The 279,891-nt window shown below is 53.3% G+C and overlaps 3 protein-coding genes across 14 annotated transcripts; 1 reads left to right on the forward strand and 2 right to left on the reverse strand.

Annotated features, from left to right (window-relative positions):
• The first annotated feature begins 29,078 nt into the window (after positions 1–29,078).
• Positions 29,079–212,717, forward strand: ZNF618 (zinc finger protein 618). 11 transcript variants are annotated; one of them, XM_051842734.3, is made up of 15 exons: positions 29,079–29,454; positions 126,269–126,312; positions 143,936–144,195; positions 152,895–152,990; positions 155,267–155,344; positions 155,733–155,771; positions 160,668–160,757; positions 161,620–161,655; positions 161,755–161,832; positions 170,203–170,292; positions 183,049–183,288; positions 186,682–186,765; positions 189,443–189,520; positions 204,053–204,154; positions 205,090–212,717. In XM_051842734.3, exons 1-15 carry the CDS (start codon positions 29,422–29,424, stop codon positions 206,604–206,606), a joined length of 2,865 nt encoding a protein of 954 aa, XP_051698694.2. In that variant the 5' UTR covers positions 29,079–29,421; the 3' UTR covers positions 206,607–212,717. The 11 variants fall into 11 exon arrangements, with proteins under 11 accessions (XP_051698694.2, XP_089175696.1, XP_051698701.2 ...); XM_051842741.3 differs by having other exon boundaries at positions 29,087–29,454; positions 186,685–186,765; XM_089319587.1 differs by lacking the exon at positions 29,079–29,454 and adding an exon at positions 58,959–59,901.
• A 2,887-nt stretch (positions 212,718–215,604) lies between these two features.
• On the reverse strand, positions 215,605–223,616 carry AMBP (alpha-1-microglobulin/bikunin precursor). The gene is made up of 10 exons (XM_002720486.6): positions 223,404–223,616; positions 222,163–222,305; positions 220,809–220,885; positions 220,013–220,129; positions 219,517–219,618; positions 219,008–219,054; positions 218,039–218,120; positions 216,849–217,016; positions 216,428–216,601; positions 215,605–215,739 (listed from the first exon to the last, which is right to left on the reverse strand). The coding sequence occupies exons 1-10, from the start codon at positions 223,521–223,523 to the stop codon at positions 215,711–215,713; spliced, it is 1,059 nt and encodes a 352-aa protein (XP_002720532.3). The 5' UTR covers positions 223,524–223,616; the 3' UTR covers positions 215,605–215,710.
• A 9,181-nt stretch (positions 223,617–232,797) lies between these two features.
• On the reverse strand, positions 232,798–239,464 carry KIF12 (kinesin family member 12). Of its 2 annotated transcripts, XM_002720485.6 has the most exons (19): positions 239,307–239,460; positions 239,173–239,238; positions 239,004–239,082; positions 238,643–238,770; positions 238,467–238,542; positions 238,002–238,136; positions 237,744–237,879; positions 237,242–237,333; positions 236,924–237,080; positions 236,210–236,328; positions 236,017–236,121; positions 235,331–235,433; positions 235,154–235,244; positions 234,927–235,013; positions 234,590–234,680; positions 234,413–234,517; positions 233,741–233,841; positions 233,528–233,649; positions 232,798–233,201 (listed from the first exon to the last, which is right to left on the reverse strand). In XM_002720485.6, the coding sequence occupies exons 1-19, from the start codon at positions 239,330–239,332 to the stop codon at positions 233,062–233,064; spliced, it is 1,959 nt and encodes a 652-aa protein (XP_002720531.2). In that variant the 5' UTR covers positions 239,333–239,460; the 3' UTR covers positions 232,798–233,061. The 2 variants fall into 2 exon arrangements, 1 of the variants encoding a protein (XP_002720531.2); XR_016224967.1 differs by lacking the exon at positions 236,924–237,080 and having other exon boundaries at positions 239,307–239,464.
• Between the last annotated feature and the right edge of the window lie 40,427 nt (positions 239,465–279,891).

A 279,891-nucleotide genomic window follows, 5' to 3' on the forward strand; every position in this document is an offset into this window, starting at 1 on the left:
TTCATTTCCCAAATGCTCATGATAGTTGGGGCTGGGCCAGGGCTGAAGCCGGGAGCTTGGGACCGAATCACTTAAGCCAGGACCACTGCCTCATGAGGTCTGCCTTGGCAGGAATCTGGAGCCAGGAGCTGGGACCAAGAATCAAATCTGCTATGGGACAGGATCATCTCAACCTCTAAGCTAAAGGCTGCTCCTGCGGCCTTCCTATATGTGTTCATAGTTCTAGTTCTTTCGTGGATTCCTTAGGGGATTTTGTACACTCACATCATCTTTGACTAAGGATAATTTTACTTCTTGCTTTAATGTGTGTGCCTTTCTTTTGTTTGGCTTGTTTTTTGACTGACTGCACTGGTGGAATTTTCCTGAACAATGATGACTTAAAGTACTGAAAGGAGACATCCTACGCTTTTCCTGATCTTAATGGTATAGCATTCGGATTTCCATATTAATTATGATGGTAGCTGCAGCTATTTTGTAGATATTTCTCTCTTCCCCCGTTTCTCTGGGTTTTATCCACAGCTCTATTTTTAGGTTTTGTCCAGTGCCTTTTCTGGCGTGGGGTTTTCCCTTTTATTGTGCTAACATGGTGTGTGCCATAATTTGAAATTTGCATGCTGAACCAATCTTGTACTCCTGGAATAAAATTCTTTTGGTCATGGCATAAAATCTTTTTAATATGCGGGATCCACTTTGCTAGCACCTTGTTAATTGTTGTATCTTCATTCATAGGGAGAGCAGGCTGAATAGCCTTTCTCTGTGATGTCTTTGTGTTTGCTTTCAGGGTAGTTAAGAAGTGTTCTCTTCTCTATTTGAATGAGTTTAGGGAGGATTGGTATTTTTTTTATTATACACTATGAGTTTTCCTTTATGGGAAGAATTTTAATTTCTAATCAGATTTCTTTACTTTTGCCTATTCTGATTTTCTATTTCTTCTAGAGTCAGTTTTGACAATCTGGGTCTTTCTAGAAATTTTACCCATTTCACCTAACAATAAATGTATTATTTCAAATGTTCATAACATTCCTTTATAAAATCTTTCTCATTTTTGTAAAGTCTTCCTCTTTCATTCTTGATTTCAATAAATTGTGCCTTCTCTTGTTTGTTCTTGGGCATTGTAATTAAAGATTGTCAATTGCATCAATCTTTTTAAAGAATCAACTTTCAGCTTCATTTCTGTATTTTTCTGTATGTTTTATGATTTTTCCTCCATGGATTTTTGTCTTCTGATTTTGTTAGTCTCTGTTTTGTTTACTCTTACTTCTCTGGTTGCTCAGGGTCAACGTTTAGGTTATTGATGTAGTCACAAGACAAAGCCTCATGAGTACACTCTGGCCCCTTCAAATCCTGTATCTGACAGAAGGCATTTAAAGCTGTAAACTTCCCTCTAAGCGCTTCTTCGGCTGCTTCCCATAAATCTTGGGGTGTTCTGCTTTCATTTTCAATAAAGTAAAGAAATTTTCTAACCTCTCTTGTCATTTATTCTTTAACCAATCTGTTGTTTAAGAGTGTTGTTTGATTCCCTAATGTTGGTTAAATTCTGCAAGTTTCTTCCATGTTGGACTCTAATTTAATTCCATTGTGATTGGAGGATATATTTTGTGTTATTTCAATGCTTCTAGTTTATTGAGATTCACCATATATCCTAACAAATGGTCTACTTTGGAAAATGCTCCATGTTTGCTCAGAAAGAGTATGACTTATGCTGTTGGTAGAACATTCTACGAATGTTAGTTATAAAATCTTTTTTTCTTAAGATTTATTTTATTTATTTGAAAGACAGAATTACAGAGAGAGGTAGAGCCAGTGAGAGAGAGAGTGAGAGAGGTCTTCCATCCAGCGTTCACTCCCCAGATGACCGCTATGGCTGGAGCTGAGCCGATCCAAAGTCAGGAGCCAGGAGTTTCTTACAGGTCTCTCATGTGGTATAAGGGCCCAAGGACTTAGGCCGTCTTCCACTGCCCTCCCAGGCTACAACAGAGAGCTGGATCAGAAGTGGAGCAGTCAGGACTCGAACTGGCGCCCACATGGAATGCTGGTGCTGCAGGCTGGGGCCTTAACCTGCTGCACCACAGCACTGGCCCCCATGGCATGTCTTTTTCCATCTTTTATCTTTTAATTTATCTGTCTCTTGGAATCTAAAATTTGTCTTTATAGAGATCATGCAATTGGCTATGCTCTTTTATTGAGTCTCGAAAACCGTGTTAGACCCTCGGAGTGAGGATGCTAACACGTCGAGAGGCACACCCCAGAGACTCAGACTCCAGACCAGCTGATGCAAAAGCAAGAGGATTTATTCGGCATCTGTGCAGATGGGCCTCCTGAACTCGGGAGTCTGGAGAGCGCCCCCAGTACAAGCCACACAGTTTTTATACCCACAGCGACCAATCAAAAGCACTATAGAGTCCATGCACACAGCAGTCCAATCCACGAGTTGTTCATGTGAAGGGCATGCGTCTTCTATCCAATCAGCTATGGGATCACACGGGAGGCATGCACCTCGTCACCATTTTGTTGTTTACTTCTTTAGTGGTTCCTTTCTCTGCCAGCGCCATCTTGTTCACCCTGAGGGGGGACGACGTCTCGCTCCCTTTGTTCCCCTGGAGGGAGAGCAGCGTCCTGCTTCCCACACCGTTATTTGAGTATTAGGAGGTATACAAACTGGGTTAGGTCAGCACAGCCAGGCACAAGTGTCGCAGCTAGCTAAGCATAGGGCCCCTTATTTTATAGTTGCACCTAATTTTAGCTTTGGGGGAAAAAGTTTAGGGCTGTAATTTTAAACTTTGATTTTTATTTGGGGCAAAGGTGACTTCTTGTTTTAATGGTATTGGCTTAGGTCACTCCATCTTGGTTTGATTTTTAAGGTTCTTCAGCCGTTCTTTTTGATCGAAGTGATTAAATCATTCAGTTTTGATGCAATTATTGGTAGGTTGGATTTGCATTTGCCAACTTTTCCTATATATCTCATTCTATCTCTTCTTCTTCATTTTGTATTAAAATTATTTGTTTTTTAGTTCTCTTCTTATTGGTTGCTCTAGGAGTATAGTAGGCATGCTAACTTACCACTGTATACTTCAAATTAATACACACTTAATTCTGGTAAAATACAGAAACTTTGCTCCCCCTCTTTCCTTTCTGTTACTCTATAAGCCTGAAGATACAATATTAGCATTATCACAGAATCCTTTATCTGTTTAAAAAGTTAAGAGAATTAAACAGAAAATAGAGAGAGCATGACTCTCTTACAATAATATATTTATTTGCTGTTGCTGGTGGTTTCCATTCTAGTAGATTCAGACTATCATCTGGTATCAATTCTTTTTGGTCCAAAGGACTTTTGTAGTGTTTTTTTTTTTTTTTTTTTTTTTTTTGACAGGCAGAGTGGACAGTGAGAGAGACAGAGAGAAAGGTCTTCCTTTGCCGTTGGTTCACCCTCCAATGGCCGCCTCGGCCAGCGCGCTGCAGCCGGCGCACGGTGCCGATCCGATGGCAGGAGCCAGGTGCTTCTCCTGGTCTCCCATGGGGTGCAGGGCCCAAGTACTTGGGCCATCCTCCACTGCACTCCCTGGCCACAGCAGAGAGCTGGCCTGGAAGAGGGGCAACTGGGACTAGAACCCGGTGTGCCGGCACCGCAAGGCGGAGCATTAGCCTAGTGAGCCGCGGCGCCGGCCTGTAATGTCTTCTAAGACAAGCCATCTAGTCGTGAATTCTGTAAGCCCTTGTATTTATTTATTTATTTATATTTTTGATCTGGGGATGTCTCTATTTAGCGTCCATTTGAGGGATAGCTTCTGCTTCACATAGAATTTTTTGTGGACAAGTTTCCCTTCTCCAGTACTTGTAATATGCCCTTCTGATCCCAATTATTTTATATGAAAAATCAGGAAATAAAGATATTGTTATTTCTTATATGTTCTGACTCATTTTTCTCTTGCTATTTTTAAAATTTTTCTCTTCCTCTGGATTTCAATAGTTAGGTGTGGATCTTTTGGTATTTATTCTTCTTTGGGCTGGTCAACTCTCTGGGATATCTAAGTTTTTTTTGCCCAAATTTGGGTTTTTCTAACATTGTTTCTTCAGAAAATTTTCTTCTCTCATTCTTAGGTTACCATTGAATGTGTGTTGGCATGCCTGGTGTTTTCCCACAGGTCTCTGAGGCTCTGTTCCCTATTCTCCACCTTTTTTTCTGTGACCTTCAAAAAGGATGATTTCTATTGATCTGTCTTTAAGTTTGTTTATTCTCTCTGCTGACATCCTGATTCTTCTGCTAATATCCTGTAGGTAAATTTCTATTTCAGTTATTATACTTTCTATTCCAGAATTTCTAGTTGATTCTTTTCAATAATTCCAATCTTGTTATTGGTATCTTTATTCATTGATTCATTGCTGTCATACTTTCCTTGAATTTCTGAACATGATTTGTTTTTAGGTCTTTGAACATATTTAAATAGCTGACTTGAAATCTCTGTCTGCCAAGCAGGGATAGGAGGCACTCAGAGGACGTTGCTATTGTTCCGGCTTCTTCCTGAGTGTAGATCACACACTTCTTTCCCTCTGCAGGTGGAAATTTTGTTGCTACTTTTGATGAGGTAGTCAATATGACTTGGCTACAGTTTGCTTGTGCTCCCCAGAGGCCTTGCATTGAAAGCTTGATCCTCAGTGTGGCAGTGGTAAGAAGTGGTGGGGCTTTTGAGAGGTGGGGTCCAGGGGGAAGTGCTTGGTGTCGCTGGGGGCGCTGCCATCAGAAGCAGTTGACCTGGCTCTCGTGGGACCCTGGTGAGTCCTCAAGACAGCTATAAGAAAGCGAGGCTGGCCCCTTCTCTTTGCTTTCCTGCCTCACCATGCCATCTCTTCCTTTCCCATGTGTTCGCGCCATGACGTCACTCACCAGACGGCCACCATGCGCTAGGTCCTCCCCAGAGCACAGCTCATACCAGCACCACGCCTTTGGACCTCCAGAATTTTAAGCTAGAGAAGTCTCTTTTCTTTATAAAGCTCAGCCTTGGGTATTTTGTTATGGTAACAGAAAATGGAATAATACAGTATTGAAGCAATTCTGATTTCTGTATTTTCCCCCAAAGGTGTTTGTTGTTTTTTATTTATATATTTGTTTTTGTTTGTTTAGGTACTCACCGGACCCAAATTTGTCCCCTCAGTGGGATACAGCTGCTGCTAGCTCTGCCCAGAGTTTTCAAAACTCTGGCTTTTCTTTTTAAAACTGACATCCTAAGAGTCACCAACGGGGCTGGCGCTGTGGCACAGTGGGTTAACGCCCTGGCCTGAGGCACCGGCATTCCATGTGGGCACCAGTTCAAGACCCGGCTGCTCCACTTCCAATCCTGCTCTCTGTTGTGGCCTGGGAAAGCAGTGGAAGATGGCCCAAGTCCTTGGGCCCCTGCACCCACGTGGGAGACCCGGAGCAGGATCCTGGCTCCTGGCTTCAGATCTGTATAGCTCCAGCTGTTGCGGCCAATTAGGGAGTGAACCATCAAATGGAAGACCTCTCTCTCTGTCTCTCTGTCTCTTTCTCTCTGCCTCTCCTCTTTCTGTGTAACTCTGACTTTCAAATAAATAAATAAATCTTAAAAAAAAGTCACCAACGATTAGAGTTGTGCAGAAGCACCTCAAGCGAGCCCAGCTTCCAGCCTCTGCAGAAATCGGTGTGTCTATAAGGGAGCATCTTCAAAGTGCAGACCATTTTAAGTCTCTTCTGGCATTTCACTTTCCAAGAGGCCTTTCAGACTCCTACGCCCATGTATGCAGCCTCTGGTCAGCGGCGGTCATGTGACAACTTATGCCCTCTCTGGTCGCCACTACTCATCCAGGCAGCCTTGGCCGGGAATGCGTTTGCCCCAAACCAAAACAGTTGTCTAAGACAGCCTTTGGTCCTGCCTGTGCGCCTCCTGCCAAGACAATCACTTTCACCAGTGCTGCTGGACATGAGAACCTATTGCTCTCAATCGAGTAGGTGCCCTTTGCTTTCAGCAGCCCAGCTGCCTGTCCTTATGCCTCCCGCCACGTCCTGGCAGAATCTCTGCACCCCCTAAGCAGAAGGGGAGGTGAGGATTAGAAGCAGCCTCCAGACAAGGACACCCCCCTGCCATTGTTCTAATCTAAGATCCAGTAGTTTCCCAAACACAAATGCTTCTCAGATTGTTATACGCCTTTCGTTGATTTCCAGCGGATTTAAGTGCTATTTTGTCCATTCTGGCCATCTGTAGAGTTGCTCTTCAAGGAGAATAATTGCTGGTCTCCTTATTTGACCAGAACCAGAAGTTTGAAATCTCACCCTGCAGTTTTAAACTCGGGATAGCAGAGCCTGAGCATGTGATCTTTTTTTTTTTAATTAAAAAAAATTTTTTATTTGACAGGTAGATTTACAGACAGTGAGAGAGAGAGAGACAGAGAGAAAGGTCTTCCTTCTGTTGGTTCACTCCCCAGATGGCAGCTGCAGCCAGCACTGTGCCGATCCGAAGCCAGGAGCCAGGTGCTTCTTCCTGGTCTCCCACGTGGGTACAGAGGCCCAAGCACTTGGGCCATCCTCCACTGTCCTCCCGGGCCACAGCAGAGAGCTGGACTGGAAGAGAAGCAACTGGGACAGAACCTGGTGCCCATATGGGATGCTGGTGCCGCAGGTGTAAGATTAACCAAGTGAGCCACGGCGCCGGCCCCATGCGATCTTTTATGTGTTCTCCCCTAAGTTGCCTTAGCATCTGACAATATACAAAGTTTGTTTTTGTCCACAAATATTACTTTGTTTAGTGCTCAGGACAATCCTATAGAAATTTTGTAGGGGCCAGCACTGTGGCACAGTAGGCTAAGCCTCCACCTGCAGTGCTGGCTCCCATATGGGCACTGGTTTGTGTCCCAGCTGCTCCTCTTCCAATCCAGCTCCCTGCTAATGGGCTGGAAAAGCAGTGGAAGATGGCCCAAGTGCTGGGGCCCCTGCACCTGTGTAGGGGACCCAGAACAAGCTCCTGGTTCTTGGCTTCGGATCGTCCCAGCTCCAGCTGTGTGGCCATTTGGAGAATGAACTAGCGAATGGAAGACCCTTCTCTCTGTCTTCCCTTCTCTCTGTCTGTAACTCTGCCTCCCAAATAAACAAATTAAACCTTTAAAAAATAAATGTTGCATTTTTATCATTCTACTTTTTTAGGTGGGACCATTGAAATAAAAAAGGTACTAGAGTTGAATTTTAACAAATGAGAAAGCTGGAGTTCAAGGAGAACTGAGCCATTGACTGCCAGAACTGGAACCTGGTTTTTCCATTTCCCAGCAGAGAGTCCACGTGTGCCACCCACCTGCTTTCTCTATGGGGAGGACTGTGGACAAGAGTGCCCCTCCACCCTACCACCATCTGTGTCTCACAGGTAGGGGCTGGCATTGTGGTGCAGTGGGTTACAGTACCGGTTAGTGCCCCCAGCTGCTCCACTTGTAATCTGACTGCCTGATGAGGTGCCTGAGAAGGAGTGCACGATGTCTTAAGTACCTGGGCCTCTGCCATTCACGTGGGAGACCCAGATAGAGTTGTGGGCTTCTGGCTTCAGCCTGGCCCAGTCCCGGCTGTTGTGGGCATTGGTGAAGAGAAATGATGGGTGGAAGCCCTCTTTCTCTCTGTGTGTCTCTGTCTCTCTGTCTCGCCCACTTTCTGTCCTTCTAACTTTCAAATAAATAAGTATATCTTAAGGGAAAAAAGCAAACAAGTGCAGAAGGGCAATAGATCATTGGTGTTCCCCATTCCCAGAGGGCGCTGTTCTTCCCACACTGTGAACACAGTTTGCCTGGAGAAGGTGATCAGGCTGATAACGCATTTTAGATTATGGTAATTGCAAACATTCTTTCAATCTAATTATAGCAGGATTGATCTGTTTTTAATAGATGGCTATTAATAATTTATACTATTATCTTAATATAATTCTGTTTAAAATGCCCATTTGCATTGCTTCTTCTCAGGGACAGCCCCTAAATTTGGGGTTTTAGTTGGAGCTTGTCGCAACCTGCTAAAACATCCATGAGTGAGGATTTAATCAGGAGACTTTTAGCGAAATAAAGATCAGTTTGCAAAGGAAGGAGATGCAAAACCACTGCGGTGTTAAAATAAGTGGGTATCTGTGCATCGCATCACAAATGAAACCTAGGGCTCTCTCTGCACTGCCCTGACAGCCTCTGGCCTCATGAAGGCAGGTTTCTACTCTGTTTTGCTGTGGCTCACATTGGCTGTGAAGCCTAATCCTTGTGTTTCAACACAAATGTCAAGTTCAATACGGAAAGTGTAGTTGGCACTTCCTGGCTGCCCCTCTAGATTCTTCACCCTTCTCTACCTTGCTCTGTGCCCAAAGAGGTTGAGCTTTAAGGAGTGCACCCATGAGCTCCCTCATCCTCTGGCTTCTGGTTGATCTGCCCAGTTTGAGCTAGCAGTAGGTAAACCGTGCAAAAGGGACCAGTGCTGTAGCACAGATAGCTAAGCCACTCATGTCAGACTGCTGGGTCAAGTCTTGGCTGCCCTGCTCTCAATCCAGCTTCCTGCTAACGTGCCTGGGAAGATGATAGAAGATGGTGCAAGAGCCTGGCCCAGCCCTAGCTGTGGTGGCTATTTGGGAAGTGAACCAGCTGATGGAAGTTCATTCTCTCTCTCTCTCTCTCTCTCTCTCTCTCCCCCCCTTCCCTTCCCCTTCCCCTCCCCTTCTCCCTCTCCCTCTCTCCCCCTGCCTTTCAAACAAACAACTCTTTCAAAAAGGAAGAAAACCGTGCAAGAGAAGAGAGAGGCCAGCGCATTTGCTTACCCAGCTCTCTCTTTGCTTGGGGAGGCTTGGCAATGGCTGTGTTCCCCTACTTCAGACACAGCTCCCCATTGGTGGGTTTCTCTTATAGCCCCCAGTCCCAAAGGGAGCTTTCCCTGCACTCCTTCAGGTCTGGGGCTGGAATGGCTCTGCCCTGATGCCAGTCCCTGGGTTTCCCCAGCCTGCCCTCGTTCCTGTAAAGACACACTGGGCGGGCTTTCCTCTCCTTGAGGGCTGGCACCTGCTAGGACTCTGACGAATGGAGAAAGCCAACATTGGTAAAGAAAAGGCAGCCAGTTAGGAGGGCCTGAGTCTAGTCTTGGTCCCAGCTCAGGTTCTATTTTGGCATTAAATCAGATTAAACGAATCCATTTTCTATTGCCATAATGAAGTATGTGAGGCTGAGGACTTTGTATGGGAAGGAGGTTTATTCTGCTCTCAGCTCTGGAGGTTCAAGGGTTCGGGGTCAGCTTCTGCTGGGCTCTGGTGAATGCCTCCTCGTGGATGGTGTCACAGCGGTGACAGCGAATGGGATGGGGAGGGTCCGCACGGCTACTCAGCGTGAGACAGGGAGTCAGTGCAACGCTCAGGGTGTCAGCCTTGCTTTTTCATAACAATCCCCTTACAAGAACTAACGGACTCCCAAGAGAACTGCAGAGGGCAGCGCTCCCATGACCTCACCAGCTCACCTTGGGCTCTTCTTCTTACAGGTTCAACACCGCCCCGGGCACCAACCCTTCAAGACACCAACACTTGGAGGAGGACAAACCGCAAGCAGACCGTAGCACTAGATGAGCTTGAGTAAATCCTTTCCAGTGTCTGAATTTCAAAAAAACAGTGGCTGGACGAAATCAGCGGCTTTGGTGTGGATTTGCTTACGTACCTGTGAAAGAATCCTGAAAAACTACACGATCGCATATTTAAAAATTTTCATCATGGTTTTAAATAGCTATAAAGATTGTAATATCCTGTCTATTATAAATATTAATATTTTAAAATATAACTGTTACATCACTCCTTTACATGTGCCCAGTGAAATTCAAATATCATGGTGATTTAATACCCACTATCACCCACTTAAAAAATAGATGAACAAACTTTTCTTTAACAGTCAGAACTTTTACAATGTTCTCCTTTCTCCTTTCAATCATTTTTTTCCATTTCACTTCCCCCCACAGAATTTTATAGGAATGTAATATATTTTACTGCTGTTACGTCTCACGCGGACCATCTTGCCATAGTATCTAAATCAAAAATATGTTTATGGATGGAAATGTAAAATTTTTGTATCCCTGGGATTCTAAGGCTCTAACAGTTACGCGATTTGCAGAATTGAGTCATCACCGTCATTAATTTTTTGGGTATAGTTGATCCAAATGTTGATACATTTTAAACAGAAAAATGGAATCTATAGAAATGCCTCTCGTAATGAGATTGAACGGTGTGGTGTTTCTGCTCCCCAAGTGTGAATCCACCCCCTGGTGGCCTCGCCCCTGCCCCTAACTCTCGGGTTTTGCTCCCGCAGTAGGATGGGGGATAGGTGAGGGCTACACCTGTATTGTGTCACTTGGAGAAGGGCAGTTAAGAAGGGAACGCAGGCTCACATCTACGTGTGGGAGTTCTCAGTAAGGTCAGTTTCAGGAAATCGTACACGTGGAAGCTGAGGGGCTAGAAACCGATTCCCTTAAAACGCTCGGTGTTGACTGCTCCTTGGAAGTTCTCTCCGCGTTTGAAGCCTCCTGGGTCTGGTGGTGCCCCGAGGGAGATTCCACCGAGTCCTCTCTAAGAGCACCGGTTCTGGAGACAGGCTAATGTGCTGTGTGAGCTGAGTGACTTCCTCCCCTGAGCTTCAGGCCTCAGCTTCCTCAACTGTAAAGTGGGGTGTTTCCAGCTCTACTTCCCCGGGGGTTCTTTAAGAAGGAATTCGGGAAATGTGTCTGATACGCTCAGCATATGGCAAATGCTCAAACAGAATTCAGAAGATTCTCCCAGCCGCTCCCAGCTGCACCACTCTGAGCAGGGCCCCCAGGCAGGACCTTCCCCACCCAGGAACCTGCTGGTCGTTAGCTGTTCCCCCACTGTAAGGCAATGAGCTGCTGGTGTGCATAGCCGATGTCCCTGAGACGGAAGCCAGAGTGTCTCTGGCTCTTTCGCTCATTTTCTTGCGTTTTCTTTGAGTTTTTGGTTTTCATAAATTGTATTGTCTTCTGAGGCTTTTCCAGTTTTTCAAGCAAAAAGCATGCATCAATATTTATCTGCTGACCTTGGCCTTGAACACCTAGGTGTGGGCATTGCCAGCGGCTGTCATGGTGGAAGACTTGGACCATGGATCTGTAGTTAGGGCAACCAGTTGGCTGCCTCCGGGGCCTCCCCCTCCCTCTTTCTCTAGGAAGGAATTACAGTCAGGCATGTGCAGGGGATGCGAGCCCAGACAATGACAGTGCCTGCTTTCTAGGAAAGGGAATGGAGTGTATATTCACTTATACCCTCCTGGAAACACTGGGGTTGCCTAGGGGCCAATTTTGAATCAGGCAATCCAATATCTGAGCCTTCTGCTGGAGAAACAAAATGAGACATTGATATGCTAAGAAGTTGCTAACTGAGTCAGTTTTGCTGTCTGCCTGCCTGATGTGACTTTTGTGCTAACATTTATTGCCCGCACAACGCCTATCCCGCTGGCTGCTGCTTCGCTCCCACATCCCGGGCCTCCCTGGCACGTCAGCAGGCTAAGTTCTGAGTTGTCAGTTTATTTCCTACAGACATGGAGGAGAGCTGTTCTTTTCCTCTTAGAAAGAAACCACTTGGGCTCAAACTCACTTGCTTGGCTTCCTTCTCTTCCATCTCTCAGAACAGTTTTAACTTACGGACATTTGGGAAGCTTTGTCTAAATTAATTTTTGATTTTGAAATTGAACTCTGCCTGCCAATTTTTTTTAAGATTTATTTATTTATTTGAAAGTCAGAGTTACACAGAGAGAAGGAGAGGCGGGGGTGGGAGAGGTTTTCCATCCGCTGGTTCACTCTCCAACTGGCCACAACAGCGAGAGCTGAGTCGATCCCAAGTCAGGAGCCAGGAGCTTCTTCTGGGTCTCCCATGTGGATGCAGGGGCCCAAGGACTTGGGGCATCTTCCACTACTTTCCCAGGCCATAGCAGAGAGCTGGATAGGAAGTAGAGCAGCCAGGACTCGAACTGGCTCCCATATGGGCTGCTGGCACTGCAGGTAGCAGCTTTACCTGTTATGCCACTGTGCCAGCCCCTCAGCCTGCCATTTTTTGGGAAAATGAAAATTGATGACAAGTGCTGCATCTTCCCGTTACCTGTAGAGTCTCCACCCAGTCTGACTCGGATCCAATTACGTGACTTGTGGTGGCCACTGGGTGCAAGCAGATGAGATTCAAAGGGAGGTTTAAAAATGCTTCCAGCTGAGCTAACCTGGTGCTTTCTCACCACTGCCAGGTAGATGTGCCCAGGCGAGTCTGCTAGAGGGTGAGACGCATGGACCAGAACCTAGTGGCTCTAATTGTCCCAGGCCACATAAATCAGCTAAAAGCCAGCCAACTCCAGATATATGAGCAAGTCCAGCCAAGACCGGAAGCACCTTGAACCTGACCTGTAGACTCAGTTGAATTCATGGTTATTCTTTGAAGTCTCTGAAGTTTGGGGTTGTTTGTTCTGTAGCATTGTCATGGTAATAGACAGTGGGTAGAGTAGGTGAGGGGGCAAACCCCCCTTCCAGGAATAGGACCCAAGGGAACACTGAGCCCCATGCAACACCTCCCAAAGACCCTGGCCAGACTGATAATTAGAGGAAGGAAAGAACCTTGCTAGGGCGATGCCAGTGCTTCCACCATGTTGGCAGGGGATCGTCATCAGTGAGATTCAGCAAAGTGAATACAAACACAGGCTCTAAAGTTGGACTCCTCGGTCCAAAACATAGACCTATTCTTGAGCCCTGTGTCCTTGGGCAAGCTGTCTTACTTCTCTGTGCCTCGGTTTCCTGACTGGTAGAACAAGGAGGGTAAGACGCGGCACCTACCTCATGAAGCTGTTGTGCGGGGTGATAGCTTTTAAAGTCCGTAACCTTTTGATACATTGACAAATAAAAGGTGCATATGTTGATGGCATACAACATGCTGTTTTGTAATACGTAGGCACCGTGGAATGAACAGATCAAGTTAATTAACGTAGAACACCTCACATACTTTTTTTGTGTGTTGAGAACACTTAAAATTATTCCCTTGGCACTTTCAAGTACAGAACATACCATCACTAACAAGACCAGCATTTTGTATTCTTTCACCAACATCTCTCCAGTTCCACCCCCGACAACCACCACCCCACTTTCCTCTACCGTGTGTTCTGTATTTTTTTCAGACTTCCCATGACTGAGATCCTGCAGTCTGTCACCTGTGCCTGTCTTATTTAACACCATCATGTCACCCATGTTTTTTTTGTTTTTTTTTGGTTTTTTTTTTTTTTTTTGACAGGCAGAGTGGACAGTGAGAGAGAGACAGAGAGAAAGGTCTTCCTTTTTGTCGTTGGTTCACCCTTCCAATGGCCGCTGGCACACCACACTGATCCAAAGGCAAGAGCCAGGTGCTTCTCCAGGTCTCCCATGCAGGTGCAGGCCCAAGCACTTGGGCCATCCTCCACTGCACTCCTGGGCCACAGCAGAGAGCTGGCCTGGAAGAGGGGCAACCAGGACAGAATCCAGCGCCCCGACCGGGACTAGAACCTGGTGTGTCGGCGCCGCAAGGCGGAGGATTAACCTAGTGAGCCACGGTGCCGGCCACCACCCATGTTGTCACAAAGGACAGGAGTGCCCCTTTGTAAGACTGAATAGCGTTTCATTGCATATCTACAGAACATTTTCTTTATCCACTCATCTATTGATGGACACTTCGGTTGATTCCACACTATGGCTATTGTGAGTAATACTAGAATGAACATGAGAGTACAGAGATGTCTTTGGCATATTGATTTCACTTCCTTTCCTTTGTTTCTATGAGTAAACCTGGTAGTGGGGTTACTGGGTAATTCTATTTCTAATCTTTGGAGGAACCTCCTTACCGTTCTCCATAGTGGCCACAGTAACGTACATCCCCGTTTAACAGGTACCTGAGTTCTCTCTCCTCTACCTTCTTGCCAATGCTTGTTATAGCTCATCTTTCTGACAAAAGCCAACTTAACAGGAATGAGCTCAGTGATGTGCGCTTTGTCAGATTCCTGTTGGCCATTTGTGTGTCTTGTATGTCTTCTTTTTTTAAAGATTTACTTATTTATTTGTGAGGCAGTTACACACACAGAGAGAAAGATTGTAAGGCAGTTACGGAAAGAGAGAATGAGAGAGAGAGAGAGAAGGAGAAAGAGAGAGAGAGAGAGATCATCCATTTGGCGGTTCAAGTGGTCACAGCAACTGAGACAGGGCCAGGCTGCAGCCAGGACTGGGAACTCTATCTAGGTATCCCACATGACTGAAAGAGAGCTAAGTGCTTGGGCCATCTTCCTCTGCCTTCCTAGGTGCATTTGCAGGGAGCTGGATTGGAAGCTGAGCCTGAACCAGCACTGTGATATGGTATGCTGGCACTGCAGGTGGCAGCTTAACCCACTGTTGGACAATGCCAGCCCCTATATGTCTTCCTTTACGATATGTCTGCTCAGGTCCTTTGCCCATTTTAAAATTAAGCTATTTGTTTTCTTGCTATTGAATTGCTTGAGCTACTGACTTTGGCGCTAACTTTTTATCAGAGGGACGGTTTATAAATATTGTAGGTTGTCTCTTCCCTCCGTGGATTGTTTGCTGTGCAGAAGCGTTTCAGTTTGGTGCAATCTCATTTGTCTATTTTTGCTTTTGCTGCCTGTGTTTCAGTGTTACATGCCCCAAAAGCACAGCCCAGGCCAGTGCCATGGAGCTTCCCCCACCCTGTGTTTTCTTCTAGTAGTTTTACAGTGTCAAGCCTACATTTAAGTGCTTAGTCCATTTTGGATTGATGTTTGTACATGGTGTAGGATAAGCATCCAATTTTACTTTTCCCAGCATCACCGAGTGAAGCCCTTTTTCATTCCCCACAATATGTCCTTGACATCTTTGTCAAAATTAATTGGCCTTGGTGCACTTGGCATATCTCATTGCAAGCCCCAGGTAAATATTTGTTAAATAAATAAATAAAGTGTGATCTCATTTCTACCCACAGGCTGGTGAGGTCTGGAGATATCTGGATTACATTTGTCTTTTGGTAGGAAGGGCAGATTTGCATCATGGAAGGACTGTTTCTCATTTCATAAAAGTCAAACATTGACTTCTGAAGAACTGAGTGCCTCCTCCACAGCTCTCGGAAACCTAGGGGGAAAAGATGTTTCCCCTTTGAAAAGTCACTCTATTGTGTGGATGTTCTGGGCTCAGTTAACTCATCTAAATAGGTTTGGGGTTATCTATTGTTTAAGAGTCGGGGCGGGTACATAGCATTTTAAAAACATTTCCATCCCAAATTTCTGAAATAAAAGTTTCAGTGCTTAGAGAAGGAATCCTCAACGACTTGAAAAACTTAGCTGAGGATGTTTCTTTCTCAGAATGGCTCTTCAAAACCTTGGCTTCTCTGTGTTAGTCTTGTAGTCATAGATGCGGGGCAAAATCGCGTGGTCCCGCTACAGTTGGGATGGCACAAGCAGGGCGTGTGTGTGTGAGTGCGGGTGTGCATGTGTGCATGCGGGTGCGTCGTGGGTGTGTGCATGTGTATGGGCACACACGTGTGCACACGTGTGTGCATGCAAGTGCACGAGCATGCTTGTGCAGAACGGTCTATTGCCCTGAATAAGAATCTCTCCTCTCCCAGGGAGAAAAATGAGAGTGTCGGGTTTGGGCAAGAGCTTTGCTTCATTCCCTCGATGAGCGCTCCAGTCACCCCCTCTCTTCCCTCCTGTCCTCACTCCTTCTCCTCTGCACACATAATCCTTAGCCGGAGCCCTTCAAGAACACAGAGAAGTCAGACGTGGACTGTGTCAAACAAAAGAAAGAACAAAAGCACCCCATCCACCAGCGATGGGCAGGGGGTGCCCCAACCCAACCAGGTCCTTAGAAGCGATCACAGCAAGGCTTTGCTTGGAGCTCTGTCCCGCAGTGGACTTGCCCGTGGGTGAAGAACTAGGGCAAGGCCACCCCCTTGGCTCAGGGGTTGAGAAGAGGTCAGTGGAAACTGTCCCCGGTGGGTGGCCTTCAGGCAGCGATGTTAGCAACAGGAGGCTGACGTCCACCATAGGTCACAGAAAATCATACGCACTGGCCTTAACCATCGGGATCCTCTGCGCCGCTCTTTATGACTAGGATAGGTTTTAACGGCCTAAGATGTAGTGGCTTTAAACAGCAATCATTTTATTATGCATCTGGGTTCTGTGGTCAAGGAATTTGGACGGGGCGAGGAAGAGATGCTTGTCTCTGCCCTACCGCAGCAGGGACCAGCCAGGCAGCACGAAAGGCTGGGAGCTGAGGCAGAAGCTGGGGGCTAGAAAGGTCTGGATGCTCTTCACTTGCTCGGCTGATTCCTGAGCAGCGACACTCACAGACTAGGAGTGTGCATTGGTCACCCACTCACCCACTGCCGAGCCGCGCACTGGCTGGTTGGAGACAACGCGTGCGTCTGGTCTCACAATTTCTGTGGGTTGGTAGCTGGTCCTGATGTTGAGTGCAAAGGGCTGGTGTTTCACCTGAGGCTCAGTTGGGGAGGGACTTGCTCTGGAAGCTCATTTACCTGACCCGATGGGGGTTGATTCCTTTTGTGGGTTCCCTGCTGGCTGTTGGCCAGAGGCTGAGCTCAGGCCCTCGCCAAGTGGAATTCCCCTACATGGCCATGTGCTTCATGGGAGGTGGCGAGGCAGATTCCGCTAGACAGACAGGGGTTCCAATCTCACGTGACACCATCACAGGAGGCCCGTCCATCACCTTTGCAGGAATCCACATGAGAACCGAGTCGTGGTCTCGCCCTCACTTCAGAGCACAGACACTGGGAGCAGGGGATGAGTTGGGCTCATGTTCTAGTCCATCTGGCACACGCTGCTTCCCAGAGTGGCGATGCGTGCCCCGTTCAGCTTCCTTACAACCCGGTGGCCTCAGGGAAGCTGGGCTTTTTGCAGGGTGCAAACCTCACTCGCCAAGAATGAACACTCTAATGAATAAAGGAGAAGCTTTGCTATCTTTTAGGTCTCTGTCTAGGAAGTCAGCCCACGTCACGTCCACCATGGTCCATCGGTTTCTGCGATCACAGCCCACCCAAATTGGAGGGGAGAAGAACTCCAGCACCCAGCTTTCGAGGAAGAGAGCCAAGGTCACATCGCAGCAGAACCTGTGCGATGGGAGCTGCTCTTGCTGCCATCTTTGGACTCCACCACACCTGCTATGTGGTCAGATGCTCCAATCACCCAACCCTTCAGTAGAGTCGGAAGCTACTCTTCAGTTTGATGGTGGAGGGAGTTGTAAATAAAGGCGTGCTGAATAAAAGGAAGTGTGGTCTTCTAAGAGTGAGCATGCTCTTTATTATCCAAGCACTGACACTGTTGGCAGTGACAGGGAGTGCTGTTAGTAAGGACGCTGGCTCCTCCAGACTCAACCTATATCTCTTAGCAATCTCAGCGGAAAGGAAAACTTCACAGTGAATGTCGTTGGATCTGCATGTCGTTGGTTTGGCCTGTCACATGACCCTCCCTGAACCAATGTGTGGCCATAGGAATGCGATGCACTGATGGGCTAGGCCTGGGATCGTCTGCTGACGGGACTCAGGGAGACGTCAACTACATCCGGAGCACACAGACTGAGAACCAGGGGGGCTGCTCTCTAAGAAGCTGAGATGCTATCGCCAGAACAGGGGCAGTGAACAGATGCCCTCTATCGCCTTCTTTCCCAATCAACTAAAGGAGGGCACAGAGAAACTGGCCTTCAGGTTACAACTGTCAGATGCTAGACCCGGCCAGTGCTGCCCTTTCCCTCCCGTGACAGCTCTCTGAAGTCGGTGACACTGGTTGTCTCTCCAGCAGCTGTAGCAGCCTGGCAGAGAAGGAGGTAGACCATCTGTCATCTGTTGCTCCAATATTGCTGTGTAACGAGTGACCCCCAAACACAGCCAGGTGAAACAACACGCATTGATTTAGCTCATGAGTCTGTGGGTTGGGCATTGAATCTGAATGGATCTTCCAGGCATTTCGGTCCCCCGCTCCTTCCGAGGGTGACTGGCTGTAGGTCATTGGCTCACACACCTGGTGGCCTGCTGGTGGGACTGAGCTCTGTTTCACCTTTCTCTCCACCCAGCAGACTACCTTGTGGGCATCGTCATGATCAAGCCCAAGTGTAAGAGCAAGTGCAAGTTGGGTTGCACACAAGACCTTTCGAAGCCTCTGCTTACGTGAACTTGCTAACACTCCATTCGGCAAAGCAAATCACATGGCTAAACTCAGACTCGAGTAAGAGAATGGACTCCATCTAGTTAGAAAAAGAACTACAAAGTCACATGATAAAGAAGAAGAGATTCAAGGAAGTATATAGAATGAGATCAGCTTCCCACGGAACAAAAAGGGAAGTGTGACTTCCCATAATCCTTTGAGGTTGCTAAAAAGAGATGTATAGATTTTGTTTCTCAGTACATGTAGGATAAATGTCACAAAGGATCAATCATCTTTCTACCTTCGTTATAGCAACTTTCAAAAAATAAATTCTTGGGGTGTGTGTTTAGCTTAGCTGATAAGATACCTGTGTTCCATATTGGCCAGCTTCTTGCCTAAGTGCACCCTGGGAGGCAGCAGGTTCCTGCCACTCATGTGGGAGACCTCAATGGAATTCCTGACTCCTGGCTTTGACCTGGCCCAGCTATGGCTACTGCAGGCATTTGGGGAGTGAACCAGTGGACAGGAGCTCTCTCTATATATATCTGCCTCTCAGATAACTCAACATTTTTTTAAGGTTTCTAATTCAACTGCTGTAGAAACATATGGTGATTCCCCAAAAAATTAAAAATAAGGTTCCCAAATGATCCAATCATTTCACTTTTGGGTGTATACCCCAAAGAATTGAAAGCAAGCAGATAAACAGCTAACAGTATATGGCTATTTATAGCAGCTTATTCACAATAGCTAAAAGGTGGAAACAACCCAAATGTCCATCATTGGATGAGTTGGTAAACAACATGTGGTATAACCACATAACAGAATGTTATTCAGCCTTCCAAGGACTGACATTCTGACAAATGCTACAACATGGATGAATCTTGAGGACCTGATGCTAAATGAAATGAGTCAGATATAAAAGGACAACTGTGGTGTGATTCCACGATAGGAAGCACCCAGCATCGTCAAATCCATACAGACAGGAAGTAGAACAGCCGTTACTAGGGGCTGGCAGGCGGCACTGGGGAGCTAGTGTTTAATAGGTACTGAGTTTCAACTCGGTTGATGAAAACTTCTGAAGGTGAATAGTGTAATGGCTGCACAGCATTTTGAAGGCTCTTCATGTCATCGAACTATACATTTAAAGTGTATTTTAATTATATTTTACCATACATTTTTGTTGTTAAAGGTCTTCTTCTTGACACTGATATTCAAAGTTTTAGTTGAGCCAACAGTCAGTCAACCAGTATTTTCCCACCGTCTCACTTACCATATATAATGGGTTGTACTGGCTAATACTTTTAATTAGCTTGGTCCCTCTCCTCCAAGACTTGATGGTTAAGTTAGGGAAATATTATGCTAAAATGGCAAAGACCGGAAATCTTGGAGCATTTAAGATAACTGATAACAACACCAGTGAGGGGCCAGTGGCTGACCAACACTTGAAAGGCCCAGTGTTTGCTAAAAATGCAGACACCCAGGCCCCCCGGACAGATTCCTGGGAACGGGTAGAAGCTGGGAAACTCACACTTCTTAAAAGCTCTCAGCCATTTGGGTGCCCAGTCAGAAAAATCCCCTTAATTTACACACAACAAGATTTATTTTAGGGGCTGGTGCTGTGGCACAGCGGGTTAACACCCTGGCCTGAATGCCGGCATCCCATATGGGCATTGGTTCGAGACCCGGCTGCTCCTCTTCCCATCCAGCTCTCTGCTGTGGCCTGGGAAAGCAGTAGAAGATGGCCCAAGTCCTTGGACCCCTGCACCCGCATGGGAAACCTGGAAGAAACTCCTGGCTCCTGGCTTCGGATCAGTGCAGCTCCGGCAGTTGAGGTCAATTGGGGAGTGAACCAGCAGATGGAAGACCTCTCTCTCTCTCTCCTCTCCCTGTGTAACTCTAACTTTCAAATAAATAAATATTTTTTTAAAAAATTTTATTTCAGAGGGAGAAAATCTGCTTAAAGAATGACATTTTACTGGTAACATAGAAAATTAGAAAAAGTGAAAAAAATTTACTTGGTTGATATAAGTGACAGAAAATAAAACTGACAAAGACTAACACTACACACAGTCAATGTTGCTGATTTAAAACTGATGGAAGACCCAAAATCTTCATGGCAAAATTAAGATCACAAAAATTGCCTCAAAAAATTGGACTTGGTACAAAGAATAGCCACAAAGGATAATTCATGTTGTGAGAAAAAAATAATCAGCCGATAAATCCGTGATCAGTGAATCTGATTTTTTTCATTCTGATGAACACAATTTCAAGATAGGCTTCTAGATTTTTTTATGTTTCTGATAGTTATATTTCTTAACTTTACACTTAAAAAATAATTTCAAAATTATAAAAAAGTTACAAGAATATTATAAAGAAGTCACACATACTCAGTTAATATGCATTGGTGTGTGTTTTTTTTAAAGATTTATTTATTTGAAAGGCAGAGTTACAGAGAGGCAGAGGCAGAGAGAGAGAGAGAGAGAGAGAGAGGTCTTCCATCTGCTGGTTCACTTCCCAAATGACCTCAATGGCCGGAGCTGCACTGATCCGAAGCCAGGAGCCAGGTGCTTCTTCCAGGTCTCCCACATAGGTGCAGGGGCCCAAGCTCTTGGGCCATTTTCCATTGCTTTCCTGGGCTGTAGCAGAGAGCTGGATCAAGAAGAGGAGCAGCCGAATCTTGCACTGGTGCCCATATGGGATGCCGGCACTGCAGGCTACAGCTTTACTTGCTACACCACAGTGCCGGCCCCCATGTATTGTTTTACCTTATTTATAAGATATGTGGGCCGGCGCCATGGCTCAATAGGCTAATCCTCCGCCTAGCGGCGCCGGCACACCGGGTTCTAGTCCCGGTCGGGGCGCCGGATTCTGTCCCGGTTGCCCCTCTTCCAAGCCAGCTCTCTGCTGTGGCCCAGGAGTGCAGTGGAGGATGGCCCAGGTGCTTGGGCCCTGCACCCCATGGGAGACCAGGATAAGCACCTGGCTCCTGGCTCCTGCCATCGGATCAGCGCGGTGCGCTGGCCGCAGCGTGCCGCGGCCATTGGAGGGTGAACCAACGGCAAAAGGAAGACCTTTCTCTCTGTCTCTCTCTCTCACTGTCCACTCTGCCTGTCAAAAAAAAAAAAAAAAAAAAGATATGTGTAAATGGTGATACTTAAGTTTCTTTTCTTGCAAAATATTTTGAAACCAATGCATATGAGGGCATGTTCAAAAAGTTCATGAAAAACACATATTTATGAATACATCTGCTAATGGATTTCCATTTTTTGTTCCAAAAATAAATATATATTTTACTTTCATTACCATGAACTTTTCGAAGTATCTCTGTATATATAGGGGTGTATATATATATAAAATATTTTTTCTAAAAGATTTATTTATTTATTTGAAAGTCAGAGTTACAGAGAGGCAGAGGCAGAGGCAGAGAGAGGGGTCTTCCATCCGCTGGTTCACTCCCCAGATGGCCGCAATGACTGGAGCTAGGCCAATCTGAAGCCAGGAGCCAGGAGCTTCTTCCAGGTCCCTCGCCCGGGTGCAGGGGCCCAAGGACTTGGGCCATCTTCTACTGTTTTCCCAGGCCATAGCAGAGAGCTGGATCAGACGTGGTGCGGCTGCGACTCAAACTGGCACCCATATGGGACGCCAGCACTGCAGGCGGAGGCTTTACCAGCTACACCACAGTGTTGGCCATATATATATATATATATATATATATATATATATATGTAATCTTTACAACCACAAAACCAAGATCAATTCAGAAACCTAACAAAAATGAATAAAATTACCTAATGTGCTATCATATTCAAATTTTAACAATTGTCCCCAAAATGTCCTTTGTAGCCATTTATTTCTATTCTGATTCAGGATCCCCAAAAAGTGACCAGAATCACTTCCTGTGTTTAGTGGTCATTTACTTCTTTCATCTTTAACTTGAAACAGCGCTTCAGCCTCTCTTTGTCTCTCCTGACATGGACCTCTCTGAAGAATACAGAGCAGTTTTGTGTGTGTGTGTGTGTGTGTGTGGTTTTTTGTTTTTTGTTTTTTTTTTTTTGGCCAGGCAGAGTTAGACAGTGAGAGAGAGAGACAGAGAGAAAGGTCTTCCTTCCGTTGGTTCACCCCCCAAATGACTACCACGGCCGGCGCGCTGCGCCGATCCAAAGCCAGGAGCCAGGTGCTTCCTCCTGGTCTCCCATGGGGTGCAGGGCCCAAGCACTTGGGCCATCCTCCACTGCACTCCTGGGCCACAGCAGAGAGCTGGACTGGAAGAGGAGCAACTGGGACAGAATCCGGAGCCCCAACTGGGACTAGAACCCAGGGTGCCAGCGCCGCACGTGGAGGATTAGCCTAGTGAGCTGCGGTGCTGGCCAGAGCAGTTGTTTTGAGGTGGTCTCTCCATCTGGGGTTGTCTGATATTTCCTCGTAATTAGGTTTGGGTTATGCAGCTTTGGCAGGAATTCGGGCTAAGTGCCCATCGGGAGGCACCTATTGCCAGGTTGTCCAGTTCCTGGAAAAGGAAACTTTCCGAAACCTGGCCTTGGAGTGCCTTACTCTCCTCATCTGGTTCTGGAGATACTAGATGCGGGGGTCATGACAGAACAGCTTCCCTCCTGGGGCTGTCCCTGGGGACATTTTCACCCCCTGGGCAGTTTTGCGGAGAGAAGTCGTTGAGATCCTGGTCTCGATTAGAATCATCACCTCTAGTTCCTAAGTGCTCACATTCATTGTTTATCCCAACCTTCATATAAAACATGCAGCTTAGTATAAGTCATGATCCCCGTTTAGCAGTTAGGGAAACTGAGGCTCAGAGACAGCGACATAAAGCACTCAGGCTCGCACAAGCTGGAACAGGACGAGCTGGGACGGGAGCCCAGTCGGGTCTATGCCACGCCTCACTCTCAACTCATCCAACTCATGAGGCTACTTCATGCAGAAAGATGGACGGAAGCAAGGCCTCCCCAGAGCTGATGGGCCAGCGTCTGCCCTGCCTGGGCCCATCTCCATTCTGAAGCCCAGCAGAACTAAAAGCAGGTGTACTGCCCCAGAGGGCACAGCCGGCTGCACTTGGGGTGAAGACGTGCCCTTGACGCTGGTTTTGCCCCCTTTGCAAACGAGGTGACTTCGCTGTGGCCCCACCCCAGGACCACCTGAGCTTCCTCCTTTCCTATCTGTGAAAGTGGAAATGGCCTGGGGTTAGTGATCATAACTACCAGGTGCTGAGTGCAAACATGAGTCAAGCCTTTAAATAATCCCAGGATGGGCACCTTATTTTGTCCATTTTACCGATGAGGAATCCGAGGGTTGTACAGTGGCTAATGCCACAATCTAAGGCGCACGGGATGGGGGACTGTGACACAGGTCTAACTGCAGAGACTGGATGAACGCTTGACCATGATCTCCACTTTCTCCAGGCCCAGTGGGGTGGCAGCTTAACAGACTAGGCGGAGGAGATGTGCTGGACACAGCAGGCGCAGCAGAGGCACCTGCTGTTGAACCCGGGGACAGGCTGCTGAGCTTTGGCCTCCATTCTGATTCCCTACCTGGGCCACCAGCTTGACCTCTCTGCTTCTGTTTGTCGGTCCCGGGGCTGGGTTCTCTTTGGTTGAGGGATGGTTAAGGCCTCGGCTACTTGCGTCTCTGGTGGCTTCCCCACAAGATGCAAGGACTCGCTTGGTGCTGGTTGATCCCACCGCCTTCCTGGTTTCTCCCTGGTGGGGGCTGGGGAAGGAGATGATGGAAAGAAGAAAATTTCCGACCAAAAGTGTGATGACTTCAACAATCTGTGGGTTTTGATTCTAATCACCGGCAGTAGGGCATTGTGGGAAGAGCTGCACGTGAGAGCCGGCCTTGGCTGCCACTTGCTGGCTTGCTTGAGGAACTTGAACCTCAAATGCCTGACCCTTGAAGTGGGGTGCCTGGACCTCCTTTGCCCCTCTCAGGAGTTGATCACATGGGGACATGCTGTCTGCCTGCGGTGCACGATGCTAAGGAATGTCATAGATGGGATTGTGTGGTTCTTTCCACTGGGTAGTAACTCAGGCTGCTCACGTCTCCCTGGCTGGCTTGCTACGAAAGAGCTCTTCATTTTTTTTTTAAAGATTTATTTATTTATTTGAAAGGCAGAGGAGCTGGGCTGGTCCAGAACTAGGAGCTTCATCCGGGTCTCCCATGTGGGTGCAGGGGCCCAAGGACTTGGGCCATCTTTTGCTGCTTTCCCAGGCCATAGTAGAGAGCTGGATTTGAAGTGGAGCAGCAGGACTTGAACCGTCGCCCACATGGGATGCTGGCACTGCAGGCACTGGCTTTACCTGCTATGCCACAGCGTTGGCCATGAAGAACTCTTCATTTTTTAGGTTGAAGAGAAAGAAATCCAACTTGAGGAAAAGGCTTCATTCAGCCAAGTTCCTGCCTTCTTCCTGTGCAGGTGACAGACTAGTGTTTACCTTAAAGGGATCTTCTCCACCAAGCGCACCTGCCAGATTTTAGCCATGCCCCTAGTTTCTAGGTGGGCTTTTCTGGGGCATCCACAGTCTCCCAACCTCACCTGCCTGTGACACGAGCTTGACTCATGTACCCATTACTTCAGCATCCTTAACTCCTGGTTTCCCCAAATGTCACCAGACCATAGCAAGGGAAAACGGAGCTTTTATTGTTGTTTTAAATTTTTATTTTTAACTTCAAAGGTAAGCAGACAGAGAGCCTCCATACATTGGTTCACTCCCCAGATGCCCAGAACAGCTGGGATCAGGGCCAGCATCCAGAAATTCAATCCAGGTCACTCGCTTGGGTGGCAGGGACCCAAGGACTTGAGCCATCACTGCTGCCTCCCAGGGTGTGCATTGGCAGGAAGCTGGAGTCAGGATCTGGGTTAGGATTCCAAGTGAGGCACTCCCAGATGGGACACAGGTATGGTAAGCAGGGTCTTTACCACTAGGCCAAACGCCAGACTCAAGTGGATCTTTGGAGTGTGTTTCTCTACCAGGCCCTGGCTGAGGCACCATCACAGCCCTGGTCTCAGTAAACTGACACAGCCCACTGGGAGGAGCAACATTTGAGGGATGTGCCCAGGCTCCGCCCAGCAGCCCCTTTGGTTACAGATGATTGGCTCTGGGTGGCAGCTGAGCCAAGTTTGGCCAATCACATTCTCTGTCTTGAGACTTTGGATCAGAGCACAGAGACACCTGTGGACACTGGGAGAACTGCAGGGCCACCAACTTGACCATGCGTCCAGAGGAATGGAGACTCCAGGCTGGAGAGAAAGGGGTAGTGGGGGGGAGGAGGACCAATGAGGTGGAGACCTCAAGAGACCTGGGGTCCAGAGTGATGGGGGAACTTTTCTGGTCCCTGGCTCCAAATCCCTTGAGATTTCACTGCATTTCCTGCCCTTGGGAGCTGTGATCCACGCCCTAATTTAATATGTATTTTTTTAAATTTAGTGTGATGTCAATTCTGTTTATTACAATAAAAAGGGTATGGATAAGACTGGTAGGTCTTCCAGAGACAGAGCTAAGGCTCAGAGATTATGCCATGAGGTGGGGAATCACACGGCTAGCAAGGCCGGGGGCAGGCGTCCTGGCTCTCTGTGGCTCCTCGCGCTGACGTGCATGGAGGGCTCTCTCTGTAGCAGGCACTCCCTAAAGACTCGACGTGTGTTTCCTCATTTACTCCTAGGAGCACCCTGGGCGGCAGGTGGTATCACCAGGGCCAGTTTACAGATGAGGACATGGAGGCAAGGAGAAATGGGTCACCTGTCGGAGAGCTCAGGGAGCGAGGGACAGCCAAAGCCAGGGCCCAACCTGGGACTGGACTTCATGGTCTGAGATCTTGATAAGGATGCTCCTTAGCTTTCCTGGGGGGCAGTGGGCCGGGCACAGGAAGGCCACACGTTCTCAGAATTTTATAAAGCTGAGTAGGTCAAGTTGAACCGGAGACCCTACTGAATGCCATGACCACAAGGAGAGCTGCTGTTCACCTGCAGCTCTGACCCTGGCCCTTCGGCCAATGCTGTACTATGGAGTTGGTTGCATCACGGAGCAGGCCTGAGCTTGCCCCCTGGGCTCTCAGAGAATCCCAAGCCTCCTCTGCCTCTCCTCTTCATCTTGCATCCCCTCAACCACGCTGGTCTCAGCATCCTTCACTCTGCAAATGAGAGGCTTGGATAAGTACACAGTGCACCCGATGGGACCAGATCCCCCTCACTCCTGGGCAGGTTCTCAGGACACCCTAAAATTTGGCAAGTCCCCTGCGTCCTGAGTCTATACTCAGTGAACCCCCCTGGAACAGGGATGAACCAGCTCACACAGTGAGCTCCCACTAGGGTCTGAGAAATGTGTGAGTTCTTTTCCAAAGTAGATTTTGCCAGCAGCACATCAGCTCAGCCAATGTCCCCTTAGCATAGCCTCTGCCTCAGCTGGGACAGAGTGAAGACAGGCCACCCGCCAGGTCTGGGAACCCTGGGCAGCAGACGTTGCCCTTGGTGGTGTTGCGTTTTCTCGGGGCTCCTGTTTGGAGGTGCTGAGGGTGCTGACAAGACCAATCCCCGCTGGCCTGCAGGCAGTGAGGAAACAGAAGGGCTGCCAGCGACTCCAGAAAGACAAGACTAAGAAGGATGGGGAGATGTGTACGGGCCGGACAAGCCTACAGGCATTCCAGGCTGGGGTCACCGGCTTTTTTGGAACAATTGGTGAAAGCCAGAGATTTCTCTCCTCTTAAATGCACACACAGACATAATTTGCTTAAGGGAACTTATATAAGGACCACATCTTGGAATTTCTGCTCTAGTGAGACCCCGTTCTTTGATCAAGATCCAATGGGTCTTCAAGCCGGATCTTCCTAGGATCTTTCTCCTGCACCTGAGGCTCACTTTGCTGCTGGCATCATTTTGCAATGGTTTTTTAAAAAGGTGGATCTTTAGACCAGCAATGGAGTTTCTTGGAAATGCAAATTTTTCACTCTTCACAAAGACTAAATGAATTAGAAACTCCAGGGTGGGACCCAGTATTGGCACAAGCCCTCCCAGTGGCCATGGGATCACTTGAGTTTGAGAAGGGCTGTTGTAAGCCACTGTCCTTGTGCTGTGTCTGCCCTCATAGACACCATGCGGATGGCACACGGTAAGGGCTCACTGTCACTAGCGATGGCAGCAAGTTTCCCTGATTCCCCGGGTCAGTGTTTGCGAGACTCGGTTACTGAGACTCCATGGTACAAGTATCTTGAGGCTGGTTTCTACCTACACCAGGGCCTGAGATGAGGCTTAGCTCTGCTAGGCAGAGGAGAGGGCCTGGTCTTGAGACAAGTGTCCAGAAACCTTCAAACAGAGAGGGAGCCGGAGAAACATCAAACCTGGGGCACCTGTCCAGGCAACAAGGCCCTGGCCACATGGTGCATGAGAGACAGGTGGTAGGGAGTAGCGTGGCCAGCATGGATGCCCAGGGCTCGCAGAAGCCCACTTCCACCAGGCTCTGCAGGCTGCCCGCTCCTCTCTTTGCCTGATCCTCACCAGCCCTGGCAGAGTCTGTGGAAGCCTACCAGAGACTTCCTTGCTGGGCTGTTAGGGGAGAGGAACGGCCACTTTTAATTTTTAATGATTCTCCAACTTTTGGGAGGTTGGAAGAAGTTAGTTAGATTACTTCTTGTGTGTTGGGTGTTTGTGGCGGCGGCGGCGGCGGCGGTGGTGGTGGTGGGGAGATTTAATTCCATGCCACTCACCGAAGCCAAATTCCCACAGATTCACTCCTGAGGCACAGGAAGCATTAAAAAAAAAATAGTAATTATTTGGAAGGTTGCAGGGGGAGATTTTTCTGTAATTCCTCCTGTCTCATATTGATCAGTTTCTTAAACATTTAAACAAATTTGATTTTTTAAGGTGGGACAGAAAAGAGACACCTGTTTAATGCTTTTTTTTTTTTTTTTTTTAAGTACCTGCTTTGTTTTCTGTTGGAGAGTGATGATGATCGCCATGCACCTTGCATCTGCTACAGGAGCAAGTTTTCAGGTTTTTCTTCCAAACCTCAGCCAGCCTGGGGGAATACAGAAACACCCAGTATCTCTCTTGTCATCATCCAGGGCAGGTCCTTCACACTTTTAATTTAAACTTTTTTGGGGGGGAATGTGAGAAAAAAGAAAAAACAAAAAACCCTTCCAAACTTTCTCAAGTCACAAGGAGGCAGCTTTCCAAATTTAAAAAAAAAATCTGATTTTTCAGGATATTGGAAAGAAGTATTCTCATTCACCTCTTGTTTCCACATAGAGGCAACTTTCTCAAGCAACTCTTTCAAAGTCAACTTGACTGGGGGATATAGGGGAACCACGTTAACCTTTGACCTGCTCTGGTTCTACAACAGGGCCAGTTTCTCAAACTTTTATTTTAAAAAACATACCTGATTTTTTTTTTTTTAATTGGGCAGGGGTAGTGCGAAAGAGTATGCATTTCTCCTAAAAGCAGATCCTCAAATCCGTGTTTTTAAAAATCGGTCTGGATGGGGGGCAAGGAAGGGTCCCCTTCACCCCTGCCGTCTGATACGGGGGCGGGTTCCCCAAACTTTGATCCCCTTGGGTGAGAGGTGGCAGGGCCAACAGCCACACTCCCGGTCCGCCTGCCAGGCTTCCACGAGGCCAGCTCTGCAGAACTTTTATGTAAAAATCCATCTCATTTTTGGGGGGGGTGTGGGAGGGGGTGCAGAGTTCCTATTAACCCCTTGCGCTCCGCCAGGAGCCGGCTCCCCAAACTTTTCTCCCACCGTGCACATGACATTTGCGAAGGGCTGGAGGCCGCGGGGCGCCGCGGGGCGGGCGTGGGGGGCGCGCACAGGGCAGGGCGCGGCGCGGGAAAGTTTGGGGGGCGGGCGTGCGGCGGCCCGGGGGGCTGGCGGACGGGCGCGCCCCGGGGCCGGCCGGCTTTGTGTGCGGCGCGGAGGCCGGCGGCGCCGAGGCCGAGGCCGAGGCCCGGAGCTCGCGGGCCGCGCGGCGAGGCCGGCCCGGGGGCGGGCAGGGCGGCGGGGGGCGGCGGCGGCCCCGCGAGGGGCGGCTCGGCGGCGGCGGCAGCGGCGGCGGCGCGGCCGGAGCGGGCCGGGGGTGGGGGCGAGGGCCGGCGCCCCCCCCGCGCGCCCCCCGCGCCCCCGCCCCCCCGGCCTGAGCGGGGCGGGCGGAGGAGGGAGCGGCGGCGGCGGCGGCGGCGGCGGCAGCGGCGGCGGCGGCGGCGGCGGCATTGTGCGCGCACCAGCAGCCCGGCCCGGGAGGAGCAGGACGCGCCGGGGCCGCCTCCTCCCGCACGGACCCATGAACCAGCCGGGCGGCGCGGCGGCTCCGCAGGTACGACGGGGGGCCGGGGGGCATGCACCGCGCGGGGGCCTCGGGGGGCCGGGGCCCGGGGCGCTGCGCCACTTCATTGCAAGATTTGCAGAATGCAAAGTGCCTGGGCGCGTTTGCGGGCTTTTTGTGGGCGCCAGCGCGGGGCTCGGGGTCCGGGGAGCACCCCCCCGGGGCGCTGCGGGCTGCGACGGGGGGCGGGGGTGGCGAGGGGGGCCGCGGCGGGCCCCCAGCCGGCGCCCCCGCCAGCCCCGGGCTCGGACCGGAGCCCAGAAAACAAAGCGACGAGAGGACAGAGCAGCCATTTCAGTTTGGACAATTCACATTTTGCAAAAATGCAGCCCCTTCCAGCTCTCCCCCCTCCCCCTCAAATTGGCAATTTCCCCCGACCCTGTCCGCGCTCGGGGTCCCCGACGACCCCCCAGGAGGGTTTTCCTTCGGGCCTCCCCCCGTCTTTGCTACAATCTTATTTTTTTTAAGGCCATATTTCCCTTTCTCAATTTTTTTTTCTAATTTTTCTTCAAACGGTAGTTTTTTCCCATTAAAACGACGCCACCTAGAGGATACTATTTTGTAAATAAAAAAAGAAATTAAAATTGAAAAGAAATATTTTTTATTTCTTATTTTTTCGAAAGTTTGCCCTGCAAAGCAGTGGAGGGCGAAGGGATTCTTTTTTTTTTCCTTTTTGGGGGGTGAAAATTTCCCCTTTGATCTTTCCAGGAACGCGGGGACAATTTTTATTTCTGAAGCCAAATCCAGATAATATGTAAATGAAAATTAAGCTGGAATTTGAATGAATTCAGTTCTTGAAGGGGAAAAAGGGAAAAACCTCCTAAAAGCAAAGTCAGCTGGACTGCCCAAGTCATTTTAGTTTGAGAAAAAAACTAATTGGAATGAGGAAAGGAGGGAGATCATTGAGTTTAGGGAAAACTGGGGGAATTGGCTTTATGAAGCAATTAGAAATTGTACTTCATTGTAATTTGGAACTTGGGTAGCTCAGCGGGCAAAAAAGACTAATTTCACCATTTGACAATATTTAAAGTTTTTCTATTCCCAAGAAGGAGGGATTTCAAAGAGAAAATAGACCCTAAAATGTTGCCATTGGACACACCCAAAAATTGTAGTTTTTTTTTTTAAATTTTGCATTTACATTTTGCTGCCTATAAATCTCAAGATTCTAAAGAAAAACAGAAACTGGAAAAGTTCGAGTGAAATTCTGCCTTTCTTTTTTCTGCATTTACTGGGTTTTGTGTGTGTGTGTATGTGTGTGTGTGTCTGTGTGTTTTGTTTTGATGGAATAATTAAGATTGTTTTCTGATTTTGTTTCCTGAAAGGTGTAGGCATTTCTTTCTTGTTGTTTTATCCAGAAAATGCCAGGAGCCCTTTTTTGAACAATATTCAGTGGAAAAAATGTAAATTCATCCAGTATACCAATTGAGTAGCCCACAGATTTGTAGGAGAGACCGCCATTAAAATAAGATATGCATAATTAACATTATTATGAAAAAACTAACAGTGGATTCACAGAAGCTCATTTTTTATGACGTGAACCGAATCAGTTGATGAAGACAAGGGTTGAGGAGTCCTTGGTGGGGAGGAAATTCTTCCTTCTCTGTCTTGTTCACTCTTCCAATTTGAAAAATTTGTTATTTTTTTTTTTTAAATCCAGATTGGTTCCAGGCCTCTTTGATTGTGATGTGGAGGAGTTGGTAGTTCATTAACACTGAGTATTTGTAACAAATTTGATGACTTTGAAAGGGGGCAAAAATCCATTGGCCTACATCATTTTTTTTTTTTTGGGGGGGGAGGATTTTGTGATCACACACACATACAAAAAAACCAACAAATTTTACTGACTTAACAAGAAAGAAAGATAGAAGGGGGCAAGGCACAGAGAGAGATTCTCAATCGGAGCCCTCTTTCCTGGTGAAACATTTTGCTGAAGGAATGGGGTAAAACTCCCACTCAGCTGATTTTAGCAGCAAAATTTATTTTTTTAAGGGGAAAAAAAAACTACAAACAAAAGCCAAAGGCAAGGGTACCTGTGTTTAGAATATGAAAGCATCTGTGACAGCAGGATTTGATGTGGAATTCTTGACTGTAAAATGAATCAAATGAAGGTAAAACAACAACAAGAAAAAAAATTTTTTTTTCAGAAGGCCAATATTGACTGGGTTGAAATTTGACAGGTGAGAAAAAGGTGCTCACTGGAAGGTGAAGGGTTATTTGGGATAAATTAGTATCTGGTTGAACTTGCTGGAGATTTTGGGCCAAAAAAAAAAAGTTGCAATTTTTCCGGCTCAGAAGGAGTCTATGTGTAATACATGCAGGGTGGGCTCCTATGGGTGGGAGGGTTCCCTTAGGCAAGGATACAAAACCCTGTGCTGTCTCAGAAGAATCAGTGGCCCCAGGTCATAGGTTCCTAACCCTGTTTTGCGGAAATTGGGAATTCTAAGGGGACAGGAACGCGATGACTCACATTCGACGGTGGCCAAGGTTCGACATTTCTCATCATCGCCATTGCATTTGGGGGGTTTTATTTTATTTTATTTTATTTTTAAGTAATGAAATCTTGCGGGGCTGACTGGCCACATTCTGACATATTTGGAATGAGCTTGCTTTTTTTTTAAATAGCATAATTAAAAAAATTTTTTTTCTATTGAATTATTTAGGCCGATTCCTAGGACGGTCAAGGAATTTCTAATTTCCAAGGGGCTCTGGAGACCTCCTGAGGTGGGAGGCCTGGCCAGGGCCGGGTGGCTCGAGGTAGGGGCCACTGAGCACAACTCAGGGTTGCAGATAACAGGTTATTTCTGGTGCCAGGAATAAAAATAATTGCAGCATATCCCTTTGTGTGGCCTGGATCTCCTGACACACAACTCAAGAGTATTTCTCATCCATTTTGCAGAAATTTTGTTTTCTCGTCTGTGGTTTCTAGGGAACCCATGGGTAGAAATTGAAAAATCATTTCTGTTTTTCTAGATGTGCTTTTTTGTTTTTTAAATTGGTTATTCTGGTCATGTTTGTTGTAAAGGAAGCAGAGGTGCATGCTGGTCCGGCGGGGGCGGGGCCAGTCTCCTTTTGTTTCTATGGGTGTCCCCCTCTGGATGGAGGTCTGCCTGGGCCCCCTGTCTCGCACCTCCTGTTTGAGATGCCGGTGTGACCAGAACTGGGGACAGGAGCTAATTTTGATTTGTGTGTGTGCTCGCCACCCTCTCACAATATTGGGGGGAAGATGTGGCAAATTGGACTCGAGGGGTGGTAATTTGATGATGGGCTGAGTTAGTTTGGTGAAGGGTCATTTATATTTAGTTTCACAGTGGAGACTCTTATTACTTAATGTTTTGCTTTTCTGCCTAAGGAGTTTTTTTTTTTTTTTTTTTTTCCCCCTTCTAATAAGGTTTGAAATTTCAAGGGCCTGCTTTATAGCTTGACGTGGGCCCAAGCTAGGATAAAGGGTTTGCTTCTATGTTCAGCCCTGCATGGAGGTGAACTTGAACAAGGGTTCTTGCTGGTGTAGAAGGGAAGCCACGGAAGATGGCTGGTCAGTGTGAGGCTGACCTCAGTCTGGTCCTCGAAAGTAAACAGCCAATGGCAGCTCTGACGCTGCTCCGGAGTCACATACAGTTCTCACTTTGACTCAGCCCTTGGCACGCCGCCGTCTCTCAGCCCAGACTCCTTCCCTCTGGTTGGTGGGTTTGGGGAAGAACTTCCTGGCCGTGTTCCGCTGTGGTGTGCAAGCTGACTTGGCGTGGCCGTGAGCTCGGATGTTTCACGTCACTCGTGTCTCCTCCCTGGTGATGATGGGCAGAAGTGGCTGCGCGTGGGTCCTCCGGAGCCCCAGCTCACCCAGGGTCTTGCTGGGTGACCTTGGGCCAATCACTTTTTCCCTCGAAGCCTCCAGGGGTGCTGCTTTTAGGAAACGAACGCTTTGTAACCAGTGGGTTTCATTTGTGGTTCATTTGTAGCTGCCCCCATCCCTGTGTTGAGAAGGATTCCGAGGCCACATCTGGACTCCCATAGGCTGGAGAGAGGGGTGCCATGGTCAGATAGCAGAGTGAATGTGATTGGGGCGTGTACCTCTTAATTACCACCCCCCAGCTAGACCTCAAATTACAGCCCATTAGTGGGTTGTGAAATCAACTTAGTGAGCCACAGTCAGCATTTTTTTTTTAAGAATAGAAGATAGAAGAACAAAAATAGCAGAGTTAGAGCACAGGGCGCAGGTAGGGATTGTCTCAGGGAACTTGTTTGTTTATATCTGCAGATGTGGGATGCAAGGACTCCTGCCAGGTGCGCCGCCCTGGTGGACCGCTGGGGGACTGCATTGTGTGTCGCAGAGACTTTATTTTCTCCTTCATTTCGCTGGTGAGGCAGGGGTCTTGTGCCATGTGTTTGGTCCTCTGGTTGAGCTTGGCTCAGGGGCTGCCCTGGAAGAAGACTCCGTTGCATGGGTGCTCGGGCCCCACCCCCAGCCTGTGGGGCTCGGCTTAGGCTGGAAGGGCAGGTGCTGGTTGGAAGGCAGTGTTTTTGCTGCGTCTGTGTTACCTGGAGATTGGGAAGGTGCTGCGGCATCCCTGTCCCCATGACTTCTAGTCCCCACCTTGAGTTGAAATTGCTGGGGAGACTTTTCTGGACTTAGAGAGCTCCTTTCTGGGCCGAGTTTTCATCAGGTTCTCTGTGTGTGTCTGCAGTTTTGTGTGCATACCTTTCCTTCAGAATTCCAAAATTGCCCTTTTTTTTTAAAAAAGAAAAATTATTTATTTGAAAGGCAGAGTTATAGAGAGGTGGGGACAGAAAGACATCTTCCACTGGTTCACTCCCCAGATGGCGGCAACAGCGCATTAGCAGGGGAGCCGGATTGGAAATAGAATAGTCGGGACTTGAACCAGCACCCACATGGGATGCCTGCACCACAGACAGTGGCCACACTGCACCGCAACGCCGGCCCCCAAATTGCTCTTAGTTCCCTCATGGTTTAAATGTATCAGGCCAGCACTATCCCACAGAAACAGAATTTAAGTGGCATAACACAAGCCATGTATGTAATTTTAAATTTCCTAGTAGTATATTAAAAAAATGAAACAGGTGACATTGATTTTAATAATAGAGTTTATTTAATGCAGTGTGTCCACAATACTGACATTTCCACGTGCCATCCGTATGAAAAATTATTAATGTGGCATTTTGCATTCTTTTTGAGGGAGGGGTGTAGTCTAGTGATCTGATGTGTGTTTTCCTCCTCCAGCATATCTGAGTTCTGAGTGGCCACGGCTCCTGTGCTCAGGAGCCACGCGTGGCCGGTGGCTGCCGTCTCAGATGGTATCATGCCAGACCGATGTTCCGTCTGGTCCTGGTTACTGGTTAGCCTCCAAAGGTTCTCGGTGCCTCTTGGGTCTTTTGGTTTTGCTGGCGCGACTTCCTACCTGCGTCCCAACTGCTGCGAGGCATCTCAGCCTGCAGTGGTGGTAGGTTCTACCCATTCAGCTCCCCCTGGCTCCTGGGGTCCACCCCTCCCTCTTCATTTTCCCAAAGGGAATCTCCTGCCAGGACACCGTAGTTGACATTGCCAAATGATGGCCAGAAACTCCGAAAGGACACGGGGCAGCTTGTGTGCTGGTGAAGTGTGAGGCTGAGAGGAGGCTGCAGATTTCAGAGGGCAGAAGTTGCTAGGACGAGGATCGGGGTCCCAGGGAAAGGAGGGCCTCAGAAGGGAAAAGTTCCATTTCCAAAGTGAAAACTTAGAAATCCTGGGAAATCTCCCCAGACACACAGGAATGGCCGAAGTCGTCCCCAGTTGGCAAAAGGGAAAGCTGAATTTGAGGTCAGCCAGGCCAGAGTTGGAAATCCAACCTCATGGCATGGTCAGCCTTGGGTTGCTTTGGGAAAGTCACTTCCGGCTTTTGGAACCACAGCTTCTGCATCTGGAAAGAGGAGGGTAATGATCTTGACCTTGAAAGGTTGTCTGAGGACTGAATGAAGTGCAAGCACCCAGCCTGGCAGAGGTTTTTAGAAGGGGGCAGCATGTGCCACTGGATGTGCATTTGGGGCGATTGGAGTCCTGCAGACAACACCTGATGGCAAGTGTTCACTTTTTTTGGTTGTTTTAAAACAGACTCAGGACACAACTTTCTTGTCAAAGTGTTCTCCAGGCTTTCTTTCCAGGGTGCTCCAGCTCCTTTGAATATTTCTGGATTTGTTTCTGAGCCTGTGGCAGAGTCTTTAAAAGGCATAAACCTTAATCACGGTGAACCGTGTACCTTTCAGCTGCTGCACACGCTGGGCGCCCCCCACCTGTCTGCCCTCTCTGTCATTCATCTCTGCTCCACGAGGCTGTCCTTAGGATGAGTTGCACCTCCTCTTCTGTGAGCCTCTTCCCACCTCCCCGGGTGGGGTTAATCCCCCTGTGTCTGCTCCTGGTACTCCCCAAACTCTGCGGCCACCCAGAGAGTTGCTGGTCTGTGTCTCCGTTTCTCTGGCCAATTTGTGAATTCCCTGAAGGTGGAGATCATGGCTTCTTCATTTTAGGGTCTGGCACAGAGCGGCAGCTCAATGCATATTTGATGACTTAATTTGATTTTTGGAAATTGCTCAGATCAGTCGAATTTGAGTGACTCATTTGGGTTTGACCATTTGGCCAAAAGCAGCGTCTTGTTAAGGCCCCATGGTACCTTACCTTATCTTTTCTTTTCTTTTGAATGTTTATTTATTTATTTGAAAGGCAGAGTTAGAGAGAGAGAGAGAGAGAGAGAGGTCCTCCATCCGCTGGTTCACTCCCTAAATGGCTACAACGGCCAGAGCTGGGCTGATCCAAAGCCAGGAGCTTCTTCTAAGCCTCCCTTGCGGGTGTAGGGGCCCAAGGACTTGGACCGTCTTCTGCTGCTTTTCCAGGCCATCAGCAGAGAGCTGGATCGGAAGTGGAGCAGCCAGGACTAGAATTGGCGCCCATATGGGATGCTGGCACTGCAGGAGGTGGCTTTACCTGCTATGCCACAGTGCGGCCCTGGCACCTTTTCTTTCTTTTCTTTTCTTTTCTTTTCTTTTCTTTTCTTTTCTTTTCTTTTCTTTTCTTTCTTTCTTTCTTTGTTTCTTCCTTCCTTCCTTCCTTCCTTCCTTCCTTCCTTCCTTCCTTCCTTCCTTTCTTTCTTTCTTTTAAGATTTATTTATTTATTTGAAAGTCAGAGTTACACAGAGAGAGAAAGAGAGGCAGAGAGAGAGAAGTCTTCCATCTGCTGGTTTACTCTCCTGATGGCTGCAACGGCCGGAGCTGTGCTGATCCGAAGCCAGGAGCCAGGAGCTTCTTCTGGGTCTCCCAATGCAGGTACAAGGGCCCAAGGACTTGGGCCATCTTCTACTGTTTTCCCAGGCCACAGCAGAGAGCTGGTTTGGAAGGGAGCAGCCAGGGCTCGAACCGGTGCCCATATGGGACTCCGGCACTGCAGGAGGTGGCTTTACCTGCTATGCCACAGCTCCGGCCCCGGCACCTTTTCTTAACAGCTGGCTCTGAGGTCCGTGGCTCCTTGAAATGGTACATGCACAGGGGTCCTCAGGCGGGAAGACGCTCCTTGACTTGATGTGTCTTGAGGAAGTTTTCATAAGTTCCTCTCACCATAAGTTTCTCCTCATCCACTAATGTAAAGTTTGTCTTTCTGATGATGGGGGTGGCATCTGGGGTCATCATTCCGATGGCTAAGCGGCAGGGGTGGTGAGGCCGGCACTGCCTTCCTGGGGCTGGAGAAGGGCTCCCGCAGTGTCCAGGATTTGTGGGAGGGGCTGGTCCTCCTAGCCAAGTGCCCAGAAGTGGACATAGGGGCTCCTTGCAGAACCTTGGGCACACAGATATGATAACCTGAAGTGGCTGGGTGTGTGATTTGATGCTGCATCAGACCTCCTCTTTGGTTGGATTCTTGTTTGTAAGATGCCAAAGGCTCAAGGAAAATTTATGGCAGAAAACTCAGACCATTCTGTGTATCTGCTGAGTGGGTTTGTGTGTGTGTGTGTGTGTGAGTTTCCTACAACACCAGACTTTTTAACACTGCATGGCCTCACTCAACAGGTGAGCACAGAATCCCAGTGGAAGGTAGACCAGGTGTCCTCAGTGTTCATGTCCCCAAACGTCCATGTTTCTGAATTGTGGATGTGCCTGGTGGTAGATGGATTCCTTTAGGGAACTATTTCCCCTGCTTGTTATTAACAGATAACTGTCACAAACTTGCTGGTGCATCGCCCAGCCTCAGACATTGTGGTGTTGCGGGAGTGGGGTGTCGTTTGTGCTGGTGTTGTGGAGTGCCAGGGAGTGCCAGACTCTGCTTTTTTTAAAAATTTATTTATTTATGTATTTATCTGACAGAGTTAGACAGAGAGAGACAGAAAGGTCTTCCTTCCATTGGTTCACCCCTCAAATGGCTGCTACGGCCAGCGCTAGGCTGATCCGAAGCCAGGAGCAAGGTGCTCCCTCCTGGTCTCCCATGTGGGTGCAGGGGCCCAAGCACCTGGCCATCCTCCACTGCCCTCCTGGGCCACAGCAGAGAGCTGGACTGGAAGAGGAGCAACCAGGACTAGAACCCGGAGCCCATATGGGATGCCAGCGCCGCAGGCGGAGGATTAGCCAAGTGAGCCATGGCACCAGCCCCAGACTCTGCTTTTTTTTTTTACCTCCCTTATCCGGGGGCTTGGCTTCTCTTCCTGTGCAGCGAGGGTGTGGCTTCACCCGGGGAAGACACCTGCAGCTCCCACCTAACGCCTCTTTCCAGGGCGGCTTTGTTGCGCTATGTGATTTTGCAGAGGGTGTCTCCTCTGAAAGGCGTAAGGAGCCAGTGGGAGGGAAGAGGGGGCCTGTGAATGGGTGGTCCCTCTGTACAGCCACCCGAGGGGCTCTCGCCAATGGCAGGAGCCCACTGTGACATTCCAAGGGCAGAGAGAACAGATCAAAGTTGGAGGGGCAACTCTCCTGCACCCCTTGACCATTTTGTGCTGTTTGGCAAAGTGTTTCATTTCCCTGCACCTTATTTCCATACCTGTGAAGTAGGGATGATCCTGCTAATAATGGTGACAATGATAATGCCACACAGGGTTTGGAGGGTTAGGAGCCTTGGGAGAAGAAAGCTTAGTCAAGTGCCAGGGCCTTCCACCTGCAGCATGTCATTTGTACAGCTAGTCCAGGGATGGTAAACACATAACATACAGACTGCCACCCCCCTTTTTGAACCTGTGGCAGACATGACTAATCGATCATGGCAGTCTTTGCTACCAGGTCTGGCCAATGAATGGCTTTGGAGTGTATAGTATACTGCTGTCAGTCAGGTGGGATGTGAAGCCAACTTATCCTCACTGACCCAGTCATTCTCCTCCTTCCCTCACGTGCATATAAGCACGTGTGCACACAATGCGCGTACACACATACACACTGAGAAACTGAGGCTAGGCAGGAAGGTGGAGTGACATGCCAAAACTTCAGTGAACAGGCAGAGATCAGACTGAAAGCCTTAGATTTCTTAATTCCTCAACCACTGCTTTAGCTGTATGCACATACACTGTCAGAAGGAATTAAAATTAATTTGGTCTTGAGAAATAGCGAGAGAATCCTGGCTCCTCCCTTCCTTGTTATAATTAGATACCCTTGGGGCTGTCATCAAAGCCGGGGCTGGATGACCTGCTTCTCTGCCTGATCCTGGAGTGATCAGGTTTCAAAGGGGAGATGCTGGTGGCTGGGCGTGGGCGAGGGTACACCCCACGGGCACATGAGCTAGCCAGGCCCTGGGCTTCCTGGATGGTGACGCTGCTGATTGGCCCTGAAGCCCACGGCGAGTTCCTTGGTCTTCATCTCTGTGTGTGCGAAATGGGCTGGCCGTCATCTTTCGCAGAAACGAAAGGAGATCACAGGTTTGGGGAAGGTTTTTGAACTCTGGAGCCCCGCAGGTGCAGTGATTTTGTAATGTGTGTAATTTTTACAGCTGTATGAATGTATCTCTGATGGTTAATGCCATGTTGAGTCATTTGTGGGCACCTTGGGGGAGACTGAGACGCACAGACTGGTTCGCCCAGAAGATGAATTGACTCCTTAGCTTGTTGAATTTTTATCTTGTTGCCATCGTAGAGTTTAGAAATATTCCAAAGATTCCGTGGCCTCTCCCTCGGTCCGAACTCTCCAGTTTGGTTTAGCCCCCCGGCCTCCTCCCTTGTTCGCAGCTGGTGCAGCCCTGGCAGGCCCTGGGAACCCCTGGCCCAGCCTCTGTTTGTTCATCTGTGAAGTGGGAGGGCAGTCCATGCTTAGACCCCCACCAAGCTTCTTGTAAGAGCACCCCACGCGTGAACTGACCCCACCATCAGAGAGCTGGAGACACGCGTTGGCGACAACGCCTTTTCTGAAAAAGGAAAGGAGAGAGGCCGAGGTGAGGACAGTATTGAGTCGACAGAAAAATGATATAAATATTTTGGCTGACAAAGCAGAACGAGGCTTCATCTATAAGCTCAAGAGAATGAACGGAGTCAGGTGACACCGTGGCTTCGCAGTCTACCATAGAAAACACAGTAAAAACTGCTTTCTGCTGAAGCCAGCCCCGTGACGGGGCCGGACCTGGGGTCCCCAAAGGCCAGTCCCTGTCATCGGTTGGTGGGGGAGCCCCAGGGAGGAACAAAGCCCAGCAGCTCCCTCGTGGGTGCAAATGACTCGTGCCGAGGGAGAGAGCTTCCCGCAGGCCCTCGGCTCGCTCCAGGCTCGTGGTTTGCTGGAGAAGTTCAAAGTCAGAAGCTGTTTTGCCTTGCTGGGCAAATGGGTTATTGTCTAGGACAGCACGCCAGAGGAGTTAGCCGTTCTACCTCCGGGCTGTCCATCCTGCCGGACCGATTCCCATCTGCCCAGCATTTTTGTGGAACATCAGTGGAGTAAGGGTGGAAACTTCTGGTCCAGTGAAATGTTGCTGGGAGTTTGAATTTTTGCTGTGCTTCGGGCGCAGAGTTCTACAAGCCAGGTGGACAACCTCAGGGCCTTGGGAGTGCCCCAAGAGAATAGACAAAGGCCTATTTTTGGATGCTGGGGAAATTTGCTTTTCTTTCTTTCTTTCTTTCTTTCTTTCTTTCTTTCTTTCTTTCTTTCTTTCTTTCTTTCTTTCTTTCTTTCTTTCTTTCTTCTTCTTCTTCTTCTTCTTCTTCTTCTTCTTCTTCTTCTTCTTCTTCTTCTTTTTGAATTTCATCAGCTGGGAAAAATAACTGTAAAATGTTTTTCAGTGTGTTTACATGGGTGTTTCTTATAGTGTATGCTGGGAAAGCAGAAAGTGAAAGTGATCTGAAATAAAACTGAAACTGGCCTGAAAGGAGGCAGCAGGGAAGGGAAGCAGGCCCCCCCACCCCCACCCCGCACGGTGCTGGGCAAGCTGTAGGTGGAATTTACAAGGGGCTGCTCCTCTTATCTGAGAAGTCGGAGAGCTGGACAGGATCTAATCCCCGGCCAGCCATTACACGCTGGTAACCTCCAGCCACAGGTGGCTTTTGAGCCATTGAAATGTGGCCAGTCCATCCGCACAGCCTTTTAAAGGCTGTAAGAGATCACAGAAGCAATCGCTTTATTGAAATGACGATATTTTTTATATTGGTTAAATAAGATGTATTCTTTAAATGAATTTCATGATTTCTTTTCACTTTCTTTCTTTTTAAACAATGTGGCCATGAGAGAATTCGAGAGAGCGCCTGTAGGGCTAATGCGCGCTTCTGTTGGCCTCCTGTGTGCTGATCTGAGCTAACCTGCTCCCTCTACAGTCAAGGAGATGGAACTCCAGAGAGGGGCGGGAGCTTGCTCAGGGTTGCACAGCGGCTCAGCAGGGCCCTGGACGGAGGGCGCGGGACAGAGGATGATGAGGTGGTATAGGCATAGGCACAACCAAGGGGTTAGAGTGTAGGGAATTGTGGGCGTTTGTGAGGGGTGGGGAGGGAGGGAGGGCACACACACACACACAGTGAGATGAGAAATTCAGGCGAAAAATCTGATCATTTCCCTCTTGCTTGTTAGACATTTTGGAAGGCAGCAAATCCATCGAGAGGGGCCAAAGCAGATCTAAAAGATAGCCCCTGGCAGCCCTTCTGCCTGCCGTGAGACTGCAAATCGGGTCGGCCTTTGAGTTTGGACTGGGGCCTTTTGGAACCAAAGGCTGCTTTGGGCATAGACAGCCAGGTCACATCCGGGGCTGTGAATCCGGGGACCCGGGCATTTGGAAGCTGTCGTTCTGCCGAGCGAGTCTGCTCTCTGTCACGAATTGAGTGGCGTGGCTTCCGGACGGCCACACAGGGCATACACCCCCGCGGGCATAGCCGGCAGGGCAGGAGGTCGTCCAGCTCCTTCACTTTCAGCCTGGATCAGAGAGGTGCACTTGGGCCCCTGCCCTGGTGGGAACAGCAGCGTCTCTAACTTTCCAGGGCTTTATCCTGCCCCTGGTGTTTTGAAAGGAGTTTGAGCCACGTGTTGGAAACTCAGCTTCACAAGGTTTTGTTTTTAATCAGAAACTCTTTTTATCAAAAGGCTGCAGTTTTGCATTCTTATTTATTCTGCTTTATTTTTGCAGGATACATGTTTTTGCCCTTGAGGTAGAATCACTGCCCGTTTGTTGAGTGCTTATTATATGCCCAGCACTTGGCTGTAAGCAGTTCACTGCTGTTAGCTCATTTAGCACAGTCACCCTAAAAAGTAGGGGCCCCTTTTTTTTTTTTTAATAGGAGGGAGTTGAGGGTCAGAAGTCAAAGAAGTCCAGGGTTGGGTTGAAATGCAAGTGGACTCTCCCAACAGCTCTTCGCAGGTGTAGACACGGGTCATCCCATCTTAGAGTTGATGAAGGTGCCATGCCTTCCCCAGGATGTAGATTGGCGACTGGGCTGGGGCTCAAAGCCAGGTCTTCAAATCCTGCTGCCGATGGCCTCGGCCTGGCTCTGGTGGGTCCTGGCTCTGGTGGGTCCGTCTGATCCGTGCTGTCCTGGGCGGCTGCTCTCCCAACGCCGCGGCTGGGGCCCAGGATCCTGAGATCCCTGGCTCTTCAGGAGCCTCTGTGGCCAGCGGGTTGTGTGTTCCTGCACACAAAGCCTTTAATACGGCGTTTGAAAACAGTTGCAGAAGGTTTGCTGTAATTAATTACATTTGACATACTTGGAATCGGGGCCTCCCGGATTCCAAATGCAAATTTATGCCCAGACAGATGTAAGGTACGCTTGGAGCCAAGAGCTCTGGCATGTCCCAGCCAGGGCCCGCAGCCTCACTGGCTGCCCTGACAGCATGCCTCCAGGGCTGAACTCTTGGGATACTGGGAGCCCACAGGCTGTTGAAGGAGGGACAGCCCTGGGCTCAGGGCAAGAACCCTGCTCTGCAGTCCGGAGTGAGTTCCTTTTCTCTTTGGGTCTCAGTGTCCTCCACGCAATAAGGGGTGGGCCAGGAGGTGTCTGAGAAGGCACGAGCTGTGAGTGTGTTCACAGTCAGGTTCACGGGCAGGAGGGCAGTGAATCAGAGTTCGGGGCTTGGAGGACTGGCTCTTGGAGTCAGACAACCAAAGTGAGAGAGGCTTGGACCAGCTGGGTGAGCAGGAGGCCATGGGAACAGACGAGAGGTGTGCAGAGCACACGGGGTACATGACCTAGCCTAGGAGGGTGCTGGTTTTGGGGGCTGCCTGTGTAGGAGTCGTCCAGTCTGTGGCGGTCCACCCACCTGCATGTGGTCACCTCACAGTGTCAAATGCCTGACACCAAAACCTAGTGGCTGAAAACAAAAGTCCTTTGTGGTTTCTCGTGGTTTCTATAGGTCGGGAACTTCGGAGTGGCTCAGTTGGTAGCTTCTGGCTCAGGGTCTGTCTGTGGTTGGGGTCATATGGTGGCTGGAGATGGAGTCATCTTGAAGGCTTCTCCCCTGTCACGTTTGGGGACAGGGTTTTGAAGACTCAAATAGCTGTGGCTGCTCAGGCATCTCCTCCTACTCCCCACGTGGTGATATTTCTAACATGGAAGTGTCATACATGTGCCATACATGGCCAGACTTTCAAAAAATTTTTTATTTATTTATTGAGAGAGAGAGGACAAACATGAGAAAACATCTGTTGATTCACTTCCCGATGTCTGCAGTAGGGCCAGGGCTGCGCCCTACCTTGGAGCTAGGAGCTCAAGCCATGTCTTCCTTGTGAGTGACAGAAGCTCAGTTACTTGAACCACAATCATCTGCTGCAGAGTCTGCATTAGCAGGAAGCTGGATTCAGGAGCCAGAGCTGGGAATTGAACTCGGGTGTTCCAGAGTGGAGTGTGGGTCTCTTAACCGCTGGGCTAAATGCCTGCTCCGTGGCCAGACTTGGTACATGGCATCTGGAGGCTCTATGGGTGCTTGTACTGGGTGGGGAGGCGGCCAGGCAGGTGCAGCATCCTCTCTGAGGACTTCGCCTCCAAAGCCATGCAGCTTAGCTTCAGCTCACTCTATTGAGTGAGGCAGTTACAAAGGTGTGCCCCAGGTCAAAGGAAGGGACAACAACTCCATCTGTCTCTTCCAGGAGTGTCAGCATTACATTGAGCACAGAGAATGGGATATACATTGGTGTGGCCATTTTCACAAAATAACGACTGCCATTACTGTCCATCTGTCAGTCTATATAGCTACTCACTCATCCGTCCATCCATCCATCCATTCCCATACCTACCCACCCATTCTGGCATTACCTCTTCCTCTGTGTCTTCCATGTGACTGTTCATCCATTGTCTCATTGCCTTACCCAATATGTTCTGAGCATCTAATAGGTACTAGGTCCACTGGGGACTTTGAATAATGAGTTCAGAGTGGGAGAGAGACTGGTATTTATCGAAAACCTGCTCAGTGTTAGTCTCTTCATCCTCGAAACAACCGCATGATACAGAGTTATTATCTCTTCTGTTTTATAGGGAGGAAATGAAGGGCACGAAGAAGCTAAATAACTTCCCCAAGGTCAAACAGCAAATTAGCATTAGGGCCAGGACTTGAACTCAGACTCCTAACCACTGCCCAGGGCTGCATTCTGGCTTTTGAGTGTGAAATCACTCTCCAAGAGTTGATTCCCCACTTGTGTTTTTTTTTTTTCCCAAGTGAAAATAGTTTTTTTCATCTATACAAATAACATGTTCATTACAAAAACATTCAAGCAAGACAGAAAAATAGGAGGATTATTCTTAAAAAAATCCTCTGAATTCCTGAGATAACCACTGTTCACATTTTGGTGAACATTATTCAAGCCATTTCTACATATTTAAGTATATATGATTACAGTTTTACACAAATGGGATTATATTCTACATGCTGTTCTGTAGCTGGCCTTTTTTCCTTCTAGACTCAAAGATGACTTTCATCATCACTGAACACAGATCTTTGTTATTACTTTGCTGACTACACTGCATTTCCACTGTATATCTCTCCCCAAATTTTATGTTCTCTTGAATTTTAGTGGTTTGCAGTGTATCCTTATTGTAAACCACCCTGTGAGAAGCACCTTTGTACCGTCGGTGTTTCTCATCTGTATGGTAATTTTCTGAGCATCACTGTGGAAGGCTGGTTGTGGGGCCCCAGGAGAGTCCCGTCAGATGCCCCCAGAATGGGAGTTTCTGGTAACATTTCTAATAGGAGGTGGTGAGTGCTCATTTGACACATCTTGGCTTTCCTGGCATTGCCAGTATTTTTAATCTTTGATAACTCAATAGGCAAATTAATGAGGTGGAGGATGGAGTGTCTGTTTTGTTTTTATTAGCCATTTGCATGTTGTCTTCTATGAATTACCTGTTACTGTTTTGCCCATTTTTCTCTTTAGTTGTCTGTGTCTTTCTTTATGTTCTTGTTTTAAAAGCACTTTGGATTTTAGAGCTATTGACTGTGGTTTAGATCCCAGTTTTTGTTTTTTAGACACTTAAAAATAATCTAGGTAAAGTGATTTAGTGACATCATGGGTGGTTGAGTAAAGTATTTACCTTTAAATATATTTATAGCTCTGTGTTTTAGATTCCTGTGTGTGTGTGTGTGTGTGTGTGTGTGTATCAGGTTTCAAAAGACTTGCCCACATTCCGAATTGATATTGAAAAGGCAGCATACAAAATGGTGGAGATATTTGCAGATCAGATACATATGATAAAGGATTAACATCTGGACTGCATGAAAGAGCTCCTACAGATCAGTAACTAAAATGCCAAATAAGTTTACTGAAAAATGGGCGACAGACTTGAACAGGCGTTTCTCAAAGAAGAAGTAGAAATGGACAAGATATGAAAAGATGCTCAATGTCACCAATTATTAGAGAAATGTAATGCAGAACCATGTTATCACCTCACATCCATTTGTGTGGCTATTGTTAAAAAAATAAGTGTTGGTGAGGATGTGGAAAAATTGGAGCTCAACTGTTGGTGCACCTTCAGTGGAGAACAGTATGGTGGGTCCTCAAAAAATTAAACCTAGAATCAGCATATGACCCAGTAGTCCCACTTCTGGTATTCAGCTGAAAGAATTCAAAGCACAATCTCAGAGATTTGTACACCATTGCTAAGCAGCATTCATAATAGCCAAAAGGTAGAAGTAACTCGGTTGTCTATAGACAGAAGAATGGATAAACAAAATATGGTACATGTTTAAAATATCATATATATAAAATTTACTATTATTCAATCTTTGTTAAAAGATTTGTTTTATTTATTTGAAAGACAGAGTTTGAGAGAGAGAGACAGAGAGATTTCCATCTGCTGGTTCACTTCCTAAATGGCTGCAAATGGCTGGATCTGGGCCAGTCCAAAGCCAGGAGCCAGGAGCTGCTTCTGGTCTCCCACAGGGGTGCAGGGCCTTGAACACTTGGGCCATCTTCTGCTGCTTTCCCAGGTGCATTAGCAGGGAGCTGGACCAGAAGTGGAGCAACTGGGACTCGAACTGGCGGCCATATGGGATGCCATTGTCACAGGCAGTGGCTTATACCTGCTACGTCACAACACCAACCCCTATTATTCAGTCTTAAAAAGTAAGGGAGGCTGGCGCTGTGGCTCACTTGGCTAATCTTCCACCTGCGGTGCCAGCACCTGGGGTTCTAGTCCCAGTTGGGGCGCCAGATTCTATCCTGGTTGCTCCCCTTCTAGTCCAGCTCTCTGCTGTGGCCCGGGAAGGCAGTGGAGGATGGCCCAAGTGCTTGGGCCCTGCACCCGCATGGGAGACCAGGAGGAAGCACCTGGCTCCTGGCTTCGGATCGGTGCAGTGCACCAGCCATGGTGGCCATTTGGGGGGTGAACCAATGGAAAGAAGACCTTTCTGTCTCTCTCTCTCACTGTCCAACTCTGCCTGTCAAAAAAAAAAAAAAAAGTAAGGGAATCCTATCATATGCTACCACGTGGATGAACTCGTGGGTGCTCTACTAAGTGAAAGAAAGAAGTTTCAGAATGACATGGGCTAGATGACTGTCCTCATGAGATACCTAAGAAACAGAAAGCAGACGGGTGGCTGCCAGGGCTAGGGGAAAAGGGAATGAGAAGTCGTGCACTGGGTAGACTTCAGTAGAAAGGTTTTGCAAGATGGAAGTGTCCTAGAGACCTGTGCAGTGACATAGCTGTACTTAGCACTAGCACACTGTACGCTTAAAAATGGGTAAGATGGTGAAAGATGAAAGTTAAACATTTACATTACCTCACAAGTCAATTTTTCTCCCAGGAATGTGCATACCATAAATACTTACTGTGCCTGAATACCAGGCAGTATGTGCATGAGTGCTCACATCACAGTAGAATTGCTTGTAATATGAAATACCTGGCAACAGAGTCAGAATTGGTAAAAATATCCACCCCTATTTCAGCTATTATTTCTATTATTTCCAGGAGCCAGGAACTTCATCTGGGGGCTCCCACATGGGTAGCAGGTGCCCAAACACTTGGGCCATCTTCCACGCCTCTCCCAGGCACATTAGCAGGGAGCTGGATCAGAAGTGGAACAGCTGGGACATGAACCGGTGCCCATGTGGGATGCTGGCATCGCAGGTGGCAGCTTTATCTGCTGCACCATAACGCTGGCCCCAGATTTTGTTTTCTTATATGAGGTTTTAGATGATTTGTCCTGTCTGGAGTATGTTTGGCTTAAAGGAGGGATATTAAAATCAAGCTCTATATTTTTCCAAATGGTGAGCTACTTGCTATATAACACTAATAATAGAAGGTTCCATCTTTTGTCTCCTGATTTCAAATGCCAGCCTTTATCTTATATTACATTTCTGTCTGCTTGTGCTATTTCTGGACTCTTTGTTATGTTCCCTTGATGGACACGTATCACACTGTTTTAATTTGATCACTTTAAAATAAATGTGAACACTAGAATCATGTCCTAAGAGCAGCCTTAGGAAATCAGACAGATTGCCACCTGTGCTGGTGAGCTGGGGCCCCTTCCTGGCACATAGACGGAGTCGGGCCAGTTGTATAAGATATGGCCACTGAGGGTCTGTGAGATGAGCTGCCTTGCTGTAGGAAGTAGCAGAGTGGCAAGTAGAGCCTGGCTCTGTCCAACCCCAGGGCCTGTGGAATTCTATGAGCAATGCACCAAGTCTCATGGATGCATAGTTGTCTTCCCAAGGGACGGTATGGAGCTTGGCCTAGTGTGCTGCTAGTACTTGCTTATTGAACTAAATGAGTGGTGGCCATGGCTTTTCTGAAACAGTTCCCCAGCTGCAAGCAAGTATATGCTAATGTTTGTTTTAGTAAGCTAATTTTTTAGGAAATATTTTTTATTTATTTGAAAGCCAAAGTTGAGAGAGTGAGTGAGAGAGAGAGAGAGAGAGATCTTTCATCTGTTGGTTCACTCTCCAAGTGGCTGCAATGGCTGGGGCTGGACCAGGCCAAAGCCAGGAGCTTCATCAGGGTCTTGCACGCTGGTGTAGGGGCCCAAGCATTTGGCCTATCTTCTGCTCCCTTCCCAGGTGCACCAGCAGGGAGCTGGATCATAAGTGGAGTAGCCAAGATTGGAACCTGTGCCCACATGGGATGCCAGCATTGCAGATGGCAGCCTAACCCGTTATGCCACAATGCTGGCCCTAAGCTAATTTGTAAATGAGTCATTTAATGCTATTATGTGAAATCAGAAAGTAGAAAAATAAAAAGCTTACTCTAAATAAATTTACAGCCTCTTACAGTCACTGTTAAAATTTTGGTGCACTTCCTTCTAGTTATTCTGTAAGCACATCTTGATTATTTAAGTCATAATATATTAGACTTTAGCTCCTGCCTTTTCCTCCCTCCATTTTTTTTTCATTTAGCTAAATGAAGCTGCTTTGTCTTTTTAGTAGTCATTTTTTAAGACCACATAATATTCATAAGAGAGTTTATGTAGGCCATACTCTGTTGCACATTTAGGTTGGTTCTGATTTTTCATTTGTTTTTAAAGGTTTATTTATTTATTTGAAAGTCAGAGTTGCACAGAGAGAGAGAGAGAGCGAGAGAGAGAGGTATCTTTTATCTGCTGGTTCACTTCCCAGATGGTCGCAGGGGTCCAAACATTTGGGCCATCTTCCTCTGCTTTTCCCAGTCCACTATCAGGGAGCTGGATTGAAAATGGAGCAGCTGGGATGTGAACCAACGCCCATAAGAGATGCTGGTGGCTTTACCCGCTATGCTGCAACGCTGGCCCCCTAACTTTTCATTTTTTATAGAATTACACTGTAATGAGTGTATTCCATGTGTAAAATACTGTGATATTTAAAAACCATCTCTTGCTGAATTTCTAAAGAGAGATGGGTCAAAGGTAGATAAAGTCGTTTCAACACATTTCCTCACATCCTGCTGCTGCCTCTCTGGTGTTTGTTGGCATCAGGCTTTGGGAATATTGATTTGGAAAAGAAGTATGATAAATTCTTTAGGAAAATGTTTTATTGACTGTTCATTTGAGACCCTTCATATGCATGGATTTCAAACCTTTTTTTTTCTGACAAAATAAGCTTATTTTGAAATTCCATTCTTCCACAACCTTTTTGAAGTACACTTGTATGTGCAAAAAAAAAAAAAAAAAATACCATTCGATTCCACAGCTCTCCAAGGTGATCTCTGTTAATTTCACGTCTATCTTTGCATTATTTATATGAATACAAAATTTTTCAGTAAATTACATTTAATCATATTTTATTAGCCAAAAAGCTCTAATAAGTAGTTCTCCTGCACTTATGCTGAGAGTTCATTTTTGGATGATGGCCCTTTGTCTTTCAAGATCTGAAACATCAAATGGATTTATCCATCCACATGACCATCTAATAGTCCGTATTTGTGCTGGCTGTGGGTGACAACCCTAGATAAGTGTCTGTCTATAGTGTGTTGTAGACAATTTCAGCGCCCAAAGACTGCTTGCCGGGGGTTGTGGAGGGAGAAATGAATTCTGGGAAGGAGAATCCAGGGCAGCTTCCTGGGGGAGTGGCGTTTGAGGTTAACCTTGTATTTGTGATTGTCGTCGCATGAAGTTTGTAGGTTGACAGACTAGGAAGGGCGTTCTCACAGCCCTGTGTTTTTCTGCCTAGTAACACGATCTGTCTCATTCATTCATGTTTCTGTACTCGACGCACACTAAAGTTTTGTAGTTTCCCACATATACCTTGGGCATTTATTTTTAATGTATTCCCAGATAGCTGGTATTTTTGATGGCAATTGTGAGTGGAATCATTTCCCTTGTATATTTTGCCTGCTTAATGTGGGTACATAGAAAAGCTGTTGATTTTTATGCGGTTGTTTTTTAGTGGATAACTTGTGTTACCTGCTTAATTCCAGTGGTTTCTTGTGGTTCTTAGGTGGGAGAAATACCATATGCAAATAATATTCATCTGCCTCTTTTGCAAAATTGTCTCATTTCCCCCTTATATTATGCATCAACTAGGCCTTCTAGAACAATTTGAATAATAGCAGGGATAACAAGTATTGTTGTATTGTCTTATTTCTTACTTTAATGGGACAGATTCTGTGGTTTTGTAATCAAGTGTGATGTTTTGTTTTGGTGTCAGAAATCCATTCTTTTTCCCTGAGTGAGCACCCCTTCGGGTTGCTCATGGAGTCCTTGGGAACATTTTATCAAGATGGAGGCGAGTGGTGTGACCGGGAGTGTTGTGTCCTTTTCTGTGTCCGAATTTTTCTTTCGAGGTAGAGTTTGAATCGCTCCCCTCTCCCACCCCCACAGTAAAGCCAGTTCGTAATAAAAGGGGGGAGAGACCGATGAATTTTTAACAAATGCCTTTTCATTACGTAGCCAGATGGCCATATGGTTGCCTTCCTTTGATCTGCTGATGTGATGAATTATATTAATAGAATTTCGAATATTAAACTGTCCTGGAAGGAACCCATTTTGTTCATGGTGGTTTAGTCTTTCCATGTATCATGGGTCCATTTTGCAGTGTTTGTGTTCTGTGTGTGTTCATTAGTGAGAGTGCCCTGGGGTTCTGCTCTGAGTGTGCTCTCTGTCACTCTTCAATGAGGGTTGTGCTGGGGGGTGGCTTAGACGTTATTTTCGGCGACGTGGAACGTGGAAGCATCAGACATTTGGAATTGCGGACTAGCTGGTGGTGGCTGCTGAGACGGCTGTGTTGAGCAGGATTCTGAGGCCTCGTCACCTGTAAATCGTGTAGTGCCTTGTCAGAGCGAAGGACATGAGAGTTGAAGGGTGTATGCCAGATGTTTATCTGTCGTCCCTGTCTGGGACTATTTACAGTGCACAGGAATGATCTCTTTTGAAAGTCTAAAATAACTCGTGGCTAAAACTCTCTATCTTGTTGGTTTTTTGGAGATAATTATTTTCCGGTTTAATCCTTCCTTCCATAATTTTTTCTTTTTGGCTTTTGCTCTTCACAAGACAGTTTTGCTCATTTATAGTCTCTTAGAAATTTATTCATTTCATGAAGAAGTTGAGCCATAGTTGCATAGAACATAATATGATGTTGTTTTTTGAAAATTTTATTTATTTATTTATTTATTGTTTTGACAGGCAGAGTTAGACAGTGAGAGAGAGAGAGACAGAGGGAAAGGTCTTCCTTCTGTTGGTTCACCCCCCAAATGGCCGCTACGGCTGGCGCTGCACCGATCCAAAGCCAGGGGCCAGGTACTTCTCCTGGTCTCCCATGCGGGTGCAGGGCCCAAGCACTTGGGCCATCCTCCACTGCACTCCCTGGCCACAGCAGAGAGCTGGACTGGAAGAGGAGCAACTGGGACAGAACCGGCCCCAACCGGGACTAGAACCTGGTGTGCTGGCACCGCAGGCGGAGGATTAGCCAAGTGAGCCGCGGCGCCGGCCATGATGTTGTTTTTTTAAAATGTTATCTGTATGGTTTTCTTTCCTAATCAGATTTTTAATAGTCTTTTTTTTCTCTTTATTTCTTGGCTAAATGACTAGTATCTAGTACTGTTTTATTGTTTTTTTCATATTCCTCCTAAATTTTTAATTTATTTATTAATTCTAATGATAGAAAAAGTTTCTGAACTTTACTTTTATATTAAATAAATCTACCCTTTTTTATTTTTAATTGAATGCATAGTTACTTATTATTTTTTCTGTTAAATAACAAGAGAGCTTGATGAATGAATTTTCCTCTGCGCACATGTTTGGTCATCCCACGGACCTTACTGTGAAGTATTATTAATCCTCTGAATATTCCACAGTTTTAGTTTTGATATTTTCTTTAGCTTAAACATTATTTAAAAGTATAACTTACATTCCTATTTAAATACTTTTTTATATCAGTGTTTATTTTTGTTGTTTTAGTTTATTTTTAGAAACTTTTCAGTAATAGTTTTGCTTTTTATAATTTATTGAAATTTTTTGATTCCTTTTTAAATGTTAATTTGTGTAAATGTTTCATTTGCTTGCAAAATAAGTTATTTCTGTTTTTAAGGTTTATTGTTTTCCTTTGTACACATATACCTCGTTTTATATGTTGTTAACTTTATTAATTATGTTTTTCAGGTTCTCTATAGGGACCTGATTTTGTTACGATGTTTTCCTCCCTATAATTTCAAGAAATTGAGTTTATTCTGTTACTGTCATTCAATTCTACAAAATTTCTTTTGATTTTTTACCTTTTGCCTTAAATATTTTACATGCTATATTTCATTGCCAGATTACTTCATAGAAATGTACTTGTCTGATAACATTTTATCATGGGTTGTACCCTTAATCTGTAAAAATAGGCCCTTGGCCTATTCTGTTTCTACTTTCCACTGTGGCTTTTCTGATTTTTATAATTCATTTCCTGTTTTCAACTTTAATTTTTTTTGAGAGTAGATTTTTTTTTAATTGACACATAAAAACTGTCCATGTTTGTGGGGTAACTTTCATCTTTAGTTCTAAGGAGTTTTAAGCACTTCTTGCTTTGTGTTGTTGGAATTAACCAGTTATAGTTTTACATACTTGTTTTACTTTTTCTTTCTATACCCTTTAAAAAAGAACTATATTTATTTTGGATAACACTTAGTTTTTTTTTAAGTTGTATTTACTTATGTGAAAGGCAGTGACAGAGAAGGAGAGACAGAGAGATCTCCCATCTGCTGGTCTACTCTGTAGATGCTGACAATAGCCAGGGCTGGGCCAGACTGAAGCCAGGAGCCAGGAATTCATCCAGGTGACAGGAACGCAAGCACTTGGGCCATTGTCAGCTGCCTGTCAGGTGCATCAGCAGGAAGCTGGATCTGAAGCTGAGCAGCCGGGACTTGAACCTGCACTCCAGTGTGGGATGTTGGCATCCGAACCCACTGCCCTGCAGCACCTGCCATGGGACAACATGTATTGTTTCTTAAATATATATTTAAAAGCTCAGAGTTTGAAAGTCTGTGTGTTTTTTTTTAATATGGAACTTACCGTATTTATATTTATTCTAACAGTTTTTTAAATTAATTACAGTTTTCCCCCTAGGTATTTGTTTAACTAAGAAGATGTTTTTGATTCCTTCTCATGTGAACGGCACCTTGGATGAGCACAGCACTTTGGGGTTGTCAGTTTCATCCCTTGCTGCTCTGTAGTCTTGTGGTGTTGGTATCGTGGGAGGTAACTCAGAGGCCACGTGAGATTTTAACTTTTGTAAACCACCTGTCCCCGCCTTCCCGAATGTCCGTGTTACTGTTTTTTCACCTTTAAAATGGAAAGGTTATTCCAGGCCGTCTCTGTGTGCTGGTGTCTTTTCAATAGTTTGCGAGGTGCCTGGAATGCACTTCCAGCGGGCAGGTGTAGCTCTTAGTAAGAGGGACATTGTCGTTCCCCCTGCTCGGCCGGACTCGCAGTATCCGCGCGCATAAATACATGTAAATCCTTAGAACCCTGCTGCTGCTTTCCACAGTGACTTCCCCTTTCGATTACTTTCGTCTCTTATTTCTGCCCTATGTATTTTTGTATGTATTTTGTAAGCGTGACGCAGGCTTCTCCTTTGCATCGCTTGTTTGCTTTTCTGCACTAATAGCTCTGCTATTTACCGTTTCTGACCCTGGTTTGAATTCTGCCGCGGCGTTCGTTGATTCATTGCACGCTTCGTACTCCTTGAGCTCCCCTTCCTACTTCACTCTCTTCTCGCCGTTAATTTTATTGAGCGTGCAGAGGAAGAGTGTGTCTAAAATTTATTTCAGTTCCTCTAGTAAAACTGCACGTGCGTGTTCCTTCTCTGGATCTTGAATAGAATTCGTTTTGTCCTCCCTCTTTAAACCGCATTCTGCTGCCTTTGCTCCCTGCGTGTGCTTGGTCTGCGTTATGTCCCGAGAGGGGCTGGCTGGCGACTTTCTGGAAGCGTCTCGCGGGGCCAGCAGCGAGGTGGTCCCCACCTGACATCTGCCAGAAGGGAGATTCCGCAGAAGGTGGTGGCTCGTGCGTGCGTGACTCCTGGATTTTAAAACCTTTTTTTTTTTTTTCAGCTTTTAATTTTGGTCCAGTGCCCATTATGACGTTTACTGCTGTAACCCTTCTCCAGTGTGACGTGCGTTCTTGGTGTTGGGCTCCCAGCCTGCAGAGCGCTGTGCATCTTGCAGAACAAACTCCGTACCCACGGGGTAACTTCCCGGGCCTGCACCTGCCAGCCCCTGGCGGCCGCCACTCTGCTCCCACGTCTGCCCGGCATTGATTGCCTGCGGTACCTCGTGCATGTGGAGCTGTGCAGTGTTTGGCTTTTCGTGGCTCCCCTTAGGCGTCAGCCATGCCTAGCCCAGCCCCCTCGTTTCCGGGGGCTGGCCGGTGCGCCCTCGTACGGATGTGCCGCACTGGCTTAGCCGTCCGTCGTCGATGGACACCGCACTTGCCTCTCCCCTCCTGCTGTCGTGCAGCAGTCTCTCTGAACCCCGGGTGGCTCTCCCTTCAACACCCTGCATTCAGTTCTTTGGGGCGTACACCTAGGCATGCAGTCGGGGCTGCTGGGCTCATGACGTGTTGACAAATGGTCGTTTTTAAATGCATGCACGGTAGTAACCTCATCATTACTTTGGGCGGGCTCCCAGGTGAGACACAGGGAGGCAGAGTGACTTCTCCAGGGCCAGAACCCAGGCTCCTGTCCCTGGCACCACCTCTTGCCTCCATTCACGGGGGCAGCTTTGTCTCCAGGTTCCCTTTCCTTGAAGCTCCTGGTCTTTCTTTCCTCCCCACTCTCTGCCATCCTTCTGGCAGGCCTTGGGTTCTTTCGTGTCTCTCAGCCTCAGTTTCTGCATCTTTAAAATGGGTGTCTCCTCTCCTGCGCCCCCAGCTGGGCAGCTGTTGCTCCAGCCTTTCCCTCTCCGAGCTTGGCCGGTGCTGCTCTCCCAGACGCTCGCCGGGAACGGATCTTACGGCTGAGCTAGCGTCTGCTTCCCCATCTGGTCCCAACTTTTTCTTAATTACCCACTGAATTGGCTCTAACAGAACGCTGACAACTTGAATGAGACATTAGCTGATACATCAGTGCCCGTGCCAGGGCCTCACGGGCTTTTCTGGGACACGGCGAGCCAGGACCCAGCGAAACCCCGGATTCCCTGGCGCGGGTCCTCGTTTTAGCCGCGTGGTTGGTGCCAGCCAGGGTGCAGCGTCATCACAGGGTCCTGGAGCTCACAGAGGCCACCTCCCGGTGGCTGCCCTCTGGCCCGAGGCTGTGAGCTCACAGACCTGGAAGCAGGCTTTGTCCTCGGTCCTGCCTCTCTCTCAGGTCCTCATCCTCCGTGTCTTGGGTTCCAAGTCACTGTTCTCAGATGAATCTGTCCTGTTTTATTTCTTCTCCGCGTTCCTAACAGGTCTGGAAGCTGTGGGAGTGAGGGTGCCGTAGAGGGAGGGAGGGACACGGGCCTGGATGGCGCGGGCCTCTTGGTGCCTCCTGAATGCCTGGTTGGCACCCGTGTAAAAGGGCTCGATGCTGGCTAATGAAGGCTCTCCTGACCCCTGTGACTCCTGCAGAAGGGGGGGTGGGGGGCTCTGTTTTCTCGCCGTCGGCAGGTAAGTAGAGCCAGCCGGCCTGCAGTCACGGCTTCTGCTGCAGCTTCTTCCTGTGTGACCCCGGGGGAGTTGCTGAAGCTCTCTGTGCCTCAGTTTCCTCTCTGTAAATGAGGGGTTTGGCAGCCCTGTTAGAGAGATAGTCATGAAGATTAGCTGAGTTATAGGAGGACACATAAAGGACCAGCACAATGTTACCCTTTTTAGCTTATGCGCAGCCGATTAAGCCAATTACGGGTTTAGGGTTCATGGCCACATTTGATTCCCGTGCCATGTGCTGTCCTTTCTTGCCTTGCTTAGTGTTTTTTTTTTTTTTTTTTTTTTTGACTGGCAGAGTGGACAGTGAGAGAGAGAGAGAGAGACAGAGAGAAAGGTCTTCCTTTGCTGTTGGTTCACCCCACAATGGCCGCTGCAGCCGGCACACCACGCTGATCCGAAGCCAGGAGCCAGGTGCTTCTCCTGGTCTCCCATGCAGGTGCAGGGCTCAAGGACTTGGGCCATCCTCCACTGCACTCCCGGGCCACAGCAGAGAGCTGGCCTGGAAGAGGGGCAACCGGGACAGAATCCAGCGCCCCGACCGCGACTAGAACCCAGGGTACTGGTGCCTCAGGCGGAGGATTAGCCTAGTCAGCCACGGTGCCGGCCGCCTTGGTTTTGAGCCTCATTTTCTCTGCCTGCTCTGCCCCTTCCCCCCATCGCCAAGCCCTTCATGCCAGAGCCTTTCCCGCGCATTTTCTGATTTATTCGTGTTCTTAGAAGTGTATACTGTGGGGTAGTGTTTAGATCTTGTTGTTTCTGTTGTTCGAGATCATACATGTGACCACCTGCTGGGTGAAGCCGCCACCACATTTCAGCCACTCACAGCCATATTTCATCTGTCTACCTCTGAGCATTTTCATCTGTGCCTGGCATTCCAGGATCAGGATCTACAAATTTGTCATTGGATTTTTGGATTGGGCTGCTCAACTGATGAAGTAGAAATAGATAAAACACGGCCAGCACCGCGGCTCAGTAGGCTAATCCTCCACCTTGCGGCGCCGGCACACTGGGTTCTAGTCCTGGTCGGGGCGCCGGATTCTGTCCCAGTTGTCCCTCTTCCAGGCCAGCTCTCTGCTGTGGCCCGGGAGTGCAGTGGAGGATGGCCCAGGTGCTTGGGCCCTGCACCCCATGAGAGACCAGGAGGAGCGCCTGGCTCCTGCCATCGGATCGGCGCAGTGCGCCAGCCGCGGTGCGCCGGCCATTGTGGGGTGAACCAATGGCAAAGGAAGACCTTTCTCTCTCTCTCTCTCTCTCACTGTCCACTCTGCCTGTCAAAAAAAAAAAAAAAAAAAAAAAAGATAAAACATAATAAAAAAATAAAAAACTCTAAAATCTGAATCACTTTTGGCCCCAAGCATTCTGGGTAAAGAGTACACCACCTGTCCCATAGCTTATGGAGGCAGTCCCCTTCTGATGGGTATTGTGGAGGTTCCTGTTTTTCTGACTGCTGTGAGCAGAGAACCAACAGTTCTTGCTTGTGTTGATCCACGGGGTGATGAATTCTTTTAGACTTCGTATTTCTTTATCTTGCCTTTAGAGTTCAGTTCTAGGCCCACCGTTGTTCCCTCTCAGTCCTTTGGAGACGCTGCTCCACTGTCTTTTGACTTCATTGCCTGTGACAAGAAGTTGGCTGTAATTCGTATCTCTGTGTCTCTGTAATGACTTTAACATTTTTTCTGACTGCCTTTAAGATTTTTCTCTTCATCTCTCATTGTAAGCAACCTGACGATGACGGGCCTGAGGTAGTTTTGTGTGTGTTTACTTGGGATTTATTGAGCTTCTGGGTTCTCTGGGTTCATACTTGGTACCAAATTGAAAAGCTTGTGGATGTTATTTTTTCAAATGTCTTTTCTTTGCTTGTACCGTCCCCTTCTGTTTTCAAGGACTCCAGCTGCATGGCTATTAGGCCTTTGAATCTATTCTGCAGGGGGCCAGCACTGTGGTATAGTGGGTTAACACCCTGGCCTGAAGTGCCGGCATCCCATATGGGCGCTGGTTCGAGTCCCGGCTGCTCCACTTCCAACCCAGCTCTCTGCTGTGGTCTGGGAATGCAGTAGAGGATGGCCCAAGTCCTTGGACCCCTGCACCCGTGTGGGAGTCCCAGAAGAAGCTCTTGGGTCCTGGCTTTGGATCAGTGCAGCTCCAGCTGTTGTGGCCAATTGGGGAGTAAACCATCCGATGGAAGACCTCTCTCTCTCTCCTCTCTCTGTGTAACTCTGACTTTCAAATAAAATAAACAAATCTTTAAAAAAAATAATCTATTCTGCAGCTCATGGATGGTATGTTTAGTGTTTCCATTTTTTGTTTCTGTGTCTCATTGTTTATTGATAGCTCCTGTTGTTGTGTCTTCAAGTTCATCAATCTTTTCTTCATTAGAATCTAATGCGTTCTTAACACTACCTGGTGTACTTTTTTTATACCAAACATCATATATTTTAATGTCTAGAAGTTTGATTGGGGTCTTTTTTTAAAAAAAAAAAAGATTTATTTATTTGAAAGACAGAGTTGCAGAGACACAGTGGCAGAGAGAGAGAGAGAGAGAGAGAGAGAGATTGGTCAGTCTTCTATCTACTAGTTTACTTCCCAAATGGCCACAACAGCTGGAGCTGGACCAATCCAAAGCCAGGAGCCAGAGGCTTCTTCCAGGTCTCCCACATGGGCATAGGGGCCCAAGGACTTGGGCCATCTTCTACTGCTTTCCCAGGGCATAGCATAGCAAAGAGCTGGATTGGGGAGCAGCTGGGTCTTGAACAGGCACCCATATGGGATGCTGGCGTTGCAGGTGGTGGCTTTACCTGTACACCACAGTGCCAGCCCCTGGGTCTCTTTTTTAATTTCTGTTGTCTCTGTAACTCTTTCTTTTGTCTTCGTGAGCACATGGAGGGTATCTGTGAGAGCCGAAAGTTTATCCCGGATGTTACTTTTGGATTTCCTCCTAGTGATTAGTTTTGCTGTGTCTTTCATTCACAATGGTTTTTGATTGATACATTATGAATTTTATTTTGTTTACCATTGGGTGTTTTGGTGTTTCTTTCAGTATTTTGGTGCTTTGTTCTGTTCTTCGTGTTGGAGTTGAGTTCTTGGTTTGTTTCCTGTGGTGGATTTCCACAAACTCAGATGTGACATGATTGTCGCTAGATGAAAACCACAGTGTTGGCAGGGCTTTGGGAAGCCCTTGGGGAGAATCTGTTTCCTCTCCCAGCTGCCCACACTCCTTGGCCAGTGGCTCCGTCCCTTCGTCTCCTCGCAGCCAGCAGTACTGGGCAGAAGGCCTCTCATGCTGCCCACCGCTGTCTTCCGCCTCTGACTTCCGCCTGGAGGGACCCGTGCATGGGGCCCACCTGGACGGTCTGGGCTGAGCTGTCCATCTCAAGGTCATATGATGGGCCAGCTTAGGCGCCTCTGCACTTGTCCTGACACAGTCCCGGTTTGGGGATTAGGACTTGAGCGGGCATATCCTGCCCATCACAGGGGTGCCATCCCTTGGAGACAGTTTGATCTTTGGAAGGCTGCACAGAGCAGGGTCTGTAATCTGGAGCCTGCAGGGCTCATTGGAGTGCTGTCCGCAGTGTTGTTTCCAACCCACAACCCCTGATACACTTGTTTGGTGACCCATGACAGCTGACCCTTGGCCCTGTGGTTGACGCGCTACCTTGCTGAGTCCCCAGCCCATTGCCCCAGCGTTGTGAAGTTCCTCCCCTCGGGCGGTTGGGAATGTGGGCTGAGCTCGGTCCCGTGGGAGCTCTGAAGCGCCTTCCCCTTGACTCTCTGTAGTCTCACTTGTTTTCGTTCTGCACCTGTGGGACACGTGCTCAGCCGAAGCAGGGCGGAACCGGAACTTGCGCCTGTGCAGTGCTCTCGTCCGGGAGTCCCTGCCCTGCACACCCTACCTTCCTCGCCCTCCCTGAGTTCCTAACTCCGGGAGGCCCCTGGGCCCTGCGGCTGGAGGTGCCGCAGGCTGGGAGCAGGTGTGCCTTCTTTGCCTTTCCTCTCTCAGGTGTTGCTGCCCTACGTTACCTGTTGCCCAGGTAACGCATTGTTTCAGAGACCTCGTGCAGTGTCAATTGTTTAAGGCGAGTGGTAGATCCAGCCCCTCTTGCTGCTGTGACTAGACGTTTCTGGTGTGGCTTACGTCAGGATTGTTTTGCACTTATGAGGGTATTTTGGGGTCTTGACTTCACTGGAAGAGGCCTGTGGGATCGCAGACTGCATTTTAATTGCCTTACTAAATTGGCCCCCGTGAAGGCTGTGCTGTTTCAAACTTTGGAGGGTCTCACTCGCATAGCGGGGGCCATGGGGGCAGGGGGTGGACACGGAGCTGCCGTGAGCTCTCCGAGTGCTGCGAACAAGCCAGGGGTTCTGGCTGTAGAGAAGGGGTCCCTGAGGGCTGCATTGCTGTGCCAAGCCTTCCTCGGGGCTGTGCGGCCATTACAGCCTCCGTAGTCCTGAAGGGCGGCTGTGTTTCGAGGGTTGCGTTCTTAGCAGATGGGCTGCTGTTTTCTTTGCTGACGTCTGCTGAGAACCTACAAATGCTGGATAGCGTCCTGGGCTCCCCGTAGTCGTGAGCTAATTTGTTCCTCAACTGCAGCCCCAAGGGAGAGGCGACGGGGCTTGGCCAAGGGCACACAGCTACTTCCCGGCAAAGTGAGTATTCTTTCGGCCTTAAAGCGAGCCTGTCAGCTTGTGCAGCAGAACACCCCGTTTCGTCAGAACCTCCTAGGTTGTGAGTGAAGCTCCTCTCACAGGTGCCTCTCAGAGAAGGGACCTGTATTGGCTCACTGCTAAAAAGTCCAGGGCGAGCTAGCTGTGGGCATGGCTGGCCTGCACGCACAGAGGATGTCAGCGGGAGGCTGTTGCTGTCAGTCTCCCAGCCCTTGTTGCCTGTGTTGACTTCACTCTGCAGTCCCGCCCTCCTGCAGTGCTGGCCGAAATTGCTGTAGCAGCGTCAGGTGCCTTTCTCGCTCCAGTGGAGTAGTCTTAACACAAAGAGTGCGCTCCTTCCCCCGGGGTTTCAGCAGGTCCCAGGGAAGGCTCTCATTGGCCTGGCTTGGGTCAGGGCTCATCCGTAAACCAATCACAGTGCCAGGATGGTATGTAGTTCTGATTGGACAGCTAGGTGGTTCCTGCAAGGATGAGAGGGTTCTGTCTTGGGAGAAGGGATACTGAGTAGGCAGACACAGCCCAGCGTCCGCCGCACTGCTCTGGCCCTGGGAGCAGGGCTGGCCGCTCTGGTCCTCGGTGCTTTATGGTTTCTGGTGCTCACAGGGCTGCTAGAGAGCTGCTTCCGTCTTGTGGCCTTAGTTTGTTGGTGGCATTCTGCCCCCTCGGGTTCTGGTGTCAGCGGTTCTCTCTCGCGACCCTGGGCAGGTGAGGGGTCCCGGCTGTGTCGGCATTGAGCAGATCAGGGCAGTGTCCCGGGCTGGAGCCCGTGCCCTTCAGCTCCAGGGTGGGGGTGAGCTGCCAAGGAGTCATGTGGCGGGTGGGGAGGGTGTTGTGTGTCCACAGAGAAGCCCGCTGTGTCTGGAAGGCACTGGAGCAACAGGAGGTGGAACCCATGGCCCGTCGCGGGCACCAGGAGACCAGGGCGCGGGCCGTTTCATCCTTGGTGGGTGAGCACATTTCAGCACCTGCTCCAGGGCCTCCTGTGGGGGAGCCCCTGGGAGCACCTTCTTTCAGGAGCAGCCTCCTCCATCCTCAGGCGTGGCGCTCTGGGTCTCGGGAAGTGCTGTGGAGAGGCAGTGCGTGCCACGCCCCCATGCCATGCTTCCTCACCCCCATGGCTGGGGTGCCTGTCGAGGACCCCCTTCTTCTGATGGGACTGCGTGGGCAGTTTATCCAGCTTCAGGGCGCCCCCTCTTGGCTGTTGCAGCCACTCCTTTGAGACTAAGGGAGGGGGTCGCTGTTTGGGGGAGCAGGTCCCAAGTGTGGGGGCCCCTGTCTGGAGAGGTTTGCATTATTCTTTTCCATCCAGAACTTTTCTACGGAAATGCATCGGAACTGTGATAAGGCACGTGTGCCCACATCTGTTACTGGGAAGCACCAGCACCTGAAGCCAGGACACATCAGGCCCGGCCACTGGAGCTGGGAGTCCAGACCGTGAAAGCAGTCCCGTGTCTCCAGCCCTCGGCTTGGGAAAGCTCCGGGGCTTATGGGGCACCACACCTCTCCCGTTCCTGAGCTAGGGCCTAACACTCCAGAGAGGAACACTTTCACCCACCGTGAGATTTTGAAAACCTTTTTTATCCAGAGCCCTTTTGTCAATGACATGTTAACCCAGTAGATGTAGATAAAAGTGATTTTTTTTTTAAAACTGTGGGACGTAGGCACTTTTCCTAGGCTCTTTAAAAAAATATGTATATATATATTTTGTGATTGCATTCGTGTAAAGCTGAAAATGCAAATATTATACTGTTAAACATTCTCTTTGACCTGGAAATTCAGTTCCCTGTGTTTTTCAGAAGAAATGACGCACGTGGGCCCCAGGCACGGCACCTGCCCTGCCTGTGGGGAAGTTGGCTCTCTGGGTCCCTATAGCATGGTGGATGGAGCGGGACCTGGTTTGAAGACTCCCTGAGCGACTCCTCACTGGCACCCTGGCAGGCAGTGCTTCCGCTTCCCTGGAGAGTGTTTGGCGATCAGACTCCTCGGGTAGTCAGAGTCACAGAGGTCGCTCGCACGCCTGTCCCCACACTGAGTTCCGCAGTTGCTTCGGCAGCTTTCCTGCGAGCTGCTCGCCTCTCTCCAGCCTCTGCTTGAACCTCTTCTGGGGACAGAGAGCTGATGACTCCGGTTTGGTGCTCCTGTCTGGTCCCATTCTCTCGGATGTCTTGGCATCCAGCGAGTTCCTGGGTCCCTTACCATGTGGTCCATTTTCAGTTGCAATAACAGAATTCCTGAGACTCGGTCATATCTGAAGGAAAGGGCTTTAATTAGCTCAGGCTCTAAGAGCATGACACCTGCTAGAGGTCAGGGTGGAAGGTGGAAGGGCCCCTGGGCACATGGGAGAGAGACAAAGCCAGGGGGTGGCCTTTCTCCTTTTCTATTCTTTTTTTTAAGATTTTATTTATTTATTTGAAAGTCAGAGCTACACATAGAGAGAAGGCAGAGAGATAGAGAGAGAGAGGTCTTCCATCCACTGGTTCACTCCCCAATTGGCCACAACAGCTGGAGCTACGCCGATCCAAAGCCAGGAGCCAGGAGCCTTCCCTGGGTCTCCCACACGGGTGCCGGGGCCCAAGGACCTGGGCCATCCTCCACTGGATGATGGCCATAGCAGAGAGTTGGATCGGAAGTGGAGCAGTTGGGACTCGAACCAGTGTCCATATGGGATGTCGGCACTGCAAGTGGCAGCCCCACCCGCTACACCACAGTGCCGGACCTCTGGCCTTGCTTTCTAAGTCTGCTTTTGGGAGAACGAATCCACTCCCTCGAGAAAGGCATAATCACCTCTCGAAGGCCTCACCTCCCAACAGCACCAGGATGGCTGGCACATTTCAACCTGAATTCTGGGGGACAAACCATCTTTAAACCACAGCAGACCCCCAAGCCAGTGAATCCAGTGATGTCCTCGCGCTGCCGAGCTGGGCCGGGGCAGTCGGACGTCTGGGGTTGCCCCGCGGCTGCTGGGTGACCAGAGGCTCCGTTCTGCAGGAGCCTCGTGTGGGAAAGGAGTGGGTAGGAGCTGATGGTCCTCTCGGCCCTCTCAGTTGTGTGATGGCTTACGGGAGAGCAAGGCGACAGGTGGCGCCTGCAGCCCACGTCACGTGGTTCTGGGTCTCAGAGGGCTCATTGGCTCTCGCTTGGAGGTCGGAGGCCCTGTGCATCCCTGCCCACCCCGGGTCTGAGTGGAGCCCTGTTGCTGGGGCCACAACAGGTGGAGAGGAAGGGGAAAGACCAGGGACTCAAGATGACGGCGGCTGCGTGTCTTGTCCCCTACAGGGCTGCTGATCGACTTCCCCTGAGGTCTGTTTGGGAACACTGGGCCCACCCAGGGCCCGTAGGCCACCGCCCAGGGCCCTCCGGTGCCACCTGCTTGCCATCGGGTTGGAGCCTGGGCTTGCAGAGGGGAGGACGGTGGCTCAGCAGAGTGGAGGCGGCCTGCTCCCCCTCCCCTGCCCCAGCCTCTGCTGGCCCTGCTGCTTGCATAAGGGCTGATCCTGTCCCATGCCCTGACCCCTGGCACTCGTGCCTGAGGTCATTTTCATCACCTCCCTCTCCCCGTGCTGTTCTAACGGCTGCTCTGGGTACACCTGTGATTTCCGCCGCCACGCTCTGTCACGTTGTCCTCCCTGCTGGGGTCGTTGGTGTGATGGCTTCCCATGGAGAGGGGGTGCAGCGTGAGCCCCATCTTGGCCTCTCAGCGGGGAAGCCTCCTGGCCAGCCAGCTTCTAATCCCAGGTCCGGTGTGTGTGTTCACCTGGCTCACCTGGCTCCCGCTCTCTGCTTCCTGGTGATGAATTCCTGCCGAGGCCGCTCTTCCCAGGAGCCCACTGGGCTGGAGCTGCAGCCCAGTGGCCGTTTCAGGGCCTTCAAAGCTCCTGGAAACAGTGACTTATTACCAACCCTATAATGAGCAGGGCCGCGGCAGCCAGGTGTGTGCAGGTGTGTGTGTGCTGGATGCCCTCATAGGCACGGCATGGATTTTCCCTTTGTTCGGGTCTGGCTCCCACGGGTTTGCTCTCTCATCGTTACTGTTTATTTTGATAATCCATCCAGTAGGAGGGGACTTCAGAAAGTTTTCTGGGGGCCGGCGCCATGGCTCACTTGTTTAATCCTCCTCCTGCGGTGCCGGCATCCCATGTGGGTGCCTGGTTCTAGTCCTGGCTGCTCCTTTTCCAGTCCAGCTCTCTGCTGTGGCCCGGGAAGGCAGTGGAGGATGGCCCAAGTGCTTGGGCCCTGCACCTGCATGGGAGACCAGGAGGAAGCACCTGGCTCCTGGCTTCGGATCGGTGTAGTGCACTGGCCGTAGCAGCCATTTGGGGGGTGAATCAACGGAGGGAAGACCTTTCTCTCTCTCTCTCTCTCTCTCTCTCTCTCTGTGTATAACTCTACCTGTAAAATTAAAAAAAAAAGTTTTCTGAACATGGAATTCAAAGATGAGTTTGTTGAAGTGCAGAAATTTTGTAATCCGGGCATATGCTACATCTCCAAAAAGCTAAGGGACATAGGTATTACTTGAAAAACTGCATGGATTTTGAAATCGTTTTGTAACAAAGTAAACTTTTTTTTGCATTTTTTCCATAAACTTGTTGAAGTGCCCTCATGGGGACGGTTGAAAAGACAGGTTTGTAGAGTGGTTTGTGTGAAGCCGTGTCCCTGCCTCCGTCCATCCCCTCCTTCCCCTCTCTGTGCTCAGGGCCTCCTCTGGCCCAGCAGCACAGGTGAGTCCTGTCCTGGTGACAGGGAGGGAAGAAGCCCCAAGCTGAGTGCATTCCATCGGGTTCACGCAGGGCTGTCAGCTCCGAGCTGCGCCAGCACAGAATCTTGGTTTGTGTGAAGCACAATGAAGCCACGTGCTTTTTGTCATTCAAGGAAGTGGCAAGTGCTCTTTATGGAAAAAGTTGGAAAACACAGAAAAGGAGGAGCAAAGAAGGAAATCACGGACAGATCTCTGCCCAGGAGCTAGCGTTTTCCTTCCAAGCAGCGTTTTGTTTGTTTGTTTGTTTGTTTTTTAATCAGTAAGAATGAGGGACACAGTTCTTGCTAATTTAAAGAAAAAACAAAGCCCAGTGTTGTGGGATCGTTCGTGTAAACCCTGCCGTTCTGAGTGCAGATGTTCAGAGCGGTGGCTGCACCCTCGTTTGCCCAGCAGTGCCCTGTTGGGAGACCACTGTGCCATTTCCACTCTTCCCGCTTAGAAATACAGCAGTGGGCAGTATCGTGGGAGTGGACTGGTTTTCATGGATCAGACATTTTCTTGGGCTTTTAATCCCGAAGAACCTTTGTGGTCCCCCAGACCACTCCTCCAACTTCAGCTTGTCCTGGAACCCCCGGAGGGCTTGTGCCAATGTCCCAGAGATGCTGGGACCCTGAGTGTGAGTGTGTATGGGGGGGGGGCCTGGGAGTCTGCATTGCTGCAGCCCCTTCTTGGGGGGCAGTGAGACTATGGAGGTGGGAGCGTGGATGGGCATGGCTCTCATCCGGGCCAGGAGCGGCTCCCACGCTGGGCACTCGCTCCCCGCCTCTGCTGCCCTCTCACCTGGGGAACCTGCAGGAGGAGATGTAGACATCGCCTCCATCTGAGTGGCACCCGATGGGAGCTCAGCTCCTCAGGCCTGGCAGACCTGTGTTTAGCACCGCGATGCCCGTGGGGCCAGCGGGGAGGGCTGGAGACTTCGAGGATTGTCTGAAGTGACAGTGAGTGACAGCCTTTTTAGGATGCAAGGGGTTAAACAGGCGGCTGGCACAGCCTCCCCGGAGCCAAAGGGGGAACTCAGGAGTAAGTCGTGACTGCCTAATTAATTCAATTAAACTACTTTAGCAGCTCTGCTGGTGTCAGTAAATTGTTCAAGTCTATTAAAAAATCAGTGGAACGTGATGAGGGGTTGGGGACGCCTCGTCTTCCTCCCCCAGAGTGGGATGCACGGGAAGAGGGATGGACCAGTGGCGGTAGCCCTCCCCGACCGCTGTGTGTTCTGAGACAGACCCCGCCTACCTTGGGCCTCAGTTTCCCTGTGTGAGCAGTTCAGTGATAGATTGGCACTTGAACGCCCCTTCAGCAACTCTTATTAGCATTGGATAAACTGTCTCATAGCAAGATGATGCCTGAGCTTCCTAGAATGGGGTCTTTTTTCTTTTTAAGATATATTTTTTGGAGGGCTGGTGGTGTTGTGGCACAGTGGGTTAAGCCACTGCCTGCGCTGGCTTCCCGTTTGGGTACAAGTTCAAGTCCTGGCTGCCCCACTTCCAGATTAGTTCCCTGCTAACGGCCTGGGAAAGCAGTAAAAGATGGCTCAAGTGCTTGGGTCCCTGCACTCGTGTGGGAGACCCAGATGAAGCTCCTGGCTTCAGCCTGGCCCAGCCCTGGCCGTTACAGCCACTTGGGGAGTGAACCAGCAGATGGAAGATCTCTCTCTCTCTCTCTCTCTCTGACACTCTGCCTTTCAAATAATAAATAAATCTAATTATTTGAAAGGCAGAGTGACTGATACAGAGGAGAGGGGGAGAGAGAGAGAGAGAGACAAAGAGTTGGGTCTTCCACCCTCTGGTTCACTCCTCCAGTGCCTATAACAGCTGGTCCTGGGCCTGACCAAAGCCAGGAACGATGAGTTTCATCCAGGTCTCCCACATGGCTGCAGGGGCCCAAGCACTTGGACCATCCTCTGCTGCTTTCCCAGGCGCATCAGTAGGAAGCTGGAATGGAAGTGGAGCAGCCTGGACTCAAATCAGCTCCCATATGGGATAATTGGTGTAGCAGGCAGTGGCTTAACCCGACTCTGTCTGGGGGTCTGCTTGTGAGCATTTACTGTTTTGAGGAACTTCCCCTCCCTGCGGTACAGCCTGGGACGGAGGAGCCCACGGTTAGGGTGTGGACCTGGCCTCTGTGTGGACTACAAAAGCCCGGGTGTTTGGAGCGGCCCAGGTCGGGTTTTGTGAACTGCAGCCGACCCTGGCCAAAGACTTGCTGGGCAAACGCTGGTGTAAACAAGGCCTTCAGGGGAAGTGCTCCGAGGTGTGTGAGGAACCCGTTTATTTTTAAGCCTTTTGAAAGCTCCCATTGGAATATAAACACCATGCTAATTATAAAACCATCTTTTCTGTTCACAGCTGGAGTAAACCAGAAAGGAGGCTGGGTGGGGGGGAGGCAGGGGCTGGAGGCGGGACATCCGCAGCCCGCTGTCATCAAGGCTGTGCTGTACTTGTACAGGTCCCGTTGCCCACTGGTTTTGCCCATCCGGACACCGTGGTAATGGCGGTCGGTGTCCCCTGGCCATGGTCAGCAAGAGCAAGTGGGCGTGGCCTCTGCGTCCGGATGCTGGAAATAAACATGTCTGCCTTTCCAAGTTTCTTTCTTTCTTTTTTCTTTTCTTTTCTTTTTTTTTTTTTTTTTTTTTAAAGATTTATGTATTTGTTTGGGAATCTGAGTTAGGGATCTTACATCGGGTGGTTCACTACCCAAATGGTTATAACATTTGGAACTGAACCAGTCCAAAGCCAGGAGCCAGGAGCTTCTTCCAGGTCTCCCTTGTGGGTGCAGGGGCCCAAGCACTTGGACCATCTTCTGCTGCTTTCCCAGGCATGTTAGCTGGGAGCTGGAATGGTAGAGAAGCAGCTGGGACTCAAACTGGTGCCCGTGTGGGATGCTGGAACTGAGGTGGACGCTTAACCTGTTCCACTACAATGCTAGCCGCTAAGTTTCCTCAATGCTACAAGAGCACTGTTGGCTTAAAATCATTCATTTCCTCTTCATTTAACCACAGAGGAAATCTTCTACCCTTAGTTAGTGAAATTTGCCATGCTAAAACTTCAACAGCAGCCAACCACTGTTTATTGAACACCTACTACACCCAGGCCTTGTGTAAGACTCTGGGAATCAGTGCCGAGGAAGTGTGCCGTGTGCAGCCTGCCATGGCGCAGGTGCCTCTGAGGATGCTGTTCAGCCACCAGCGAGGTGTCCCCCGGGGCCCCTGGCCTGCCTGTCCTGTGCTGGACTCGGGCAGGGGCTTCTGAGAGTCAGGGGGAAGTGGGCTTTGCCTTGGATAGCCGCGTGGTCAGGGTCGAGGCGGGCCCCCAGAAATCAGGCTGTTGGCTCCCTGGGAACTTTGGGGATGCTGAGGTCAAAGGGAGAATGGGCGGGGACTTGAGGAGGGCAGGGGCGCCTGCCCAGGGAGGGATGCGACCTTGTAGGTGGTGAACATGGAGCCGGGCAGAGGGGAAGGAAGAGGCCATCCGGGCGCTCAGGAAGGGGTGGAAAGATTATAATTAGCTGAGGCTTTCTATGCAAATGGCGTTTGAGAATGCTTAAAAATATCCGAGGGAGGCTTAAAATAGCAGGTGGTCTGCTGGTGCAGAGTATTTCAGGAGCTGGGGAATGCACAGGATGCCTCTGGGGGTGTGGGGACAGGGAGGGCGGACAGACAGACGACGGTAGGTGTCCTGGGCAGGGTCCTCTAAACTGGGTGGAGATTTTTGCTTACCACGGAAATGAACAGCACCAGGCCTCGGCCCCACAGGGCACAGTCCCCGTCTGTTTGTGTCTTTAGTTCCCAGCCAGGGCCGGACATAGTAGATGCTTATGAAATGTTTGTGGAGTGAATGAATGAAGGCTCTTTGTGTGTATACCATTTATATTTGTGGCAGTCTTCTCAGGTGTTATTAGCCCCTGGTTCTGATGAATATGGGCCGTCCTGTGGTGTGTGTGTGTGTGTGTGTGTGTGTGTATGTATGTGTGTGCGCGTTGTTGGGGAGAGGCGCAAGGACTCCAGAAAGCTTTTTTTTTTTTTTTTGCAACAGCACTGTGAAATATTGATCAATTTGATTCCATTGTATGACCCTGGGACAATTTTACTAGCAGAAAATATGACCGTGTTATATGACTGCAATAAAAAATCACAGCCGTGAGCGCAGGCCCAGAGAACGCAGCCAGCCCGTGGCAGAGGCTGGCCCTGGGACTTGCTGTGTCTCTGTGCTCGCGGTACTGTGCCGTTTGGTCCTCCGTGGTACCCAGGGTGAGTTCCATTGCACACGGAGGTGGCAAGTCCCAGAAGAAAATTTCGGGAAGAAAAGCCCCCCGTGGAATTCGATTTGACCCCTCGTCAGTTCCCCTTGCAGTTGGGAAACGTAGCCGTGAGCGCACTGGGCTGGCTGGGAGACCATCCGGGGCATGTGACACACACGGTACTGTGGCATCTCAGCCGACGGGGAGCGTGACTGGGAGACACCTGCTGTTCTCCTGGTCTGGCCTGGCTGGCTGGGCCTCGGTTTTTCTTTAACCTGACCCACCATGCTCACCAGCATCCTCATCACTGGCTGAAGACTGGGCAAGTCTGGCCCGTTGCAGTCCTGGAGGGCAGATTGGCGGTCACGTTGCTGGAAGAATGAGGGGTCTCCAGCACAGGGACTCCCCAGGAGGTGGTTCAAGGGGGAGTTTAAACTGGAGGTACCGGCTTTCAAACTTATTCTCGCCATAGATGCGTCTCCTCCTTGCCTTTGGGTGGCTGCTTGGCAGCTTGTTGAGGGGGCACAGAGCTGTGGAGAGGGTGGAGTGGGGCAGCCAGCTCCCGAGCACCGAAAGACTGCCTAGCTCAACGTGACCACTTTGCTTTCACACTGGGCGCAGCAACCCCAGGGCCTTTGCACTTGCGCTTTATCTGCTGAGAAAGCTCTCCTCTGGTTCTTTTCTTAGCTTTATCCCTTCCTCCATGGTTTCTTCTCTAAGTATAGCTGTACCCTCCTGCCACCCCATCCCTTTGTTTTGAACTTCATTTTTCTCCATAGTATATTACCTATAACAGTATATGTTTTACCTTTTAAAACAAATGTATGGTTCCTAAGAAAGTAAACTTTGTAAGGCCAGGACTTCTGTTTTGATTGTTGTTATTATTAAATTGAAAGGACTTAAACATTTTCCAAGAATTTCAGGCTTATAAAAATTCACAATCAGGCCAGCATTGTGGCACAGCAAGCTAAGTGCCAGCATCCCATATCAGAGTGTCAGTTCAAGTCCCTGCTGCTCCACTTCCTATCTAGCTTCCTGCTAATGTGCGTGGGGAAGCAGCAGAGGATGGCCCAAGGAATTGTGCTCCTGCCACCCACAGATGACACCAAGGTGGAGTTCTGGGCTCCTGGCTCCAGCCTGGCCCAATCCCATCTACTCTGGCCATTTGGGGAGTGAACCACTGGATGGAAGATGCCTCTTTCTGTCTCTCTCACTGTCCCTCTCCCCTTCAAATAAGTAAGTGATTCAACTATGCTGGACACACACATTACTGGTCAGTTTCCTTATTAAAAAGACAACCAGGGTCGGCGCTGTGTTGTAGTAGGTTAATCCTCCACCTGCGGCACCAGCATCCCATATGGGCTACTCTCTTCTGCTCCAGCTCCCTGCTGATGGCCTGGGAAAGTAGTTGAAGATGGCCCAAGTGCTTGCGTGCTGCACCCACATAGGAGACCCAGAAGAAGCTCCTGGCTCCTGACTTCGGGTCAGCCCAGTTCTGGCCATTGCAGCCATTTGGGGAATGAACCGGCAGATGGAAGATCTCTCTCTTTTTCTCCCTCTCTCTGTGTAACTCTGCTTCTCAAATAAATAAATAAATCTTTTTAAACAAAAAACCCACTAAAATAATACCTAGAGTTTCCATACCCCTTCTTTGAGTTCCCCCAGTGTTAACGCCTTATATGCCCCACAGTATAGTGCTCAGCTTATGCTGTGGAATGAACGGTAGGACGGACAGTGGTTGCTATGGTACCAGGAAGTCACCTGCGCACCGACTCCCACTGCACCTTTGGCTGCACTGGGGGCCTTGTTCCAGCCCAGGGTCCCAGGCTGCGTTGTGTCCTCAGCCTGCAGCAAGCAGCCTGGGATGGATCCGTGGCCTCTCCTTGAGCTCTATGCCCTTGACCCTTTGAGAGCCCCCCCCCCCCCCCGCGCGCGCTGGGATTTTATGGAGCACCCCTCCTGGGTCTGCCAGGCATTCGGGAGGTGCCTGAGAGTGAGTATTTCTGGCACACGTCCCCTTCTCAGGGCCAGGCGGCCAGCGTGGGGATGTGGCTTGGCCTCCTTCCTCCTGGTGTGGACTGGGGACAGTTGGTCTCAGTGGTGCCTGCCAGATCTCTCATGTGAAAAGTCCCTTTGTGGGGCCGGTGCTGTGGCGTAGTGGGTAAAGCCGCCACCTGCAGTGCCGGCATCCCATATGGGTGCCGGTTTGAATCCCAGCAGCTGTACTTCTGATCCAGCTCTCTGCTATGGCCTGGGAAGGCGGTAGAGAATGGCCCGAGTCCTTGGGCCCCTGCACCCATGTGGGAGACCCAGAAGAAGCTCCTGGCTCCTGGCTTCTGATTGGCGCAGCTCCGGCCGTTGTGGCCAATTAGGGAGTGAACCAGCGGATGGAAGACCTCTCTCTCTGTCTCTCTGCCTCTCCTTCTCTCTCTGTGTAACTCTGACTTTCAAATAAATAAATAAATCTTAAAAAAAAAAAATCCCTTCGTTCGCCCTTTGTATGAATAGGTATTCCACCGGTGATGTTCTGAGTCTACACGAACCCCTGCTGCTCGCCACACCTTTCAGTCCTGAGTTGAGCGGCTGTCGCGGACTTGGGCACAGCGATGCTCACGGTGGCGTCTGCCGAAAGCGGTGCTATTTCCCCTGCCCCTCCTGCGCTTATCAGCTGGGATTCTACCGTGGGAAGAGCTCTCCTTCCTCCCTCTTGTATCCAATGGCCTCACTTATTTTTTCGCATTCCAGGATGTTTGTTTTATGCATTATAATCTGTTTCTATCATCCTTTGCTCTGTTGCTAAAATTATTCCGCTCATGGCCCACAGCAGTGCCTCTGTGCTTTGGATAAGCCCTGACGTTCGGGTCTGCCAGGCACTGCAGGAAGACCCCGTGAAGGAGCGCAGGGGTCTCTGCCGTGTGGCCTGCTGATGCGATCCTAGGCCACAGGGAACATTTTTTTTTTTAACATCTAGTTATTTATTTGAAAGGCAGAGTTATAGAGAGGCAGAGGCAGAGGCAGAGAGAGAGAGAGAGAGAGAGAGATCTGGTCTTCCATCTGCTCGTTCACTCCCTAATTGGCTGCAACAGCTGGAGCTGTGCCGATCTGAAGCCAGGAGCCAGGAGCTTCTTCTGGGTCTCCCACATGGGTGCAGGGGCCCAAGGACTTGTGCCATCCTCCACTGCTTTCTCAGGTGCACCAGCAGGGAGCTGGATTGGAAGTGGAGCAGCTGGAACTCGAGCAGGCACCCATATGGGATGTCAGCACCTTGGGCGGCGGCTTTTCCTGCTACGCCACAGCGCCAGCCCAGGGAACATGGTTGCATGAATCCAGATGAATCCAGATGCAGCAGGCAGCTTACAGAGGCTGTAATTCCTTTTCTTTCTGGCCCCCTTGGTTAGCGTGGATTAGCAGTTAACAAGGGGATGTGGGGACAGGGGGCTTTTTCTTGTTGCCCCACGTTTGTCCCTTTCTGCTCACTCTCAGGGCTGCAGAGTCTGAAACAGAGGCCAGGGCATCCCCAGTCATGTTGAGCAGAGCGCCAGGAGTGTGGAGAGCAGCCAAGAGGACCAGGTTGGCAGGAAAGCTACACGGGGCTGGCAGCGCACGGGCCTGCTTGCTGCTAATGACTCGGTGGTGCGGCAGCCACGGCAGAGCAAGATGCTCCAGCGGTTGATGGCAGAGGGCCTAGGGTCCCATTCGTGTGCCCGGCCTCTGAGAGCCACTTGTAGCCTCGCTGGAATATCAGATGAGTTTTTCTTTATAAAAGATTAAAACACAGGCCCATTGGCTTTGGAAAAGCCCGCGGTAATCAGATTTTTATTTATGAGCTGAATTGTGTGTGAATGAGTCCCTGCAGAGGGGAACTGGCTGGCAGGCTCTCTCGCCATCCGGGCGGGCGGGCGGGCTCCGATGCCAGCAGCAGACTTGGCGAGTTGTGCAGCCCTTCCGTCCTCAGGGAAGGCCTGCCTGGCCCCTGGGCCGTAGCTGGTGTCCTCTGAGAACGGAGCTGGCCCCCTGCCAAGCGGAGCCTCCTCCAGGGGTGACAGCTGTGGTTCAGCAGTTCATGCGTTTGTGGAGAGAACCTCTGGCTTCCTGCCGATGCTGAGCAGTCATCCTGGGAAGGGGACTTGCCAAGGAGGCTTGTCCTCAGGTTGCGGATGGGGAAAGTGAGGCCCAGAAACAGGGCAGGCACCGGCTCTGCAGGGTGCCCAGGGCTCTGAAAGTCAGGACGATTGCCAGAATGTCAGAGTCACCAGTGCAGACGTGGCCCGGAGCCTTCCCCATTCTTACCTTGAGCCTTGTGGGCGGAGAGGCTGCAGCCTGGGCTGTGTAGCCTGATGCCTGCTCGGAGCTGGGGAGCCAGGAGAACCCTGGGCTGGAGTACAGCATGGGTGGTCGCTATTGGAAGGGGTCCAGGCACCCCTGGGCTCATGTGCCCTCAGGCTTTGTATCCCTGCGTTCTTGATAAACCTGGCTCAGCCTTGCCCTGGCGATGCAGAACTCGCTCATGCGGTCTTGAGAAGACTTCTGTCTAGAGGAGCTGTGTGCACGTCCCTGGGTGCCAGGAGCTCCTGCACTGTGACTTAAGGTGAGGGGGAGCTTGCAGGGCACAGCCCTCGCCGCTTGCAGCAGGGCTGGGGAGCAGGCACTGGGAGAGAAGTTGAGCTAGAACAGTCACCCATTTCCAGAGCCTTGATTTGCCCATCTGTGAAATGGGGCTGTATGAGCCTCTGTCACAGGGCAATTGTGGGGACTAACTGAATTAACGGATGTGAATGCTGGGCACAGTGCCAGGCCCTCAGCGAGAGCCCCAGTAGGGACGGTTTGTGGTTGTGCTCTTAGCCTGCAGCATGGGTGCTTTCTGCAGGGTGCTGGGGCTCGCTGGGGCTCTGCTGGGCAGTATGTTGGCATCCCCAACTGAGGGCACAGCCCATTTCAGCAGCAAAGTCAGGTTTAGGAGCTGGGTGATGTATTGCCTGTGCCACGGGCTCACTCTGCCAGGCCCGGGACAGGGGGTCCACCTCCCGCGTCTCTGAGACATGGCACAGATCAGATGCCCAGTACCTTTGCCGGGTGGATGTTGTCATTTTGCATGAAGCTCTGGCATCTGAAGTCCAAGGATGGAATCCAGGGTCTCATTTCTTCCAAACATGGCTGGGTGACTGGACACAATTCACTTTGCCTTTCTGGTCTGCAGAATCAGGCCTGTGTTATGCGCTGGATTCTACTCTGAGCTCCACCCATCAGGCCAGGGCTGTACTCTCTCCATCCAGGCTCTTTGCTGGTGATGGCTCAGCAGAGAATCCAGTCTGCTCTTCCTGAGTCACAAAGCCCTGGCACCTGAAGGAGACATCAAGAGGCTGGCGAGGTCAGGAGTCACTGAGCTTGGAATGACAGCTGGGAGTGTGCTGTGATCTCCCCTGTGCAGTGGAGAAGGAGCCGGCACCTGGCCCCAGAGGATGCGGGATGACTTCCGTTCTTATCCAGAGAGATGGGACTCTGTGAACCTCACACCAGCCCCCAAAATGCCCACAAATCACATCCTTTTGTGGACTGCTGGCTACATAAAAGATTTCTGTGACAAAGCTTTTCACAAAGCAAAAGATGTGTCTGCAAAGCGAATCATCACTCCTGATGTTGCCTTTGTGTAAACCCAGCCTTTCTTATTTTGTGTTTTCTTGCCTTTTGGGCTTATCTTATTATGTTTATTATCCAAAGCAATGCATGTTCACTGTTGAACAGCAAGGAAGTTCAGATGAGCAACAAGGAATAAAAAGATCAAGCATTCATAACTTTCCCACCCAGAGAAAACTCTTGTGTATTGATATTTGATGTATGGGTATGTTCATGCGTGTACTCAATACACATATGACAAGTGCATACATACCTTAAAAGTTTATTTGTGGGACGGTAGTTTCCCCCCTGACTCTTCCCTGAGATTGCACTCTCTCCACTTTTTTTTTTTTTTCAACTATCTCCCCCTAGACTAGAGCTGTAAGCTCCCTCCTTCCCTATTTTGCCATCTTGGAATCTCACACCAGTAGTATTTAAATGAAAAAAAAAAAAATAAAACCTAAAAATCAAAGAGTTATTGGGAAAGACCCCAGAGACACAGGCAATCAAAACCAAATTTTACAAATGGGATTATATGAAATAGAGAAGCTTCTGTACTGCAAAAGAAACACTCAGAAAAGTGAAGAGGCAGCTGACAGAATGGGAGAAATTATTTGCAAACTATGCAACTGATAATGGATTAATATCCAGAATATCTAAAGAGCTCAAGAAACTCAACAACAATAACAAAAAAACAACCCAGTGATGAAATGGGCAAAGGACTTAAACAGGCCTTTTTCAAAAGAGGAAATCCAAATGGCCAACAGACACATGAAAAAATGCTCAGGATCACTAGCCATCAGGGAAATGCAAATCAAAACCACAATGAAGTTTCACCTCATCCCCGTTAGAATAGCTTTCATACAAAAATCAACGAACAACAAATGCTGGTGAGGATGTGGGGGAAAAGGTACCCTAATCCACTGTTCTGAGGAATGTAAACTGGTATAGCCACTGTGGAAGACAGTATGGAGATATCTCAGAAATCTGACTGTAGACCTACCATATGACCCAGCCATTCCACTCCTAGAATTTACCAAAGGAAATGAAATCAGCATATGAAAGAGTTATCTGTAACCCCATGTTTATTGCAGCTCAATTCATAATACCTAAGACATGGAATCAACACAAATGTCCACCCACTGAAGACTGCATAAAGAAATTATAGGATGTATGCCATGGAATACAACACTGTGGTTAAAAAAGTGGAAATCCTGTAATTTGCAACAAAATGGAGGCAACTGAAACATACTTGTTGAAATCAGCCAGTATCAAAAGGACAAATACCATATGTTGTCCCTGATCTGTGGTAACTAATAGAGCACCTGAAAGGTAGTCTATAGAAGTGAAATTGACACTTTGAGATGTGATGATTTTGAACAGCCCTTGTCTTGACGGTTGAGGAACAGTATTTTTCTTTTCATACTTGAACTCTTTGCTTAGTATAGGACTGGTTAATTGTATGCATATAAAGTTAATTGAAAATAGATCTTAGTAAAAAATAAGCATGGGAATAAGAGAGGGAGGAAGAAGAAGGGTGGAAGGGTGGGTAGGGTGGGAAGAATCACTATGTTCCTAAATTTGTATTTATGAGGTGCATGAAGTTTGTATACCTTAAATAAAAGGTTTCTGGGGAAAAAATAAGTACACCATTTACTGTCTGAAAACACAAGCTTATTCATTCAGGAAATGTTTAGTGAGTGTCTACTGTGTGCATGGTGCTGGGGAAAAATCAGGGACTAGAAGATAAACACAGTTCCTTTGGGAAACAGTTTATGTAGACAAAAGGAAAGGAAGGAATCAGAACAGAAATGGGGCTGAGGAAAGCTTGGAGATTCATGGTGAGTGTTGCCATGGTTGCTGAGAGTTTGGATCTCACTTGGAAGTGGTTGGGCATGAAATAGGGGTTCTGCTGGGGCAGAGAGAAAGGAAGTCGGCAGCTACCCACAGGGCCAGCTTACTAAACTCTCCAAAGAAAGTGATTGTGCTTGCTGTTTGCTGACAGTCAGGGGCAGGCAAGTGGACGTGCAGTTGTCCAGCATCATTTGTTGGAAAGATTGTCCTTTCTTCATTGAACTGCCCTTGATCCGCTGTCAAAGACCAGTTGACCTTGTGTGCGTGGGTCTGTTCTTTCCAACTGATTCACTTTCTTCTTTTGCCAGTATTGCAGCCTTTGTTTTCTTCAGGTTTTATAATCCGTTTTGAAGTTGGTTGGTGTCAGTCCTCCAACTTTGTTGTTCTTCAGTGTTGTGCTAGGTATTCTGGGTTTCTTGCTTTATCATGAAAAGTTTAGGATCAGTTTGTCAGTATCTACAACATAACTTTCAAGGCTTCTCATTGGGATTGTGTTGAATCTGTAGATAATCAGGTTGAAAGAACTGACGTCTTAACCACATGGAGTCTTCCCTCCATGAACATGGGATATCCCTTCATTGTTTAGATCGTCTGATTTCTTTCATCAGGATTTTGTAGTTTTCCTCTTCTATCCTGTACCTGTTTGTTAGATATGTATACCCAAGTTTTTTGTGTGTTTTTGTTTTTGTTGCTGATACAAGGGGTCTTCAAAAAGTTCATGGAAATTTTGTGCCATGGAAAGAATGCATGGATTGAAACATTTTTTGCAACAAAGTAAATTTTTTTGTACTTTTATTTTCTATGAACTTTTTAAAGTGCTCTCCTAAATTATACTGTTTTAATTTCAAATTCCAATTACTCATTGCTAATATATTTAAATCAATTAACTTATATTCTAATCTTGTATCCTGCAACTTTCCTATAATTGCTTTGTAGTTCTAGTTTTTTATTGATTGGGATTTTCAACATAGATACTTATATAATCAGTGAATAAAGAGAGTTTTATATCTTCATTGGGAATCTTTAATTTTTTTTTCTTGTCTTATTGCATAAGCTAGGACTTCTAGTACACAGTCGAGTAGGAGTGGTAAGAAAAGACATCCTTACCTTGTTCCTGATCTTGGAAATGGGAAGGTCTTTAGTTTCTCACCATTATAATGTTAGCTGTAGGCTTTTGTAGATGTTTTCTATCAAGTTGAAGAAATGTCAATCTTTCTAGTTTTTTGAGAGCTTTTATTATAAATGAGTGTCAGATCTCATCAAGTGCACATCTAAATTTGGTTTTTCCTTCTGTAGTATATTGCTGTGGAGGACTACATTATTGATTTTCAAATGTTGAACCAACTGCACACACCTGGAATAAATACCATTTGGTTGGGGTGTGTACTACGTTTTGTACACGTTCAGATTCAATTTTCTAATGCTTTGTTGATGATTTATGTGCTTATGTTTAGAAGAGACACTGAGCTGTTGTTTTGCTTTCTTGTGAAGCCTGTCTGGTTTTAGAGTAATGCAGATCTCATGGATTCAGTTAGCAAGTGTTCTCTCTGCTTCCATTTCCTGGATGACATTGTAGAGAATGGATAACATTTTGTCTGTAAGTATTTGATAGAATTTACCATTGGGTCTAGTTATTTCTTTTTTGGAGGGTTATTAATTATGAATTCAAAGTCTTGTATAGACTTTGGCATATTTAGATGATTTGTTTCTTCCTGTGAGTTTTGGTAGGTTTCTTCAAAGAATTGGTCCAGTTCCTCTAAGTTATCAAATTTGTGGATTAAGAGCTATTCCTAGTCCTCCTTTATTATCCTTTTAATGTCCATGGGACCAGCAGTGATGGCCTCTCTTCCATGTCTGATGTTAGTGATTTGTATCTTCTGTTTTTTTCATCTTGGTTAGTCTTGGTAGACGTTTATAAATTTTAATGATGTTTTCAAAGAACCAGTCTTTGGTTTCATTAATTTTCTCTATTCATTTCCTGTTTCCAATTTTGTTGATTTCTGCTCTGTTTTTAATGGTTTCTTCTGCTTGCCTTAGGTTTCTATTACTCTTTTTTTGGGTCTAGTTTCTCTTAGTTTCCTAAGGTAGATGCTTAGCTTGTTAATTTTAGATTTTGCTGTTTTCTAATATTTGCATTCAGTGCTATAAATTCCCTCTGCCCGCTGTCAGTGCTGCTTTCTATGCATTTAAATTGCATTTCCATTTTCATTTAGCTCAAAATGGTTATTAATTCTGCTTGAGATTTCTGCTTTGACCCATGTATTATTTAGAAGTTTGTTTAATTTCCAAATGTTTTTGACTTTTCTATCAGTCTTTCTGTTAATGATTTCTTTTTTAATTCCATTTTGATCTGAGAGCATATTTTGTGTGTTTCCTGTTCTTCTAAGCTTATTAAGGTGTTTTATGGCTTAAAATGAGGTCTGTCGTGGTGAATGCTGCACGTGAGAATGAGAAGAATGTGTGGTCTCCAGTCATTGGGTGAGGTTCTCTATGCATTTCAGTTAGATCCAGTTGATCAAAGTCCTGTTCTTTTTAACTATCTCCTTACTGATTTTTCTGCTTGCCGAATCTGTCTGTTCTCCTTGCAGTTCTGTTTTTTTTTTTTTAAGATTTATTTTTATTTATTTGAAAGGCAGAGTTACAGGGAGGTAGACACACACACATACACACACACACACACACACACACACCACACACAGAGATAGAGAAAGAGGGAGAGAGGGAGAGTGGGAGAGAGGGAGAGTCTTCTATCCACTGGTTCATTCCCCAGGTTGCAGCAACACCTAGAGCCGGGCTGATCTGAAGCCAGGGGCCTGGGGCTTCTTCCAGGTCTCCCACCTTGGGCCATCTTCTCCTGATTTCCCAGGCCACAGCAGAGAGCCGGATCAGAAGTACAGCTGCTGGGATTCAAACCGGCACCCATATGGGATGCCAGCACTGCAGACGGCGGCTTTACCCAATATGCCATGGCGCCAGCCCCGGTTCTGTCTATTTTTGCCTCACACATTTTGATAGTGTTGTTAGGTGCGTGCACATTGAAGATTGTTATGTCTCAATTAATGTTAGCATGGTCCATCTTTCTCTATACCTTTGCTTTTGATCCAAACATATCTGTATCTTTGAATTTGAATGGTTTCTTAAGGCCAGCACACACTTGGGTCTTTTCTGCTTTTTATTCCACTCTGAGAGGCTTGTCTTTTGTGTTTTCAGACAGTTCACGGTTACGGTAATTATTGCTGTACTTGTGTTAATCTCTCGTGTTTGTCTCTGTTTTCTGTTTGTTGCCCTTCTTTTTTTGTCTTCCACTCTGTTTCCCCCTGTGGCTTTGATCATGATTCCATTCTCTCCCCTCTCTTAGCATTTCCGTTAAAAAAACGTAGAGTGTGTGATGACCGTTTACGACGGAGGCTGCTTTCATATAGAACCCCGCCGCTTCATGTGTAATGAATACTAGGTTGCCTGCAACACAGCCGGTTTCATTCCTCCCTTGTCTTAAAATGCTGCTGTCATTCATGTCCCTTACCCTCAGCTACAGTCAATCATCTAATATATTGTTTTACTTTTAAAAGAAAGATTTTATTTGTTTCAAAGGCAGAGTTAGAGAGAGGGAGAGAGATCCATCTTCTGTCTCCTGATTCATTCCCCAAATGGTCACAGTGGCTGGAGCTGGGCCAAGCCAAGGCCAGGAGCCAGGAGCTTCATCCAAGTCTCCCATGTGGGTGGCAGGGGCCCAAGGACTTGGGTCGTCTTCTGCTTCCTTCCCGGGAGCTGAATGAGAAGTGGAGCAGCCAGGACTCACATCTGTGCTCATACGGGATGCCAGTGTTGCAAGCAACGGCTTAAACTGCTGTGCTGCAGGCTAGACCCATCTAATCTATTGTTGTCATTTGAAACAGTTCTGTTAGATCAAATAAGAACCCCTCTAAGATTTTCTTTTTCTTCCACTTATTTCTTCTCTAACACTATATGTGCCTGCCGTTATGTATATCTCAATTTCTTTTCTTTTTTATTCAAGAAACACAAAGAGAACTCCCACCCACTGGTTCATTTAAATGTCTGCTCCATCTGGGGTTGGGCTGGGCTGGGGCTGGCACCAGGAGCCAGGAACTCAACCAAGGTCTCCCACATGGATGTTAGGGACACAGCTACTTGACCCATGACCTACTGAATTCCAGAGTCTGCACTGAAAAAAGGCTAGAATTGGGAGCAGGAAGTGTGGTAAATTTCCTCATTCCTCCACCCAAGAGATGGATTCAGACTTAGGAAGTGCAGGGAAAGTGAGACTTTATTATTGGTCTTGCAAGATGGGGTGTCTGATGAGCAGGCACACCCGGAACAGTTACCGCAAGCAATTTATATCCTATAAGGCAGGTCCCTGCCGGGCTTCCTCATTGGCTGAGTACTGTGGGATGCACAATCTTCTAAGTTACAAAGTTCCTTTTCTCCTTCCTTCTCTGCACTTTAATTTCTTCCTGTGAGTTGGTTTCCTTCACAGTGTCCTGTTTGCCTGGTGAGTTTTGCTATATCTGCAAGTCAGCAAAGCGTAATTTTCTGTTCTGCGCTGAAGATGGACCACCAGAGGTGGGTATGGAACCCAGGTACTCGGATATGGGATGCCAGTATCTTGGCCGACATCTTAACAGCTAGACCCAATGCCTACTTGTATCTAAAGAAGTTTTAATATTCCTTGCAAGGCAGATCTGGCAACAAATTCCCTCAAATTTGTCCTTATTTTGGCCTTATTCTGGAGGATAGGATGGTAGGGTTTTTCTTTTAATACTTTGTATGGTGCACTTGACCGTCTTCTTGCTTGTATAGTCTCTAGAAAGAAGTCTGATGTAATTCTTACCCTCGTTCCTCTCATAGATAGGGTATTACCCCCTCCTCTGGCTTTTTTCACTGATTTTCACGTTGTCTTTAATTTCCTGCAATTTAGAAATGTTTCACTGAGGTGCATATTTTTGGATTTTACTCTTCTTGCTGTACTCTGAACTTGCTGGGCCTGTGGTCTGATTTCTGTGATTAGTCTAGAAAAGTTCTCAGCCGTTGCTACTCCAGATATTCCTCTGTTCCTCTTTCTCTCTCTTTTCCTTCTGGCACCCCCATTAGGTGTGTAGGATGCCTTTTGTGCTTGTCCCACAGTTCTTGACAATCCTTCCTCCTGCTTTCACATTTCTTCCTTCTCTTCAGTGTGGGTGGTTTCTGTCTAGCATTTCCTTTTGGTTCTTAGACTGTGCATTTCTCTGCTTACTTTGTCATCTGTTCTTGCATGTTGGACATCTTCTCTGTTAGAACCTTTAGCATATTCATCACAGTCATTTCAGATTCCTAAATCTGTCTCATATATGAGTCTGCTTCTGCATTTTGCCTTTTAGTGTTCCTTGTAATTTTTTGTTGAAAGTTGGACATAAGTAATGGATACTGCAGTAGTCAGTGTTTCAGTGTGAGGTTGAAAGCCACCCAGGATGTATCAGGTAAAAGGAATTGAGGTAGATAGACCTTCTTTTTTCTTTTCTTTTTTTAAAAAAATTTTATATTGATTGAGAGGCAGAGTTACAGAGAGAGAGAGAGAGAGAGAGAGATCTTCCATCCGCTGGTTCACTCCCCAGGTGGCCTCAGTGGCCAGGGTGCAGGGGCCCAAACACTTGAGCCGTCCTCTGCTGCTCTCCCAGGTGCGTTAGCAAGGAGCTGGGTCCGAGGTGGAGGATGCCACATACTGTTGGAAGCGGAGGATACTCACGATAAGCTCTGCTTCTCGGTGGTTAGCAGCTGTGATCTCAATTCTTAGGTGGATCCAAGAGAAGTTGTTTCCAGTTTTTCGTGTGAAGCATGAGTGAGGCCTTCCGAGCTCTTCATGTGTTGAAGAGGCAGCTGGCAGTGGCCATCTCACTTTTTTAATCGCTGTGCACGGAGTATGGGTAGTTTCTGTTGAGCTGTCTTCCAGCTCGGTGATTGTTTCTTCCTCTGCCGTAGTCCGATCTGAGGAGCCCGGCAGAATCATCCTTCATTTCTGTTGCTGTGCATTTTGATTTTTGAGTTTCATCTCTTGCTTATGTTAACCACCTGTTCTTGCCTGTCATCTGTTTTTCTACTAGGGCCTGTAACACATTAATTGTAGATATTTAAAGTTGCCCGACAGTTCCAAAAATCTGTGTCCTAACAGCCTGATTCTCGTGTCTCCTGTGTGTCATGAGACTATTTTCAGTTTTTTCCCAGTGCCTTTTAGGATGCCATGTAATTTTTTGTTGAAATCCAGACCTGATGTCCCTAAGCATAAATAGGGACTGAGATCTTGAGGAATGTGGTCTGAAGTTTTGTGTCTGTGTGGCAAGGAAGGAGGCTGTGCTTAATGTTTTTGCAAGCTGCAGGTGCCAGAAGCTTCCATTTTAGTTTGTTGTTGTTGCTGTTTTCCTATTGTTTTTCTCTCCTTTTCCCTGTTGTCTGCATTTCCCTAAAAGCTCCTTCTTAAATAGAATCTGTGTCTTGTGATTCTCTCATTTGTACTCTGTGGGGAGCAATCCGGACTGGACTATACTGTTACTGGAATTAAGACTTATTCTATGCATCTGCTCTCCCACAATATGGCGCTGGGAGAGGAGAAAACAGCTTCTGCACAGCTGCCTCCAGTTCAGCTAATAAACTGTAGGACTTGCTCCTGATTGGAGGAGAGCAGCGTACTCGGCGTGTGGGCAGCCGAGTTAGGATTGGCGGAGGAGGACTATAAAGGAGGAGAGAGACGGCATGCACCGGGAACATCTAAGGGGAACATCTAAGGGAACACCTGTGCAGCCCCCGAGAGAGCCGGCCGGCGGTGTGCCGCTCCCCTGCGGAAGTGGGGAAAGTGGCCAGGGGGAACTGCCCTTCCACGGAGGTGGAAGGGACAGTAGCCAACCCGGGAAGAACCAGCAGCAAACCCGGGGAGGGCCGAGCAGACGAAAGAACAGTGCAGGGTCCTGTGTCATTCCTCCACGAAGAGGGGGAGCGACAGTACTCTTCTGTTATAACGGACTCATCTTAATTTTTTTTTTTTTTTTATTTTGGAGAGGCAGAGTTACTGGGGGAGGGGGACACAAAGAGAGAGGGAAATCGTCCATTTGCTAGTTTACTCCCCAGATGGCTGCAACAGCCAGGGCTGGGCCAGGAGCTGGGAGCTTCCTCCGGGTCTCCCACATGGTTCAGGGGCCCAAGGACTTGGGCCATTCTCCGCTGCTTTCCCAGGAGAAAGCTCCACTTTGATCAGAAGTGGAGCAGCCAGGCCTTGAACCGGCCCACATATGATTTAAGCATGTAGGTTTAACCCATTAGGCCACAATGCCGGCCCTTATACTGGAGTCTCTTAAGGCCCTTGGGAGAGGAGGAGGTCTGTACGCCCATGACTAAGTGAAGTTAATTTAGATAGGGGTTGAGTCCTGGGCTGTGACTTTCAGAGGTGTTTCTTTTTCTTTTTCTTCTTTTCTGTGCTGGTGTGCAGGAAGGCTGGTGGGTCTGGAATTGTCTTCTGTGTGCCACGCTCCCCCCATCAGATGCGTCTATGATGAAGTCGTGTCTCCTGTGGGCAGACCTGTGTTCTGAGAGCAGACGAACACTCTGTGCTGTCTCCCACCCGCACCGGGAGTTAAAACACAGGGCAGTGTGGTGGCTCCCCCGGGACTGGGTGCTGGGAGGCCTCAGTTCTCAAGCAAGTGCACCCTCAGCTCCTCACAGGCAGTCCCAGCCGCTCCCCAGCTCCAGCTGCTCCCCGTCCTGGTCAGCTGTTTTGCTCCGCACGTGTCTGTCCTCTGTTTCTTCGGCGTGGTGGTTTGCTCCCGTGACCTCAGTTGATCCAGGAAACAGTTGTTGAATTTTAGTTGTTTGAGTTTTTTTTCATGCTGTGAGTTTGAGAGTCATGACTTCTGAGTTCTTAGCAAGTGGGTTTTGATGTTGTCTCACTTCACGGAGGACTCGCTGTCCTTAAAGTGGCCGGGGCCCAGAGCAGCAGCCAGGGCCTTTGTGTGACGTGGTGCCTGCTGCCTTCCCATTCCCCTCTTGGTGCCGCTTGGCCTGGCCAGAGAGCTCTCCAGTCTGTGGTTTGGTTAGTTTAGCAGGCCTGCCTGTCATGGAGGACAGGTGATGGGTGACCTGGCTGGGCAGGCTGTGTTCAGGTGGGAACGTGCTACGTTCTCAGGGATCAGTTTTCCCAGCCCTGCGGTTGAGATGGGCCTGAAGCCCCTCCCACGCTCTGAGCTGTTAGGGGAGCAGCACAGCCCTCGCTGATGCCTCACTGGACAGCAGGAAATGATTGTGTGCTGAAGTTGAGTTTTGTGGAAGTGTTTCCAAATGCCAGCCTTGTCTTTGCTTTGCCTTTCAATAATGAGGTGACTTCCTAATGGAACTCAGGGGAGGGTGGTCATGGGGCAGTGCGTGAGTGCCCGGGCACTCCGAGCGTGCTCCTTGTAGCCTTTTCCTCCCGTGCTGAGTGCGCCTGGACAAAGCGTTTCCTCTGCTAAGAGCCTGGCCTGTGGGGCTTCCGTGCGTCCTGGAGGAGAGGGGCCCGGGTAGTGCAGACCTGGGGCTTCCATGCGTTCATCCTGGAGTCTCCCAGTGCCCGTAGGTTCTGAAGCAAAGCTTGGGGCCCTCTGCCTTCCTTCTGGAGAGCTGAGATTTTGAGAGTTATGGAGGTAGATATCGGGGTTATCCTTTGCTCATTTCTTTTTAGATGGGAGCTCACTGAAGTCACTAGGGAAGGGCAGGAGAAGCCCTGCACTTGCCGCGTTTGCAGAAGTCTCGTGTTAGTCCCATACACGGACAGCTACAGTTATTTAAGCCCTAATCTCAATTCTATTTGAATTCCTTTGAGAAATTACAAAATTTTAGATTTGCATCAAACTTCAAGATCGTGAACTTTGTAGGTTCTGGGTTCCTGCTTGTTGAAAAGACAAGAAATTCTTGCCATTTAACAGAGGTAATTTTGTCTGTTGTGACAGTACCCCAGCATGCGGCATGATACCCTACGGGGACCCTGCACTGGGGAAGTGCCCGCCAGTGTTTGCTGGGTGACTTGGTGAGGCCAGCAGCAGGCGCCCGTTTCTGTCCAGCATGCTTGACCAGAAGCTTCCCCCAGGCGAAGGGGGCCCTGGCTGTCTGCCTTCTTGCTTCGGCCTGATCCTTTCCTTTGTGACCGTGGTGGTGCGCCCGTGGGCAGGCGTCACGGCTTCTGCTGTGCCGGTACACACATCTGTGTATGGTTATGCACTTAAATGTCCTCTTCCCCGTAGAATCACGGGAAAACCATGGAAATTGTATGGACTTCTACTTTCTCGATGGACTTCTACTTTCTCGGGTGGACATTGTGGAGGATGGTTTGATTTGGAAGAAGCGGAGAGTGAGGAGAGAATGCACCATATTCCGTTTATGGGGCTGGTGAGTGAGCAGGGGGTGGGGCCAAGCAGTGTCAGGAGCAGGAGTGCTGAGCGGGTGATGGCTGGCCTGAATGGGAGGAGGATCCCCCCCCTTTTTTTTTGACAGGCAGAGTGGACAGTGAGAGGGAGAGACAGAGAGAAAGGTCTTCCTTTTCCGTTGGTTCACCCTCCAATGGCCGCCACGGCTGGCGCACCGCGTTGATCCAAAGCCAGGAGCCAGGTACTTCTCCTGGTCTTCCATGCGGGTGCAGGGCCCAAGCACCTGGGCCATCCTCCACTGCACTCCCGGGCCACAGCAGAGAGCTGGCCTGGAAGAGGGGCAACCGGGGCAGAATCCGGCGCCCCGACCGGAACTAGAACGCTGTGTGCCGGCGCCGCAGGCGGAGGATTAGCCTAGTGAGCCTTGGCGCCGGCCAAGGGAGGGGGCTCCCTTTAAGCAACAGGTTAGCCATAAGCACAGCAGAGCAAGGTGGTCCCACACTCCCCTGGGGGAGCCGGGCAGTTTGGGAGCCCAGGGGGAGGGGTGTTGAGGATTGAGTAGGAGGGCTTTGTATGAACAGGGCCCAGAGCCTTGGAGGTGGAAAGGGACAGCATGTGCCAGGGCTCAGAGGCAGGGAGAGGGTGGCGCGAAGATTCGAAGCGTGCTTGGTGCAGGGATTGTGTGGAGTGGGCTGGTTCTCTACTGCCGGAGGACCTGGGGCTTTATACTGAGAGTGGAGAGCTGTAGGAAAAGGCTTCCGTGCGGGAGGGACCAGGGCAGGTTCATGTTCAGATACATGCTGATGGGATAGCCAGTAGCTGCCTGTGGCCCTTGAACTCCTGAAACACGGCTCGTCCAGCATGAGATGTGCTGAGTACGAGACACTTGTACACACCAGGTTCCAAAGACTTGGTACCGAAGAGTATAAAACAGGACTCAATAATTCCTTCAGTGTTGACCCTGTTGAAATCACGTTTTGGGTACCTCAGGTTATGTACAAATACTTGACTAACGTTAATTTCACTGTCGCTCTTTACTTTTTAAAATGGTGGCCATAAGCTTGAACGTTGCGTACTTGGCCCCCATTGCTTTGCTGTGTGACAGTGTTCGTCTCTCCTGTCCGGACTGGTGGGAGGATTTAGTGGAGTGATTCGTTCATTTGTGAATTCATTTATTTAACAGTTATTTATAGCTGCCAGCTGGGGGCCAGGGACTGTTGTGGGCATCGCAAACACAGCAGTGCATGACCAGGACTTCTGCCCTCAAAGGCTGAGCAACCTGCTGGGTGATGGAATTCAGTTAACGTTAAGAGAAATGAAGTGGGGTTGAGATTTACTGAGGGAATGGGGCGGAGGGATCGTTGAGACTGGGAGCTGGAAAGACTACCCCGTACTTGAAAGAAAAGGCAGCGGAGTTTGTGACTGCCAGGGGAACCGTCCCGTGTAAAGGGACAGAGAATGCAAAGGCCCTGAGGTAGGGATGGGCTTGGTGTGTGGGAGGAACCGCAAGAGGGCTGCTGTGGCCAGAGAGAGAAAGGGTGCCGGGCGGCGGGGTGGGTGGACCTCAGAGGGCCTGGGCAGGGCACTGGAGGCGATGGAGGACTGCACGAGGCATTGAGCAGGGGTGTTGGCGGGATCTGCTTGGCTGCTGGGAGGGGAGGGATGGAAGGGAGAGGACTGGTGAGAGGTGACGCTGGTTTGAAGCGGGGAGGGTGAGGAGACATCAGATGCGGGATGAAGTTGATGCTGGGGCCAACAGAACTCTGTGGGGAGGATGTGGTGTGTGAAGGAAAAAGGAATCGAGGCAGACTCCAGCCTGGGTGATTTGAGCACCCACAAGGGGGGCACTGTTGCTATGTGGGCTGAGCCACGGAGGAGCAGGGATGGATGGGATGGGGTGAGAACTGGGAACCTTTGGACTCAAAACTCTGAGATGCCCAGGGGCTGATGTCAGGTGAGCAGGTGGATGTGAGCCTGGAGCTCGGGCAAGTGCTGCTCAGGGCGGAACCGGAGCATCAGCAGCAGGAAGGGAGTGTTGGTGGAGAGCAGCCTCTGGCTGTGGAAGAGGAGGAGGAGGAGGGAGCAGAAGGGACCCAGGAGTGGCCGGGGAGGTGGGGAGAAAGCCAGGCGTGAGGGGTCCTCCACACCAGAGAGAGAGTGAAGGAGCAGGGTGAGGTTGGGGGATGGAGAAGTGGCCATTGTGTTCGGCTACGCTGGGCACTGGGGGCCTCGGGCAGAGTGGACGTGATGGAGTGGTTAAAGGTGGTACAGGGCCCCTGAAGAGTGGAATCAAAAGACTGGCCGTGGAGGAGCTGGAGCCGGTGAGCATGGTTGCAGAATGAGGCTCAGGGGGACGTGGGCAGGGTCACTGGGGTTACAGTGTGTTTCTGTGCCGTGGAGGGCGGCTGGGAGAGAAGGGAGGACCCAGGCTGCAGGGGAGAGGGTGGGGGAGTGTGGTGCAGTGGCCTTGGGTTGGTGGAGTGAGATGAGCGCCAACACCCGCCCTGGGCAGGGGGCCGATCAGCCAGGGCGATGAGCTGGAAGGAGGCCCGCTTGGGCCACACGGAGGTGGAGGGTGGGATTTGGTGGTGGGAAGAGGAGCGGTTCGCTTCTGATGGCTTTTGTTTGCTTTAGGAGACACACATCTGCGGGGAGCAGGTGGTTTGAGGTTAGAGGAGAAAGGCAAGTCGCAAGTGCTCATCTCGGAGCCTGGCGGAGGAGGGAAATTGTTGGGTTGTCCTAAATGCCCACCGGAGATTTGTGGTCACAGATTTAAAATGGGGCTATCGTGTGGTTGTGTGTGTTCTTCTTGTGCCAGGAAGGCAGGGCGTGGACTTGGGTGGACGGGTGGGCGTTGCCGGGGAGTGAGAGTATTGATACAGAGCCTAGAACCGGGGAGTGAGAGTATCGATACAGAGCCTAGAACCGGGGAGTGAGAGTATCGATACAGAGCCTAGAACCGAACAAATCGGGGGGGAGGGAGGGGATGGATAGTGATGGGCTTGGCTTTAGCTGGGAGTGATAGCAGTGGGAGAGGGGAGAGGTGATGGGGGGTTAGAGGTCGCAGTGGGGCCAGGATTCCTGGAAGAGTCTGGGCATCTGGGGACAGGGTGTTTGGAATGTAGGTTGTGGTGTGGTGTGTCCCTAGTGAGGGCCAGGGCCACGGTGTTATTCTGGAGTAGAGGTTGAGCTGACAGGAGAGTCAGGGCCAGGCAGGATGGATCCAAGAATGGTTTAGTGGGGGCCGGAGCTGTGGCGCAGCGAGTTAACGCCCTGGCCTGCAGGGCCAGCATCCCATATGGGTGCTGGTCCGAAACCCGGCTACTCCACTTCCCATCCAGCTCCCTGCTGTGGCCTGGGAAAGCAGTAGAAGATGGCCCAAGTCCTTGGGCCCCTGCACCCACCCACGTGGGAGACCTGGAAGAAGCTCCTTGCTCCTGGCTTCAGAGGTGCAGCTCTGACTGTTGTAGTCATTTGGGGAGTGAACCAGTGGATGGAAGACCTTTCTCTCTCTGTAACTCTTTCAAATAAATACAATAAATCTTAAAAAAAAAAAAAAAGAAAAGAAAAGAAAAAGAATGGATTGGCCAGGGGCTGGTGCTGTGGCATAGCAGGTTAAGCTGCCGTCTGCAATGCCAGCATCCCATGTAGGCACTGGTTTGAGTCCCGGCTGCTCCACTTCTGATCCAGCTCTTTGCTAATGGCCTGGAAAAGCAGCAGAAGATGGCCCAAGTGCTTGGGCCCTGGCACCCATGTGGGAGATCCAGAAGAAGCTCTTGGTTCCTGACTTCAGGTCGGCCCAGCCTTGGGCATTGTGGCCATTTGGAGAGTGAACCAGTGGATGGAAGACCTCTGTCCTTGTCTCTCCCTCTCTGTTTCTCTCTTTAATTCTTTCAAACAAATAAATAAATCCTAAAAACAAAACAGAAAAAGGATCAGCCAGAGCATCCCATGAATTGCTCAGGTTGCTCAAAGGGAAGGTAGAAGTAGAGGTGGCAGGAGAGGCAGTGAGCAGTGGTGAAACTCATGGGCCCTGGGATTGCCAAGGAAGCCACCATGGTGATTGCCAAGGAAGCCATGGCATGTACAACAGGCCTGGTGGGAGGCCTCACCTGGTGGCAGGTGTGCTGGGCCCTGTCTTCAGCGCTTTTGAAAGAGGTTTGAGGACTGGTGCTGTGGGGAGAGCAGGAGCCCCTGTGGGACCTGTCCCTTGGCTGGTTGACCTTGCACAGGTGACTCCCTGCAAAGCCAGGGTCACTGTTACACCAGGCTCGTCCGTAGTTATGAGGATTAAGCAGACAGGCACGCGGGCAAGCCTGGGGCTTGGATTCTGCAAACTCATAGCTCTTTTCACCATAGCAGCACTAGCCTTAAAGGACAAAGATGTTTCCAGAAAGGGATTTGCACATGTGCTCCCCGAAACAGGATTGTCGGCGGGAGAACACAGCTTCCGGGGCACAGCGACTGGCCCCTTTAGTTGTTTGCAGTCAGGCCTGTGGCTTCGGCATAGGACCTTAGGCACTTTGTGAACAAGCAGACAATGTACAAACTGGATTAGCCGAATTCCTGAGCAGGAGGATGCACTTGGCCGTGACCCGGACATGCAGAGGCTAGGGGCTGCTGGGGTGGCCTATCTGTTCAGCTCTTTCTACTTCTTAGATAAGCTTATTAGCTGTGGCAGTTCCAAGAGGGAGCCGTGGCAGGAGGAACTGGAGAACGGGACTCAAAATCCAGGAGTCAACACTTGAGGTGCCCCCCACGCCCAGCACAGACCTGAGTGGCCTCAGACCCACAGCCTGGTTTTATGAAAGCCCATTGGGTGGTGAGTGGAGGGTGACTGTGGGCGGAGGCCCCCTGTGCCTGACGGGAAGCTGCTTTGAGGCCTGGGTCCTGGGGCAGGCAGGCTCCCGAGGCTGTGCTGAGTGGCTTGACTCCTGAGGTCTCTCAAGCGAGTAGGAGCAGGTGGACGTTTCTCCCCAGATTGTACCATGCACAAGTGCGGCAGTTACTCAGGGGAGCACCTCGCCAAGGGTAAGGGATCATTTTAGGAACAGGGACAGGTCCAGGAGAGGGCACCGTCAGTGCCTCTGGCCAGCGTCCCACAAAGCCATATTGGGATAAGAGCCGTTCACGGCGGGCCGAAGCACCCCCCTGTGCGCGGACAGGGAGCCTGCCTGGTCCTGGAGGTGAAAACCTGAACTTCGAGTCTCTCACCTCTTCCTTCTCACTCCGGCTCTGGTCAGTCCTAAGTGCTGCCTTCCTTAACTGAAGTGGCTGTAGGCTCTTTGAGGATGGGGTGAAGGCTCCCTCAGGCCCAGCTGGGTCCCCAGGACCAGACACATAATAGTGGCTCAACAAATGCTTGTTGCATGAATAGCATCCTGTCTCTCGTGACTCAGAGGAAGCTTGGTGGCTCAGAGGGGCTTGTTCCAAGGCCTATGGGCCAGGGAGTCTGTGACCTCCTCCGATGGGTGGTTAGAACAGGCTCAGAGGCAGGCAGACCAGCTCTGCTGAGCCATTGCGTGCCCTTGGGCAGCTCACACCCAGAACCTGAGTCTCTTATCCCAGCTGCAAGATGGGAAGAGAAATACCTGCCTTGTGGTGGTGGTGTGAGGTTGACGTGCCCACTGTGGTGCCAATAAAAGAGGTAATGTATTTGAGGAGTAATAAATAGTCGATGAAAGAGTCAAGGGAATCTTCTAGAATCTGGCTGCTCCTGGATTGTCTTCCCTGTGCGGAATTGTGGGAGACTGGCGCCTTCCGCCGTGAGCAGTGCAGAAGCATGGGAACTGAGGGCAGGTGTTTGGCCTTGCAGGTTAGATGTTGGCGGCTGTCTCACGTTGGCGTATCCAGGTTTGGTGGCTGACTCTGGCTCCCGATTCCAGCTTCCTGCAGACCCTGGGAGGCAACCGTGATGGCTCAAGTCATTGGGTTCTTGGCTCCCGACTTCTGCCTGGCCCAGCAGAACTGCACTTGCGCGTGGTGCAGTCTGGCGGGTTTTGGGGGAGTGGGCCACCTGGCGTCTTGTCCGTCACTCCCCATATCTGTCTGTCTCTGCCTGTCACATTAATTAATTAATGAAGCCCAAATCAAGGAGGCTGAGCATTGGTCCAGAATTTGGAGCCTGGTTCTCTCGGGGCCTCCCCTCCGTCCTGAGCTGGGCCACAGGGGCTACTGCGTGCAGTGCTCACCACAGCACCTGGTGTGTGGTTGAATCCTCTTCCTTCTCTTGTCACTGTTCAACTTTCTAGTTTCTGAAGATGCTTAGAAATACCTCTTCATTCCAGTATTAGTTTTTGGAAATCTCCCATATTAGTATTTTTTTTTCAGCGTCTTTCCCCCTTTGTTGAGCTGTTCCATCCATCTGGATTTTATTTGCGTGTATTATTTCCAGGTGTCTTGCTTTTATCTCTTCATGTCTAAACTGTATTTGTTTTTATCATATCTGATTTTATTTAATAAAACTTGATGGTGAGGGTTCAAACCTCCGTCCCCAGCGTCATTGCCCCTCGCTCCCTAGAGGCAGCAGCCAGTTAGAATTTGGTATTCACAATTCCCAGATATGTTTTCTAATAACGCTAACTATGGGTGAAGCTGTAACTATCCCAGAGGGCCTTGTAACTTATATGTTCTTGTGTTAAAAATGTGTCCGACAGCACTTCGGGCTTATAGAACAGTTGGAAGCATCTTGGAAGAATTGGAACAAAGCATCCCGGTGTACTGAGTTGGATCTATCACACTGTTCCCTCTCCTCTCCCCCTTCCCTAAAATGCTCTTTTTCAGTCATCTGAGACAAAATTGCAGGCCCGACACCCTTTAGGACTTGAGGACACAGTTCCTAAAGATGAGAACATCCACCCGTATGGCTGCATACAAGCGATGAAAAGCAGGAAATGAACGCTCCTAGAATACTCGGAGTCCAGCATGGACCTCACTGCTGCCTCGCGCCAGCTGGGCCACCGCCCTCCACAGGAACAGGCACCCCCAATCACGGCTTGCATTCAGATGGCCTGCCTCCCTGTCTCTCTCTTTGGAACTAGAAGAGTTCCTCTGTCTTTTGTTGCCGTTCAGGACCTTGGCACTTGCAGGAGTCCAGGCCAGCGATTTTACAGTCTGGCCATCCGTTTGGGTCTGTCTGAAGTTTCCTTGGAATTCGATCCAGGTTAAAAAGCGTTTTGTTGCTGGAACACCTCGAAGTGACGTTGGGGCTGTTGCCACACAGCCTCTCCAAATTCCTCTTGTTGAATCAATCGTCTGGCCTTGGCCTTGGAGAGGACACCTTGAGATTTCCTATAAACGTGAATCTGCTTCTGCAGTCCGCTCTTTTAAATCGATCGGCGTACCCAGTTCTGCACTGTTCATTCAACTACTTTGGTTACTACACCTTCCTAGTGTAGCATCCTAAGTCAGTCTCTTCAAAGTGCATGGAGTCTGTACTGGAGACTCCTAAAAAATCGTACTTCTCCGTGAGCTTTGTATCCGCTCCACAAGGTCTCCTAGAGGTGCTGGTGGGGTTTCGACTGGAATCACGTTGAATTTAGAGATTAATTTTAAGAGCACTGACATATTTACGATCTGAAATCTTCCTATGCAGGAATATGGCTCGTTATCCTGTAGGCCTTTGATGATGTTTAGGAAAGATTCACAGTCATCTTACGGGTCATGTACATTTCTTGGTAGGTCTGTTTCTCGGTGTTTTATAGCATGTGTTACTCCTAGGAATGGGGCTCTTCCCGCTAGTAGAGTGCCTGATTGGGTTTTGTTGGTATGTAGGAAAGCCGCTGACTTAACGAAGATTTACCCTGTATCTGCTTACATTGCTAAATTCGCTTTTGTTTTGAACAAAGTTTTTCAGTTGATTCTTTTGGGATTTTTTGTTTTAATTCAAGGGATACAGAGAGAGTTCCCACTCACGGGTTCACCCCCCAAATCCCTGCAATGGTGGGAGCTGGGCTGGGGCTGGAACCAGGAGCCCGGTGACTTGAACTGTCACTGCTGCCTTCCAGGGTCTGCCTTGGCAGGAAGCTGGAGTTGGGAGTGGACTTGGGCATTTGGTTGTGGGGTTGAGTGCTTTCACTGCTGGGCGGAACACCTACTTCCATCTTAGATTTCTTTTTATGGAGACAGTTCTATCTGCAAACATTGGCATATTTGTCTTTTCCAATATTTATATATAGTCTCTCTTTTTCCCAACCATTTCATATTGGCTGGGATCTACAGAATAACCCTTATGAACGAATTGATTTTTTTCTCTTAGCACAGACTATCCTTGAAGACTTAGGCTGGTGTTTTTTGACGTTGTATTATGTTTGTAATTGGATGCTGAATTTTATTTGCTAAAATTTATGTAGGAATTTTGAGTATGTATTTCTCTGTAAGATTTTTCCATAGTTTTCTATCTTTCAAGTTGTCCTTTTTATCTGAGAATTATGTTTGAACATGAGAATTACGTGAGCTTTGTAGAACAAAGTGACTCCTTCCTGTCTCCCCGGCAATTTACGAAGCCTGTTTATAGAGGATTTGGTACAAGCTGGCAGTAAAATGATTTGGATATTCCTAGTAATTTTTTAATTCAAAAATTTCCTGCAATTATTGGTGTGTTTTAAATTTTCTGTTTCCTTTTGAGTCATTTTGGCTAGTTTTTATATTGAGAAAATGATATACTTCATATACATTTTAAAATTTATTAACATAAAGCCTCTTTGCTTCTTCTCTCTCTCCCTAGGTTTCTCATTATTATTCTGTAGTTGCAGCCCCTTTTTTGTTTCATATTTTTAGCTTACTTTTCGTTTTCAGGGCCAGATACACGGGGGCGGCGGAGTTGGCCGTTTTATTGGTAGTTTCAAAGAAACTGCCCTTCTCTCATCATCAAGGCTTCTGTTCCGTCTTCTGTTTCTCTAACTTCTGTGTAGTTTTACTCATTTTCTACTTTCTGTTAGTTTGTTTGGATTTTTCCTTCTTAGTTCATTTCTTTTTTGAGTGACAGCTTTGGAGACATCCCATGGGTTTTGCTGTATAGTACTTTCATTGTTCGTCTTTAAATAGTCCGCACTTTGTTTAAATTTCTTTAAAAAAAAAAATGCTCCTCTAAATAAACTTCAGGTTGCATTTACAAGTGGTTAAACTTTTTGTGGCTCTCTTTTTGTTGAATTTCTAGTTTTATTGCTTTGTGGTCGGAGAATATGGCCTGTATAATTTCTAATTTAAAAAAAAAAAATTGAGGTTTCTCTGTGGCCTGTCATGTGATCAGCGTGTAATTGTTCCACAGGTTTTTGAAAACATGTGTATTGTCTTAAAAGGACATATAAAAATATATCCAACTGGTTAATTGTGTTTTTTGAGTTCTTTATTGCCTTTTTTTTTTTAATTCTCATAATCTGTCCACTTCTGGGAAGTATGCTGCGGTCTCCAATTAAAATAGATTTTTTTTCCATGTCTTCTATTTTCCACAATTTCTGCTCTGTATTTTATGGATATGTTAGAGTTCATTATCGTATAGCCTTTGGGGGATTGAATTTTATATCAAAAATCTTTTTGTCCTTTGTAATCTTTTTTCCATTTTGTCTTGGCGTCTGTCGTCCTTTCTACATTTTATTGGCATGTATGGTATAATTAAAAATTCTTTTTTTTTTTTTTTTTACTTTTTATTTGAAAAGAAGACTCCCAAGAATTGCAGATGCCATTGGGTTCCCATGCAGCCCGCACCCAGCACTCCTCCTACATCCTGGTAGTCCCTTCTGTCTGTAGCTGTCCCAGGTCTTTGTATCTTAGCTCAGGCCCTCCTTGTGCCCCTCAGTCTGTGATATCCTGTCCCTTCATGGAGAAATTCATATGCTGTCCCTATCGGTGGTGATTGCTTGAGTCTCAGCTTCTTGCTGCCAGCTTATTATTTTTTGATAAGTATTTATTTGAGACAGAGAGCAAGCTTCCATGTGCCACCCACACTTCCCAAGTGCCTACAATGGCCAGGACTGAGCTAAAGGCAGGAGCTGGAACCCAGTCGAGGTCTCCCATCTGGGTGGCAGGGACCCACATTCTTGAGCCATCACTGCTGCCTCCCAGGGCCAGCATTTGCAGGAAGCCGGGTCGGGAACCAGAGCCAGGCATGGAACCCCGGTCCTCTGTATGGGATGTAGACAGACACCTGCCCCTGCTGCCTGACTTGGGTTTGGTTTTCCGTGATTTTTTTTTTAATGCGTGTTGAATTGCCTATTTCTTTCTTCTACTCTTTCCTTTATTTCTCTTTTTTTTCCCTTCCTCCCCTTGCTGCTCACCCACTCTCTCTTGGCTCTTGTTGATTTAGAAGTTGTAATCCACATTATGCTTAAATTTTTAATAAATCTATTTCAACTTGGATGTGAATGTCACCAACTGCCCTGGGGGAGTGTCCCGCCCACAACTGTTTGACCTTCAGATGCCCTTCCACAGTCTTCCTCCCCTGGCTCTAAGCTGTTCTGAATGGAACTTGCAGCTTTATTTCCAGCAGAAGAGGAAATTCTGCATAAACGTTTGTGGGACTTGTGCACGCGCGGCTTCGAGCTTCGCAGCCATGGTTGCAGTCTCTGTTTAGACTGTTGTTGGCTTGCTTTCTCTTTTAAGGTTCTGATACCTTCTTTCTTGGATTCCTGTTCCTGAATTTTTTTTCCCCCAGAAAATCTGTTGGGGTGGCACCGGTGTCAGTGTATCTGAAGAGGTCATTATTCCCACCACCCTTGAGTGGTGATGGCTTGGTTTGCAGTTGGGTGCTGGGTTCAAAGTCCTTTTCCGAAAACCTTGTGGCTGCCATACTCCTGTCTGGCCCTGGGTGTTGGCACTAGCCAGCCTGACTGAGTCTTGTTACTCTACAGGGAGGTTTTTTTCCCCCTTTATGAAAACATTTAGAATTTTCTATTTGTTCGTGGAGTTGGGAAAAAAAGTCTTCTTAAATAAATCTAAATTTTCTAAAATAATAATGTACACTAATTTGGAAGGCACAGAGTCTTCCATCCACTGGGTCACTTCCCAAACAAATGCCCTCAATAGCTCAGGCTGGGCCAGGCCAAAGCCAGGAGCCAGGCGCTCCTGTGGATCTCCCATGGGAGTGGCAGAGACCAAAGCACTTGCGCCACCACCTGCTGTCTCCCAAGCTGGAGTCAGTGGTGGAGTCCGAGCTCGAACCCGGGCGTCTCAACCGCTAACTATCAAGCACCAGCTGGGGAGGCGGGAGATTCTACCAGACGTGTCTTGATGTTTCCTTCTCGCTCCCCAGCACCTGGGTCTTTTGCTGTGCAAACTCCAGGCTTCTTTCCTGTTCCTGTGCTCCTCTGCAGAGACGTGAAGGGACATGGAAGTCATTCTGGGAGGGAAATCAGTGAGGCCCTGGCAGCCAGAGTGCCCAGTGTGTGCGGACAGCTGGTCGACCCTCTTCAAGACTCACTGTCCTCGTGTGGGGAGGACGGGTGAGAACAGTTGCCACCACTCCGAGTTGCTGGAGGATGAAGCGGGGCATGGTTGGTGAACAGGGCTGTGTGTGGCGTGGATTCTGTGGGCCCAGAGCAGAGCTCTTCTCCCTGTGATTGCTGGGGGTATCAGAGATGGAAGAAGGAGTGGGCCTAGGGCTCAACGTTGCGTGGTGGACGAGAACACAACGCTGAACCTCAGACTCCCTGCCGGAAATGGTGAGCTTGCTGGGTCTTTAGGTAATAGTTCGTGCTCACTATTGACGTTTCACCCAGAGGAATGGCTTGAAGGGAGGTAATTGCTCACTCCTAAATCTTAGGTCTCCTGTCTCTCCCCTGCTCTCCTTCCATTGTATTTGGTCTTTCTGGCTAATCCAACTTTGTGGAAGGCAGGTTCCAGGTACAGAGAGAGCTGCAGGATTGCCTCCTGGAGCCTACTTGGATAAAAATCCCTAAAAGTTAGGTGTCGCTGGGCGTGGTCTGCGTATGGCCCGCCCTCCGGCATGGTCTGTGTGCCACATCCCCAGAGCTGTATACGGTAGGTGCTAAGGACATGCTTTCAGGCAGGTGAATGAATGCTTCCCTTTTCCTACTTGGCGAAGTGATCACCTCCCTGGGCAGGTCTCCTTTGCATTTCTTGTTTCATAAAAGATTTTATTTGTGGTTGGATGACAGTCAGTTCTTTCAAGAAAACGAGAAGAACAGGTTTAGAGCCATTGTGAAACTCCACTTTAATAGCAGCAGGACCTGGCTCTGGCAACTTCAAAAAAGGCCATCAAGAAATTCTTGTTTGCTTGACAGAAAGAGCTGTCGCGTTGGTTCCGGAAGTCCAGAGTCACCCCAAACTCCGTCTGATTTCCAGCTTCTCGTGGGTTGTTTTTCAGCCTCTCAGGCGATGGGTTGGAAGTGTCCTTTGCTTCCCGGGGCGTTGTATGTTGGTTTTGCTAAGTTGGTGACTGGCCTGGGTGCATCTGGATACATCACCAGGAAGAGAAGCTGGGACACGATGTAGGGGTGCTGTCCCAGATGCCACCCCCCACCCCCACTCTGGTCACATGGGTCACAAAGCAGAACTCTGCCTGGCGCTGGTGAGAGATGGGCTTGGTGACGTCCTTGTCTGCACATGGCCGCGGGCATGCACGGGAATGAATCCAGGCAGTCCCGCGTGCTGTGAGTGGACCCTGCCCCTCACCCCATCGTGGGGGCTGAGGGTGGGGGTTGGGGAAGCTGGTGTGTGGCAGAACAGTGTTGAGGGAGGTGGAGCCCGCCCTCAGGAGAGGGAAAGGTGCTCTGGGCAGCAGGTGCCGGACACCTGGCAGCTCCACAACTTGACTCCAGCCCCGTCTCCGGGGGACGGACAGCTGCCACTCAGCCTGCGTGGATTAGTCCCATGTGGCCACACCTCCTGCTTGTCTCTCTCTCTCTTTCCTCTCTCTGGAAGAGAAGCTGTCCATGTGGAATTTTACATGAAACTAACAGCCAACATTTCAGATCATGCACTACTTCTCCCCAAAATCGTATGAAACCAAAACCCCGTTAGGTGGTGGAAAGAAGCAAGGATGGCGAGGGCCAGGCACCCTGGTCCGCCAGCCTCCCCTTGGCCAGCGTGGGGAAGCAGGCGAGCCATCACAGAGTTTTGTTTTGTTTGTGACTCAGGGAGTGGAGTCTCTGTGCTCCCCCTGCCTGGGGAGTGTGGTGGGAGACAGCGGAGGCTGGCGGCTTCCCAGACCCCGCGTGGATTCTCCTCCCCTCTCCTGCTTCATTGAAGAACGGGGAACAGGGCTGGAGAAATACACTCTCAGGCCCACGCCAGCCCTTGCTGTGGGCTTTGCTGTCCCTTTCGGAGCCGAGGAGCCCCCCACCCCGCGTGCTCCTTAAAACTTGTTTTCAGCTACCTAACACAGAGCTGTTCAATAGCAGTGGGATGTGAGCCACGTGTCTGAGTTTCCTAGCAGCCACGTTATAAGAAGGAAAAAGTAACAGGTGCAATTGATTTGAATAATATTTTACTTCACTGAGTGTCTCCACAGTGATTTCACTTCAACATGGAATCCTTATAAAGGCATCGTCCAGGTTTAATTTTGTCTGAAGTCTTCCAAGTTGGTCCCGATTGGACCAAGTGGGTCCAAGTTGATCCCGATCTGGATCCGCCCCACTGCATGTGCTCCGTGGCCAGGTGTGGCTTGTGGCAACCATGTGACATGACAGCTACACCTGTGAAAGTGATTTCACAGATGCCAGACAAAAAGCCCACATTCCACTGGCTGCCTGGGAAGCTGCTGTTTAGGAGAAAGAGAGATCTTCCATCTGCTGGTTCGCTCCCCAAATGGCTGCAAGGGTCCAGGCTGGTGCAGGCTGAAACTAGGAGCCGGGACCTCCAACCGGGTCTCCCATGTGGGTGGCAGGGGACTGTGGTCACTGATGCTCCCCTCCTCCTGTTAGAGCCATGCTCAGCCACCTCTGTTCTCAGGATGCAGCCCCTCCGGCTCTGTCCCATCTCGCCTCCCCTCCCTCTGCCCTTCCTCGGACAAGCCCAGAGACCTTCCAGCCCTTGCGTTCTCCCACGTGCTGTGCCCACTGTGTGGATTATGCCCCCACTCCAGCCCTCTCGTCGTCTGGTTGAAACGGAACTGGTTTTCAGGGAAGCCTTTTCTCAACTCCCTGCCTTTGGCTCCAGACTCGATGATGTTTCCTTGTTTGATGCCGTCCTTGGTGGGAAGGAAGGGGACCTGGGCCACTACCACGATGACGACCATCTAGGTGTCGGTGAGGTTGCTGGTTAGCGTTCCTCTGCCCCATTAGCTTGTGTGACCCAAGAAGCTCACTTGTTGTGGGCACAGCAGCTCATGTAGGCGCTGTGGAAAGTAGGTGATCAGTAAACAGGGGATGAACGGTGCAGCACTGAGACTCATTCTCGCAGTGTTTCCCTGGCCCAGGGGACCCCGGAGGACCCAGACCCCTCATGGCGAGGCCAGGGGCTTTGTCCTGTGCACAGCTGGCCTCTCCTGGTCCCTCTCTGGACTGGCTTTCGGTTGCCTGTAAATTATATTTTTGGTGGCTGTTAATAAAAATATAGGGCTGGGGAGGAAAAAAAAAAGACTTCTCCTAATAGAATTTTATTAAATGGCACTAGTTTAAAAATGTCTCGTAAAAAGTTAATTAATTTGGGATTTGGGGATGAAAGGCGTGATATAAATGTCAGTTATTATTATTACAATTTCAGCCTCACGCTTATGCTCTTGATCCAGCCCCTGATCTGGAGTCTCTCCTACTCCCGGGGACCGGCGGCTGCACTGAAATGCCTGAGGCAGATCTGAGCTTTGGGGGTCCCTCGGGGACAAGCGGGGGCCTCGCCGAGTTAGGCTGACCTGCCTGTTCGTCTAGGATAACGCAAGGCCTTGAAAGCGTGCGCTGCCGTCGGGGCTGCGAGCTGTTCAGAGCAGGATGGTCTTGGCGCTCTGGGGAGCTCCCAGCTAAACAGGCAGGCAGGAACATCAAGGTCACGGGCGTGTCCCCGTCACGGAATCCTGGGATGCTCCAGCTGATGAGGTTTTGAGAGATGATAGCCCCTGCTCTCTTTTTACAGGGAGGGAAACTGAGTTCGAAGAGGCTTGTCTAACCCAAGGTCACATCGCAAGTTAATTAAATTTATGGAGAAAAAGGCAGTGAACGCAATTAGTCAAGTGGGGAAGCCTTAACCAAAAAAAAAAAAAGGTTCAGACAGTTGATTGGCGACAGATCTGGAAAATGGGGAGGCCTGGGACTTCCCGAGAGTTCACACACAGCCCTTCAAGACGCTGCACCTGCCTTCCCCTGGTGGCAGACCCCATGCCTAGAGGGAGGGACCCCGCCCTGACCTAGTGTGTAATTACTCTGAGTCGGGGGGCCAGCCGGCAGGTTCAGCAGCAGCCGCCGTGGTCCTGCGAGCTGCAGGTTCTTGGGCTCTGAGAAGGGGTGTGAAGATGCCCCTGGCTGGGTGGGAGCAGGGGATGGGGGAGCGGGGTTTGGTGCTGCAAGAGGCAGCGAGTGAACTGTGCATTACAGGGCTTGGTTATTCCAAGAGCTCATGCGGGATGCCCACCCCTGGAGGGTGCATGTTGGTTTCCTGGACTGCCTGATGTGTCCCTGTAGCCCATTCTGTTCTGGGTGTTTCCAGAAAGATCTGGAACTGGTGGCTGTGCTACTGTCTTTGGTTCTTAAATCCTTGTTCCGTGTTGAGGATAGAGTCAGAGGGGAGACCCCACCACTCAGTGGTGTCAGGGTCTGGTTGGAACAGCTTGGGAGGGCTTGCAGAAGCACGCGTGGCTCTCTGTACAGAGTCTGGCCTGGGGCCCTTGGGTAGATCTTTCTCCGCTGGTTGGTTGGGATGTGCAGGAGATTTCGGGTTTGAACCCGAGTCCTTCTTTGAAGCAAGATCCTTACTCTGAGTAATCCTGTTTCCTTATGGACAGTGGGGATAGGAAATAGACCCTACTGCACAGCGTCCCCATAAAGCCACAAGGAGGCGGCGTGTCTGAGGAACGTAGCACACTGCTGCCCGCAGGGTGAGCACTCCACGTCAGTGGTTCCGTTCAGGACGTGGGATACCGTCTTGGCTCTGCTGAAGGACAAGCTCCTTGAAATGTCCATCTTACTGTCACTTCCGTCCCTGGAGTCCAGCCCAGAGCTGGGCACACAGGAACCACCCAGAACCTTCCAGTCCCCGCAGCCACATGCCCCCTTGATTGCTTGCTGAATGCCTGTTGAGCTGAGCTGAACTGAACTGAGAGTTCTGGAGTTGGGCCCTGGGAGACCCCTTGGGCAGGCCGTCCACGTGTCCCTGAGGCTGGAACAGCCCTGATGTGGGTGCAGCTCCTGTGCAGGGCCAGGTCTCCCAGCCCGGAAAGTGCAGCAAGAGCCCCTGATTGCCTCTGCTAGAAACCCCGGGGCTGCAACTCTATTGTTAGTGACATTATAAACACAATTCCCACTCACTCTACCCCTTCCCGGCCTCCCTACCCCACAAGGAAACCCTGGCTGCTAAAGACTCCCAAGTCCTTTGCACAGACGGTCTGGCAGGAAGGGAGCAGGAGGGAGGCGCAGGAGGTGATTCTGGTCACCATCTCGCCGCTCTTGTCAAGCGTCGGTGCGGCAGCCTGCTTGTCGCTGGGTCAGCAGCAGAGTGGGGCAGGCGGAGGAAGGAGGGCCGCCTCCCCCGCCCGCGTCTTTATTGGATTTCAATGCTCGGGTCACATATGCAGAGCAACCTCCTAAATGGAGTGGTGGAATTTTCGCTGTCTTTGTGCTGAGGGCCTCGAGCGCACTCCATTGCCATTGTCACCCTGAATGGGGAAAATGCAGAAAACCCAGCAGAACCGATGCCCCCAGGCGGCCCAGGGGCTTGGAGTCAGAAGCAGGCTGGGAAGGGAAGCAGCCCAGCCTCTGCCAGCGTGGACACCCAGGCCCTTGCCCTGTGTGAGAGAGGGGTGCTGGGGCCCTGCACCTCACAGCTCTGCAGTGGTGGGCTCAGAGGAGAGAGCATGGCAAGCATGTGGCTGTGGGAGTTAGAAGCTTCAAGAAGGATTCTGGAAGGCCTCTCCCTGATCCTGACTGTGGTGTTTAGACCAAAATGGGATGGATCAAAGGGTCTTGTGTCATCTCCCAGGCCCACCTGGTAGTTGCCAGCTAGGAGCCCATCCTGGGGGCTGGCTTTGTGCCATGGTGGGTAAAGCTGGCACCTGCAGCACCAGTATCCCATATCAATGCCAGTTCAAGTTCCGAATGCTCCCCTTCCTATCCAACTCCTTGCTGGTGGCCTGGGAAAGGCAGCAGAGGATGGCCCAAGTGTTTTGGCCCCTGCCACTCAACATGGGAGACTTGGAGGAAGCTCCTTGCTCCTGGCTTCAGCCTGACCCAGGCGTGGCCATGGCGGTCCCTTGGATAGTGAGCCAGTGCATGGAAGATCTCCCTCTCTGTGACTCTGACTTTCAAATAAAGAAATCTTAAAAAAAAAAAAAAAAAAAAAAAAAGCAAGTGCATTCTGTGCCACTTATCTACCCACTTATTTTTTATCTACTTGAGAGGTAGAGGGAGATAGCACTCTTCTATCTGCTGGTTCACTTCCTGAATGGCTGCAACAGCCAGAGCTGAGCCAGGCCAAAGCCTGGAGCCCAGAATTCTGCCTGGATCACCCACAAGAGTGGCAGAAGTGCCATTGTCTGCTACTTCCAGGGTGTGCATTAGCAGGAAACTGGATCAAAAGTGGAGTAGCCGGAACCCAAGCCAGTGCAGGTGTCCCAAGTGGCGGCTTAACCTGCTGCTCCACAATGCCTGGCCCACTCAAGTATTTTTTTTAAAGATTTATTTATTTATTTGAAAGAGTTAGAGAGAGAGAGAGAGAGAGGTCTTTCATCTGCTGATACAGTCCCCAAATGGCCACAATGGCCGGAGCTGCGCTGATCTGAAGCCAGGATCCAGGAGCTTCTTCTAGGTCTCCCATGCGGGTGCAGGGGCCCAAAGACTTGGACCATCTTCCACTGCTTTCCCAGGCCATAGCAGAGAGTTGGGTAGGAAGTGGAGCAGCTGGGACTTGAACCGGCACTGACATGGGATGCCGGCACTGCAGGTGGTGGCTTTTCCTGCTATGCCACAGCGCTGGCCCCTCACTTACATAATTTTGAGTGCTCACTGTGTGCCAGCCATTGTTTTAGGAACCAGCTGTGCTGGGGTGGGCGCTGGAAGCCTCTGATGCCCACTGTGGACGAGGTGGGAACCAGGGCCAGCTCTGCCCACTGGGTGTCTGCACTCACAGGCTTGGTAAGGAAGTTGCCTGCTTTTCTGCACCGTGGATTTGGGAGTTTCTCTGTTCCCCCCATTTGGGGCAGTTGATCTTTGGCTGTTTTCTCAGCCTCCGAGTGACAGAGGCTGACCGTGGGCTTCCCGGATGCCGTGATTGGATTAAATGGGCTCCTGGCACAGAGCGAGGCCGGCGAGGTGGTGGCTGGCTGCCCGGGAGAGGGCCTTGGCTTGGCTCTGTGCTGGAGCTTCGCGTCTGCAGCGCAGGCAGCCACTGGTTGCTGAGGCGGCCACGTGCATTTGGAAAGGGAGAATCAGAGAAGGAACTTTTCCGCCAGTTCCTTCTCCAGGGTGGGTCTGCTCCGTGCACCGCCTGCAACTGCAGATGGATGATGGGCCGGTCTTTCCTGGGAAGAGACCCGCCCCCAGCCCTTCCCTCCCTCTGGAAACAGGTCCCTCAAAGGCACTTGGACCTCCTCCTGGGCGGTTCCTCTGCCTGCCCATCACAGTGTCATCCGACTTGCATGCCTCCATTGCCCAAGCGCTCACTACCCGCCGGGAAGCCAGTGTGCCTCCTCACCCAGAGCCACCTCCCCCCGACTTCTGTCCCAGGGGTGGGGGGTGAGCTGTGATCCCTCCTCTCCTCCCGCAGTGCAGGGCGGGTCTCTGGCCCCCCCTGGCCCCAGCTGTCAGCCACCACCATGCCCATTCCACCTGCAAAGATCCTGCCCGCCACCGCAGTCTAAGTGTGTCACTGCTGATAATAGTGCGAAGGCTCCAAATGCGAGGGCCTTTCTAGGATCGTGCCCGATTAATTAGGTCAGCATCTCCAGAATCAATCTCCAGTGGAGTGGCCGCCTGGTAGTGCTGTCCCTGCCCAGCCGGGCAAGCGAGCCGGCCCGGGAGGCAGCTCCCTGGCTGCTGGCGCCGTCCAGGCCTTGTCTGTACCTGGGAAGAAAGTCACGTGACACAGGTCTTCCGTGATTACCCCGACTTTTTATTTTAACCGCTCCCCCCCCCATCCTCCATTAAACCCCCGTAGATCCTGCTTCTAACAGGCAATTAGACTAACAACGTAATTATATCCCTCCATGCTAATTGTAACTGGTTTAGGGGGAAAACAAAGCCGAAGCACCTTCGGGATCTCTGGGAGCGAGGCACCGCCGTTGTAATTTTCAGGTATCTCTCCTGCTTGTATGTTTGAGAGCCCCGTGGCTGCCCCGGGCTGGGTCTCTAAGTCTCTCCCCAGTGCCTACCTTAGGCCCCGCGCCATCAGGACAACCTTGGGCCTGTGTCCCCTCTCCTGAGCATGCGCGTCTGGGCACTGCCTGTCCCTGCCCTTGCATTCTGTCCTGTCTCTTTCAGCTCTGCCCCTGCTGGCTCTGTCCCTCTCCGTCTGTCTCTCCACCAGTGTCACCCTCGGAGGGCCTCAGAAGAAAGAATGAGCGGGCGAGGTCAGAAGTGTTGGCGGAAATGCCGTCTCTTCCTGCTGGGGCTGGCGCACCGTCATACCCGTGGCCCTGGCTTCAGGATCCGTGGGAGTCTCCCTCAAGGAGTCTGGGGGAGGCTGGGGAAGCCGGGCAGAGCTGGACCCGGCTGCAGGGTCTGAGCTCAGCATTATGTGACAAGAGTGCCACAGGGAGACCCCTCCTGCCTCCCCTGGGCACATCGGCAGCCTTTCCCAAGTGCCTTCTTCTTGCCACGCCTGTGCACAGCGATCAAGGCCTGGTCCCTCCTCTGGGGAAGGAAGCAGGCCTGCAGGTAGCTGAGCAGGGGGGCCATTGTGCGGAGTGTGCATTAGCGGGGGATCTGTCCCTGCCACCCTGCCTCCCGTCTAGGCGGAGTCTGGAGAAGCCGGAGGAGAGGGAGCAGGGCGGCAGCAAGGGAGCAGGTGCAGGAGCATCAGGTGTGGCCGCAGCGTCAGGTGTGCGCTTGGCCCTGGGGGAGCAGAGGCCGGAGAAGAGCACAGGAGGAAGAATGTGGTTTCCATCCGGGTGGGAATGGGGAGTCGTGTGTGACCAGATCAGGTTTAGGTCTTAGCAAGACCAAATGGGCTGGCATTGTGGCGTGGTGAGTTAAGCCAGTGCCTGTGACACCAGCATCCATATCAGAACAAGTACAAGTTCCGTCCGCACCACTTCTGATTAGCTCCCCTAATACTCCTGGGAAAGGAGCCGGAAGATGGCCCAAGTACTTGGGCCCCGCCACCCATGGGGGAGACCCGGATGAAGCTCTTGGTTTCAGTCTGGCCATTGTGGCCATTTGGGGAGTGAACCAGAAGATGGAAGATTCTCTCTCACTTTCTTTCTCTTTCGCTCGCTAACTCTGCCATTCTCATAAATATGTAAATCTTTGAAAAAAAATCCTCAGTGCTTTTCCTATTAAAAAATAAGTAAAGAAAGACCACACACATAGGCTACACGTGGAGGGCACTGTCAGGAGAGAGCTTGAATGGAAACTGGCCGTCCAGGTGACCTGCCGTGAGTGACCCCGCAGCTTGCTGGACTAGCTGTGTGGCTTTGGGTGGACAGTTAACCTCTCTGAGCCCTGCTCTCCTCACCAGTCTAAAGCAAGGATATTTGTATTTACCATTCCGTGTCATAAGGGCAAATCAGAAATAAGGCCGGTCAAGGGGCTGTAGCTCGGCGTTTGACAGAGTGGACGTCAGAGCATTGGTTCTGGACAGGGTGCGTGGCCTGGGATGCTTGTTCCCGAAACATAAGTCACCTTCTTGTGTGTGTGGCGATTGGTCCAAGATCCCTACCCTCTGGATACGAAGACCATAGATGCTCAAGTCCTTTACCTCAGATGGCATAGTATTCAGGTATAATCTACACAATCTCCCCAGATGCTGTAAATCATCGCGGGATTATAAATAATAATACCAGTAATACCTTCAAATGATTCTGCACAGCACTTAGAACCCAGCAAATCTGCATTTTGCTGTTTGGAATGTTCTGGAATTTCTTTTAATGTGTTTGATCCACAGTTGGTTGAATTGGCAGAAGTGGCACCCATGGATTGGTGCATAGTGCTCACCATCATCACCGGCACTGGCAGACGATGGGACTCAGCACTAACATGCTGTGGGGTTCTTGGTGTGTGGTGGCTTTTCAGGGGCATGATTTCTGTCTTCGTGGCCTCTTGCCATGGGGGAACAGGTGTGGTTTGGTGCCATTTTCCTTCGAGGATGATCAGGTCTGCGGAGAGACTGCTTGCTTGGGTAGATGTAGTTTGTGCTGCCACTGTGAAGTGTGGGGAGGAGGCGGTGGCCTCGTTCAGACACCAGCTTGCTTGCAAGCCCACTTCCTTTCTGTAACTGTCTTCAAGCTTTGGTGGCACCCAGATTGGGCCATTCAGTGCCAGGTGTCCTGGTCCTGGGTTTGCCATCAGTTATGTGGATGGGTTGTTTCATTAAAATTTCCATTAACTGTTTTTTTTTCTTTTTTCAAGCCAGTGAGCAATTTATAGATTCATTAACTTTTTACTACACTTGTGAAGCTAGGAAGAGGGGAATAAAGGAAATGAAATATTTGGTTCCTAGCATTACACTAAAAGATGGTGGCCCTTAAATATGAAAGACAAAGGTTGGATAATGAAAGCTGGCCTGAAGAAGCATTCGAAGGGGCTAGAATCTTCCAGAAGGATCCAGAACTGGCATATTCCTGCCAAGAAACTCCACCTCTTTCACCACCCCTTTAACTACCCATACACCATGTAGCTTATCCATTCTTTTGTTGAAAAACGCTTTTTAAAAAAATATTTTTAGAAGATTTATTTGAAAGAACATCAGAGAGAAAGGGAGGGAAAGAGAGAGTGAGATCTTTTCTTCTACTGGTTCACTCCCCAAATGCCCACAAAGGCCAGCTCTGGGCCAATCTAAAGCCAGGAGCCAGGAAAACTCCTACCTGGGTCTCCCACATGCGTGGCAGGAACCAAAGTACGTGGGCCATACACTGTCTTCCCAGGCACATTAGCAGGAAGCTGGATTGGAAGTGGAGCAACTGGAACTCAGATCAGCACTCTGATATGGGATGCTGGCATCACAAGTGGTGGAGTAGGTTGTTCAACCCACTGCCCCGCAGTACCAGTCCTGATTTTTTTTTTTTAAACTGAGTGGCTGTCCACCTCTGATGATAACCTCCCAGTGACTGCGTAGCACTTCTGGGCTGACGCTGCCCGTGACTCAGCATATTTCCTTACGTTGAAAGTACCTGATTCCTAGTAACTCTCATTTCGTTTCCTCTTGGGGGAGTTAGGGATGGCTTTGCACGGGGTTCAGGTACTGGCTTTGTTTTTTATTGGCTGTGTGATTTTGGATAAGTAACTTCACCTCTCTGAGCTTCGGTTTTGTTTACATATGAACTCATGATAGTACCAGGAACTCTGAAAGTCCCAGAAAAGCAATAATAATATTCTTTGCCACACAGTTAAGTGAGGATAAAGTGAAATGGTTTGTGAAAGATGCCCAACCACATCCATGTTCCAGACTGCACCATGCAGTGGGACTGTTCTGTGAATGTTCTCAGCTGAACTGAGTTTCCTAAAAGGGTGAGACAGGTCCCTGGCCACCGCCTCAGTTTCCCCAGTTGTGAATTGGATGAAAATATCTCTGGCTAATGAGGAGGTGGGCAGGATCATACGCATTTAGAGAGCCTGGTAGAGGCACTAGCATGTAGTGGTATCTCAGTACACATCAGCTGTCAAGAAGTAGGGGGCACGACACTGTGGCGTAGTAAGTGAAGCTACTGCCTGCAGAGCCGGCATCCCATATGGGCGCTGGTTCAAGTCCCAGCTGCTCCACTTCTGATCCAGCTCTCTGCTATGGCCTAGGAAAGCAGTAGAAGATGGCCCAAGTGCTTGGGCCCCTGCACCTGTGTGGGAGACCCAGAAGAAGCTCTTGGCTCCTGGCTCGAGATCGGCTCAGCTCTGGCATTGTGGCTGTCTGGGAAGTGAACCAGTGGATAGAAGACACCTCTCTCTCTACCTCTGTCTCTGTAATTTTGCCTTTCCAATAAATAAATAAATCTTCAAATTAAAAAAAAAGGAGAAGGGACCGGGCTTTCTCCCCCGGAGCCCCTTAGAAAGAGCGCATCAGTGCATGACGGTTCTGGCGAGGCCATGGTGCTCACCGCCCGGTGGCGCCTGCGTGCCCTGTGCTTCCCAGTGGATGCTGTGTTCCTGTGCCCGTCCTCAGCGTGGATGGCAGGTGCAGGCCTTGGTGGAGTTGTCAGTGTGGAGTAGGATGGGACCAGGAAATCACTAAGGCCCACAACCTGCCTCTATAAATGTACACTGTGTATATTTTACAGTGTAGTGAGTTTTCCTGTGAAATAAAATAACAAAGCTAAACATGAAGGAGGGAAAAAAGGCATCTGTTTTTGAGCCATGCAGGCCAAGTGTTTTTCGAGATACCGCATACATGTGCAGGTAGTGCTGGTTTGGGGGAACTTTGCCTGAAGTTGTATGTCTAGAGTTGGGGTCCTGTCGTGCGTACTTGAGTTTAGTATGTGTTTTGCATTCAGCTCTGTACGTTCGTGGCTGTCCACTCCACTGGCTTGGAAGTTGGTATTTGCTTACACCGTTGGATACATTGCGAATTCTGTATTATGAATAAGGCAGGGGAGATCTCTGGGCAGGAAACCTTTTCTTTTGTACAGTAATCATAGGGTTTGCTCCCTAAAATGAAATTCCTGAGTCAAGGAAGATGACAGTGAGTAAGGCTGTTGTACTGGGTTGAAACTAGCGTAAGGGGTCAGGGGATGTGACAGCTGAGGGCACACAGCTGCTTTTGAGATTCTCGTAGAACCTTAGTGGGAAAGTTGGCACGTCCGTCTAGCCCCCACTGCGTCCTCATCCCATGTCTTAGTTGGGGTTGATAGCTGTTGACTCATTTTATTTGAAGACTTTGAAGCAAGCTGTGAGTGGGTGGCTGGAATATTAATTTTTGCACGCCAGATTGAAAGCACAAACCCGGAGCCCGTGGTTGCAGAGTACACACTGGGCCCGGCAGAGGAGGGATAAGACCAGCACCCAGCAAAGGGACTCGCGAGTTCCATTTAAACACATGTGACCTTGTGCCTTGTTACCAGTATTTTCCATACCTGCAGCAGGCCTGCTGGCTTACAGGGCCTCAGTGAGAAAGTACTGTATTTTGTATTTGAAAGGCGCTCACCCGTGAAGACAGTCAGGATGGGATGAAGCCTCGTGTTGAAAGTGTTGATGGTTACCCGTTGCAAGACAGGTCGATGCGGGCCGGCGCCGTGGCTCACTAGGCTAATCCTCCGCCTTGCGGCGCCAGCACACCGGGTTCTAGTCCTGGTCGGGGCGCCGGATTCTGTCCCGGTTGCCCCTCTTCCAGGCCAGCTCTCTGCTGTGGCCAGGGAGTGCAGTGGAGGAGGGCCCAAGTGCTTGAGCCCTGCACCCCATGGGAGACCAGGATAAGTACCTGGCTCCTGCCTTCGGATCAACGCGGTGCGCTGGCCGCAGCATGCCGGCCGCGGCGGCCATTGGAGGGTGAACCAACGGCAAAGGAAGACCTTTCTCTCTCTCTCTCTCTCTCTCACTGTCCACTCTGCCTGTCAAAAAGAAAAAAAAAAAGCTCGATGCTTTTAGTAGGCTTCTGAGGGTCACCCCGCATCTCCCCCTGTCTCCCCTAGACTGTTAAGTCACAAGGCTTTCTACCGTCTCCCGGTGTGAGTTCAGTGTGGGCATTTTCCACGGTCTGCTGCTCTGGCCGTGGAGTTTGCCAACTGTTGATGTTCTGATGGCTTGGCTTTTCGCAATGAGTTCAGTGGCGATGGAGAAATACACAGGATGCTGACAACGAGGACAATGGCAGGCGTTCTTTCCATGGCACTCCGTCCGCGCCAAGCCCCTGTCCTAAGTGCTGAGCGCTTGTGAACTCTTGTCACCTAATGATTTCATTAAAACAACTCATTTCACGAAAGAGAAACAAGACATGGGATCGTGGAAAGGGAAGGAGCTTGGTATTTGTCTTGGAAGAAGCCATGGGTTTGAATCTCCGCCCTGCCAGTAACTGTGACTTTGGACAAAGTCACCCAGCCTCCACTGAAATGGAAATCCTGACTCGGGCCTCGCGGAGAATTGAATGAAGTAATGGACGTGGAAGTTCCGTCAGTCTCTAAACAAACGTATGCGGGGCGTTGATAGTCTGTGTTATTCCTACCTCACTCCAGACCCAGGCTTCCAGGAACCTGAGTCATCTTCCCCTTAAAGGATGTTGTGTAGACACTCGGTGTGTGCGGGGCTGGCTGGTGGGCACTGGGGAATCCAGAGGCAGGGCCTCTGGCCCTGGAAGATGGATGGTCCAGTGAGGACGACAGGTCGTAAAAAGATGACTGAGCACACCAGCTGGCTAATCAATACTGTTTGAGTGACCCAGGCAGTAAGTGCTTGGAGAAAACCGGAGAGAGAGATGGCCCCCGTGGCCAGGGGGCGGTGGGAATGGAGCCTTCAAGAAAGCGCAGGGCCCTCTCTTTCCTTCGCTTGTTCTCCGCAGAGTGCAGCTAAATCAAGCCTTCAGCAGGAGTCAGGAAGGAGAGGTTCACGGGGTTGAGTCCTGGCCTGCGTGGGGTAGGAACGCTTCCGACTTCCGGGACACTGCCCCTGAAACAATGGCGTGTGTTGCAGTGGCTTTGTAGGTGGAAAGTTCTGGGGCCAAAGAGTGGCTCCCCAGAACTCCCAGCCCGGCTGGTGTCAGACTGGGGTCCTTCACAGCCTTTGGGTCAGGAGTTCTAGGTCTGGTCCAGGGATGCATCTGCAGGACCTGCTGGGGGCCACGGGTTGCAGGCAGCCAGTCATGTGGGTGATGAGCTTGTTGGCAGTAGCAGGTTCTCAGCGAATGCTGGAAGTGAAACTCCACCACGGGGCCATCCAAGTGCCTGCCATGTCCAGAGGCTGGGACTGCCTGGCCAGACCTTGAGATGCCTTTGAACTCCAGGCTGTGATTGTATTGGGTGGTGCAGAAGAGGGTGCAGTTCCAGACAGGGCCGTCCTAGCCTGCGAAGAGGGCAGAGAGCAGCCAGGGAAGCTGGACACAGGAGGACTTCTTGGTGAGCTGGGTGGGACACTGTCACCAGGTGCCTTCCGTCCTCCTGGAGTGGCCCAGCTAAGCCGATGAGCTGCCCGGTCGACCTTGGCTCCATCGCTCCCTTTTCCCTGTTCTGCTCTGTATTGCAAGGAACTACATTTCCCAGGTGCCCTTGCTCTCTGGTCTTCGGCTAGTTTAGACTGGACTTTTCGTGATTTCTGGGTCACTGCAGCCCTCTGTTTGTGGTCCGCTGCCCTTGCCATACCTGTTCTCTTGCTGGTGACACCATCTCTTGGCTTTCTGTCTCCCGGCTCAGATGTGTTAGCAGCTCCCTTAGGTGCTAATGCCTGGCTGCCTCTCTGTCCCCTTAGCTCGCTCAGCTCCTGTGTACCCAGATCCCTGTATTAAATTACCTCCATTCACAAGACCTAGAGTGACTTCCATTTCTCTGGCCTGGACCCTGAAGGACATGCCCAAATCAGACCCTGTGGCGTGTTTGGTTTCCCCACTGGATAATCGTAAGGAAGCTATTGCAAGTTCATGGCTGCTCTAATGAATTCAGAGCACCAGATTTATTTTTTTTCCTGTTGCAAAGAAAACAGAATTGTAGAATAATTTCAAAATAGTCTAGCTGTCTAGGTTTCTCAGCAGGAGCCTGTTGGGATGTGTAGAATTACAGTCTTTTTTTTTTTTTTTTTACTTCCTGGGCCTCTCCTTTTGTAGGAAAGTGGGTGACTGCTTTCGTTCCAACTCTGAGCAGAACTATTTTGATTTTGAAAAAATACATGCGGCTGTTCTCCCCTCCCCCTATTTGCCCGGGCTGTTGATCTTGTGATATATTTATAGGGATTGTGGTTGGCTGACCAAGAGTTATTTTGCAATAGGAATTCGTAGGATTTCTACTTGGAGCTTGTGTTCCAGACTTTTCTTAAAAAAAAAAAAAAAAAAAAAAAAAGTCTGACTTAGAACATCTACTTTGCCCTCTCATTATTTCTGTCTCGCAGCAGAAGTGAGCACTGTGCTTTATTTATGCATCTTCGCCCTGTGTGTATTTATTTTGTTTCTCTCTCTTCTTTCTTGATCTCTTTACTCCACATTTTAAAAGATCACAGCTCCTGCTCTATGCCGGGGGTGTTTTTGCTAATCAGAATGTGTGGTGATGGGGAAAGGGGTGCTTTGGGGGTCAGAAGTCCTCTGTTTCTCTCTCTGTCAAAGGAGGGTTCTGTCCTAGATTAGAGGGGCCAAATACGCTGGCATCCCCGACTCTGCTGTGCCCACGGCAGACATGAGAAATCGATCACAGCACCTTCTGCAGCTGAGCTCAGCTGTGGCCCTAGAATCTTGCTCAACACATTGTCCTGCACCGTTACTGCTGATTTGTTAGAATTCACACTGAAAATCCTTTTGCCCTTCTTGGCCTAGGTGCTGCTATAGGGTCTGTTCACCATCATGCTCTCCACTATTGGCGGTGCCAGTCCTGTATGTCTGAGACCAATTCACTGATCTTTCTGAAGCCCCTTATGTATGTGCAGAGCCCAGCCCTGGGTGCTGTGGAGCCTTAGAGAAGCTCAAAAAGCTACCACCTGCGTGGAAACTCCAGTGTGGTTGGGAGCAAGGTTGCAAAATGCTAATGTTCCCAGTTGCACGTGACAAGGTCGTGAGGCTCCAGGCTGTGCTTACTGCAGTCAGGGAAGGCTTCCTGGAGGCAGTCCCGAGTGGACTGTACCCAGGGCAGTGAGACGGCATGAGCAGAGCTGGCCATCACAGAATCGTCAAGTTTCAGAGCCGCGGGTGTCCTCGGAGACCTCTCCCAATTTATAGCTAGGGAAACTGAGGCTCAGCGGCCAAGGGAGGCTTGTGTGACTTTTAATAGATGGCGATTTTATTGCTAAAGTTCACAGCTACTTAGTAACTTCAGTAAGAGGTATGTTTTACATATGCCCGCCTGTGTTTGGAGAACTGTATTAATGGATTTAGTCCTCTGTACCCTTGCGAGGTGGGTGCCGACGGGAAGAAGGTGAGTGTTGGGGGTCAGTGACTCACGCAGCGGGGCGGTGGGGTCGGCTCTCCCTCCTCGGGAGGCTGTGCCGGAACCCCGCGCCCAGGAGACCTGCTGGAGCGGCACGGTGTCTCTCCTCGGCTCGAACCATCGGGTCATCATCTTGCCGTCTCCAGCTCCGTGGCTCCTGTGGTACCGTGACACACGTGGCATCGTCTCACCCATCCAGCAGCCTGGAAGGGGGGGAGGTGTGTGTGGATTTTATCTCCATCTTCATCAGATGGAGCCAAGGCACAAAGACATGGAACCTGCACAAGGTCACAGCTACTTTGCGGCCCAGGTGGGGTTTGAACCCAGGTCTGTCTGACGGACCCTGGATGTCAGAACTGAAAGGTTCCTGAGAGGTCATCAGTGCAGCAGCCCCACTGGACAGATGTGCAAGCTGCAGGCCAGGGCTTGCCTCTCCCAGCAGGTCTAGGGGAGGTGGGAACTGCACGCGCCCACTGCAGCGTGCAGCCCTAGCCCACCATGCCGCTGCCTCACCAGCATTGCCTGGGCGGGGAGCCTCTGACCTGGGGTCCCCTTGAAGAGCTCTGAGGACAGCCTCTCCCTGTCCTGCCTTTCTCAGAAGATACCTGACTCCCCCGCCCCTCCCGGGGTCCACCTGATTCGGAGTTTGTTGCAATCCTTTATTTAAACAGTTCCCCCGCCCCCCAGGAAGCAAAGCCCTTTTCTTTTTTTTCCATCGCGCCTCGCTTCCTGCTGATCTGAAGTGCATATTTATCACATATTTAATGAGTAATCTGAGTCTTGGCTTGGTGAGACTGTACCGGGACATGGTTTATGGCTGATCTGGTTTTAACTCGCTCCAGGCGGTTTTCCCTGGAGTTTTCTGTAAAATCATAAACCTGGAGAGAGAATTTTTGTGGAATCCAGTCACGTGACCCGCTCTTTTGTAAATTGAGAGATTAACTGTGTGACTGTAAGGAACTGCGATGCGCACGCCTCTCTAGAAATCAGACAGCAGCATTTATGCGCCCAGAGGAGCGTGTCCACTCCGAAACACAGGAAAGTCACTCTCCAAGGTCGCCTGCGGGCCCTGGACGCAGGATGGCACAGGGTTGGAAAACATGGACTAGGACTTGGGGAGTTTGGGCTGGAGGCCCAGCTGAGCCTTCCCCAGCTGGTCTGTGCACCCGGCTTCTCTCTGAATCCTCACTTGGATGTTGGGGCTGGTGATGCCCCTCCCGCCAAGGGCACTCAAGGACAGTAAATGAGATGCTGTGTGGCCCGCCCCGAGCCAGGCAGGCACCCAGGAAGTGCTCAGTGGGTGCTGGCTGCTCTTGGGTTGCATTCTGCTCGTGTGAGGCCCCTGATGCTGAATTAATGATCCCAGCTGACAGGGTGTAGGCGCATCGGCCCAGCTCATTCAGTCCACACCCCGGCCCCGGGGTCGGCCCTTTGTCACAGAGGAAGGCACGGAGAGGTCACGACAGCCGGAGGTGGGGATTGTGCCAGGGCTGACTCCTGGTGACCTCTGTGCCGCACGGCTGCCATCATCCTGTTCCCAGCCTTGTGGGCTCTGTGACAAGACCAGGCCTCAGCTGGCCTTTGCTCTGCCCTCCCGGGACTTGGGCATCTGCTGCTAACAGGTCCAGGTGCCTCTCTTTGCACCCCCACCCGTGCCCCCTTGGAAGACAGAATTCAGGCCGGGTACTCCCCAGTCTGACACTGCTCCTGGGGGTGAAGGATGTCTAGGGGCTTCTTGCCTCAGAAACCCTTCTCTAAACATAAAATGCTTCCACTATAAAAAGCTTTTAAAGGGGCTGGTATTGTGGCGTAGCGGGTAAAGCCACCCCCTGCAATGCCAGCATCCCATATGGGCTCTGGTTCAAGTGCTGGCTGCTCCGCTTCCAATCCAGCTCCGTGCTAATGCGCCTGGGAAACCAGCAGAGGATGGCACAAGTGCTTGGACCCCTGCACCCATGTGGGAGACCTGGAGGCTCCTGGCTTCAGATCGGCTTAGCTCCAGCCATTGTGGCCATTTGGGGAGTGAACCAGCGGATGGAAGACCTCTCTCACCTCTCTCTCTAACTCTGTCTTTCAAATAAACATTGTTTAAAAAAAAAAAAAAAGCTTTTAAAACCCAGGAGAAACACTGTGCCTTTGGAAGCAGCCTTAAGAACCTTTGTGACCCGGCCTTACCGGGGAGGAGAGGTAGACACACACCCAGCAGCCAGGAGCTGTCCCAGCCTTGTGTGGGGATTTGTGTGTGGACAGCAGGGCTGGAGGAGTGGCAGCTGGCGGCCGGGGTGGTTCAGTCCCACCTGGGGGCACGAGGGAGGCTACTGCCCCTCCTACCTGAGGCCAGGACCCCCCCCCCCCCAGCACCCAGGTTTTGAATTCTGTTACTTCCATCCCAGGTGCCCAGGGAGGAGACCAGGCCTCTGCATGTAGCCTAAGACTAACAAGATTTTCCCTTGGCCGCCGCCGCGGCTCACTAGGCTAATCCTCCGCCTGTGGCGCTGGCACACGGGGTTTTAGTAACGGTCGGGGTGCCGGGTTCTGTCCCGGTTGCCCCTCTTCCAGGCCAGCTCTCTGCTGTGGCCCAGGAGTGTAGTGGAGGAGGGCCCAAGTGCTTGGGCCCTGCACCCCATGGGAGACCAGGAGGAGCACCTGGCTCCTGCCTTCAGATCAGCGCGGTACGCCGGCCACGGCAGCCATTGGAGGGTGAGCCAACCGCAAAGGAAGACCTTTCTCCCTGTCTCTCTCTCTCTCACTGTCCACTCTGCCTGTAAAAAAAAAAAAAAAACAACTTCCCTATTAACTCTATTTTTTTTTTTTTTTAAGATTTATTTGAGAGAGGGAGAGACAGATCTTCCATCCATTGGTTCACTCCCCCAGGCCAAAGCCAGGAGCCAAGAGCTTCTTCTGGGTCTCCCATGTGGGTGCAGGGGCCCAAGCACTTGGGCCATCTTCTACTGCTTTTCCAGGTGCATTATCAGGGAGCTGGATTGGAAGTGGAGCAACGGGGACAAGAACTGGCGCCCGTTTGGCATGCTGGCACTGCAGGTGGCAGCTTTACCTGCCACACCCTGACATCAACCCCTAGTGATTTATTTTTTATAAACAAACGAAAACAAACCAAAAAAGCCAGCACCGCCGCCCCCCGACCCTGGCGTTCACTGAGCACTTACTATGTGCCAGCTGTGCCCTGGCTGCCCTCTTCGTAGTAGCCCAGTTGATCCCTGCTGCTCCCTGCAGCTCGCAGTCCTGGGGCTCTCTCCTCTACCTTCCCCAGGCAGCTTTCATCTCTTCCCTGGAAGATGACCGTGGCCTCTGTGCTGGGCCTCCGGTCTCCACTGCAGCCGGCAGGTGCTTTGGCAGTGCACATGCCTTCCTCAGCTGCCCGTGGGCCTCAGGCTTGTCGGGCTGGTCTGTAGGTGCATCCTGTTGATGGTGATGGTGAAGACGGTGATGATGATGGAGGTCTGGATCCAGCCTGCAAGGCTGCCTACCAGGGAGAGGAGACCCAGCCTGTACCTGGAAACTCAGGGGAAACACACAGTCCTTTGTTGATTGCTTGCTTGCTTTTTTTTTTTTTTTTAAAGATTTTATTTATTTATTTGAGAGGTAGAGTTACAGAGAGAGGTGGAGAGAGAGAAAGGTCTTCCATCCGCTGGTTCACTCCCAAGTGGCTGCTACTGCTGGAGCTGGGGCGATCCGAAGCCAGGACCCAGGAGCTTCTTCCGGGTCTCCCACGTGGGTGCAGGGGCCCAAGGACTTGGGCCATCTTCTTCTGCTTTCCCAGGCCATAGCAGAGAGCTGGATCCGAAGAAGAGCAGCTGGGACTAGAACCGGAGCCCACATGGGATGCCGGCACCGCAGGTGGAGGATTAACCTACAGCGCTACAGCGCCAGCCCCTGATTGCCTTCTTGATGCTTGACCTTGGAGAGCAAGGGCCTGGGGAGAGGCAAAAGGGCATCGTATCCAGGAGAAATGAAGACGCTGGACGTTTCTCGTGGGTTAGCCTTGGAGTTGCCGATGCCCCTGGCTCATCAGTAGCAGACCTGGCCTGGGGACGGTTCACATTGCTGTTCTCTGGAGCGCTGTGGCCACTCCACAGCAAATGAAAGGGGGACAGATCGGATCATTGTTCCTTCGTCCTCAGAACTGGAAGCTGCCAAGTCCGCGTGGAGGCCTGGGGTCTGGCCTGGGGGTCTGGTCAGGAGTCCCCTATGGGAGCCTTTGCTTCTGCAGAGGCGACGGCCATCAGAGAAAGCCATGGCCTCCAGTGGCTCAGTATGCAGGCTTCCCAGCTGGCCGCGATGGTGCCTTCTCTGCCTGGCACGCGGTGGGTGCTGCTGCCTGGCGCCCGGCCTGTGTGAGCTCCATTCACATCCGGGTTTTCTGTTGGCCCCGCTGAGTCTGAGCTCCGTGCTCGCTGCTCAAGCATCCCTCCCTCTCGAAGCCCTTCCTGGCCCTGCTGTCTCAGAGTCGCTCATGGAAGCCAGCCATTCCTCTGTGGAATGTGCATGCCGCGTGACCGTTACAGGTGGATATCCTAAGCCATGACGTCATCAGTGTGGCTCCCCCGCTGTTCTCTCTGCCTGTGTCCCCAGTGACTGTCCTGGTGCTCAGCACATAGTGGCCACTTATATAATAAATTCGTTGTTGTTACTGTAACCAGATATCTGAGACAGGCTAATTTTATGAAGAAAAGAGTTCACAGTTTGGGAGTTTAAAGTGCAAGATTGGATGAGGCCACTGGTGTGGTCTCTGGTGAGGGCCACGCGTGGGAGGAAGAGGCCGTGTGTGGAAACAGGAAGCCGGCGAGCGAGTCAGGGCTGCCTCTTAGAACCACTCATTCCAGGGAGGGTGCAGGGTGCTGGGAGAGCTGCCTCCCTCCCTCCCAAGGGCAGTGTCCTGCAGTGCTTCATGCCTGGCCAGTAGGCCCCACCTTTCCTCAAGCCTCCAACACATAACCCTTGGGGGAACCAGTCCAGCCAGAGCAAGGCATCCAGCATTGGCGAATGAGTGAGGCCCCATGTCTGGTTCATCTCAGGACCTGCCCTGCTCCCCCAGCGCCTGGTTCAGAACCACTTCTAGGGTGAACTCTAGAAATAGCTACAGAAAAGTGGCGCCCACCCGTGCGGGCTCCAGGTCTGTTCCCCCTGGATCTTCCCCCGGCAGCCTCCACCTACCTCTCAGGCATGGAAGCTGGGGTCGCCAGTGGCTTTGAGCAGAAACATGTTCAGTCTAGAAAGGAAATGCAAGATTAGAACTCAAGCCCCACGTGTTAAGAACCCATCGCTGAGAGCATTTAGAGGATGTTTTGTTTCCAAGGAGTGGGATCTTCTCTGTCACTTGCAAAGCTATTGTTCAGTATTGGCACAGTTCCTCCTAACAGGTGTTTTCCAGGAACACCTGGTGAATGAGGGCGGGACTCCCTGTGCCTGCGTTGAGTCCTAAGGGTTAAATAGGAGCCCAGTCCATCCACGTTGTTTGGGACCAGGTTAGGTGCACTGACTATAGGGATGGAAGGGCCAAGTGTGTAGAGGAATGGCCATGGACTTGGGCTGAGAAGGCGTGTTGTGTCCCGGCCAATTCCCTGGAACCACTGTGGGACCTTGGGCAAGTCAGTTGGCCCCTCTGGTGCTTGGTTAATTTACGGTCAGAGGGGCATGGTTAAATTGCAGGGTTGTTGGGAAAACAAGAGCCCGTCCAGTGCCTGGGCATCATGTTCTCATGGGCCAGAGATGCACTTCCATTCCTCGTGGTGCTGTGGCCCAAGAGTCTTTGGAATTTATTAGAGCTAACGTACTTACATATGAAATACCCATGTATTGGTGAATACAACCTTCATGTGAATTGATCACAACTTGGTGAGCTACAAGAATTCAGAGGCATCTAAAAAACTTCTCACTTCTCTCTGGGTTCCCCTTCATGCTTCCTGGCCCCCCGGGGTGCAGAGATGCCTGAGAAGTGCTGACCCCTGGGGATTCGGAATTGTCTTTGACACATAGTAGGTTTGCAAGAAAGACCCGCTGAGTAACTGAGTGATTGATTCTTAAGATCCATTGAGAGATTTCCTCCAGGTGGAATCGCCAGTGTGGGTCATCATTCATGAAACAACGTCATTGTCAGGGTTTCCTGGGAAGTCCTCAGAATGACCAGATTCCCCCGCCCTGTTTGCTGCCTGTTTGCCCTGTGCCAGGCCTGAGCTGGGTGCTGGAGACACGGCCGCGCCAGAGAGGCAGAGGAGGCCCAGGAGCAGCCGCGCCCCTCCTGGGGGATGGCAGGTGCTCCGGTGGCCCCAGACCCCTAGAGGAGTTGGTGGAAGGCACCAATGGCCGTGCCTTCCAGTGTTGGGAGAACAATGAACAGGGACAAATTAAATCACGTGGGGGAGGGGACGTCATTGAATTCTCCAGAGAGGAAGTGATTTTCATTGTGGTGGGGGAGGGAAAAGGCAAGATCCTAATGATGATACCTCTAGGAAAATGGGCGGCGAGGTCCAACCGGTGCGTGACCGGCCGAGGCGCCATCTTGGCCGTGGACGCTGTGTCCGCACAGGGCTGGGGGGCGCTGCAGCAGTGGCACCCCAGCCTCCCGGGCTGCCTTATCATAGAAAGGCATTTCATTCTTCGAGACCAGGCAGCCAGGACCCACGGAGCTGTTTTTCCTCCATTGTGCAAGCATGACAAATCATTAATTTTTGATTGATTTGCTTAGAATTATGGGCGCCCTAGCATTCTTTCCGCCGCCGAACAGCTGTATAACAAATGAATACATCAGTGTGCACAAAAGATTGGAGATCTAAGAGAAGCAATTACAGTGGCCACCCTCCCCCCACCCTCACCCCTTCCCGGGCAGGGGAGGGGGGAAATTTTTACCAGAAATTCCTCAAGTGGCTTTAAAAAAAAAAAAAAAGCCTTTTTATAATTGAATTAAATCTTTATCTCTCCATCTTGAGCTGCAGATTTCCAAACATATACCAGTTCCCCACACACGTGGGTTCCAGCCATCTAGGAGGAACCTTTAATCATGAAATTTCAACTTGTGAATTAAAACCAAAAGAAAAAAAATAGAAAAAAAAATTCTGCCCCTCCTTTTTTGCTTTTTCAAATTTTTTTTTTATTTTGGTCACTGCTATTCCTTTAAGATTTTGGAACCGTACCAGTGCACTAAATGTGACCTCCATAACTTTTAAATTAAGAATTTATGCTGGCTTGAAATTTATGAAATATTTCAGCATGAAAGAAAGCCTTTTTCCCTCAGGAAAATTGAGCAATAAATCACAGCACTGTGGATTTACTGCCCGAGAGCCAGCGAGAGATAGGATTTTTTTTTTTTTGCTTCATTCTGAAAAAAAAAAAAAAATGTAATCATATAAGACAGCTTAGCTGCTATCCTCCCACTCTCTAGAATTTTTAATTTCAGCTGTTTCTGCTTGGATTTATTTCCAATATTCCTGCTCGGCTTTTCAATTTCCTCAGTTATTAAATTTTAATTCAGTGCATTAGCATTTAAATTAAAAAAGGGTTTATTTTATCGAAATCGTTGGCCAGCCCCCATCCCGTAGCACACGAATTGCCTGTTTCTGCCATTTGCACAAAATGTGAAATGCAGCTAATGTCTTACAACTTACATTTGCACAAATTTAGAAATAAAATTTCTGGGTTTGGAATAATATTTTCTTTCCAAGAAAACCCTTAATAAGAGAATGGAAAAGAACAACTTAACATTCATTTGGGAGGGAAGAGGAGGGCTGAATGGAGCCAAAAATAGCCTTGCCCAGGTCCCAGAGAGAAGCTGGTGAGTAAGCAATGGGTGGGCTGGGTGCCGGTATGGGTGCTGGAGGCCTTGGGTGCCTGAACCCCAGCCACGTCAGAGGCAGAAGGAGGGCTCCCCGTGGGCCCTCCCCCCAACCACATTTCACTTGCCACAGCAGGGTCTGGTTAAGGTTGGTTCGGCCAAACGTAGAATGACACAGGTGACCGGAGCAGGGGCTGGGGGCGTGACCTGATTTAACCCTCTGCCCCCGCCTTTTAGCTGAGGTTCAAAGTGAGACTGAGACAGAGCAGGGCAAGAAGCTCCGTTCTCTAGGAACTCATCGTGCGGGGATGAAGATGCTGGCCCTGCAGCAGCCGTGGAGGCCGCCTGCCCCTGGCCTGTGCCTCGTGCTTCCCCTGCGTCCTGGTGTTCAGTGTTGGTCTGACGGAACCACTGCGGGTGGTCTGGGGGACCCGCTGGGTGCCCCCTTGCAGCCTAGGATCCTGAGCACTCAGGGAAGACCCATCATCCGGTCCCGCTGCCCCTGCGCGACTCGTTCAGCTGCCATGGACTCTTGTACCCGCCACTCTGTTTTTCTGTGCCTCAGTTTCTCTGCTGCAGTAAATGGCGGTTTTGACAGCTGTGTCTGGAGTCGTCAGAATCGCTGCATCCCAGCCCACACTCATTTAAGTTACCTTAACTAAGTCCCTCGCAGCCTTGTGAGCTAGGTTCTGGGATGAGTGTCTGGCCATTTTGCAGATGAGAAAACTGAGGGCTGGAAACTACAAGTGACTTCGTGATGATCACACAGTTAGAAAATGACGAAACCAGGACTGAACTCAGACCGTTGGACTCAGCCTGTGCCCTAAAACTTCAGTTCCCATTGAGAACCCATCAGATCACACTGGGTAAAGGTAAGTTTGTGGATGAGGTTGAGTCACTTGGACATTGCTAGTATTAGACGAGTTTGGCCCAAGAAAATGGCCGCATCGTCGTTGAATTGAACTCAGGAAGGATCGCTTCATGTTTCTGAGGACACGAAGCCAGCCTGTGTTGTGGGGGTCTCTACCTCGAGGATGGGCGCGCTCAGCTCTGTGAGCTTTGGCGACAGCTGGGGGAGCTGTTCTGTAATGTTCCGATTATGGTGGGACTGAAACAGAGGTGCCAACCACAGCCTGCCCAGGTGTGCACCTTCCTCCAAAGGCTGCAGTACCAAGTGTCACTACCACCTTCATCTCTCCCTCCAGTGCCTGCAGTACCCAACGCGACTACCACCTTTATCTCTTCCCCTAGTGGCTCCAGTACCAAGCACCACCTCCTCTCTGCTGAAAGATTTGTCTTGATAACTCTCTGAATATTTTTTCTTTATTTCTTAAATATGGTGGAAAAACTATCAGTGTTACTCTCCCAGTGAGGCAGAAGTATGGTCAACTCAGTAAAAAGAAACAAGGCGGCGGTTATTAGGAGTGCCTGAAACAGACTCTGCTGGCCTCCCGTGGCGTGTGCACTGCACTTGAGCTGGTCATCTTGGTGAATCTGGGAAGGAAAAGGACAAAAAAGATCACTTTAAAAAATGTGTAGGAACCCTTGGAATACACGCCCAGAGTTCAGTCCAGGAGGCGAAAGATCCTTTGGGAGTTCGTGATTTTGCAAGGCTCGCCGGCAGGACTTCCACCCGCTTCCCCTTCTGCCTCTGAAAGAACCTCAGCAGCTCCTGCCCTTAGCCCTGCAGTCAGGTGCTGAGGGTGCAAGAGAGAGGCTGCGGCTGATCCCATTCCTTTGCTCCCAGTGCGGTCACACCCAGACCGCCCCCTGCCTTCTGTCTCTTCCACTGCGGGAGGACAGGGGCGTCCTGTTTCTCCCTCCCTGCCTGCCTGCCCCTCACCTTTCCATCCCTGCCACGTGGGAAGGGGGCTCTCTGGTGCCACCCCTGGCACCCAGCAGGCTCTCCTGAATGTGGGCAGGGGATAAAGTACCCCTGAGCAGAGGGAGGGGCCTTCGGGGGTGACCCCGACCAGGGCTCGTAGCAACGCGACTCTCTTGATAAATGACTTAAGTTCTTTGATCTCATGCATCTTTACCTGTGAAATGGGGTATGTGTGTGTGTGTGTGTGTGCGCGCGCGCACCAGTGTGTCTGCGTGCATGTGTGTGTCTGTGTGCATGTGTGTGTGGTATTCTGTTGTGAAGGTGAAATGTCCACCCAGCAGTGCCTTGTGGGAAGTAGCCGGTACCCAGCAGAGTGCATGGCGTTGCCCACAGCGGGCCAGGCGGGACTAGGTATAGGCCAAGAGGGTGGAATGGGAGAACCAGGGCTGTCAGTTCTAGCTGCTGTCACTGTGTAGCACTGGGTGTCACTGGATTATCCCATTCTCTTAAAGAGTTGGAGATCTGACTTTTTTTTTTTTTGAGTGAAATACTTTTAGTTTTACATATTGCCACTTGGCTGGAATCAAAGTCTACTATCTGGTTTTGTCAGGTTGCAACTTTTTTTTTTTTTTTTAAGATATATTTATTTGTGTGAAACAGTTAACAGAAAGAAAGGGAGAGATGGAGATCTTCCATCCATTGGTTCACTCCCAAGATGGCTGCAAGAGGGCTGGGCCAGGCTGAAGCCAGGAGCCAGGAGCTTCAAGGTCTCGCATGTGGGTGCAGGGGCCCAAGCACTTGAGCCATCTCCCACTGTTTTTCTCAGGCCATTAGCAAGGAACAGGGTCGAAAGTGGAGCAGCCGGTACTTGAACTGGCGCCTTTATGGGATGCTGGTGTCGCAGGCGATGGCTTAACCTGCTGCCCTCAACCCTGGCCCTAGTTTGCAACTTCTTACAAGCACCCATCCAAAGGGAGTGCTGTTTTTATTTTGGGTCCTCTGTCCTTTATCCATAATCCTCAAATTCAAAAGGCTTGAAAACAACAAGATTTTGGTGCCCGGTGAAGCCGTGGAACGTGAGCCTGGGGAGATGTCCTGCCAGGGTTGCCTGTGCCTATGTATCACCACAGAAATATCGGGGTGCTTGATTACTGGGGGCTCCTCGGGCCCTTCTGGAGTTGTTTGAGCATGTAGGACATGCGTAGTGTTCTCTCCAGGGCTGGAAAAATTCTGAATTTGGACAGGAAACACGTGCCTGCGGTTTCAGACCTGCCGTGTTCTGACTGTGCCTCCGGGGAGTGCACACTGGCGCAGGAGCAGGCCCTGGGCGTTTTCCAATCTGCAGTCTCCTTTGGCTGTGGCATCCAGGGCCCCTTGAGCCCTGGCCCATGAGCCAGGTCCCCAGCAGTGGGGCATTTGGTCCGCAGGAGACTTGCGGCCACTCCTGCTGCACCCCGGGCTTCGGCCTCTGCATCTGGACCAGGATTTTATCATTTCTGAAAATTTCATGTGGCCAGCCTCATCAAACCCCATCCCCCACCCCAAATAAAAGAGATTAAGAGCCGGCACTCTCGGGCCTTCGCCTGTTCGTAGGGTGGGGGGGACAGAATATTTTAACATAATAGGATTTTCCCCCTCCGGTTGGTAGGAATAAATCTGCAGCTACTGTTTTATTGGAAATCCCAACTGAAAATAAAAATGGTGCAGTTCAGTCTCAGACTTAACTGGTTACTTCCTTCCCCCGGCCCGGTCCCTAGGGCTGTGCGGTTGCTGGGTTTGTGTGGCTAGCCGGTGCTCAGCTGGATTGGAAGGGCCAAGGAAATGGGGGTGAGGGGAGGTACCGCGACGACTCCTTCCTGCTGGGGGCAGGTTTTCCGAGGCTGGCAGCAGCGTTCCGAATCTGGTGCCCGCGGGAGCTTGGTGGGGTGGCTGTGGGTAGAAGTGTGTGTCGTTCCCTTGGCTGATGTGTTCGGGTTTCCTTTGCAGGCTGACGGAGCCAGTGCGGCCGGAAGGAAAAGTACCGCGAGCAGGTACAGTCCCCTCCCGTCCCCTCCCCCGCCCCCCACCTGCACCTGCTCCCCAACCCCTTCTCCCTGGGGAAAGGAGGGACAGGGCAGGCCAGCTGTTTGCTGAGGAGTCACCACACCCAGAGGATGTGAGGCCTTAGACAGCACCTGTGACAGCGATCCAAGGATGAGGACCAGGTCCTGAGCAGGCCATGGGCCACTCATGTCGGAGAGCACTCAGAGGTGAAGCGCAACTCCTGGGCTTGCGGCCCAGCCCAGCTGTTGGGCTCTGGACCCCAGCCAGCTCCATCCCACTGTGGAATTGGTTGGCCCATGCACTTTAGTTGAGTGTTCATCCCTGTGAACCAGTCACTCCCCAGGCAAGGAGGATGGAGCACCCTGATGAGCCAGACCCTGAGTTTGTCCTCGCCTTTGAAACCAGCAGGCGATGTGGGGAGGGGAGGTCCCGGAAGGCGAGCTGAGCTATTTCTACAAAGAAGGAAGAGCACTCTCAGGCAGGCCCAGGCTGTGGGGGCATGAGGGTCACCCCAGGTGGCACAGGTAGGTGCTTGGTGAACATTGGCACCCATGCTGCCACGGTTCTGTTGGATAGAGCAGGGCTGGGGTGGCCACAGGACATTTGTTTGGGGCACTGGATGCAGGAGGAAGGCAGGAGACAGACAGACTGTGGACCAGGCTTTAGGGTCACCTCCTGGAGGTGAGGGTCGGAGTGTGAAGCCAAGCAGAAGGACCTGCCCTTTTGCCTGTGGAACTCTGGTCCTTAAAAATGTTGATTTTTTTTTTTTTTGGTGGGAAAAAGGTGTTCTTTGCGTAGCCAAATAAATTCAGAAGACAGCAAGTTAAGCCAAGTCAAAGAGGTGTCTTTGCTGTGGCACTTTTCAGAGCCTTTCACGTATTAGTGTGCAAGCTAGGGAGCCCCTCGGGGTCAGGGCCGGGGGCGGGGGGAATGCTCTGTTTCTTGCACTCACTTGGCCAGGGGACCCTTGTGTGGAAGTGAGTCCACTGAGCACGTGTGCCTGCGAAACCCTGGAGAGCTGCTGCAGTTTGTGAGCGGAGCAGCGGTTCAGGAACATCGCCTGGCACCTGCTAGTGGGGTGGATTGGAAGTGGGTAAAAGGGCCGGGAGACCAGGCTGGAGGTCCCAGCCCTGCCCTCGGCTCAGCATAGCCTGGCAAATGCTCTTTTTTTTTTTTTTTTTTTTTTTAAAATTTATTTGACAGATAGAGTTAGTGAGAGAGAGAGACAGAGAGAAAGGTCTTCCTTTTCCATTGGTTCACCCCACAAATGGCTGCTACCGATCCGAAGCCAGGAGCCAGGTGCTTCCTCCTGGTCTCCCATGCAGGTGTAGGGCCCAAGCACTTGGGCCATCCTCCAATGCCTTCCCAGGCCACAGCAGAGAGCTGGACTGGAAGAGGAGCAACCGGGACTAGAATCTGGTGCCCACATGGGATGCTGGTGCCACAGGAGGAAGATTAACCAAGTGAGCCACGGTGCCGGCCCTGTGGCAAATGCTCTTGCCACGAGCCGAGTCCTCCTCCGTCTCTCTCGTCTCCATTCAGCCTTCTACTCAGAGCAGCACTCCCCGATCTCCCTGTCCAAAGTCCCCAGTGCCCTGGCCTGTGGCCTCTGTAGCCTGTCTACACCCGCAGTTGTCCCATTCATTTGTGTACCCTTTTTCTGTCCCTCCTCCAGTGCCAGCTCCATGGGGCAGGGACTGCACCTGTCATGGGGGGTGCATTGCTGGGGACCCGAGCCCACGTGAGCCCCTGATCACCATTTACAGGGTGGTAGTTCCACATGAGAAGGGGGAAGGTGTGGCCACACTGGAGGGTCAGAACCCAGACTGGTGATGCCTGGAAAGGCTTCTTGGATCAGAAAGTGGGAACCGGAGGGGCCTGGTGTTTGTCTAGCCCACCCTCTCGTTATACCCAGCGGGTGACTGGGGGCTGTGGGAGGAAAGGCCTGCTCACAGTCTTGTGTTGCGTGAGTGACCTTGAACCTGCCAGAGCCCGGCTTCCTCTGCTCAGCCCCACTGTGCTCAAGCTAGGGTCCAGCCAGCCTCTGCTGGGTCCCTGCCGCGTGTGTTGAGCACCTGTGGTGGTAGACCCAGCACTGAACGGAGACAAACCTCACCCACCCCTCATCCTTCTCAGGGGGTTGTGGTCCTGCCTGCTCTGATGCAGGCCTCTCTCCCACACCAGGGTCCCTGGTGATCATAGCCAGAGCGCCGCAGTGTTAGTTCCCATAGCTCTGAGTTGTGCATTATCAGCCCCAGGCTGCAGTTGGTGAGAGAAGAGTGCTGAGATTGATTAGAGATGCCTGCCCGGTCAGGGGAGGAAGAGAATGGCATGTGTGCATTTACAGTCAGTCTTTAGAAGGTTCATGGAAAATGTGGATCATGAAAAAAACTGCATGCTTTTTGAAATTCTTTGCAGCAAGATAACCATACTGTTTAATCCCATTTCCCGTGAACTTGTATCTGGTCCCCTTGACTAGCCTTTCGCTGTGTCACATATGCTCAGTGGCGGGGCCCCCTGTTGTCACCGTGGCATCAGATCAGACACCCACATGCCCACACATCAGATCACATGCCTGCAAGGGCCAGCCCACACCTTGGAGCCGTGTGAGACGTGTGGTGTAAAGACAAGATTTCAAGTAACACTGACTACTGAGTGAGTGATTTACAGCTATTAATTTATTAATACAGCTATTAATTTATTATTTACAGCTATTAATTAATTAGTTCCATGGACTCACAATGGCAAAGGCACTCATTATTCCCACTTTACAGATGAAGAAGCTGAGATACACAGAGGTTTGTGGGCCTGGGGCTGCCTGAGTGGAAGGAAGAGTGGAGCCCGAGGCCCACCCAAGCCTTCACTGACTTACAGGAGCCTGTGAGGTGTCCCCGGGCTGTGTGGGCTGGGGCCTGTCACGAAGCAGGTAGGAGCTCCGAGGAGCTCATGGGTGGGTGTCTGTGGGTTCTGGGATAAAAGCTAATAGCATCCTCGGAAAATCCACACACACCACGAAGGCACTCCAAAACGTGGTGGAAATGGACTTAAAAGTTAGGTTTAGTCTGGTGTAAGAGAATTTGGAAATCTGTGCAGAGCTTTTTCATAATAAGCATTTTTTCATTAAGTTTTTGAAACTTGCCTGCTTGGATTTCAATTTTTTGCACCAAAATAAACTTTAAAATCTTTCTTTCCCTGAATGGCCCCAGGCCAGACCCGGACCAAAGCTGGGAACTCAGCCCACCCCATGTGGGAGACAGGAACCCGATTCCTTGAGCCGTCACCACAGCCTTCCAGGGTCTGCATTAGCAGCAAGCCGGAGCTGGGAGCCGGAGCTGGAACTCAAACTCTTAAAACTTACCTTGTAATTCCGTTTGTCCTGGAACTTTTCAAGTGCCCTCACGTACACCGTAGTGTGATGGCTTGATGTTCAGCTCGAGAGGTGGCTGATGTGTCCCACGCCAGGAGCACCGTTGTGGTGGGTGGCCTTGGCTGACCAGTGAACCTGACCCTGGCCAGGGGGTTTCTGACAGTCAGACACATTGTGGATTCGCAGAGCTCCCTCCGTCTCGGTTTCAGGTGGAGAAGGAAAACTCCTAACACTCTCCAAGGTCAGAATTAGCCTGGACAGGCTCGGGTGGGAATGACCTTGAAGGACCTCCAGCCCTCGCACACAGGCCGCTGCTCCCAGCGGTTGCACCGCCAGCGCTCTTATTACACCAGGGTCTGCTTTCATCCCAGCGCCTTCCTCTTGGCCTGGAACGCACAGTTTCGTTATTTCTCCAGAGGGCCTCTGGCTAAACCCCAAAACCAACAGCACAGGCTGCTGAGGAATTAGTGTTCAATTGAGGGGGACGAGGAGAGCTGGTGTTGCTGAACCTAAGAAACACCCGAATGTGGTTTGGTTTACTTCCCTGTAACCCAACCTGGGTCGATTTAACAAGACCAGTGATCCCGGCACTCAAGGTTAACGCGGCCCTGGCGTGCAGGTCGCAAATCACAGACATGACCGCAGCCAAGCCTCGCTCGCGCTGACGGGCGTGGGGCTGCGGGGCCTTCGCTGTGGAAAATTCTAAAGGAAATGCAGCCTTTATCATAATCAAGTAAGTGCCGTCACGGGCCTGTGGCAGTGAAGAGTTGTGCTTTTTCTCCTTGGTCAGCTGGGAGTTTGTGCAGAGCTGGAAGGATTCTGTAGATAACCTGGTCCAACCCGTTGATGGTGCCGATAAGGAAGCTGGGAATAGAAGCAGTTCAGGAACTCGTTTGTCTGTGGCCTGAGAGGGAACAGGATCTTGTAGATGGAGAGAAAGAGAAGAAAGCCAAGTCTCGTTCATTCATTCCACAAATACTTACTGAGTGCCGACTATGCGTCAGGCACTGTGTCAGGTGCTGGAGCAGCACCAGGGAGCAGAACACCACCACGGCCTGCTGATAGTCTGGTAAGAATGGAGCAGATGTAATCAACACACAAAGTCTGTGCTTGTCCCATGGCTAACAAGCGCCAGTGGGTGGGGGTGGGGGGACTAGAGAGACGAGGAGCACTGGAGAGGGCTTTGCAATTTGGGTGGTCACGAAAGGCATTGCTAGGAAGGTGACCCTAGGAGAAGCACCCAACGGTGGTGAGGGTCTGAGCCAAGCAGTCATTTGGGGGGAGGGTGTTTGAGGCGAGAGAACAGCAGGTGCAAGGGTCCTGAGGCCAGAGCATGTCCATTGCATTGGAGCAGCAGCAAGGAGAGCCCTCAAAGACAGCCCTCAGGACTTCCTGACCCATGCGAGATCAGGAAGTGGCACATCAGAGTAGTGGCACAATGTGATTTGGTTTTAAAAGGATCATTCTGGCAGCCAGCAGACTAGGCAGCAGGGCAAGACGTTACTGTGGTGTGGCGAGGGCTCAGGACGGTGGGATCTTGTAAACAGCCTTCGAGGTAGGTTTCTGCAGAGCTGACGACTCCCTTTCAGCAAGGGATTGCATGCAACCTGCATCCAAATCACGCAGCCTCCCGCTGGTCCTAGGACAGACAGCCACCCCTCCCCCCCGGGCCCTCGTTCCCTGATCTGCCCTTCTGCCCTTGCCCTGCGTGCTGGCCTTCTCCCTGGCCTTGCCCAGGGTCCAGCAGCTTAGCCCCAGAGCAGGAGCACCCAGGCAGCTGGGTTCAGATCCATTGCCTGGCATCCTGACATGGGGCTAGTTTCCCGACCCATCTTTGTTTCCTCGTCTGCACAGTGGGAATATTAGCACGTCTGTAGTGTTGTCCTTGAGGATCAAGTGTGATAATACATAGTCCCACAGCAGGTGTTCGATAAGCATTTCTTTTTATCCCCACGGTGTTGGGTTCCAGTTCCCAGGAGCAGGTAACAGAGCCTGGGCGTTGGAAAGAGGGCGGGAGGTGGAGGATGGAGCCTGTGTTTGGTGGGCGCCTACCCCGATGCCCTGGCTGTGTCACCCATACCTTGTGGATCGTCTCAGCGGGCCTCTGAGTGAGTGGCTGGTTTCCCTCTTTTTTGGTGGGAACTAAGGAGAGGACTCGGCCAAGGCTACTCGAGTAGTAAAATGGCTTTGGGTCCAGCTGAGTCGTCACCTCATGGTTTGTCACCAGTGGACCATTTAATCTGGTGGCCGCAGTGGGCAGCCCCATAATTATCCTCTAAGTAGCATCTTCTAGGTTAACATTGCAGTTTTCAGTATGAGAACAAGAACAGCCCTAAGCCCATGAATTTCATTGACATCAAGTTCATGGGTTGGTCAGAGCTGGTCAGTGCATGGCATGAATTACTGGGGATCAGGAGACCCCTCCCAAGCTTAGCGTTGTGTCCACGAGTGGAGCTCAGACACGATTCCTAGAGTTGTGTGTCTTCACCCTGCCAAGCCCTGGGTCCACAGAAGTCATCCTGGTTTGGGTGGACAGCGTTCACTCGGCGCTTGTTGTCCACCTGACCCTGTACATAGAGCAGATTGTGCACGGTTCACCCCCAGGCTTTGCCGTGCCCCCTGGACACCGCTGCACAAATGCAAACCACAGCTCACATCCGTCACAGTCTGGGGGTCACTTTTGGCAGAGGGCGCTAGAGTTTGGGGTGGTCATGGGGGTCTTCCAGGGAAGCTCTGCTCCTCTTGCCCAGCGGGAGTGTCCCACGTGTGCTCCTAGAGCAAAGCCATGCCGATGCACCTGTGGTCATTGGTCCAGAGCACTCCCAGTCATCTGGCCCCGTCCCAGAGGCGCTGGCCTGGGGCTTCACTGGGAGGCGCTTCATGGCCCCTGGTTGGAGAAGCCCGAGGACTTCCCACGACCTCAGCACCCTGGTCAGTGAAGCGAAACTGCTCACCCCTGGCTGAGCTCCCTCCTCCAAGTCCACCTTCCTGGTCACTGCCGCCTGTCCCTCGTGTAGGGGCCTGGCAGCCCCGTCCCCCGTCCTCCCTCCCCCGCCGCACCCACCCCTGCTGCTGCGTTCCTAGGCCTGATCAGTCATCTTCTGCTTTTGTTCATGGTTTTCCATGAATGGCCTGGAAGTGGATCTTCCTCATAGCTTGACCCGATGTCACGTTTTCTCTGGCGAGTGCCCCATTGGGATGAGAGAAGGGAGGGGACATTTATGGAGTCCTTGCCACGTGCAGGTGGAGCAGTCCCTAGCCCAGAAATCTGAACGGCTCCAAATCGGAAACTTTATTGTACCAACGTAACACCATGAGTGGCAAATTCCACGCCGTGAAATTTTGTTTCATGCATAAAATTAGTAAAAATAGTGTAAAAAATTACCTGTGGCTGTGTATATAGATGCATATGAATTTCGTTCTGTAGACATGGGTCCCCATTCCCAAAATGTCTCATTGTGTATATGTAGTTATTCCAAAATCTGAAGAAGAAAAAAACCTGAAACCTGACAGCCTTCTGGTCCCAGACGTTTCCAAAAGGGCTGCTCACCCTGTGTGTGGCCCCTGCTGGGCGCTTACAGACCTCTGAGCACAGGGAGGTGCAGGCAGAGCTGGGAGCCTCCAGTTGTCCTCCCCAAATGCCTTGTGAGAACTGGACCATGTGGTTAGCAGAGTCGGGTTCTTGTGTGCCACCAGCAGTGAGCCAGAGGGCTGGGTGTTCCCCGCAGAGTGCTGTGGACACAGCTGGCTGGGCACAGGCCCCCGTCTGTCACCTGCTAGTCTTAAGGGCTGGTGGCTGGAGGGTGCAGGGAGGCCGCCACGGCAGGAGGGGGAATGAGACCTTAGCAGGGGCTGGGCCATCAGCTGCTGGTGATGGAGGAAGTGGCCAGAGGGCAGGGCCATCAGACAGTGAGGGAAGGGGGTGGCTGGTGCGTCACAGCCTGCACAGGCAATGAGCGAGGTGGACAGGAGCAGTGTTTACCCATGTGTATGTGTCCAGCATGGGAGTGTAGGGATGGCCTCACCCCTCCTTGGACCAGCTGCCTGCCCTCCGGAGGGTAGAGTAGGCGTGGGCCCTTTGCTGCCCTCTTGTTCCCACCTGCCCGTTGAGGCGACACTGCCTGGATGAGGCGTCCTGGGTTGGGGGGTGGGGGTAGTTCCTGAGCTGTGGGAGCACCTGTCTCTACCAGTCCCAAATGACGCCACAGCCAGACTCATTGGAAAATGGCAGTAGCGTGTTTTGAAAATGCTGTTGACAGTAATTCTTTTTAATGACCCAGTCCAGCCTCCCACGTGCCCTGACACCTGCAAGAGAAGGTTCCAGCTCCCGGCGGAAAGCCTCTGCCTGCGAGACGTAGCTGTTGGAGTTTGTGGCCGGTTGGGGTTGCCCTAGGCTCTTGCTCTCCCCCTCCCCACTTTAGGTGTCAGTGAACCAGGAATTGGCCCTCAGCTTTCCCATCTTAACTCTGCCCCCGCTGAGGTGCAGTGTTACGCAGCGTTGTGGCTGGCACCATACATTGGAAAAGAAAAAACTAAGTGCCTATAAGTTTATCTCAAACTAATCATATATGTATGCATTGCATGTTATCTTGGATTTCTAGACTGTTAAGAGTTGTTTAATAGGTTAATAGTTTTCATCTATTAATCTCATTCTTTTCAATTTGACTGTTTATTAAAATATTTCAGGGATACATGACACAAATGGAAGTGCAGAGAATTTGGAGGGTTATTAAGGAACAGGTGGTGCAGTGAGGGTTTGAAAGCCCTGGAGATGCAGGAAGCGCAGGCAGGTGTCGATCCTGGCTTCTCCCTCTCCCTTGGCCTTCCCAGCCGCTGGGGAAGCTGTGACCGTTCCCCCATTGTGGTTGCTGTTCTTGTCCCTGGAAACAGGACGCTGTACTTCAAAGGACGCATCTGAACACTGCATCTGCCATTGAGGCCACGCCAGGAAGATTTCGAGGTCAATTGGAGGGAGCACTTCTTTGGGGAGAGACGGAGCCCCCCGTCTTAGGTTTCGTGGCTGTGTCGTGTTACGCATTCAGCATATGCCCAGGTCTGTCTGGATCCAACAGGAGAGCAGGGAGTGCTTCTCCATTGCTCCGAGCTGCTGGCCGGCCGCTCAGTCCTTTATTTGCTCATTCAACAGGTGTATTTATTGTTCTCTCTTCGCTGGAGAAGGGAGAAGACACATTTCCATATGGTAAAAGCCCAGACTGCGGGGTCGCACACATCTGGTGGAATCCCTCTTCTGTCACAGGAAGCTGTGAGACCAGGAGAAAGTTGCTCTGTGCCTCTGACCCTTGATCTGGTTTGTGTAAACCCCAATGCCTCCTGTAGAAGGTATTGTGTGTAGCATTGAGACGGTGCGCACCGGGCAAGTCGTGAGCACTGGGTACATCGCAGCCACGCGAGTCTTCGCTCTCCTTGTCCTTGGTGCCGTTCTCATCATTGTTGTGTCACTTTCAGCATCACCTCCAGTCTGCGTGCCAGTGTACGTGGGCCTGGTTGTCTTCCATGGGTGTCCTTCAGCAGGCCCAGGGTCCAGCAGTGAGTGCAAGCCCTTGCTCCTGGGTGCCTCCTAGAAGCCCCTGGAATCCGTCAGAGGGCAGATTGGGAGTGTGGGCAGCGTGCCTGGAACAAGCAGAGGGGATCATATCCAGAACCACGGGCTGAGAATACAGGCTCCCCGACGCTAGAGGGGAAAGCCACCTGTGCGCTGAGGGCCCGAGTCTATGCTGATGCTAAGCACGAAGACTGTGTCCTCAAGAGAAGATTGCCAGGGGTGGCGTGACAGTCAACCTCTCGTCGCTATAATAAGACACCAGAGGCAGCCTGACTTTCCAAAGCAAGGAGCTGTTTTTGGCACGTGGTTCTAGAGATGCAGGTCGAGTCGCCTCATTTGGTGTGGGCTCCCTGCTGGCAGAGTCCCGAGGCGCCACAGAGCATCGCACGGCACTGAGACAGGGAGCGCGCGTGTGCCTCTCCTGACAGCCAGCGGGGTTGGATCGTGGCGGCACCATCCTGATGACCTAATGTGATTGATATCTTCTAAGCACCATCATTGGAGATGTCGCCTCCCTCTTAGACCCATTTTCTTAAGTCTTTGGGAACTAAACTGCACGAGTTCAGGGGCCAAGTCATCAGCTGGGGCACCAGGTGCCCCCATCCCATGTTGGCATTTCAGAAAGCAAGGAGAGTGTGTTAGGACTTAGGAAGTCTTGGAGGGAAAGGTTGAAGGTGAGGCACTTCGCTCATACAACCCGTGCCGGGCCGAGGCCCCCGTGAACCAGACAGGACTCTGTTGGGTTCTGAATATTCACTGGAGTAGGGAGGCCCTTGACAGTGATGGTGATGGATTGAGTGGAGAAGACTCCCCAGAATCAGAGCTGCAGGTGCCTCAGGCCGGGCTGGCATTGACCTCTGGGCTCATCCCAGACTCTCCGGGATCATGGGCCACTCGTCAGCCCGCTGCTCCGAGAGCAGGGAGCCGGGAGACCAAGTCCCATCCCCTGGGCAGCTCACATTCTAATTAAAGAAACAGACCAGCAAGTGGACCTAAAAAAAGGAGAACAGGGTACAAGGGGGCGTAAAAACTTAAAAGATAAGTTTATTTTTGTGCAGACGTTTTTCAGAGAGCACATCTAGTTTTTTCCTGATGCACGTTTTCCATGAATTTTTGAAGACTGTTCTTCCTGTGTTCGCTGAGTAAATACTGAAGACCCATAAATGAGTTTTTGAGCAAAGGGGTGCCATGATTTGGCTTAGAGTAACAGGCCTGCTCTGGCTGCCACGTCAAATTCAGATCTTGGGGCAGTGGATAAGAGTGGAAGGGGGCCTGTTTGTGAGATGCTGATGATGAGCAGGGGAAAGGTGGCCTGAACAGGTGGCCATGGAGTGGGGAGGCGTGGTCAGTTCTGGATGCGTGCTGCAGCTGGAGTTGATGGGACAGTGTTTCACTGGTAGGGAGTGAAGGAGACGGAGGACTTGGGGATGGTTCTGGACTGGGTGTGAGGAGCTGGAATTGCTAATGCAGAAGGAGAAGTCTGGGTTAGAGCTGTGTGAAGACCATAGTGATTCGTGGGACGAGTGCTGGGCCAGCAGGCAGAATGGCTTCCTGTGCTGAGGGAAGGCACCTGTTGGGCATCGGGGTGCAGGTGACAAGCAGGGGAGTGGCTGTTCCGGTCTGGAGCTCCGGGGGGAGACCCGAGGATTCACCGTCATAGAATTCACAGTTAAAAACACACGTCCGTAGGGAGTGATTGTGGGCCGAGATGCAAGAGCTTCTAGAAGTGATGCTTGGGGCTGTGTCCGCCCAGAAGGAGTAAGGAGATAAAGAAGACAGCAAACGACATGGGAGTGACCCAAAGGTTGGGAGACCTTCGTGCAAGCTCAGCGCCAAGCGAGGAAGGGATTGGGTGGAGGGAGCTGCCCAGAGAGGCCAGGTCAGGTGGGGACTGACGCAGGACCTTGCAGGTGGCCTCGGGGAGGGCAGCTCTGGTGGAGGAGTGGAGGCGGCGGTATTGCAGCTCCTGCAAGGGGCCTGTGGCCGACAGCAAGGAGATGACAGTCATTGTCAGCCCGGTCGTCAGTGGGTGGGCTCTGCGCTGGAGTTGGACTCGGTCAGCTGTCGGCCTGTGCAGTGAGCCGGCGGCCGCTGAAGTTGTGCCTGGAGGTGCGTCCGCCTGCCAAACATCCCACACATTCATGGCGTGTCAAGCCTCATTCCTAAGAAATGGAGTCTTCTAATGCAGCTTTGGTCTAAGGGACTTAAATGCGTCCGTATAGACACACCGCGACTGGAGGTTTGCTCCCCATCCTCACCGTCGTTTCTGGTGGTGGTGGTGGCAGGGGGAGGCACCAGAGTAAATGGCACCCTCTGGAGGAGGTGCCCTGAATCTCAGGCTGGCTCTCGGGGCATCAATGGATGCACTGCTCCCCGGCTGTGCACACAGACACGACACCACCCCCCTCTTACACCCCTCACCACGGCTGGGGAAAGCTTTGGCTTCTGCAAGGGCCTGTGTCTCAGACTGCGGCTTCGCTCATTGTACAGGTGGAGAAACTGAGGCCCAAGGAGAATGGCAAATACCTTGCCTCTGAATAAGGTCATGGTCACAGATTCTAGGGGTGGGGCTGTGGGCATATCTTTGGGGAACCGCCATTTCCCCCCACGATTGGCCAAAAGAAGCCCGGATGTCTATATGTCAGGTGCAGAGCAAACCTGTGCTGATTGGTGCTGCAGGGAGCTGGGGTCTTAGAGCCCTACCCACGAGCATCCTCCTCGTCTGGCCTTGAGCAGATCTGAGCCCACTGCTCAGGAACCCCCATCCCTTAAAGGAACACACTTTGAGAACCACTACCTTTGAGAGAGGTGAGGGCCCTTGGGGACCTCCTGGCTGGGTCCCACTCGGGCTGCTGTCCTAGTGCAGAAAATAACCAGTGACCACAGATAGCAAGTACTTAGGGAAAAATATCCTTTTAGTGCCCGACTTTGGATTTTATGTTGAAGTGTGACTTGGGTTAAATATAAAATTCATAGCATATCTTGAGCAACTATTTTGTCGTTATCTATATATAAATCTATTTTACAGCGACACAAATAGAATAGATTATGAAGTGTCAGCGTAGAGATAGATTCCGAGTGCTTTTTCACTAATATACCTAATGATTCGTGCTGAGAATATCCAAGGGCTCCACTGTACATTTAAATGGATATAATTAAAATAATGAGCTCTATTTTAAAAAATGATATATGAAAAAAATTTTAAGGAAGTTAGAAGGAGCTGCACCACTAATTCAAAGTGATATAAGTACTTCTGTGATTCCATTGTTATTAGGACACCTAATTAAATGCAGAGCATTCGAGAAGAGCAACATTTGGGCTTGTAAATCTAGAGTGCCAAAGTCGGGGCGGTGCAGGGGTGGGAGGAAGAAGTCACCCACGTCCTTGGTGCAGTGAGGATGTGGGGGGTGGTGTGCTGTCATGCCCATGGGCGGGAGAGTGTGGCTCCTGTGGCGCCCATTTTCAGTGACTAAGTCAGGAGTCTGGCTGGTCACACAGCTGCAGCTGTATCTGCAGGCTCAGGGCCCTTTTTTTTTTTTTTAAAGATACATTTATTTATTTGAAAGAGTTACACAGAGAGAGAATGAGAGGCAGAGAGAGAGGTCTTTTTGATCTGCTGGTTCACTCCCCAGGTGGCTGCAACGTCTGGAGCTATGCCAATCCGAAGCCAGGAGCCAGGAGCTTCTTCCTGGTCTCCCATGTGGGTGCAGGGGCCCAAGGACTTGGGCCATCTTCTACTGCTTTCCCAGGCACATAAGCAGGGAGCTGGATCAGAAGTGGAGCAGCCGGGGCTCGAACCGGCGCCCATATGGGATGCCAGCACTGAAGGCAGCGGCTTTACCCACTATGCTACAGCACCGGCCCCAAGGGGCCCCTGGTTTGTTTGGGATGGAGGGGAAGAGCAGCTGCCTTCCTGTGGGAGAAGTCATTCCTCTGCTCTCCAGCTCCAGGAATAGGAGGCCCTCCAGGTGACCCGGGCTGGTCATTCAAGGAAGAGGGACAATGGATTAGGGAGTTGAGAGATGTGAGTTCAAGTCCTGACTTTGCTGCAAGCCTGGTGCCTGTGGAGAGGGCCTCTGACAGTTTGGTGAGTCGTAAATGGAGAAGACGTTTGCAGATAGCAGCCAGGACTTTGAAGGAAATAAAGCAGTGAGCTAGAAGCTGGAGTGGGAGGTCAGGGAGGTGACCGGAAAGCCCCGCCCTGGTGGACTCATTAGCATGCAGTGGGAGGGCAGCTGGGAGAGTCACCTGTGCGAGGTCAGTGTGGCAGTCAGTGTGGCAGTCAGGTGGCTGGCTCTGACTCCAGCAGTCAGGGAAGGCTTCCCAGAGGTGAGGATGGCATCGTGGGCCATTGTCCTCCCCATGGCAGGTGCTCTCTGCAGTGCACTCTGTGCCAGCTCCTGGCTGGGCTCCTTACGGGTGTTCTTGCAGCAGGCAGGACTACTGAAGCGGGTTGGGGGGGGGGGAGTCTGTTGCCCATGGTTGTGTGGTGTGCCATGGGCAGGTGATGGAATGCCAAGCCTGACTGTAGCCTCCCGCCCCCACCAGGATGTCATGGTGCTGGTGCACACCCTGAGAGCAGGAAGGGACTTGGCCACGGTTCAGGTGGACTGGTTGCATACCCTCCAGGGCTCAGGCACGTGTCAGGACGTTGGCAGTCGCTGGATGGGGTTTCCCCCAAGTCTGCATCGGCACGATCTCTGCTCCGCTCTACAAGTAGCTTCTTCATGGGCCTGCGCGCTGCCAGCCGACCGCTGCGGGGCTGGGGTTTGTTTTTTGTATTTTTATTTATTTTTTACAGGCAGAGTTAGACAGTGAGAGAGAGAGACAGAGAGAAAGTTCTTCCTTCCGTTGGTTCACCCCCCAAATGGCTGCCACGGTCAGCACGCTGCGCCGATCCAAAGCCAGGAGCCAGGTGCTTCTCCTGGTCTCGCATGCGGGTGCAGGGCCCAAGCACCTGGGCCATCCTCCACTGCACTCCCAGGCCACAACAGAGCTGGACTGGAAGAGGAGCACCCGGGACAGAATCCGGCACCCCGACCGGGACTAGAACCTGGGGTGCCAGCACCACAGGCAGAGGATTAGCCTAGTGAGCCGCGGCGCCAGGCTGGGGCTGGGTTTGAACTCCTGTCCATCTAAGTCATGGAAGACCCATCCCCTGCACGCTCGCCTCCCTGTCCCTGTCAAAGTTGTCACCGCTGATAGCCACTGGTCAAGGTCCTTTGCAGATGTGTCCTTCATTCTGCTTCACAACACTGTGGCATAGGGACTGTGCGGGTTTTTAAAAAAGATTTATTTAGGGGCCAGTGCTGTGGTGTGGTGGGTAAAGCCACTGCCTGCAGTGCCAGCATTCATATGGGTAATTCATGTCCTGGCTTCTCCACTTCCGATCCAGCTCTCTGCTATGGCCTGGGAAAGGAGCAGAAGATGGCCCAAGTCCTTGGGCCCCTGCACCTGCGTGGGAGACTTGGAGGAAGCTCCTGACTCCTGGCTTCAAATCAGTGCAGCTCTGACCATTGTGGCTGATTAGGGAGTGAACCAGCGGATAGAAGACCTCTCTCTCTCTCTCTCCCTGCCTCTCTCTCTCTCCCTCTCTCTCTATCTGCCTCTCCTTTTCTGTGTAACTCTGACTTTCAAATAGATAAATAAATCTTTAAAAAATAAATTTAAAATGATCTCTTTATTTATTTATTTGAAAGGCAGAGTGATAGAGAAGTAGAGAGATGGAGAGAGAAAGATGTGGAGAAATAGAGAGAGATTCTGCAACCATTGGTTCATTCCCCAAATGGCCGCAATGGCAGAGCCAGGCTGAATCCAGGAGCCTGGAACTCCATCCAGGTCCCTCTCATGGGCGGCAGGGGCCCCAGCACGTGTGCCTTCTTCCACTGCTTTCTCAGGCACGATAGCAGGGAGCCGGATCAGAAGCAGAGCAGCTGGAACTTGAACTGGCACTCTAATATGGGGTGCCACATGTTTGAGGCAGAAGCTTAACTTACTGCGTCACAATGCCAGCCCCATAGGGACTGCTCGGCCTCTCTGTTTGGATGTGAATACCGAGGCTCAAGGGGTGAAATCCCTTATGTAGGAACCTATGATCTGGGGGGATCCCGCTTCCAAACCCGGTACTCTTCCGTCTCACTTGGTGGCATCGCCAGCCTCCCCTCCTCCAGTGCCCCCAGTGAGGGGTGGGCTGCGGTCGGGGGCAGTTCCCCACCCGCACATCCCCTCTGTTGCCGGCAGGAGGAGCGTCGCCCCTCTCTGAAGCACAGCTGGCCCCTTGTGACTCCTGACTGGCCATTCCTGGCTTCCCATGGGCTGCACTGCCCTGAAGGCTTCTCTACCCCATGTTGAGCCTGCAGCCTTCTTCCCGGGGGCTGTAGCTCATGCCCTGTTGAGGCAGTAGCAGCCAGAAGGGCTGCAGGACTTCCCAGCTTCCTGCTCACCTGTGAGCACCTTGGTTTTGATTCTGGTCTGGGTGCTGCGGGTCAAGAGTGGTGACAAGGCCGGCGCTGCGGCTCGCTAGGCTAATCCTCCGCCTGCGGCGCCGGCACCCCGGGTTCTAGTCCCGGTCAGGATGCCAGATTCTGTCCCTGTTGCCCCTCTTCCAGGCCAGCTCTCTGCTGTGGCCCGGGAGTGCAGTGGAGGATGGCCCAAGTGCTTGGGCCCTGCACCCCATGGGAGACCAGGAGGAAGCACCTGGTTCCTGGCTTTGGATCAGCGCGGTGCGCCGGCTGCAGCGGCCATTGGAGGGTGAACCAACGGCAAAGGAAGACCTTTCTCTCTGTCTCTCTCTCTCACTGTCCACTCTGCCTGTCAAAAAAAAAAAAAAAAAAAAAATGGTGACAAGGGCCGGCGCTGTGGTGTAGCAGTTAAAACTGCTGCCTGCAGTGATGGCATCCCATATGGGCACCAGTTCAGACCAAAGTCAAGCTTGGAACTCAGTGCAGGTCTCCAGTGTGGGTGGCAGAAACTCAGTTGCTTGAGCATCTGCATTTCTGCGTTAGCAGAAACCTGGAATCAGGAGCCAGAGCTGGAACTTGAACCCAGGCACTCCGGGAAGGAACATGGGCATCTTCACCGCCTAGACCAAGCTTCTGCCCAAAGTGTTTCTTAAATAAACAAAGGCAGTGATTTCTGCCGCTGTCAGTCATCGGTTTGAGGTTTCCTGCTGCAAACATGGACAGATGCTCCCATGGTGTCTGGCGGCCCTGATGTAGCGGACACACAAGGGGGCGCTGTCACTAGGCTCCGGGTACAGAAGCCACTCTAACAGCATGTCCTTGGTACCAACAGTGATGGCGTGATCGTAGGCCAGGCACTGTGCTAAGTGCTTTCTGTGTGTTAGTTGATCAACACCTGTGTGACAAACGTGACGTTGGGGAAACCGAGGCTCAGAAGTGAGGTGGCTGGTGCAGGTCGCACAGGGAGTAAGTGGCTGATGCCAGAGGCGCCAGCATGGTTCGGTTCTGGTGAGGGCCACACCCTTGTGCCCTCCTATGCCAGGATCCCAGAACTCCATCCGGGTCTCTCACGTGGGTGGCAGGGCCCCCGGTGCTTGGGTCATCATCCACTGCCTTCCCAGTACCTGAGCAGGCAGCTGGATCAGAAGTGGAGCAGCTGGCGCTCTGATAGAGGATGCTGGCGTCACAGGTGGTGGCTTCCCCTGCTGCGCCACAGCGCTCAGCCCCTCAGGCACGTGCGCCCGGCTCCCTGCAGTAAAGACCTCGTCACCTTGGGCGTGTTTTCTCCTGCGCACTGTCCAAGCGCTGGCTTCGTGACGGCTCCGTCGGGAGCCTTTTGGATTCTCACTTCCCCATCTGTGAAACAGCAGCAGGGAAGAGCTTGGATGCGCTGTGCAGCCCTTCTGCCAAGGAACTAAGGGAGCAGCACGAGCTACTTGGCGCCCTTGCTGCTCATAGTGGGAAGGGAAACCAGCGGCATTAGCCTTCCCTGGGGACTTGCAGCATCTCGGGCCCCACCCCCACCAGCTGAGTGACCCCGAATCTGCTTATTTGCAAGAGCCCAGCCAGTTTGGTTTTTTTAAAAAAATTTATTTATTTGAAAGGCAGAGTGACCGAGAGATATCTTACCCATGTGCTAATTCACTCCCCGAATGGCCGGGGCTGGGCCAGAGTGATGCCAGGAACCTGCATCACCAACTAGGCCTCCCACGTGGTTACAGGGGCCCAAGCACTTGACCTTCTTCCGCTGCCTTCCCAGGCGCATTAGCAGGGAGCTGTATCGGAAGCCAAGCAGCCGGCACTCCAACCCGTGCCCTGAGAAGGGAGACCAGCGGCACAAGCTGGTTTAACCCACCGTGCCGCCATCTGGCCCGTCCCCAGCCAATTTTATTTGCACATGGAAGTTGCACATGGAGGTAGCCTTTTGCAAAGGTTTCTGGCCCCTGCAGTTGAGATGAGGATGAATGAGCAGCAGGTGCAGGGGCTGGGCCCATGGGTGCCTCCTGAGACCTCAGCCTCTCCCTCTATAGGAGCCGGGTTGCAGCTGTGCTAACCCAGTGGTTTGCAAACTGCCCAGGATTCTTTTTAGCAAGGGAAGCTGAGCAGGTGGGCTTGGGGGCTGCTGCTCACCGTACCCAGCCTAGCATGTGTCTGTGGGCCGGGGAGCTGGTAGGCTCCCAGGTCGGGGTCCACCCTGAGCAGAGTCTCTTCTTCCCCAGGGAGCGCTTGAAGCGCAGTCAGAAGAGCAGCAAGGTGGAGGGCCCCGAGCCCGCGGCGGCCGAGGCCTCGCTCAGCGCCGAGCAGGGAACGATGACGGAGGTGAAGGTGAAGACGGAGCTGCCCGACGACTACATCCAGGAGGTGATCTGGCAGGGCGAGGCCAAGGAGGAGAAGAAGGCAGTCAGCAAGGACGGCACTGGCGACGTGCCCGCCGAGATCTGCGTGGTCATCGGCGGCGTCCGCAACCAGCAGACCCTGGGTGAGTGGCCGTGCGTGACCGACCCGCGGGGCCCGGGTCCTGGGGAGAGAACCTTCAGTGGCTCCCCTCTGCTCTCGGGGAAAGAGCTAGGACTTGGCTCCGCTTCTCCAGTTCTCGTCTGCAGGGCTCCTCTTTCTGCCTGATGTGGCGAAACCCTACCCATCCGTCAAAGCCTTGTTGAAGACAGGTGCCTGGAGGCTTCTGCAGGCCCAGTGCATCCCTAACGCCTGGGGCTCCCGGGGCTCCAGTTGGATTAGCACAGTCCATAGGGCTGGGTGTCCCAATGCCCATCTACCCGGCTTTTCTCCCTCCCTGGCTCAGGGAGCTACTGGGACAGCTCCCAATGTAGGTCCCGCTCAGAAAAAATGCCCGGCCAGGATGGGACCAGGGACTGGCGCCTTCCTATGGCTCAGCCTCTGTGGACAGCAACTTCTTAGAGATTTCTCTCCTTGGGTTTTGGCGTGAGCCTGGGATGCCCCCACACAACAGACTCCAGCGCCCCCAGGACCAGGAGTGTGTGTATGGAGCATCTGTCGAGATGAACCGACGGCACGGGTGCTGGGGCCGTGTCTGGGTGGGGCACCTGGGCCTGTGCGACTGCCAGTGCAGATCCGGGCTCAGGCTTGCCAGGTGCCTGCACCCTCCAGAAACCAGAAACGAGCATTTTGATGGGCATTCTTTTGAGACCCCCCCCCCGCCTGGGCTGCCTGTGGCTCACGATTGAATCTGTGCCCTCTGGAGGGGTTGCCACCTCCCTGCTTTGTGCCGCCCCTCCGGGGCCAGCTCAGGCTCGCCTGCTCCTGACTTGCGAGCACCTCCCTCGTCCTGGCACACGTGCTGTGTGCAGCAGGCAGGCCCTCCGGGGGAGGCTCCCCGTGTCTGTCCCTGCAGATTTAGGGTCCAGCCCCATTGCCTTCTCTTCCTGGCCTCTGGGAATCGGCCTGTGCTGTCATCCCCTGGCGATCGAGAGCTGTCATCAGCCCCACCCGCATGACAGCAGCGTCCTGCTCACAGCCATGTTTCTGCAACTCCTGCCCACTGGTATCTGCCCCCTGCTCTCACTGCCGGTACACCATGGCCAAAACAAAACACTGACCATGTCCCTCCCCACCTTGCAAGCTTCGGGACACCCTCTAGGGGCAGGGTCTGCCACCAGGACCTTCCGTGACCCGAGCCTTCTGACCCCCTTTCTTCTGATCACCGTGGACCCTTCACTCTGGTGCAGTCTGCAACCCCTGTATTTTGTTCACACTGTTTCCTCTCACAGGAATGCTTTTGTCCAAATCTGTCCCATCCTTCAAGGCCAATAGCAGTGTCACCTCCTCCTGGGAGCCTTCCTGACTCTCCTGTGGTCAGAGCAGTCTGTTCCTGCCCTGCCCCTCGCTTGGCCATGTCCCCACTGTCACTTTAGATTAGAGGGGCGCTACCTGTGCCTGCCAGGGGATCGGGAGCCCAGGATCTGCCTGATTGGTCTCCTGCTCCCCACTGCCTCCCTACGGTACCCAGCAAGGGGAGTGAACCATCAGGCCGGGGCTAGGTCATGCTACAGGAACAGAGTTTGGCATCCACGCTCGGTAACTGGCCAGAGCTAGTCACAGGGCCCGGCCAATCTTAAGGAGGCCAGAAGTGGCCACCCTCCCAGGGGGCAGAATGGGGAGAAGGGGACGTGTAACAGGTGCATGCGTGCTGTGCCCCCATCCTGGGTAACACAAGGAGCCTTTCCAGAGCCTTGCACGGCCTCCCTCCTCTAGCATTTGGTCCCTACGCAAGGACTGGGCTGGCCACCATGGACACATCCTGGCTCCCTTTCGTGTGTGTGTGAACACTCGGTAGACCCAGGAGCGCTCATGTCCATCATCAGGAGATGCCCAGCGCATGGTGGGGAGCCAGCAGCCTGGATTTGGTGGGAAAGCCTGGAGCAGCCAGGCCAGGGGAATGCTGGGAGTCTTCCTGGGCCACTGCCTGTGCCAGCCACCAGGGCCAGTTTTCTGCTCTGCTGTTGTTCCATGGGTCGGGTCCCGGGCTTTGCTGTGGCCAGGTGTCCTTGTTTGTGAAGTGAGGTCAGTCCCTGTTTCAGCCACCTCACAGTCTCAGGAGGCAATGCTGGGGTGGAAGGGACTTTGTCACAGGAGGCAGATGAACTTGACTTCCAGGATGGAGGGTGAATTCAGGCTGTCTGCCTTCACAGTTGTGCTGCCTGGGACCAGTTACTGGCCCTGTCTGGACCTCTGTGCTCACGTCACAGATCCCAGGGGTTACTTGCGGATTCAGTAAGGTGATGTGTGCAAAGTGCCCAGCACTGTGCTCCGTGAGCGAGGCGCTGTTACTGGCAGTAGTAGTGGCACCTGTGGTGTGAGGTCCTCCCGAGGGCAGGGAGCAGTCGGGCTGTCTGGTTTTCGCCCAGTCCAGCAAGCCGGTGTGCCAGAGATGAAAAGTGGATCAGGGGAGAAAGTCGAGAAACGGAAAGGTCCCAAGACGCGGGTCCTAATCGGGCCTCAGTCTTATCATCTGAGAACTGGACAGGGAGACCCGTCCCTGGGGTTTCTTTAGGCACTGTCTCCCCAGAACCTGGGCACTTTAAGGGTCTGGGGAGACATTCTAACAGCCTGCTCTCTGCATGCACGCCCTGGAGGGAAAGGGTTTCGACAGCCCAGCGACACAGGGAGCTGCCCTCTTGGAGTTTACACACAACACGAGGCCAGGGCGCACCCTGCTGCCTTTGTGGGGGCTCCCCCGGCACCCCCAGGGGCGGGCCCTCCTGTTTCCGGCTGTGGTTTCTGCTGAAGTTCAGGCTCAGAGGAAGTCGGCTTGGCCCCAGCACCACTGGGAAGGAAAGGCATGAAAAACAAATCAACGTGAGAATGGAAGCCGTTTGAACCCACCCCTTCCCGAAGTGGCAGGTGAATTGTCTCTCGTAGGCCAGAGCCAGGCAGCTGGTAGCAGCTGCTGGGAGTTCCATGCAAAGGACTCGAAAGTGGCGTGATTGATTGGTGATGTCTGCCTGGTGCAGCAGTGGCAATGGGGCCACACACACTGTCAGTTTGACAGTGCTGACTGCCTGAATTTACAGAGGGACAGACAGAGGAAGAGCTGGCTTCTGAAGGCAGAGCAGGGAGGGTGAGTGCCCCAGGGACCTGCTGGAGGTGGGATGCGGGTTGGAGCTGTGCCTTCCCTGCCGTGGTGAGCATCCTCCGGCCTGGTGGCCGGGCCTGGGGCACCGGGCCAGGGGCTGGGGAGCTGGGGGCCTCCTGCATGCTTAGCTCACCCAGGCCTGTGCGAGGTCGAGGGGCAGCCCTGTTGCTGAAAAGACTCACTCACGTTCTCCCTCGGGGCCCCGCCATGAGGGTGCCTCCTGGGCCTTTGACAGCCCCCGGACCAGCAGTGCTCCCAGTGACGCCAGCATTGCCTAAGGCGCTCCATGTCGAGCGGCCCGGCTCGTGGCCATGCGGACGGCATTGGCATCGCCTGGGAGTGGGAGAGCCAGCAGGGGCCGCAGTGCCCGGGAGGCTGGCCGCCATGTCCCTGCTGCCCACAGGAGGCCGTGCGCTCTTACAAGTAACCGCACTGCGATGGAAGCTGGCGCGGGCTGGGACCGGACCCTGAGCTGCCCCTGAGCAGGCGCAGAGGTGATTCTGAACCTGCCAGCCTGGTTGGATAAAAACAAAGAGAAAGGAAGCAAGAGAAGCCTGTACCCCCGGGACCAGGTCCATTCATGGTTCTAACAGCAGCCGCAAGGAGGGGCAGAAGCAAGAGCTCCCTGGTGAGGGGTGACAGCAGGGCACGGCCGTAGCTACTCTCCAGTCATGCTGATGGCCAGCCTTGCTAGCTGTCTCCAACAGTGCCCCTCAGAATCCTTCTCAACACAGAGTATGCATAAGTCACCGTCAGCTGCAATTGAAAAACTGGAAGTAGAAACCTGCGGACTCACCTTGTCCTAGGTGGCAGTGGGGCAAGCTGAGCCGGTTCCTGGTTCCAAGACGTGAGGACAGCCAGAACCCTTCCTGGTGCATAAAAGGAACTGGCATGCCATTGGCGCCTTTCTCTGTGTTGTGAAGCCATTGGTCCTTAACACAGAGATGACAGGTGCAGGTGTGTGGAGACCTGAGTGGTCCCGAGCTTCCTGGGAGCTGCGTGGGAGCCCCGGCCTCAGCTCGGCTCGCCTTCAGATGGGGGGGCCTGGGACCACCGGGCCATTTCCCAGCATGCAGCTCACTGTGGGGAGGAGCGGTGTGGAAGAGCTAAGGGCTGTGTGTCCAGCGGAAGAGGAGATGGGGTGAGGGGGAGCGCAGCTGCGGGGAGCCGGTGATGGAAGCTGAATATTCTCACCTTACGGCGGCGTTGTGCGGGGGGAGACAGAGCCCATGCGTTCCAGGTAGCCCGAGCTCAAAGGGAGAAGTCGCCGGGGCGGTGATTTTGGCTCAGCAGATCAGGAGGGGCTTGGCGATGGTGGGGACTGGATATAGGCTTGTGAGGGGCACGTGCCCCGGCCTGGATGTGAGTGAGCGGGGGGTGGGGGGTGCCCTGGCCAGGAAGACAAGGATCGGGTACGAGAATGGATTCTGCGTGGGGGTTTCTGGGCAGGGAGGAAGCTGGGAGGCAGTGGCCGGGCCGCGGCTCTGGCAGGAGCAGCAGAGGAACGAGCCAGCCATTCAGACGCAGCCGCGTGGGTTTCGGCCTGTGACAAACCCAGGCAGCACGGGTGCCAGGCCCTGCTCCACGGTGCCAGCTGAGAGTGAGTTTCCTGTTTCAATCGGTTCCTGGCAGGGCCGCACACACGAGCCTGCCAGAGCCAGCGCCTCGCTCCGGGCTGCAGCCAGTTGGAAAGCAGGCCTTCTGGCGCGTCCTGCCCCTGCATCCGGCAGTCCTGGCTGGAGGGTCCCCATGTGGGGAAGGGCCCGCCGCTGAACATGGAAACTTAGGGTCGGCCCAGCTGTGGGACCCCAGTAGGCTCTTGGGACCCTTTTGGCGCCACCGCGGCTTGAGTGGTCCGTGGGCGCCTCACAAGCGGCCCATCTTCGCCGTGGCATTGCTGGGATGGAGTGCGGACCAGATCTGAAAGCATTTTCACACAGGGGACAGACGTGCACAACAGAGACCCCTGGGCTCAGCTGAAGCCTCGGCATGTTGGTGACTCTGGGGTTGCCGCTGGAGTGACAGGAGCCCCGAGGCCAGAGATTCCAAGCACCTTGTTTTTGTTCAGTCCCTCTGTGGTTTCGGTTTTTGTTACTATAACAAGCTGCACGAGGCTATTTTAAAAAGAAGCTTATTTTTGGCTCATGGTTCTGGAAGTCCCCGGGGTGGGGGTGAGGGTAGTGCTGGTGTGTGGGAGCCTTCTTGTTGGCAAAGTCTCAAGATGCTGGCACAAGGCACACAGACCTGGGGTGGGGAGTGTCTAGCCCGTGGGCTGTTATATTAGGCCCGCGGGATCCTTTGGTCTGGCCCTGCCACGGTAACTGCAGGTGGGACCCAAGATTCAGCAAACCTGTCGCAGGCTGATGCTTCAGTTGATCATTTTACGTGGCCGGCGAGTGAGGTTATAAATGCCCAAGTGGCACTTGGCAGAGTAAAGGTTCCCCACCCCTGACAGCCATCACACGGCTGGGGGCAAGGGGCTCCCAGGTGTGTGCCCCTGACCTTTCTCTCTTATGAAGCCACCGTGTTCAGTCCTGGAGGCTCCGTGCCACGCCTCTGCCATTGAGCTTCCGCCCTGTGGGACCTCACGAGGCGGGTGAGCAGGCATCTTTGGGGCACCCACGCAAACCTTGGCCCAGCCAGGGTTTTTGAAAAGCCATACCTTCTCCCCATTTCTGAGTCTGACAGCGAACATTTCTCTCCAGCATTTAAGTCACCGCGAAGCATATCATTTCCAGAATGCTGTGTTTTTTAAAAAGAAAGTGGCATTTTGGAACTAAAGCTGTGAACCCTTCCTCAATGAATCCAAGGGAATGCAAACACGGCTGCCGTCATCGCTTAGCGGCCGCCGTCGCTTAGCATATGCACGGGCTCATCCAGCAGTCAGAAATTTGACGTCTTTCCTTTTTCTCCTTGAGCCGCCTTTCCACGCCCCTCCCCCCACCGGGTCTTATCCTAATGCAATATATTTTTTCCGCTCGAAAGTCTTTTATTGATCACTGTTTCACACACATCTGCCGCAACAAGACGTACATGAATTGAAGTGAGAAATTTCTGAAAAATGTTTTCTGGGATCCTAAAGTGCTCTCTTTCGGAACCTTTTTTTTTTTTTTTTTTTTTTTAATCCAGATTGGGTTGTTATTAGCATCCAGTTCGTCACAAATTCAGGTGAATAGTGAACGTAGAAGCCAAACAAGACTGAAGTCGCCGCTGTTAATGCCGGAATGAGGCAGGAGTCAGCCCTCGTGGGGTGCCCAGTGTTTGGGGTTTTTTGGTTTTCGGGGTGTGGGAGGTGCCAGCGCCTACAAGCTAGGAGCTGGTGAGAGAGTTTTTTTTCCCCGCAGTTTCGCTCCGTTCCTTGAACTGCTTCCGGGTTGCTTGCCAAGGCCTCGCGCGGGGGTTGTCTTCAGGCAGTGTTCCATTGGCCTCTTCGCTGACGGCTCCGTTACATCCATCTCCCGTGTTGCTGAAGGCAGAGGATTGACAGTCACCCTGTTGGGAAAACGAGTTGTGGGCACTCACTTTGAGAGCCCAGTGTTGACGTTGTTGATATTCAGATCTTCGCTTCGCTGGGCGCTCCGAGGTTTTGTCCCCTCCCAAGGAAGGCAGCGTGGTGGGATGAGGGGTGGGCGGAGCAGATTGGGAGATGGGTGATGGGAGAACCAGCACGGTGCCTCCCGCCTGTCCCATTACCTGGCCCATTGATTTGGGAGAAGGAACACATTTGGAAATTGGCGACAGGGGGATTGAACCTGCTGAAACCGCTGTGGCTCGCAGAACCCTTGGACAGCCCCCATGTGGAACCCCGGGGAGTTTGCGCCCCACTCGGCAACCCTGCTCCAGAGACCTCAGGAAGCCCGCCTGGCCCCGGCTTCCTTCTCCAAGTCCCCTTTCCTCTGGCAGGTGCTGGGACCAGCTCTGTGGTTGCCTGCCGGGGAGGATCTGTGAGCGGTGGCTCCCGGGCAGGACTCCTGTCCCTGTCCTCACCCTTGCGTTTTCCTGCTGCCATTTGCTGCCTGCTTGGATTTCTGTCTTCTTGAGCTCTGTGTGCCCTGAGAGGCGTCCAAGCATCTCTGGAGCTGGCCGCATGCAGGCTGGGAGAATTGACGGGGGCTGCCCCAGGTCCTTCGTCCTCAGGACCCTGCCTTCCTCCTGGACCTCTGTCCTCGTGGCCTCAGGAACCAGACCCACCTGGCCTCACCTGGAGCTAAGCTTAGGTCTCTGCCAGGTGCTTACAGAATATGCTGGACAGGTGCTGTGAGCTGATAGGGCGGGGTGGGGACTGTGGATTCCGGCTGCGCCACCAGCGGCAGCAAGAACATGGGCCCCTGAGCCCTGCCAGCTGTCCCTGGCTGTCATCCTGGGGCTCTCGACAGGGGACTCTTGGGAGTCCTGGGGAGGTTCCAGACATAGCAGGGGGTGGGGGCCCTCGTGCCCCTCGGAGATAGGGAAGCCCCATGATGGGAGGGGCACACAGCTCACTGGACAATCTCGCAGGTGGTGCTGGAGCCCTGGAGGCCAGCATAGAGCTCAGTCCCTGCCCAGCCCTGGACACCCTGGCTTCCAGAAAGAACTTCATGCTCAATTTTGATCTGAGGGTTGGGTTAGGAGGATTTAGGGGAAAGGTGGCAGATGGAAGTGAGGCCTGGATATGGCTCATTGTCAGCACTCACAATACCGGCCTTTCGTGGAGCTTTTTGAGGGTCTGATTGTGTGGCTGCTGCACCCCAAGCCATGGAGCAAGGCAGACCTAAGCAGGCTCCAGCTCCATGCATCTCCCTGTTGGTCCTTGGTCTCCCCATTTGTAAAAATGGGGTAATAATCCCATCATTGGCTGAGCTGATCGGGTGTAAGAAGCCCCTTCATCCGGACCCCACCCCTACTAACTAGTTGGCTGCGGGGCTGGCCAAGCCATAGCACACACCTGCCACAGCCTTCCTCACCTGTGCAGGGGGTCAGAGGCCAGCTGGGCAGAGATGTTGCAGGTGACATAAGCTACAGTGCCTGGTACCTTGCAGTCAGGGCGCCTGCCGTGGCTTTTAGCTGGGGGGACCTTGCAGACGAGCAAGTGTGCGGGGTGGGGAGATGGACACAGGGGCCAGGGACTGTCCAAGCTGAGAGTCCCCGAGAAAGCCCTCCAGGGGCCTGCTTCACTAACCCAGGGCCCGTGGTGGCCATAGGCCAAGGGGACATGGGCCACAGTGCCTGAGGGGCACATCTTCCTGGAGAGTCGCTTGTTGGGAGGTTCCGGGGGAGAACGTTGAGGTGATGACCATGTGCCGAGTCTGCAGGCAGAGCAGCCGCTGCCCTGTGGTGGAGTGGAGTGTGTCGCGGCTGCTTTCTGCCATGCCCGGCCCCCCTGGCCAGCACACATGCCTGAGCAAGGAGGCACGGGGCGTACTCCCACCCGCTCTCCTCCACAAACGGCTGGGGAGGCCGAGGCCGTGAAAGCACGGGTGACCAGCCAGGCCCTCCTCGCAGCCCCTCCCCTGGCGCCCCGCCCCCTCCCCACATGCCCAGACATTCTGCAACTTCAAGGGCTCTTTCTGATCTCTTACGTGATTCAGATGGAAAAGCGCCCGAAGGCAGCCCCCACGGCGGATCTGTGCGAAGCCGGTATTCAGGGACCTGGATTTTTGACCAAGCATTGAGATATGCATCGGGTACGTGATGGCCGACGGGGCAGGGCCTCATGCAGGCCAGCATGATGGGGGGGCACGGCTGGACCGAGCCAGAGCCACTGGCTACAGACCCCCACATTCACAGACCCTGCCAGCATCTCCAGGCCTCATGGGGCCGCCCTCCGCACCACCCCAAGCCCCGGGGCTGCTGGGTGGATGGGCAGAGGACTTGGACAGCCAGGAGTCCAGAACATCCAGACCGCTCTGACATCACTTCCTGTGGGCCCCAAGGGGGCAGGAGGTGACTGGGAGACCCGGCTTCAGCAGCGGTGGTGCTGAGGCTGCGGGACTTCTCAGAGCCATCGGCAGCTCCTGTGTCTTGGACAGGGCTGGGCCAGAGGTCGTCCTCCCGCTCGCTCGGCCACGGGCCTCTTTCTCCTGGGATGTGTTCAGGAAGTTGGGTCCTTGAGAAAATGCTGACCATCAGGGAAGCGTGTGGTGGCTTCCCCGATGGGAAGGCCGAGAGCTGGGTTGGAACCCAGGATTGTGGCGCTGCACGGCGCTAGCACCCTGTGCCATCCCCTGTCCCTGGTGGCCTGCATGCTGCCCGTTTGACAGAGGGCTGGTATGGTATCTTGCTCACTGCAGAGGTCTCAGTGCCAGGCCCGTTGCAGAAGCTCCTGGAATCCGTAGTTGAAGAGGGATTGGCAGAGAACGTGGCAGAGTGGGCAGAGCAGCAGGAAGGGAGCCGGGGTCATGAGTACTGGGTGGCAGGTGCTTCTAGCAGCAAGATACCCCGGCTGTATCAAGGCCCGCGCTGTGCCGGTCACGGGGCTCAGTACAGAGAAAGAAGCACCCGCAGTTCATCCTCTGCGTGTTCATGTTTTTCCCTGAGTGACCAGGATCCTACACAGACCACTAAATAGCAGTGCCCTGCTGGGGTCAGAGGGCACAGTCCCCCGGAGGGACCTCACAGGAGCGCCAGTGGCACTGGTGACTGCCTCTGAATGCCTCCCCCGTGCCAGCTGCACCCTTCTTGATCCTGAACCCAGTCCTGGGACGCTGAGTCCTGTCTGCAGGTGCAGAGACAGGCTAGTGGGTCAGTGGGCGTGGCTGCAGGGGGAGGGCCGAGCTGACACGAAGACTCCGAAGCCAGCGCCGCTCTGGCTTCATCCGACACCTTGAGCACAGTCCTAGGCCGTGGGCCTCTGCATCCAGGCGAGCCCAGGGAGAGTGGAAGCCCCCGATCGCCACCACGCATGGAGGGTCTGGCGCTGGCTACACTCAGCAGTCTTCACGAGAGCTCTCCTGTGTTATCCGTGTTTTCTCGATGGGCAGGCAGTGGCCAAGCCGAGACTCCACCCTGGGTCTCCCCTCATCTGGCAGTTCCTGAACCTGCCTGCCGGGAGCCAGAGTCCCCGAGGACCTCCTGGGAAAAGGCACATTCCTGGGTCCCCACCCTGGGGCCAGAGCCTCTGTGTTTGGCTAGGCTCTCTGGCCGTGCTATTGGGCCCAACCTGCACATGGGCTCTGGCAAATGGGAGCTGCTCAGGCCTGTGCTCCCGGGGCCCTGCCAGGCTGGGTCCAACAGTGGGGTCCTACCACGGTCCTTTGTCCCCTGCTCTGCACGAGTGGACTCCTGCTGTGCCTGGCAGGGGGCTGGGGTCAGTGTTTACGTCACATTGGTCTGTGTGTGTCTGAGGAAGTGAGACAGCTCCTCAGTGGGTTGGGGACAGGGGGTCCTGTCCTTGTCCAGTATGTCTGCAGTGGGACCAGACACTTCCTAGGGGGAATGTGAGGCCACCCCTTAAGGCTGGTACTTCTGGCCCCATTCTGCAGATGAGCAGACTGAGGCATAGTGTGCCTAAGGAAATGACGCAGCGCAGGCTGCTGGTAAGTGGCAGCGTGGGGACATCCAGTTTGAAGTCTGTCCTTGACCTCAATCCCGTCCTGGCAAAGAGACAGGGCGGCTGGGGGTCATCGCCTGTCGCAGGACAGCCGTCCTTGGGTGGGTGCTGTCCATTCCTTCAGAACACTCACATTCATCTTTTGCCTCTAAGGAGTGAGGAGGGTTAGCGGCGGAGGGGACCTCTTCCATCCTCCGTATGTGGACACCGAGGCCCAGAGACGGGGTCGCAGGCCCAGGGCCACTCGGGGAGAGTCGGAGGCAGATCTGGACCGCACGAAGCCAGGTCGCGTTAGCCTGGGACGTGCTCGTCGACGCCAGGCCTCCCGGCTCCTAGGGCAGTGCTCCCTGGGGCCTGTGGTTCTGGGCGCAAGGTGCAGGCTGACCAGTCCTTTACTCTGCTGTCTTCCAGGGTCCTACGAGTGTGGAATCTGTGGCAAAAAGTACAAGTACTACAACTGCTTCCAGACCCACGTCCGGGCACACCGAGGTGAGTGCCGGGCAGAGCCGGCGGGCCCGTCTGAGAGCTCCAGTCTGCGCCCCCTGTGTGCCAGAGAAGGGGCACCAGGGCCAAGAGGAGAGGCCTGGGCTGGGGGAGCCAGCAGGAAAGGCGGCCAGGCCTTGGCCCTGGGGGTCCCCTGCCCGCTCCACATGGGCCCCCTTCCTCCCAGGAGGGGGCAGCATTGGGCACCTGCTCCTGTGACGACTCGGGAGTGTGCCTGCCCACCCCTGCCACTTCCCATCCTGGAGATGAGGAAGCCGAGGGCACGGGCAGGACGGCGCCTGCTCCTCCGTGAGCCTGGCGGGCGGGGCGAAGGGCAGGGGTCAGGGCGAGCTGACATCAGGCCCCCGTGGCTCACGCCCTCCCTTTCTTGCAGATACTGAAGCCACCTCGGGGGAGGGCGCCTCCCAGAGCAGTGAGTACCATTCTCTCCTCTTGGGCTGGGAGCCGAGGTGGGGTTGGGAGGAAGTGGGGGGTCCCTTCCCTCCCCGACATGGTACCAGGTGGCCCAGGAGAGACCACCCCAGGCTGCACCATCCTTCTAGAAACCAAACACGGTAGCCTAGGGCAGCCCTTCCCAAAGTGGGTTCCGTGGCATGTTTGTCCTGGGGAAGTTGATAGGCTTTCTGCCCATCAGGGTTCTCTGATCGGGTGACTTTGGGAAACCTTGAGTGACACTCAGATGAGCAGGTATTTGCCATGGACTTCTCAGCTGTTCGGTGGCAGGAGCCCAGTGTTCGCAGTTTCCTGCCCCCTCTCTCTCTGACTCACACGTGGGTCTTGGGTTCCGTGGCTGGGGTTTGAGAAATGCTGCCTCAGAGCACCATCTCATGGGCACCCGAGCTGTGGGCTGAACGGCACATGGGGGCTTTGCCCTGGGGCACTGTTCCCCAGAGCCCAGGTGACACGAGGCCTTGTCACCTGAGGACAGCGCTGTGCTGCTCTCAGGCCCACCTGCCTTCCCTTCCATCCTGCCCCCCCCAGCCGGGGGCGGGGGCTGCAGGGTATGATGGAGCCTCTTCCCAACACTGAGCCCCAGAAGCCAGCAGGCCCAGCCCAGCCAGGCATCTCACAGAAACAGGTGCGCACGTCTGCCCCAAGGTGCAAACTGGAGTGTTCTTCGTGTTCTGTTCCTAGCCCCTCCAAACCAGCAGCCCCCCGAGTGCCAGGCACTGGTTGCATGGATAAAAAATGCATATTCGCCTGTATGACTGCCGTGCGGTCGGCAAAGTGAAGGGCATCGGGCTGCACATGGCACTGCAGTCCCAGGCACCGACCCACCACTGAGCAGGTGCAGCCACACACAGGCACCTGCCCCTGCCCGCTGAGCATCCATGGAGAGCCCAGACCCGGGCGGCACCGACTGCTGCAGGTGGCAGTCAGAGGAGTGGGTGCCCTTGGGATGGGCTTCCATGTTCGGCTTCCCAAGCTGGGTGCTGGGGACACAGCTGTCTGCGGTTGGTGAATGCCAGGGTGAGGGATGGTTTTCTGCAGAGGGCCAGGTGGTGAGAATTTTAGTCCAGGCCTACAGCTCCATCATCCCTCGGGCCTCCCCTGGTGTAGGGACACAGCCGAGGCCATATGTCAACTCATGCCTCACCAGAGCAGATGGTGGGCAGGATCCGGCCCACGGATGTAGTGTGCCAGCCGCTGTTCTGTGGTTGTTACACCACCATGAACATTTTTGTAAGATAATAAATCCACATTAAACAAACCCAGGGCTGGTGTTGTGACATAGTGTGTTAAACCACCTCATAATACCACCAGAATCACCTATCAGAGTGCCAGTTCAAGTCCCGGTTGCTCTGATTCCAATCTAGCTTCCTGCTAATGCACCTGGGAAAGCAGTGGAAGGAAGATGGCCCAAATACTCAGGCCCCTGTACCCACGTGGGAGACCCGGATGGAGCTCTCAGCTCCTGGCTTCCTTATGACCATTTAGAGAGTGAACCAGCAGATAGAAAATCTCTCTCTCTCTCTCTCTCTCTGTCTCTCTCTCTCTGTCATTCTGCCCTTCAAATAAGTAAAATAAATCTTTACAAACAAAACAAAGCAGGCTGGGAGGTGGCCATGGCTGCAGAAGGGCCTTGGCTGGGCCACATCTTCCTAGCCCTTTCCCATCCCCTCTCCATCTGGCTCTTAGCCCACAAGAGAGGCGAGCAGGGCTGAGGTCCTACCAGGTCCCGAGGGGTGTCGACCCTCAGCTTGGCAGGACACCTGCCACAGGACCCCTGGCTGGGCTGGAGGGAGGTGGGCCTCTGCCACCCCTGGCCTGCCCCAGCCTGGCCCTGGACTCCTTCTCCCTCAGTAGCTTCCTCTTCTCTGGCTGCTGTGGTCTGCCTGTGGTCAGCCACACATTGAAAGAACTTCCTCTCTCTCTCTCTCCTTCCTCACTGTTCTGGGGCTGGGCCACTCTGCACCCTCCCTGCTCCGTCAGCTTCCGCCACACTTCCGCCACGGGTGGGCTCGCTGCTCACGGAGGGCTCTGTGGCCAGGGATTTTTTTTTTTTTTTTTTTTGACAGGCAGAGTGGACAGTGAGAGAGAGAGACAGAGAGAAAGGTCTTCCTTTGCCGTTGGTTCACCCTCCAATGGCCGCCACTGCAGCCGGCGCACCGCGCTGATCCGATGGCAGGAGCCAGGAGCCAGGTGCTTTTCCTGGTCTCCCATGGGGTGCAGGGCCCAAGCACCTGGGCCATCCTCCACTGCACTCCCTGGCCATAGCAGAGAGCTGGCCTGGAAGAGGGGCAACCGGGACAGAATCCGGCGCCCCGACCGGGACTAGAACCCGGGGTGCCGGCGCCGCAAGGTGGAGGATTAGCCTATTGAGCCACGGCGCTGGCAGCCAGGGATATTTTTAGTCTTGCTCATGCTCATCCGTGTCTCCTCGTGGAGCTTGCCCCACCCGGATGCTGTGTGCGGCTCGGTGCCGGCACTGCGTGGGGCTCCTGTCCTCCGGCTCCAGGGGCCCAGGCATGGAGCCTGGGAGCTGGAAAGGTCTGGTGGAGAGGATGAGGACAGCTCCCCAGTTTGCAGATGAGAACAGCAAGTCGCAGAGAGAACTCACGCAGTTCATGAGTCGTGAGACCTGGTCTTGTGTCTTCTGGTCCAGGCACTTCTCATTGGTTTATTAGGAAAATAGTGCAGTCAGGCAGAGAGGCATAGAGAGGCCTGCTCACCCACGTCTCACTTAAGAAAATGAAGGCTCAGCCCCACATCCAGGTCTCGGGGAACTGTCATGTTGGTTCTCTTCGGGAAACAACACTAGGTAACATTTACCAAGTATTCATTAGATCACTTACTCTCTGTTCCCTTTCATTATTATTTGCATAGCCCTTGTATTCTTTATTACAACTCCAGGGCATGGAGGAACTATCTTTGTTCCCAGTTTGCAGATGAGAAAACTGAAGTGCAGAGTTTCGGGCACATCCCAAGCCCCATCACTCTTGGGGTGGGAGAGTTGAGTTTGTGCTCAGGCAGCCAGACTCCAGCATGGGTGCCTGGAGACTCTGAGCATCCCTGGGGTTCTGCAAACCCGGCCTCACGAACAGAAGCATCACCTGCCCTCCTGCTCTGGCAATACCTCTTGCCCTATCGCGCGCCTGCCTTCGGGATTGGGAACGTGGTCCCCAGCCACCCCGAGGGGATATCGTGGTGTGCGATTCAGCGGAACAGGGCAGCGCTTCTCCGTGGCAGAAAGCCAGGAGTTCATTTTGTTGGAGGTGGTGGGCATGGCCCTGTGGTGAGAGGCAGGGACAAGTGGACAGACAGCTGCCCGTGGTGACCAGAACTGGGCAGCAGAGTAGGGAAGGTTTCAGGGGCAGGGCCTTGTCTGTATCTGGACCCCAGGAGGCCAGCTTCGCCTGCCTGTGCCCAGGGGTTGGGCAGTGAGGGAGGCAGGGTGGGGGCGTGGCTGGGGATCATGATCTGATTGGGACAGGGTGGGAGGGCTGTTGTCCAAGCCTGGGAGAGCATGGAAGCCTGAACCAGGCTGGAGACCCTGAAACCCCCAGCCTGGGCGAGGCCCCAGGAATCAGCCCTTCTACAGCCCACTCTGCACGTTAAAGGAGAAGAATTCGGAAGCAGGACCTGACCTCTCAGGCCCCATGCCCCACCAGTCCTGCCTTGGGTGATTCGGGTCCCCAGCAGCCTCAGAGTGACCACAGGTGCCGGAGCTGCAGGTGTCAGGCTCAGGGCTCCTGTCTGTGTGCCTGGGATCCCCAGGGATGTGAGGGGGATGGGCCAGTGTGGATGGTGGAGAGTGTTGCTGGTATGAGAGGGGCTCTGGGGGTCACCTAGACTCAGGCCTCCATTGCCGTGCAGCAAGTGTGCCCCAAGCCCCATGCCTGAGAGCAACAAACCTGGACTGTCCCTGATGCAGCACTGCTGGGTTCCTGGCTCTGGGTTTCACGGACTGTGCTTAGGCTGTTTGCGAGGGCCGTGTCTCGTCTCAAGTTCATGTGCGTGGATGTTGGCAGGTTTCAGTCCGTCTGAGCTGTCAGGGTCACAGCCCCTTCCTGGCTGTTCACTGGAGGCTGCTGTCAGCTCCTTGCTTCCTGCCCCTCTGCAGGGAGCAGTTGGCAAGGTGGCGGCCGGCGACAGTGCAAGGGAGAGAGGCTGTGCACAAGACCAAAGTCCTGCTCTTCCGTGTTCTGACCTCACTTTGGCGGTGCTCTGTTCCTTAGTCAGGCCCAGACTCGCAGGGAAGGGTCACTGGGCGCCGTCTCGGAAGCTGGTCACTCGCCCACCTGCAGGCTGTAGGGCCTGGCAGGCTCCTCCTGCCCTCAGTTGCTCCTGCGTACAATGGGAGACTGCCTCTTCCCCGTGTTACAGGAGTGAGGAATTGCGGGGGAAGGCCGTGGCCTGGCACGTGGTCACTCCTGGCATGTGGCTATCATGGGGTTGTCACCCTTGCCAGGTAACCTTGGCGGAAGGGAAAGGAACCTGATAGGAAGTAGGCCCTTTGGTGGGGTCACTTCAAGGCCCCCTGGTCACAGTGTGGTCTGGGGCTCCACAGAGGAGCCCTCACACCTCCACCCAAAGCCTGTGGACCCAGGAAGTGATCAGAGCTGGTCTGGAATGGGAGTTGGGACCGGGCCAAGGCCGGATCTGTCCATCCCCCCACCCTAGGGCACGTGGGGAAGGTGTGCTGGGCCCGGAGGAGCCAGGGCCTGGACTTTCCTCCATGGGGCCCTGCAGCTGGGACAGATGGGACTAGTCCCAGCCTTGATTCCTGAGGCTGATGAGCTGGCCAGAAAACTCCCATCCCGGATGATGGAAGCCCTGGTAACCCCGTGTGTCTTCTCCCTCGCAGACAATTTCAGGTACACGTGTGACATCTGCGGCAAGAAATACAAATACTACAGCTGTTTCCAGGAGCACCGGGACCTGCACGCGGTGGATGGTGAGTCAGGCCCCGCACTCCCTGAGTCTCGCCCAGGGGCCCTCGCCCGGCTTCCCCAGCCCCCAGCCCGTCCACCTGCCTGCCTCCTGCCAGAGAAAGATCAGGCAGCAGCCAGAACCGTGAGGGGAGAGCGCTGCCCTGGAGGATTCTGGGGGAGGGGATTTCCCCGTCATGCTCCATGTACACGCCTGTTTGAGTCTGCTGTTTTTATAGGTCAAAGTAGAATTGCATACCGTGTCATTTTACGGTTTTTATAGAGCATTTGCACGCCCTGCTGAAATTAAACCAATTTTTAAAAATGAAGGATGGCACTTTTAGCATTTTAGATTACAGAGTTGGAAATTAGAACAATAAATTTATGTAAGACATTTGTAGAGTCTTAGGAATCCTAGAAAGAGAGTCTTGGACCCAGACAGGACATTGGGGTTCCTGCTGTGTCTGGCCCCACACCCCAGCTCGCCTCGAGCTGTGACGAGCAGGCTCACACCTGTGGCCGCCGGCCTGCCTTTCCTCTCACTTCCTCTCTTCCTCTCCTCCCAGCCTCTTCCTCCTTTCTCCTGCCCTGGCCTCTCCAGTGCATGCTGGGAATGCAGAGCCAGGCCCAGACCAAGAGCACCTGCTTGCCTTGGCGTGGGCACCTGCCTCTCTAAGGGTGCTGCAGTGAGGCACCGGCTGTGGCCCCTCGTGTGGCCCCTGTTTTCCTGGGGCTTCCACACTGGCCTGGGTAGCCCTCCTGGGCTGCAGAGGCAAACCCGCTGGACAGAGGCTGGGAGCGGCGGGCAGAGGCCACGGTGGGCAGGGACTAACAGGGCTCCTGTTTGCTTCTTTCCTTCTGCGGCTGCCGCCTCCCGCCTGGGCGCAGTGTTTAGCGTGGAAGGGGCCCCCGAGAATCGGGCAGGTAAGTCCGCAGCCGCTGCACACCTCTCCTGTCCCCAGCTGGGCTCCTGAGACCGGGCATGGCCAGGGTGCTGAGCGCCTTGTGTGTCTTCTCCTACAGACCCCTTTGACCAAGGTGTCGTGGCCACGGACGAGGTGAAGGAGGAGCCCCCGGAGCCATTCCAGAAAATCGGGCCAAGTATGCGGGACTCTGGGGCTGGGTGAAGACTGACAGGGAGGCAGGGCTGAGTCCCCCCCACCCTGCTGGAAAGGGCGTGGCCTCACTCAGCCCACAGCAAGGGTGCCTGTCTGTGAGTTGGGCCCGTCAGGCTAGGACTTTGGCTCTCAAGGAGCCGCAGACAGCATAGGGTCAGGGTCAGGGTCAGGGCAGTGAATGCTGCCACGGGCTGGGGCGGAGCCTCAGCTCTGCTCCTTCCATGTGCAGTGCCCACCGAGGCTGTCTGCCATCCTGGCCCTCAGCCCCCTGTGGACTGGGGGTGACACTCCTACGGGGTTCTTGGATTAAATGAGGTCATGGCTGTGAACCACTTGTTAGCACAGTGCCTGGTACATAGTCAGTGCTTGGAAGATGACTGTCATTACAGTCCCCAAAGGGGCTTAGCAGCCAGGGAACCCACCCAGGGCAGCCACTGCAGGCCCTCTGTCCCTGCCCCGAGAAACCCTTTGAGGGTGGGACACACACTGACTTGCCTGCTTTTGGCCAACTTACAATGATTGCTGTGGGGACAGGGCGCTGAGCAGGTCCAATGTGGCTCTGCCCTTGGCTGAATGACACAGCGGTGACAACAGATAAGTGAGCAGAGAGTTACAGCACAGAAGTGCAGGGAGCACCCAGGGAGTGCCTAGGGCTGGGTAAGGCCAGGGAATCAGCTCCTGTACCCCAGGCAAAGACAGGAGAGCAGCACTGGTTCTGAGAATCCATGTAGGGTTCAGATCGTAAGACCCCCAGATGCCAGAAGGTGTACCTCAACTTCACCCTGAGAGCAGTGGGTGGGAGAGGGGACTCAATGGGGAAGAGATGAGCAGTGTGGGCTGCAGGGGAGAGATGACCAAGGAGGAGGCAGGTGCAGGGGGACCGCCGGTGAGGAGTGAGATTCACGAGTTGCAGCCCCTCGGGGTTTCCCACGCCTCGCTCGCTGGCCAGTCGGGAGAGAATCTCCGGTCTGCATCGTTACAAGGAGCTAAGGCAATTTGCATAAAGCTATGAGAACTGGAACAAGTGGCTGAGGAATTCCGAGGGAAGAGAAGTCAGAGGAGCCGAGACACTGACGTCCCTGGTGGTCCTTGCGGGCCCGGGCCCCCGTGAAGGCTTCTCCTTCTTCCACCTTTGTCTGCCATTGAGGGGCTGCTCTGTGGGAACAGTTACCTGGGCAGAAGGTCCTGTGGAGGAGAGGGTGGGCCCAGTGCTTGTCACGTGCAGGGTGGACAGCAGCAGCAACATCAAAGCGGCCTTGGAGAGGAAATGGTGATGCCGTACTGCACACGGACACTGCCGCGAGCGAGACTCTGCAGCTGTGAAACAGACAGGAGCCCAGCAGTCGGAGGCTTCGTCGTCTGTGGGGGAGACGGAGCCCCGCAGACAGATCCAGACGGGGCTGGAGGGAGCGTGGTCTTCCGCCTCTGCGCGCTGTCTCTCAGCAGCCGCAGCGAAGCTCAGCCCTCCGCCCCGGGCGCTGTCGCTACGCAGATGGGCTTTGGAATCCGAGCGGCCTGGAGGTGAACGCCGGCACCCCCAGGTGACAGCCACCCCCGTGTCCCTCTTCTGTGAGGCAGGAACAAGAGCAGGGCACCTGGAGGAATTACACACACAGGGTCGAGGCCAGGCCTTTTTTTTTTTTTTTTTTTTTTTTTTGACAGACAGTGAGAGAGACAGGCAGAGAGAAAGGTCTTCCTTCCGTTGGTTCACCCCCCCAAATGGCCGCTACGGCCAGCGCGCTGCGCTGATCTGCAGCCAGGAGCCAGCTGCTTCTCCTGGTCTCCCATGGGGTGCAGGGCCCAAGCACTTGGGCCATCCTCCACTGCACTCCCAGGCCACAGCAGAGAGCTGGACTGGAAGAGGAGCAACCGGGACATAACCGGTGCCCCGACCAGGACCAGGACCTGGAGTACCAGTGCCGCAGGCGGAAGATTAGCCTAGTGAGCCGCGGCGCCGGAGGCCAGCTCTTGACTCAAATTCAAGGTGTAGTAAGTGGGAGATGTTCCTGAGAAGCAGTCAAGGGCCAGGGTTTTAAAGAGTTATCTTTTTTATTTTTAAGATTTATTTATTTATTTGAAAGATAGAGTTATAGAGAGGCAGAGGCAGAGAGAGGGAGAGAGATCTTCCTTTTTTTTCCCCCTAAGATTTATTTATTTATTATCTGCTAGTTTACTCCCCAAATGGCCACAACAGCAAGGGCCAGGCCCAGGCCAGGAGCCCAGAACTCCATCCGGGTCTCTCCTGTGGGTGGCAGGGACCCAAGCACTTGGGCCATCCTCCACTGCTTTCCCAGGTACATTAACAGGGAGCTGGATCGGAAGTGGAGCAGCCGGGACTTGAACCTGTGCTCAAACAGGAAGCCAACATCACAGGCAGTGTCTTCCCCACTGCGCCATGATGCCAGGCCCGGGGCACCAGTTCTCGAGGCAGCTCAGACGCGTGTCAGCTCTGCACGTCATGGCTGCAGGATGTCCTACGAGTTTTCTCATCGGCCTCCTGCACGGTTTCTTCACCTAAAATGGGTGGCGACAGTAAGGCTCACCTGCCAGGCTTGTCCTGGGGGATCCAGTGAGATGCCACATGTAAGGGGATTGGCGAAGGACTTTCCAGAGGCCTGGCAAGTATCGAGGAGGTGACAGCTGTTAATTACAGAAGCAGCAGAGCCAGGGGACGTTTGCTCTGTCTGTAATGAAGTCTGACAGGCAGCCCACGTCGGGCCCGCGAGCTGCTCACAGATTCCGAGGAGCGTGGAGCCGTACTTAGAAAGCCACGCTGGATCTGGCCGCCGGCGTGCTCCCAGCCGGCCCTCGTGGGGCTGAGCACATTGCTAGCGCTCAGAACGCTGCTTCCTGGGCTCCTGCCACTTCTCGTAAGCAGGCAAGCAGCCACGGGCCAAGGGGAGCCAGCAGAGGCGCTGTGGATGGGGGAGGGGAGCTGCTTGTCTTGCGTGACGCCCCCTGGGTGAAGGGGACAGGAGCTCTCCCATGGCAAGTGTGCCTTCCACATTGGCATCGCTCAGCCAGAGAGAGGGAGGCACCGGAGCACAGGACTCCAGCTCCGAGGAGAATGGTGGCCCATGGAGCCTTGCGTGCGGCGCGGGCTTGTTCTTCAGCTGCAGGCCTGGGCCCTCCGCGGGAGGAGGCTAGGGGCAATTTCTGCATGTGGTCTGTTGAAATGGGAGAGCTGGCTTTGTTTCTGCATTACTGGGTAGGGGATGGTAAATTGCAAAGGAAACAAGCAATCGTGGGAAGAATTGAGGAGACTCAAAGGAAGAACATCACTCTGAAAGTGATCTACTGTGAAATCTGCAAGAACAGAATGTATGAATATGTGACCAGTCTTAGCCCACTTGGACGCTGTAACAGAAGACCATGAACCTGGCTTCTCACAGTTCTGGAGGTTGGAAGTCCACACTCTGCGTGGCCTGGCTGGTAGATGGCTGCCTGCTCATCGTGGTCTCCCCTGGCAAGGAGAGAGAAGCTTCCTGGATCTCTTCTTAAAAGGCCACAAGTGCCATGCTGCCGTCATAACCTAGCAGGTAGTCACCGCCTGTGACCCCAGCATCCTATATGGGCGTCGGTTCCAGCTCCCTGCTACTGCACTTAGGAAAGCAGCAGAGGAGGGCCCAAGTGCTTGGACCCTTGTACCCACAAGGGAGACCCGGATGAGATCCTGGCTCCTGGCTTTGGCCTGGTGCAGCCCTGGCCATTTTGGCCATTTGAGGAGTAACCCAACGATGGAAGATCTCTCTCCCTCTGTGTCTCTCCTCCTCTCTGTAACTCTGCCTTTCAGATAAATAAATAAATCTTAAAAAAAAAAAAAAAGCTACTAATCCCATTGTGAGGGCCCCACCCTCATGGCCTAAACCTGGTCAACTCCCCAAGGCCCCGGCCCACAAGCGGCTAAGACGTCAGTGAATAAAAATCAGAGGGACACGGTTCAGTCCATTGCATGAGGCCTGTGGCAGAGGAGCCAGAAGCTGGCGAAAGAGCAACAGGAAAAAATACAAAGGTGGAGAGGTGATTCAGGACAACCTGATGGCCAGCAGCAGGCGCCCTTCCAGATCGCTGGTGTTACAGTACCAGTGGGAGGGAAGATGGGCTCGAAGAAAACTTTGCTACGGGAAGATCTGTTCATGCCGACTGAAAGGGCTCATCACGTCATCAGCTGGAGTCGAAATCGAGACCCTTACCTAGATGGGGTTTCCTGATTCTGAAACTGTGGGCGCTAGGCGCCTGCACAGATACTCGGGGTGCACACGTGTCATCTCGGGCTTCTCCATGGCTAGCACTCACTGCCAACTGGGCGCCTTGTGATGGGGACAGATTTTAATCTAGAAATTTGTTATCTAGACAAACTATGTAATACAGAAAACAGGGAAAGCTCCAAAACATGCTGTCTCTCCCATGTACCCATTTCCCAAAGCCGTTTGGAGGTAGGCAGCCGTGAGCTGAGTGGAGGGGCTCACCGGAGGCCTGCATGTGAGACCGTGCCAGGGGCCTCGTACACACTAAAGGCAGGTGCGCTGTGCCCGTCTGCGCCTCATCGCACAGCTGAAGGCCCCCGACCAGGATTGTTCTAAAATGTTAGCAAAGAGCTTTTAAAAAGTGAGAAGCTAGGGAGTGCAGTGGAGGATGGCCCAGGTGCTTGGGCCCTGCACCCCATGGGAGACCAGGAAAAGCACCTGGATCCTGGCTCCTGCCATCGGATCAGCGCGGTGCGCCGGCTGCAGCGGCGGCCATTGGAGGGTGAACCAACGGCAAAGGAAGACCTTCCTCTCTCTGTCTCTCTCTCTCACTGTCTACTCTGCCTGTCAAAAAAAAAAAAAAAAAAAAAAGTGAGAAGGAAGGAACTGGTGAGGGTACGGTGGAGTAGACCAAACCCGTCCCAGGCTTTGTGATTCGAGAGCAGCTTAGCCTGGAAGCGTGGTGGAAACGTCAGGTCCCGGGGCGGGCACTGGGTCCAGTGGTTAAGAACCCACCTGGGACGCCCACATCCCAGGTCCTGGCTCCCCTGCTTCTGGCCCAGCTGCCTGCTCACCCTGGGAGGCAGCAGGTAATGGCTCAAGTACTTGGGCCTCTGCCACCCACATAGGAGACGTAGGTTGACTTCCATGCACCAGGTCTTTTGGGGGCATTTGAGGAGTGAATCTTCCTGCCAATGGAAGATTGATTAGTTGATTGACTTCTATCTCTGCTTTCAAATAAAATGAGAAGACAAATAAAAAATTTTAAAAAGGAAATGTAGATTCCTGGGCCCCAGCCCGTACGTCTGGGATCAGGTTGACTAGCCTGTGAGATCACAGTCATTCTAGGTCCTTGGACGTGCTAAGGTTTGAGGAGCTCCGGGTTAAACTACCTTTCTTAATGGTGCCAGACTTAGAAATGCCTCCCACTTGACTCCTAACTATTAGAAAAATGTCTGCCATCTAACGTAATGGGAACCAATGGAATATTGCACGTAACAGAAAAGCAAAGCAAAGAGTACTTACATCTAAAACTGAAAACCGAGGCAACAAACCAGAAGAGGTAGAGCATAAGAAAAGGAATAAAGATTAAAAAAGAAGAAAAGTAGTACAGGTTGAGCATTCCTTATCCAAAACACCTGAGACCAGACGTGTTTTTGGATTTTGGAATATTTGTGTATAATGAGATCCCTTGAGGATGGGACCCAAATCTCTAAACAGGAAGTTCTGTTCCGTATACACGTAAAGATAATTAGATACTGTATGTGTAATAGTTCGGTGCATGAAGTCTGGTTCCGTGGTGTGGAATTTTCCACGCATGACTCTATTTCAGTACCTGAGAAACTGGATTTTGGAGGATGTGGGGTTTTTGGAGTAGGGATACTCGGTCTGTGTAAGCGAATCAGTTACAGCAATAAACACGGGTAGGAAAAATGTGCTTTATTAGAAGGCAGAGATCATCAGGTTAGCTTACAATGCCCAGCCATTAACGATTTATTAAGAGACACTAGTGTCTCTGAACTTGAACTTCTCAGGCGCTCTTTGCCGCTTCCTTAACTCGATGAAAGCCCCTGTCATGGGTTTTCACAGCCTGGGGTCCATTTTCTGGAGAGCACCTGTCCTGATTGCGGCTTCACATTGGCAGGTGTGATTCTTTGCTCTTCTGTCTCCCTTTCTAGACGAGAAACTCCTTGAAGACAGGAGCCGTGACTGTGTGTGCTCCGCACAGTGTGCCAGCACGGAGCACGGCCCTGGTTAGTGAATGAGAGTAGTCAGGGCCGCGTCTTTAGGCACAGGCAACAGAGAGAAAGCAGCTTCTGCCTGATTACCAGGAAATGAACGATAGCGATGCCAGATGAGACAGTTTAATGAAATGCTGGGGTCCAGGGTCTTGGTTTTCCCCGGGCATCAGCAGAGGGCTGTTCAAACACAAATTGCCGGACCTCGCCGCGTGCATCCTGAGAAGGGGCGTTTCTCGGGTTCCCAGGTTGTAACAGAAGCTCCTGCCCCAGAAACTCACCCTGACAAGTGTTAGAGAATCTCTTCATGTGAGTAAAGCAAGCGAAGATTCTGGCCCCATGAGCTCTTGGGTATCTAGAGGTGCAAAGCAAATCTGGGAGAACAAGATGGATGGATTTATCGCAGCACTTCATCCTGGGGAGCCAGTGCACCTGGTCATAGGAGTTGGTTAATATAATTAATCCAGTTGACAGAACAACTCTGAAACCCACGAACAGCAAATAATATTTGTATCCTTCTCATTGCTCCTGAATCAGTTGAAAAATCACTGAACCCCCAATTCTAAAACATCTGCAGGCATGTGCCATGGAGCCACGTTTTAGTCTGCGCCCGACACAGGTGCAGTGGTGGTCACATAAGATTGTGGTGCCCAGTGGCACAGAGGCCGTCATGGCTGTGTGACTGTGCACTCTGATGTTGGCACAATGACAGAATCACCTGACGGTGCATGTGTCAAGACTGTTGGTAAACAGTACACAAGTGTATTAGAAACCATACGGACTCAGAGACCAATTTGAAAAAATATTCAAAACATGTGCTTACTAAAATGTTGCTATCTTCGGTCGACATAGAGCTAAGTGATTTTCAGAAAGGTAAAAGCACCTGTAGAAACACTGGCTGTAAACAAAAGCAGAGTCTCAAAACTGGTTAATGAAATCCGAACAATAACTGCTTCCCTTAGAAACCTGGGAGGTAGCAGCAGCCGTGTGCTGTCGCTGCCCCCAGCGGAGAGGCCGTGTTCTGGAGGATGGCGTCCTGAGAGAGAACAGTGCGAAGAGTCCGTGCAGTCATCTGTATTTGGCAATAGCGTGCACAACTAGTGAGCAGATCTGCAGAGCTACTTGCAGGGATGTGGATTGCAGCTTTTTTTTTTTTTTTTTTTTTTTTTTTAATAAGAGGAAAGAATGTGAAACAATCCAAGTGTCCGTCTGTGTAGGGGACCAGCTAGTGAATTCCCGAGCCCGGTGGGAGCCGTGGAGCCAATCAGTGCGTGGAGATCCATCTGTATTGATTGGGCAGGATGTCCCACACCGTCTTGTCGATTGGATACACCAGGTTACCAAGAGGCTATTGATCAGGGCTGCCTGATTCAAGGCCGCAGGAGACGGACAAAGGCTCTGAGCGAGGAAGGCGTGCCCTGGGTAGGATGGGAGCGAAGGTGGGCCCTGGGGGAGACAGCAAGGTGCACCCTCTGCCGCACGGCCGTAGATGCTGCTCTGTTTGGGGGTTACAGGTGACTGAAGTTTGTGTTTTCTTTTTAAATATTGCACTTGTATTTATCAGAATTTTATAATTTTCCCCAGACATTTTTAAGAAGAAAGAAGTTAGGCAGTGCCAAAAGAGAGGTAAAGACATAGTTTGCTGGGACCTGAGAGGAGGAAGTGACTCCTGCTACCAAAGGTGGGGGGTCCCCAGGGACATGGATGGTCTCTGGCTGTGGCCTTGCAGCGGGCAGCGTTTGCAAAGGGATTGATGGAGGTTGGCGTTGGAGGTCAGCTTGGGTCACCGCACATTTCCCTAGTGCCAGGGCCAAGGGTGGAGCTACTGGAGAGACTGGCATGTGCCAGGTACTGTTCTGACTTGATATAGCAATTTAATCTTCACAGCTATCCTGTAAGGTGGTCCTAGTGTTGTGTATGCTTTACAGGTAGGGAAACTGAGGCACAGAGAGGTTATGAGACTAACTTGAGGCCACACAGCCCCAAGTGGCCAAGCCAGGGGATGCACTGAGGCTGTCTAGCCCCAGAGTCAGGGTCAACTCCACTTGGTGGTCCCAGAACGAGGAGGAGTTTGGGGGGGTGGACATGTATGGAAGCTTCTGGGTGGGGGTCAGCTCTCACTTCTTATGTCATCTTCCTCTTGCACAGAAACTGGGAACTACACCTGTGAATTCTGCGGGAAGCAGTACAAGTACTACACACCCTACCAGGAGCACGTGGCCTTGCACGCCCCCATCAGTGAGTGCCTTTCCCAGCCAGGGCAGAGTGGGGGACATGGGGGGCAGCCATTGACCAGGGGTCAGGGGTCAGTCTCCAAGTATGTGGGACTAACCTGGGGCTACCAGGGGTAGTCTGGAAGGCCCACTCTTGAGCCAGTGGGTCAGAATCTTCCCTTCATGGACTCAGAGGCCTGGTTTGGGGTTGGGGGGGGTGGGCATCCCTTGTCCAAGTCCTTCAGTGACCCTGTCTCCACCTCCTCTAAGCCCCTCTGGCTCAGTCCCAGCCCACCCACACCCACACGCCGTGTGCAGCTTCAGTCTCTGCCCCGGCCATGGGCGTGGGGAGCTCCCACGTGCCCCCTTTGTCCATGTTGCTGGAAAACTCAGCGGGAGACGGAGCACAGAGCTGGCAGTCAGAAGCCCTGGGTGTCAGTCCCAGCTGGGTCACAGACTTGCTGGTGACTTGGGCGGGACCCATCCCGTGTCTGGGCCACAGTCTATTTTTCTTCTTCCTAAGATGTATTTTATTTATTTGAAATTCAGAGTTAGACAGAGAGACTGGGGAGAGAGGATCTTCCATATGCTGGTTCACTCCCCAAGTGGCTGCAACAGCCAGTGCTGGATCAGGCCACAGCCAAGAGCCAGGAGCTTCTTCCAGGTCTCCACGTGGGTGCAGGGGCCCAAGGACTCAGGCCATCTTCTGCTGCTTTTCCCAGGTGCATTAGCAGGGATCTGGATGAGAAGTGGAGCAGCTAGGACTTGAACTGGCGCCCATGTGTGATGCTGGCGTTGCAGGCTGTGACTAAACCCGCTACGCCACACCGCCAGCCCCTGGCCCCACAGTCTTTTACTCCTCCCCTGCAGGGAAGGGAAGCGGCTCCGAGCGCCTCCCCCAGGGACACCTTGGCTTTCCCTTGTGATAATGCCGGTGCCTGCCTGCTGATGCCCCTCCTGTCAGGGGGGCTCCATCCTTATGTCCCCAGGCAGCAGAGCAAGGAGGCCCTCTTGCTCCGCCTCTTCTTGCCCAGATGGAGGGAGCAGAGTCTCGGGGCAGGGGGGTGGGGGATTGAGGAGCCCATCGGGGAGTTTCGCTGACTTGCTTCTCCCAGCAGAGCTGTGGGGATCCCCCTCCCCGTTCTCTGGATGAACAGATTCAGCTCGGGGAGGGTTACGCTAGGTCCGGGTTAGCCATCACCCTCTGGATCCCTGACAGCAGCCACACTGGCAGGTGTGCCCCCAACTCCCCAGGGTACCCTGGAGGGAAGAGGGTGTCCAGGGCACGGAGGGTGGTGTGGGCAGCTTCTCCAGGAAGCCCTGTCTTCTAGGCAGAGGGGCAGGGATCGAGCGATCTCCCTGTGAGCTGGTGCTCTAGGTCTGCAGGCAGCATTGGCCTGCAATTCTCGTCCTGATTTGGCCCCCGATTGCTATGGGACCTTGTTCTGTTGCTCCCCCCTTCTCTGGACACAAGCTCTCCAGGTCTTTCCAGCCAGGACCTTGATTCCAGGCACCTGTGACACAAGGCAGCCCTCAGGCAGGCCCCTGCTGGGGCCCAACAGGAAGAACATATTCCACCATCCGGGCTGGGATGTATGGGCCATCCAGTACACACCCTGTAGCCAAATCCCATGTGGGGAGAGGGTGGGTGCTGACCTATCCATTTGACTCACTCATGGCACCAGGGCCCCAGCATCAGGGCTGTGGCTGGACTTGAACTCCTGGCCCCCGTGTCCACAGGGAATGCAGTTTTCCATGGGCAGGGATGCGGCACCTGCCCACCTGTGCTTTCCAGGAAGCAGTGGCTGCTTGCCACCCGGTGCCCAGAGAGGTTGCTGCCCAGAGCACCCTTCCGGCTGGGTGTTAGTTAGAAGGCCAGCCTGCAACCTTGGCTCAGCCTCTGCAGAGATCTTCAGTTGCTGCTTCTGTTCTTCCTGGAACGAGTTAGGTGAGGCCATGGAGTTCGTAAGAGGAGGGAGCTTGGCTTTGAACCCTGGCAGGCAGGCAGGCTCCAGGCCCACACGCAACCGTGAAACTATCCCACATCCCCTGTCCAGGGAAGCAGCAGGAAGGGGTGTGTCCACCCTGATTTCTTCCCCAACATCTGGTGCTTCTCTCCTGAAGCACTGTCTGCTCTCTCTCTGTTCCTTACTATTTTGTTTCTCTGCTGTGGCCTCTGTCTTCCTGCACCTATTGGACGGAATCTCTCAGTTACTCCCTGATGTCCAGAGACTCCAGGGTCATCTGTGATTAACATACAGCATGAGAGACTTAGACTAGACTCAGTGGAGGATCAGTTCTCTGAGGCTGAGCCTGGGATTCTGGATCGAGAGACTTGTGTGCTGGTGGGTTCTCACAGTGGCAGGGCTCGTCTCCATCACGTGGTAGCCAGGACCAGGGCTGGAGACCCTCATCTGGCGAGAGTATCCAGAGGGACACAGGTTGACCGTGGAGGAGGTTCTTAGGAACAGGGTCATGTGGTAGGCATTCTTGGTGCCTGCTGAGTGCTGTTGTATGCATCAGCTCCTTCTTTCCTACTGCGAAGCAATATTGCAGGGTATGGAGAGACCACCGTTTGTGTAGCCGTTTGCCTATTCATTTGGGTTGCGTCCAGCGTTACTATTGCAAGTGAAGCTGCCATGAAAACGCCTGCAGGAGGCTCGCTGTGAGCCTGTGTGTTCGTTGCTTTTGGATGCTTTCCGAGGAGTAGGATCATGGGGCCGGGAGGGACGGTATGTTCAGCTTTTGTAAGAATTGGTAAACCATTGGCCAGAATGGCGGTGGGTCTGGGAGTTCCACATTCTCAATGTTCTTGGCAATGTTTGGTGACATTGGGCCACTTAATTCTGGTTGTTCTAGTGAGTGGGTAGTGGTATCTCATTATGGTGTTAATTTGTATTTGCCTGGTGAGTAATGATATTGGACATCTGTGCATTTGCTTGTTGGCCACTTGTGTATATTACAAGGGAAACTATTGAAGATTTTTGACCTTTTTTTTTTTTTTTTTTTTTTTTTTTTTTGGTTGAGTTGTCTTGTCTTTAAGTTGTAGACCTTTATGTAATTCCAGTAGATCCCAGTCCTTTGTCAGACTTACATACCGTGGGTATTCTCTCCCAGTCTCTGGAATTTCTGTTGCTTTTCACACCATACCATCTGATAAGCAGATGTCTTTTCCTTTTGATGAAGTCCATCTTTTTTTTTCCTGTGGTTATTGCCTACTGGGTCCTTCCTCAAGGACATCCTTACCTGTGTTAAGATGAAGGTAGCCATTTTTATTGCCTTTTAGAAACTTTCTAGGTTTCACATTTATGTCTGTAATCCCTTTTGAGTTAATTTCACTGAGTAAAGTGGGGTATGAGTTGAGATTCATTTCATTCCATACAGATATCTGAGTTGAAAAGATCTTATTTTTCTGTGCATTGCATTGGCACTTTGTTGAAAATCAGTTGAATACATAAGTCTGAACTTAGTTCTCTTTGCTCTGTTTATCTGCCTATGCCAATTCCACATGGTCTTATTTACTGGAACTTTTTGATGAGTTTTAAATATGTACTCTTAATTTTTTCAACTGTGTTCTTTTTAAAGAATGCATAATAATTCTAGAAACTTTATTTTCCTATACAGAGGTTAGAATCTTTTTGCCAGTTTCTACCAAAAGAAAATGAACTGGGATTTTGTTTGGGGCTACATTGAATCTGTAGACCAATCTGGCAAGAATGTACATTGCAATAGTGTTGAGTCTTTCAGTCCATGAACATGGTATATATCTTTGCAGATATTTTTGGTTCATTTAAGTTTCCCTCAACAATTGTTTGTGCTTTTCACAGTAAGGGTCTTGCACATATCTCCTTAGAGTATCCCTAAATAATTTACTTTTTAGTGCTACTATGATTTTTAAAGTTCATTTTCCGATTATTTATTTTTATTATACATAAGCAATTGATACTGTGTATTGAATTTGTATCTGGGAAATTTACTTATTCCAATAGATGTTTTGTAGATTTAGGATACTCTTTGTATGTGTTGATGTTATCTTCTAGGAAAAGTAGCTTTCCTTTACTTTCTAATGTTTTCTTTTCAGTATTTTTTCCCTTTGTGGTCCTGGTCAGGACTCTGCAGTACAGTGTGAATAGAACAAAGTGAGCAGGTATTTCTGCCGTGTTCTCAACCATCGGGTTCAGTTTCCCAGCATTAGCACGCATCTTTTTCATCATTCAGTGTTCTGTTAGCTGAAAGAGGTCCGTAGATGTTCTTCATCTCTGAGGGAGTTATCTTCTGTTCCTAGTCTACTGAGAACTTTGACTGTAAACTGGTGTTTGTGGTTTTCCTCTACATTGACTAGGGTGATTTTATGAGCTCTTATATTTTATGCTGTTAGTTTGTCTGTTACATTGGTTTATTTTAAAAAAAAAAGTCCTGGTGCCTATACTTTTTTCAAATATGAATATCAGTCAAAACATGAGCTAAAGTTACAACATTGAAACGTTTCTTCTTGGCCATAAACATGACTTTCTTCTTTGAAGCTTCTTTTTATGTATGTGAATACTGTGATGAAGGTACTTCAAAAAGTTCCTGGGAAAATGGAATTGAAAGATACATTTATTTTTTTTTAAAGATTTATTTTATTTATTTGAAAGAGTTACAAGAGGGAGGTAGAGATGAGTGAGAGATTTTCCATCCACTGATTCACTCCCCAGATGGCCACAATGGCTGGAGCTGCACCGATCCAAAGCCAGAAGCCAGGAGCTTCTTCTGGGTCTCCCACGTGGGTGGAGGGGCCCAAGGACTTGGGCCATCTTCTACTGCTTTTCCAGACCATAGCAGAGAGCTGGGTCGGAAGAGGAGCAGCTGGGACTAGAACCGGCACCCATAATGGGATGCCAGCGCTTCAGGCCAGGGCTTTAACCTGCTGCGCCACAGCACCGGCCCCCAAATACATTTATTTTGATGCAAAAAATTTTGAACCCTGTGCAGAGTTTTTTCATAATACATATTTTCCTGAACTTTTTGAAGTACTTGTGTGTATTTAAGGTGATGATTAATTTACATATATGGTATGAAACAGTTCCCACATCAAGTTCTCGCACATGCATCTAAGTTACTGGAAGAGCCAGAGTAGGTTATACAGTTAACTTGCTTTCAGGAGCATGTTTCCTGCTCACTTATATCTAAAATTCCCTAAGCTTTCCCTGCTGTTGGTCCCTTCTTCCCCAAGCTGGCCCTCGGTCAAGAGCAGCGACCTACAGCCCTAAGACTAGAGTGCCCACAGTCAGTCAGTGGTGTGTTGAAGATAGTCATAATCGAGGAAATAAGCATTTCTGGTAAAAGTTTTAAAATCGTTACTGAGCTGTATTGTCATGCAATGAGTGCCCATTATTTATTTATTATTATTATTTTTTTAATTTTTGACAGGCAGAGTGGACAGTGAGAGAGAGACAGAGAGAAAGGTCTTCCTTTGCCGTTGGTTCACCCTCCAATGGCCGCCGCTGCCGGCGTGCTGCGGCTGGCGCAACGCGCTGATCCGATGGCAGGAGCCAGGAGCCAGGTGCTTTTCCTGGTCTCCCATGGGGTGCAGGGCCCAAGTACCTGGTCCATCCTCCACTGCACTCCCGGGCCACAGCAGAGAGCTGGCCTGGAAGAGGGGCAACCGGGACAGAATCCGGCACCCCGACCGGGACTAGAACCCGGTGTGCCAGTGCCGCAAGGCGGAGGATTAGCCTAGTAAGCCGCGGCGCCGGCCAAGTGCCCATTATTTAAAGTGTGCAGTTTGTCCATTTTGACCTACTTTTGCACCTGTGGAACTAGCACCGGAGTTAAGATAATTAACAACCGTTTCTCGTGCCCTTTGTAATCCCTCACTCCCTACTTCCCCATCCTCGAACACTGCTCTGCTTCTTGTTACTGTAGACTAGTTTGCATTCCCCGGGATTCTACACAAGGGACATCTTACAGTGTATGCTTTACTCCCAGCCTGTCTTCTTTCACTCAGTGTAATGTTTTGAGTTTCATCTGTCTTTGCACGTATCAGTAGGTCATGCCTCTTACTTGCTGAATACAGTTAGGGGTCACTCTGCAGTGGGGATGTGTTCTGAGAAATGTGTCACTGGGTGATGTCGGCATCGTGCAAACGTCAGTGTGTTCTTACACAAGCAAGACAGCCACTGTGTCACTAGGTCATATAATCTTAGGGGGCCACCGTTGTATACTGAGTGTCACTGAGCCAAACATTGTTATGTAAGTGCATGACTCTGGTGGTCTTCCATTGTCAGAAGAACATAAAATTTCTCTGTCTGTTCACATATGGATGGACGTTCGGGTGGTTTATAGTTTGGAACTAAGGTAGTCAAAGCTGCTGTGACAAGTATGCGCTAGTTTTGGAATGGGCAAATGCTTTCATTTCTCTTGGCTTAACACCTGGTAACAGAATTGCTGGGTCATCTGGTAGGTGTATGTTTAACTCTTAAGAACAACCAGACTGTTTTCCAAAGTAGTTCCTCCATTTTCCACTCCAGTGGGGGGTATACTTTTCTTGTAATGCCATTCTCTGTGCTGGGTATCAGGGTGACGCTGGCCTCCTAGAATGGATTGGGAAGAGCATTCCCTCTTCTTTGCTTTTGCAAGAGTTTGTGTGCAGGTGTGATCTTACGTAAATGCTCTGTAGAACGCAACAGTGAAGCCATCCAGCCTGGAATTCTTTTGGTAGGAAGGATTATTTTAAAATATATTCGATTCCCAAATATTCCAAAATTATCCAGATTTTTTCAGTTACTGATTTCTAAATTAATTGCACTGTAGTTAGAGGATATATTCTCACTCTTTTAGATTTATATCTTATTATATGGTTTATTGCTACATATTCCATGTCCACTTGACGTAAAAAAATGTATCTTGGAATCTTGGCATGTCATTTTAATTTGGTTGATAATGTCCAAACCTCTGTACCCTTTCCTGCTTTAAAAATTCGTTTTTCCTAGCGGCGCCGGCACACCGGGTTCTATTCCCGGTCGGGGCGCCGGATTCTGTCCCGGTTGCCCCTCTTCCAGGCCAGCCCTCTGCTGTGGCCAGGGAGTGCAGTGGAGGATGGACCAGGTGCTTGGGCCCTGCACCCCATGGGAGACCAGGAAAAGCACCTGGCTCCTGGCTCCTGCCATCGGATCAGCACGGTGCGCCAGCCGCAGTGCGCCGGCCGCGGCGGCCATTGGAGGGTGAACCAACGGCAAAGGAAGACCTTTCTCTCTGTCTCTCTCTCTCACTGTCCACTCTGCCTGTCAAAAAAAAAAAAAAAATCGTTTTTATCCTATCGTATACTGAGAAAGAAGTGTCAGTATCCTCCGCTAACATTTGTGGATTCAGCCGTTTCCCCTTTTTGTTCTATTAATTACTGTTCATCTAGTTGGAAATTCTGTTACACTCAGGTCTGACGAATGGACCCCTGTTTCAATTGTCCAGTGTTCTGGTAATACCTGGCAACATCTGTTCTTGAAACCTACTTTACCTGATTTTATAACCATTATTGCATTTTAGGAGTAGTGTCTGCCTGGTGTATCTTTTTTCATCCTTTTCTTTTAGTCTATTTGTATCTTTATGTTTGGGTGCGTACATATGGTTGGTTCTTGCTCCTTGGTCCAGACAGTCTTTGCCTTCAACCGAAGAGTTTAATCGTTTATGTTGAATAGAACTTATGGATACAATTTGATTTCAGTTTACCATTTTGTATTTTTTACTGGTCCCATTTGTTCTGATTGTTCATTCCTCTGTTTCTACCTTCCTTGATAATATTCATGTTTTTTTTTTAATTTTCTCTGTTAGCTTTCTAGTTGTAGTTCTTTTTCTTTTTCAGTTTTCTATAATTTACAGTTCACATCCTCAGTGGGTCATGAAAGTGCGTTGTGCGTTTACTCCCCTCCTCCCTGTGCTGTTCTTACTGTGCCCGCATGTTATAAACACAACAGGTGCTCTCAGCTTTAAACTGTCTGGCCTTTGTCAAAGTAGCTAAGAAGAGAGAAAATGCCTTTTGTTACCTACACATCCCGTCTCCTGGGCTGTGCTTTGCTTTGTGTAAATCTGAATTCTAGCCATTATCACTTTGTGTTATTGTTGAAGAACTGTTCCTTACATCGTAGGCCTGTTGAGGAAAGATTCTCACAACCTAGAGATGTTTTATTTCACCTGTCTCTTGAAGGGTATTTTCTCTGGACATGAATTCTAGGTTGAGAAACTTTTTTCTTTTGGTTCTTTTAAAATTGCCATTCCTTTTTCTTCCAGCTTACATTGTTTCTGATGAGACATCAGAGCTCATTATGCTTGTGATACTTCTATTTTTAGTGTGTCTTCTTTCTCTAGATGCTTTTAAATGTGTTGCTGATTTTCCACTAGTTGACTGTCATGTGTTTCTTTGTGTTTGTCCGTTTGAGGTACACTGAGTTTCCTGAATCCAAAGGTTCATATTTTTCATCCAATTTGGAAAATTTCAGCCACTATTTCTTCAAACATTTTAGTTCCCTAATCTGTGTGTCCTCTCCTGTTGAGGCGTTAGCTACGTGTGTTTTAGATGTTTGATTAAGTTTACAGATCAGCTAAAACCCTGCTCCTGTGTCCAGCCTTGTTCCCTCTGGGCTTCAGTTTGGATAGATTCTATTGCCCTGTCTTCAAGTTTATGTATCTTTTCTTCTGCAGTGTCTAATTTGTGCAGTCATATTTTCCATCTGCGAAAGTTCCATCCCGTTCCTTTGTGCAGCTTTCGTTTTTCTCTTCATTGCGTTCATGTTCTCCTTTAAGTCTTCAAGCATCTTTGTAATGTTTTACTGTCAGTGTCTCCTAGTTCCATCATCCCTGTCATTTCTCTGTGTTCCTGAATCTTTTCCTCTTGATGATCACTGGTCACATGTTCCTGCTTCACCTGAGTGTTGAGTCTGTGCTGCATCTGGTGGAAGTCGTGTTGTTCCTTTGATGAGTGTTGAGTTTGTTTTACTTCCAGGTCAGTGTGACACTTTTCTGAGCCATGTTAAGTTCTGAGTCCAGGGTTAGCGTAGCTCCTCTAACACATGGCCCTTGCGGATCTCAGCCGAGTGCCTGAAGTCCTCCGCACGCCGTCTCCTGCAGTAGGCGGGAGCTCAGCGCTTGTGCCCCTGCGTCTACACTCCGCTGGAAAAGCTCCCCAGGCGCTCTTTCCCTGAAGCTTTGCAGGGGCTCCTCCGTGCAGCTGCGGTTTGCTGCTCAGCCAGAGCCTTCAGCTCTGCACATTTCCGAGTTCTTTGCACGGTTCTCTGTTATTCTTCCCTGAAAAGCCCTGAATGCCGACAGTCACCATCTCCTCACCCCAGTCGGGTGCGGGTCTTCTGTGGTCTCCACGTCCCTGTGCCCTGGTGCCGGGGGTCTCCCCAGGCCGAGAGCTGCACGGACCGTGGGATTCCCATCCTGCCTTCTCGCGTGAACTGCACTCTGCACTGCCCTTTGGGCAAGCTCTACAAACTGTTGTTTCACATACATTGTGCAGCTTTACGGTTGACTGTGGCAAGAGAGCTGATCCTGTACCTGTTGTCCCATCAGGGCCAGGAGTGCAAGTTCCCCAGTTCGCTTTTTAAGGTGAAAATCCACGAGGCAGGATTCCCAGGTCAGCTCCGCTGGCATCACATCTGCCGTCCCTCCCACCTCCAGGCCTTGAGCACAGTGCCGTTGGCCTTGAGTGCGTGTCCAGCCCCTGCCTTGTGGAGGTTCCAGGAAGACACCCCGCCCCCACCCGTCCCTCACTGGGTTCCTGTTCTCGACCCTGTGTCCACTGGCTCTTTTGTCCCAGTGTAGTTTCCAGCTCTTCTGCAAGGATAGTGCTCCGTGACTTTTTAGATACCACTCAGTATAAACATCTCCGGTGCACTTCTTCCCAAGGAAGTCAGCCAGTCTGTGTGCGACTCATTGATCCTCAGTGAGGCCGCAGGTAGGAATCCAGCAATGTCCCGTGTGAGATCGAAGGCCAGAGCGAACGTGAGTGAGCTGAGTCATGAGCCGTGCAAATCTGTCCCAGCTCAGCCCCAGCCCACCCTGTGCCTTGGGCGGTGGGGAGGATGACGTGTCAGATGGCTCCATAGCATTAGATCCAAGGTGCCCTCCTTACGCTGTCCTCACTGTCACTCTTCTGGCCAGCCATGCCCTGATCCACGGATCCCGTGACATCTCCATCTCAGGGAGTCGGCCGGACACTCAGGGCATGGGTGAGCCCGACAGAACCGACAGAGCTACCACTTCAGGGAGCATGCAGGCTAATAGGAACAGAGACATTGATCAGAGGTCACACTGTGTGTCACTGTCAAGGGCAGTCGGTTCTTGGAAGAGGGGAGGGGACAGCAGATACATGGCCAGGTGGGGTGATGGCAGGGGGATCCAACTATGCATTGATGTTTAACGGTAGTGTATGGGACCAGCAGTCAAAACTAAGGGAGGGGCCAGCGCTGTGGCATAGCAGGTTAAGCCACTGTCTGCAGTGCCAAGCATCCCATATGGGCACCAGTTCAAGTCCCTGCTGCCCCACTTCCAATCCAGCTCCCTGCTAATGCACCTGGGAGGGCAACAGAAGATGGCTCGAGGGCTTGGGCCCCTGCACTCATACAGGAGACCAGGAAGCTGCTCCTGGCTCCAGCCACTGCAGCCTTTTGGGGGAGTGAACAGGCGGATGGAAGATCTCTCTCTGTCCCTTTCTCCTTCTCCCTCTCTCTCTGTAACTCTGTGTTTCAAATAAATCTTCTAAAATATCAAACTTCAAGGGAAGAACATTCTAGGCAGAAGGAATGGCACCTGCAAAGGCCACGAGCTTGGGTGAGCAAGATGAGATTGTGGGGTGAGAAGGGAGGGAGCTGGGGAGCTGAGCGAGTCTTGGGCAGGTGGGTTGAAGCAGGCGGGGGACAGCCCTGAGTTTATGACACTCTGTGCCTTGTGGGTGTCCCTCCGCTCCCTGCCACAGGGAAGGAGGCAGCCGGCTCCCACACAGGGCCATCAGGGGTCACAGACTGTGAGAGCCTCATCCAGAGGACCTGGAGGAAGCCCTTCTGCAGGGCTGGAGACGGAGGCCAGGGAGGAAGCAGCTTGCTCAGGCGGGTGCTTGGGAACTCCATCGGCCTTGTGCCCAGGGACGTGGGGGACCGGGCAAGGGGTCGTCAGCCTTGTGCAAGGGCGTCCTCCAGGAGCCAGCGTCCCCTCCAGCACTGACTTTCTATGTGGCCATGACAACGTAGTCGTGCAGAGGTGGCCACCCCCCAGCCCTCCCTGCCCCATGAACGGTGGCAGTGAGGTGGCGAAACCAGGGGCGAGAAAGAGGAGGTTCAGAGACCGAGCTGGTGGAGGCCAGAGGTCACCATGCTGGCATCCAGAGAGGCATCTGCCTCACCCCAAACTCAGTGCTGGGCCCGTGACAGTGAGCCTCCAGCAGTGGTCGCCAAGCTGTGCCCTGCACGGGGCAGGGGAGTCCAGGGTGGAAGGTGTGGGCTGAGTCTGTGGCTCACAAGAGAATGTGGGAACTGAGACGAGCCCCACCGCTTCCTGGTGGCCCCCGGAGTCCCTGAGGTCAGAGTGGGCAGGTGGCAGAGGGGGAGGGAAAGCCTGGACATGACCTTCGCCACCACACCCTCGACTTCCTGATCCACGAGGTGGGAATCCTCGGTGTGGGGGTCCAGGAGGCGAGAGACAACCATGTCTCTGTAGGCAGGCCTGGGCGGTTCCTTCTGGGGCTGGGTAGGCAGTTGGGGGTGTGTTCCAGGAGCCATGACCAAGGGATGCCCCAGCGCCTGGCATCTGGCCTCCACACCAGTGGAGGGGTAGGTGACCACACCCCCACCGGGAGCAAGGGGGCAGCCCGAGACCTCTAAGCTCAGCTGGATGTCCCAGTGTAGTGGGCAAAGGACCCCTGAGTGGTTCCCTGTTTCTGGGGCCCCTGCTTCCCTCCTGCCCCTGCCAGGTGGACTTCAAGGGGCTGCTTTCCAGTCGTGACTACTTCCTGTGGGTCCCAGAAGCCTCTCCCCTTGCCGTCTGGTCCCTTCCCACCCCTGGCGAGGGAGTTGTAGATTTTGCCCCCTCTTTGAGCAAGGAGGCCACTGCCCTCCGCTCTGTGTTTGATCCGAGTGCGCGGCCAGCATCAGGGGTTGCCAGCACTGGGGAAGGCTGGGGCGGTGCTGTCCGCTCCGCACTGCCAGGGACAGAGGCCCCGTGAGCACCAGCCCCTGGCGCTCAGGGCTCCAGCTTGTGCACGGAGCGCTCTGAGTACCGGGGAGGCGGGCGCCTGCCGAGCGGTGACACAAGCTCCCTAGACAGCAAGGGACTGTGGCGCATGCTTCCTGCAAAACTTCCAGCATTGCGTCCCCCCGTCCCTGCTGTCTTAAGGCAACATCAGGCCATCCTGCCTTCGTCCATCCCCCCACCCAGTGGACCCCCAAGTGCCCCTGCTTACCTGCTTTCTGTCCTTACCTGCAAGGAAGGAGCAGGGACTGCAGAGCCAGTGTGGGTGACCATGATGGGTTAACTCCTCCCTGGGCCCTCGGCACTTGGAGGCTGGGCTGCCCCTGGCGATGGGTGACCTACACGGAGTGGGAGTTGGGGCTGCTCAGTGGCTCCAGGTAACTGAGTGTGGGCTGGCGGGCAGGTGCCCTCCAGGACAACTCAGGAAGTTCCAGAGTCTTTCTCGGGCTCTGGGTGGGCATGAGAGTCCTTGCTTCCCTGGGCAGCGACAAACGGCTGGGCAGACAGACTCCTGCCCTGAGGGCCTCGGGGACTGAACACTTGCCCCTACCTCTGCCAGGTACCGCCCCCGGGTGGGAGCCTCCCGACGATCCGGACACGGGCTCTGAGTGCTCGCATCCAGAGGTCTCCCCGTCTCCTCGCTTCGTGGCTGCCAAGACCCAGACGAACCAGCCGGGGAAGAAAGCTCCGGCCTCGGTGGTCCGCTGTGCCACGCTCTTACACCGCACCCCTCCAGCCACGCAGACCCAGACATTCCGCACTCCTAACTCGGGATCTCCAGCAAGCAAGGCGACCGCAGGTACCGATGGCCTACGTCCCCCCACGCCTCCTCTACTCCCCGCCTCCTCTCTGCCTGCCACCGCTATGCCTCAGGGCAAATCCAGGTCCTGCTTCTGCCCCTGGCTGGCTCTAACCACAGCAGGAACCCAACCTGCCAGAGCCTGGTTCTTTTGCCCCAAGTCAGGGTTTTATGGTGATTTGCAAACAGGTGTGTATGTGTGTTTTTAAAGTAGTAGATTGTCTTTGCCCCAAATCCTGGCCAAAAGGACCTATTTTATTTGGCCTTCACAGTATTTTTAAAAATGTTAATTAATTGCCAACAGTTGAACATTTGGAGGTTTCTTGTAAAGCTTTGGACTTCTACTGAGCTAGGAAAGTCAGACCTGGCGGTCCTGGGCACACTGTGCTGCAGGACGGCCTGGGCTGCCTCCTTCACGGGGGCATGTGCCCGCCACAGTCCCCACCACTCCCTCCCTACTGCAGCCCCAACACCGTGGCCACGTGACCGGTGTTCCCTCACCGTGCACACATTGTTGTCTACATCCAGCCCAGGTCGTCCTCTACTGTCGCCTGCCTGGACCATGTTGCCCTGAGCTGGCATCCCCCACCCTTCAGAAAACTCACTTCCATAGGAGCTGCCCGCCGCGCACAACCTGCCCTGCCTCCGGCACCTCTGCCTGCAAACCTGTTGGGGCGGGGTGGGGGGGGAGGTTTTCCCAGCTGGGCAGGTAAGAAGGCCCCAGGCAGGGAGCAGGAGGCTGCCGGGGGTGCTGGGAGATGGGACTTGGTAGAGGTAGGAGTTGTCCCCATCCTCATGACTGGAAGAAGTGGCTCTTCCTGTGTGTCTGAGCAGGCTGGTGTGGGGGACTGCACCTGCGGGACCACATGCACACGCACACACACGCACACACTGCGGGACCGCACACACACACACACACACACACACACACTGCGGGACCACACACACACACGCACACACTGCGGGACCACACACACACACACACACACACACACACACACTGCGGGACCACACACACATGTGGGGAGCAACTGGGAGCAACTCGGACTAGACTAAGTTACTGGAATTAAGACTTATTCTATGCATCTGCTCTCCCACAATATGGCGCTGAGAAGGGAGAAACAGCTTCTATGCAGCTGCCTCCAGTTCAACCAATAAACTGTAGGACCTGCTCCTGATTGGAAGAGAGCAGCGTACTCGGCGTGTGGGCAGCCGAGTTGGGATTGGTGGAAGAGGACTATAAAGGAGGAGAGAGACGGCATGCACCAGGAACATCTAAGGGGAACACCTGTGCAGGCCCCGAGAGAGCCGGCCGGCAGTATGCCGCTCCCCCGCGGAAGTGGGGAATGTGGCAGGGGGAACCGCCCTTCCACGGAGGTGGAAGGGACGGTAGCCAACCCGGGAAGGACCAGCAGCAAACCCGGGAAGAACCAGCAGCAAACCCGGGGAGGGCCGAGCAGACGAAAGAACAGCGCAGGGTCCTGTGTCGTTCCTCCACGAAGATGGGGAGCGACAACACACACACACACACTGCGGGACCACACACACATACACACACACTGCAGGACCGCACACATACACACACACACACACTGTGGGACCATGCACACACACATGCGTATACACACACACGCACACACACTGCGGGACCACACACACACACACACTGGTTTGCAGCCGGAGGTGCCAGAGACAGGGCAGGTTGTGCGCAGTAGGAAACCACTGCTGCCCGGAGGAGTCGGTGGCCTCAGCAGCGCTAAGTCCTGCGCATGCGTTGGTCAGTACACAAAGCCCCCCTCAAAGGGTGTCATTTGCTCCGTGTAGCCCAGGTCTCCACCCTGGACCTTGAGCAAAAGGCAGCGCCTGCCCCAGGAATGAAGGCGTTAGCACACATCCAGCCCAGGAACTGGACACTGTCCCTCCTGTTTCTCCACCTGCAGGGTGGGAGTGACAGTGCAGCCCCTCCTCGGGCTACTGGGAAGATACAGAGGGAGGCCGGGGGACGGAGTGTCTGAGCCAGCGTGACCGCCCCTCCCCTCTCCCGAGACAGAGCGTGGAGGCGGATGGCGTCTTTGCCGTCTGGCGGGTGCCCTCCTGAGGCTGAGCCCAGGCATCTTGGCAGCACGTGGGAAGCCCGGGCCCGCCCTGTGAGGGGGTGAGCAGCCCCTGCAGGAAGGAGGCTGCTCCAGGAGGCCTTGCGGGGGGAGGGGCCGGGGATTGAGCAGGGCCTGTAGCAGCCACCTCTGGCTTCCTCTCCCATCCATCTCTCCTGTGGTCATCCGGAACCACAGCCTGAGTTTACTCCCTTCCCGTGTAGAGTGGGCTGGGAGAAAAATTGCATTTCCCGAAGTGGGTTCCCAGGCTCCCTGTTTCTGCGGAAGCCCCCAGTACGCTTGAGGAAGGCTGGATTAAGTAGAGCGAATGGGTCTCAGGCGGTGACACTTCTCCAGCGAGCCTGTGACATCCCCTGCGCGAGTTCTTCCTGCTCAGGAAAGGAACCGCGTCCCCTGCACGTGCCAGGGGGACTTGTCCTCGGGAGGCCTGTCCCCTGAGTCATCCAGCAGCCCCAGGGTGCCCAGGGCACCTTGAGAAAGCTGGGTTACCCCCTGCTCAGTTACCTCCCTGCAGGTGCACAGCGCGTCTGTGGTTTGCACCTGGAAGACCCTGTCTCTGCATTGTGGAGTTTGCAGGGAGCACCTGGGAGAGGCTGGGCCACTCAGGGGGGCGCCAGCCTGCGAGCAGAGATGCCTGGGAAGTTGCTCCAGGCGGGCGAGCCAGGCCCTAGCCCTGGGTGAACGCCGACCCACCTCACCTGGTCTCTGACCTCCAGGGAGGCGGGGTTGCCCCAGCTCACCCATCAGGCCCGCTATGCCGGGATGCCCTCCCTGCCACCCCAGGGCCCCCCAGCTGGTGGAGCTGGGATCAGAGGCCTCCCAGCTTCCTCCAGGAAGCAGGCTTCGTTCTCCTCTGCTCCTTTACTGCACTGTGGCAGCAGAATTCGATGGAGGCAGTGGCGGGTGACAGATCCCAGTGGCTTGGTGTGGCAGACGGGGCTCCCCAGGAGCGAAGATGGGAGACGCAGAGCCAGCTCCGTAGCTGGGTCTCATCCGTGTGCTCCCAGGCCACTCACCCCCCATGTAAGGACCTGGAGGGCACTGCACTGCCAGAGGGGTCTCTTGGGGCTCTGCCAAGGTACCTGCAACTCAGGTCCAGAGGAACTTGGAGGCGTGGTTGGGGTCCCAGAGCCCCTCCCTGCACTGGTTCCCCAGCGCCCGACCAGCCCAGGGCCGCCTCCCACGTGGTTTCCTCTTGAGACCCCATGCTGACAGTCACCGACCTCTCTCTCTCTCTCTCTCTCTCTCTCTCTTTCTCTCCCCCCGGTCCCTCACCCAGCAGAAAGCGCTTTCAGTCGCAGGGTAGAAGGCAAAGCACAAAACCACTTTGAAGAGACCAACAGCAGTTCCCAGAACTCGAGCGGTGAGTGCTGAGTGCGAGGTGGTGCGGCCCTTCCCGGCCTCGCATGGCGGGTGCTGTGGGGGCGGAGTCTGCCCCACATGCAGTGGATTGCCTTGGGAGGAGGCTGGGAGAGGGGGATGGAGGGAGGCAGGGCCAGGCAGGAGCAGGAGGGGCCTTTTCTCCCAGGGGTGTCCCTCTTTGCCTCTTCCCTGCAGAGAGAGGAACTCCCATCCCCTACTCCTGAGCTCTCCACCCAGCCTGCCCCCGTGGGTGGGCCAGAGAGGGCCAGTGCTGTGTTTCTAAGGTAAGCATCACAGCCAGTTTCTTTCCGGGAGAGGCAAAGGGGTGCAGCCGAGAGAGCTGTGCATCTAAGAGCCAGAGGCCCCAAGTTCTGGTCTCACCTTGAACCCGGGACCATCCCTACCACAGTTCCCTTCGCAGCCTTTTCCAGCCCAAGGCAGCTCGCGTGAGGTTCCAGTGGTGTTTGGCGCCCCCTGGTGGCCGACCTTCTGGAACAGCAGCAAAGGGCCCGCCCTCCCCAGCAGGTGCAGGATCAGCTGGGCCTGCAAGGAAGGAGTGGCCACAGGCAGGTCTTCATGGTGAGGGCCGGGCAGGAGGGGAAAGGCGTCTGACAATGTGGGGCTCCCACTCTTCCTGCGCAGTCCAGGTTGAACTGGGCACATGTCGGAGGTCCGACTGTGCCAGGCAGCGGGCTGCACACTGCCTGGAGGTAGGCAGGTGGGCCGGATGTGGTCGACTGCTGAGAACTTTATGAAGTTGTGGCTGGGAGCCTGGACGTCAGTGAGGAGGCTTCTGCATCGTCACAGAGGCTCCAGCCCGGGTCTCTAGCCCAGGGGTGAGCCCAGGGCCACCATGTCCTGGCTGTGTGCCTGGGCCAGCCTCTTACCCTGGCCTCAGCTGGAGGGAAGCCCGAGGTGGTTGTGAGCATCCAGCGAGTGCGGGCACAGGTTGCACACTCACCAGTGGCTGTTTTCTTTTGCTGGGCTTTACTTTTTGGTGATTTTTGCTTTGTTTTGCAGTAAGCCCGAGTGGTTTGATGAAAGCTCTGGGGAACAGCGTAGGGTTTTGAGCTGTCTGATCCGCATAACCTCTCCAAGAGGCGGGCCTCAAAGCGATGTCGAGGGCCACACGGGGATAACTAGCAGCGCTGGGACTGGGACTGCAGTCTCCTGTGCTTTCGGCCAAGCTGTGCTGCTCCCCTGGGCCCCTCCTGCACCCAGAACTGACATTCACAACCAGGAATGACGGCATCAAGTGCTGCCACAGCTTCTGCGGGCAGCCACTATTTATTGAGTGCCTACTGCATGCATGGCATGTGTTGAGAGTTTTACATGTCTTACGTGTCTTCGTGCTCACCACGACTCTGTGGGTGTCAGTGTCACTGCTTTTCTGGGAAGAAGAGGGGGGCTCAGGAGAGGTCAGTGGTGGAGCCAGGAGTCCCCAGCTGACCTGGCAGTGCCAGGCAGTGGGGGCGGGGAAGTCGCCAACAGGCACAGCCCCTGCCTGCTCGCGGCTGACCGTCCCCGTCCTGCAGCCAGAACTTGGGGACAGCTCCCAGCTCCCTGTTGTGAGGTGTGCAGTGGCCACGCAGAGCTGTTTTCTCACTAGCACTCCAGGGGCCTTGCTCCTTCTGAGTCCAGAGTATCCTGGGGGATGGCCCTGCCCGGCGGCCCCAGCCCACTGGGTTCTCAGAAGGGCGTGGCCTCCGTGCCAGCTTCCACCTCCCTTCCCCCTCCCCCGAGAGCCTCCTCTGGCATGGGTGATTCAGAGGCAGCATCCTGGGGGTCCTCACGGAGCAGACTGCAAAAGACATAGCTAAACGGCGTCTCGTTGGCAGACACTGCAAGTCCCCTGCTTTCAGGACTTTGCCTGTCCTGCAGAGTAAGGGCTGGTCCCATGGTGGGGGAGCCAGGGCAGGGAGTGGACTCTGCCGACCTCCCAGGGCATCCGACCTGGGCGGCGTGAGCCAGACAGGCCACAGGCCACCCTCCCGGGCAGCCCCAGCTGTGGGTGGAGGAATTGGGACCGTGGTGGGACGGAGCCCTGACTCCAGGAGCTGGCCCCGCCTCCCATCCTTGGACCCCTCTCCGAGCGCCTCGCAGCTGTGCTCCGGCCTTTCTTTGCCCTACTCCCTGTACTCCGTCTCTCGTTCTCCTGCATTCCTCTCCATCCTCCTGTCCTCCGCCAGGCGCTGACATAGTCCCAGGAATGCGCGGCTGGACATGAGAGGCCCGGCTGCACCTGCAATGCCGGGGCCTTTTCTACCCCTTCCTGTCCCCCATACTCTCACTCCCTACACTTTCCTGTGTTCATGACCTTGGCCAGCAGCAGTCACTGAGACGCCATCCCTGCCTGCAGAGAGCTCCTTATCCCCTCGTGGCCCATGCAGGTCCCTTCCAAGCATCCAGCGCAGTGCCTGGCATGCAGTAAACGCTCAATAAATACCCGCTGCATTGAGTCAGACAGGTCTGTGCGTGTTGTCCCCTCTCTGTCACTCCTCCTTCTCCCCCCGGCCTCTCCCTCACTGGTGGGGTGACGGGAGGCAGATAGGCTGGGCCAGGAGCCCTGAACACACAGGTTCGCCTGGTTGTGTGTTTGCATTTCCGCCCAAAGCTGCCTGGCTGTCTGCGGCCGTTCTCCCCCCACCGACCACCGACCACCGCCTTTCTCCCTGCAGAGCCATACACATGCGGCGCCTGTGGGATCCAGTTCCAGTTCTACAACAACCTGTTGGAACACATGCAGTCCCATGCAGGTAAGGCCCAGAGCCAGCTGTCACTTCCCACAGGGGTGGAGTGTGGGAGGCGTCCCGCAGGCTGTGGCTCTGGGTGGAGCCTTTCGGACCGGGACAGGACTGGGAGGTGGAGACTGAGGCAGGCAGGAGGTAGGCGGACGAAGCGTGCAGCCCAAGGCGGAGGGGGCGGCTCTGAGTGGAGCCCCCGTTCCTGGAGCGCCAGGTGCTGGGGGGCCGAGGGTGGAGTTACCGGGGAGCCTTTCAGGCGCCACCCATTTCCGACTCTGCAGCCTAGGGTGGGGCCGGGCTGCCGGGCCAGGGACCTCGCTCGGAGAGCCACAGGCTGCCTGCTCAGGCTGTGTGGCCGCAGTCCTGCCCTCCAGCCTCCTCACCAGCACCTGGGACTGCAGGCTTCTCACGGCATCACCATGAGAGGCACCACCTCGGGTCCGGTTTCTCTCAGTAGGGAGACGCTGTTTGCTGTGGCAGATAAACGATTCCAGATTCTATACACGAGCAGCGTTTGTTTCTCACTCACACTCCGGCCGAACGCAGGTGGCCTGGGTGGCGGCTGCCACACGGTGACCCGAGGATCCGGGCATCGTCTTCCCCGGGTCCCTGGGCTCCTGGCTCTTGGACCATGGACAGGGCACATGCTTCTTTACCACCCTGGGCCAGAGGTGACGCCCAGCTGCTCACACGCCACTGGCAGGAATTAGTCTCGTGAGCAGTGGAACCACTGGCGGAAGTGGGCCCAGAGCCACTGTCCAGGGACACCCAAACACCTGCAAAAGGAAACAGGCGTGTGGGGGAGGCTGCGAGCTGCCCCTCCCTCAGGGTAGTCTAGAGGCTCTGGGAGTCGGGGTGGGCAGTGCCTGGGGCAGCATGCTGGCACCACAGTCGGTAGCCACAGGTACCTCTGTTGTTAGGAGTATCCTTGTAGGGTCTGCACATCTTTCACAGACTCCAGGGCTGGTCTGACTGGCACAACCGGGACTAGAACCCCTTAGGCAAGGCTCTGCTCTGTTAGCGTGACTTCCCTTGGTCTATCCATCCATCCTTCCATCCCTGCCTCCATCTGTCCATCCATCCCTCCCTCCCTCCACCTATCTGTCCATGCCTCGTCCATCCATCCATTTCTTTATGCCTCCATCCCTCCCTCCTACCTCCCCCCATCCGTCTGTGCATCCCTCCCTCCCTGTCTCTGCCTTCCTCCCTGTCTGTCCCACCATCCCCTCCCTCGCTCCCTGCCTCCCTCCTTCCCTCCGTTCACCCCTTCCTCCCTCCCATCATCCATCCCCTCCTCCCTCCCTGCATCCATCCTTCATCCACCCCTCCCTCCATTTACCCCTGCAGCATGTTTTTCGAGTACCTGCTGTACACCAGGCCTGTGTTCGCGTGACCTTTGGGGCGGGGTGGGGTATTGTTTGTCTCTGATAAACTCTTTAAAATCAGGACAGAGCTCTAAGAGGCTGCCAAGACACTTTGCTCCAACTGCCCTGCCCCAGTGCTGTGTGACCTACAGCAGCCACGGTCTCCATCTCACGCTGGGACCCCAAAGCCCAGGTCGCCAGCCTCCCTCCTCATTGCCAGTCTTCCCGTGTCTCCTTCCTTCTGTGTGGCTGGGTCATCACCCGCCATCCTTCACCAGGGAGGGCCTGGCATGCCAGCTTAGGACGGTGACCCTTGACCCCACGGGGACCAGGAGCCTAGGGACAGCAGCGGGCAGTCCACTTGGGGACCACTGCGTGAACTTAGTTCCAAGATTTCTGCAGGCCAGGCCTCTGTGTTCTGCCTCCTCCACCTTACACTCACTCTCTCCCTCTCTCCTCTCTCCCTCTCTCCCTCTCTCCCTCTCTCCCTCTGTCCCTTTCCACCTGGGCCCTGCCAGCTTCTAGAAGCTGAGCAGTGATTGAGGGAGAATCTGGGTGCCCCTGCTTCCCCATCCCTGGGGCAGCCCAAGGGCCAAGGGCGGAGGCCATTAACATGTAAATCAAGGCTGAGTCCGGAGGGAGCCCCAGCACCTGACAGGGTTTCCACCTGGAGGTGGGAGGTGGGAGGTGCCGGCTGCGCTGCTTTGTTCTGGTCCAGCGCTGCAGGAGAATGCCTGGCCGGCAATCCAGTGTAAAGCCAGGCTGAATCCCGGCCAGGCTGAATCGGGATTAAGGGATTGGCTCCACCGGGAGAAGCGAAGCGTCGTGAGCTGCGCCGTTCTCCGCGCACTGATAAGGGGGATCAGCCCGAGTAACACCAATCTCATTAAGAGGCTGCTGAACGGCACAGGGTAATTCGCACTAATCAACTTCCTGTCGTGCTGCAGGAAAGCCCACCCCGCCCGCTGACAGCCAGGGAGCATGCTTGGGCAGTCAGTAGCAAAGACAGCCAAGGGGCAGGGAGTGCGGACTTGGTGGCCACTGTGGTGCTTAGCTTTTTGGAGATTGTGTCTTCAGATGTCTGTGCACAAGCCTGGTAGTTCTAACATCTTCATCCCCATCGTACAGGTGAAAATGCTGAGGCTCAGAGAACAGAGCCACTGGCCCAGACGGGCACAGCTCAGTATAGGCCCTAGCATGACTTGAACTTGAACTTGGTGCCAGGCCTTGTTCTATTCTCAGGATGACTTTCTTAAGTGCCACACGAGCCCTGCTTTCCAGAAAAGGAAACTGAGGCACTAGGTGGCTGAGCAGCTGGTCCAGCACACGCAGTCCCTAGTGGCAAAGCAAGATCTTCATCCTGAAAGTGCGCTTGCTTGGCAGCCCCTGTGGGACCGCAGGTGGAGCCAGGTGGAAGGTGGGTGGAGACACCCCCCAGGTGGTATTCACTTCCGGCCCCTTAGTGACGCCCAGCAGCAGGGGCCTGGAGACTTTGCAAGTCCACAGACACGTTGGTGACTCGTGATTTTAGGTTTCAGCAGGTGGCCACACATGGGTTCTGGTCCTTGTGGGCAATTTTGCCTCCTTGGGCTTCTATTTCCTCCTCTGAAATGGGCTTATCGGTGCATTCGCTAGGCTGGCTGAGGGTGTCAGAGGGGAGGTATGAAAAGTACTGGGGGGCTGTGGTCAAGCTGAGACCTAGCAGCGGGTGCCTCTTCTTCCATCTCCTGCCAGAACACAAGTTGAAGACCCCTTAGCTGAAACGCTTGGGACCGGAAGTGTTCAGATATTTCAGATTCTGGGCTGCTTGCATATTCCTAGTGAGATGTCTAAGGGGGTGGGGCCCAGATCTACACAGCATTCACGTGTGTCTCGTAGCTTGCACACATGGCCTGAAGGAGATCTTAGACATGGCTGTGACCGTGACACAACACTTGGGATCAGCTGTACAGTCATCAGCTTGCGGCATCAGGGCAGAGCTCAGACGGTTTTGCATTTGCGAGTATTTTGGATTTCGAGTTAGTCATCTTCAAGCTGTAGCCGCTGTCCATCTCCCAGCTTTCATGTGTGCCCGTGGGAGGTGAGGGTGCAGAGCCTTGGCCACGCAGATCAGCCTGATTCTCAGCTCCAGCTACATTCAAGCTTTGCACAGAGCTCTGGCCGGCCACCTCCCTGTATCAGGAGCAGTGTCAGAGAAAGGGAGACGAAAAAGTTCCCACTCCACAAATAGTAGACGTGACTGATAGTAGGTTGAGTCATCTCAATTCTGAGTCCTGTGGCAGGCAGAGAGTAAGAGAATGGCCCTGCAGCTTGCCCGGTCCCCAGCGTCTGGGATGGAAAAAGGGAAACTGAGGCTCAGAATTGAAAAACCTTAACCCCGTGTCACAGCCCCCAGCCTTGGCAGAGTCTGACTGGGGGCCAGAGCTCCAGTAGAAACCCCACCTGCCTGGTTTCCTTGTAACATTGAGGTCCCCCCAGTAAAGGAAATGGGTTCTCTCTGTAGTGGGAAAAGGCACAGCAGTTAGAAAAGGAAGCAGTAGCTGTTCGCTCCTGCCAGATTAACGGGTTCCCTTAGTGTCTGTGTTAAAACCAGGTTTAATGAGTTACAATTTAAATATTTCAAGTTGCCAGTTTTAAGAGCATGCTTTGATGGGTGTTGACAATACCTACAATTGTGGAACCACCATCCCCATCAGAACATGGAACATTGCCACTACCCCGGACGTCGCCATCCACAGCTCCCTCTGGCTGTGGCTTTGCCTGTGCTGGGATTTTCTGTCTGTGGAGGTCTGCGGTATTTAGCCTCTATGTCTGGCTTCCTTCACTTCAACATTCGAGATTCATCCAATGCTCTGGGTAATCATAACGCCTTTGGATTGCCCCTATCCCCTTGTTGATCAGTTTCACTATTTATTCGCCAGCGGATAGGCGTCTGGGCCATTACAAATAAATCTGCTATGAATATTCATGTTGCAATCCTTGTGCGGATGTCTGTTCTTAGCTCTCTTGGGTGTGCACCTCCATGTGGAGATGCCGATTCATCGAGTATCAGCTGTTTAAAGAATTGCCGCCCTGTTGCCCTAAAGTCCCTGGCCCTACTTTCTTGTACGTACGTATGTATGACAGTTCCAGTTTCTCCACAGTCTTTCCCACTCGTTTTCTTTGTGATTATAGCCATGCCAGTCCCCGGGCAATGGTGTCTCACTGTGCTTTGTTTCGCATTTTTCCGACAGCCAATGATACCAAGCATCTTTATGTGCTTATCGGCCCCTTGTGTATCTTCTTTGGAGAAAAGTCTATTCAGATCCTTGGCCCATTTTTAATTTCTTTTTAATCTGTTCATTCTTGTTGTAAGAGTTCTCTCAATATCCTATATATATACAAACCCCTGCAGATGCATGATTTGCAGATAGGCGTCCCTGTCTGTGAGTTATCTTTTCGCTTTCTTGATGCCATCCTTAGAAGTGCAAAAGTTGATCCTCTTGGTGGGTCGTCTGTTGTTTCCTTTCATCATTGATGTGTTTGATGTCATTTGGTGTCAAGCTGGGAAGACACCACCCCCAGATTTAATGACCTCCTGTGTTGTCCTTTAAGAGTTCTATCATTTTGGCTTACATTTAGGTCTTTATTCCATTTTGACTTAAATTTTGTGTATGGAGTGAGATAGGGGTCTGGCTTTATTCTTTGACATGTGGATTTTTCAGTTGTCCCAGCACCAGTTGTTGAAAAGACCATTCTTTCACTATGGAATTGTTAAAAATCGAGGGACCATAAATGTGAATGTGTATTGCTGTATTCTTAATTGCGTTCCATTAGTCTGTGTGTTTGTACTTGGGCCAGTACTCTGTGGCCCTGATCACTGTAGCTATGTAGTAGTTTTGAAATCAGGATATGTGAGCCTTCCAACTCTGTTCCTTTCAATATTGTTTTGGCTTTACTGTATCCCTTGCATTTCCATATGAGTTTGATGATCAGCTTATCAGTTTCTGGAAAAAAAACAGGGATTTTGGTAACGATTATGTTGAATCTAGAACTCTTTTGGAAGTGTTGCCATTTTAACAATATTAAGTCTTCCAATCCATGAACATAGGATGTCTTTCCATTTATTTCATTCTTTGAGTTCTTTCAAGTAATGTTTTCAGTTTTCATTATATGAGCTTTGCATGTCTTTTATGAATTTAATCCTAAGTATTTTGTTGTTTTGGGAACTCTTATAAATGGAATTATTTTCTTAGTCTAATTTTTGGAGTGTTTACTGCTAGTGCTAGTATAGAAAAATGCAGGGTTTTTTAAAATAGTTATCTAGTGTTCTAGTGTCCTACAACCTTGCTGAATGTATTTATTAGTCTGAATAGTTTTGTGTGTGTGTGTGTGTATTCCTTGGCTTTCTGAAATAAATCCCAGTTGGTCATGGTGTAGAATCCGATTTATATGTCACTAGGCTTATCTGCTGTGTTTAACTAAGAATGTTTGTATCTGTGTTCTTTTTTTAAGATTTATTTATTTGAGAGCTGGTGCTGTGGCTCAATAGACTAATCCTCCACCTAGCAGCACCGGCACAGCGGGTTCTAGTCCCGGTCGGGGCGCTGGATTCTATCCCAGTTGCCCCTCTTCCAGGCCAGCTCTCTGCTGTGGCCAGGGAGTGCAGTGGAGGATGGCCCAAGTGCTTGGGCCCTGCACCCCATGGGAGACCAGGAGAAGCACCTGGCTCCTGCCTTCAGATCAGCGCTGTGCGCTGACCACAGCGCGCCAGCCATGGCGGCCATTGGAGGGTGAACCAACGGCAAAGGAAGATCTTCTCTCTGTCTCTCTCTCTCTCACTTTCCATTCTGCCTGTCAAAAAAAAAAAAAAAAAAAGATTTCTTTATTTGAAAGAATTACAAAGAGGAGGGAGGGAGAGAGAGAGAAAAAAATATATCTTCCATCCACTGGTGCACTCCCCAAATTGCCACAGTGGCCAGAGCTGGGCCGGGCTAGGCCTTGCTGAAGCCAGGATCCAGGAGCTTCATCTGAGTCTCCCACGTGGGTGCAGGGGCCCAAGGACTTGGGCTGTCTTCCACCACTTTACCAGGCACTTTAGCAGGGAGCTGGATCAGAAGTGGAAGAGCTGGGACTTGAACCAGAACCCATATGGGATGCCAGCATTGCAGGCAGCAGCTTTACCCACTACACCCAACACCAGCCCTGTATCTGTGTTTTAAGAGTTGTTAGTTGTAGCTTTGCTTTGCTTTGCTTATGTGTGTGTGTGTGTGTGAGTGTGTATGTGTGTCTGACTTTGGAATCAGAGTAGCATTGACCATAAAATGAAGAGTGAAGTGTTTCCCCCTCTTGTGTTTTCTTGGAAGATTTTGTGAAGAGTTCCCTTTAACATATTATAGAATTCACTCAATAGGGAAGCTGCCTTGGCCTGGGCCCTGGGGTACAGGGTGTGGTACAGGGAGTTCATTACCTGTTAAGGCTTTTTCTCTAAGTCTGTCTAGATTTTCTATTTCCTGAATACCTGTTCTTGTTTGTATTTGTAGGAATTAGTCTGTTTCATCTTGGTTATCTAATTTGGTAGAATATTATTGCTATAGGAATTTTTGTAATCCTTTTTATTTCTGTAAGGTCAATAAGCCTAAGAGGTGTTTTAGATTCCCTTCATCAGGTTGAGGAAGTTTTAGGCTGAGAGTTTGTCATGATGCACATTGAATTTTGTCATATTTTAATGTCTGTTAGTACCTTTAAAGATGATTTTCCTTTTTTCTCTCAATATTGGAATTATAAGAGTTAAGTTTTCAGCGGTTAACACCGATCTGAATTTCTAGGGTAAACTCCATTTGCTCTGATACAGGTTCTCAGTTTTTGTTTTCAATGTGTTACTGCCTACCTCGCTGACCTTATGTTAACGTTTCTGCGTGTATATTTCTGAGGGATATCGGCCCTAGTTTGTTACTTAATGATTTTCTCTAGTTTTGAATCAGCAAGATGCCAGCCTTGTAAAATGGCTGGGGATGTCCTTGCCTCTTCTGTGTGATTTCTTTCTTGACTGTGATCACGTTCGTCGGTGACCCTCTGGGCCTGCACCGGTGCCCTCAGTCTCGGGCACTCTGCGACCGTGTTAGGTTCTGTCTCTTCCAGACAGAACTTTGTTTCCAGGTGACTTCCGGGTTGTCTCACTTAAGTTTTGAAGTCCTCCGCGAGGACCTGTCCATCATCGTTTTGGCTGCTTTAGCGCCTGTCGTTTCTGTACCAATGCCTGTTACTGTTGATTTGGGTCTTTCTCTTCCTGTAATCTTTCCGGCTAGAAGCTTATCACTTTTGAGGATTTTTTGAAAAGAATCACCACCCTTTGGCTTCATTGATTTTTTTTCTCTATTCTGTTTGGCAATTTCTATTTCATTCATTTCTGCTTTTACCCACATCATATCCCTCCTTCTGCTTACTTTATAAACGTATTCTTCCTAGACCTCTTAATATGGGATCCTGTACAGCTGGTTTTCAATCTTGTTTTCTAATGTAATTATTTTTAAAAGTTATGTAGTTTTTAAAATTTTTTAAGGTGCACGAACTTCATACATACAGATTTGGGAACATAGTGATATTTCACACCCAACTTGTCCTCCCACCCACACTCCTACCCTTCCTCCTCATTCCTCTCTTATTCCCTCTTAATTTTACAATGATCTACTTTCAGTGTACTTTATACTCATAGATTAACCCTACAGTAAGAGTTCAACAAATAGTAAGAAGAAAAAAAACCTCAACAGTGGAGACAAGGGCTGTAAGCAGTCATTGAATTTCAAAATGTCAGTTTCACTCCTATATGTAAACATTTCTGTTAGTTACCACAGATCAAGGAAAACATATGGTATTTGTCTTCTGGGGACTGGCTTATTTCACTAAGTATACTGGTTTCCAGTTGGGTACATTGTATTGCAAAAGACAAGATTTCATTCTTTTTCACAGCTGAGTAGTATTCTTTGGTAAACTTACCACATTTTCTTTACGCAGTCATCATTTGATGGGCATTGGGGTTGATTCCGTATCTTGGCTATTGTGAATTGAGCTGCAATAAACACGGGATACAGATGATTCTTTCATATGCTTATTTCATTTTGTTTGAGTAAATCTCCAGGAGTGGGATTGCTGGGTCATACGGTAGGTCTGTTTTCAGCTTTCTGAGGAATCTCCATACTGTCTTCCACAATGGCTGTACTAGTTTACTTCCCACCAACAGTGGATTAGGGAACCTTTTTCCCCACATCCTCGCCAGCATTTGTTGTTTGTTGATTTCTGTATGAGAGCTTTTCTAACTGGGGTGAAATGGAACCTCATTGTGGTATTGATTTGTATTTCCCTGATGGCTAGTGATCCTGAGCATTTTTTCATGTGTCTGTTGGCCATTTAAATTTCCTCCTTTGAAAAGTGCCTGTTCAAGTTCTTTGTTGTTTTGTTGTTGTTGAGTTTCTTGAGCTATTTATGGATTCTGGATATTGATCCTTTATCAGTTTAATAGTTTGCAAATATTTTCTCCCGTTCTGTCAGTTGCCTCTTCACTTTGCTGAGTGTTTTCCTTTGCAATGCAGAAGCGTCTTAGTTTGATGTAACCCCTTTTGTCTATGTTTGCTTTGATTGCCTGTGCTTTTGGGGTCTTTTTCAAAAAGAAGTCTTTGCCTATGCCAATATCCTGTAGGGTTTCCCCAGTGTTCTCCTCTAGTAATTTGATGGTATCAGGTCATAGATTTAGATACTTGATCCATTTTGGAATTGATTTTTGTATAATGTGTAAGGTAGGGGTCTTGTTTCTTACTTCTGCATGCAGAGATCCAGTTTTCCCAGCATTGTTTGTTCAAGAGACTGTCCTTTCTCCAGGGACTGATTTTTAACTCCTTTGTCAAAGAGTAATTGGTTGTGGATTCATGGATTGATTCCTGGGGATTCTATTCTGTTCCACTGGTCTCCATATCTATTTTTGTGCCAGTACCAGGCTGTTTTGATTATAACTGCCCTGCAGTATGTATTGAAATCTGATACTGTGATTCCTCCATCTTCATTGTTGTTGGTAAAGATTGCTTTAGCTATTTGTAGTCTCTTATGTGTCCATATGAATTTTAGCATTATTTTTTCTAGATCTGAGAAGAATGTTCATTCTAACATAATTATTTAATGCTGTATGTAAGCCCTGCTGTAGCTACATCCTGAAAATTCTGAAATGTTATGTTTTTGTTTATATATTTCAAAACATTTTATAATTTCACATATTTAAAAAGTTTCATATTCAATAAGTTGTAACTTTTCTAAGATATATTTTTTGTTCTTATAGTTTAATTCTTGTATAGTCATAGATTATAGTTAATATGATTTTGAGATTTTCTTGCTTTACCTAACTTTTTTTCTGGAAGCCAGTTACGTGTGTATTAGAATATGTGATATTGTCCACTCTATTTTTAGTCCTTTTTTTACTCTTAGTAACAATTACTGGGAGAAGCAGGTTGAAATCTCCAATTATATTTGTGGATTTGTCTGTTTCTTAATCTGTTTCTCCCCATTTTTGCTTCGTGTATTTTGAAGCTGTGTTCTCAGCTTTAAATCTTAAATGTTGGCATGTTGGATTGTTACATATGCTTGATAATTTGACCTTTGCATCACTATGCAGGATCTCTTGTTATCCTGGTAATATTTATCATTATTAAGTGAAGTGGGGATTTTTTTAGATTTATTTTTGTATTTGAAAGGCAGAGCAGTAGAGAGGTGGGTAGTGAGAGAGAGACATCATCATTCCCCAAATGGTCTCGACGTTCAGGGCTGTACAAGGCCCAGCCAGGTTGAAGCCAGGAGCCAGGAACTCCATCTGGGAGAACTTGAGTCATTATCTACTGCTTCCCGGGCACATGAGGCAGGAGCTGGATCAGAGTGGAGTAATCAGGACTCAAACTGGCTCTCTGATAGAGGAGGCAGGCATCACAAGCAGTGGTTTAACCACAGTGCACAATGCCAGCCCCTAGCTTTTGTATAATAGTATCAGGTGCATTTCCTTCTTTCTTTCTTTCTTTCTTTCTTTCTTTCTTTCTTTCTTTCTTTCTTTCTTTTTTTTTTTTTTTTTTTTTTTTTTTTTTTTTTTTTTGACAGGCAGAGTGGACAGTGAGAGAGAGAGAGACAGCAAGAAAGGTCTTCCTTTGCCATTGGTTCACCCTCCAATGGCCGCCGCGGCCGGCGCACCGCGCTGATCCGAAGGCAGGAGCCAGGTGCTTCTCCTGGTCTCCCATGGGGTGCAGGGCCCAAGGACTTGGGCCATCCTCCACTGCACTCCCTAGCCACAGCAGAGAGCTGGCCTGGAAGAAGGGCAACCGGGACAGAATCCGGCGCCCCAACCAGGATTAGAACCCGGTGTGCCGGCGCCGCAAGGTGGAGGATTAGCCTAGTGAGCCGCGGCGCCGGCTTCCTTCTTTCTTTATATTAATAGTTTGCATGATATATCTTTATTCATCCTTTCACTTTTAACCTACCTCTTTCTATTTAAATAGATTTCTCATAGATAGTATATTGTTAGGTCTTGCTTTTTAATTAAGTATGACATTCTCTTTGGGATATTGAAAGAATTTGCATTTTAAAAATTTTGAGATTGTAGAAAATAAATCTACTGTCTTTCTATTTGTTTGCCATTAATCTCCTTTGTTTTTTATATTCTTTCTCATTTTCCTACATTATTTTAGACTCGGAATTGTTATGATTCCATTTTTTCCACAATTGACTTATTAGATATGTATTTTATTTTTGTGGTTTCTTTGGGTTTTAAGCTGTATTTATTTTACTTATGTATTTATATATTTGAGAGAGAGAGAGAGCGCGCTCCCATCCTCTGGTTTACTCCCCGGATGCCTACAAGGGCTGGAGCTGGGCTGGGGCTGGGATGGAGTGAAAGCCAGAAGCCAGAAACTCCATCCAGGTCTCCCACATCTGTGGCAATATCTCAGCCACTTGAGCCATCCTGCTGCCTCCCAGGGTCTGCATTAGTGGGAAGCTGGAGCCAGAAATGGAACTCCAGTGTGCAATGTGGGCATCTTAATTGCTAGGCGAAGCACCTACCCCTAAACTATGTATTTTTAATATATTACAGTTTGCCTTCAAAGAATTGTGCATAATTTTCCCTATCGTGCAAGAACCTTTCAGTAATATCTTCTGTTTCCCAATCCTGGTCTTTGGGTTGTTGTCATACAGTTTACTTTTACATATAATTGCCACAATTTATATTCTTACTATTTCTCCAGTGAGCAGTTACCTTTTTTTAGAGGAATTAAAGAGAAATAGATCTCATACTCATGCAGCGCAGTCCTCAGCACTCTTCATTTGTTTCTATAGATCCAGGTTCTTATTTGATATCATTTTTCTTAGACCAGAAGAATTCCCTTTAAAAATGCCTCTATTATAGGTCTAACTCTTTTTAGTGTGTGTTTAAAGTCCGTGTTTCACCTTTATTTGTGTAAGATGCTATCACTGAGTTTACAGTTCTAGGCTGATGTTTTCTTTATTCCATATCTTCTTGGTGGCATAATCCCTGATGAAAAGTCTGTTGTCATTCTTTTCTTACTTTGGGCATAATTTTCCCCTACCTGTCTACTTTTTTTTTTTTTTTTTTTTTTTTTTTTTTTTTTTTTTGCTGGGCAGAGTTAGACAGTGAGAGAGAGACAGAGAGAAAGGTCTTCCTTCTGTTGGTTCAACCCCCAAATGGCTGCCGCGGCCGGCGCACCGCACTGATCCAATGGCAGGAGCCAGGTGCTTCCTCCTGGTCTCCCATGCGGGTGTAGGGCCCAAGCACTTGGGCCATCCTCCACTGCCTTCCCGGGCCATAGCAGAGAGCTAGACTGGAAGAGGAGCAACTGGGACAGAATCCAGCACCCCAACCAGGACTAGAACCCAGGGTGCCAGTGCCATAGGTGGAGGATTAGCCTAGTGAGCCGCGGTGCCAGCCTACCTGTCTACTTTTAAGATATTTTTTATTGATGTTCCACAATTTGGATGTGATGTTATGTCTTAGTGGTGATTTCTTTTCTTTTACTTATTTCTTTTTTGAAAGTCAAAGTTACAGAAAGAGGGAAAGACACAGAGAGAGATCTTTCATCCGTTGATTCTTTCCCCAAATGGATGCCCTGGCTGGAGCCAGGAGCTTCTTACAAGTTTTCCATGTGGGTCCAGGGGCCCACGTACTTGGGCCATCTTCCACTGCTTTCCCAGGTGCATTAGCAGGGAGCTGGATCAGAAGTGGAGCAGCCAGGACTAGAACTCTGGTGCCCGTATTGGATGCCGGTGTCATAGCTGGTGGCTTAAACTGCTACACCGCAATACCAGCCCCAGGGCTGCTTTCTTTATTCTGCTTGGGCTGTGTTAAGCATCTGAAGTGTAGATGTGTAGTTTTTGACCAATCTGAAAAAAATTTTGCCATTTTTCAAGTAATTTTTTACCTCCTATTTTCTGCAGCTTCATTGTGTTCCTGTGTGTGTGTGTGTGTGTGTGTGTGTGTGTGTGTGTTAAACTGCTGGATATTGTCCAAACTCTGTTCAGTTTTCCCTACCTGTTAGCCTCTCTGATTTTCATGTTTAATGGTTTATCCTGTCCCTGTGTTCGGTTGTCCTTACCCATGCCCCAACTTGGAAATTGCCTGCAGGTGATCAGCTGAGCCCACCAGGGTGCTTCTCTCTCTCTCTCTCTCTCTCTCTCTCTCTCTCTCTCTCTCTCTCACCACAGCCTGCGTGCCTGTCCCAGAGCAGCTCTGTCATGCTTTGTGGTTATCTGCATCAGGAGGGGAAATCCCACTGCAGGTCATCCTTAACATTCAGTAGTGAAAATCTCTCTCTCCAGTAGTGTTGTATTTGACGGGCAAATCTAAGATACGAAGATAGGATTGGGATTCTGTCTTGCTTTTCATTGGCTTCCTTCTTTTCCTATGTTAGTGGAGGCTACAGCACTGCCTTCCCAGTGGTTGAAAAACCTTCCTTCAAGTTCTTATTCCAGAATTGCTTAACTTGTCCTGCAGGATCTAGCAGGAGAGGCCAGGACAGTCTTGTTTCTGGGTATGGGAAATGTGGCCTCAGCCTCTCTGGCCTGACACCTGGGACTTGGAGTGTGTGGGGGCAGGCTGTGTGTGTCCCATGATAGAATCCACATGGCTGTTTGTTGAACACGTGTGTGACTGAGATTCTTCCTGGTCAGAAATGATTGTGGCCGGCGCCATGGCTCAACAGACTAATCCTCCGCCTTGCAGCGCCAGCACACCGGGTTCTAGTCCCGGTCGGGGCGCCAGATTCTGTCCCGGTTGCCCCTCTTCCAGGCCAGATCTCTGCAGTGGCCCGAGAGTGCAGTGGAGGATGGCCCAAGTCCTTGGGCCCTGCACCCGCATGGGAGACCAGGAGAAGCACCTGGCTCCCTGTGCAGGGAGGAGAATGAGCTAGGCCCCTTCTTTATAACTGGATGCCATCACCTAGATGCAAGTTAACAGGAGCTGCAGGGACAGTCGGTGAGGCATCCAGGAATGGGGGACTTGGGAAGTTGTCCCAGCCCTGCTGTGTTCTCGGCCTCATTAGTGTCCCCGTGTTCACACGGAGAGCTGTGATGATACAGTACTTTGTGTTATATACAACTTTGTCTTCCTTTTTCATTCACTGAATAAGACTTCTGTTCAAGGAGCCTACTTCACCAGGTTCAAGGGGAAATGGAAATCCAAGACAAGTTTGTTTTGGTGCAGCAAAATGTTGGAATTTTGTGGTTTTCCTGTAATGCATATTTGCCATGAATCCTTTGAAGTCCCCGTGTATGCATAGATTATAAAATCGGAAGCACCCTTGGATGTGGAAAAGACAAAAGTGCTTGCTTTAAAGAAATGTGAGTGTGGCCCCTTGGCCACGGGGGGTATAACTGACTCCCCTCCCTCCTGTTGCCAGGTTTAGGGTCTGTGATTCCTGTTCACTGAATTCACCCTGTCCCAGGTGCTCTGCTCAGCTCTCCCTGTGTCGTGCAGTTCCCATGTGATTGTCTTCATTTTCCCAAATGGTGACCATGACACTTTCTTTGCAAGCATAGGTGGTTGTTTAAGGAGGAGCTGGTACCTCAACGCAGGTCTTGGTCCCGAAGCCCATGCTTTGGCTTTGCTCCCCATACACTTTGTACCCTGCAAGGTGACCCACTATCCCCATTGTGCCCACAGCTGACAATGAAAACAACATTGCCTCCAACCAGTCCCGGTCACCACCTGCTGTTGTGGAAGAGAAGTGGAAACCCCAGGCTCAGAGGAACAGTGCCAATAACAGTAGGTGTCCCAACTGGGGCTGGGGCACAGAGCACGTGCAGGGGGCTCCTGCTGCACCCATTCTGATTGCTCCCCTCTGTCCCCCATTTGCATCACCTGTGCCTCCCGTGACAATGCAAGGTGACACATAACCGTTGCTTAAGCACTTTTCTCATTTTATTTATTTGTTTGAAAGCCAGACAGACAGATCTCCCATCCCATTGGTTCACTTCCCAGATGCCTGCAACAGAGCCCAGCCAATGCCAGAAGCCAAGAAACTTAGCCTGGGTTCCCAAAGTGGGTAGCAAGGCCATCACCTGCTGCCACCCAGGGTGTGCATTAGCAGGAATATGGAGTTGGGAGCAGGGCTGGGACACAAACCCAAACCTCCACTATGGGATGTGTGCGTCCCAGCTAGCATCTTAACCATGAGGCCAAACGCTTATCCCTGCAGAAATTCTTAACTCACAGGCTGGACATAGGTGGGCCTAGGGTAAGGTGATGGATTTTTGGTGTGTGTAGACAGAGGGCGACAATTAGTGACCAAATCAAAGCCAGAACCCACTTCTCCCATCTCTATTGGCTGCTCTTCCCTGCCACCATGGCCCCATATATTTCACTCACTACCTATACTACCTCCTATATTTGGAGGCAATTCCTATCCTGAGGGAGAGGTTGGACTGGGCTGGTTGACTTCCAAGGCCCAGGTGAATGTCACTCAAAAAACACCAGTGTTGCACACAGCTCACTGTAGTCTAACCCCATGTCCGTGGCAGGCATTACTAGCCAATCACAGAACTTTCTCCCAGTGAGAAAGCAGCCAGCACCACCAGTTCGTATACCAGATGACAGATCTGTTCATCCTCTCTAATACGCTTAGAGTGTAGGCTGCTGTGTCGAACCGAGCAGCCTCGAATGCCTGCTTTAATCACATCTCTCTCTGTGTCCCCTGCCAGCCACGACTGGTGGCTTAACACCCAACAGCATGATCCCCGAGAAGGAGCGGCAGAACATCGCGGAGCGGCTGCTGCGGGTCATGTGCGCCGACCTGGGGGCGCTGAGCGTCGTCAGCGGGAAGGAGTTCCTGAAGTTGGCCCAGACCTTGGTGGACAGCGGCGCCCGCTATGGCGCCTTCTCGGTCACCGAGATCCTGGGCAACTTCAACACGCTAGCGCTGAAGCACCTGCCGCGCATGTACAACCAGGTGAAGGTGAAAGTGACGTGCGCCCTGGGCAGCAACGCCTGCCTGGGCATCGGCGTCACCTGCCACTCACAGAGCGTCGGCCCCGACTCCTGCTACATCCTCACCGCCTACCAGGCCGAGGGCAACCACATCAAGAGCTACGTGCTGGGAGTGAAGGGCGCGGACATCCGTGACAGCGGCGACCTGGTGCACCACTGGGTGCAGAACGTGCTGTCGGAGTTTGTGATGTCGGAGATCCGGACAGTGTACGTGACGGACTGCCGGGTGAGCGCGTCCGCCTTCTCCAAGGCCGGCATGTGCCTTCGCTGCTCAGCCTGTGCCTTGAACTCGGTGGTGCAGAGCGTGCTGAGCAAGCGGACGCTGCAGGCCCGTAGCATGCACGAGGTCATCGAGCTGCTGAATGTGTGCGAGGACCTGGCGGGCTCCACGGGCCTGGCCAAGGAGACCTTCGGGTCGCTGGAGGAGACCCCGCCGCCGCCCTGCTGGAACTCCGTGACGGACTCGCTGCTGCTGGTGCACGAGCGCTACGAGCAGATCTGCGAGTTCTACAGCCGCGCCAAGAAGATGAACCTCATCCAAAGCCTCAACAAGCACCTGCTCAGCAACCTGGCCGCCATCCTGACGCCCGTCAAGCAGGCGGTCATCGAGCTGAGCAACGAGAGCCAGCCCACCCTGCAGCTGGTGCTGCCCACCTACGTGAGGCTGGAGAAGCTCTTCACGGCCAAGGCCAACGACGCGGGCACCGTCAGCAAGCTCTGCCACCTCTTCCTGGAGGCGCTCAAGGAGAACTTCAAGGTGCACCCCGCCCACAAGGTGGCCATGATCCTGGACCCGCAGCAGAAGCTGCGGCCCGTGCCGCCCTACCAGCACGAGGAGATCATCGGCAAGGTGTGCGAGCTCATCAGCGAGGTCAAGGAGTCGTGGACCGAGGAGGCTGACTTCGAGCCCGCCGCCAAGAAGCCCCGCTCCGCCGCGGCCGAGAGCCCCGCCGCGCAGGAGGACGACCGGCTGGGCAAGAACGAGGTGTACGACTACCTGCAGGAGCCCCTCTTCCAGGCCACCCCCGATCTCTTCCAGTACTGGTCGTGCGTGACCCAAAAGCACACGAAACTGGCCAAGCTCGCCTTCTGGCTCCTGGCGGTTCCGGCCGTGGGGGCACGAAGCGGGTGTGTAAATATGTGTGAACAAGCACTTCTAATCAAAAGGAGGCGGCTGCTCAGTCCGGAAGATATGAACAAACTCATGTTTCTGAAATCCAACATGCTTTAAGATGTTAACTTTGGGGAAAAAAAATAAGAAAACAGCAGAGAACATTAGAAAACACACACACACACACACACAAAACACTGTCACAAACAAAGAAAAGGAATTTAAGTTTTAAACACTGTGGACCTCATTCTAACTGCCCCCTGGAAACTTAAGTGCTTTTTTTCCGGTGTGTGTGTATGCATGTGTGTACACACCCACACCCAGGGGTGCGTGTCCGAACACGTGTGCCGTGGCAGTAGGGGCATGGAGGCCTCTGCGCCCGTCTCCATGGCCAGAGCAGCCTCGCACACGCGTGTACACACATACCACCCTGGTGCATGCCCACGTGTCTGCTTGCAGGCGCGTGCGCATTGAGCTGGGTGTGTCAGGAAGCTGGGGGAGGGGGAGAGAGGAGGGCTGGCCGTTGCCCTCCCCCTCTTGGGAAGGGAGCTCTTAGAAGACTCGGTGTTCAGGTGTGCAGATGGTGGGAAGCTGAGGTTGTGAAACGTTCAGGCAGCTGAGACCTGGAGTGACTTGACGCCCGCTCTCCTCCTCCCCAGCCCCACCCCCTCCCTGGCTCCGCCTCCCCGCCCCCTGCTGCTCTGCCACGGAGTCTCCCGCCGCCGGCACCAGACGGACAGTGTGTGCACTGGACTTGGCTTCTCGTTCACCTTCAGGGCATTGAGCTGCCGCCCCCCCGTGCCGCCTCTCTGGTGCGCGGGGGCAGCCGCCTTAGAAACACATCTATCTATCTCCCCAAATCAGGAAAGGAGACTTTTCAGACTACAAAGCTGACGTTTTTGCTTTTTAATATAAGAGAGAGGAAGGAAGAAAAAAAAAGAGACATTTTTCAGAGAAGTATAGATACCGTCTCCACTCCTTAATGGGTTTTTTTCTCCTAACATGATAGCAAGTTCCACCGTTTTTGGGGGTCCGTTCTGTTTTGTCAGATTCGATGTAGACTCTGCTAGGAGGCACTGAATGTCTGTAACTTATGTTTGGGAGTTTCGTTTGCCGTTTCTGTTCGAGTCACACTGTAAACTAGCTCATCTCAGTGGTATAGTCGGTACCCTAAGATTTCACTAACCTTTGCTGTACAGTAAGGTTTTCATGTATCTCAGCGGCCAAGGTCACGTACTTGGCTGTGCTGTCTGGGAGACCAAGGCTGAGGGAGGAGGGGCGGGTTCCACGGATGTCGGTCCAGTGGACGCCATAGCAGTGGGGGTGGGGCGGGGTGGGGTGGGCGTGTGGCTTGAGGGGTCCTCCCCCACGCAGGTGGAGGAGCCTCCCTCCTGCTCCGCGTGTCTGGTCCCACAAATGTCTGAGCGCGTGCCCAGAGTCCATGACACTGCTCACCCGCTTCCAGCCCCTTCCAGCTCAGCAGGGGCTCCCGAGATGATCCTCGTGACCCTCACCATACCCAGGCCCACAGCCCCTTTTTCCTTTCCGGGGGTTCCAGGGTTCCCATGGGTCCACTACCCGCCGCCCTCCAGGGGTCCTCATGGGCCCCCAGCCACCTCCCCGTGGGCCAGGCAGCCGTTGCAAGGGTGCAGGGCATCCGGCCACGTTCAACTTGATGCTGTGAAAGACGCCTTCAGGCTTTCCTTCCCCATCCCCCCACCGCAAGCACCGAGGGTCCACGCCCCCAGCCCACGTGCTGGAAGTGGCTGCCCCTGACCTCCACCCCGCCCACCTCTCCATGAATAAGGCACTGGGGTCCCATAGCCCCCTGCCCCCGTGACCACAGGGCTCCTTCAGGCTCAGAGTGACCCCCCCCATTGTGGGAGGCTGTGGGCAGAGGTGCCTTCTCCCATCTTGGGGGTGGGCCGAGTGCACCCCTTCCCCTCGAAAAGCATTACTCAACTGTGAGATACCTCGACTACAAAAAGCACTGTACTGCAGCCCTCCCCGGCTCCCGGGCAGGAGCGGGAGCAGAACCGGCAAACGAACTCGCGGCTTAGGATTGTGCATCCAGAACACTGGCCTTGGGGGCTGAACCCGCGCACCTCGCCCGCCTCGAGAGCACTGACCCTGCCCTTCCTCCGGAGTCTGGGACTTTCTGAGATGAATCACAGCAGGCTGTCGCCACCCTCACCCCAGCAAGCCGTGGGACCCTCCCCCTGCACTGGAGCGGGAGCCGGAGAGATCCGGGCGCGAACTGAACGTCACTTCCCAGGGAGAGTGGAGGCATCGGCACATGTTTGGGTTGGACCCTTGGGGACGGTCACAAGCTGGTCTCAGGGTTGCTGCTGAGTGTCAGATGCCTACTGCAAAACGTTCCTGCAGCCTTCCATGCCTTCCAGGGGAAGGGCCCCAGCCTGGCACAGAGGATAGGAGCCGCCCACTTGGTGCGTCAGCGAGGGCAGAGTTGGGAGCGCACCGTTTGTCTCCCTGGGGCGGAGCTGCGCTGTAGGCCCTGTCACGGAGCCGTTGAGCTAGCAGAGACGCTTCACCCTCCTGCAAAGCCATCAGCAACCAGGCCTACGCGTGCCTGTTGAGCCCTTGGCATCCTCGTGGGAGACGGTCTGCCCTTCGGAAGGGAAGTTGGAGTAAGGCCAGTTAAACTCTACATGTCTGGACATAAGTGTCACCTCCTGTCCTAGCCTTTTCCTCCTGGCTTGCTCTGCGGGTTTGAAGTGGATTGCCACCATGTCCTCAGAAAGCTGTGTCCTGGGGCCGCCTCTCCTCCAGGTGGACAGCAAGGTGGCGGGCAATCTTTTCACTGTTGCCACCTCTTGTTCCCCGGAAACCGGCATCGCCAGCAGGCAAGGCTGTGTCCCAGTGTCCTCTGGGTCCCGCAGGTCGTTCCCACAGTGCACATCCTGCTGCGGCATGTAGCTTAGCAAAACCCAAAGATCTCCACAGATCCAGCCACCGGCCCGCTGCTTCCAGCAATACCGACCTCACCAAATTCTAGTTCAGCCAAAGGATTGAGACAGGCTCTTGCAGCTCATCTCCTGGCACCCCACCTGCCCTTGACTTTGGGAAGGATTTTTCTCATCTGCCTCCCAGCTCTGCGATGGCTCTAGATCTTTCCACCACAGGCCTGGGGCGGCCTGGGAGGCTGAGGGGGGGCAAGAAGTTGGGCCATTTTTGTCATTTTCAGTAGTTCAAGGTGCTTGCCTGCTGACCTGGATACAGCTTGCCTATTTCCTCAGACAGACACAGCGTTTGTTCTGATGCACATGGACGCAGGAGCTGGGGTGGAGAGCACACGCCTCCACTTAGAAGGTGTTTCCCCCCAGCTGAGGTCAGTCTGCTTCACCACCAAAGCCCAAGCCAGGAACCCCAGCCTTGTGGGTGGTCCCTCGGATTGTAGCCGTCCAGGAGGGACAGGGCCATTCCAGTCGTAGATGGATGCACTTGGCTCGGCACGGTTCTTCTCCCCGAAGCCCGGACCAACCAGCCAGACCTCCCTGCCGTGGCGTTTAGAAACCAGGAAGCAACACCGGCACCACCTCTCCAAAACTGCACTGTCTCCAGGCATTGGCGGCACAGAACATGGGCCAGCATTGCCACTGCCCTACTTGGGAGCTTCCTGCTGGGCACTGGGGACTTGGCAGCTCTTGGCTGGTGCGAGGACACTAAGGTTTCCTGGCGAGCAAGGGGCAGTCAGGGATTGTAGGAAAATTTGGTTTGGTTTGGTTTTTTAAAGCATGTAGGCTGCCAAGGGCCCTCTCTTTCAATTTGACCCTTTGTCTCCCGCACTTTGAAGAAGCACTTGAGAAAATTCTGCAAGGCGCGTTTTCCACTGTGAAGCCGAACCCCTGCCTTTCGGAGTCTCCTGTTCTTGAGCAAGGCCACCGACTTTCCCTGCGCTGGGGACGGGGCTCCGTGAAACACGAGCACCTGGAGAGAGAGGTCCGCCGGGAAGGTTTAACATGAAGCTGGGCTGTAGATGGAGAAGGGAGGCCCTGTGAGATGGCCCAGGAGGGAGCTCCGCCCACATCCTCGCCATCGGGGCAATGGTGCCCGAAGAGGAGGCTGCTCCTGCCCTGCCCTGCCCAGTTTTCCCAAGTTCATAGCTTTGCCCTCTCCCTGGGAGCCGTGGCAACGCCTCTCTGTCTCTGGGTTGTCTCCGCAGGACGGCTCCTGGGAAGACCCAGTGGCCAAGCAAAGCTCAGGCCTGGCCCTGCCAGCCCCGCCCCAGCCCCTGTGTCCAGCTGGGCCAGTGGGGAACTGGGCAGGAGGCCGCCGTGCCCTTCACTGTGGCTCACGATTGCTAGGCCAGTTATGGTGAACCAATGATGCCGTGTTTTCCCTCTTAGGTTTCCTGCCCGGGGTTGCCCGGTCCAGGGTTTTCTGGGGGTCTTGTCACTGTTCTTTGTCCTCCTCTGTCATCTGGGCTTGAGGACCGTGCTCTGGCGAGCCCTGGCTTTCACAGAAGGAGCCCTGTGGTTTGTGTGCAGAGAGGCCCTGCTCCCGCCTGGAGGAGGGCAAAGATGTTCAGGTGGTTGACTGACATGCTCACGCCCCGCCCCCACCCCACCCCTCCATGGGTTCAAGTCCTGTCCAGAGAGATGGATTTCCCAGGGTCGCAGTCGGGCGGCAGCATCAGCACCCACGAGGGTCCTTCCCACTCCAGCGTCCCGCTGGGCACCTTGAGTCTTCGAACCAAAGTTCCTTACGGGGCACAGCCCAGCCTTGTCCGAAACCTCAGGGGCCTGGGATTCCCGTGGCACTTGCTCAAATCCCGGTTGGCACAGGCCGTGGGGGGTCTGACTCCAGCCGGAAGAAGGGGCTCCTCCTGTAACCCCGGCGCCAGCCGGTCTCTGCCCAGGACCCGCCCACCAGCCCACCCACCCAGCCGCCAGGCCACCCCGGGGTGGGTGGCTTCCCCAGGTGTGGGGGAGGGGGGCCTCCCCGGCCAGGAGAGAGCGCCAGTCACTCCGCGGCGCCGTTCCGATCCCAAGCATCAGGAAATCATTTTGTACAACCACCCGATGCAGAGATATTTTTTAAAAAGCGTAAATTATTTTTCGTTGTTTTCTGATCCTACCTTTTTCTTCTCCCTGCAACTTCACGTCGGTGATTCGTTCACATCAGGTAAACCTTGAGAAAGCCTTGGTGCCCCTTCCTCCCACCTGGCCACTCAGTAACCACGTGCGTGCACCCTGCATCCTACCTGGTAGTTAACGACGTTCTAGGCAATACCACGGACACACCTGACTGTGTCTCTCTCTTCGAGTGCAAGAAACTAAGTCATCTTAAAAAAAAATACAAAAAAAAAATTTACAAAAAAACAAACACAAAAAAATATCTTTTTTAGGCCAGAGTTTTTCTACAGGTATTAATGAATATTTTTCTTAATCCTTATAAGTTTTATGTGTTTAATATTTCTTAATACCGGTAGCATTAATTTATACTTTTGTAGCAACACAATATTTTTATAAACAGCCAGTGTTTGGCTCAAGTCTTCACGAGGGGTTTATCCAGGGCCGTGTTGGGCTCTGTGTACCATGTACTGTATTTTAAAAAAAATAAAAAGTTACCTAGTGTCACACTTGCTGTGTTAATTAACAAACAATGTTCACGGTCTCCTGTGTGGTCGGTAAGGGACCCAGCGGTTCTCCTGCATTGGAGGGGGTTGAGTTGACGCTTCTTGTGACGTGTGAACCCCCGAGACCAAACTTGAGGGTTTATTTAGGGTTTTCTGTTTTGTCTTTTGGGTTGTTTTGTTTTGTTTTGTTTTCACTTTGTTTTTGGTACCATTTCTCCATTTACAGCCAAAATCAGTTTTATGATGTTTAAAACTTTGACTGATGTCAAATGGAGGAAAGGAACAGAAGAAAAAAAGATTTTTACAAAGTAATAAAATTTAAAACTGAGCTGTTTAAATGTTGCTGTTTTTACCTGTCTGTTCTCGTGCGGAAGTGGAGCGTTCCCACTGAGAAGAGGTAAAGTCCACTTGGTTCCTTAAATCGCCAAAAGCCCCAGCCCAGGAATCAGTACCTCCCCCCGCCCCCTGTCCCCTGAGTTCTTATGACATTATTTCCCAGTTGGTTGATGCCAAGGCAAAAAAATAAAAATAAAAAAAAAATCCTTTTAACGGTTAGAGAGGATCAGTTGCTTAAATGATTTCATGTCAGTGTTGTATTTATGGTTTTACAATAAAACGACCTTTAGGAAGAAGCGGTGTGTAGTGTGTTTCCTTGGGTTTGGGGCTGAACCATGCCAGCCACATAACGGTGCACCTGCAGGGGCCGTGGGGGAGGGGTGGCAGTGGAGATGAACCATAAGGCAGGGTGCCTGGTGACAGTTCGAGTCCGTCCTAGGGGGCTGCTGTGTGAGGCTGGAGCCGCCAACCCTGGATCTGAGCTCCTCTCTAGTCCCAAAGGTTTCATAGACCAGGGAGGGCCATGACCAAGGAAGATAGGAACCCCTGTGGGCTTGCTTGTGGAGCCGTGTGCCCTGGGAGAAGGGCTGGGTTTCATGTTTGGGTACCGCGAGCCCCAGGCCAGAGGCTCACAGCCAAGTGCACCTTAGCCTGTGGTCATCTGTGCAGCTCTCGTGCCCTTTACCCAGCAGCTCGGCCTCCCAGTAACATCATAGCATTAGGACTGCTGTGTGTATCGACCGTTTTCTGGGACAAAGTGTCCATAGCTTTGGCCCAATCCCTGATGGCCCCTGGGACTGTAAACAAGTGTGTGTGGCACGTGGAAACCCTGAACGCTGGGCTAGACTTCCAGAAGGCACCAGTCTGCAGGTGCTTGGCACGGCGATGGAGACACCACGTGGGACACCCGCATCCTGTATCAGCAGTGCCTGGTTGGGGTCTCGGCTCCTCTGGCTTCCGATCCAGATTCCTGCTATGCACACCCTGGGGAGCAGCAGGTCCTGGCTCATGCACTTCAGCCCCTGCCACCCACTTTGGGGCAGACCCAAAATGTATTCCAGACTCCTGGCTTTGGCCTGGCCCAGCCCTAACTGTTGTGGATATTTGGGAAGTGGACCAGCAGATGGAAGATGGACCTCCCTCTGTCTCTCTCTGCCTGTCAAATAAAATGAAGAAATAAAACTATTTAAAAAACAACAACAAAAAAACAGAAAGCTATCGAGTTTTCTCAGTGAATTGTTGACATCCTGTAGCCCGTGGTTGAAGTTTGAGTTTGGATTACCTCTTAGTAGAAATTTCTGGCACGTGTCACGAGAGCAGAGGCCTCCTGGGCCAGGCTGGTGGCAGGCAGGGCTGGACCACACGGTGAGGCGCAGTCTGGAGGGGCCTTCTTGGCTCCGATTCAACCTTTCGCTGGCATCAGATGTGGGTCCAGGGCTGCCCATGCCCGTGCCCAAGCATCGAGTCTTTAAAGAGATTGAGCAACCCAGATTTGGATGGGGAAGCTCAGTTTTTAAACGTTGAATTCAGAATGGTAAAGAAACTGAGCCGAGCATCCCAGCCTCGGCCCATGCACCTGCAGCAGCCCTGTCCTTCAAGTCACTTCAAAGTTTCCCTTTGCAGGCAGTGCCTACCAGCTGCCCTCGATGGCTGGCCCTGGTGTGGGGGCACATATGGGGGACAGTGGGTGGACAGGGGACACAGTGGCCTTGCTTAGTCCCAGGCTAACAGGGCTCGCTGCCTCCTCCGCAGCTGCCTGTCCCTGCTCCTCACCCACCCTCGTCTGCCCAGAGATTGCTCCCGTGACCTCAGAGGCTGTCCCCCAGGATACCTGCAAGTCCCAAGCTCCGGACGTGGGGGAAGACCCAGGAAGGGGTTGTTGTGTCTAGCCAAGGGAGCCACCCAGCTTTCTACACCCAAGCCCTCGCCCTGCCTTCATCCCCTCCTTGCTTCCCCTCTGGGTCTCCTAAGCAGAGGAGCTAAGGCAACGCTTTGGGTTGGCCACTGGCCCATCCTACTGCACACCCCACAGAGAGGCACAGCTTGGGCCCTGCCGGGTTCCAGCGGCAGGGGCCAGGTCTCCCCCACAGAGCACCTGGCTGGGGACTTCCATCCCTCGGCAGCCATGGCTGCAGCCCTCAGCATGATGAATCTGATGTTTGTAGATCCCACATAGACACCCTGGACGTGCCTGGAGATGTGTTCTTGGGCCAGCTTGGTCCACAGGCCACCCTGGACAGCGGGCATCTTCTGTTTCCCAGAGAGGGAGAAGCCAGGCTGCAGGCTCCAGCTGGGGACCCAGCTGCTTAGTCAGGACCCAGTGGAAGGCAGTGAACATTCTGCTTCCAGGGCAAAGGGCCAGCGTGGCACCCCGGGGACGAATGCAGAAATAGCCAGGGTCCCGGGGCTCCTGGCAGCTGGCACTGGGGATGCAGATGGGACCGAGGCAACATGCTGGGGAGTGCCTGGTGCAGCAGGTGATGGGGGAGCCGCTACAGGAGCTCAAGGGGAGAGGGCCCTGATGCCCCGGCTCACCAGGCCCCAGCTACTCCTTCTGACCCCATGGACCACCGATGACTTCCTGTCAGGCCTCTCCAGCTGCCCAGAATTCCTCCTCCTCTCTCTCCTGGCCTGATCAAAACAAGCAAAGCCAATCCCATTTTCCACAAACGTCCTTGGCCTTGTGATTTGCACAACCAATGTCATGTACAGAAGATAGTTCTAAGGGGCCAGCGCTGTGACGTAGTGTGCTAAGCCTCTGCCCATGGTGCCAGCATCCCATATGGGCACCGGTTCCTGTCCTGGCTGCTCCACTTCTGATCCAGCTCTCTGCTGTGGCCTGGGAAGGCAGTAGAAGATGATCCAAGTCCTTGAGCCCCTGCACCCGTGTGGGAGACCCAGAAGCAGCTCCTGGCTCCAGTCCTTGGATCGGCGCAGCTCCGGCCATTGGGGCCATTTGGGGAGTGAATCAGCAGATGAAAGACCTTCCTCTCTGTCTGTAACTCTGCCTCTCAAATAAATAAATAGTACCTCTTTAAGGAAAAAAAAAAGTTCTACCACATTCTACCACCTATGCTCTCCACTTCTGGGCCATGCTGGGTTACTCACACCCCCGCCCCGTGCTTCAGCTTCCCCTCCCTCCACTTTACGCCCCCAATGACAATGAGTTGTCAGAACATGGGGTTTAGAGAGTTTTCAGCATGTTTTTATTTGGACTCGAGTCACTCTGTCCAGCCTGCCGCAGAGCCCTGGGTCAGCCACCAGCCACCCCCGGCTTGCAGACCAGCTGTCAGTTGGAGGGAAGCAGCTCCTCGTCCCCTGTGGACACAGAGAGACTGGGGGAGTGGGTCTGTGGGTGGGGATCCTTGGGGCATGGGGAGGAGCAGCTGAGCCTGTAACAGGTGCTTGCTGAGTGGCGTCTGCCCAGGGTCCTGCCCGGAACCGCCTGATGTTTCACCTCCGTTTCTGACTCGCCCGAGGTGCCATTTCCCAGTGGGAAAAGCAAGTCCCAGAAATCCAATGGCTGCTGCTCCCTGCCACGCAGTTATTGTCATTCCGCACCACGACCGTGAGTAGCAGCAGCTGTAGCTGCTGTTAGCCGAGTCCCAACTCTGCCAGGGACTGTGAAGGCTGAGCAGGGTCTGTACATGGTCCCATTTTACAAGGGAGAACATCAAGGCTCTAGCCGGCACTTGTGCCATGTGGTCAGCTGAAGGTGGCAGCACCGGAACTGTAGCCCAGCTCTGCCCTGCCCCCCGAGCCTGCCCTGCTCACTCTCTGCCGGTGCCTGCCTAGCATCCCCCAGCTGCCCCATTCCAGCTGGGTAAAGCCCCAGGCTTGGCCCCATTTCACAGATGGAAAGCTAAGGCTCCAAGCATGAATGGGCTGCTCACTGAACACAGAGTCAGAACCCAGAGCTGCAGACCCCCGCCTCCTACCAGGGTTCCCCCTGGCCCCAGCTCCTGACACCCCCCCAACCCAGCGCAGCACCCCATGGGCCCCCTACCGTCACCAGGCTTCCCGCAGTACTCCTTGCACTCCTTCTCCGAGTAAAACTTGTTGCCGTTGCCTTGGCAACCGCCATAGTTGAAGAGGACACACTTCCCCTGGACGGCATCAAATGCCCAGAGAGGGAAAATGCCGCGGCATGGGCCGGGGACTATGGGCAGGCTGCAGGCGGCTGTGGGAGGGAGGAGGCACAGAGCGTTAGGGTCATCTTGCCAGCCACTGCTGGCCTGGCATGTGCAGGGGACCCCTGAGCCAGGCCACCCTACCCATCTGCCAGGGACACCTGCCCCCTGCTTTACGCCTTGGAAAACTGAGGCCCACAGAGAGACGTGACCCGGCCAGTTACACCCTGGAAGTCTGCCGTGGGCGTGTGCCGGCTTAGCCTGCAGGTGGCCAGCCGACCTGGTGTGGGGGCTCACCCACGGTCCGGCAGGTCTGCAGACACTCCTTCTCCGACGCAAAGTTGTTGCCATTGCCCAGGCAGCCGCCGTAGTTGAAGGTTTCGCAGGCCATGGACGAGCCGTTGTAGAAATACCTCTCGAAGAGCCCCAGGCAGGGGCCCTCGGAGTAGCCCAGCTGGCAGGAGTCTGGGGAGGCAGAGCTGCACTTACTAAACACACTCTGTGCACTGCCACCAGGTGGGGCGCTTCCGCCTCCTCTCCTGGGGCTGCCGCCCCTATGCCAAGCGCACGGGCTGCCAACTCATCATAGAAGCCGACTCTCAGAGACGTACAGGGGCTTGCCCAGCGTGGCACAGAGCCAAGACGCCAAGTCCCGGATGCTGGACTCTAAAACCAAGGACAGCTGCCAGCAATGCCCCGGCCCACTGCCCCCTGTGCTGTCTTGTCTACACAAAGGCTGCAATACTAGTAGTGGTCCCATGTGCCCCAGCACCCCAACAGCCAACCTGGCCTCTTCACTGAGGTCCCACCCCCATGCCTCCTCTTTCCCTTGAATGCCCTTCCTGCATGAACCCTACCTGGATTCCTGGACACAGCATGAGTTCCCCTTCCTCCAGGAAGCCCTCCTTGATCTCCTTACCTTTCTGTCCCCTGAGCCCCCCAGCCCTTCATCTGGCCCTCCCTTTTGGGCATATCACTTTGTTCCTTGGCTGCCTCCCCTACTGGAGCAGAAGTCCCCGCAGGAAGATGCAGGTGGCCTGTCCTTGTGACCCAGCACAGGGCAGAGTGGGTTCCCTGGTTGCTGACTGGATTGCAAAGCGAGTGGCTCATGAGCACTGGGAGCTAGACAGAGCAAGCCCATGTCCTGCCCCATCTGCTCCTGCCAGCCACGCCCAGCCCAGTGGGCCGTGATCCCATTGTACAGCTGAGGAAACCAAGGCTCGACGGCCACACGGTCGAACATTCAGGGCAGGAACTCGCTTCTTACTGTGGAGCTATCGTAAGCTTAGAACCACACCTTAGGCTGCTGTCTCTCCACGCCCACAGCCCCTGGCTCAGTGCAAGGTGCTTGATGTGCCAAGTCCCTGCCCCGCCGTTGACCCTGGCAGAGAGAGCGTGACTGCGTAGTGCTGAACGTGGCCGGCCCCGGGCCCTCCTCTCCGGAGCCAGGAGCAAGGAGAAGGCGGTGAGAGGCAGGTGCCCGTTACCTTCTTTCTTATTCAACTCCATCACCAGTCTCCCGGTCCCAGATCCTTCCTCTTCCTCGGGGAGCACAGCCCGCCGGGTTCTCTGGGGGCAAGAAGGATACGCGGCGGCTGGAGAGAACTGGCCCCAAGGCTCACCTCCACCTGGCTGCTTTGGGAATCGGGCTGCAGCCACCAGGTGGGTTAATAGACACGTTCCCCAGAGGCACCCCCAGACTGCACATCGCAGGTTTCCAGTAGGAAGTGAAAATCAGACACATCTAATTCCTTTTGCTCTGAGCCTTTTGAAGTTCTCTCTCTCTGTGTGTGTGTGTGTGTGTGTGTGAAGAGAGAGAGAGAGAAAGAGACATGCACACATCAGGAGAATAAATTAGGACCTATCACAAATAACCAGGACAACCGCGAGCGAAAGGCAGAAAATTGGGAGGCAAGAGTAAGGCCACTCAGAAAACCAGAAGGGATCATGGGAAAGGACTTGGTTCGAGGAGCTGCTGGTTCTGTTTGCTTTCCGGCTTGTTTGTTTATCTGAGAGACTGAGATCGATCTCCGGTTCACTCCCCCGGTTGCCCAGAGGCTGAAGCTGGGAGCCAGGACCTCAATCCAGGCCTTGAGCCATTGCTACCGCCTCCCAGGGCCTGGCCTAGTGAGAAGCTGAAACTGGGAGCCCAGCTAGGAACGGAGCTCTGATTCCTGCACAGGACGCGTCGCGGAGTTCTAGCACAACCCAGAAGGTCAGCGTGATCGTGTCATTTCACAGATGAGAAAATTGAGGTCCAGAGCAGGTGGCAACTTAACGGCAGTGGCCGAACCAGGACTGAGCCCAGGTGGAGCTGACTCCATGCCCACCACTCACTGCCTTTGCTCAGCCTCCTGGAAGCCTCTGCCCCGACCACAGCAGGAACTAAGCCAGCTCAGCGGCCAGCTTGGCGGTGCGGTGCCTGGGGGAGGTTGGGCTGGGGCCGCGGTACTCACCAACACGGGGGCAGGCTTTGGTTCCTGCTGCCCGGGCACACATTCCCCTAAGTCAGAGGTCAGGAGAGAGGAGTGAATTAGAGCCTCTGTTGCCTGCAACGTCTCAGCAGCAGCCCCTCAAGGGCTGGCAAGGTGCTGGCGCCCCACCCCCACCCCTGACTGCGTCATCTCGGGGGCTTAGGAGGGAGGGGTTATGACGCCCATTTCACAGATGTGGGCAATGAGGCACTGAGAGGCCGACAAGCCAGCAGCAGGGACACTGAAAACCCAGGTGCTCTGAGTGGGGAGCCTGTGCTCTTAACGCCCACCCTGTTGCCTCCTAAGAGGTGCTCGTGGCTTTGAAACGCCCCCACTGAGACACACGCAGCAGAGAGAGCCCAGAGCGGGTCCCAGTCCCGGCTCTGCCAGGTACATGCTGAGCCTGGAGCACAGCTCTCTGGCTCCCTATTCATCTCAGAGGGTCACAGGAGGGCTGCGGGGGCGGGGCGGGGACCTGGGGTGGGGCTTACCTCTGTCGATCATGGTGAAGATGGAGTTCTCGGGGATCCCCACCCCGAGAGCCACCTCCCTGAACTCCTGCAGGAGGCTCTCCCTCAGCTGCGGCTCCCGCCCTGCGCAGGGGAAGCAGAGGAGTCACCTGGAGCCGCTGGGGCCGGGTGGGCAGGGCCCAGGGGTTTTCAGTTAGGGGGAGGTGGAGCGCCACTGACCTGGGGCGCCACCCTGAAGACAGGTCCCCAGGGAGGAAGAGTGTCCCTTCAGGGTCGCCCCCAGTTTTCCTGTCCCTACCCACCCAGGGCTCTTTTCAGAACCTTGCGTTCCCCGGGTCTGGAATTTGACTAAACCAAAGAAGATTCTATCTCCAGCAGGAGACTGGGCTCCAGCCCCAGGGAGAGGAAGCGCGTGCCCCTCCCTCCTCATTAGTTGCGCTTGCGCACCGGCACCCCACTCCAGCCCTGAGTCGCCGGCCTCCTGCACCCCCCACCCAGCCCCAGCAGGCTGCCATACCATAGAGCTTGGCGGTGATGGTGGGGCCGTGGCGGCGGCTGAATTTCTTGGTGAGAAAAATGGCATACTCATCGTAGTTAGTGTGCACCACGTAGGACTCCATGGTTAAGTTCCATTCTGCGGGAGATGCGGAGCAGCCGCAGGGGGCGTGGTTAGAGGCCCAGCGCCTGTTCACCTGCACACCCCATCTCCAGCCAGCTGTCTGCGCCCAGGCCTGCCACTGTCCATCTTCAGTCTGTCTCTGTCTGCCCTCTTCCTCCATACATTCCTCCTGGCTCTGTCCACCTACCATCTGCCGACATCCATCCGTGAATCCTTCCTGCCTCCCTCTCTAACGCCATCCATGTGGGAATTAGAGGACTGTTGGAGGAGCTCACTCATCTGCCATGCATACATGGAGCCATTCACCAGTCCTTTGGTCATTCACTCATATAATTGTCCATCCACCCAGCTACCCGCACACCCGTCTGTTCACACCGCGCACACTCAGAACACAGCTGCCGAGCTCATGAAGAAGTTCACGGCCAAATCCTCCTGTCACTCCGCACCGTGCACAGGACACAAAGACAGGACACGCCCTATGCTGGGGGCGTGCATGGGAGGGGGGCGGGAGAGGAAGAGGAAGAGGAGGGGAGGGGGGAGGGGCGGGGGAGGAATTTGGAGGAAGAAGGCTCAGCTGAGTAAGGGGCAAGGTTATGGGCAGAGAGAGAGTGGAGGCAGGAAGGGAACGAGGTGGGGCATCAGGGTGCTTCAGAGCGAAGCAGAGAGCGGCAGGTGCACCTCGCGCTGCACTCACTGGCTTTGTGGTACAGGAACTTCCCGTCAGTGTCCGTTTTCTCATAGGCCCCGGAGATCTCCTCACAGACGCCCCTCCTGCAAAGGAGCCAATCCTAAGGGAGGTAACTCCGGCGAGCCCGAGACCCTGCCATCTGGCTGTCCCGTGGGGCTCCTGCCACGGGGCTCCAAGGCCCTTGTTGGTGGTGGTGGTGGTGGTGTTGCTTAGTTTGGAGATTAACAATCACAGGTGTCTTGTTCAAGCCTCCCACCAGCTCTGGGAGGCCCTCATTGAACAAGCCAGGGAACAGAGGACAAGGGGAAAGGGACTCAGCCCCACACCCTCCTGGCCCAGCCGGCGCTCCGAGCACTTTCCCTAACCCAGTCCGCACATACGCCGTGGCACAGGGGAGCCGGAGGACGAACGATGCATCGACTCCTTCCCTCGTCTACGACTCTCCTTCCCCAGGCTCCCCATCTATAAGGTGGGGACAGTGTAGTTTGCCCCCGACATGGCTGTGACAATGTCATGGGTGACACGGAGTTGGCTAAGACTGCGTGTCTGCTAGCTGGGGTTGTGTGAACATGTCGCGGGCAGCCTCCAGGGTACAGAGGAGAGCAAGACCGACCTCACCCCTGCATGCAGCCTCCAGCCACTTGGGGTGTGCTGGCAGGAGGCAGAGCAGCCAGTGTGGCAAGTGCCGTGGACAGGGATCAGCAGGTGCTCCGAGGCCCTGGGACCTGAGCCTGGAGGTCAGGGAGGGCTTCTTGGAGGAAGTGATATGGAACCAAAGTCCCCCAGGACCCCTTCTATTAGCCCAGGGAGTTCTCAATGGAAGGACCATCAGGTGCAAAGGTGCAGAGGGCAGAGAGTTCCAGGAGCTGAAGAGGATCTCTGGGTGAGACACAGAGAGCCGTGAGCGCCGCGGGGCTGGCCGGGGGAGGGGGTTGAACCTCACTCCTGGGGGCAGTGGGGAGCTATGAAAGGGTCTTGGGCGGGTTGAAGGTTCACAATGCCTTTCTGGGTGGAGAGTAGACAGGCTGGGAGGTTCGCGATTACAGGTGGGTGGGGAATGGAGGTTGCTGTAGACGGGCAGGAAGGATGGGGAGGTGGCTTAGGGCAGGGGTGGCAGGTGGGGGGTGGGGAGAAGGGAGCAGGTTGGAGAGAGGAGGGAACGGGCGCAGCAGGGGACAGAGGGGCTCGAAGACGCCCTTGACCCTTGTTGTCCCCCAGGGTTCCCAGGCTGGGCCCCTGAGGGCTGGAGGGGCGCCTGTGGTCTGCCAAGCCCACAGAGAGGGTTGGGGAGGGTGCTGGCAGTGCGGAGCTCTGTATAAGGTGGCCACACAGGGCAGGCCACTTGGGGCCCCACGCTCACCGCCAGTGCGTGCTGGTCATGCTGATCTCCGTCTCGCTCGTCCCCTCTCCCAGCACCAGCGTGCTCACGGCCATCCTGTCCTTGATCCTCTTCAGCCACGGGCAGGTGGACCCCACAGCCAGGTTGTACCATTTCCCGTAGATCTGGGAGGTGACCACAAACGCTGGGGAGGTCAGATCTGCCCCTCCCTCCTCGCATCACTTGTCCCTTCAGGGACAGGGGTCTGTGGCTGTGGGTGGAGGCGCAGTCCCCGCAGCATGCTGGGGAAGGAGTCGGGCAAAGGGGGTCCCCACCCTGCCCTGCAGAAGCCCTCACTCCACCGAGACGCGGGAGCTCCCCATGCTGCCCGCATGGACAGGGTCTACACTGCCCTGCTCCCAGGTCAGCACCACGGCCGCCTGAGAGCCAGAGCCGTGTCTTTCACTCCCGCCGTCACAGGGAGCTCATCACCTTGCAAAGCGCCTCCCAACTGTGTGAGGAAGACGCGGGGCGTGGGGATGTGACAGAGCCCTCAGCTTCCTGAGGCTCCAGCCAGACGCTGCCTCACTGCACCCCCCACCTGCTCCTCCTGCTGCTCTCTGCCTACGACCCTTCCTTGTCCCTCAAAGCAAGGAAGCCCATGGGATGTCACAGCTACCGATGCGGAGCTGGAGCCGCAGGAGCACAAGGGCTGGCTCAAGGTCATCTCAGGGCTCAGGGGCGAGCCCCAGGACACACACGCACGCACACACACACACACAGTGTGCTATCCTTGCCCACCCCAGGCCACGGTGGTCTCTGTGCCCTCAGCCTCCGGATCCCACCAGCCCCTGGCCCATGGCCTGCTTGTCCTCCTCCCAGAATCCCCTGTGCCCTGCTGCAAAGCCAGAAGGCACGTGCCCGCCTGTGCCATGGCCAGACTTGTGAGGGCAGAGGCCCCAGGATGAGCTGGGCTGGACTGGGAGCGTCGGCAGGGAGCTGGGAGGGGACAGCAGCAGATGTTAGGGTCTCACGGGAGCATGGTTGACCCTTGGAGCCAGCGAGCCCAGGAGGGGGGTGATAATCAAGGAAGACAGTCCCAAAGAATGGCGATGGGAAGAGCTGTCGCCTCAAAGTCTCCCAGGAGTCCCAGGAGTCCCTCAGCCCAGGGACCCTGGGACTGAGTCCCAGATGGGGAGGCGGAGGCCCAGAGACGGGCAGGGCTTGCCCAGCAAGGACCAGCAGCCGGGACACCCAGCACAGCACCCAGGAGCCAGCCTTACCCGAGAGAGCTCGAAGTTCTCCTGCACTTGGATGTCGTCCGGCAGGGTGGGCACGGGGTCAGCCCTCACCGGCAGGCAGACCGCCAGCAGCAGCAGCAGCAGGGCCCAGGGAGTCGGCATGGTTCTGGGCTTCGTTGCTTCGGCTGTCTCTGAGAGGCTGGGACGGCAGACGGAGGGGCCGCGACCTCCCTGCCCCGGGGACAGCTGTGATCTGAGGCTAGGGCAGAGGCCAGTGGCTTGTAAGTGGCCTTGGTGTTTGCTCTGCTCAAGCCAGGACCAATCAGGGCCCCAAGGCCGGCTCCAATCGATTCCTGGAGCCGGGTCGGCGCCCATGCCGGCAGCCAGGAGGCCAGAGTGCTTGTCTCAGAAGAGACATTGGCCAACACAAGGGGACCATGGCGCAGCCCAGAGACGCCTCACCGGGGCGGGGGAGAGGCGGGGGAAGGTGGGGGTGCAGGAGACAGGCAGCACCTGGCCTTTCCTTCCGGGTCCTTCCACCTGAACTTCCCACTCCCCCAGAGCCCATGGGTCAAGCCTGAAGGGGCCCATTTTCTAGATGAGAAAACTGAGGCCCCCAGAAAGTATCAGAAACCACAGGGATGCTAGGGCTGAGCTGAGACCTGGGCACCCTGTACCCAGACTGCCTTCCTGCGCACGAAGCTGGGTCCTCGCAGATGACAACGGAAGCATCGCGACAGCTTCCACTCCCTGCCCCTGCTCCACGCTGGCCCGGTCTGTGCCACCCTTTCCCAGGGCAAACGGCGGCGTTCAATCCCCATGCGAGCTCGGGACGCAGCTGGGATTCCTCCCCGTCACAGACAGAGCATTGGAGCCTCCAAGGAGCAGAGTGACTGACCCACAGTTCCAGTTGCTCCACTTCCTATCCAGCTCCCTGCTAATGCACCTGGGAAAGCAGTAGAAGATGGCCAAGTGCCTGGGCCCCTGCACCCATATGGGAGACCCGGAAGAGGCTCTAAGGCTCCTGACTTTGGTCTGGGCCAACCCTGGCCATTGCGGCCATTTGGTGGAGTGAACTGGTGATGGAAAAATCTCTCTGTCTCCCTCTGTCGCTCTGCCTTCAAATAAGTAAAATAAAATACAATTCCCACCCCCGGGGAATCAGCTTATTTGCAGATGTGACCCAGATGAGGCTGTGCTGATGACAGTGAGCCTCTCCCCCCAGCAGAACCGAGAAAGAGGCTCGGAGACACACAGGGAGACGGCCCCGGGGGACTAGGGGCTGCCGCCCAAGGCCAGCAGGCAGCAGGAGGCACGCGGTCCTTCTCCTGAGAGCCTTCGGAGGGAGCCTGGCCGCGGTGACCTCATGACCCTGGGCTTGGGGCCGCCGGCGCTGGGGGAGAGCACGTCGCTGCCGTCCACAACAGCGCTGCGTGGCCCGTCCTTGGTGACAGCAAGGACGCAGGAAACGCGTCGACGATGTTTAAGTTAGATGAGGCATTTTACCAAGTCAGGTCTGCTTGGCTGTTGCCGGTGACGCCACAGTCCTTTTCGGTGGCCTGTGGTCCAAGCTGCCACCCTGACCACTTAGCAAGGGACAGTCCTGGCAAGGGACAGTCCACACCCACAGCAGCCTCCCTGCTACAGCTGGGACTGATCCCTTCAGATAGCTGGTTTGGGGAGAAGACCCCTGCTCACGTGAGAATCGGGGGCTCCCGCCAGCGTGGCGCCCTCTGTAACACTGGTCTCTACCTGCCTTCTCACTCGCATCCAGAACCAACGTGTCTCTACTCATAAATGTGTTTCTTTTGGACCATCACTGACCTTTTTGCTTTGGCTGCCAGGAAGCTCAAAACCATGATACGAGTGTTAGCCCAGCAACTGGCTTAGTGTTGTTTTCTGGGTCATTGTCCTGGTTCACTAAGCTCTCAGTGTGTATAGAAGGCAAGCCAGACCCTGACTTCCCCTGCTCATGTGACCTTGGGGATGGCTTTCCCTCTTGAAACCCCATCGCCCTTATTTGCAGACTGCAATAAGGGGGACGTGCCCTGTTGGCCAAGAGGGAGAGAGGGAGAGAGTGCATGCAGAAGGCTCTGTGAACCGTCCTCTGCCTCACCTGGGCCAGGGCTCGGGGCTGCTCACAGGGAACCAGCCCGGCTCATCTGAACTCCAACCCATTGTGCAGGTGGGAAGCCCGAGGCACGCAGGGGTGCAGAAGCTCCAACCCCGGCCTCTTTGGCTGATGGCTCAGCCGTGCGGCCTCTCCCGGTGAACTCCTCTCCTGTCTCCCGGGATGTTTGCGCTCCTGAGATGATTAACCAGCATGCACAGCGAGAGCTGCCACTGTCAGGGCCTCTTGGACTTTGAGCTGCTTTTTTAAAAATTAACCCCAGGGCCACAAGAATGCAAGCTGGGCAGCGGCCAGGTGGCTCCTCTTCCCCCTCGGGCTGGCGGGGTGGGCGGATGGAGGCTCTGTGGCCCCTGCCCTCCTGGCGGGTCCTGGGGGTCCAAGGATGCCCAGGGATTTCCCAGGTTCTGGGCCCATTTCAAGGGGGAGGGGAAGGCCTTGGAGGTGCCCCGTGCAGAGGGAACTGAGGCCTGGGCTTCTGGATGGGCACACTGGGCTCAGCGAGGGAGGAAACTTGTTCCAGGTCACCTGGCTGGCTTCGCCCCCATCCCCTGCTCATGGGCCACAGCCTCTTTCACCAAATATGCACCGCGCACCTTGGAGCTGGGGCCAGGCTGGCCACCACAGCGGGCCTCCCAGAGCTTGCCTGGGCCTGGGGTCTGGGAGGGAGGCAGACATGTGAGGAGGAGGTGGCGGGGCAGGGTGGTCCCTCCTGTGACGGGGAAGCAGAGGCCGGGGAGGGAAGTTGAACCCACAGCGGACAAAAATGCATGGGAAGGGGGTGGCGGGGGAAGGTGTTCCAAACACAGGGAAGAGGAGTTGGGAAGGTTTAGAGGAGATTGGAAGGAGAGAGAGGTGCAATTGGATGGCAAAAGAATGAAAATAAACTGCAGCTCTGGAGCTTGGGGGAGGGGAGTGGCAAGGGCGAGGGTAAGGCCAGGGAGGGGGCCGGGATCACCGGGCAAGGACGGCAGCTTGGCAGAAGTGAGAGGCGGCCATGTGATCTGTAACGGGGAGAGAGGAGTCAAGAGGTTGCAGGCATGGGAGACCCAGGACAGGATTTCCAGGAGGCAGGAGGGGCCCAGGGCCCTGGGTGGGTGCACCAGCAGGGGCGTCAGGACTGGCGGGGGACCTCAGGCTAGGAGATGTGGCCAGCGGTCAGGTCTCCTCTGCAGACAGCAGGGTGAGCCTCCTTCCCGACAGGGCCTGGCCCTGCTCACCACCCTTGAACTCAGCAGCAGCTCAACGCTGCTAGGCATCATGGCCAAGGTGAAAGTGGGCAGTGCCCAGGGCCCCACGACCAGCAACACTGCCAGCTGTTTCAGGCTCTGTTTCAGGCTCAGCCCCCAGCCCTGCTCCCAGGAGCGAGGCCATCCAGAGACTTGAGCCACCCTGGGGTGGACTTTGCTTCCCTGGTCTCAGCTGCTTCATCCAGACCTCCCAACTGGAGCCACACTCGCTGGGTTAAATACAGAATAAGGGACATTTATAAAAGTGCCCCCCATGTGTGTGCACTTGAGGGACCCGGTGTTCTCATAGGCACTTAACATAGCATCCCAGCCCATGGCCTCCAGAGAGCAGGCTGAATTACAAGAAGGCGGCGTGAGCGACCTGTGTCCACTAGGGGGCAGCAGAGAACTTCCAACACGACAGCCAAGGTTTGTTCCCAGTAAAGGGAGATGGCGGCCTGGAGCAAGGCCCATAGGGAGCCAACGCAGTCTTCCTTGCTGTTTACTAGGGTGAGTGTAGGACATCCAGCCTCTACTTGCCCATCCCCAGACAGGCTGAGATGGGACAAGCAAGTGTTGAAGGTCACCCAGCCCGTGGGCAATGACTCTGACCTTGTAACCTCAGTCCCCTGAGAGACAGCAGCACTCCTGGCCGTGTTCTTGGGACCCCAGAGCTAAGGGGTCTCCCTGCACTGGACTCTCCACAGCCGGGTCAGGCTTACGTGGGCCCATTTCTCCCTTCCTTGGCTAACAGCGTGCCCCACGTGTGCCCTCTGTTTTCCCTGGGGGCCTAGCACTGTGCTGGGCACACAATAGGTGCTCAACAAGCCGTGCAGATCGACTTCCTCAGAACCAAGCCAAAGAGAGCCGAGGGGTCGGGTCGAGGGGGTCGGGAGAGAGGAATCCCTGTGCCCGAGGTCATTTAACAGTGATCGGTGAGTGAGTAGATCGGTAAGGGAGCAGATGCCCGGACTCCTCGATGGCTCGATCGCTCCCCAGCGGCTTGTCCCCAAGTCCTGGAGTCCTGGATTCAGGGTTTGGGGCTGGGACGATTTCCCAGGCTTTCCCTGGTGCCGTGGGTCGTGTTTGCAGCTGAACTCTGCACCCAGGCACGCTGGGGACCCAGTCTTGGCTGCAGCCCCCGGCTGCCCGTTTGATCTTAGCGTAGTGACTTCAGCCTTCCGAGCCTGTGTCATTTCCTCTGTCCAGTGGGGTGAGCGGAGGTCACGGGGCGGCTGAGAGTGAAATGGTAAGAAGCTCTTTGGAGAGAGCTTCACACACAAGGAACGCGCGCCCCGGGTCAGGGGCGCCCTTGCATGTGGTCGGTTAGGGCTCCTGACTGTGGAGCCTGGAGAACTTGTCCCGGCTCCCAACGTGAGGCAGCTGGGAGCTCAGAGTGTCCTGGAGCTCCGGGCTCCCTGGGGACCGAGCTTGTGGCCTGGGCGCCGGCTGGCTTTGCACATCCCACATCCGGGGAAAGGACTCCCACAGCAGCTTCCTTGGGCATTGTCTGCTCAGCAAAGACACACAGGCGCTTCTCTGCCCTTGGTGGGCTGGGCTCATCCGTCCGCCGGAGCAGGACCTGCAGGGGCGGGTCCCAGCTCCCAGGTGACAGGGAGGGGACATGGAAGTCCACTGGTCTCAATGGAAGGCAAATCCCTCTCTTGCCTGGGAAGGGCCGTGGGGGCCGCTGCCTGGCCCTCGCCCCAGGTGAGTGAGTCCCCATGGACCTGCCTCTCCCTGGAGGGATCCTTCGCAGAAGGAGCCGGCCGAAGTGGATGCCAGCCAGGTCGCAGGCCTGTAGCTCGAGTCTACACACCGACCCGATGCCTCTGCTGCCAGTACAGGGTTCACCTCAGCTGTCAGCCCTCAGAGCAGCCACACGCAATAGCAACCAGCCGAGACTTAGCACGCACCACCTCCTGGGCTCCACGCTAAAGGGTGGACATGGACTCACACTTCTTTTTATCAATGGATTGATTTTATTTGAAAGGCAGAATGGCAGAGAGAGGGAGAGAGAGAGAGAGAGAAAGAGATCTTTCATCCGCTGGTTCACTCCCCAAATGGCTGCAACCATCAGATCTGGGCCAGGCTGAAGCCAGGAGCCAGAAACTCCATCCGGGTCTCCCATGTGGGTGCAGGGGCCCAAGCACTTGGGCCATCTTCTGCTGCTTTCCCAGACACATTAGCAAGGAGCTAGATCAGAAGTGGAGCAGCCGGGACTCAAACCGGCGCCTGTATGGGATGCTGGCATTGCCACTGAGCCACGCAGACAGAGGCTGAGAAACCAGGAAGAGCCTGCCCAGGGTTCTGTGGCCTGGAGACCACCCCCATGCCGGGCGCCCTGCTGCTCCTTCCTCCACAGCAAGACCACGCCCACCTCTGCCACCAGTCCCGCCGGGTTTAAAATACAAGAAGGTGTGTCCGTGGCAACTCAATGGGAAGATGGAAGTGGAGACACCACTCAGAAGGACATAAAACAGCCCAGAAAGGGACAGAAACTAATCACAAGGGGTTGGAATTCAGTATGGATTTGGGACAAACATGCCACCAGGCAAAGGGAGGCAGAGATGAGGCCGGGGTGACACGTTCTTGCGACAGCGTCTCCCCAAGCTCTCACGGCGACTCCACGTCTTGGGCCCTGCCTGGGGTTGGCCCCCAGATGCGACCTCGCAGCTTTCTAAATACAAGCAGCCACAGGAGTGCCCTTCCCAAAGCTCTTGCCACCCCACGGTCACGCCACGGCCACACCTGCTGCTGCGCTCCCATTCTGCACCGGGGTCCCCAGGACCTGGAGACCTCAACCAGGGCCCTCGACACCGGCTTCTCTGGCCCTCGATGAGGCCTTTGGAGCTCTGGTCCATGACCCTTCCCCCACCCACCAGAGTCCAGAGACTCCAGAGAGATCCTCTAGGGATTAGGAATTCCAGGAACGACCCCGTGGTGCTTCAGGGTCACGGAGAACTTCCCCCAGTCCCCGAGGTCCGAGGACACAGGGACCTTTGCTGAAGCTGGGTACTTTCCCGAGAACCATGACCATGGGTCAGGGCCCAGGGCGCCGCCCCCGAGGCCCGGAGGTGCCTGTGGCCTTCAGGGTTCCACTGGTGCCCTGCCGAGACCACTCGTGCTCAGCAAGCCCCCGAATAGACGTGCAGTCTCAGCAGTTCCTGGTGCCCTAAGGGCCCCCGGGGGTTCCGCGACCCTGGAGACGGTTGCAGAGTGAGGCTGCGTGGCTTGTGAGGCGGGGGTGGTGGGGGGCCATCCCTTGAGGCCCGGGGCCATCTCAGCACAAGGCAGTGAGGGTGTTGCTAGGCCGGCGTGCGGGCGGGGGACTCAGGACAGGGAATCATGGCTGGCTGCAGGAGGAATCACCCCGACGGGACGAAGCAGCGGCTGCCGGGGTCCCCCTGGAGGGGCCTCATCCACCCTCCCCAGGCAGCCGAGGAAAGCTCTCCTGCTCAGTGCCAGGGGCCTCCCTGATGTAGGTGGGGGAGGGAGGGAGCTCTGGCACAGCCCTGCAGAGTCACCCACGTTGATGTGGCACCCAGACCACCTGCGGTAGAAAAGAGGGGCTCATGGTGCTCACTGGGCTCCCCTCCCCTCCCAGTGTGCCCCCTGTGAAACCTTTCTGGAAGCCCAATCTGGAATCGCAACCCCACCTGGGCAGGGCCACCCCCCGCTCTGCAGCTTCGCCCCGTTTCTCACCGCCTGACTGTCGTGTGTTTCACCCGTCTTCTCATTTCTCGCCTGCGTGCCAGCCATGAGGGTAAGGAGACTCGGGAGGGGAGTTCAATGCGCCAAGGCAGGTTCTCAAAAAGCACTTGCTGGGGCTGGTGCTGTGGCGCAGGAGGTTAATGGAAGATCTCTCTCTCTCTCTCTCCACCCCACCCCATGTCACTCTGTCTTCTAAATTAATAGACAAATCTTGGGGGCCAGCACTGTAGCATAGTAGCTTGTCTCTGCCTGCAGTGCCAGCATCCCATATGGGTGCTGGTTCGAGTCCTGGCTGCTCCACTTCCTATTCAGCTCTCTGCTATGGCCTGGGAAAGCAGCAGAAGATGGCCCAAGTGCTTGGGCCCCTGCACTCACGAGGGAGACCCCAAAGAAGCTCCTGGCTCCTGGCTTTCACCTGGCCCAACCTTGGCCATTGTGGCCATTGGAGAGTGAACCAGCAGATGGAAGACCTTTCTCTCTGTCTCTCCCTCTTTCTGTGACGCTGCCTCTCAAATAAATAAATAAATCTTAAAAAAGAAAAAAGCAGCATTTGCTAAATGATTATTTTTTCTGGACTGGGATTGTCAACACCAACAAGTGGTCAGGTTGGCCAAAGGTTGCAACAAGCAGGGGCACACGGGGCACTCCTTCCACAGATCGGGGTGTTTCATGCTTGCAACAGCTCTGGGCCGGGTGCCATGAGGGAGGCACTGTCATGGTGCCCCGCGGGACACGAGCTGCACGGCTCAGAGCAGTGAGGCTGCTTGCTCAGGACCACTCAGGCCTAACGGACAACACTGGGACTAGGACTTGTGTGGTTCAGTCTGTGGGCCTCATGGCCACCTGCTCCGTGGAGTGTGGCCACGCCCCCACCTCCTTGAGCTCGGCCTTCCGGGAAACCGGCACTGTTAAACACCCCCGATGCCCAGTGACAAGTCTTGGCTCTCACTACCTGGCCGCTGCAGCTCCAACCTGGGCTGACCAGCACTGCACAGGCTCAGGAGCCAGGGGCCCTGCGCTCAGTCTATCTTTGGGTCCCCAGGACACTGGAGTACATTTAGGAATGGACTCCAGGGCTTTGTTCTGGAATGATGGGAGGGAGAGCGGAGTCCTTCCTTGCTCGGACGTGCCCTGGGGAGGGCGATCGGTCCGCTGGGGCCAGGCCCAGCAGAGAGCACTGTCCCAGCAGATGGCTGCGACCACCCCAGCATCCCCACGCTCCCCGATTCTCCCCAGCTGCTGCCTGGCTGGCCCTCTGGCCCCGGCCTGCTCCTCTTCCAGTGTCCTCCAAGCTGTGGCTAAGGCTGGTCAGCCTGGAGCCTTGCCCAACCCAGGGCCCGGCTCAGGCATTGCTGGCCAAGGTGCCTCACCGCCTCTGTGCTGGTCTCTTTACTTGTGCCCTGTCTCTCCCCGAGCCTTGTCACAGGCCACGCCCCCCAACACACACACACACACACGCAAGCAGGCAAGGTAATGGAAAAATACAAAGCTAAGCTCGTGATTGCTCAAGACCCTCCCACGGCTCCCTCTGCCCTTGGCACAAGCCCAGACCCTGGCTGTGGCCCCCAAGGAGCTGTTCCTGGTCCTGGTGGCCTCCAGAGGTCAGGGGTCTCTGCCTGGGCCCTTGCCTGCACAGCCCCTGCACCTCCCCCGGGCTGTCCTCCCACAGGCCCTCCCTGAACCCGCCTCTGAGGCTCCAAAAGCCCTGCAAGGTTGTAGATGTCCATCTGTCTGTCCCCACCCAGCAGGGAGCTCCCTGGGCGAGGCCGCCATGTCCCTTGTTGGTCTCACTGCCACCTCACAGGGTGATTTGCCATCGATGGCTGCGTCAGTGTTGAATGCATGGATAAAGTGGAGAATCTCGGGGTCTCAGTTTCCCTAAGGACACATGGACCTCTGGCTTTTCCAGTGAGACCCTCTGTGGGCACTTACGGCCAGTGGCCGTGACCTCCCTCGCACCCATGACCTTCACTAGAACTCAGTAGGACGGGGAGCCAGGCTCCCTGCGGAACGGACTGAAAACTGGGAAGCGATCCAGAGGGCTGTGGGTCTTGCTGAGGGTCTGGCAGAGGCGGCCAGCACCAGGGCCTGTGCTGCTGGCACATGGCAGGCAGGCGCCTTGCCTGCCCCAGCCCAGAGCCCGGTCAGGTTCCCTCACGCCTTCTTCCCGGAGGTGCCAACATTTTGTTCCTTTACACCCAGGCCTAGTGGCTGCTTAGTTAAAATGCGCATAGCACACAGGAGGACACAGGAGCCCAGCACATTCCAGGTGAGTAGACACACACCTGCTGCCCCCCAGGCTCCCCCAGGAGACTGCCCCTCGCGGAAGTGCCTGGTGCCCCTGAGGGCAGGACCAGCCTGACAGACAAGCGGCATCTCTCTTTATTCACGAACTTCACCACCCGCTGCCTGCGTTCTCCGGAGTCCAGACTTATTTCACAGGGTCCCCTTGTTCCCCTGACAGCCCCACCAGCACCCGCCCCACCCCCTGCCCTTGGAGCAGGCCTCTGCCCAGCCCGGCTGCAGGGTGAGCGGCCGCTATCCCCATTCGCAGCCGGGGGGAGCTGAAGTTCAAGTGCACAGAGCCAGGTGGAGGCCACATGGCAGCCTCCTGGGTTTCCAGGTGGCTTCAGCGGGGAGGGAGGGCCTGGCCGGAGCTCTGAGTGCCCTGGTGAGGAGGTGGCTGGCTCCGACCACGCCGCAGAGAGCTGCCGATCTGGTGCCTGAGGGCTTCTAGTCTCTGGGCCAGGTTGGGAACTCCGGCCCCACCTAAGGAGCAGTAAAAAGTGAGCAGGCCCTTCCAGCGGTGGGGCGGGTCCCAACACCCTCTGGGGAAGCCTCAGGTGGTAAACTCCACCCCTCCCTCATCCCCCGCCCTCTACCCCCTACTCTCTATCCATGGGCTCCAGCATACATCTAGGCCTACAAAAAGTCCTAAAAAGAGAAGTCCAAGTTTGAGAACTAGAACTACCTTAAAAAATCACCCCTCAACACTGCCCCCATTCCAGAGACGGGGAGACTGAGGCTCAGAGAAGGTGGGTTCTGGCCCAAGACCAAGAGGACACCAGGGGCCCCTCCCGCTCTCCCTGTGTCACCTCTCAGTGCCGGTGATGTGTCTGGGGGCCCCACAGGCAGGGGGGGTGCAGACGGTGCCACCTCCTCCTCCTCGGTCAGCGTCTCAGCCAGAGCTCGCATCTGAGTCCAGTCGCTGTGAGTCCTGGGCCAGGGCGCGGCGGGCGGTGGGAGGTGAGTCTGTGAGCGTCCAGGTCTCCTCCTCCCCCACCCCAGCGCCCCAGGGTTGGGCCCACCTCTCTCTTGGGCACTTGGCAGAGCCAGGGCTGCATGGGGGCGCCCAGGGTGGGGGCCGGCCGGACAGGGGCACACCAGCTGGGGCCTCAGGGGTCAGCATCTGCAGGAAAGCCCCGAGTGCACACTGGGTGACCCAGCCCTGTCCCCTCTGTGTCCTACTTCCCTGGTGCTGGCCGTGTGCCCCTGCCAGGCCAGCCCCACAAGGTGCCAAGAACGGCAGGTTGGCAAGAAAGGGGCGGGGTCTTGGTCGCTTTCTTCTGCCAGGCAGCAGGTGGCTTTGGCGATGTCTGCTCCTGCAGCTAGGTGCTCCACGTGGGCAGGAGTGCGTCTGGTTTCTTTCTGAACCCTCAGTGCCCACGTCTGCAGTTGGCACAGAGAAAGGAGCTCAGAGGAGAGTGTGTGGAGCTGGGAGTGGCTACCTGAGTCTTTGGCACAGGGAATAACTGTGCATACCTGAGTTAAGTGAGTGACAGAGCAACCCCTAAAAGAGGCCGGGTGGGGTGGGAGCGAGGTAAGTCCCAGGCAGAGGGCCCCTCCGCCAGCCAGCCACACCTCACGTCACAGTCTGGAAGCCTGGGATGCCTAGGGCTCTGGAGTCTCCTGGTCTGCTGCCCCTGGATCAAGGTCTCGAGTTCTCCCAGCTCCCTCCCCGCCATGAGGGCCCTTCGTACCTGCGGCAGGTGGCGCCCTCCCTGTGGGCAGGCCCAGTGGGCCAGAGGCGCTCGGCACAGAGGGCAGAGGTGGCAGCAGGGGCAGGAGCAGAGAGGCGGCAGTGCCTGCAAGAGGGCATGTGAGCGTTCCACAGTGTCCCTCTCTGTCGCCCCTCCAGGCTGGGCTGTGAGACTCACATGGCACGGGGGAGCTGGTCCCATCCCACAGGGACACGGTGGGGCCGGGCCGGGACCCGGCTGGCGAAGGTAGCAGGCAGAGTGGAGGTGCCTGGAAAGAACAGTGGGGTCCGTGCCTGTGGCCCCCAAACCTATTCCCAGGCAGACCCCTACATCGCCCATTTCAACAGAGGCGCCTGGAGCACTTAGGAGACACCGGCCCATTTTCAGTCCATGGCCCATGTGGCCCATGGTGGCACAGCCAGGAGGGGGCCAAGCTGCAGATGGAAGCGGGTGGCCTGACCCAGCGGTGACATCGCAGCCATGTCTGGCCTCTGTTCTTTGACTCCATGCTCACCTTTCCAGCTCGTGCACCTGCTGGGCCAAGACGCGCTGCTCAGCCCTCGCCAGGTCCCGGCTACTCTGCAGCTGGCTCATCTCTTTCCTGGGGAGAGCAGGAAGGGTCTCAGGCCCTGCTCATGGCAGCCAAGTTTCGGCCCCGGGAGGCAGGTGCAGACAAGGAGAGGCCAGGGAGGGGAGGGGAGAGCTGTGGCCCGGAGCCTCCGGCTGTGGGCGGGGCCCTACCTGAGCCGCTCATTCTCCAGCATGAACTCCTGGAGCATCCTGTAGAGACTCCGCTGGGCCCAGGCCAGCCGGGCCCCACTCTGCGCAGAGGCTGTAGGGAGGCAGGGACGGCTGGAGCCACAGGAGCTCCAGGCCCTCCCTAACCACACCCCACCCGTGCCCCCAAGGAGCTCATACCCTTGGGGTCTGACTGGTCCAGCTGGAGCCGCAGGCGTCGGTTCTCCTCCCGAAGCTGCAGCATCTCAGTCTCCAAACGCTGGGGCTGCTTTGCCGCAGGGGACTGTGGAGGAAGAGCCCACGGACACCTTTTCTAGTTGTGCAAGCTGTGCACTGCACAAGGGTTTCCAGGTGTGGGGAGTGCCTGGGGCCTAAAGTCTGGCCTCAGCGTCACTGCCAGCCTTGCCAGCCTTGCATCTTGGCACAGACCGTGTCATCCTGCAGGGGGTACCTTGTCCCAACTCTGTCACCCTGGAGGGCCCCACTGTGGGCTGGATTCTGCTCTCAATACTAGTCAACACCAAACTCAGTTCTGTTCAGACCTTGGCCTGGGTTCTGACCCTAGCTCTAGTCAGACTCAATCAGGATACCAGCTCAGACCCTGGTTAGGCTCTGAGTCACATCTCCACCCAGACTCCAAGCCTATACCTACCTTATCCTGACCTTGTCCATGGCTGGGACCCTGACCTTACCCTACCCAACCATGACAGCACTTCTAGGCTCCAACAGTAATCCCAACTCTGATCCCGTCCCAGATTCCAACTGTGATGCCAACCCAGGCTCTGACTACTGCCTGATCCCTCTACCCGCCCACCCACCGTGCACCGTGGCCCCTGCCTTTCCCTCTGCCCCTCTCCCACACTCGCCTTGGGGGCCTGTGGCCGGGTGGTCACCCGCTGAGCACGACTGGCATATCGCAGGGTGCTGAGGGTCTCCGGAAGGCACTGGGCTGATGGGGACACGCAGGCCACCTGGGAGGGGGGTCACCCAGCCTGAGTGTTCCTCCCTGGGGGCCCCTTCCTGGGGACCCAGCCCTCCTGCCCAGCTCCCCTCAGATACCATGAGGGTGACCCCACGTCCGCCCAGCGAGTCGGCCAGCAACTTGGTGAGCTTGCTGTCCCGGAAGGGGATGTGGCTCTGCTTCCGCTGGGGGTCCAGCAGCAGGGAGATGCAGTGGCCTGCGTGGGTAGAGCGAGCCCAGGATGGTTATGATGCTTGCCCAGCTGGGACGCTGCAGAGCTGAGCCCTGCCCCCAGGCCTGTGGGACTCTCCAAACCCATCTTCCCATGATCTCATCACTTTCTGCTTGGTCTAACCACCAAACAGCAGCTGCTCCACGGCAGGGTGGCCTCGTCCGCCTCTGCTTCCCACTGCCCAGGGAAGGGACGGGCGCAGGAGATTGCCAAGAAATGGAATCCACGGAAAGGAATTTCCAGACACCTCCCTCGCCCAGCATGGAGAATCCATGGGGTGGGGGTGGGGAAACGAGGCCATCCCTTCCCTCCACGGGCTCCCAGTCTTCCCACCTTCCCAAGTGTCTCTGGGGATTCGCGCTCTGCAGCTAAGAATTCCCACATCCCATTGTAGAACCCAACATTATAGACCCTTAGAGTGATGGATTTCCAAGCCACGTTCTAAGAGCAGACCCAGAATGAGGCTGTGGGCTCCCTATCACAGCACTCCAGCCCTCGTTGCCACCCTACAACTCCCCCGGCGGTGGGCCCACCCCAGACGAGGGACCCGGGACTTCAGACCAGCTGGCACCACTCTCACCCAGAGCCAGCAGGCTGCGGTTGATGCTGTTGGCCTCCAGCATCAGCTCCCCACGGGACCCTGTGGCTGCTACCTTCTCACTGCCGGCCAGGTCAACAAAGCACAGCTTCCCACCAGCAGGGGGCGCCCCGGAGTCCACAGGAGGCATCTGCTGGGGCTGGGGGACCGGGGTGGGCTGGGGGCTTGGGAATGCCTGTCCCCAGCCAGGTCACAAAGGGAAGGGCTTCCACAGTCACCTCCCTTGCACACCCAAGTGGGCTTCCATGCCCTTGCTGGGTGGCCCTGGGCCAGCGCCTTCCCCAAGCCGGGAGAACTCACAGTTTGGCAGCTGATGTAGAGAGTGAGCAGGGCGTGGCTTCTGCTGGAAGCCTGGTTCAGGGTGTGAGCAGAGCTCCTTCTCCGGCTAAGACCTGGAGGGGAAACACACGGGGAGCTGGGCTTCTTCCTAGGAAGATAAAGGGGCCGAGGCTCCCTGGGGGAGGAGCCAGCAGGTGTCCAGGTAGAGGGCAGGGCAGTACGTGTTGGTTCCAGAAGGGTGGGGCATTCCATCTGGAAACAGACTAGCAGGGGCCAGCCCGGAGGTGGGGAGTATGACAAGGCTGGGGGCAGGGCTGGGCATGAAAGGAACTTGGAAGGCAGAGTTAGCAGGCCTTGGGGGCCAGCAGGGGCACCCTCAAGGCCAGGGTCTGAACTGTTGGTCACTGGCCCTTGCCCCACCTGACCCGAGTCATCTCGGAAGCCCCCGTCCACACCGAGGCCAGGCTCAGTGGAGGTGGAGGCTTGGGCACCCGCCCCCAAAGCTGCCCTGGAGAGCACGCACCCAGCTGCAGCAGTCCCATCAGCGTCTCCAGACTCCCAAACTCCACCACCCGCAGCTGCTCCACGTAGAAGCCCCGTGTCTTATTCCAGCGAACGGGGAGAGGCCGGGGAGACGCCACGCTCAGCAGGTCCCGAACCTGGGAGGGGGGTGGAGGGTGAGGAGGGTGCTCCATCCAAGCATCCAGCCCCCTGAGGCTGCTGCGTCCCCACCGCCCCGTCTGTTTCCTTGTTGCTGCTTTCTTCGCCCCTCACCCCTGACCTGCTCATTGTAGATCTCCAGGTAGGAGGCGCGGAGGGTGACGGGGGTCCCCAGCTGCTGCACGCGGTCTAGGAGCCAGGCGAAGGTCCTTTGCATGATGCCAGCCAGACCAGGGGGGACCGGCTCCCCCTCCCCCTGCAGGCAAAGAGAGCTGCGCCTGGGGCTGGGCTGCCATCATCATCACCTTCATCATCACCGGCAGCAGCAGCTCCTCTTTGCAAAGCACTCACTCTGCACCAGGAACCATACCAAGGCTCCCCATGTTAGCTCACTTTAATCTTAGTGAAGAAGGAACTGAGAGATAACAAGGCAAGAGCCGAAGTTTGAACCTCAATGCTTCAAACTGGGCAAGCCCCCTCTCCACAGTCCTCAGGTTCCTTGTCTGCAAACCAGGGGGACAGGGCTGCAACCCCAGGGGCTTGCACACCACCAGACCCACGTGGGCTCCACTGGCGCGGGGCTCACCTGGGGAGGAGGTCCGGTCAGGGTGTAGGTCTTCCCAGACCCCGTCTGGCCAAAGGTGAAGACCGTGCAGGAGAAGCTGCGGGTGGCAGGGGCGTGGCTGAGCCCAGGGGAGGGGTGGGGGGTGAGGGAAGGGTATGGTGGCAGGGGTGTAGAGCCGGGGTCGAGCCTATACTCACCCGCGCAGCGCCAGCTCGCCCAGACGCCGCACGCCACAGGCCCGAAACACGTCCTCCTGCGTGCGCGCCCCGTCTAGCACGGCCCCGAAGCGGAACGCCACGTCGGGGCCCCCGCCCGGGGGAGTTACCTGCGGAGGGGCGGGTGGAGGGGTGGGGCCGTCTAGGGGAGGGCGTGGCAGTCGTGGAGGGCGTGCCACTCCGCAGGGGCGGGACGGTCTGGGGAGGGCGGAGACTCCTGGGAGGGTGGGGCGCGGAGGATGGAGGGGCGAGGGCCGGGCCTTGGACTAAGCTGCTTTCCCGGAGGGGCTGCGGGTCCTCTGGGTAGGTTTTCTGGGGATGGAGCAAGGGTAGGGATCCTCACCTGCAGAGTCCGGGTCCCTGAGCAGTGCAGGGCGCTCTTTTCCCCCCTGCGAAGCTCCGCCTCGCTCATGGGACGCACCCTGGAGCCCGACAGGAGGGCAAATGGTCCGTCCTGATGTCCCCATCAGTCCCTTCCTTGGCCGGATGCCTCTTACCCAGCCTGCACCCACCTGAGGACCACCTGGATGGACGTTTCCGGGCCTTCGGGGCCTTGCTCCAGGTTCCGTGCGGGGTCCCTACGGAAGCAGCGCGGGTTAGCATCCCGGCGCCCTGCGCTCCCAGGTCCCTGTTACAATCTACTTACCCGTCGGGAGACCCGCGCTCCTCCATGTCCGGCTCTGTACACGCAGTTAGCTCCTCCCGAGTCTCTCTCCTTCCTTTTCCCCCCCTCTACCCTCCCTTCCTCCCTGACGCTGGGGCTGTCCACACACACTTGCATTCCCAGCCCCCTCCCATCCCAGGCCTCCATCCATCCGGAAAGGCTTGGGCCTGCCCAGGACTAGCTGGTTAAAGATTTACCCACCCCCACCTCTGCGCCTGGGAAACTCTCTTCCAGCCTAGGGGACCTCGAGCCAAGGGGGTCTGGAGTGTGGGACCCCTTGCTCTCCACCAGTCTCAACACCAGCATCCTTTGTGCACACAGGGGTATAGCAAGCTGGGGAGGGAAGGGCTCTGGCAGGACCAAGGCTGCAGCCTGGGCAGACCATGTCCAGGTTCTTCCTACTCCTCTGCACTCCCCCCCTGCACATCAGGGCTTCTCTGAGCCCGGGGAGGGGAGGGGCTCAGGGCTCAGTCAGCTGTAGGGAGACCTGGCTGGACTGAGAGCAGGTTTCCAAGCATCTGGTTAAACATTGGGGCACCCGCCTTCCCGATGCCAAGGCTAATCCAAGCAATTGCTTAACCCTCTCCTGCTCCGGGTTGTGAGAGCAGAGATGCCTGCGAGTGTGCTGGGGCCAGGCAGTCGCACAATCCGTGCAGACGCCATGCTGGGCTCCAGGGCCGAGGAATCGTGTAGAGATCAGCTGGCCCCTGGAGTCAGGCAAGGACAACCAGCATGTGGGGCTTCTGGGGGAGAGGTGTATGGGAGCCAGGAGGACAGGGAGGTGAGGGTGTGCCAGGCAGAGGCGGCACACCTCAGGGAGGCTAGGGTAGGGAAACATGTGAGGCGGGGGGAGGGGTGGTCTGAGGCTGGACCCAGCTCATGGAAGGCACCGCAGTCACTCCTCAGGGAACCCAGAATCCACTGAAGGCCTACAGCTGGGGCCGTGACACTGTCCGATTGTCAGTGTTGTTGCCCCCATTGAGACTGTCTCTATGTACTCACAGAATATTTCTGCAAACCCTTCCCCCCCAGATACGTGTTGGTATGAAAGCCCCCCAGATCAGCCCCCTTCAGTGTAGCACACTCTGCCACCACAAATGGCAGACAGTGGGCAAAGCCACCCCACTGGGGCGTGGGCTCTCTTGGGAGGCAGTGAGCTCGCCGTGCACTGGAGCTGTGCAAGACTGGTGTGTTGGTTCTAGGATCTATTGCTGGATCGAAAACGAGTGCTACAAAGAGCCCCTGCCCCCAGCCCTGCAGCCAATTTCACAGGGCCTGGTCCTCTCTGGACCTCTTTCCTCTCTATAGAAAGAGATTCTCCTATTTTGTATGGCTTTAAAGTGAAACAAAAGTTGTGTAGGATTAACTAAAAGCAAAAGTTAAAAATCCACAGATGATACCCCAAGATCCCATTCAGCTCTCGAATTCCTTATTCTATTTTTTGAGACCTTTTGGTAAACAAAGTTCACATTACTGTTTGTATTTAAAAAAATAAATAAATCGGCTGGCGCCGTGGCTCAATAGGCTAATCATCTGCCTATGGCGCTGGCACCCTGGGTTCTAACCCCGGTCGGGGCGCCGGATTCAGTCCTGGTTGCTCCTCTTCCAGGCCAGCTCTCTGCTGTGGCCAGGGAGTGCAGTGGAGGATGGCCCAAGTGCTTGGGCCCTGCACCCCATGGGAGACCAGGAGAAGCACCTGGCTCCTGGCTTCGGATCAGCATGGTGCGCTGGCCGCGGCGGCCATTGGGGTGTGAACCAACAGAAAAGGAAGACCTTTCTCTCTTTCTCTCTTTCTCTCTCTCTCACTGTCCACTCTGCCTGTCAAAGATAAACAAATAAATATACATATAAATAAATAAATAAAACAGGATAGCAGAGGTAGGCAGTGGAGATTGTCCAGGGAGAAAGCAGCTACAAACGGCAGGACTGAGGTTTAAGCCCAGCGTGCTGAGCTGGAAGACTCGATGCTGTCTGCTGTGGGAGGCTGCTTTTTTCAGCTGTCAACCCCATGAGTGAACGAGCGGTCCCTTTAAAGGTCCCTAACACTGTTAAGCACTATTGGTTTCATGTCTTCACGGGCAGCTGCCCATACTGGACGTCGAGACACTGGACTGATAAAAGTGCGGAGACAGGGCATCTAGGCGCGTGTGGGGTGTGATGTGTTGCTTTGTGGGAACTTTTGTCTCAGGTTTCCCAGCCTGAATGGTAATGTTGGCAGCAGTAGCTGACCACAAGCACAAGCCGAGCGCTGGTTCTGTTCTCTAGTAACGATGAGTGTGAACTGTGCTATGCATACGTGGAACATTCAGGAGCAGTGCCAGGCTTCTAGGCCCTTGGATATGCTAGCGAACAAAATTGAATGAGATGGGACAGACAATAAAAAATAGGTAGATAAATAATTTACATGGCCTGGAAAAAATCAGATGTTATGAAAATACTCAATCTGAGTGAGGGAGATTGCGACTGTTGGGGTGAGGAAAAGGTTGTTGTTTGAATAGTGTGGTCTTAGAACATCTGGCTGAGAAGGTGACCATCGAGTAAAGACTTCAAGGAAGAGAATGAGCTGGCCAAGTGCATATCTGGGGGACAGCGGCCCTGGCAGAAGTGTCCAATACAAAGGTCCTGAGATGGAGCATGACCAGTGTGTTTGCGGAATGGAAGAGGGCAGAGTGGCTGGAGCATAGGAAACTGGGGAGGGTGGGAGACAGAAGGTCCTAGGGGAGGCGGGATCTGATCCCAGAGAGCCTTGTAGGCAACACTAAGGACTTGGCTTTTGCCCTGGTTTGAAAATGGAGGTGATGAAAGTCATCGGAGTATGAAGATGCTGGCACTACAGAGACAATGCTTATGGAAATATCGGATGAGGTATGTCAGAGAAATAAAGTATAAGCACAGGAGGACACCAAGAACTTCTTTAAAAAAAGATTTGTTTATTTGAAAGGTAGAGTTAGAAAGAGAGAGAGATCGAGACAGAGAGATCTTCCATCCACTGGTTCAATAGTCAAATGTCCACAATGGCCAGAGCTGAGCCAATCTGAAGCCAGGAGCTTCACCTGGGTCTACCATAAGGGTTCAGGGACCCAAGAACTTGGGCCACCTCCTGCTGCTTTTCCAGGTGTATTAGTGGGAAGCTGGACTGGAAGTGGAGCAGCTGGAGCGTGAATCAGTGCTGATACGGTATGCTGGCACTGCGGACAGAGGCTTTACCCTCTGCGTCACAGCGCTGGCCCTCAAGCACTTCTTAAACTGTTGAAAACCAAAGACAATGGAAAAACCTTAAAGGCAGCTATGTGGGTGGTGGGGGAAACACAATTTTCAAAACAGCAAGACTGACAACCACTTTCAAATGGAAACTATGGATAACCAATAGGCAATAGAATGACATCTTTAAAGTGTGGAAATAGAAAAGAAAATTTAACTCAGAATTATATGCCCAGCAGAAATATCCTTTACAAAAGTAAGTAAAATACACAGCTTTGAACAGACAGAAGCCACAGTAATTGAGTGCCAGTCGGTCACCACTACAAAGAATACTGAAGGAACTTTGTTTGGTTTTTGCTTTTTTTAGGTCGAATGATCATGTGGAACATGGAATTGTAGAAAGGAATAAAGAGGTGTATGTAAAATCATTTTCCATCTAAAATACAGTTATACTAGTTTCTTTCTGTAATTGTAATATATCTAAAAGTAAACTTAGTTCTACATGGTCATAGCATAAAGGGTAAGAGAGTTGAACAGAATGAAGCCGCAGAATTACAGAATAGGTTCTTCCGTTGGTGGGAAGTGCTGGAAGTGCTAATTAAAGGTAGCCTACCGCAGGTCAGGGATGGATAGTGAAAACCGTAAGGGAACTGCCATTAAAATAGAGCTTAAGCCTGAGAAGCTAATAGTACAGAAAATGAAAGTAAAGTAATTGACCCAAAGAAGATAAGAAAGGAAAAGCAGAGTCACAAGGAATAAATGAAACAAACTTGAAACAAATAACAAGATACAATTCAGCCCAGTAACATCAGAAAGCACTCATATGTTAACTGTACACAGACTAAACACTCCAAACAGAAGAAAGTTAGATTGGATACAAAATACAAAACGCGTGTCTGTTTCAAGGTAAAGGCCCATTTCAAATATAAGAAAAATAGGTAGAAAATGATAGACTAGGAAAGGTTAAACCACACAGGTCTAATGAGAGGAAAGCAACGCAGCTCCACTAACACGAGGGCAGTGAACTCCCAGGCAAGGAGCATCGAGAGAGGCAATGAGAAGCACTTTATTATGTGATTCAACGTATTCTAATAGCAGACCCACAAGGAGAAACAGGTGCATCTACCGTCACAGGGACTACTCTTTTTAAAAAAATATTTATTTAATTTGAAAGTCAGAGTTACACACACACACACACACACACACACAGAGAGAGAGAGAGAGAGAGAGAGAGAGAGAGGTCTTCCATCTGCTGGTTCACTCCCCAGTTGGCTGCAATGGCCGGAGCTGTGCCAATCTGAAGCCAGGAGCCAGGAGCTTCTTCCTGGTCTCCCACATGGATGCAGGGGCCCAAGGACTTGGGTCATCTTCTACTGCTTTCCCAGGCCATAGTGGAGAGCTAAATTCAAAGTGGAGCAGCCGGGTCTCAAACCAACACCCATATGGGATGCTGGCACTGCAGGCGGCAGCTTTACCCTCTACATTACAGTGCCAGCCCCACAGGTACTACTCTTTTTTTTTTTTTTTGACAGGTAGAGTAATAGACAGTGAAAGAGAGACAGAGAGAAAGGTCTTCCTCTTCCGTTGGTTCACTCACCAAATGGCCGCTACAGCCAGCGCTGCACTGGTCTGAAGCCAGGAGCCAGGTGCTTCTTCCTGGTCTCCCATGCCGGTGCAGGGCCCAAGCACTTGGGCCATCCTCCACTGCACTCCCAGGCCACAGCAGAGAACTGGACTGGAAGAGGAGCAACCGGGACTAGAAACTGGCGCCCATATGGGATGCCGGCGCCACAGGTGGAGGATTAACCACGTGAGCCACGGTGCCGGCCCCAGGTGCTACTCTTAACACAACCTTTCATTAACTGCAGAACAATGGGCAGAAACTCAGTAAGAATATAGAAAGTTAGAACATCACTGTTACTCAGCTTGATCTAAATGACACATGCAAAACAACAAACCCAGTCATTGCAGAATGCATGTTCTCTTCAAGTGCACATGAAACATTTGCCAAAATACAGGGTGCGCTATAAGGCCGGCCTGGACATTTCAAGGGACTGAAATCCTTGTGAGCATGTTCTCCACTCATAGAAGACTTAACTTAGAATCATAAAGGAACATTAATTAGAAAATACCCCCCTCCCAATGTTTGAGAATACCACAAAAATACTTCTAAATGACCTCTGGATTGAAGGAGAAATCACAGTGGTGCTTAGAAGAGATTTGGAAATGAACAATAATGAAAGGACAATATGTAGTCACACAGTGCTCGGATGGAAACTCAGAGCCCTGGTGCTTATTCTAGAAAAGGAGGGAGATTGAGAAATCAATCATCAGAATTTCCATATCAGGATGCTCGAGAAACAAGAACACATTAAACCCAAAGAAAGAAGGACACAGCACAGCCAAAAGCACAAAGCAATGAAACACACAACCGCTATACAACAGACAGTATCAACAAAGCCCGAAGTTGGTTCTTTGATAGGATCGACAACTCATATATATAGTTAGAAAACTAATAAAGAAAACAAAAGGAGAAAATGCAAATCACTAATATTAGAAGTAAAAGGGAATTTTATTACAGAGCCTACAGATTTCAAAAGAATAATGATATTAATAACATTTTATGCCAATAAATCTGAACTTGACTGTGTTCATGAATTCACGGACAAGTCCCTTAAGTGGCTGAACTTATTAAAATGAGTATGAGAAAAGAGTACAATTCCTGAAAGTTTTATATCCAGTGAGCAAGTTGAATTTGTAATTAAAAACATCTCCACAAAGGAAGCTGAATGGGGAGTCTTCCCACCTCCCCGGTATTGATTTAAGGAATCAATACTAATACTCTTGCACAAATTTTCATCATTTCAAAATTCCTGGTTTTTAAAATGAGTCCTTACCAATAGCACAAGACAAAAAATTGCAGGCCACTGTCTTTGTTGAACACAAAGATCACAAACAGCTATCAGCCAATCAAACCGACTCTAAACCAAATCATAAACCTGCGGATTTATTCCAGCAGCTCAAAAGTTGCCCTAACATTTTGAAGTTGATCGATGTGACTCAACACACTGATATCATCTCAACAGATGCAGAAAAGACGAAGCTTCACGCTTGTTTACGATTTTACAAAAAGCTCTCAACGATCCAGGAATACAGCGAGATCCCTTGATTGAGTAAAAGCTGTCTGCACAAATCCTACAGGTAGCATCGCACGTAATGACGTCATAACTCCCTGTTCCATTCAAGGAAGGGAGACAGCAGAGGTAGCAGCTGGAGGGAATGGAGTGAGGTCAGCGAAGATGTCATGTGTCACAGCACTCAATAAGCATCTGGAACTAATAAGTGAATTTAGCAAAGTCGCTGGACTTTCTCAACAAGCATACATTATAAATAGCAGAGGTTGATTACATATAAAATACACAACTGGAAATTAAACTTTAAACATTTAGAGTAGCATCAAAAATCAGCTTATTAGAAATAGATTTAATGAAAGAAGTGCAAAAACTATGTGTGGAAATTGCAAAACATGGCTGAGAAGTACCTGAGATCTAAATGGGGGTGGGGATCTGACCTACTGATTAAAATACCACTTAGGATGCCTGAATCCCTTATCACAGTACCCGGGTTCAAGTCCTGGCTCTGGCTCCTGAGTCCCACTTTCTGCTAATGCACAGCCTGGGAGGCAGCAGGTGGCTGCTCAAGTAGTTGGGTCCCTGCCACGCACATGGGAGACCTGGGCTGTGTTCCCAGCTCCTGACTCCAGCCCCAGAGTTCAGTCCCAGCTGTTGCATTGGGAAGTGAACCGGCAGATGGGAGTTCGGCTCTCTTTGTCTCACTCTCAGATAAAGGAAGGAAAGGCGGCAAGAAGCCTACACAAAGGGACGGAATGACCATGCTCATGAATGACCGTGCTCATGAGTGAGAAGATACAAGGTGGCGACGAGGTCACTTCTCTGTAAACTGGCATGGATTCGATGCAATCCTGATAAACATCCCAGCAGCGACTTCTGAAAGCTGATCCTAACATTTACATGGAAGCAACAGTGAAGAAGAGGGAGGCTGGAGGGCACGACTTCCTTGTAATGCTGTGTGGTCTCAGTGCGGGCAGAGGGACCCGCCGGGGACGCACCCATATGTCTGCAGCATCTGATGTATGACAAAGGAGTAAGTAGTCTTTTCAATAACTTAGGCTCGAGTGATTGGCTATCCGTATAAGGAATGTAGTCCTCTTTGACACCCTATGTCACACCTCTTGCAATACTGATTTGAAATGAGTGATAGCTCCAGATTTGGAGGGATCTGAATAATGTATTCATAACATTGGGAACAGACAACAATTTTCTTAAAAAAAAGATGTATCAGACCACATTGCAATTTTTTTAAAGATTTATTTATTTATTTGAAAGTCAGAGTTACACAGAGAGAGAGAGAGAGAGAGAGAGAGAAGTCTTCCATCTGATGGTTCACTCCCCAGTGGGCCACAATGGCTAGAGCTGTGCTGATCCAAAACCAGGAGCCAGGTGCTTCTTCCAGGTCTCCCATGTGGGTGCAGGGGCCCAAGGACTTTGGGCCATCTTCTACTGCTTTCCCAGGCCATAGCAGAGAGCTGGATTGGAAGTGGAGCAGCTGGGTCTCGAACCAGCGCCCATATGGGATGCCGGCGCTTCAGGCCAGGGCCAGACCCCACATTGCAATTTAAAACTAGTGTTCATCAAAAACTCAGTGTAACAGAGTAAAAAGGCTGGCTACAGACTAGAAGAGCTATTTGCAATATGTACAGCAAAGGACTCAGGACTCACCTCCAGGATGTATCTATGGCTTCTAGAAACCAATGAGAAAAGACAGAAACTCAGTTTATAATGGACTGAAAGGGGGTGGGCATCCAGCCTGGTGGTTCAGTTGCTGGTTAGAGCACCTGTGTCTCACACCAGAGTACCTGCTCCACCTTCCTGCTCACGTGGACCTGGGAGGTGGTGGTGGCGGCTCCAGTGGTTAGCTGGTAGGAATACCACCCATGTGGGAAGCCTGCATGGTTCCAGCTCCTAGCTGCCATCTGGCTTAGTCCTGGTCTACCTCCGGCCACTGTGGGCATCTGGAGAGTGGACCGGTACATGGGGAAGTGCTCTCCCCCACCTCAAATAAAAATAAATAGGTAGGAGGTCGGTGCTATGGCTTCTGCTTGTGGCACCAGCACCCCACATGGGCACTGTTCATGTCCTGGCTGCTCCTCTTCCAATCCAGCACTCTGCTATGGCCTGGGAAAACAGTAGAAGATGGCCCAAGTGCTTGAATCCCTGTACCCACATGGGAGACCCGGAAGAAGCTCCTGGCTCCTGGCTTCGGATCTGCGAGGCTCCAGCCGTTGCAGCCAATTGGGGAGTGAACCAGCGGATGGAAGACCTCTCTCTCTGCCTCTCCCTCTCTCTGTCTGTAACTCTACCTCTCAAATAAATAAATAAAAATTATTTTTAAAAATTTTAAAAATTAGGTAAACAAATAAAATTGACCAAAAGATCTGACCTAGTATTTCAGAAAAGCTGATACTCAGTATCTAATAAAGATAAAAAATGTACCCAACATAGTCCCCCGGAAAATGAAATTAAAACCACAGCAAGATGCCACTGCACACGCACCTGAATGAACACAAGCGGAAGACAACGCCGTGTGGGAGCGGGCTGAGTGTGGGGTATGGGTGAGAGGGTAGATTCAGCCACTTCCTGAAAACCTGCGAGGTCCCATCCCACCATCAGCAACTCCACGCTAGGTCTGTGCCTCGGAGAAACAGGTGCACATGGCCTCCGAAAGCCAGCTGCCACACCCTTCACAGTCGGAGTCACAGCTGTCAACATCTTCTCTGTTGTTAACAGCCTCACCAACCTTGCCCAACGGGCAAGCCCCAGCATCATTTAATCACGACAACCGCATTGCCAGTGTTAGCCACATTCCTACCAGTGCGGCCACCACCAGCACTATGGCCTTTTCTCACTTGTCCCCTGACTCAGCCACTCTTCACCACGCCACTGGACCCTCTGTATCCCCTCCCTTTTCGCCCTGTTTGGAGTCTGCCCTCTGCTGGCAATTGCACCTGTTCCTAGCCTGCCTGCCATGGGAACAGCAAGCGATGTGCTGGGAACCCCTGGGTGTCGGTAGCATCCAGCTAGGTGCCGCAGGGGCGCACTTTCAGTCCCCACTAGAGGGCAGCAGAGCGCCGTGCCACCACAGCCCGCGCCCCACAAAGCAGGCTTTGTCCTGGGTGGCCCTGTACTTCCCACTTTCCCTGAGCCTGTGCTGGGCGGAGGGGCTGCCAGCCTGGCGTGGAGGTGACCGAGTGATGAGGGGCCCCTCCCGTGGCCCCTTGCCTAGGGCCATGCCCCTGGAATCCTCTGTTCCCTTCTGCCCAGCTGCCATTCCCGGGAAGACCCTCCTCGGACTCCTGCGGGCCTCTGAACAAAGCCCGAGTTCCCCAGCTGGGCACTTGCTGTCCCCAAGGCTGTGTCTCCTGCCCACCGCCCTGTCTCTGCCTCCCCACCTGCCCTGCCCCTGCACCCTGTGCTCCGGCCGAGAGCCATCCTCTGATTCCTCCATTGCACACTCACGCTGTTCCCCGTGTGGGAATGCTCTTCCACCCGTCCTGCCTGCCTTCCTCATCACCCCGGCCACTGGGTCAGGTTAGAGGGGTCTGCGTCCCCAACAGCATCCCGGGCTTCCCTCCACGCAGCCCTGGTCTCCTTGGGCTGCTCTGCCTGCCTGTTTGGGGCAGGGAGGAGTGTGTCTGTGAGCCCTGTGGTCTCTGAGCCAGCATGGGACCCAGCACACAGTAGGAGCTGTGTGCTGTGGGGGAGGGGAGAGAGGACAGGAGGAAGGGCTGAGAGGCTGCTGCGGGGGGGGGGGGGCAGCCCTGCATCTGTCCTGACCTCATCCCTCACCCCCGCCCCCCTCCCTCCGGGGTTAACCGCAAACACTCGGCTTGATGATGTAAGGATTCTTGCAGGGACTCATTTATCGCGGACATCATCAGCTCCTGCTGCAAGTGCTCTCCATAGCGCCCAGAAACGGGGTGACATTCCCCCTCCTGGGCCAAGCTGGCCCCACAGCCGACCGTGGGCCACACACTTGGAACCCCCAGGTAAGCCCAGCACCCCCCACGACGGAGCCCCGGAGGCTCGCCCCCACTTGTCAGGCGCAGGCCTGGGGCAGTAGGGGTGCACCGCCCACACACACGCGCCCCAGGAAGTGTTGCGTGGGACAGAGGACTGAGCGAGGCGGAGGAAGCCCTCCCTTTACTGCATGGCTCTCATTTTTCATTGCTCCGCTCATACCCCCCGCGGAGGAAAAGCCAGATGGGTCCAGGGCCTGTTGTGAAATTCTCCAAACCGAGCTCGCTGAAATCTTGAATGAAACCGAGCGTGTGGGCCAGCGGACTCATTGCAAACACTCCCCCGCAGCAGAGACCCCAAGGGAGCTCCGGGTAGCTGCCGCCCCCTCCCCACCCCCATTTCACAGATGGGGAAACCAGAGGGGGCGGGGCCAGGCTGCAGCAGCCGCTGCCTTCGTGGAGCAGGGCGGGAGACTGTCCCCCCCTCCGTGGGCACCGCCCGGGGGCCACGCTGTCTCCTGAACCCCGGGCTCTTCTCCTTCCTGGTGGAGACTGGCGGCCAGGCCAGGCTACCCGCCGGACCTGTGGCATTGAGACAGTGGGGATGGCTTCCCAGTGCCCCGGACAGGGGTGGGGCGCAGAGCACGTGTGGAGAGGAAATGAAACGCCCCGAAGCCAGTTCCATCTCCCGGGAAAGATGGGCCCCCGCGACTCGGGTTCCCGGGGCGTCCAGGATCTCAGTCTTCTCCCTGGGAGCGCCCCGCAGCCACGCGTCTCCTCTAAAGCTGTACCTGCTGAGACGCATTTGTTCCGCCTCCTGTGCAATGGTGCCTTGTGTGCCGGGACTTTCTGCGTCAGAGGGCCGAGAGTTGAGATGTATTGAACAACGGGCACGTTGTTCCCCACGCTGCTTTAACCGAGTGTCACGGCAGCCCCCTGGGACTGGCACAACGATGCCCCCATTTCACAGATGAGGAAACTGAGGCTCAGAGATGCTCAGGAACTCGCTCAAAGTCGCAGTGGCGGAGGGGCGATGTGTCTGTGGCCGGAGCTTGGGGTCTGTCCCCCACTCCCAGAGGCCTCCTCTGGCGAGCTGTTCTGCGAGGCTAACCCTCTTGTCTTCAACACAGTCTGTCTTAGCTTCGCCATCCCACTACTTTGCCTTCTTTCCTGGGAGGGTGGTGCACCAGGGCTTTTCAGAAAAAGAATCGAATAAAACACTGTGCATGAGTTCCAAAGGATTTTTGTTTTTGCATCAAAAGCCACACCTATCTTGAAATCCATTCTTCCTCCCACAGACTTTCAAAGTCCCCCTAGGAGCCCCAGGAGCTCCATCTCGGCTTCAGAGTCGACTGGAGCCTGTGGGCCCCCCCCGGGGGGGGTCTGGTGGAGTGGTTTGGGAGGGGCAGGCGGGGCCTGGGTGCTGGGACAGTGGCCCAGGTGACCCCCAGGCCCAGGCAGGGCTGACTCACGGGGGTCTCGGTTTTGCCTGCTGACCAAAGCCAGCCAGCCAGCTCTGTACTGGGCTCCATGCCGGCTGCTGGCACGCCGGGGGAATCCTGAGATCTTGCTTCTGTTTCCTCAGTGCACCCACTCTTCTCTTGGGACCAGATGTCCTCGTGAGCCACCTCCCTGTGGTTCCCAGCTTCCTCTTTGCCTTTCCAGCCGGGAATCCACTGAGACATTGGCGTAGGCTGCGTGGGGCGGACCGCCTGCAGCCTCTGCCCTGGGAACCCTTGGAGAATTTTCCAGACTCCCCAGGCTGTCCGACACAGGAGGGGCAGCTGCACGCTGACTTGAATGTTAGCTCGGCATACCCCAAGCCCCTACCACATGCTGGGTCACAACCCAGTGCTAGGGGCCCAGTGTGTCACTTGGGTGTGAACGTAGAGCGGCTGCCTCCTCCTGGATTGGGGTGGGAGCTTTCCTCTGAGGACTCACAGCCTCCCACTCTTACCAGCCCCCACCATCTCACTCATTTGGCAGGGGTGATGGGGCAGGTGTCATCATCTGTCTGTCCCCTAGGTCTCTAAGCTCTCGGAGGGCAGAGACAGGTGGGAGAATATGAAGAGGTGGGCGGGGCATGTCTGTTAAACTCGAAGCGGCAGGTAGAACAGAATGCCAAGGGCACCCTGGAGGGCTGGGGCGAGCAGGAGCTGGGCCTGCGACAGGCTTAAGAGGGCTAGAAATCGGGGCAGGCAAAAGAGAACAGCACAGGCAAAGATAGCGGTGGAGCAAGTTCAAGGTTAGGTTGTTGCTGCGTGGGAGGGAAGGCTGGGGGAGCGTGGGCTCATACTCCATGCTGTTGGAAGCCCGGGACACAGTCCTGGCTGCACACGCCTCCAGGCACGGCTCCACGCAGCTCTCCAGGGGAGCGGAGCCTTGGGCCACCCCCTCCCCCGGGCTCTTCCCAAGAAGTCCCACCCACCCTATCAGCCAGGGACACGGAGTTCCCCAGGCCTGGGCCAGTGCCAGGCCTTGCGGGCTGAGTGGCCGCTCAGGCAGCTGGGGTGCCGGAACGTGGAGCCGAGACTTCCACCAAAGCTGGCAGCCAAATCCCAAAGCTGGGCCCGACAGGAAGCAGCAGCGCGGCCCCCACTGCCTGCTCTGCTGCCCCAGCGAGCGGCGGTCCCCAAGGCAGGCACTGGGCCTCAGTGTCCCGGAGCTGAAGGGCAAGGGGAGGGCCTGTGGCCGGGAGCTGAGACCCCACGGGGACGGGCGCACACAGCCCAGGCAGAGGCAGCCCCCTCCCCAGCTCTGCACCCCTTCCTCTCTCCTTGCTGGCCCCTCCCCCATGTGGAAGGAGGCCTCCCCTCCCCCGCCCCCTGCACACAGACCCCCACCCCGGTGGGGGTGCTACAGGACCCCTTCCCGCCTGCCCTGCAGGCAAGGCTCTGTTTGCTAGGACTCTGACTGCTGGTAACTTCTAGCACGGCTCCTGCCCCTGCCTGCTGGTCCTGCAAGTACTCTCTCCGCCACCAACACGCCTTGTCCTGCTGCCGCCACTGCCTTCCTCCAGCACCACCAAGGCGTCTCCTCCTTCCTACTATGCTTCTAGTACTAGAGCTTCTAATACACGAGTACTGGTACTCCCCCCCCCCAACCCCACGTGCTCCTACAGCCATAATTCCTATTAGTGTTTCTGCTACATCTATGACTTCTACCCCCCCCCCCCAACCCAGCTTCTACCAGCCTGGGTCCTGCCACGGTTTTATTACTACTACGACTGCGGCAATGAGGGCACATTACTCATCGCTAATTTTTTTTTAAGATTTTATTTATTTATTTGAGAGGTAGGGTTACAGACAGAGATCTTCTATCCGCTGGTTCACTCCTCAAATGGCCCCAGTGGCCGGAGCTGTGCTGATCCGAAGCCAGGAGCCAGGAGCTTCTTCCAGGTCTCCCACGTGGGTACAGGGGCCCAAGCACTTGGCCCATCCTCCACGGCTTTCCCAGGCGCATCAGCAGAGTACTGGATCAGAAGTGGAGCAACCAGGACACAAACCAGTGCCTATATGGGATGCCGGCACCACGGACGGAGGCTTAGCCCACTTGGCCGCAGCGCCGGGCCCTGGCTGCTACCTCTGCTAGCATCAGACATTGTAGCTCACACGCAGTGGGCCAGGGCCTGAGCTAAGCACCGCATAGCGATTGATGTGACTGGATCAGTAGGCTACTGTGGTGCTCATACTCCCCGTCTTCATGGATGGGGAAACTGAGGCTTGCCGAAGCCTAGGTGAGTGACTTGCTCAAAGTTAGAGGGGGCGGTGGGAGACTGAACCAGGGGCCAGTGTGGTGGTGCAGTGGGTTAAGCCAGCACTCGCAATACCGGCACCCGATATCTAAGCGCAGGTTCAAGTCCCAGCTGCTCCACTTCCTGTCCAGCTCCCTGCTATGCACCTGGGAAGCGGAGATGATGGTTCAAGTACGTGGGGCCCTGCCACCCATGTGGGAGACCAGGATGGAGTTCCTGGCTCCTGGCTCAGACCTGGCTGTTGTGGTCTTTTGGGGCATAAACCAGAGGATGGAAGATCTCTCTCTCTCTCTCTGCCTCTCTCTCTCTGTCTCTCTCTCTGTCTCTCTCTTTCTCTAAGAAATAAATCTTAGAAAACTGAGCAAGGATCTCAGCTCTGTACTCCCTGTGCCCTGGTCCTTTGCTTCCCGGAGTTGGTCCTCGTCTTGAGTCCCTGGAAGGAACCCGTCCGGCTGAAGGAGGGATGGGTATGGTACACACAGTCTGAATTCATTAGATTCTGGTAAGATTCTCTGAGGTGGGAGTGGAGCTACCGACATTACAGCTGGGGAAACTGAGGCTCTCAGAAAAGCAGCCACCACCAGGAGTCTTCCCATGACCTCACGTGCAGTGGGAGCCGTCCGACCCCCGCACTGTCACCGCGGCACGCAGGGCGCGTCCCGTCTGCCAAGCTCTGGATGTGAACTGAATTCTCCCAACGACCCTCCGAGGGGTGATCCACTCCCTTTCATGGCTCGGAAGAGGCTCATGCAAGGCAGCCTTCGGAGGGCTCCCAGGAGTCAACGGCCAAGCCGGGGTCTGAACCCAGCCCTCCACACTAGCCTGAGTGCAGGGGCCTCCCAGCTGGAAGAACCCAAGTGGTGTCTGTCCAGCCGCCCAGGCCCTGGTTGGAAGCGAGCCCCCAGCCCCTAGAGGCAGGGACAACTGGTTATGTCCAGCCTGGTACTTAAAGGGCTGGCCCGGGGTCAGGTGTAGACTGCCTGGCAGGCTCTGTGTTCCCAAGAGGGTCTGGCCTTTGGCTGCCAAGACCTGGGCGGGGGGTCAAGAATTCCTGTCCAAATGGCCCCAGCCAGCCGAAGCCAGGCAGGCATCCCGGGGGAGGGCATGCCGCCCCCTCCCCCAAAAGGCGAGCTGTGGGTAGCCAAGGTGCACACAGGCAGCTCATTCAGCCCCTCCAGCTCAGCTGGCTCTGTCCTTGGCCATGGCCCCTGCTGTTCCTGAGAGGCAAAAGAGCAAGCAGCAGTTCTGATAGGGGCTCTGTGTAGCAGCTGGGGCCGAGGGTCAGTGAAGGGTAAGTATGTCCTGCTCTGCGCACCTACCCTGTCCTACGCTCACCTCCCAGCAGCTTCATAAGGTGGAAATGACCACCCTCTGCCCCATATGGGAAGATCGCTATGACCACACGACTCCCGTTTCCAGCACCAACTGTTTTCTGCCCCAGGGCCCTTGCACAGGCTGTGCCCCCTTGCCAGGTGTGCCCTTCCTTCGGCAGCAGCTCTCATCATTGGCTCCTTTGTCTTCAGGTTTGAATGTAAAAAGTCACTGTTCAGGGCCGGCGCTGTGGCGTGGCAGGTTAAGCCTCCACCTGCAGCGCCAGCATCCCATAAGGGTGCCCGTTCGAGTCCCGGCTGCTAATGCCCCCTGCTCATGCACCTGGGAAGCCGTAAAAGATGATCCAGCTGCTTAGGCCCTGTGTCCACATGGAAAACCCAGAAGGCCCAGGATCCTGGCTCCTACCTGGCCCAGCCCCAGCCGTTGTAGCTATTTAGGGAGTGAACCATCAGATGAAAGATCTCTCTCTCTCTCTCTCTCTCTCTCTTCTCTCTCTCTCTCTCTCTCTCTTTCTCTCTCTTCTCTCTCTCTCTCTCTCTCTTTCTCTGTAACTCTGCCTTTCAATCAATCAATCAATCAAGGCACTGTTCACTGAGGACTCCCCCGTCAAGCGGTCCCCCACACGCACTTGGTCTCTTTCTCCCTCCCCCACTTCCTCCCTAGTGTGCCTATTTCTTGTTCATTGATTGTTGTTTGTCTCTCCCCACCCCCGCGAGGGCAAGGACAAAGTCTGTTTTATGAACCAGGACGTCCCCAAGGCCCAGCAGAAGCGTGACACAGAACACACAAGTACTGAGTGAAGGCATTGGCCTGGGGGATCACGGTTGGGGGTGGTGGTACTGCCAGCATTCGAACCCAGGGCTGGCCGGCCCTCCAGCTTCTGCCAAGATCACCCGTGGGTGTGCTCAGCCGTGACAGCACAGCGCAGACCCTAGAGGTAGGTCCCTTCCGCATGGGGCTGCTACCTGCCCCTCCTGCCCTCCCAGATCCTCCAGCCTCTGCTTGCATCTCTCCAAGGGACAGGGATCTCATCCTAGCTGCTGAGGCCCGAGGGGCGTGGCCTCTGGCATGATGGACAGGGCTACTCCTCACAGCTGTCTCTGTGCTGGAGAAGGCCAAGGTTGTTGCTAGTGCCAGGCTGTGGTTTTCCCAGCCTGCTTCTGTCTGCACTTATATCCCGAGTCCCAGCATGGGCCACCAAGCCGAGGGCAACTTCCCGTCCACGTTAGAGGCCTGGACTGGCCTTGGGGCCCTGGGACAGCCCTGGTGGCGGTGGGGCAGTGGTGTAGATCGGATGCCTTTAGGAGGTGACTGTGCGTGCGCGCGGCCACTCGGTGACGTTACCAAGCGGCAGATTCAGGCGCAGGGCAACTGAGCAAGAGACCTCGCCTCCCTCGCCAGCTCTCGGGGCCGCCGTGCTGTGGGGACCACGCTCCGAGGAGCAGGATGTAGAGCCCACGGACAGGTGAGGCCCACAGAGATAAGGCGGGCTGAGGCACGCCAGGCCGGCTGGCCTCAGTGTACCTCTGTGAGGCCGGCGTACCTGCCCCGGCCATGAATAGCCGGCCTCTTTCCTTCCTGCCCAGGCGGGCACACGGGCCGCGCCGCCCCCTCCCCGGCACAGCCTCCACACCCCGGCCGGCCGGGGAAAGTCAACACGAGCGCTTGAAAAGTGTTTCTGTGTGGAGCATCTGTCTGCCTAGGGGGAGGAGAGGGAGCGCCGGCCAATAGGTAGAAATATTAATGAAGCCTGTTATAAAGGGCCCATTCACGGCGCGCCGGGTAAATGGGGCTCTTGTCGGGCTGCCGTGTTATCTGCCAAGTTCAAGAATGTGGTTTGAAAAAATAGAATTTAAAGGGGTGAGGTGGAGCCTTAAATGGCGAGCAGGCTGTGGCGGGAGCCAGCTCCGGGAGGAGCCGCTGCTGGCAGGGGCGGGGGGCTGGGGCTGGGGGCCCTGGGTGTGGGGGCTGGGGAGGAGGCACCCACAAGTGCGCTCGAGGGAGTCCGGGCCGCAAGCGTGGAGTGACTTATGCGGTCCCTTCCTCCCTTCCGTGCCTGCCTCCCCCCAACCCCCGGGGGCTGGCGGTTCCTCTACCCTGGGGAGACCTGAATTCGCCTCCCTGGGGCCTTCGTCCCTTGGGTGCTGGCGGTGGGGCCCCTGGGAGGGAGGACAAGAGCCCGGATCTCAGTCATCTTCTTGCGCCCCCTCCCCCGCCAAGATCTCCTCTGGAAATTGTTACCCCACAGCTAAGCAAGGCAAAGCATAAGGACAGAAACATCCTAGCCACTCATGGCACAGCGAGCAGCCCACGGGAGGGCCCAGAAAAGGAGAGTGACCAGCTCAAGGCCACCCAGCATGGGGACCGGCTGCTGCCAGTTCCTCCTTGGATCGGCGTCCCCAGGTCGGCGGGCAGGACGTGGCACCAAAGTCCTTGCCGTTGTCTGTGTACCGCGGCTTATTTTTAGCTCTGGACTTGAAGCAACTTGTCAACCAGGGCCACGTCTTGCTCTTGTGTGCCCCTGGCCAGTTATGTGGTCTTGGGCAGTTGCCTTTGCCTACTGGGGCCTCAGCTTCCCCGTTTGTGCAATGGGGTCACAGAGACCAAGCCGTACTGTTGCGCGGACTGAGCGCGAGGACGCTGGGGCGGTGCCCGGTGCTGTGTCACAGCTCGGTGGGTGGCCCCGGGCGCGGTGGCTGTGGGCATTCCTTTTTCTGGCCCGGCCTGTGGCACAGGGGAGAGACTGCGGGAAGACTGCTCGCTTGGCCTCGGGCGTCAGGCTGTGCTTTCCCCTCAGGTCCTAGAAGGCCCTGTCTCCGCTGAGGGTCCCAGGAAGCGGAGGCCGACCACCGAGGATGGCTGGCGCCAGTGGCACAGCCACACCCATGTGTGAACTCTGGCGGGGATCCGAGAAGCAGGGCCTGCACGCAGCTGTGCCCCTCCCCAGACGGCAGCCTGGGGGCCCCACCTCGGTCAGACAAGGGTTAACGTGTGTGTGTGTCTGTGTGTGTGTGTGTAGGGGAACTTTTACACGGGCTTGGCTTTGTAAACAAAAGGGGGAGGAGTATTCCTATAAATCAGTAAGGAAATAATCGGTGCAAAAACTAAATGGAAATACTTAAATAAAACAACAACAACAAAGCCCAAGGCTCTACCAGGAGTACCTGTGCAGCCTTGAGCGGCGGGGGTGTGAGAGCCCCAGGACGGCGGGGAGCTGGCTGCGTGCCCTCCGAGGGGAGGTGACGGGCACGATCGTCGCCAGCCCAGGCCTTGGGTCTCGCAGGTCTGGGTTCAAACTGGGCTTGCTCCTCGCTGGCTGTGTGACCTGAGCAAATGACAGACTTCTCTGGGCTCGTGTCTCTTTGGTGCAGGAAGAGAGAGGAGAGGGTTAAAGGAGGTACAAGGTCCTGACACACCTCGGATGCTCATTAAATGTCCATTTACTTTCCCTCTGAGCCTCCTGGCAGGTCCCGGGGAAGCTCTGACAGGTCTCACCCGCATGCGGTACCTGACCAAGACAGCTCCGGCGAGCCCAGGTTCCTGCACACCACCCGGCACCCTGAAGCTGGTGATGTTGCTGCAAATGCCACGCATTTGCCCACTCACCTTCAGAGCCTGCCCAGAGTCCTGTGCAGGCAGCCCAGCGGCCTCTCCCAGCCATTGTGCCACGCCTGGGATAGGGTAGCGGACGAGAGCCCAGAGCTCCTGGCCAGGCTCCAAATCTGTCTTTACTCCTTCAGCAAATATTTGTTGAAGAGCTGCTGGGTTCCAGGTACTGTGTTGTACTCAGGGGATTCAGTAGTGAGTACAGACAGCCGTGGATGGAAGAGATGGGCAGATGGATGATGGATGGATGGAAGGAAGGATGGATGGGTGGATGGATGGATGTGTGGATAGATAGATGAGTGGTTGGATGGATGATGGATAGATAATGGATGATGGATGGGTGCATGGATGGAAGGGTGGATGGGTGGATGATGGATATGTAGATGGTTGGGTAGATGGATGATGGATGATGGATGGGTGGATGGATGAATGGCTGGATGGATAAGTGTATAGAAGGATAAAGTGGGATTGAGGGCAGAGCTATTGTCTGTTCTTTCTGCCACAAGTTCCCCAGTACTGGCCCAGGGGGGCCACACGGATACCTTCTTCCTGGTGTAGACTCAAGAACCAGGCTCCCTAACTCCACAGCTTCCTAGCTGTGCAACCCAGGGAGATTTACTTAACCTTAATTTCCTCATCTGTAAAATGGGGCTGATGATGCTTCAAAAGCTGTATTGAAGACTCAATGAGCTACTACATAAAAAGCTCTGGGAACGGCACTGAGAGGTGGCCTCAGTTCAACACCCAAGCTCTGTCCTGTGCCTCGAAGACGATAAATCCTCCAAAGTCAAGGCTGCAAGCGCCTCCTGGGAGGAACATCTGCGGATGCTGGGGTTTCTGAGAAAGACGATCTTCAATCCAAGCGAGAGTCAGGAAACTCCAGGGCCCGCATTCCACTGGGGCCAAGGGAACAGCTGGCCTTTGGTGAAGCAGGCAGGATGGCTGAGTGGTCAGAGCTCTGGGGCTGGGAGGAAAAGGTCACATTTGCATCTTGGCCCTGACTGCCCACTGCCCCGGGCTTTTCTGAGCTGGGGTCTCCCTGCTGACCGGCCCAGGGGCTGCAGCCTGTGGGAATAGGAGTCAGGCTGTCTTCCGCTCCTCATCCTCAATCTCCCTTTCTTTGGATGGATTTTTCCGGATAGGAAAAAGTGAGCATTTGCACTCCATATCCCGGCCGAAACGCTGTGTCAGCGCGGCTCGTGGTTGGGGATGGCACCAGATGGCACGCTCATTAACGCCCCCGAGCAGCGGCCCGGGTCCCCCGGGGTCACCTCTCCAGAGCACACAGACTGAGCTTTCTCTCCAAGGGCGGTCCACAGTCCCACCTTGTCCTGCCCCTGCGATTTATAGGAGCCAGCGGTTGACACAAGTTCCCGCCCAGCGTGGGCTCGTGGGCCCCGTGGGCACTGTTGCACGCCAAGAGCCACAGAAGCAGCTCCTGCGTGCCCGCCCCTCACCCCGTAAGTGACTCACTGGGGTTTGGAGCAGGCCACCCTGGGGGTGGCTCCTTGCTGGAATAAGACAGTCACTCCCGAACAAGGCCGGCAAAGATGGCGTGCCAAACCCCTCGCCTGGCACGGCTTCTGACCAAAGGGCACGGAGACATGGCCTTGCAGCCAAGGGATGGCAGGCACCAAGCTGGCGTGGCCCTCGGGGGAGCCGGCACAGCTCCCCCGGGGATTCAGAGCGGGAGGCAGAGGCACAGCCAGAGAAGGGAGCCTGGGAGGCCACGGCCTCACAGCAAGCAAGTGGCAGAGCTAGAACTGTGGAGTCCAAGTTCATGGGCGTCTCATTCCATTCTCCCCTACAGCTCTGCTGCTCGCTGTGCAGCTGAGGGCCTCCCCGCTGGTCTCTGGCACCTGGGGGGGTTCCTGGACTCCTGGCTATAGGGGCAGGTTTGCTGTCCTTGTGTATGGTAGAAAAAGGATGTGGTGTGGTGGACAGGCCTGGGCTCTGCAGCTGGGCACACCTGGGTCCCGATCCTGGCTCTGGCAGTCACCAGCAGGAGGGACCCGGGCAGCTGACTTTCCTCTCTCTGAGCCTCAGCTGCTGCATCTTTGCAATGGGGGAACATCGTCCCGGCGGGCCGGCTGTTGATGGGACCACAGAGTAGGTACGTGATAATTGCCATGGTTACAGCAATGGCATGGATGGGGCAGCCTCAGGGGTAGAGGTTGGGCAGAGCAGGAGCTGGAGGCCCATCCTTGCAGTACAGGCAGAACAGCCCTGGACCTGGACAATTGCTGGGGTCACCAACGTGCTGGGAAATTAGTGGGCAGCCCCCCCCCCACTCTCTAGGACTCAGCTTCCCCATCTGTACAATGGGCTGATGGAGCAGGGCGCTGAGAGTTTCCTACTGCCAGCACCAGGCTGGATGAGCTGGCAGCCCGAGGACAGCACCCACACCAAGGCTGCTCCTTTTCTAATCAGGTGTCCTGGGAGGTTGGCACTCAAAGCAGGGCATACGGGGCAGGGGGGAGGAGAGGGGGTGGGTGGGAAGGGAGGGCTGGGTGGGGTTGGGCTGCTCTCTCAGGCCCCTGGGCTGGTGATCCTAAGAGCTGGGGGGGCCAGGCCCAGGTGCTCAGCATGGGGGTCCCTCATGGTGGTGAGCTGAGAGCCCCTCCAGCCCGCAGCTGCCGTCTTAGCTCTGATGCCGGGTGCCCTGGTCGCAGCCACCCCAACTCCCGCCTTAGGCCTGTTCCTCTGGGTTTGGCCCAAACATCCCTGTGGGGCCTCCACAAAGCAGGGTGCCCCTGAGAGGCCCTGGCCATGGCTGCCCAGCCTCTCTGCCGAACAACTAAGGCCATACCCCTCTGGATTCACCTTCCCAAGTCCAAGTCTTTCATGGCCTCCCCTGTAAAATCTGTAGCTCCCCTGTGCCGGGAGCCAGCCTCATCTCCTCGGGTGTCTGTGGCTTCTGGGGGACCTTCACAGGGTCCTGGAGGCCCTGACCTGGATGCCAGGCACGGGGCATGTGCATTTGTCTGGGGAGAGTGCCAGAGTTTCATCGTCAGATTCGTATAAAAAGCCACCAGCCCAGGGGCTGGTGCAGGCTCTTAGCTGGCACTCAAGGCCCTCCCCAGGCCTGCCCTGCCTGGGCTCCCGGCCTCGGCCGCTGCCTCCTCGCTTGCCTCTCCCAGCTGCACCTCTGCTTACGCAGCTCCAGCTCTGCAATTCAGCCTAAAATGCCCTCTGGCACCTGCTCAAGCTGAGACCCACCCTCCCGTGTCTGCGTCCTCTCCAAAGCATCCCTTCTTCCAGGCCCACGACACCCTCCGGCCTCTCCTTTGGAGCCGTTCTTACAACCACCCTGTCCTCACATGGGTTGTTTCCCAGGGCTCAGACCTGGCCGCTGTCACCCAGGCTGGGACAGCAGCCTCTTGTCTGCTCGCACGCCCTCCCCACCTTCGGGCCACTTGGTGGAACTTCCCGGCTCTGCTCAGGCCTCCCCTACCCTGCAGCCCTCAACCCCACCCCCACCCCCACGCCCCGGTGTCTTGGCTGGGAGGGCCAAGGGGAGTGAGAGAAGGAGGGAGAGGAGAAGGAAGCAGAGAGGAGAGGAGGAAGAGGAAGGAAGAGACTGGGTGGGGAGACCTTGAAAGTCAGAGCAAAAGAGGGGCAGAGATCAAAGGAGACACCCAGGGAGGGACTGCAGGGGGTGAGGGGTAGGGGGCAGCGAAACAGGAGGAGAGACACAGGCCAACAGAGAGGGACAGTGTGCAGACCGCGAGACGGACAGGGCCAGAGCAAGAAAGGAGACTGAGCCTGGGAGTGCGGGACCGCCCCTCCCACCCCCAGGGGAAAGGCCTGGCCAGCCGCTCCCCTCCTTGGCCCCAGCCCCCTCCTCCTCGGAGCAGCTGATCCTCCCCCAGGCCCAGCCCAAAGGCACAAGGGCAGGGCCTGGTACCTGATCCTGCTGGCTGATGGCCGCCACCTGACCCACGCGGGAAGGCTCTGGCCCTACTCCCTATCTCAGGCCTGCGTTAAGTGAAGCCCTCCAGGAACCCCATCCCTGGCCACTGTCCTCCAAGGAGTGCTCTTGGGCCAGGTTGGTGGCCGTGGTGGGGATGGCACAGGGTTCTAGGATTAGGGACCTCCAGGATGGAAAGCCAGATAAGCTGTGTGACACCAGCCCAGGGCCTCCACCTGCCCAGGCCTCTGGGGAAGAGAAGGGCAGATTCTATGTTGTCTGGGAGGGCTGTGGGGAGAGCTTGGGTTACCGCCTTCCCCCACGCCAACCCCCGCCTCCCAGCCGCACTGTAGGGCGATCTTGTTCCTCGTATCTATGACCATGGCTCTGAAAGGCGGCAGGAGAGAGAGTCCGCGTGGGAGCTCCCGCCACTGAACGAGGGAGCACAGGGCCCAGCTCCCGGCTCCTCCCCACTGTGCTCCTGCAGGCCCCTTGGCCTCCCTCCCCCCCACCCGGGGGGCCAGGAGCCCATTAACCCTTTGTTTCCCCAGGAGGATGACTTGGCCCCTGCAGAGCCAGGGTGCTGTGCGGAAGCCTAGGTGGCTTTGTGAGAACAGAAACACAGCGGTAATGACAATGATGGCCGATGTGCTGTCACCAAGAATCTGCTTCGCCCTGGACACCCTCATCTCAGTAACGAGACTCTGATCCCCACCCCACCACAGTTAGAGACACTGAGGCTCAGGGCTAGTAAATGATGGTGCCAGGATTCAACCCCAAGCAGCCTGACTCCAGAGCATGCGTATCCCATTATGGGATGTGCTGAGGGGCAGGTGTTGTGCTGCAGTGGGTTGAGCTATGCCTGCAAGGCCGGCTTCCCAAACTGGAGCACAGGCTCAAGCGCTGCCTGCTCCGCTTCTGATCCAGCTTCCTGCTAGTGCGCATGAAAAGGTGACAGATGATGGCCCAAGTATTTGGGGTTGACACAGATGGAGTTTCAGTCTCCTGGCTTGGGCCTGGCCCAGGCCCGGCCATTGCAGCCATTTATGGAATGAGCCAGCAGATGGAAGATCTCTTTCTCTCTCGCTCGCTCGCTTTCTTGCTCTCTGTCTTTTAACTAAATAGTCCAACGTTTAATAAAGGCTGCTTCCCTGGACTGACCCCAGGGGCCAGAGAAAGGGTTTCTCTCTGCCCCTTCCTGACTGGCTGCACCCGGCTGTAGCTGCAAAGGCAGGCTGCAGGCCTGGGGTGTCCGGTTCCGGAGCCAGGCGCCCCTGCGAACACTGCTTCTTTCTCTTCCCCACTGGCTCTATTTACCTTAATGAGAAAGTGTACTCGCAGAGGCCTGGGTTAATTGGCTAAGACTTCATCTTGTGGAGCCAGGGCTGGGGACCAGGGATGCAGAGGGAGCTGGCCTGAGCCCCAGGGTCTGAGCCGGCCTCCCCTGGCTGGGCACACAGGTCCAGGGGGAGAGTGAGCAGAGCAAGGGCCGATCCTCCGTCCCCTGCAGGGCAGGGCGGGGTGCAGGACGGAGCTTGTCCCTGCTGCCCTGGGGGCCCCCGGCTCCCATGGCCAGCCCTCTCTGTGCCAGGTATGCTTGGCTGGTTCTCCTGCAGCCCTGTGGGCCCCCACTGCCCCATTTGTCCCAGGGATCAGAGTTGTCTGGTTATCCGCCTGCCTCTGGACTTCTCATCTCAGACCCTTGTCTTCGCTGTTCCCTCTCCTGGAAGCTCCCTGCCCCCCGAGTTGCCCCTGCCCTGCACCCTCAGTTTCTCCAGGACTCCTCTGGATGTCCTCCCGGCCCATCGGTCTAAGCTAGCCTTGTTGTGCCTGGAAAGCCCCTGCTGCGAGTTTGCTGGCACTCCTTCTGCTCGGGGCTGGGTCTCTGTCCCGGCCTGTGGACACTAGCTGGGCCTGGGACTGCTTCCGAGACCGGGCTGTACAAAGCCCCAGAGCGTCTACCTTCTGGGCTGGCATATATGGGCCCTGCAGACCCAGTCTCTTTGGGACTGCAATGCATGCTGGGAGCCCGAGGCCACCTGCGGAGGCTGTGGGCAGCTGCCCTGGTCGTCTCTGCTGGCGGAGTCCATTTCAGTCGTCCCAGCCGGGGCACCAGGCACATGGCCTTAGCTCCCCAGGACAGCTGTGACACATCCCCACAACTACAGTGGTGACACACAACACAGGTCTATTCTCTGGCCGTCCTGGAGGTTGCGAGCCACAGTGGGTTTCATTGGGCTGAAACCCAGGGGTTGCAGGGACAGCTTTCCTTGCCTGCTCAGTCCCTGGAGGCCATCAGCTTCCTTCACGGTCAGCCACTTCCCTCTTCTTTGAAGCCAGGAGTAGTGGCTTCTGATTTGTCTCTGGCTAGGCTCTCTGCTTCTGTTTCTGTCTGTTGCTCTCTCTCTCTCTCTCTCTTTGTGTCATCTCTCAGATGTGTTTATTGATTTGAAAGGCAGAGTGACACAAGTGAGAGAGAAGAGACAGAGAGAGAGAGAGAGAGAGAGAGAGAGAGAGGGCTCTTCCATCTGCTCTTCATTCTCTCCAATGGCCACAACAGTCAGGGCTGGGCCCGGCTGAAGCCAGGAACCTTGAACTCCATCTGGGTCTCCCATGTGGATGGCAGGGGCCAAAGCACTTGGGCCACCTTCCTCTGCTTTCCCAGGCACATTAGCAGAGAGCTGGATGGGAAGAGAGGCGGCTGGTGCTCCGATATGGGGTGCTGGTGTCACAGGCAGTGGCTTAACCTGCTGCACCATGACACTGGCACCTGTCGTCCTCTCTTTGGCTCTTCTACCTCTTCTTTCCTTGTAAAGACTCTCATGGTTACTTCAATTCCAACCAGATAATCAGAGATAATCTCACTTCAAAATCCCCAATTTGATCACAACTGCAAATCCTTTTTGCAGTAAACAGGGATATTCACAGGCCCCGGGGGTTAGGACCGGGGCATCATTGGAAGGGAGGGGAGGGGACTTCACGGTGCCAGCTACACGTGCATGAATGAAGATGCTTCTTGATGCCTGTAGCCCCCAGCTCTTCAAGCCCCCCACAGGCACCTGAGTCTTGCCTGCTGAGGCCCCAGGTGTCACGGAGCCGAGACAAGCCCTGTCCAAGCCTCTCACCTCCAGAACCCGCAACCGTGAAGTTGGCATTTGGGTTGGGCCACGGCGTGTGCGGGTTTTGACACAGTGCGTGATCACCCCCACAAGCCTTGTCCTTCTCTTCATATTCAATTCGCTGAGCCAGCTTTGTCTTTCTCTGTTTTCTTTCTCAGTTTTCAAAAACCTTACATTTATGGGCATCCTGGTTAATAGTCTGTCTCCAACTAGACTATCAAGTCGGGGGAATCCAGGCGCGTGGCTACATCCTGACCGTGCCTGGCAGGCACCTGCTTGTTCAATGAAGAGATGCCTGTCTCCCCCATCAGGCTGTGAAGCAGGTGACTCGTCACCATCCCTGGGCCCCGGAAGTCTGGCCAGGACGTGCCGGAGGGCAAGGGTTTGGTATATGCTGGACAAGTGGCTTTTTTTTTTTTTATCTTCATCCAGTTCCTCTTCCCTGAGAACACAAATATGAGCATCTGTGGGGCACACAGACTGGGCGGGGGGTGGGGGGAGGTGGTGGGAGAGGAGAGAGAGAGAGACAAGAGAGAGAGAGAGATTAGGAGAACCAAGGGAGTGGATGGCATCCACCCCAGTCTAAAGGCAGAAGATGTGACGAGATGTCCCATCTCACCAGTGAGGCGGGAGAAAGGCGGGTGTGTGTGCAACTCCTCCTCCTTCCACCTGCGGTTCTCGTCTGGCCCTTGGTGGATTGGACGATGCCCACCTGCACTGGGGAGGGCCAGCTGCTTGCTGGAACCTGACGTGTCACGTGCTCCTAACATCCAGGAACACCCTGGCTGACACACCCAGAAGCAGTGCTGCATCTGGGCAGCCCAGGATCCAGGTAAGTCGTCACCTGAAATTAACCGCCACATCCCCCTGGACCCTGCCCTTCCTGGTCCTGTCCCGTGTTCCAGCAGGCTGACTTCTCCAGGCTGGCCTCCCTGGACTTGGCTCCCTTTCCCATGACCTCTGAGCGTGTTTGTTCAGTGGAAAGCACTGGCCAACCAGAAGGAGGGAGAAGAGAGAGGTTGGGGTGCTGGTCCCCTCTTTCCTGCCGTAGCTTTGGTGCTGGTGACTTTCTCAAGGTCACAGACCCTCTCAGCATCCCCCTCCCATGGCTCCCACTCTTGCCTGCCTCCAGGAACACTGCCTGTCCCCGCTGCATCCCATGGACCCCAGTCCCAGGGTATAGGATCAGCTTGCCTGGCTCCCGTAGGCAGACCTGCTCCTCCCAGCATGGCTTGCTTTGAGCATTTCTGCTGAGTTCATCCCGGTCCTTTGTTATGCTCCAGAGTAGCAGCACCCAGAGTGTGAGCTCCTTGCTGTCACGGCGTGGTCTCTCAGCTGACCGCTTGAGAGTGTGCGGCCTGCTGCGGGGCTCTGAGCGCGACAGCGTCTGTAGATCTCACTGGGCCCGGGGTGCTGGCCCAGAGCCCTAACCAGGCCAGAGGTTTCCCTTCAAGTCTCTGTCAGAAAGGCATTATTTTTGCTTGCACCACCCAGGACTGACTGTTTACTGCCTTCTATGTTGACCCTTTTGCCCTTTGAACCTTTTCCTTAGCAGGCACTTTGTCCCTAAGGCCGTCCAGACCCCATGGGCAGGTGGGCATGCCCTTCCGAGGCTGCAGGTGCACAGTACCCCCCTCCCCGATACTTGCTTCCGGCCAAACTCCCCAGGCACTCGCTGCTCCGTGGTGGACCTCCCACCTCTGCCTGCCTTAACTTCCCACCTAGACTAGACACCGGCCTGTATCTGTTGATGTTCTTGGGCACTGGTAACTCAGGGGCCAGGCAGAGACCAGGAGGTACATGAGACACTCCCACCTTGATCTGCTGGAGTTTTTTGGTGCTAGTTCCTGAGCTGGGTTCCTCTAACTGATGGGTTCCATGATCTTTGGAGACAACTTCCTTTTGCCCTTGGCTCCAATGCATGTGATCACACCTGAACTCCCCATGTTTCCCCAAGGTCAAGGGCAAGGCTACCAGGATCTTGTCATTGTACACAGTGTTCTGCTGTGGCCCGGCTCAAGTGGGTGGGCACAGTTCTGGCTCTGTCACCCTTTCTTGGGACCTGAGAGTCACTATCCTCTGGATTTTTCTTCTTTTGAAGAAAATGAGGTGTTGAACTTCGGTAGTTTTCTTTAGCAAGAAAAGCCACCAGCCCTCCAATGGCATTCTATCTGGGCTTGCTTTTCCATAGCATTTTTAAAAAAAGATTTAGTTATTTATTTGAAAGTCAGAGTTACACAGAGAGAGAAGGAGAGAGAGAGAGAGAGAGAGAGTGAGTCTTCTATCCACTGGTTCACTCTCCAAGTAGCTGCAATGGCCAGAGCTGAGCCTATCCGAAGCCAGGAGCCAGGAGCTTCCTCTGGGTCTCCCATGAGGGTGAAGGGGTCCAAGGACTTGGGCCATCTTCCACTACTTTCCCAGGCCACAGCAGAGAGCTGATCAGAAGTGGAGCAGCCGGGACTTGAACCGGTGCCCATTCGAGATGCCAGCACTGCCAGTGGCAGCTTCACCCATTATGCCACAGTGCCAGCCCCTTCCATTGCACTTTATCGACGCTGGTAAGTTTCTGTCCACAAGTGTGATGACCTGGGCAATATGTGTCCCCCAGTGGGATCATGGGCTCCGTGAGTAGAAACCTTTGTCCCCTGTGTGTGGCCCAGCATTTGGTAGTGAGTAGTAGACAAATGGTTGAATTTTAATCTACCCTCCTGAGCTCAGTATGAGTGGTGAGCCCAGCTCAGCCCCCACATCTCCTAGGGACTGTGTCCTGGCCCCCAGCCCAAAATGAGACAATCAAGAGGATCCTTGGAAAAGATATGTGTGTGTTGTTCTCATGCCCTGCCTGGCTGCCAGGCCCCCTTAAATGCCCCAGGAGGAGGCTGCACGGAGGGAACCAGCCCAGAGTTCTGCGAGGAGGAGCTGCACTGCGTTGCCTTTTTTCCTGCTGCCTCCTAATATTAACCTGGCTCTGGGCCCCCAGCCCCCACGCAGTGATGGGAGGCCCCTGGATGCAGCCAGCAAACGGATCCATCTGGAAATAGAAAAATAATCTCAACACTGGCGGTTTTGTCCAGGCCTCCCCAGTGGGGTGTGGAGCAGGCCTGTGAAAGGGGGCTTTGAGGGCCTGCCGGGGAGGGCCGTGGAGGTGAGAGTCCTTGCCCTCGGCACTGGCTGGGTACCTGTGCGCAGGCCTCTGGCAAGTGGCAGATCTGCAGGGAGAGAGGGCTGTGGGGAGCTGGACTCACCGGCCTTCCAGCCCTGTGCGTGGGGCTGTGTGACCTTGAGCCAGCTGCCCCGTGCTCCTGGGTGGGGGGCCTTCGAAGCATTCGGAGCCAATGCGTATCACGAGAGAACTCTGCAAGGATTGCAGCGTGTTTTGCCCCCATATAAACTCACCTTTTGAATTTCATTTTCCTATGGACTTTTGGAATTGCCCTCTTATATACCGTGCAGATAATAAAACCTTCACCTTGGAATCCATGCAGCAATTGAAGAAGATGCCATAAGCCGGAGCACCCACTAGACAATCAGTAGCCAGGGAAGCTACTGGTATTTCTTTTTTTTTTTTTTTTTTTAACAGGCAGAGTGGATAGTGAGAGAGAGAGACAGAGAGAAAGATCTTCCTTTGGCCACCATGGCTGGTGCGCTGCAGCCGGCGCACCACGCTGATCCTAAGCCAGGAGCCAGGTGCTTCTCCTGGTCTCCCATGGGGTGCAGGGCCCAAGCACTTGGGCCATCCTCCACTGCCTTCCCGGGCCACAGCAGAGAGCTGGCCTGGAAGAGGGGCAACCGGGAAAAAATCCGGCACCCAAACCGGGACTAGACTGGTGTTTCTGACTTCAGGAGCTGTGATTGGCAAAGCACTGTGCCAACTCATGGAGTGACCTTGTATGATCCCATTGGGCCTCCATCATCCCATCTGTGTAATGGGCAGTGGCCCGGGGCCCTGCAGTCCCGGGACTCAGTGAGTGGGGGCGCAGCACACTTGTCTTCCCAAAGGAGAAGAGCTGCAGCCATCGCTTGGGGGCCTGCTGAGCAGACGGTGCCAGGACAGGTGGGAGTGGGCGGAGGCCTGCCCCCACTTCCCGGGAGAGCCCGTCAGTGACCTTGGGCCTCTCCTATCGCTGTTCCCCTATTTCCGCAACTTGGGAGCGGGGCAGGGGAGGCTAGGACGGCAGCAAGGTGTGCTTCTCAGAGGCTCAGCGGGCCTGGGGTGGGGGCAGCCGCTGCCTTGGGCTGGCTCCCAGCAGCTCCTGCTGCCTGCCTGCCTGTGGCGGCCTGTGAGGGAAGGAGCCCTGCGTCCCAGCTCCAGTTTTCCTGGTGCTGTGTGTGTTCCCAGGCAAGCTGGGAACTCTAGGTGCGCTTCTTGGCTGACGTTTCCCATTCATTCATTCATTCCTTCATTCCTTCAGCAAATGTGAATTGAGTATCACCTCTAGGTCAGGCGCTGTCCTTGTCACTTGAAATCAAAGTAAGTGGCATAGTGTGTGCTCTCCACATCGCTGAGATGGTAACTTCCCATCACGGCCAGGTGGAGAGTTTCGCACGGCTTCCAGCTTTCTGTCTTGGGAATGGTTGGAGTGGATGCCAGGAGGGGTGTGGAGCGCACTGCAGAGGGAGCAAGTTTGAGGGATGAGGAGGTGACAGTTAAGTCTGGGACGGGTTGGGTTTGATGTGTCCATGGGGCAACTGGGAGGACACAGGGGGACTGGACAGCTGGACATGAAGCTCATGGGAGATGACTGAGCTGGAGGCAGAGCACTGACTGGAAGGCTCCTGCCTCTGTCTCCCTGCTCACCCCAGGGCCCCTGAGGTTCTGATGATGACAATGGTGGTTATGATGGTGGTTGTAGTGGTGGTGGTGATGGCGATGATGGCAGTGATAGTGACGATGACAATGATGGAGATGATGGTGGGGGTGGGGGTGATGATGGTGGCGGTGGGGGTGATGATGGAGGTGGTGATGATGAAGGTGATGATGATGGTGTGGTGGGGGTGATGATGGCAGTGAAAGTGGTGATGACAATGATGGTGATGATGGTGGTGATGGTGATGATGGAGATGGTGGTGGTGGTTGTTATGGTGATAATGACAGTAGTGGTAATGATGATGATGGTGGTGGTTAATGGTGATGATGGCAGTGATGGTGATGATGACAATGATGGTGATAATGGTGGTGGTGGAGGTGATGAAGGTGATAATGGTGGTGGTAATGGTGATGATGGCAGTGATAGTGATGATGACAGTGACTGAGATGATGGCGGTGATGATGATGGTGATGATGACGATGGCAATGACTGTGATGGTGGTGGTGATGATGATGGAGGATATTAAACTACAATGATGATGATGATGATGATGATGTGGCTTATCGTGTATCAAGGGCTTACTCAATACCAGGTAGGCCCCATAGCGAGTGATTTACGTACCACTTTCATGCAGTTGTCAAAACACTCCTGAAGGGGAAGTCTTATTCTGGTTGTCTGAAGAGTGGAAACCAGCAGGACAGGCATGAGAAGGGGTGAGGCCTACATTTCCCTGCAGGTGCAGCCACACTTTTGCCCCCTCCCATCAGACATTGGCCTCCAGGGGCAGCCCTGGGGGCTGGGGGGAGTGGAGGAGGTCAGCATCTTCCATAGGCTTGGAGACGGGGGTGGGGCCAGAAGGTAGAAGGAGCAGCACTCTAGTGAGGTGACCGCCTCCACTAGAGGGGAGGAAACAGAAGGGAGAGCTTGGCAGGGGACTGAAACAGAAGGGAGAACTTGGGGCAGCCTGTTCATGTCCGAGCCGGCCTGGTTCAGGAGGCCTTTGGTGATGGAGCCAGGAACTCGCTAGGAGCCTTAACCCCAGGGCCTTCCTTTTCTTGTTGTGCTCAGCCAGGAGACTTTCAGATCCCCGGGCTGGGTGCACCGCAGACACGCGGCCTCTCACCTGCCAGCTTCCACCTTCTCTCCCAGCGTCGCCTGTGCCACAACCAAGTCCTCGGGCAAAGGAAGCCCCAGTGCCCCAGGAGGCGGGGGCTGCCAGGGTGGACGGCAGGAGGCAGGGGCAGCAGACCCCAGCTGTTGAAGAAAAGGGTTTTCCTCTCTCACAAGTGTGAAGTTCAAGTTCCTCTCATTAGTGAAGGGTGGCAGGGCTCTCAGCACACGCGGGCTTCTGAGGTCCTCGGGGGTCATTTCTGGCCTGGCTGTGGAGGGCCCAGCTGGCTCCCAGCTCGGTCCTAATTGCTCCCAGCTCTTCTGCTGGCTTGTCCTTGGGGTGTGTGCATGCGTGTGTGCCTGAGTGCATGTGGGAGTGTCCCTGTGTGCATGTGTGTCCATAGTGTGTGTGTGAGTATCCCTGTGTGAGTGTGTGTCCCTAGTGTGTGTGTGTGAATGTCCCTGTGTGCATGTGTGTCTCTAGTGTGTATGTGAGTGTCCTTGTGTGTGCACATGTATGTGCCTGAGTTTGTGTGTGTCCCTGTGTGTGCCTGAGTGTGAGTGCGTGTGTATCCTTGTGTGTTTGAGTGTCCCTGAGTGCATGTGTGTCCCTGTATGTGTGCATGTGTGCCCCTGAGTGTGTGCCTGTGTGTCTCTGTGTTCATGTGTGTCGCTGAGTGCGTTGAGTTTTCCTGCGTGTTTGAGTGTCTCTGTGTGTGTGCATGTGTGTGCCTGAGTGCGTGTGTGAATGTGTTCTTTCCCCCTCTCTGCCTGGTCCCTGTCTCTCTCCTTTAGATTTTTCTACATTAAAAAAAAAAAAACAAAACTCCTCTCAGTCCCATTCTGCCTTTTCTGCCTGTGTGTCCTTGCCTCTCTCTTTCTGGGTGACTGCATCTCCTTACTGCTGTCTGCTTCTTCTTTTTTAAGATTTTATTTATTTCTTTGAGAGGCAGAGTTACAGACAGAGAGAGGGAGAGAGAGAGAGGTCTTCCATCTGCTGGGTCACCCCAAAATGGCTGCAGCAGCCAGAGCTGAGCCAGTCCGAAGCCAGGAGCTTCTTCCAGGTCTCCCATGTGGGTGCAGGGGCCCAAGGACTTGGGTCATCCTCTACTGCCTTCCAGGCCACAGCAGAGAGCCGGATTGGAAGTGGGGCAGCCGGGTCTCGAACCAGCGCCCATATGGGATGCCGGCACTGCAGGCGGAGGCTTTACCTGCTACACAGTGCCGGCCCCCACTACTGCTGCCTTCTCTCGTTCTCCCTCCCTGCCACTCCATCTGTTCCCAGTTCCCTCTCTGCGCCCTCCCCCAGCTCCAAACTCTGTGTCTCTTTCCCGCTCAGTCTTTCTAGCTCACGCTCCCTTTTCTTTCTCACCATCACTGCTCCGGTGCAGCTGGGCCACGAGGGGTCCCAACAGGACCAGTGCCAGCACTGCCGAAGGAGCCACACTGCTGCTAGGGCTTTAATGGCGGATTGGGCTGGACCACAGGGCAGGTCGGGCTGGACCACAGGGGTCCTGGTGCCTCAAGAGCGGCCTTCAAGGCCCTGCCGCATTGACTCCTTGGCTGAGCCCCTCACCAGCGATGCTTCTCCTCTAGCAGACCAAGCCTGGTTTGCATGTAAGTGGGAGTGGGGGTTATGTGTATGTGGGAGGAGGGGCCACACTGATCCTTGAGACTGGGGGAGCAAAGGAGCGGGGGAAGCAGCTTCTTTGGGTGAGACTGTGCTCCAGCCCGGCCCTGCCCTCCTTGGGCTGATTCCGGGGTGGGCTCCACTCAGACTACAGCCCTTGGCCAGCTCTATTCAAGATGGCCCGAGGGACTCAGTGTAGACCAAAGGTAAGGATGGCTAGACAGCCCGATGGAGTTACGCAGTCCTGGGTGTCGAGTAAACAGGACAGAACTACAGGAGGGAAACCCGGGCATCCCCCAGCCCACACTCTGAATTCTCAATGCACAGCTGAGCCCAGAGAGGGCTCCTGTCCAGAAGTCAAGGCTCTAACTCTACACCCAGCGCTGTTGGCACAGTTGCCAGATCTGCCTCCCACGGTGTGGCTTCCTCTCACTGGCATCATCAGGATCCTTCCCCTGGGGAGAACCGAGCCAATGAGACCTCCCCTAACACCTCATCTCCTTTCCGAGCCCCAGCATCGCTGCACCCAGCTCTAACTTCCCAGAGGACCCCGCGCTCAGTCCTCACTCCTTCGTTAACCCCACGAGCTCTACCCATGCTGCGCCTCATTCCTCCAGGGCCTGGCTCTTGTCTTTGTCAGCAGAGAACCAGGCAGCTGCTCTGAGAAATCTTCCAAGATTGTGCACAAATAAATGTGCGAGTGGTAATGAGCTCGCGAGGTGCCCACTTGCACTACAGCTGCGTGCACCTTCCGCCTGCCCTGATGCAAGCCAGGGATTGGCCGCCAAGATATTCTGGTTGCCGGCAGGTGCTTGGTGCGAAGTCCTTTGTGAACTCAGGGAGGAGCTGAGGGGCCCAGGGGCAGTGCATTCCAAAGACAAGAAGGTGGAAGGTCAGATCTTTAGTGGAGAGCAGGGAAAACCCCAGGGGGTGCCCCTCAGTGTGCTAGGCAGGCTGGATGTTCCAGTTTTAGCAAAGTCACCAGGCCACTGGACTTGGTAAGGGGACGTCTGACACAGCGAGTACCCCAGGGGCCACAGAAGGGAGCAGAAAGACAGACTTCTCAGAATGTATTTGCCTGCATGAGACCCCAGGACTTTTGCACACCCAGATTTGGGAGATGGAAGGGAGCCTCAGTTATGACCAAGACTGAACCTTTTGCTAGCGTGGTGACATGGGGAAGTCAAGGCAGGATTTTAGTTTATGCTAAGGACATAGAGGAAGGCCATGTAGTCCTTGTGCGTGCTGAATACACAAGCAAGGCAACAAAATAAAGGAATTTTGTCTCCCTCCAGTTCAGAGTCTTTTTTGTAAAGATTTATTTATTTATTTGAAAGGCAGGATGACAGACAGGGAGGGAGAAATGGAGAGAGGGAGAAAGAGGGAGAGATGTCTTGCATCTACTGGTTCACTCCTCAAATGCCAGCAACAACAGCTTGGGTTGGGCCAGGCCAAAGCCAAGAGCCTGGAACTCCACCCAGGTGTCCCACATGGGGACCCAAGACCTTGGACTACCATTTGCTACCTTCCTAGGCGTATTAGCAGGAAGCACCATCGGAGTAGAGGAGCTGGAACAGGAACCTGCACGTGGATATGAGACGTGGGCGGTCACAGCTGCGGCTTAACCCGCTACCCTACAATGCCTCCCTGTCCCCAACAGCATCTTTACCTAGAGTAGAATCTCAAGTTGGGACTGCCGGGGAGGCAGGCCACCAAAGGGCTGTTCTGAGGCGGAAAGGACCTTGCAATCACACAGATCCGGCAGTTCTGGTGGTGGCTTGAGTCAGTCACACTGAAACAAGTCAGGACCAGGTCCAGCAACAGGCCCAGCTTCCACTCTGCCTCCCTGGGGAACACACTGCCCAGAGCAACAGGCTTGTCACCTCCTTCACCCCCTGTCCCGCGGGAAGAGATGTTGCCGCCGGCCGCTGCAGGATCTCACTCAGTCCTGAAGACCCAGACTGGGTGGTGCTGAGCGGGATTAAGTGGAGGTCACGTGAGGATAGGGTCCGGAAATGGTCAGAAGGCCAGCTGGGCCCTGGGAGTCTGGGGCCGTGGAATTCTGCCTATCGCAGACAGAAGAGCTGCCCCCGGGGGACTCCCCTGCACCTAATCCCTGCTGGGGATGAATGCCTTCCTTGTGGGAGGTCCTGGTGCGCCCTGAAATAGGTCACGGAGTTGGAGGATCACGGAAACCTTAGCCACAGAAGCACGAATCATGGAAGCCGAGGAGCAGGGCCCGGGCGGGGAGGGTGGGGGGGGCTCCAGAATTGCAGCACCGTGGTGTTCTGGTGTCAAAAAGGCAGCAGGAGCCTCGCCCGGGGCAGGTGATCCTGGAACCCCAGGTCACAGAACCTTGCACTTGGTGACCTTGGTGGTTCTCCAGTCTGAGCTGGAAATTTCTAGAAGTAGCAAGTCTTCTCCGGTAGACAAAGAGGCTGCAGTAAGGAGGGCCAGGACACAAGCGGTCCTGTCAGCATCGGAGAGCCTTAGGAGTTCCGGGTCAGGATCCGTGCCCCTGGCTGCCGGCTCAGTGGTTATGGCTAACATCCGGCCAGCTGCCATTCTTTCTTTGCATCTTGACAGACTGACCTTTGACCCCCCCAAATCCACTTCCCTATAAACCACTTCCGGGTCAGTAACACTCTCATGGCCTCCTGGTCACAGCCCGGATGACTGAGGCAATGCAAGGTGCAGATGGAGACCCTAGGCCCCCTCTCTCTCCCTAGCCCCAGGCCCCCTGGGTGCCCCTCGTCCCATCTCTGGGCCCTCCCCTTCCTTAACCTTGAGTACCGGCTCCCAGCAGGAAAGCAGCTGGCTGACAGAGGCTGTTCCAACAGCCCCGGGGCTGGTCGTGGTGGTGCAGTGTGGTCCCACTGCTAATCCCAGCACCTCCTCGGGGCAGGCGGCAGGGGTGGCAGCCTATAATTTGAGGGTGGGAGATGGGCCGCCCAGGTCCGCGTTGACCCCGGCGGGGTCCCAGGAGGAAAGGTGTGGCTGGAGCTGGGAGAATCAAAGCCCTCCTCTGAGCTCCCTTGGTGACCATGCAGATAAAAATATTTATGGACAATTTTCCTCACTCTGGGGACAGGTCGGGCACAGAATGGGGCTGTTTTTCCCCTGGCTGTGGCTGATCTGTCAGGATGGCAGGAGCTGGGACAAACACAGGCTGTTTCTCAGAGAGACACGGTCGCATAGTGTCCCCTATTTGAGTGGGGACGCGAGCCCCTGGCTTGTTGCCCGGAGGAACAAGGGTGGGTTTCTGGCCTCTGCTGGCTGCGTTCTTGGTGGGGCCGGAGAGTTTTTTTTTCCCTGTGAGATGGGGCGAGTGTGTTTTGGAGAATAACATGTTTGCCATAACTTGCCTTCTGAAAACACAAGGTATCTGCGTATGTGGCTGCGGCAGGCTGGCCGGGGAGCCGGGCTGCAGAGGCTGGGGCCGCGTTTCCCCACGTGTCAGCCGGCTCGGACTCAATAAACACTTGTTGACCGAATGAACGGGTCATAGAAACAGCCAGCCAGGGTGGGAAGGAAGGCCCCGTGGAGACTCTCCGGGCCAAACAGCTCAGGTTTCCCGCAGGGAAACTGAGGCCCAAGGTCGGGGGGGATGGGGTGGGGGGACTGCACACAGTTAGGGATCTCAACAGCTTACCATGATGAAGATGAGGATGATGATGGTGATGAAGAGGAAGAGGAGGAGGAAAACCTTTTCCTGGCATTGGATGTTTTCCAAGTTACCAAAAATTTTTCCATTGGCTAGATTCCCAGGAAGACTGTGGCGGAGGCAGAGAGTGAGATTAGCAAGCCCCGTGCTACGGACCAGGGAAGAGAAGGCCAGTGACGGTGAGCACTCTGCCGGCTCAGCCAGCCAGACGGGGCACCGCGGGGCGCCGTGGGCTCTGGAGCGCAGCGGTCTCTCTTTCTCAACAGACACCCCTCACATGGAGTCCGTCTCCTGCCCAGAAAGGAGGGCCCAGTTTAAGTTACAAGTCTCCGCTCTACCACGCCTGCGTTGTTGAAACAGCTCGCTCCGCCCACTGGCGCCTCAGTTTCCCTGTCTGGAAGTTGGGGCGCACACCGCCCGTTGGCTTTGCTGGCCTCCTGCACTTTCACAGACGTGGCGTTTGGAGAACGGCTGTGCGAGCCCCGGCGGGATGGTGATGTGTCAATGGAGCCCCCGGTCCGTCCCAGGGAGACAGTGCTCCCAGCCCAGCTCTTGAGATAAAAATAGCTTCCCGCAGGAGGAGGGCAGCTCCCTAGGCTATCTGGGCAGGATAAAAATAATCCACCAGAACAGCCGGCTCCTGTCCTCCACTCTCTCGTCCACCCGCGGTCTTCTGATCGCTTGTTTGGTTTCCCGAGCTGACCCTTCCATCCCAGGCAAACAATCCTGCCTGTTCCGGGGCCAGGTGGTGGCGAATATATTCCAAGCAGAGGTTTTGGAAGCAAAACACACAGGTCCCATCCCAGGTCTGTTTACCACTCGCTGTGTGGCTCTAGGCAAATCATTCTCCCACTCTCGCTTCTCCCTCAGGACAATGCTGTGCAGCAGAGCGCTCTGCCCGAGTGGGAGCGTCCTATATTTGCACAGACCAACGCTATTACAGTAGCCAATAGCCACACGGGCCTACCGAGCCCCAGGGACGTGGCTAGGGATGCTGAGAAACTGAAGGTCTCCTTGTCTTTTTATTTGAAGGATTTTACGTTTAACTAGCCACCAGTAGGTGACTGGCTAACCACCCAGGACACGGGTGGGGGGCATCTGGCCCACGGGCCAGCTGAGGCCTGAGCAATCATTTGGTCTGGTCCCACCAAGGCAACCACAGGTCCAACCCAAAATTTAGTAAAGCTATAGCAGGCTAATTTTAAAAAATATATTTACTTATTTGAAAGGCAAAGTTGCAGAGGGAGAGAGAGACAAAAGGTCTTCCATCTGCTGTTTTACTCCCCAAATGGCTGCAATGGCTGGAACAACACCCATCTGAAACCAGGATCCAGGAGTTTCTTCCAGGTCTCCCACATGGGTACAGTGACCCAAAGACTTGGGCCACCTTCCACTGCTTTCCTAGGCCATAGCAGAGAGCAGAGTCCTGGAGCAGCCAGGACTCAAACCCACGCCCATGTGGGATGCTGGCACTGCAGCTGCCAGCTTTACCCACTATGCCACAGCACCGGCCCCAGCAGGCTAATTTTTAAAAAATATTTATTTATTTGGAGAGTAGAGTTACAGAGCAAGAGGGGGAAACAGAGATAGAGAAAGTGAGAGAGAAGGACAGAGAGACAGAGCTGCTGGTTCACTCTCCAAATGGCCACAGCTGGGGCTTTGCCACGCCAATGCCAGGAACCTAGAATTCCTTCCATGTCTCCCACAGGGGTGGCAGGCGACAAGCACTAGGGCCATTTTCTGCTGCTGTCCCAGGCACTGTAGCAGGGAGCTGGATCCGAAGCAGCTGGGACTTGAACTGGCGCCCATATGGGATGCTGGCATCATAGACAGCTGTTTAACCTGCTATGCCACAGCACTGACCCCCAGCAGGCTAATGCTTCAGTGGATAATTCTGTGTGGCCCATGAGGGATGCTAGAAAGACCCAAATGGCCCTTGGCAGGAGAAAGCTTCCCTACCTCACCTGGGAATGGGAGTGGTTGTAGCATCTGCCCTCTTGTCCTGGGATCAGAAGGATCCATTGAGTAGCTATGGAGCCAGACACATGAGCGATGCTCCCTGCTTCCTCACTTCCTTCCCCTCTCCCGACCCCTCAAGGTGAGGACTGGCAGGTGGCTGAGCCAGTCACCTCCACCTTCCCTCTGAGACCGGCTGGAGGCGGAGAGAGGGCAGAAGCCCAGGATCAAGAGGAGCCAATGCGGGGTGGGGGTGGGGTTCCTAGGTGAGCTACTCAGGTCCTGGAGGTCCCAGCTGTGTGTTCTTGGGCACGTTGCCAGCCTCATCTCTGAAGAGGGTAGAGTAATGCCCCCACCCAGGGTTTTGTGAGCCATCAGTGAGTGACAGACTGTTTGTTGTGCACTTTGCACACGCCCAGTACATGCCAAGCACTGAAGACAGAAGTTGAGGCTTCTCTTAGCGAAACAGAGCCCTTGAAGTCCCATCCCAGCCCGGTCCTGGGAGAAGTTAGGAAAGGCAGTGGTGGGGTGCGTCCAGGTGAAGGCGGGACCAGACACAGGAACAAACCCCAGTGCCCTCGGTCGTCAGCAGGTGTCCCATCAAACGGAGACGTGGAAGCTGCCTAGCGGTCTCCACTGCTCTGCTTGCCTTCCCAACAGCCCTGCCAAATGGCAGTGTCCCGGGAACCAGCCAGGGACAGGGACTCTGCACCCCCAAGGTCTGGGAACTAAGGGACCTCTGCCTCGCTGACCTCTCACCCTTGGTCCTAGCGCACTCCCCACTTTCCAGATTCAGCTGCCGATGGCCACTGCCCCGGGCTGCAGGTTAGCCCTGGGGAAAACGCCCCCAGCACAGGGCCTGCAACGCAATCGGATGTGGCTCCAAGCATCCCGGTGGCCGAGACAGATGATCTTTTCATGCAGTGTTGTTTAAACAATCAAAATTCAGGCAGAGAATCAGGATGAGCCAAGAGTCAAATCTTTAAATAAAGAAAGGCTCGGTATTGGTGATGTCCCCTTCTGCTTCTGGCTCAGATGTGGCTGTCACAGCGCTGCGGGGGTGGGAGGGGGGAGCAGGATGGTGCCGGCTGCTGTGAGACGGAGGAGACCTCCGATGGTGATGAGCTGGGGTGAGCCCAGCCTGGCTGGTCCCTGTCTCCCCAGCCCCACTCTCAAGGGCACATGTTAGGAGCTTGAAACTGACCACCATGGGGAGAGTTACAACCAGGAGATAGGCAGATGATAAAAAACAGGCTTTTCCCTCTCCCATCCTAGAGAACTGATGGTCATTTACCAGCCCAGCCCACCCACAGCCTGCAGAGTGTGGGTAGGTGGGGGCAGGGAGCTTTAAGAAAGGTTCCCAGGGGCCGGCGCTGTGGCA

The sequence above is a fragment of the Oryctolagus cuniculus genome, chromosome 1 (genome assembly GCF_051225735.1).
Source record: "Oryctolagus cuniculus isolate XC-2025 breed Fujian yellow rabbit chromosome 1, ASM5122573v1, whole genome shotgun sequence".
Classification (NCBI taxonomy): Eukaryota; Metazoa; Chordata; class Mammalia; order Lagomorpha; family Leporidae; genus Oryctolagus; species Oryctolagus cuniculus.

What these genes read in the sequence shown, in the direction of transcription:
- ZNF618 (XM_051842734.3), top strand. Translation starts at nt 29,422, where the DNA reads ATGAACCAGCCGGGCGGCGCGGCGGCTCCGCAG. An exon ending in GGACCTGCACGCGGTGGATG is followed by an intron (nt 160,758 to 161,619) that starts GTGAGTCAGGCC and finishes GCCTGGGCGCAG; the next exon opens with TGTTTAGCGTGGAAGGGGCC. An exon ending in GGCCTTGCACGCCCCCATCA is followed by an intron (nt 170,293 to 183,048) that starts GTGAGTGCCTTT and finishes TACCTCTGCCAG; the next exon opens with GTACCGCCCCCGGGTGGGAG.
- KIF12 (XM_002720485.6), bottom strand. Translation starts at nt 239,332, where the DNA reads ATGGAGGAGCGCGGGTCTCCCGACGG. An exon ending in GGCGAGCTGGCGCTGCGCGG is followed by an intron (nt 238,543 to 238,642) that starts GTGAGTATAGGC and finishes TGCCACCCGCAG; the next exon opens with CTTCTCCTGCACGGTCTTCA. An exon ending in CCCGGCCACAGGCCCCCAAG is followed by an intron (nt 235,434 to 236,016) that starts GCGAGTGTGGGA and finishes CTTCCTCCACAG; the next exon opens with TCCCCTGCGGCAAAGCAGCC.
- AMBP (XM_002720486.6), bottom strand. Translation starts at nt 223,523, where the DNA reads ATGCCGACTCCCTGGGCCCTGCTGCTGCTGCTGCTGGCGGTCTGCCTG. An exon ending in AGAACTTCGAGCTCTCTCGG is followed by an intron (nt 222,306 to 223,403) that starts GTAAGGCTGGCT and finishes GTCACCTCCCAG; the next exon opens with ATCTACGGGAAATGGTACAA. An exon ending in CTGCGGGAAGCCTGGTGACG is followed by an intron (nt 215,740 to 216,427) that starts GTAGGGGGCCCA and finishes CTGTGTCCACAG; the next exon opens with GGGACGAGGAGCTGCTTCCC.